General features: G+C 35.6%; 10 protein-coding genes and 1 non-coding gene across 11 annotated transcripts; 7 read left to right on the top strand and 4 right to left on the bottom strand.

Moving 5' to 3' along the window:
* Positions 1-35,850: 35,850 nt before the first annotated feature.
* On the top strand, positions 35,851-38,554 carry LOC144442703 (beta-galactoside alpha-2,6-sialyltransferase 1-like). The gene is made up of 4 exons (XM_078132078.1): positions 35,851-35,947; positions 36,709-36,911; positions 37,287-37,464; positions 38,178-38,554. Exons 1-4 carry the CDS (start codon positions 35,851-35,853, stop codon positions 38,552-38,554), a joined length of 855 nt encoding a protein of 284 aa, XP_077988204.1.
* A 4,876-nt stretch (positions 38,555-43,430) lies between these two features.
* LOC144442702 (beta-galactoside alpha-2,6-sialyltransferase 1-like) lies at positions 43,431-46,517 on the top strand. Its single transcript, XM_078132077.1, has 4 exons — positions 43,431-44,121; positions 44,458-44,657; positions 45,233-45,416; positions 46,273-46,517. Exons 1-4 carry the CDS (start codon positions 43,431-43,433, stop codon positions 46,515-46,517), a joined length of 1,320 nt encoding a protein of 439 aa, XP_077988203.1.
* A 3,034-nt stretch (positions 46,518-49,551) lies between these two features.
* On the bottom strand, positions 49,552-94,952 carry LOC144442348 (ubiquitin carboxyl-terminal hydrolase 9X-like). Its single transcript, XM_078131664.1, has 60 exons — positions 94,813-94,952; positions 92,832-93,297; positions 86,796-86,985; positions 86,018-86,130; positions 85,291-85,403; positions 84,540-84,594; positions 84,000-84,050; positions 83,624-83,739; positions 83,328-83,394; positions 82,819-82,917; positions 82,424-82,509; positions 81,615-81,753; positions 81,184-81,246; positions 80,896-80,985; positions 80,271-80,375; positions 79,548-79,754; positions 79,008-79,124; positions 78,520-78,670; positions 78,104-78,243; positions 77,466-77,537; positions 77,032-77,135; positions 76,373-76,583; positions 75,718-75,929; positions 75,303-75,431; positions 74,809-74,920; positions 74,162-74,299; positions 73,688-73,811; positions 73,091-73,221; positions 72,575-72,637; positions 71,583-71,674; positions 70,832-71,075; positions 70,333-70,458; positions 69,682-69,741; positions 68,394-68,560; positions 67,929-68,037; positions 67,353-67,499; positions 66,794-66,940; positions 66,447-66,654; positions 65,560-65,681; positions 65,002-65,103; positions 64,044-64,216; positions 63,277-63,450; positions 62,965-63,106; positions 62,610-62,695; positions 61,917-62,008; positions 61,275-61,419; positions 60,667-60,810; positions 60,187-60,290; positions 59,447-59,637; positions 59,097-59,188; positions 58,756-58,897; positions 58,083-58,164; positions 57,528-57,676; positions 56,616-56,786; positions 55,228-55,380; positions 54,425-54,593; positions 53,430-53,632; positions 53,046-53,192; positions 52,584-52,727; positions 49,552-52,126 (listed from the first exon to the last, which is right to left on the bottom strand). Exons 2-60 carry the CDS (start codon positions 93,177-93,179, stop codon positions 51,923-51,925), a joined length of 7,977 nt encoding a protein of 2,658 aa, XP_077987790.1. The 5' UTR covers positions 93,180-93,297; positions 94,813-94,952; the 3' UTR covers positions 49,552-51,922.
* Trnat-agu (transfer RNA threonine (anticodon AGU)) lies at positions 72,330-72,404 on the top strand. The gene has a single exon. It is a non-coding gene; the product is annotated as a tRNA-Thr (tRNA).
* A 244-nt stretch (positions 94,953-95,196) lies between the features above and the next one.
* Positions 95,197-113,665, top strand: LOC144441950 (propionyl-CoA carboxylase alpha chain, mitochondrial-like). Its single transcript, XM_078131218.1, has 21 exons — positions 95,197-95,272; positions 96,254-96,352; positions 100,619-100,735; positions 101,262-101,375; positions 101,671-101,724; positions 102,132-102,300; positions 102,566-102,747; positions 103,640-103,734; positions 104,126-104,208; positions 104,831-104,898; positions 105,151-105,294; positions 105,883-106,026; positions 106,259-106,334; positions 106,914-107,024; positions 107,629-107,731; positions 109,128-109,230; positions 109,611-109,709; positions 110,162-110,215; positions 110,794-110,934; positions 111,649-111,726; positions 112,171-113,665. Exons 1-21 carry the CDS (start codon positions 95,216-95,218, stop codon positions 112,237-112,239), a joined length of 2,160 nt encoding a protein of 719 aa, XP_077987344.1. The 5' UTR covers positions 95,197-95,215; the 3' UTR covers positions 112,240-113,665.
* Positions 113,666-119,372: 5,707 nt separating this feature from the next.
* Positions 119,373-137,653, top strand: LOC144442701 (uncharacterized). Its single transcript, XM_078132076.1, has 20 exons — positions 119,373-119,416; positions 119,890-120,143; positions 120,554-120,675; positions 121,592-121,726; positions 122,405-122,539; positions 123,415-123,550; positions 124,093-124,183; positions 124,967-125,138; positions 126,772-126,959; positions 127,542-127,672; positions 128,573-128,796; positions 129,577-129,732; positions 129,976-130,064; positions 130,890-130,962; positions 131,207-131,252; positions 132,065-132,214; positions 132,839-133,070; positions 133,759-133,950; positions 135,844-136,041; positions 136,488-137,653. The coding sequence occupies exons 2-20, from the start codon at positions 119,918-119,920 to the stop codon at positions 136,726-136,728; spliced, it is 2,937 nt and encodes a 978-aa protein (XP_077988202.1). The 5' UTR covers positions 119,373-119,416; positions 119,890-119,917; the 3' UTR covers positions 136,729-137,653.
* Positions 137,654-138,282: 629 nt separating this feature from the next.
* LOC144442397 (DISP complex protein LRCH3-like) lies at positions 138,283-214,282 on the bottom strand. The gene is made up of 18 exons (XM_078131731.1): positions 214,108-214,282; positions 175,550-175,694; positions 174,112-174,241; positions 173,341-173,446; positions 172,313-172,449; positions 171,706-171,833; positions 168,998-169,249; positions 166,101-166,224; positions 164,345-164,572; positions 162,027-162,184; positions 161,018-161,077; positions 156,083-156,214; positions 151,825-152,023; positions 150,961-151,099; positions 150,067-150,179; positions 145,449-145,586; positions 143,924-144,001; positions 138,283-143,567 (listed from the first exon to the last, which is right to left on the bottom strand). The coding sequence occupies exons 1-18, from the start codon at positions 214,280-214,282 to the stop codon at positions 143,457-143,459; spliced, it is 2,553 nt and encodes an 850-aa protein (XP_077987857.1). The 3' UTR covers positions 138,283-143,456.
* A 651-nt stretch (positions 214,283-214,933) lies between these two features.
* LOC144442263 (dynein regulatory complex protein 9-like) lies at positions 214,934-220,543 on the bottom strand. The gene is made up of 9 exons (XM_078131563.1): positions 220,389-220,543; positions 219,503-219,630; positions 218,667-218,914; positions 218,255-218,383; positions 217,523-217,766; positions 216,508-216,582; positions 216,010-216,141; positions 215,673-215,774; positions 214,934-215,411 (listed from the first exon to the last, which is right to left on the bottom strand). The coding sequence occupies exons 2-9, from the start codon at positions 219,626-219,628 to the stop codon at positions 215,289-215,291; spliced, it is 1,179 nt and encodes a 392-aa protein (XP_077987689.1). The 5' UTR covers positions 219,629-219,630; positions 220,389-220,543; the 3' UTR covers positions 214,934-215,288.
* A 236-nt stretch (positions 220,544-220,779) lies between these two features.
* Positions 220,780-223,449, top strand: LOC144442392 (large ribosomal subunit protein eL33-like). The gene is made up of 5 exons (XM_078131726.1): positions 220,780-220,839; positions 221,147-221,193; positions 221,474-221,626; positions 222,891-223,038; positions 223,343-223,449. Exons 2-5 carry the CDS (start codon positions 221,177-221,179, stop codon positions 223,364-223,366), a joined length of 342 nt encoding a protein of 113 aa, XP_077987852.1. The 5' UTR covers positions 220,780-220,839; positions 221,147-221,176; the 3' UTR covers positions 223,367-223,449.
* Positions 223,450-230,892: 7,443 nt separating this feature from the next.
* LOC144442343 (NHL repeat-containing protein 2-like) lies at positions 230,893-242,697 on the bottom strand. Its single transcript, XM_078131659.1, has 15 exons — positions 242,575-242,697; positions 240,790-240,941; positions 239,957-240,129; positions 239,761-239,818; positions 238,947-239,027; positions 238,166-238,212; positions 236,735-236,771; positions 236,054-236,187; positions 235,251-235,415; positions 234,861-234,897; positions 234,414-234,544; positions 233,643-233,676; positions 233,243-233,370; positions 232,756-232,822; positions 230,893-232,113 (listed from the first exon to the last, which is right to left on the bottom strand). Exons 2-15 carry the CDS (start codon positions 240,872-240,874, stop codon positions 231,974-231,976), a joined length of 1,317 nt encoding a protein of 438 aa, XP_077987785.1. The 5' UTR covers positions 240,875-240,941; positions 242,575-242,697; the 3' UTR covers positions 230,893-231,973.
* Positions 242,698-258,135: 15,438 nt separating this feature from the next.
* LOC144442700 (basic immunoglobulin-like variable motif-containing protein) lies at positions 258,136-287,476 on the top strand. The gene is made up of 9 exons (XM_078132075.1): positions 258,136-258,273; positions 272,194-272,386; positions 272,882-273,028; positions 273,891-274,014; positions 275,297-275,392; positions 282,318-282,422; positions 284,819-285,046; positions 285,821-285,904; positions 286,791-287,476. Exons 2-9 carry the CDS (start codon positions 272,200-272,202, stop codon positions 287,140-287,142), a joined length of 1,323 nt encoding a protein of 440 aa, XP_077988201.1. The 5' UTR covers positions 258,136-258,273; positions 272,194-272,199; the 3' UTR covers positions 287,143-287,476.
* The last annotated feature ends 882 nt before the right edge of the window (positions 287,477-288,358 follow it).

Genomic DNA, 288,358 nt, shown 5'->3' with positions numbered 1-288,358 from the left:
CGGAGGATCGGATGGGTGACCAGCATAATATGGAGTAGGTTTATGTATACCCTTCACCATGTCACGCCTTGAGGTAAGACGTGTAGCAGTAGATTGCTTGTTATCAACCATTAGTGACACAGCCTTAGTAGTTGGTCTGCTGGTCTGTCGGCCAGTCATAGTGGTAGATGATGATGATGATGATGATGATGATGATGAGGAGGAGGAGGAGGAGGAGGAGGAGGAGGAGGATGGTGATGATGATGGCATCTTATATTCTGTAGCATAGTTGGATTGGCTAAACGATGCGACAAAGTCAACGGTACCTTTTCTTTGTGATGTCGATCCAGGAAGGTGACTTGATACCTCAGTGGTCAGTTTTAGTCGTGTGCTGCTTGTTGCTTCAAAACACCATGGAATAGTTGTATTAGCAATGTTAATGTCCCAGCTTTGACCTTAAAAAGGAAATTGGTGGATAAAGATCAAATATTCTGAGATACATGTCTTGCAGCACTACACAAATCGAGTATGGAGGTTAGAGCAGAGTTTAAATGCGAACGGCATAACATTATACATGCTTTGACTCCGGTAATTGGTAATTTACTAAGATAGACACAAACTAAAACTACTGTCGCAACATGTTGATACAACATGATACATGTAAGCTATTGATTGAACATTGGTTTAATTATAGTCTCAGTGGGGAGGCATCGCACAGTTTTATTGACAAAGTTCCAAGAACTTACAGGGTTGTTTTGGAACTTGGAATGTTTACACTATCTTGATCACAGGGTGATTAGAATCACACAACAGGGGAACCGCTATCACCCACGTGTACGTGTAATCTACTACACCGAAGAACAATTGATTTAGTTTGCGTCAATCTTAATAAATTCGAAGGCTTGATTATCAGAGTTGCTATAATTTGCAAAAATTCAATGTTGTTCTGACGGTCTCGTGTGTGGGCGTGTGTTGTGACAGAAAGTGTATGTTATGCATCATTGCAGAGAGAGAGAGAGAGAGAGAGAGAGAGAGAGAGAGAGAGAGAGAGAGAGAGAGAGAGAGAGAGAGAGAGAGAGGGGGGGGAGGGGGCAGGCAGGCAGGCACACAGACAGACAGACAGACAGACAGACAGACAGACAGACAGACAGACAGACAGACAGACAGACAGAGTGTTTTGCAGGGTGCTCTTTAGCTTATTACTATGAGAATTGTTTACAGAAATAAAAGCAGCTCACTGAGTTGACTTGGCAACGTCATACCTGGTAGTGATCTAGCAGATTTAGGCTTTTCACAGATGAACGATAATTTATGATTGCATTTAAAATCCAACCATGACCCGAAGGTTGTCACTTCCTCTCTAACATCCCAAACGATACATTGTTCAGTGTGAGGTCCGTACCAGTCGTTGGGTTCGGATGGTCTCCAACTGTAATACGACATTGCCGTACCGTCAACACACCTGAACATTTCGTCTTCCTGTTGGAGATTTATAAAAAATCATCATGTCCATAGAAAATATTACAGGGTACAGTCTGTAACTTCTTGGCTTTAATTTTGGAGGTTTAATACTTTTGTTTAGGTATATCATGATCACTCCAACAACTAAAGCATGTTGAATAGTGTCCAGCAACTGATAGAATTCTGAACAGGAATTCCTCTAAATTAAACTGACAACATAATGTTTTGTGGTATCAATTTTCAAAACACCATATCCCCCCCATATTAGACTGACTCTTTCACATTGTGTTGCTCAGATATGCTTCTACATAACGTGTAGTGTGGTGTGCTGTGCTGTGATGTGGTGTGGTGTGGCGTGGCGTGATGTGGTGTGGTGTGGTGTAAAAGTGCGTTAATTACATTTACGAGTAACAGCATGTAATTTTAAGCATATTTTAAGGGGAGGAGTAACGAGTAAAATTATTATGTACCATTGTGTTTACTCGTCTCCTCCCAATTACCAACTCCCACCAAGCCATGTTCGCCTGCGATATCAGGTAACCATGGAAACTGTGATCATGTCATGTTTACTCACCTCAATATCATGACACCCAAGATACCACATCATGTAGGAAGTGTCGCACACAGGGTTCTTGGCCATGGTACTGTGTCTTAAACCAATGAAAGTATTCTCGCGAGGGTTATCAATCACTGCGAGATGAGAGTTCATGCTATGACAGTGGCAAGCAGCTTCAAAGAACGTCATGCACATACCGGGTGGGCTAAACCAATAGCATGACTCATTATCATCAATCCACCCAGTCTCAGAGAGTGAGTCTAATTGACAGGCTCTGTCTGTGTATGTCAATGAAAATCGATGTATTTCAACTGAATTAGGAATATGGCATTGTGGAGTCAGCATTGCCAATGGTTAGAGTGGTTGGCTTGGAGTCATGATAGTCAATGGTTAGAGTGACTGGCCTGGAGTCGTGATAGTCACTGGTTAGAGTGGTTGGCTTGGAGTCATGATAGTCAATGGTTAGAGTGACTGGCCTGGAGTCGTGATAGTCAATGGTTAGAGTGGCTGGCTTGGAGTCATGATAGTCAATGGTTAGAGTGGTTGGCTTGGAGTCATGATGGCCAATGGTTAGAGTGGTTGTCTTGGAGTCATGATAGTCAACGGTTAGAGTGGTTGGCTTGGAGTTATGATAGTCACTGGTTAGAGTGGCTGGCTTAAAGTTATGATGGTCAATGGTTAGAGTGGCTGGCATGGAGTCATGATAGTCAACGGTTAGTTAGAGTGACTGGCTTGGAGTTATGATAGTCACTGGTTAGAGTGGATGATGGTCAATGGTTAGTGTGGCTGGCATGGAGTCATAATAGTCAACAGTTAGAGTGACCGGCTTGGAGTTATGATAGTCAAAGCATGGTTACAGTGTCTGGCTTGGACCATTGGAGTCATGATGGTCAACGGTTAGAGTGACCGACTTGGAGTCATGATAGTCAATGGTTAGAGTGGCTGGCTTAGAGTCATGATAGTCAATGGTTAGAGTGGTTGGCTTGGAGTCATGATGGTCAAGTGTTTAGCATGGCCAGCATAGAATTTGCAGGTTGCAGTTTCTCAATGGCTAACGTGTTTGGGCAACATTTGAACCAGTTCTGCCCTGGTTAACCCAGCTTTATAAGTCGGGGAGTCCGCCGCCTTCCCACGGTCACTCCCGGAACAAACAAAACGAAAAACGACAATAAACGAAGGAAAATGAGGTAAATAAAAAAAAATCGAGGTTGCAGTGGACTGTATACTCTCCGGGAGTTTAGTAAGTATTGAGGGCCACTGTGCTGTTATGGGTCCATACTAGGATAGCAATTGTAAAAATAAAACCGGTTAAACATAGTTTAGGAGAGCGAGAATTTGAAAAGCCGGTGTTGGAGTTTGTCTTCTATTGAAGTTGCACTAGCTGTAACGTCTTTTGAAAATGTTGAGTTTTATAAAATGATTTATTCGTAATATTGTACATACTCAACAGTATTAGGTAAAAGTATTTGTGCAGCTGTTCACACAATATGGGTCAATAAATCTAAATTAATTGATTTTTGGGTCCGCACCAAGAAATAAGCGCAACCACTATTTCAAGCTGTTGCATTACTAATCATGGATACAAGTGACCCCAAATTAACTTGTACAATGCAATGCAATGTCTAATCAGTACTAAACGTTTAGCCAATACTTACATACATGATACTGTTGATAAGCTGAGAGCTGCTTTCGACTGCAAACAGTCACAAAGTGACGTAATCCCTGAGAATGCGCCCGTAGACCTTAAGGACAATGTACCGTCCTTTGTCTCTGTACGGGTTGCTAGGGCGCGGGCAGCTCTTGATATCATAAATATAAACATACTAATAAGCAGCGCCATCTATCATAACTGATAGTTTGCAACCGAAAGCTCTAAATAAGCCTATCAAGTATGGTGTGTGCACTGGATAAAATGTTAGTACTCATGACTATATCCGAACATTTGAATCTCCACCAGTATCAATGTCTCTAACTATTGGTTTTCATTTTTCATCCAATGTGTGTTATTGCACGTACAATAACAAACTTTTTACACAGTGTTTAGTTGAGTTACAAACACGGATTATATATGTAAGATATTTTGATTAAAGATTTTTTAAAGACTCCTTCCCCTTGCTATTAATATGAGGAATACACACCTTTCACTAACATGTAAAGTCTGGCTTGTAAAACATCTTGGTAAGAGAGGGCCCATATTTATATTTATATTTCTTGATAAAGCAAAACAAACGGAAATGTAAATATGTCCGTACCTGTCAGAAGGTAAGATGGGATACTCGTTACTCCTGTTGCAGACTGCTCGTTTTCTGTATAATAAAGTGTCACCAAGCCGTTTGGTTCGTTTCTGATCACATCCATGCAATTACCAATCATTGGAGAACTATCCCATCCACATACAGAGTCAGCAGGAAAGTTGATATCCAACTCGAGTACGCCCAGATAGAGTAGCTCATCCTGAATTCCTGCCAACCAGAGTCCGTTTTCTAATTCGAAAACTTCAATCTTGGAAAAGAGTCTTGCGTTATTGCACGGGATCTTTTCCCAGGATCCTTGGAGACCATTACGGAATAGCAGTTCAGGGGCCAAGGCGTTCTGTCCCAAAATAGGTGTAATAGCATTTGGTACAGTAGCAAGACTGATAACACAACAACTGGAGGTGAAAGGACCCTCCCAGACACTCATTAAGGACGACATGTGGACAATGCCATAGTCCTTGGAAACGCCAAGGAGCTCGGGACTACTGATACTTCCATGAAATACGACATCAATAACACAACACGACCCTTGAACTTCAAGCGGATATGACCAGGAGAATAGAGAACTGACATAAACATGTTCCATACGTACTATAAGCAGATTGTGTTCTTTTCCTGGCTGATCAATTTGTCGTCGTTCACGACTAAGAGAGGCTTTGAAAGCCTCAGAAAGCCCCAGTATATCGTCATCTGTTTGTAGAAAACTAATTAGACTTTAATAAAAGGGTGAAATCAAATGGAAAATTCAGAAACAGGTAAAAAAAAACATGTATTTAGTACATTTTTTTAACTGTAACACTAGTATTGCTAGATTAGCATACACCAACCTGAACATCCAAATGTTAAAGCAGCCATGATACAATTATAACAAAAATTGGCGTCTGGTGCAACAAAAATCTTACTACATTTTTACCTTCCGTAAGGAATGGTTATATATTATAACTTTTTGTCTGTCTGTCTGTCTGTCTGTCTGTCTGTCTGTCTGTCTGTCTGTGAGTACGATATCTCAAAATTACTGATCAATTCTAATGAAACTTGCTACATATATTTCGTAGTGTTTAGTTCCATTTGCATAGTGGTTAATTTTAGTAATATTTAGGCAATATCGTAATGCCTACTTCAAATTTCATGTAATGTGGCACAGACATTGATGATCAGATAACAAATATTTGCTATATAGCTTTTAATATTAATGCCTCATTTGCATAATTAATGACTTTTTATTATTAGTTTTATTATTTAGCAAATATATCTTAGGACTGCAAGCTTCAAATATAAAACAGTGAAGTGTTTCTAAACTTATCTCCCAAGAAGTTCGGTGAGTACCGACCGCACGAGTGGCCAGGCAAAACCTGCTTTCCTCGGTAGAGTCAAACTAAACGACGCTCCACTTACTTACAGTATGGACAATTCAATCAAACCCAGACTAGGGGTCAAATTTCGACCGTAGTGGTAAGAGACAGGTTTTTAACCACTTGGTCATTGGCAGTTTCGAGAATTAGGTAACACCTTTATAATGAAACTTTCAAATATGAAATGGTTGATTTGGTACATACATTGATGATAACTAAGCGAATGTGGAAACATACCTAAGCACACTTAGATAGCGCATATACATTACTTCTCTAATTTCCAGACAAAAAAAAACATTTAAAAAAAACAGCTCTGACTTCAAATTACATTAAAATATGTAATGAATAATCTATATTACCTTTATGAGTAATGATACTTGTATTTCCTGTGGACTGAATGGAGGGTGTAACCAAAGCAATGATATGAAAATACAACATCAACAGCCATCCTGTTCGTACGGCCATCTTGACGAGAACAGTCTACAGGGTAAAAATGGAAATTTTGAATTGTTAAATCTTCCTGAAGTTTCCATGTTCACTCTTTGTACCATCTGATCATTTTTGTCTGATCTGGTCTATTCCAATGGACGAAGGTAACGGTGTTAGAATGACTTACAGTCCACTAGACTCCCCAATCACTCACCAGGTTTGCGTTACTGATCTTAGTCGAGTCGGATAAGTTCACGCGAGACAGGAATTCAGGAGACGGAGCTTACAGCTATTTCTTATATCAGGCATTGCTTTGAGAGCCACAGACTGCCGATTTGGGACATGTTTTTCATCTTTGTTGTTGTAAGCAGTGTTACATCGTTGTCTCATGGGTTTTACCAGACATGAATGTGGATATTAGAAGAACATTAGTATTCATGACTCCTAAGTGCTTATTTCCTTCGGATAAATAGTTATGAATATACATTATTCATCTGATAAACATTCATATCTATTAAAGACCCATGATGTACCAATGAAAGAACAATAGAGGTGAAAACGAGTTTCAATTTGGTGTTTCTTGGCAACAGAGCGAAATTTATGTTATGTGAAATCATGAAATGACTTTCCAGAACTCAAAGGTTATGAAAATACCATTATATATCATGAAGTGATGTGTCCCTTGCAATATTCTTTTTTTTAAGAGACATTGATAAAAATATAGTTACCAATAAAACAATGTCAAATTAGCGACCCACCTCTTCTTCTTTCCGAAATACGGAAACTTTCTAACACGACCAACAGAAAGGAGAATGTGCTTCATAATGAGATGTATGGAACATTGAACAGATGGTACCTATAGAGGGCGACGAGTGACTGACGTCATTCCGTAGCCGCAAGCCAGATTACATCCTGTCTTCCAAAAAAGTGTCTACGAAAAGTGTCACTCTTGCAATACGACGTAAAGCCGACACGACTACTTCAAAATATAAAACCACACTTGTACAGCAAAAAGTACGTTTATTTTGATGAACCTCAGACCACAATAGAGACTAGTTACGGGTGTGAGGATGAACAATACAACCGCTATTCTCTTCTACTTTGGGTCACCGTTGTTAGGTTTTAGATTAAAAACATGAAAATACATATGTTCTTCTGACGAATAAAACTAAATTTTTTATAAGTTTATTCAGTATATTTGTTATTTATCAATTGAGTGTCCTGTAAATGGGTGTGGCCGTGCAAAGAGTCTGACTGGGCACAATACCACACATGTGTATATTATGTTATATCTTGTGTTTGTGTTATGCGCGCGCTCGTGCGTACGTGTGTGTAGGTTTTGTGTGTAAAAATATTCACTTTCTTTTAATTTTATTCAACTGAACTGAACTGAACGTCTGTCTGCCTGCCTGTTTGTCTGTCTGTCTGTCTGTCTGTTTGTTTGTTTGTTCGTTTGCCTGCCTACCTGCCTGCATACATGTACGTACGTACGTACGTACGTACGAGAGAGAGAGAGAGAGAGAGAGAGAGAGAGAGAGAGAGAGAGAGAGAGAGAGAGAGAGAGAGAGAGAGAGAGAGAGAGAGAGAGAGAGAGATACTATGTGTGTGTGTGGACACGAAATCTCAAAAACCACGGCATCAAATTCTACTGAAATTTGAGACACACATGCCTTATGCGATATGTCAATTGTAATCATTGGTGGGATTTGGGTAATCATAGCATGAAAATAAAATGAATAATATCAAACACCGTGGTTTACTTTCTATATGGTTCGTATGAAAACTTTAATTCATAGATAGGTGTCTTTTTAGCCAGAAATGAATGCTATCACCGTGGGCTATTCTACTATGCTGACAACAGGACAACACCTTGTTTCCAGGGTATAGTCAGATAGGGTTTTTTTTCTCACGTTTATTTTTATTAGCAATATGATTTATTCAATACCCTTTATCACTGGCTTTACGTAAAAAGTAAAGCATGCTAGTTGGGATGATTTGTTAATATGCCAACTTCACAAAATGTAGTCATTTCATTAACATCAGTTGCCATGGTAATAAAAAATCACTAGATTATGTAGATTCTTGCTAAAATTAGGCTTGAAGCATGAAAAAAATATAATGTGGGATATATTATCTTTGCTAGCAGCATTTGTGAGTAGATAACATCTGTTGTAACAAACATAAAATAAAACAGGACAGCTGTTTCCAAGGAAATATAAAGAATATTTAAAAATGACATATTTGGTAAAAGATATGCCTCTGATACTAAAAAACATGATTATAATAATAATTTCAGTAATAATAGGCTTAATTTCATTTAAACCATAATCTGTTATTTTGAGTTTTAAAAAATTAGTCATTCCATAAATACCAGCTACCATGGTAACCAGAGTCACCACATTATGAGGATTTCTACAAATATTGATCATTAACAATTAAAAAAAACATTAAAAAGAAAATATAGGGTAAATCCCTAAACATTAGTGTGTGTTGGTGATATCAACCTGTAACTTACATAAAGTAAAATAGAAAAAAAAAACCAGACATGCCATTGGCAATAACGTGATAATTATAATTTGAATAATAAAAGGTTATATATATTTTCTCCAAAAAACTGCATTTTTAAAGTAGTTATTTCATTGACATCAGTTGCAATGGCATCCAGATTTGCCATTTGTTTCAATTTTTGCCAAACTTAACCACAAAACATTGGGGAAGGGGGGGGGGCAGCAAACAATTAAAAGGGAAATCTCTACTTACTCTAAAAACATGTGTGATTTGATAAAGTCATTTGAAACTTAATGAAATAATACTAGCTGTTTTCTACCGAATTGATTACAGAGAAACTTTCTCCAATAATTTTGATAATGATAGCTACTTGGTGTATTTGATATTAGTGAAAACTTGTCTTGAGAAATTGGAAAATTTCAAGTACAACCACGTATACATAAAAATGTTTGATTTGGGGTATCTTTGTTTATAGGGCTGACATATTCCAGTCATGCTTGATATAAGCCAATACACATAATCTTAAAATCCAAAACAGTACATCTCAGAATGACTTCATAGCATGCATTAGTTCAAAATGAACCATATCTATGTGTATGAGTATGCGGCGATTCTTTCAAGAAAGACATGGTAAATTATGTCATTTTTATTAATAAAAGTTATTACTAATTTCTCATCCATCCAATACATAGAGCAACTTAACCAAATTATTTACTGGAAGTGGCTACCACCACAAATTACACATAATTACACATTGTATCTGGCAATGGGTTTCTTCCTCTTATTTCACGATCAAAGTTCTGATCGAAACTCAGATCGATCATCAGGTTAGATATTAAAATATTGAACTCCTATGTACGAGAGATCACGTCAGCTAATAATGTTATATATGAACAAGAACAGATGTCAACCACAGTTCGAAAGTTTGGTGTGACATATATGTCGCCAGAGACTCTTTTTGAAATGAAATCGAGGTATGTAAGCTTTAGCTGCAATGCATGAAAGATAACACATGGTGTTAGCATAGCTGATACGATTTATATTTACAATATAGCTAGATTGATGTATTCGTGGTTATGGCAGCTCTTTTACAATATAATACCCCCTCCCCCAATACACCCCCCATTCCCCCCCCCCACACACACACACACACACTCACGATAGAGCCGAGGACTGTACATATTGCATGGTATAAATATCCCATCGCTGGCACTTTCAGACGAGCACATAGAGGGCGCTGTCGCATCACTGAGGACTTGCGAGTTTTGAACTGGGCCGGGACTCGATATATCGCGTACTCCTAATGTTTCGCTCGGAATAATTTATACAACAACACGGATGAAGAACGCTTAAGATTTGAACCAGCTAACGAGAAATAGTAAAATTTATCACCAAAATCATGTTCAATTTTATAGAAATGTTTTAAAACGTTTGCAATCTGTGCTCACTTTATCACCTCCCTTGTCGTGCAACCTTTTGTTCTCTCGTTATTGTGCAGTCATTATATGACGGGATGACGACAGTTTGGATACTCTACCTCTTAAACTTGTCAGGCCTGATTGATTGCTTGACATCGCTGTTAAACTCACATCTGTAGTAGTCTAAAATTATACACCCTCAATTTGTCAATTGTTCTGATAATCTGCTAATCTTTGTCGTGAAAGGTTTTAATCTGACCTTGTGTTAAAACTGAATGACGGAAAAGTACACGTGAGGAAAGAAATTTCCTGTGACTTTCAATACGACTCTGATAATTGAGTCTTCTATTGTTCTTCAATGTGGTAGATTACAACACAATTGGATGATAGCGGTTCCTCTGCTGTGCGAATCTAATCACCCTGTACGTGATCAAGACAGTGTAAACACTGGCAGTACTAAAACAGTACATTGCGAGTTCATGGAACTCTGTCAATTTAAAACTCTGCAATGTCCCTCTACCGAGACTATAATTACACCAACACCCATTCAATAACTTATCACTGTTGCATCAACCGATGTTGCCACAATAGTTGTAGTTTATGTCTATCATAGTTTAACCAAAGGCTCTAGAGTCGTATTATTGAAAGTCACAGGAAATTTCTTGCCTTACTTTGCCCTCATTCAGTTAAGTAAATAAATACCAGAGACGCTGTTTTGTTCATTGTCCCTCTAGTAGGAATAATTGGACTGTAACGACATTTGTCAAAACTACCTAAACCCAAAATATTCTACTTTCTCTGTAATAAATTCATACATATATCTTTACTTTAGTCCTTGAATTTTTCAAATAATAAACTTAATTTGAAAAACGCTGACGGCTGTTATTTTCACAAAGTCGTTTTTTCAAGGTTTGGGTTGAACATTCCTTTAACCGTTACCTTGTATCAAACTATCAAACTATGAGAGAGAGAGAGAGAGAGAGAGAGAGAGAGAGAGAGAGAGAGAGAGAGAGAGAGAGAGAGAGAGAGAGAGAGAGAGAGAGAGAGAGAGAACACATGAATATTCTTTTTTGTCTTTATGAATTGCACGAGTATTTAGTAGTAGTAGAATAAAAAAATCAAATCAGCAAGGTTGCTCTGGAAAAGAATGACAAGTGAAATCCATACAAACGTCAATGATAATGTTTTCACGGGTTTATTATAGCACTATATTTGATAATAATCACTCGCTGTATATACAGTGTGACCAACTGGTATTCAACACATACCTGAATGGCGGAAATCAATTAAGACTCTAAAGTTGAGTGTAGCCATGGCCACTCCAACTCATCCACCATCAAAGCCAAAGCAATACCGATCAAAACGTTAATTAGTCCGAAAGTTTTGAATTTTTTGAAAACAGTGATTGAGGGTCTTTTTTATCCATCAACTGAAAAAGGATCATTTATACCAATGACTGTGAAAGGCAAATCCAACCCTGCCTTTTGTAATGCAACCTTGACCGTAAGCATAGTGCATTGTGACTCATAAACAACACACTGGTCTTGGCGTCACCTGCTCTACTTACAACACCCGCGTGATTTCTTCATTTTTTTTCTTTCATTTTTGAAAATGACGTCGCCTTTTGAAAGCGTATACCGCAGCTGACGATATAGAAGAGGTGTAAGAATATTAAGTCCAACAAGGGAAGGATCGGGAGCTCGAGAGAGAGGGGGGGGGGGCAGGCTGGCAGGCAAACATACATACATACATACATACATACATACATACATACATACATACATACATACATACATACATACATACATACATACATACATACATACATACATACATACATACACACACACACACACACACACACACACGTACGTACGTACGTACGTACATACATACATACATACATACATACATACATACATACATACATACATACTTACATACATACATACATACATACATACATACATACATACTTACATACATACATACATACATACATACATACATACATACATACATACATACATACTTACATACATACATACATACATACATACATACATACATACATACATACATACATACATACATACACACACACACACACACATACATACATACATACATACATACATACATACATACATACATACATACATACATACATACATACATACATACACTGCAATAAATACATACATACATACATACATACATACATACATATATACATACATACATACATACATACATACATACATACATACATACATACATACATACATACATACATACATACATACATACATACATACATACATACATACATACATACACTGCAATACATACATACATACATACATACATACATACATACATACATACATACATACATACATACATACATACATACATACATACATACATACATACATACATACATACATACATACATACATACGTACATTACATACATTGAAGACCGAAGGTCACAGAACAAAAAAAGTAACAGTGGGATAGGGGATCGGATCGCAAAGACGGGATATACTTAAATTGAGTTCCCGTTCAATCTCACATTGTGATTCACATATACATGGAATTATATTTAGCTTGGGGGTTTGACATAAATATAAAAGATATAAAATTGGAGTTCCTACAAACTCATTGGCTGGAGATCATACTGCGATTGCATTGTGCATATGTGTCGTGTAGACATATAGATCCCAGTTGACAACGTGTTGAAGAGAGGGGGATTATTGATATCACCATCTGTATACACAGATGAAATACAGTTGAGTTCGATGAAACGACTCACAAAACAACTTCAAGTTCACGTTTTATCATACATACGTATTTATTCATATTTTTATTTACTAAATTTATCAATTCATATGATTTTTGTTCGTAACCCAGAGCAACAGTCATAAATTGACGTCTAGATATAAATAAATGCAAAACTGTATTTTTGAATAATTGATGGGGGCGAATCATCACGATCAGACAAAGGCGGTTTCTAAAACTTGTATTTGAAGTCAAATCTCTCGTCTGCCAGTGGAAAATAATAGACAGTAAATCATTGTGGATTATTCTGAAACACAAATCTTATTTATGTGGGTACTTGTATATTATACAGGCATGCTCAGGGACATTATATACACACACACCATATGTTTTGATAAGAAATTTACTTTTGTCAATGAACTCGTATTGTTATTTGGAATATAATGATAGTGGGCTTCAGACAAATTATCTAAAGTTGGATAGTGCGACCTCGGTCAGGAATAGATCTAGATTTGATACGCATCATAATCAAATAAGAAACACAAAACGAACAGGAAGGGAGCGAGTAAATGAGTTAATGACGTAAGAACCTTGGTGAAAACAGTTAATGAAGTATATATTAACACAGCGAATAAAATTGAAAAGAGAGACCAAATTCAAAATGTCCGAATTAAGATAATTTTAAAATGAGGCCATCATGTATACAGATGATGTAGTCCTACAATTATCAAAAATCAATTATCAAAAATCAATTATCAGTTATCAATTATCAATTATCAATTATCAATAATATAGCCCAACGGAAGATCACTACCAATTGTTCATCGTTTGATTCTATTTCTGTTCAATGAAAATAATAAGCGACCTCGATTTAAGAATATTCATTAAAACGTTGACGTATCCATATGGACAGCCTAGTACCCCAACAAAACCTTACTACACGAACAGCAGCTTTTAGGGTCACGGTCATAAATCGAAAGCTTCCGGCAGAAACACAAAGGCACACTAAGCGTCAGCGTAACGGAGAAGTTACCAATTAGAACACAACTTTCATATTCGTCAACTTCAGTGGGTGCATGTACATGTGTTATTTTTAGACCGATCTCGGTGTAACATCTGTGTACACATTCGTCACACGCAAGTTTATGTTAGGAACATTTGACTCCTAATTCAAGGTTTTCAATATGTGATAGCTATGATATTACTGTATCCAATGCAATGCTATCGTAAGGTAAGTAAATGTTTGCAGTTTTAATAACGATAATATACAGTTCACTACAATCGATTCCTAGTGTTTCCGCTTTACGAGTATATCATACGAGAATAGTTCCCATCCATCATCCAACAAACAAAAACGAAACAATCACGCGGCCTTGTCCCTCGTTCAGATCGCGTCTTATAACGGTAAATCAGTTCATTTGTAGGAGAGAGAGAAAAATGAAGGAAGGATCTTGACCCCCGACGGTCAAGATCAAGAAAGTCTGGGTGTTTACGACAACATAGTACATTGTCGGTGCTTAGACAACCATAGATTGGGGTGGACGATCTATATATATATATAACTACTAAATATTGTGATATCTAAACGAGATTATGATATCTAAACGAGATTATGATATCTAAACGAGATTATGATATCTAAACGTGATTGTGATATCTAAACGGGATTATGATATCTAAACGAGATTATGATATCAAACGGGTTATGATATCTGAATGGGATTATGGCAATGGATTAAAAACCACGAGCAAAACGAATGAATACACATACTTATTGGTTTATAATCAGCCTTGATACATGTCTACTTACAACTACTCCAAGTACTTGACAATCTAAAATGCAATTAGACCAAATTATGCTGGAAGGAGTTCAGTCCGTATATGTTTCAATAGCAATCATACTTTTTGTGATAGCTGACGTACAAAGTCAAATTTAAAAGCCCATGTATCAAACATTATCACCTCGGTATCACATACACTAGTTCATAATCTCGCTTACAGAATCTGTCATATTCAAAACGACTTGTTGACTGAACGTAGAAAAGTACGTATTAAAGGGACAAAGTCAGTGTAATTTTATGGGTGTTGATGCTCACTTTAAAGGGATGTACAGTGTGTAAATATATGGTTTTGATGGTTATACTTTAAACGTACACGGTGTGTAACTTTGTGGTTTGTGGTGTTTACTATAAATAGACAGTCTGCAATCTTTGGGGGGTTTGCTGGTTACTTTAAAGGGTTCGGTGGTTACTTTATAGGGACACAGTCTGTAACTTTATGGGTTTCGGTGGTTACTGTATAGGGATACAACATGTAACTTTATGACACACCCGTAAAACTTTATGTTTTGGTAGTTACTTTAAGGGGACACAGTCTGTAACTGTACCTTTATGTGTTATCGTGGTGGTTACTTTACAGAATAAGGAGGACGAGAAGAAGGAAAAAGGTGCTTCTCCAGAGTTATCAAAATAAGAAATATGACAAGCAACAACTCAACAACGGTAAATAAAGTAGATTGTACACGAGTTAAAGGTTAGTGGCTGCACGCTACTGTACGGTATTCATATGTCTGGTTGATAAACACGATGAGTTGCATGGCAACCACTATGCAAACCCTTAAAATGTCCCAAGTTCTGAACATCGTCTGTGTTTGGATTTCACTGGAGGGATATGGTCTATTGTATAACACCAGAGTTCACTCGGGGAAAAGTCTTTCGTCGTAAATCATTCAAAGTTTTTTGTATATTGTGTATGTTAGTCAAAAAGTGTCCATACAATTTTGGGACGAATTGTGTGAAACGCTAGTTTGATCACCTATTGCTATAAATATTTAGTTTCACTACTGTAACTACACAAAATGGAACGATGCAGTCATTCCACTGTTTCTTCGTCAACAAGTCTCAAATGTTGATAGATGAGGGTTACTATTTTCCTCAGGCTACTATCATCGCGTGCTTTCTCGCGTGATTTTAAAAGTTCGGCTTACTATACAGATACGCGTATGCGGACGTAAGGTGTATTTTCACACGGTGTATGTGTCAAACTTGTAGACTGTTTACAGACAATGTGAAATCTATCAGTAGCCAATACTATGAATCAAGGTGACCAAAAAATGAGACAATAAACTGCACGTTGTGTAACTTAAAGTTGAAGTAGGACAATCAGAAAGGTCACGACCTTTAACTTTGACATCTACTGAGGGAAATATACATGACATGACCTAAATCATTAATCTGTCATCCCAAAATGATCAACTTTTACAGTAATTTACATAAAATTATGTCTGTGTATGATTTACTCGTAATTTGATAAAACAAAGGATGAGTGGTACACAAGTTCTCTTACACTTTTGATTGAGAAACAGATATGTTTTGAACAAATCACTTTTCCTTCTTCAGTGTCTAATTAGGTGTGACAGAATGATCCGATTTTGTTGACGGTGTTGAGTAAACTGGATCTAGTGATTTGTTCAATAACAATATTGCTACTAAATTATCGTGGTGGTGGTGGTGGTGGTGGTGGTGGTGGTGGTGGTGGTGGTGGTGGTGGCGGCGGCGGTGGTGGTGGTGGTGGTGGTGGTGGTGGTGGTGGTGGTGGTGGTGGTGGTGGCGGTGGCGGCGACGACGACGATGGTAGTGGTGGTGGTGGCGGTGGTGGTGGTGGTGGCTGTGGTGGTGGTGGTGGTGGTGGTGGTGGTGGTGGTGGTGGTGGCGGCGGCGGCGGTGGTGGTGGTGGTGGCGGCGGCGGCGGCGGTGGTGGTGGTGGTGGTGGTGGTGGTGGTGGTGGTGGTGGTGGCGGCGGCGGCGGTGGTGGTGGTGGTGGTGGTGGTGGTGGTGGTGGTGGCGGCGGCGGCGGTGGTGGTGGTGGTGGTGGTGGTGGTGGTGGTGGCGGTGGTGGTGGTGGTGGTGGTGGTGGTGGTGGTGGTGGTGGTGGTGGTGGTGGTAGTGGTAGTGGTGGTGGTGTTGTTTCTTAATTAAATTGTCTGTTGTTATGAGTTGCCATGGGTATGTATCTTCGTTTCCATTCTCCAAGACTTACGTTATTCCTATCTCTTGCAAATTTTCCGAGACTATAAATCAACAATGAATCTAATCACCTGGTGCAACATCACTAAGAGGATGAAGGAATCCTGGTAGACTCCAAAAAGATGAAGTTTAATTTATTTTCAAAACGTTTAACAACAGTTAAATTCTCCACGTGATCGATACCCCTCGGTGCGTATACAGAATGTCGCGTTGTGACCTCACTGCATTATAACTCTTAGCTCCTTCTTACAATAGCACAAATCATACGCCTGATCATTGAGTGCCATCATTCGAGCATACCTGAAAACTTTTAATTGTATTCTATAGCCTTTCAATTCGGGAGCTATAGCGATCTTAGGAATTCGACTAGGGCAACACTTATTGGCGTGAGCTATTGTTGGCGAGCAACCATCCCGAACCTACCTTGCGAGGAGGTACGCAAACTACAAAAAGACGAGTCATTTATTTGTGGGGGTGAATAGACACTCGCTTTAAGAGACATACAGTACGCCCGAAGTAAGCATTTGTGATTACAACGAGTGAGCTATAAATAGTATCTGCATCAAAACGTCCCGATTGGACACGACTCGTCATTTCACGGAGGGCAGCGCAACGCTGATTGTCGGCATCTGGTATATGAGAGAATCGGGACCGAAAGTCATCCGTGTCATTTAGGTGGAGAAGTTCTCGATGTGTCCGTCAGGAGTGGCTAACGACGCTCGCCGCTGTACATCGGTTCGAGTTACCAGATTCTCTCACTGAGGTCGTGATCCCGCTGTGTAAGTACAGAAATAGTGATTCCTTTCACGTAGGGCATCGGCTGTCTTCGATTTTTTTCAGTGTTTGTATTGACAACGACAACTGCAAGACAAACTGGTCTTTAAACTTGGTAACTCCCCAACAAGTTTGAGGTACACTGCATAGCATAGCAGCGCACAAAACACAAGAAAGTAGTTCAGAGTTCCTACCGACTCAAGTTTTGCTAAGTGTATACGTTGTGTCAATACCAACCGTTTTACGGACACGTTCGCTTTCTAGGTGTGGTGTTTTTTCTTGAGATGTCCTTATGTGACCTCAATACATTCGTAATGACCCTCACTCACAAGCAATCATGACACCTTTACGCAGGTAAAGTAAAAAAAACAACGACAAACACACTTTCTAGCCACAGAATAAGGAAAACGATCAGCACTTGAGATACTTTGTCGTGTTAATTTGAATTCGAGTATTAAGATCACCTTAGGTTATATACAGCATTTATGAAGGTACACAAAACGAATTTATCGATTAGTTACTTCAGAACCAGGTTAACAGAGAAGTTTTGGGCAACGTTGTCCAAATATCACCGATCTTCGCGGTGGTGTAACCCCGACCCCACCCCGACCCCATAAAAGTATATGAATTCGTTTTTGAAATAATGAAAGAGATCATAACTTTAAGTTACAACAAAAGAGGCTGAAAACAGTATTTACAAAACTCCGGTCTTAGACATTTAACGAGAATTGTAGACCACTTCTTTATTAAAGCCTGCTGTTTTTATTTGTGCTGGGTCGCGAGTTTAATACCTGTCTAAATATATTTAAACGTTGTTGTATTCCATACACGTTCTTACCATTGTCGAACCGCCTGAAGGAATTTCAGACTCCCGATGATGAGCATGGGCCGGGATAGCTATCTGAACATATCTCTGAACAATGTCCACTTGACTCGAATTCGTGATGTTATAGACATCTTCTGACTCGATTCAAAATACCTTTATTGTATTTTTACATTGGAAAGAACTGCCAGTTCGTACAGCAACATGTCAGAGACAGAAACGCCCACACTTAAGAAAAGAAAAAATGCCGTTATTAATTTGATGTGAACTTTAAATACCTTGTTTAGTAGCTGATAAATTTGAAAAAAAAAATTAATATGAAATTTGGTAGATATAATTGCTTACTGAAGTGAGACCTCATGAAAAAGAACAACGAAAACAAACATTAGTTTCTTAGTTGTCAGGATTAGATTTCGACCTCGAACAAAAAATAATTACCAACAACGTTCCAGTCAACACAATTTATAAAAATATCACTTTTCGGTAAATTTTTCATAAATGTTCTCTTCATTTTAAACTAAAGTCATTATAGGAAACTTTTCTGAATACTGTGGCGCCAAAAGTTGGTATTCAAAAGACAATACTCCCTACAGCAATCGTAAAATTTAGTTCTCTGACATTTTTCTTCCTGTGTCTGACGGTAGTAAGGGGGAAAAGAATTCTACATTCTTTCCAAGCTGAGAGTTGACCTGAGCACTGGCTTTACCGAGGTCGTTAATGACAGTGCATAGTAACAAATGTATCTTCTGACAATAAAACACAAACCAGTGGTCCGGAGCGGGTTTATTCAAGAGATACTCTATTGTCAATAGTCAAATGCTGACGGTGAATAGAGCTCGCTTTATATACTATACGAATTGGAGTGATGGATGCTGTACAGGCTTCACAAAGACTTGTAAGGACGATATTGAAAGAATTCATCAGACGATGTCCAGGTAGGGTGCGGCCACTTGATCGTGGGGTCAGATCGCTGATTTCAAACTTATGTGTTCGGTAGAAAGACTTCAACATATCTATGGTTCTTCGAAAGTACAGATCGGTAAACATTCTAAGACGGCGTGATAACCTTGATTTATGGGAGTTCTTCGTTTTATGCTTCTTTTGTGTATGTATCTCTCGATATTTGTAGGCAAATATACACAAAACAAAGACAACACGAGTTTGCGTATTTCTGTTCGTGTTTGGAACAACATGTCATTGTCAGGGCTATGTTTCAGGCTTGCTATCTCGTCACTGTGCGTTTCATTATGTTTCTTAAAAGTTCAAGCATACCCTGTAAGCAATGCAACCATGAGAAATTCTCAGCTGTCTCATTAAGAACAATGACAAAATATTAATAAGAGTAAAAGAAATACGTCATCGAACCAACTATGCATAGTATCTAAATAACACAAATAAAATTGGTGAAAGTAAGTAATAAATGATTAAAATTTCACACACAGTAGTACCATTTTGAATCAGCTATTTTACGGATTATGTCCCTTTTACTAATACAGATCAGTACAATAGGAGCCAGTGAACCTGAGACAGAATATCGTATGTTGCTATAAAGAACATTTTGCTGACACTGCTACACTTCCTCGCCTGACTCAACAAAACTTTAACTACAATTGCTACATGTTTTTATCTTTTTAAGGTGGTGAATCAACTCACAGTAGCTCACGCAAATAAAATGTAATAATTGATGTTGGCAAGGTTGTTGTAATGGCGCCAAACGATGAAATGTAGCAGAGTTAGTTAAAAGTCAGGCGACGCTTGATAGACAGATCGTGAAGTATGGCGGTAGCATCTTTCTACTTCAACAGACAGACCAAGACTCCAACTGTAAGCATAGCACGCGTCAAATTCATCATACACTGAAAATATGGCTGAAAGAAAGCAGCTGGTTTGACAAAACGTTGACTCGCGTTTCTCCCTCCCAAAGATTTTATTCTAAATTGTTTGTGAAGATTAACAATCGAACAAAAGCCGATTGAGGTTAGGCGAAAGCTGTCCTCTAATTATTATAGCAATTCGGCCATTATCTCTGTGGTTCACGAACCAAATCTGTATTTCATCACTTAGGAGATTGTATTGGGCGATTTCCCTCAATGTCCTGGCAAAATCACCTCGATTTACACATGTAGTTTGAAGTTGCTCACTTGTGTGTGTGATGTGCATAGTAAGTGTTCAGTGTGTCACGTGTCAACTGTGAAGTCCAAGGTGACGGTACTTTCACTGGCACGTTTGACGAGCACCAACTAACGGACTGGTATGTTGACGACGCTATATGGTGTAGAATATGTCGAGGGTCTATCAGAAGTAGGGCACATTTTGAGTCTGGGTAAACACAAACTTTCTTCCTATATAGTCGAGGGTGTGTAGTATTGATAAATGGTGCTATGTAAACGCGGTTGTTTATTCAGAAAACACCTCACACAAATGTCTCATGTTTCCATTGTTAAATTTGCTTTGTGCTTTTTTTGATAGGTATTTGGTAAAATAGCACCATCATGCTGCACCAAGCTATCGACTTGACATCGTCTGTCTTACCACCGGTTATTGGCGTGGATGATGATCGCGACAAACACAATATCACACCACCAAGTGCAGAACTGACCAATCTTAAGCAAGTATTCCCAACAAACGTCAAGGCTCCACTGCAAGAGTTACACTCATTGGATACGATGCAAGTCACTCGTCGGACTTACAGATGTTCGGACTGTGGATACGAAACTAACAGACGGAATAATTTAAAACGACATATAAGTACCATGCACGAAGTTTGTGAGAAAAAGTTGGAGTGCTGTGGGATGGAGTTTGGCAGTAAGGCTGAGTTGAGGAAACATATCCAGTCAAAACATCGAAACGGTTATAATTGTGGTGTGTGCGGAAAAATATTTTGCAGAAAAGCTCTCTTAAAAAGGCACTTGACTGTACACAGCGGACAAAAAGAATTCAGCTGTGAATTATGCGGCTATGCTACCAGCCACAAAAGTAATTTAGAAAGACACAAAAAAGTGCACATAAAAGCTTGCGATTCGTCTGCCCTTGACCGTTTTGAAACAAGTTCAGAATCCCCGCCTAGCTTGACAGAAACAGATTCTGTTGTCAGCTTTGGAAGCCCGCCAGATTTGCTGATGGCGCCCTCTAGCGACGAAATAGATATAAATATGTCCGACGGGGACTCCGAGTACGATGGATACGGTGGTAAGAAGTCACAGGATATACGATTATGGAAGAATCCATACAAATGTTCGGTATGTGGTACGCTACTGTCAACCCAACGAGATCTTGCGAGACATCGTAAAAAACAGCACTATCAACTCGACAAATTATTGGATATATTGGCCATACCGATTACTCGAAGGTACATACTCTTGCATCGAGTCAGACGTGCCTCGGATCAGTCTTCTTATTAAAATCGAATCGTCATCGTCAAGTTTACTAAATCAACTCGGAAATGTCGAATCTCAGGAATTTACCAATCGTCCTACCTCGATGAGATTGATGGAGTGTTCATAGCAATGATCGCTCCTCAAAAGTTGTGCCATTACTTGTAGTACGTATAGTATTTGTTATGGTTTAGTGACAGCAGCAATGCCAATTCTTTATATTTATGTCCATTTACCATCACTAGGTCTACTTATGTCAGACGTTGCTTTTTTAAAATCAACTAAAATCACTACTACAAAACAGTAATATGCTGCAGCCTTGCCGATCTTTGTCGAACTTTGCCGATTATTGTCGAACGCACTGTGCCAGTAACAGTGTTACCATTATTCATAAAATAATGTATGTAATCACCCACGTATAATTTTACAGCGAATGCATAGTAATTCAATAACATGCAGGAATTAGGTAGTCTCTAAGGTACGCCGTGATGGGGCGCCATCTCACATCGACACAACGTTTCTTACAGTATATTGAACAAATCGAATATGAACTAATACTTGCCTTGCGTAATACAATGTATATAGTAAATAATATGATATATTTTATTTAGCAAACATGCCAAGAATCTTGCCAAATTTATCAGATAAAATTAGACTAAAAAAGTTATTTTACAATTTCAAATAATCTTTATTTTTCACAGGGAGCTGCAATAGAATTAACATTTAGAGGCGAATTCGCACAGATGTATGTCTTTGAAGGTTCGGTTTTTAGGGGTTCGGTAGAGAAAGGGCAAAGGTCATACTAATAATTAAGATTAGCAATACCCAATTTGCATATATAGTCATATCATACATATCGGAAATAACGTCATGAGTGGAAAAGAGGCTCGTGAACTCAAGTTATAATCTATGTTTCACAAATGAAAGTAATACTTGAATCACCATATCATTAAAAAACAATACGGTTGTATTCAAATTATACATATTTACGTCACCTACTTATTACCAAATCATTTGTTAAAGTACTAAATATAATTCCTGTATCAATAAAATCTAAAAAATTTTGACCCGGCGAAATAACACTTATCAATAACACTTGTCGTGATAATTTATTCATTTGTTTAATAATATTACTCAAGAATCGTCACATTAAAATGTGATATTATATGTAAAAGGAAATATTTCATCAACGATGGTTATAAAATTGACCAAAACATAAATTATTTATTCGATTTACTGTGACTTACTAAATCATTCTAATGTAAGCAGTTTTAAGTATTGGTGTATCACGTGATAGTTAATATCCTGCAAGTATTGATGTATCACGTGATAGTTAATAACATGCAAGTATTGACGTATCACGTGACAGTTAATAACTTACAAGTATTACTGTATCACGTGACATTTAATAACCTGCAAGTATTGACGTATCACGTGACAGTTAATAACTTACAATTATTGATGTATCACGTTATTTCGTGGCAACGCACGTCCTTTCTCTCATCCCGGCCCGTCATCTATTGATTGCTTAAATACCTCTATAGATAATTATCCCCTTCACCCCCCCCCCCAACCTCCATTCTTGTTTCCCTTTTGTTTTACCTCGCTATCCTTATCACGTCAATTCCAGACATATGTGAACTTCTTGTTTTGTTTTGTTTTGTTTTCCTGAGATGTTCATTGTTAGCTAAGCTTTTTATTGTCAATGCACTAATCAGGATTTTGCCATCATTTGAACCCAAAATAGATTTTTGCCAAACTTTTGCCAAAATAGTTGAAATATTTTGGCAGAAATATTTAAAATTGACGCATTTAGTTACACTTTATGTACTCAGTTGAATGTATAATCATTTCATTTACGAAACATGTCCATACCCAAAGTACTAACCTTTTATAAAAAGTTAATTTTCTGTAACTTTTAATTATCATTTAATTTTCTGTAAAACACGTTTATTGTATGTTATTTGATTTCATCTTACTTTGAATTTGTTCGCTAAATCAAAAAAGATGAGCAACAAGTGTCACTCTGCAGCAGACAAGGAATGGATTTCTGCAAGCTTGCGAAGCTGCGCATGCGAAGTGCTCAGTACAGTTTTCTTGCCATGGGGTCTAGACTCGGTTACCCAGACTCTTGCCCGGCGTTGAGACCCCACCCCGGCCCACTAGGCGTCTGCTGGGGGTGGAGCCCTCAACGGCAAGAGTTTGGATAACGGAGACTACATGGTGTCAGGAGTACGACGTCGCACCACACTACACAAAGAATGCGTCAACTTGCCAAACTGCCATCACTACGGATACGTAACTGTGTTGTGGGTACTTTTCTCATACTGGTAACTTTTGATATGGACCCTAGGCAAGGCGTGGGACGTAACCTATTATTCCTACAGCACGTTTCAAGTTACCGTTCACCGAAACCAATCAGAAACTACACAGTTCACACTAAAATAGCAAGATCGCCATACATGCATGTCTTATGAACTAAATAGATGTAGACACGTTGGCGTCAATGTTTTGATGTCTGTATTTGATGTCTCCATGGTAACACTTTAATTCATTTCATTTAGATAAAATGTTGCAAGAAACTATATTAATTCAATCTTGCTATCTTAAAGTGTTGCATGTGCAGTTTCTTATCGTTTTTTTTTGTGGTTTTATCAAACAGAGCAAGTGAATGGTAACTTGAACCTGGCTGTATGACTGATCTCACTATATAAAGTCCTAAGCTAAAGGTCAATTTATCGTCGTTCACATTTCCATGTCCAGTTGTAGTCTGTCTGTCTGTATCAAACCCATAAACCTTCCCTGTTGTCATAAAATACATTGTACGGATATATATAAGCGATCACATAAATATTTGTAATGAACAGTTGGTACATAGTGAATTCAAAATGCACCAACATGAAGTATTTTTTTAAAAATTGTGAACTGACAGTACTAAAATAATAAAAGATTATTTATATTACTAAATTAATGTCACTGGGCCGTTATTATTCCTGTTTGTTTGTTTGTTTGTTTGTTTGTTTGTTTGTTTGTTTGTTTTGTTTGTTTGTGTGTGTGTGTGTTTGTTTGTTTTGTTTTTTTTGTTTTTTTGTTTGTGTGTTTGTGTATGTGTGTTTGTTTGTTTGTTTGTCTGTCTGTTGTTTGTTTGTTTGTTTATTTATTTATTTATTTAATTATTTGTTTGTTTGTTTTGTTTGTTTTGTTGTTTTTTTGTTTGTTTGTTGTTTGTTTAATGTATTTGATTGTTAGCGAGGTATCTTCAAAGTACCATTGATAAAATATTTCACTGAAACTCTATGGAAAGATTACTTACAGACAACGACCGATTCATAAGATTGGTATTTGTAGAGATCCAGATTTAAATGAAGATAACAGTGCCATCATCGTGTTCTGACGTTAGGTGGCGCCCTCAGCTTCGATGGAGGTATAGGAAATAACCCTTAGTAATTTATGGTGATTTGAACCCCATCTTTACCTTCATTAACGGACTACAGCATATTTCATTCCATATTACTTTGCTCTGATTTTCCAAGAAAAAATGGTGAAGATTTCGATTTTCTTTTTAAGTACTGTGATGCTGGAAAGAAATTATCGCTCTTCAAAATTACCTAATTATTACTCTTGTATTCGTATTTTTAGTTTTCTCCGTTTTCTATAAGTTGACTAAACTAAGTGTCAACAGTTTGTTGGATAATCCTTCTCATGTACGTCAAGTTTTACAACCGAGATATCATGACTTAGCTCCATTTATGCCAATCTGATTAAAATCCGATCTAGATGTCGGCTAATCGTTCATTGCTATTTTACCTTCGTTATTTTGCCTGAATTGACCTTTGTGGTACATGTTTACGTTTTTATCCTGATCGCCTCCTCTACAACCTCTACAAGAGTCGCTTGCATGTCAAATCTCCATATTTCTCATATAATATATATATATATATATATATATATATATATATATATATATATATATATATATATATATATATATATATATATATATATATATATATATATATAGTTTTTGGTAGTACTGGAACTCTTTCTTGGGTGTAACTCGGAGTTTCACGCATATTGCGATCATCAGACACTCTGAGGCCTACTCTCTGGGTGTGCTGTATATATAGAGTGTAGACAATAGAAATACCATCACTATTGTCTGTGTCGGTGGGTAGGTGTTCTATGTGTGGACAACACCTACCCACCGACACAGACAATAGTGATGGTATTTCTATTGTCTACACTCTATATATACAGCACACCCAGAGAGTAGGCCTCAGAGTGTCTGATGATCGCAATATGCGTGAAACTCCGAGTTACACCCAAGAAAGAGTTCCAGTACTACCAAAAAACTATTACGCTCTGCCGCTGCGGTATAGAGCACTGTCTTAGCAGATTGATACTCACCGAGTTATATATATATATATATATAATAATAATAATAATAATAATATATAACATTTAATAACATTTGAAAACCAAAGCTGATAATTCATTTACACTCCTCCATAATTCAATTGTGATAAATAAATTGTGAGAATTTGTAAGACTTACTACATATACACCAGTACTTGTGTCATATTATATAAGTATGGACATATGTTGACAAGAGAAAATAATTTGCTCTGTTTCAAGGATCTGGGAGTGTTTTGAGTGGGCCATGACAAGCTCTTCACAATGACTAATGTTGTCTTGGCAACATGCACACCAAAGAAATAACGTCATGAGATTACGTAATCCGATGAAAGCTCTTCTTGCGCATGCCACTTAAAATTGCCTTTGTATTGTCTGAACCTGTTCTGTTTAGTAGAGTACGGTATTGGCGTTTGTTATCGACGAGAGAAACTACAACGGTGGGCTGTCAGCGGAATTTGATTCACGATAAAGGGAACACCAACGTTTTCGAAGAACCACAGTCATGTATAGTATGAATACAAGGCTTCCTTAAGTTTAATTGGGATCACACAGTATTTGGATAAAGGTAAGAAGTTAACATTATTTTTTGGACACGGGTACCGGTAATTTTCTTCCAGTAGTCCGGTTTTGTGTCAGACCTCATTGGGGACGTTTACCGGGTCTGAGTGTAGAAGCAGAATTATTGTAATTGTGTTATTGCAACGTGATAAAAAATTATACATGATTATGGTGTTTACAGCCGTAGACATTTGTCGTTTCTACAACGATCGCGTCACTGTACATTTGGTGTACGTGATCGATCTTCAGCCTGTCATTATACTGAACGACAATGTACACAAAAGTCTCCTTTCACTCTCTTTGTTGGCCCTATCTCCATGTTTGCTGGTTTTAGCATAGACCCTCCACCCAACAATTTGGTCGATGAGTGCAAGTTATCATACTGAGTACAATCATGAAGATGATATCTATCTCCCTTAATACATCCAGGATCTAACTATATAATCATGAAATACTCAGGGTAAGGCTGTGTCACAATGTTGTTGTTGAATCAACAGGTTTCACCTGACAGCAGACTCAGTGCTGAACATAGACACCACAATGTACACTAAATAACCACGAAATACTGGGTAAGGCTTTGTCACGATGTTGTTGAATCAACAGGTTTCCCCTGACAGCAATACAGAACGTAAACACTGCTTCAAGTAACAGAGTGTGTTATAACCGATAATGTATCAACCCGATAATGTAGTAAAACTGACCATATATCAAAATTACCGATAATGTAGTAACATTTTGGGCGCGGCTTCTTTCAAATCATCATATGTCAGCCGTTGCCATTACTGATAATTGAACTCTTCGGAGTTGGATCAAGAATTCACATCACGCTTTTTTTTCAGTTCAGAGTCAAAAAAAAGGAAACGCAAATAATGCCATAGTAAATCTAAAATGTATAGACTTTTGAAAAAATTTTTATTTATATCTCTGTATAGCTGTTTTATTTCATTTTCGTTTGGAATCGTTTATTTTGCACTATTTTACCCCCAAAACTAAAACAACCTTTGACCTCCGTGGTGTAACCTTTGACATGGTAATACTTACATACCAGTATTTTACATTACACATTGTTTTGTCTGTTTGTCGGGGATTATGTGTTCATCCTTGCCTATCTGTCTGGGTTCTTTTGTTTGTTTGTATGTTTTTTGTTTAGTTGGATATTTAAGGAAAATTATAGGTGAATTTAGCTGAAACTTTGTGGAAATAAATGGCTGTGATACAAAACCTAGTTGATTCAGTTTTGGTGGAGATATGATCGCAGATCTAGTATTTGGTAAGGACTTCATAACCAAGTCATTGCGTCATTAAGTCACAACTATCGATTTGTTTTCAATGCCAAGTTATACTTAATTTATATAGTTATATGTGTTTTGTAGTGTTGTTGTCCCTCTGGACTAAGAGAGTCCACAACAAAGATTTCATAATGATAATAAAAGAAATAAAATTAGCTAGTATTCAGATCTTGGGATTTTTAAATAGTATTTATTAAGTGGCTTTGCAAGAAAACTGCTACTAGCCGTGGTGAGGTTTGTTCCATATCAAGTACCCGTTAGACTTTTTTTCTGTTTCAACATCTATCTTTCCCAGTACACTGTTCCAAATTTGTAACAACAAACCCGACATTCTCTAGTATGATATCTAAGATGTAGTACAACCCTGTAGTAGAGATATGAGAAGTGACTTGACAAGTCTGTACAATAGGCTAGGAAACGTATGGGCTTTCAGATAAAACATAATAGTGTTCACTGTTGTTACCGGAGAAGTTTCAGTTCCTTATTTTAAAACAACTGAACTGCGCAACAATACCAGAATTGAAACATTTACTATGTATTACATCTTATCTGGCTATGAAATGTATTTTGTTGTAGCAAAGCTGCAAGATATTTTGCGAATGTGCACTTGGTAAACGATTTCTCCTGAAGTTTAATTTGGCTTCCAAAAAAAATCACAAATAAAATAACATTTCAAGTCCCCCTTTCGGACAACCAGAATTTTGATGGCCCACTGACTTCTCCTCAGCTTTCCCATTGTCGTAAATTCTAGTAGTTCTTTTAGTGCATCTTCCATATGCAGCAGCTTAGTTTAACCTCAGTTCACTCTTGTATGCATCATCAGAGTAAATAATTGTATATATATATATATATATATATATATATATATATATATATATATATATATATATATATATATATATATATATATATATATATATATATATGTGTGTGTGTGTGTGTGTGTGTGTGTGTGTGTGTGTGTGTGTGTGTGTGTGTGTGTGTGTGTGTGTGTGTGCAGGCATTTTACTGATATGGGAAGCCTACATAAGGATATTATCGCCCGTCACCAAACAAAATTGAAATGCCAAAAAAATAAATAATTGAAATGCGGAGTTGACATTCCATTCCCACCAATGACGTCATATAGCAGCCTTTTGGCAATGAGAGGTTTAGATAACTAAACAACTATTTGAGAGACGTAACAGAACTGAAAAAAAAATAATGTCGAAATGACTGAATTTTTAATTAATCGTTTAGTTGTTATAACATGAATATAATACACATAGCAACGACGATATAATAACTTGTGCCTAATGTCGTGTCAAATAATTCGTCATGATAAATTGCTGAACAGTTTGGGTCGAATTTTTCCTTAACATAATTGTTATAGATTTGTTGACTGTCAATAAGATTAACATATGGAAGCGAAACCCCAGAATAGAATCGACAAACGCTTGTTTGTTAGATGATTATCACCGACTACAAATGTAATGAATGCAGTTTATTAATATCAACAAATACCGTAAGAATTTTGTTTACAATATATATCATCATGAGATTCCTGACATCTGTCTTCCTCAGTACTGAATTCGTCACCATGGTGATGCTATTCCAGGAATGCCAATCCGTTCCCTGGTCACGTGATATGTATCAAACTATTATATACACATAGGCATTTCTTTTGCATATATTGTTGCTGCGCTTGTAGTTCGCCCTCTTAACAATTAAAGTGTTTTTTAAAACATTTTTGTTGATTTTGTTGAGGCACCCAACTTCCAGTTTTGTTACAAAACATAAATACATGACACATTTATTTTTACTGCCTTACAAAATTATCACAAACAGTTCGTAGTTGTATATACCGCCACATATCATTCAAATTTCCCTGTTCTGTAATTTACCCTTTCAAAGACCGTTCACCGTTCACGAATTCCTGTTCCAATCACTAGTACATCAATGATGACAAGTCACTGTGCCGTCAGAAAAAAGAATCACCCAATAGTAGACACTATCAATATTGATATTGGATTATCTGTTCCAGAGTTTCATTTCTGCTAGTTGCGTTGGCCAATTTCTTTCGGGTTGTTTTACGTTTTGCTTCTTATCCACTATCCGCACGCGTGTTTTAGATTCCTGACGAAGGTCCGATCCCCTGTGTAGGTTTTTAAAATCAACCTCATAGCTATTTCAGATCTAAGTAATTTCATATCGAACTCAAAGTAGCAGTTCATAAAAAAATTCCCTGTCTTCTAATTATGTACATGTCGTCTCGCTGAAGACAGATAACGAAGGAAAAAATGGATTTTTAATTTGAATTAGGGTTATAAGCCTGGTCTTGTGGCTGGAATTACGAATTTGGACTATAGCTCAAAATACTGTATAGACCCCTAAGGCACTATCCGAGTACTTGCCCCGTATCACGTGAAAAGGGACAACACACAAAGCATGGCATTTTCTTTGTCTGTGTCTTTTGTTTGGTGGTCTAAGTCTGTTTGTAACAAATAACTACCAGTTTAAGTATAGAAAACAGCGTTTGATTACGTCATGATGTACAGTATCGACACTATGCACTACAATCAAATCTCATAAAGTCAAATGAATGACAACATGACAAACGCTCCGTCTCCGTCCATGCTGATTGTATTGGTCACCACAGACTGACCACATAAACGGTTATTTCATACTCAATGCTCCATTTTCTACTTTAGTGTTTTATTGTTATGGCTGGAATGTTGTTAGGACTTGTATGGAGTTGAAAGGCCCGTATCGACTATAAAAGGAGGATTACAGTAGGGACGCTCGTTTATGCAAAGCCTCTCGTACGCCTAACATCGCCTGGGTGCTCCAAGAAAACTGTCAAAATCACGGCTATTTCCCGAGCATTTACTCTAAATGTATCCCAAAATGAATTATAAATATGTAGAAGAGGTGCCTGTGTGAATTGTTTTGTAAATTATGATGATCTGGTAGCGAAATTTGATGTATGTTGTCATGTGGTATGTGGCGAAATGTTAGGTTAGAAGCGTCCAAACAGCTGTCACTCAAATACTGTGTAAACGTTTGCGTAACTCCCTGGGGGGTTGGTAGTATCTCGATAATCAATTCGCTAGATTATTTACCTCTACCTACCATAATAACATAACGGTAATGATCAAATCAGAAGTATGGCCCGGCGACAAGGCAAAAGTATACAGTGGTAGAAATGTGACTATTTTGTGTTTGTTTGTGTGTGTGTGTGTGTGTGTGTGTGTGTGTGTGTGTGTGTGTGTGTGTGTGTGTGTGTGTGTGTGTGATTGTCTTTCTGTTTGGGTTTTATTTTTTGGTAATGGGAGTACCATTTACACATACAGTAGAAAACCAATTAGAAAGGTGTTTTGATCTCAAATTCGAATAAAATTGCTAACAAATGACAACACCGACATACGCAAAACATGAACGTGTAGTTTAGGTAAGGTACACTCTTTTTGGAGGATGTGGTGGCCCTGAAAAGGGCCGTTTGGTTTGTGGCTTTTCAGCCGTTCGGTTAGACCGAGCTTACGCCCAGCTATGACCTCTCACCGGGTAAATTTGGATAAAGAGACCGTACCTGCGAAGTGACGCATTTAGGCATCACTTCCCTACGACTGATGGCAACATCATCAGCCTGCATTAGTTGCTGCTTCCTATGTAAGTAGCGTGGATCGATGACCTTCACGTAGTCGGGTACCGGGTTGATCTATAGCTCAAGTGTTTTCTTAGCAAGCGATCTTTTTTATAAACACATATGACATTATTGCCCATATTTTAGCCGATTTCTCTTGTAATACTTTTTGGTGGAATCGAAACCCTTCTTTTACCTCATGTGTAAACCCGGAAATAATGACATCCTATTTTACGTGGTTTTGGCATTTGCATTGAAGGCTGAAAATCTGTACACCCTGTTACACATACCGAGCGTGCCAAATCACACAATAAATTCAAACTCCCCCGAAATAATAACGAACCTGTAAATCTTTTTTTTAAAGAAGTAAATTTTGGGGTTTTTTCCGCCTATTATCTGCGTATTATTTTGAATTGATTACATGTAACAAAGCATTCTTTTTCACCATGTCGTTGGAAGTGGCAGTATGTCGATCATCTCAATCTAAACTGAGCATGACGTCAACCCGACTTTCCGTGTTATGATACACATAGTACATGCTGCATCAACAGAAAATAATGTAACGCGTCTGGACAAAAATATACAAGGAAAGAAGGCAGAATACTATTCAAAATGGTGCCGAAACAGATTTTTTGGATCATGAGTTTCAATTGCAAAAGTCGTGTAGCTGTAAGTGCAATTGTCTTCGGCTCCACCCTGCCACGTACGTACATCCCCGGCGTACAGCACACCACGTTATATTCATACGCTGTCGTCCAAGCTCCATATTTTGATTCACTGTACAGTGGTAAAGTTATAAAATTGGCCCGTTCAACCCTTTCGGGACATTGCAATGAACGATAAACAAAACAGCGATTTACTTCAGACAGTTCCTTTGCCATCGCTAGTGCATTGTTGTGTGATACGTCAACACAGCTGTCTCCCCGGTACATTTGTATTCCGATCTTTGAACAAACATACAAAAGGTTCTTTTGCGTGAAATTCATTCTTTTATTTATAAAACTATATGTGTTACATAATTATGACACATTACAATGAAACAAAATTACCACCTCTGTCGAGTCAAAAGTGTTATATGCAGTAGACAACTGCCATCCATTGTCTATGGTATAATACGCACACTGCACAGTCGCTGTATACTGTGTCGGCCGAACTTTCAAGCTCAATGTGTATATGGCCGTTTCGTTGCGAGCCTGTACATAATACAGTTCGAGTATCACAACGACTAGCAACGCAGTGAAATGATTCCCATGTCCGTTGTTACTATATATGATTTTGGTTCAGGCAGAAACAGTGTCTGTCATAATAAAACTAATGAACTACAAAAGCTATTCAATGTAAAGAAAGAGAGAAACAATGTATAGTAATTAGTCAGATTTATGGAAATGTATATTTGATTATATATTACATTTTTTTTAAATGTAGGTGGTGGTCTCTTTGTATATTGCCAAGTGCAATAATTAGATTTGTGTTGCTCATTGTTCTTTAAATTTTTGTCCTTCTGGTAAGTTTCTAAAATTATATATATATATCAGCTTCATTAAATAGGTCTTGTCTGTGTAAATCATAAATGGGACATTGTAGAACAAAGTGTTTTTCATCTTCTATTTGTGTTGAATTGCGTATTTTACATAATTTACTTTATGTTGGTATTTTGCTGCAAAGGCCTTTTCAGTCAATTTCAAGCGTGTGGTGGCTTAGTCTAAATTTGCTGATTATTACTCTTAGTTCAGGATTATTTAATTTTATTAGATAAGGTTCAAGCTTAAAATCTGATTTAATGAGGTTTGTATGTTCTAAGTTTACTGTTATTATTTCCATTTTCCTCACTGTTATTTAAACTGTTTTCCCACTGTGAGATGAAGCTTGTTTGTAACTGAAGTCCAATGTTGATCAGTTGGGTTTTTATTCTTTAATTATTAATTTCGTTAACTTGTAATTGATTTACATCGTTATTAGGCAGATAAGAAGTTGTGGATTCGTACCAGTTTGTCTTGTTTTCTTTGTTGAAATTGAAAGCTTCTTGTAATATGTTGCTTTTCGTATTCATTAAATGGACAAGATATTTCATTGCTTGTTTCTTCACAAACATATCCAATGGGAATCTCCATAAATCCCCATTTTAGCTATAGTGGTTCTCTTTTATACTCCTCGTATGAATTGGCAGAAGTTAGTGTTTACAGTTTCAATAGGTGAATAGAATTTTGCAAACAACCAAGACACTAACTTAAGCCCCCTTCCCCCTTCCTCCCCAATCCCTGTTATTGCTTCATATCAGTTTTTAAACATCAAAGAAACGCCGTTTTGTTCTATTTTCTTCAGACTTCAAGGGTAAACTACAAACCACCACAACACAATTAGGTTTTTTAATTGATTTTATAAATATGTTAATTAAAATGGGACTGTGGGACATTTCATGGCCTTCACAGAGTAATTATGTACATTATATTCAATTAGTTATGATATGCGTGACGGAGAAGTGTGAATTTGAAACGTTCCCAGTTTTAATTACCTCGTCTCTACGATAGAAATTTATGAGTACGAACATAGATTTTCACCATGAAATGAAAATGCAAATGTAAAAAAAGAACATTACGAAACCGCTATAAATATCATGCGATGTATCCATACGATAGATATTGTAACGCCAACTGCGTTTTTTAATATGGCAATATACTGTCATGTGACAGACAGACAGACAGACAGACAGACAGACACACACACACACACACACACACACACACACACAAACACACACACACACACACACACACACACACACACATACACACACACAGAAATATGGCCACCAACAAACCACCGTACTTCGCTTTGATCTATTCAAATTTCGTTGAATGTAAGTAATCGATTAATCAGAAAGGCAAATAAAACTCAACGAAAAGAATATTGATTGAACCATAGAAGTGGTCCCTGTCAAACGTATATGACTGAACTGACCGACACAATACACATTCTAGTACATTTTGTATTTTACCTGTTTGTTGACAGAGGTGAACCTATTACGAACTTCACAAATTTGATAATGATGCAGTTCGTGTGAATGGCGACAGCAACATATACGTAACAGTAACCACGCCCTCTATCTCGTAACACTTGTCCATGTCCAAGTTCTACTCCAGGTCTTGGTAACGGGTTGACCGGTACGGGTTTGCCAGATTCGAGGACTGCAAAACAGAGTTACCTTCGTTTTGTGTGAAAGCGCTATATAAAAGTTACAACTTATTACCATAGCAACCATATAAAGAGAAACACTAATAGAACAGATAAAGCAGTTGACTGGAATATTCACTGTAGCTTTGACAGTCCCTGTATACCTTATTTGTACCAAGGAATTGAATCAATTAAACTTAACATTTTAAATTTTTTTTCTTCAATTTATCATTACAGGATAAAAGACGGGATACCATGACAAAAAGAAATTCAGAATGGGATGAAACTCAGACCTGAAATCTTGACCCTCGTAAATTCAAAACCAGCGTAACCTAGCAACTGAACATCGGCTGATTTCGGTTCCGATTTGCTCCGTCACGGTGGATGCTGAAAAAAAGAAAGTAATCGGAGATGGGGGACGGATCCAGAATACATCGTATACAGAAATCTTTCTTCATCGTGATTGTGTGTTTTACTTTCTGCATTGCACCCGTGTATTACATGATGACATTACGTTACAATCCACAACGTTTGACTCAATATCGCGTACACAGAACTGTGGAAGAGCTGCAACCAAATGGCGGCAACAAATCAAGTACCAACTCGTCTGACGGCTTCTTTTCACGGACGTTTAATACGATAATACAACCAATATCTAACGCTGTGAAAACGTTAACCCAAAATGTGGGAAGTGTATTCGGTGCTAAGCCCACGACTAACTTAACGATAGAAACAACAAAAACACCCCGATATTACGAAGAATATCCCCGGGTTTTTTCGTGGAAAAAATCAAATAATACGTCGTTTAAACTTCCGAATTTGAAGAAATCAGAAATAAGACTTTTTGTTCAAAAATACGACAAAAAATTTGATAATAGGTTATTGGGAAGAAAGGGCAATGGCAACGGTATATATTTTCGAGGACAACGAAGGACTAGAGGTTTTTTGAGCGGAAAGGATCTATCGTGTCAGTTCATGACTAGAGCCAATTTCGATACTATTTTGAATAACACTACCCCGTTTAAAGAATTTGGGATTGGAAAGTATTTTCCCGTCATGTCCCCTAAAGCGTTTTATCAAGAGAAACTTAACAGCTGTGCCATTGTATCCAGTGGAAGTTTTATGAACAACTCAAATTTGGGAGATGAAATCGGTAGGTGTTCATTCTATTATAACTATTTGCAAAGTGGGATTTCATCCACAAATTATGCAACTAATTGTGTGTCCTCCCGTCAACTACTAAAGCTACCAAATACCCTGTAACCCAACCTACACAACGGTCACAACGACAACAACAACAACAACAACAACAACAACAACAACAACAACAACAATAAATTTGCTGGTCTTGTTTAAGTTCATACGACGAATTCGGGTTCTTCCAGTGTTGAATATCCATCAAACCCGATTGCATGGAAAGGCTATTGAGATTTGGAGTACAGTGTGGCTATGGATGTGTAGATAGGTTGGTGGGTGATTTGCCTCATCAGAATGTAACTCCATGAAATGTGTCTGTAGTTCTCAGTTCTGTTTGTTTTATTGTAGTTTACACTAAATAGCTTCATCAGCTAATTCTTCAATATCATAAACACCCTCAACATTTTACACGTGACCTCCCACACGGACAACCATTTTTATTTTGCCTGTCTTTTACAGTAACTTTACCATATAACAAACTCCCAAAAACTTCTCTTTAATTTTTTACTGGTAACATTTGTGATGCTTCTTAACTCAGCCCCAGCCCCTCTTTTGTTGTATTCAGTAAGTAATTGATATCGTTCGAATGAAAATGCTTACCGCTTCAGATTTGCCAATTTTGATCTTTACCGACCTTATTCAAATTACATGTAGATATACAGTTCGCACTGATTTTACGCACCCTCTTTTAATACGAACACTGTCGTTTCAATTCAGACTCCCATGATGCAGTACTCCGCTTCAACAATGCACCAGTGAAAGGTTTCGAAAATGACGTAGGCACAAAAACGACAATTCGTTTGGTAAATTCCCAAGTACTCAGTGACTTCAACGGTAGTAATACAGATGCTATTTACACCGACCCTGACGTTACACTACTTATTTGGCGAGCTGGTCCATATAATGGAAATTTATATCGCGTAAGTAGAGACGCATGACTTTTTCGATCTTTATGCGTTTTTGTATATGTTGTGTTCTTATACTAGTTATGTTATAGTTACATAGTATGTTTGGTCATGTGTTATTTTTCTCCATCGAATGTGTATATGTTACTGACTTCTGCTTACATCGGACTCTTCTTTCATTTTCCTATCTTTAAAAATAACAGTCGTTACTGTGACTGTTTTCACCATGTATATTTTCCAAATCAGACGTAGATGGCGCTGTTCAGTGATGCCATGTCCCATTTTTATCCGAACTTTATACAGTGTTGTTGGACGATATAAATCTATTACAGTACTATATCCGTTACGATGATAGTGAATCCTTATTGTATTTATTTCTCTTCTTATTAGTGGTATAACGACAGGACAGGCCAACGATTTTTCTCCAAATACATAGAATGGCAGCTTACACACTCAAGAAGTCGTACCTATCTCATTAACCCCAATCCTTTATGGCGGGCCTGGGACATCATTCAAGAAAATACGCCTAAAGCATTGAAGAAAAGTTCACTTTCCTCAGGCTTTGTAGGTAAGTGGAATCGATGTTCAGTGTTACTCTTTTCTCCCACTCACACAAGACATTTTCTTCTGACGCAACGGAACGTGGTGTACAGTTGCAGCTAAGAGGACTATGGTTTACGACAATGTTGCAAACAGGTCTGTTGTTTTACGACGACACCGCAAAGTGGCTTGTGTTTTATTACTACGATGCCGTTGTTTCACGAAGACGAGGCTGCACAGTCAGATTTTACTGTGTTCATCAACCATAGACCCCGTGGAAGGTCTATGGTTCAACTGTCACCGACGAATTTCACAGGTCTGAAAAAAATTAAAATGTATTGAGATTGGCCAATCTCTTACCATGTCTATTTTGAATATGTATATTGAGATGCAAGTTCTTTGTGATACCCCCCCCCCCCCCCATCAATAGTGTTCAAATGCAGTAAGGAAATGGAATGTTCAACAACAGTATATTGCAATCGAATCACCTTATTAACAGTATATAATGCAACCCCCCCCCCACACCCACACCCTCCCCACAAAAAATAACCAGCTTAAAATTAATGAATAAACAGTGTAAACATGTAAATAAAATACAAAGCATTCGTATGCCTGCTGTCTGATATATTTTGTGTACATCCCTAACGGTTTTAAAACTTCTAACCTAGTACATAATCTATATATGTCTTTCTTTTTTTTAATCTTTTCATTTATTTCTTCTCATTTTTTTCTGAACTGTAGGGATCATGGCAATGATGCATTTATGTGACAAAGTGGACGTGTATGGCTTTGTTACCGAAGGAACGCCTGCATGTCATTACTATGATGATATGCTACACATGAGAACAAAGAAGGGTAAACTAAGGTGCTCTTCAGCAACGTGGCACCCAATCGATGAAGAACGCGCCATAGCACGCTTGATGAATATAGGTCCCAAAACTGACATTGCCAAGCATGGAAAAATAACTCTTAAAGGATACCGTAATGTTACGTGTGAACATATTAAAAATATCCCGTCAAGGCAACCGAGGAATCCTCCAGGTCGCCGTCCAGTGTATCGTCGTCCTCCAATTCGCCGTCCTATTCCTGTTCGGCGTGCTCCGGTTCGTCACCTTTGACGTCATCCTCACGTCACCGATTACGACATTTACATATATTTTTGGCTAAAGAGAAATGCTGAATCTTCGTCTTTCTGGTTGTGTATTTTAATATTTTATTTAATGTGGGTGCCGCGGAATCTTTTTTATTGAGAAATCGACATTTTTGGGTTGGGGTTCATAATTGTGACTGCTATGAAGCAGTCCGAGTGAAACATAACCAGCAAACAACAGAAAAAAAACCACAGTTTTATGTAGGTTTATCGATCTTTGTCTGTTTTTAACAAATGTTATTTCTAGTTCGTTTACGATTTTATGTTGTTGTTTGTGCAATAAGTAGTGCTAACGCTACGGTAGTGTTTAGTGTCTATAAACAATCACCGGTACCTCATGGACTGTTCTGTCAATCGGATGGTCATGTGCGGTCGTTGAGGGCACTCTCATTTCAATAGCAAGGCATTATTGGAAATCATGAAATGGGGCCACCAGAACAAAGTATCAAAAGTTGTATGTACAGTCGTTTGTGGGCTAATATTCTGTTCTATTTTATTCAGGGATGGTCATATTACAAAATCATGATGTTTGTGTATTAAAGGGCAAACACCGATGACGAGTATTCGTAAACACCTAATATAATAACGCCATTATTTTGCTATAAAACACCCTAACAGAATATAAGCTCACAAGTGACTGTAGTCTAGTTCCTATACAGTATCGTTACCATTTACACCTCCACTCACAGTATAGTCAAAGTCCTTACTCTAGAAGTCCTGGGATGCATGAGATGAAATTCAAAATTCATCCACAGCCACCCACACAGTCATTAACATCATGTCTTTGTCAATCAATTACAAATTTCTAACCAATAACACAGTCCCTCATAAAGTTAGTGTTTATTGGGGCAGTAATGTAATGTCCAAATATGATATATTTGTCAGCTCAGGATTATGTTCAGATTGACTCAACTTACGTATACCATCATTTAGATGTATAGATACTACATATTTCAGCACCATGTGCTCTGTCAGTCTAAGACGGCAAATCAGCTTACTACAAATATATACAAATATATATGAGTGCGTTATCCCATGCCACGTACTTTGACAACATAAGTTAAGATCTAAGATCGTTCATTTACGGAGATTTTCTATTTGAAAAAAAAACTTGGACAATCAGCATTTAATGTGGCAATGACATATTTTTGTATGTAAAGAACTATTTAGTGTTTGTTCGTGCATATACAATCTGGTTTACTCCAGTGCCGGTTTTTATAAGAAGTGTAGTTGTGTGTGTGTGTTCTGTAATTATAAGAATATGACGTCATCAAACTGTATTGTTAGGTCTTTGACGTTTAATAAATGTAAATTCTATAATTTGAATATAAAAGTCGTCAGTTTTAAAGACTCTGTTTTCTTTAATTTTGATTTCTTACTTTTTAAATTATTTCCCGGCCAAAATTATTTCCCAAATGTGTTATCATGAAAGGTGTGGTACAGTGTTATCATGTCGATCGAATCACGATGAAAAAAAACAAAAAAATTCGATGATGTTTAAAAGTTGACCCCTTTTCCAAATGTTTTAACGCACCTCAAATCAACTTTTCGACTGAAATTATAGATTGAATCATTTGAATGGAAATGTCAGAAATTTTACAATTAGATAAGTCTAATACAAGTCTTAATTTCCAAATCTACCGCTGAAGAGTGCGAACGAATTACAGTTAAACGTCTTCTCGAAGTGCATGTATGTATTACCAGTACCCATCGTCGAAAACCACAGCCTCGTTTACGGCACTGTCCGATCAGACGTACCACCAAGAGGTGATATGTCGCAATGTCACAGAAGAAATACCAGCTCTGCTTTGCGAGAATGACTACGTGAATACCTCACCAACTACATGTAGCTTCAGAATATGTTTTCTCACTGAGTCCAAGTATGCCACATATGTTAACTAATTAAGAACCCCATTGTCTCTGTATGTATGTATGTATGTATGTATGTATGTATGTATGTATGTATGTATGTATGTATGTATGTATGTATGTATGTATGTATGTATGTATGTACGTACGTACGTACGTACGTACGTACGTACGTACGTATGTATATATGTATGTATGTATGTATGTATGTATGTATGTATGTATGTATGTATGTATGTATGTACATGTATGTCTGTCTGTCAGTCACTCTCTCTCTCTCTCTCTCTCTCTCGCCATCCTTCGACGCAAAAAGTGCGTTGAACTTATTGTCTGCAGGGCGAGAAACTTTTATTGTGCACCGCCCTCTGTGGTCGTACTTTTCTATATCACCTGTACGTAGTATGTTTCAACAAACAAACTTTAACCCTGTTGAATTAATAATTGACTAAAACGAACCTTCGCCATGATAACAACAGAACAATTTAGGACAAACCGCTTATTAGATAGCGACTCTTCGACTTTGGCACTAGGTCGTGGATTTCTAGATACAGATATAGATGTAGGCAAGAACCAAAGTATACACATATATTATATATACAGATACTACCTGAGAGAGGCACAGCAAGCACACAAAGTTTAAGGTGAGTATTACAATTATTGATATGTTACAACAAGGCGTGTGACTGTACGTTTTACTAGTGTTGTACATTGTTGTGGATATACAAGGCCATGTTATCATTTTGGCACTAACATTTGGCGTGGGTATATATATATATATACGTTAAGTTACCATACCATATATATTATCATTTACCTAGAATTCTTACAACACGTTCTCGCAATATAATAACTGATATAAAGAAGGTGTAAAAACTAGAATTCGATCACTAAACTGCTGCAGGTTCTCGCATACCACAGTGACAATACATATATAATCATGGATCTATTTTCTCAATAATAGAACCATGATGTAATGTATAAACTAGCTCTGTATATCTTCTACGCATGGCGGTGTAAGGAATTCCTCTATCTTCCACATATATAAGCTTACTTCCATTGTTTACTTTTCTGGGACATGGGGGGGGGGAAATACAGTAAGGGGTAAATGGTGTAGTTGTACACCACGTACCAGTGACCCCGATGGATATTTGCCCGATGGTTCCAATTGACATGGCAGGGTTCAAATGTTATGGTTTTAATATACCAATAGTCTAAACGTATGACGTCGAATCTCAAGATCAAGGTACAACAACAACAACAACAACCTATGTGAAAGGAAACAAATAAAAATGAAATAAAATGTCCTCGATCCATAACGATTAATGGATCATTCTTTCATTCTTTTTCTCGTCGATAGACCGATTGAAAAATATAACGGCCAACGTATTGTGCGATCATTATTTTATCTCGATTCAGCAGGCCCTTCGAGATCAATGCACTGTCGATGCAAGATATGACACGTGATTTGTGATTGCATACAAACCTCGGATTAATACGTTTTGTGTGATTAAAAGATTAGTTAAGATAGCTGCTGGGTCAAGTGTTTTCTTGTCAAATCTGGGTTCTAGGTTTGTTGACCTCTTTCTCTGGTTATTTCACATGAAACTATAGGATGTTTATATTATGACGTTTGTAGACCTAGTTTTACAACAATATGTGGTGTACAAGTAATAAAGACGTACTTTCTATTCCCCTCACACTGTATACAAGAATAGTATCATTGTAATACTAGGACTGATAGACTCACACAATGTATAAAACAAACGTATTGATATTTTGATTACTAATAGTCATGTGACCGTTTAGTTGACACAGATACCAAGATCATTTATTTACAGAGATGGCCTGTTTTAATAGTATCGAGGATTATTGGGTTACGACCTTAATTATTTTGAATACCTGACACCAACTTCTGTAATAAAGGGTGAATATATTAAAATTCGCCTGTCATCTTTATCCATCTCTCTCCTTCGTCCCATCCCTTCGCGCCCCCCCCCCCTCCCTCCTTTGGTCAGATGTTTGACACACATGGTCATGTTTTGATCAACGTGTCATCCCAAACAATGGGTAACTATCTGTTTATCTGTTTAATCATCATTACCCTACATGTCTTATCGCAATCATGGTGCATTGTATTATCATTGTTACACGGGTCCAGTTGTGAAATTTTCCGTAAGTAGTTTCAGTGCATGTATCTCAATGACGCCATAATCAGAATAGCTTTGATTAATATAATGGAAACTTGACGTATTAATCATATGACGTCACAATTGTTTGGTTTGACCCTAAATCAACGCAGTTCAAATATTCTAAATGTATAATTTATAATTAACAGCTCCTTGTCCAATACAATGGCGGTTTGTAATAACCTGATTTCGTCAACAGAACTGTATTTTCATTTTCAATTGGGGGAAGCTTATGCCTGGTTTTCAAATCAAACCAAAGAGAGCAACAGTTTGCGGGTTTAGTGCATGCCAGAGTGTTTTACTGAAACATTATTAACACTTAAAGGCTCATGATTCATCGCTATGTTTCACATTAGTGTCGTCTTTCCACCCGTGGAGCCACAAGGATTAGATGGAATTAATCCCCTGTCAAGGACCATTACAAAATTCTAACCAATAACACAGTCCCTGGCTCATAAAGTTAGTGTTTATTGGGGGGGGGGGGCAGTTAGGTAATTTCCAAATATGGTATATTTGTCAGCTCAGGATGTTACTTATACACTGTTTGCGTCACTCTAACAGTTGGGGTTCACTGATTGGATGAACAACTTTTTGTGCTGATTGAGGGACTTTAACCAGATGTGGTTTAGTTAGAAACCATGTTGGCTGACGGCATTATCGTCATGTAAACTCGCCAAACATTGATCAATGATTTTTTTTTCTTTGTCAGGATATCGAATAACTTTAAGGAAGAAATTGAACACTTCATGGCTATCATAACAAAGTCTGCAAACTGAATAAAAAAACGTCATGGGGTTCCGTTATAGAAGACGTGATGAGTCGCCCCCAACGGTCAACCTCCATATGCGATTCCTGTGCGTTGTTCTGGTTATGTTTACTTTATTGCCTCTATACGTCATCTTGTTGTCACGTGACGACAGTGCCGTACAGTGCAAAAAATTGAGTGAACAGAAAAGGATATTGATGTTACACGTCAAAGATATTTTGGAGCGATATCATTCCGAGGAATGGGTGGACGACATTCAAGCTGGAGAAGTTGATCTCGGAGATCCTGAAATCCAGGAGGCGATAGAAAATTTAGTTTACGCTTTTAGGAACTATACAACGAGAACAAGAGAAAACGCAACTTTGCTAGAAAATCCGAACTCTGAAAGTAACCAGGAGGACGATTTAAAAGGGTTTATAAAACGATATGACAGTAAATATAATAATTATTTTTTAATGACATTAGGTAACCCGTATGGTGTCAATTTCACTGGACAAATTCGGAATCGAAATGGTCGTGAGATTTTGTGTGATTTGAAGAAGAGAGCCCCCTACGATGTCTTAAAGCAGAGTACGTCCCCTTTTAAGGAGATGGGTGTGAGTCATAACTTTCCAGATCCGTCGATATTTGATCTTTACGGTACGAAGTTGAAACGATGTGCGGTTGTCGCTAGTGCGGCGTTCCTGAACGGGTCAAAACTTGGAAAAGAAATAGGTATGTATCATATTGACTCATGTTGTGTGTAATCGCTGAATTTTAATGATTGTACGCGAAACAGAATTTTTAAAGTCTTTCTTTCACACGAATACAAAAATCAATAACTCAAACACTTCTACAAGCTACAAGAAAACGTGAGTGAATTTACAATGTCAACTCATTCATTCTATTTAGCCAGAAAGCTTCGTTGTTGCGGGCGCTCAACTCATGCTGCCAATGTTGTCAGCCACAGCTTGAGCGGAGCGCCCACAACGACGAATTCTTTTTCAGTTTACCTTTCTGTTCATTTACGAATATACATATTTCTATATTTGTTTACTTATTTGTTTTCAGATTCACACGATGCTGTGCTACGATTTAACGACGCTCCCACTCAGGGATTTGAGGAAGATGTAGGAACGAAAACCACCGTACGACTAATCAACACAAAGGTGTTCTCTGATGAACGATTTGGTTTCAAAAAACTTGACATTTTTCGAAACGTGACATTAGCAATATGGAAATCCGGACCATACAATGGGAATCTCTACAGGGTAAGTACAAAGAATACTTCTAAAATAAATTTACCAAAAAAAAAAAGATTAATACTAAAAATGTACTAGTAATATTCGTTTAATATGTAAGATACTGTCAGATACGTCGTGTCGTTCCGCCCTCACCGGCCTAAACTCTCCCAACTTATTACTAAGTCTAAGATTCAAAGAAGGTGATGATATACACGAAAAGGAGAAGAGTTGGTAGAAATATTTGCTCAGAACTGGCAGACGCTAGTCTTCGTTAATAGTAAATGTCTACTTATATTTATAAAGTGCATATGAATTTGCAAATATGCATTAAAGGAAGGAGAGCCCCCCCCCCCCCAGGTCGTATGCTTTTTTGCAGAGATTGGGCATCGTATCAAAGTACCTCTTGGTGTATGTTCGTTATGATTATACATTCAATTTGACCAAAAGTACGATTATTATCTGTATGTGTATACATTCCTAAATAAGTTACGTGTGTCACCATACAACAGATGGGGGTTTGTCATGACAGTTGTTCCTTCCTACTGATTGTGTGTCTAAATTATTGATACTTGCATGTTCAAACTCTTTTCCTCTTTCAACAGTTCTACACACTCTATAAAGATTGCAAAGAGTTTTTCGAAAATTATTTTACATGGAGGCAAACCAATCCATGGGAGTTGTTGTATATCATTGATCCTAACGGTATATGGAGAACGTGGGATATTATACAAGAAAATACATTAAATGTGACTCTACGCAAGACGATGCCTAGTTCTGGGATTATAGGTAGGTACGAATGTGAACTTAGGCCTTTCCAAACTTTGCCATGGTGGCGCTCTACTTCCTGTCTGTGTGTACCTTGGGGGTATACATGGTATAGGTTACTTGGATAATCAAAGAGCACTGCTGCTTTCCTCGATGTCTGAACAATATGAAAAACATCCCTGATTTACACTTCTACAGAATACCAAGGGACAAAGCTTAAGAAAAAGTACTGTGAGGTGATGATACCCCGGTTAGATTGAGGGCGCTGTATTCTGTTTGCAGTCAAAATGGCCTAATTTCTATCTACATTTACAAGTTGATTCATTACTAAACTATAGCAGTCCGAAATTTCATTTTTATCCGGGTGTAATACAATAGAGAATACTTTGACATACTACTGGTAAAACCAGAAGTTATATTGTGGGGTACGGGGTGGTTGGTTAAATCTAGGACTCACAGTTTTAACACATGATCAAAGTGTTAGATAATTACAATCATGTAAGTAGAACTACGAACAGCACGGTAACCACATTAGCAGCGAGGGCGTACGATTTCATGAACTTTAAAATGCTGTACGTGTGTAGAAATATCTTCCAATACAACTTTCACCTTTTGGTCAATGGTAATTCGTAACAGCCTATCTGAAAACGAATGGGCCATCAAACCCGAGGTAGTAGGGTACTCCATATATAATACCTCAAACGACTATAGAATTTTTTTTCTACAGTGGTCTGAGTATATAATAAGTCTCCCGCCTCCCTCCCCTCCCCCTGGGGACTGATCATGACAGATAGTAAGGTCATGTGTGCTTCACTAAGTTGGACTGCTTGACACTGTATCATGCTTTATAACGTTTGATTTATCTTTCACTTTACAGGAATTTCCTTGATGCAGTCTCTATGTGACACTGTAGATGTGTATGGTTATATCATACCAAGTAAATCACAGTTACTATGTCGTTACTATGACACCGGTAATACTAATGTTTGTTCTCGAGGCACCTGGCATCCTGTGGAGTACGAGAAAGAAGTCATTCGACGAGCAAATATTGGCCATGAAGAAGACATTGACAAACGTGGGCGTATAACACTGCCTGGATATAGGACATTGGTGTGTGACTGATGAGAGTTCAGGAGTAGTTCGGTTCACAAACAGACACACTCCTGGGGTCCCACGCTACGAAAACCTTGCCAGTAATTTGGGACGCTCAAACAAAACTCTGTTTCTGTGCAGAAATTTACTCGATTTACGAAGGACTTTTCCCCTAGTGAACTCAGGCATCATGTATATAATCTAAATAGAACTTGGCAGTCGGAACTTTGGATGGATATGAGCTTAGTGTAGCCTACATGGCGATAGAAGCTCGACGGGGCACATCATGTTTGTCAATAAACAAACAAAAAAAACAAACAAACAAACAAACACTTCCTCCAGACTTACATATCAGGCGACCACTGAACAAATATAACGGTCACATGACACATTATATATGACAAATCACACCTGAAAGCCTACCTACTTTGGCAAGACAGCATCCATTACATATTATACAGGTAGTACATGTACACATGGGCAAGTGGAATCATTGACTTCGTGTTCTCCTTTTGTGACGTAAATATCGTCTCATACATATGCAAATTTTATGACAGCTAACAAATTTACCTCTCGTTCTCCAGAAGGGTAAATGACTTGCCTCCTTTTAAAAGTATTTTCACAATATAATTAAGAGGATTGCGTTTTAAGAACTTTTCAGGAGTTTTGAAAGCAATGTATATTATAGTTTTCAAACACTTACTGTAACAAGTTGCAAATTTTCATACTTTACCATGTGAATATACTAGTATATATTGATACTATATAGAGGGTATAATTGGATTAAACCTTGTGTTGATTCAAGTGACTTGAGATAAAGAGACACAGGTAGTATATGTGGTACTGATAATTATTATAAATTTATTTTCTATGGATGATACACGTTACTCCTTTTCTCTCTCTCCCTCAAACACACCTTTCTAAGCAAAGCTTTGCATCACTGCACAATATACATACCAACGTAAATTGTTTTTCTGTATGTACCACAAATGTTTATAGCATCCATATCGACTATAAAAGTAGACTGTTTCATTTCCTAATTGACCACATTAGAAAGGATTCATGCTAGGCTTGTAAATAAACCAATTGAAACTTTTACACTTGATATGGGTGCAGCACATAGAAAAAGTGCTTTACTGCGGGTGTTACTTGTTGTAAACAGTTATTACAGGAGTCACAACACTCACACATTGCTTTATATTACAAATCACATCTGATACTAGCCATTCATCTACTACCATTGTTAGTTCATCCTGCCATATCATCATTTACATTGAGAAACCGTGTGAGTGGGTTCCACTGGATGTTAGTCTGTAAGGTAAGCCGTTATGGGGCGCCCTCACACATCGGTCTACCTCCTCGGTGCCGGTGAGGGCAGAACTACATGACGTATCTTAGTCTTACTGGATGTTTGCAACGAGAGTAGCTTCAATTACGTAACGTAAATCCATGTCATGTCAAACACTGTGTAAACAAAGATTGCCAATGGTCATTTTCATCTTGTTACCATGGAAACAGCATTCACATCCATCCCATCACCATGGAAATGATGCAATGCCATTCTTAGATCAGAAGTTCTCCTAACTTTAACATACGATTGATGTGGATAACAAATAATAGAATACCTTAAATGGATGTCCATAACTTCATCACAATCCTTGCAGAGTGGAAATCAAAAACACATGCTCTTCAATTAACTTCTGCATCGACTTTTTAAGTTGAGCAATTTTTTTTATTTCTTTTTTTTTTCTGGAAAATTTTCATGGCTATATGTTTTGTACCAACTACACATACAAGCCTGTGGGTGAATTACACAATTACAACATAGCAGGGAACACATACAGACATCAACAGAGTTCTGCTGTCAATCTTATAAAAAAAAATCCAGAACAGTTATTTGTCCTGTCAAAGTTACTACATACAAGATTCTAGGATTCTACCAACTACTATGTGTACAACATTATCTACTGTACATTTCATTGAGAAAGTCTTACAGTACAATACAATGTACTAATACTACTACTACTACAGGATTTATACACTGCATACGCATTGTTTCATTCCTAAGTTGTCGCTTTGGAAAATGTACAATAACCTTAGAGACAGCTCTACCCTTTTGGATACAAATGTAACTTGCATTCAATATTCTGTTTCACATGTAAACTGCAAAGCATCATGATCACAAGCCTGTAACACCCCAAATATGTAAATAATTTGTAGGTTTGTCACCCCCTCCCTTAAATATGCATGTGACCTTTGACATTGAGGCAGTCACATGACCTTTGACACTGAAGCAGACGGTGTTTACTTGCTTACATAGGATGAAAATGTTTTTATCAAATGATTTTGTACTCTTGTTATTACATGTTAATAAAGCAGATTATGTACAGCCGTCAACATTTCATGGTAGAGTTCATGGTAAGAATTGCATAAAGGAATACTTTCTTTCTGCCAAGATCTACCATATACAAAAAGATTTTCTACACAAAGAACAAAGATATTTTGCAATCACAGGACATGGACATCATATGAACTTGGAAAGATTTTGAACTGAGCTGATATGACAATACTGTAGAGTGCAAGACATGATATGTTGCTACACTGTTACTTCTCAGGTGTCAGGGGCAGTTAAGGAAGAAATTCAGAAACTAACCCAGATGAACCGTGATGGGAATGTTACCAACTTCTAATAAACTTGGGGTAATTTGTCTACAGTCATGCATGCATCGTGACTTCAGAAAACACTGACGAAGCCGTGGTGGTACCTGGCAAAAGCTTCGGTGAGCTATCAGTATTTCTTGGTGCAAAATGAAGTTAAATTTATGAACTTACATAGAATACATGTTTTATGTATAAATCAACATGTTTAGGGAGAGGTGAGGCATCCTCAAAGCAGATTTCAAAAAGTTGACACAAATGACAACTGATCAATACACCATATTCCAGTTACCATAAACAAAAGATTGTATAATTATGCCACTAGGAGTGCTGTTCAGAGCCAGCTTTTGCACCAGAAGTGACAGCTATGATAGTATGGTACAATGCCCCCCCCCCCCCCCCTTAGAAAAACTCAGCATTTTCAAGCATATCCCATCAAAATTTGGTGGTATTCTCAAACAGTCAAGAAATCCTACTAACTTTACTTCAGTATGGGCAATTTTGTTCTAGCCACATTTTGTTGACCACTGCGCCATTGGATTTAGCCCCCGTTTCTCTTTCTCATCACATTTCTATCGAAAATGACTACAAGGTGTGTAACTGGAAAATGATGTATATTGGGGCACTTTGTCTTGGAAAGGTGTTTTGTTTACTACATCATTTCATTAGTTCAGCAAAGTGACATTGTCATAGTAACTACTGACTACCGATTAGTAAAATTCTACAGACAACACAGACAGAATGGAAAGTACGAGCAACACGCGAGACACAAAAAAAAACTTTTATTACATTGTCTTTAACTTTACAATATTTGTTGCGATACACACTCTCGCCCATGATTTTGTACTTTGTGACTAACTGACGGTACAGTTGGATCATACGCTAGTGGCTTGTTGCTAATAACAACCAACAGAAGAAAAAAATACAAATTGCATATGAGCACTTACACTTCGCCTGATGTTGCAATGATACGGACTATAAAATATCAACAAATGTACAGACTATAAACAGGACATATAACAGTTTTGCTGAAAAATAAAATCCAAGTGTAAAAATGCATAAAAAAACCCATACTTGTATACTAACAGCAGTAGCACCTCTAATCTAGTTGTTTGGTGTTAAGATCGCACACAAAAATTACATTTCACTTGCTTAGTACTGTAAATCATACTTGCATATCTAAACCAAATGTGCAATACAGAAGTTTGTGTTCGCAAAACACCTTTCCAACAAACAGTGCCCTATGTCAACATGTAAACAGCGCCCTCTGTCAACATGTAGGGAAAGTTTTCCAACAAAGTGACCAAAGAAAAAGGTGAAATCTCTGTGATAAAAAAGAGCCCTTGTGAAGTAGGTGACATCTTACAAATAAACAGTGTCCAGTTATAGAACAGAGGCGGCAGCTTTCCAATAACAGTGTCCTAAGAAATAGGTGACATCCTTCAAATAAAGAAATCTCAAGATTTAGGTGACATCTTACAAGTTATAAGCTTCCTTATAATGTAAAATGACATCTTCCAAATAAACAGTGCCATCAAGCATAAGGGGCTCATTTCTCTGACAAACTGAGCTGGAGCTAGAAAAGTCAGTTACAATCAACAGTGCTCTCTAACAGAGAGACAACTGACATCACTGTACTCCATCAGTTACAATGAACAGCGCCCTCAAACAGTGACAGAAGTAACATCACTGTACTTCACTACTGATTGGGGTAGTTTTTTTTGGAAAGGTGTACATGTCACTGCTAAGCAACAAAATACTAAGAGATGCTGACTAACTCTAAGGTATCTATTGCCAGTATCACTAGCTGATCTGTTAGCAGTGGTTTGGACTTTGTATTTACTTTCTTATATGAGTGTGTTTGCAAATGCTAAGGCCAACCTTCTGTGCCCCTGACTAGAAGTTTTCTGTGGGCTAGAAGTCTAACTAGTTCATCCTGTCTACTGAGTGACCATGAAATCTGACAAAAAAAAACCCAGACAACTCTTGACCTTCAGTTTATATAAAAAGTGTGTTTTTAAGCTGAAAACTCTTTAAATTTGGCTGACTTGCACAAATTGATGTGTAAACTTAGGTAGCTGAACCGGGCGGGATTGATGTCGTACAGCTTTGCAGTATATAAAGACTTCCATCTCAGTACAAATAATGATATAAATAAGAAGTTGAAAAAAACTTGCCGTAATTTGATATCTACATATTGGCAACATTTCAACATCTGGCGTTGGAAACGTTTCCCTACACGAATCAACTGGGTTGATGAACAGACTGGGTGGACAATTTCACATTAACGTCACTTCCTGGGGACAAACACATGATTTGAACATCAGACATGAATATAGCACAAGTATTTACAAAGCTTAGCTGTAGTATAGGCACACATCCTTATCTCTCTCTCTCTAAGCAGACTTCAGCTTCTAGAGAATCAGCTCAGCTCAAAATCACTTTCAAAGTCTTCCCTTTCTTTTGATCCATATCATCGGAAACATAACGACAGCAAAGAGACAACGAGGATGAATTACATTTTGTACAGTCCTGTATTTCAGGTGTTAAGTCATCATATTTTTGTCTTGATTTGTAATAACAACGTAGATATAAGTTTCCAAATCCGTCACAGGCATCAGAAATCAGTAGGGTAATTTAACACATCTATAGGAGAACTGCATGTAAGAATAGCACAGGCTAGTAGCATTTTTTCCCGGCGTTTAGTCTTTCATTTTTCAACAGCGGGAACTGGGAAAAGTTGAGTTATTTCCAGCTTGGCTCAATACTGTTAGTTTTTATTCCTTGTTGGTCTGTTGTCCTTGCGTAGTGTCTGCTGTATCTTCTGTGGCTTCACGTTCTGGTGTGTCTGGTGACTGCACTGGTTGTCTAGATTGGTTGTTTATAGCATTGTTTATTGTATTGTTCTGTTTGTGTAAATTTGTAACATGTTGTTGAGAGTAACTATGGGGATGCTGGTTGTTCTGCAGAGTTTGGTTGTTCTGGTAGTTGGTGAGAAGAAAACACAAAATGTTACTACTGTGAAAATCAAGCTATCGACAAACTAAGATAGACACAAGCTAAAACTTACTGATGTACTATTATGGAAATCAAGCTATAGGCAAACTAAGATAGATACAAACTAAAACTATTGTTGATGTACTACTATGGAAATCAAGCTATAGGCAAACTAAGATAGACATACACTAACCCTATTATTGTAATATGTTGATACATAATAAGCTATCAATAGACATTGATGTAAATTACACTCACACTCACTCTGAATGACAGTTTTCCTAAAACGGCTACACATTCACCTTCATTCAGTATTTACACTATCTTGATTACAGGGTGATTATATCTACATAACCAAGGCACCGCTATCATCCACTTATGTAATCTACCATATGCAATAACAATAGTTCATTGTTGGTATTGAGTTACATCTATACTTACCTGTGGTGTTATCCTTTGCTGGTTATTCTGTGCTGTCACATGGTGTATATGTTGTGTATGTTGAGGTGTTTGTTGATAATGAGTTACACTCTCATCTTGAGGGGAACCATCTTGGTCTTCAGGTACATCAACATCTTCAGGCTCCTGGTAAATATATGACATCACATCAAATCTCACATATGTCATTCATCAAATGAAATCTCTATGGATGCAAAAGCCTCGACTAGTCTAGTGAGCAGTGACACACTTTGAAATGAGGCAAGTTCAGATTAGAACATTTTTTCACTGTAGTTTTTTCTGAATTAGCTTCATTCATAGAAAGAACTACTTATATTATTATTCAACTGAAGGAATAATAAACCATGAGATATGTGGCACCACATTATTGCAAATTTAAAATGAATCGTTCAATGAAATATGTTATCTTGACTAAGTTTGACAAGGGTCTACCTGGCAACTCACCTCATCTGGACAGAGTTCACAGGCTTTGGCTAACGTCAATCTGGCACTGTGAGAGCGTTCCAAGAAATAACCATTGGCTGTTTCATTAGACTGTGCAGGTGGTGACCAGTTGTTGTACGTGTACTGTGCATTACTGGGATATGGTCTCTGTCAATAACAACAATATCAAGTACAATGAATTCATTACCCTGAACATACACAATACAATCTCTACTCTTTTCTGTTTTCTCCATGTATTATATAGTGTATTTCATACAGAAGTACATTGGAAAAAAAGCCACTAACATAGCGACTGGTTGGAGATCACGGCAAGAGATCGTCAATACTAAATAGCACACACTGACAAGTTATCTTTGTAATACTGAGCGCGAACACAGTACTCACCCTTTCTAGTTCATCTCCAAGCCATTCAACGGCCCAAGTCCACTTCCTCTTGAGATCACCATGAGACTGCAGCATTTGATGAGCAGCTTGACAACTACTAAACAATGTGACCATACACTTGATACACTGGTAGGCACGCTTCTGATAGTGGTTCTTGGAACGCTGGATGGTTTCAAACAGACCTTCCCTATCATCAGGTATACCTGTCAACAAAGTTTTGTCAGTCATATCAAATCTGAGATCAAACCAAGATTGGAACCCTAGAGACTAAGGACGGAAATCGGATTCTAATAACTAGAATAGATACCTTGTATTACACTTTTGATAGGGAACCCCAGTAAGAGAGGAGAGAAATCTGGTACAGCTAGCATTGATTTTTATACCAAGTACTGGTACCATATGTTTGGTGGGGGTTCCCAGCAAGAAGAAGAATATCACATTAACCTAGAAAAGATTCCTATACCTTGTACAAGCACCATATTGTTGAGGTGAAGATCCCATTACATGTAAACACCTAATGTTTATCACCAACTACCTTCTTATATTATGCGACAATGAATTTTCATGGACTCTGGGTTCACACTACACTTAGTAATGAAATTTCTACTCAAAGAGTCAAAATTTGGGATTTGCTTCCAAGAAATATTTTGTCTCTGTGAGTAGAAATTTCATTACTAAATACATATTATGTTTTCAATGAAACCTTGACCAAAATTGCAAACTTGTTATCACTAAACTCCCAGTCACCCCTTTCCCATGACAATGCACTACTACTACTTCATCTTGTTGCTTTCTTACAACACATTAAAACTTGGTTTCCACACCCCTTATTGCTACTAGAGTTATTCCATGGTCTTGGATTACTACTTCACTATTACTACAATCATATTAATGAGGTCATGAGGATTCAATAGAACCAACATGTATAACTCTATTCTCACCATTACAATCCAGAAGTATACAGACTGATGTCAAATGAGACAAGACTGACTTACCTTTGAGTGCATTGTGTATCCTATGGTTCTGCCAAGAGTCTTCAAGCAGTAGCATTTGTAGTAAGAGATCTAGGTATGGACGTAGTTCATAGCTATATGAATAGGCTACTTGCCATAATAGTTCACTCAGTACTACGGATGAGAAGTGAGGGTTCTCCCAACTACAGAACTGTATAGGATGTAAGAAAACAGACATCATCAGTGAATTGACATAAATAGTTCACTCAGTACTACTGATAAGAGGTGACGATTCTCCCAACTACAAAATTATATAGGAATTAGGGTGTAAGAAAACAGATATCATCAGTCAATTGACATAAATAGTTCACTCAGTACTACTGATAAGAGGTGACAATTCTCCCAACTACAAAATTATATAGGAATTAGGGTGTAAGAAAACAGATATCATCAGTGAATTGACATAACATTTCATTCAGGTAATACTGATGAGAAGTGACAATTCTCCCAACTACAGAACTATAATATAGGATGTAAGAAAACAAATATCAGCACTTCACAAAACAGTTCATTTTGTACTGTTGTAGTCGTTCTTATCAAATAGTAGCATGGCTGGTTTGTAATCTGAGTCACAGTTCAACTCACTGCCATTCTTGTCTGATTGGCCAAGTCCTTGGGCAAACTGTTTCAGTTTCCTATCTGTACATATGAGTACCCAAGTTTATACTTGTATCTGGAAGTGCAGCTCCAAGGTTTTTAATATTACAAGACCAAGGTGTTTATACTTGCATCTCAGTGCATACCCAAGGTTTTTAATATTATAAGACTGAGGTGTTTATACTCACCCTTAGTAGTCTGACTGTCTCTTCCTGGTTATTACAATCTTCTATAAGTTTCTTGACATAGCTAGCTCTACCATACAGTATTTCGACTACCTGTGGTTGGATTGCCATGATAGGTTGTTGGTCACCGTGTGGGTTGGGTAGAGGTGGATTACTCTGTAAACATCAATCAAAACTCAAAATTTACTAACACAGTAAGTAATCACAGAGTACAGAGCGTCAAATTGTACCATTTTACTAGGAAATACATGGAAATTATACTCTAGGCTTTGAACTTTCTTCCAATGCAACACAAGCGTTTAACAGCTGTTCATGTTCCTTTTAAAAACCACACCTACTGTACACTTTACAGCAAACATAAATTCAAGCAGTGTGCCCTCTAATCAAACACAAAATTTCTGTTGTGGGTCAAAATGATGAAACCAGACTTTCTTAGGAGTCAACCTATAGTAAGAGATAGGGGAACACGAAATTTAAGTAAATCACTAGAAATGGCCGAGTGTCAGTGGCATGTCAAATTGGCTTAGAGGACACACTGAGCACAAGCCACTGGCGTTGAGTGACAAAGTGTACAAATTTCACAGAATATAAACACTTCTTTATCTATTTTTATAGTTGCTTTTTTACATCGAGGGCAATTACTTTCTTTAAGAGAGCAGGTGTGAGCAAAGTGTATGACATCACACAGGAAATGCTCCTTGAATCATTCAAATTAACTTTAAATTTTCTGTAAACTTCAAATAGTCTCACCTCTGCCTCCTTTAAGCGTTAAGAGAAAATTTGCAAGGTGAGAATGAAATATGTGAAATTTTCATAATTACATTACTGATACTGCAAAATGGCATAGTTTGATGTTTGATTTTGAATACATACATACATACACACACACACACACACACACACACACACACACATATACATACATACATACATACATACATACATACATACATACACACATACATACATACACATACATACATACATACATACACACATACATACATACATACATACATACATACATACATACACACATACATACACACACATACATACATACATACATACATACATACAAACACGCACACACACACATTCATTCATACATACATACATACATACATACATACATACATACATACATACATACATACATACATACATACATACATACATACATACATACATACATACAAACACACATGCACAGACACACACACACACACATATACATGTATATATACATATACAAATACATATACACAGACGAACAAATACAACTACACACAAATAGACACTCAAACACATTACCAATGTTGTAATCCCTGAGAGCATTCTACCATGGTTCAACATATTAACATGAAGTCTTGTCACTGGGTACAACTTACCGTTGAAGACTGGCACCTTGCCGACACATCACAGCATCTGATTAACAATGAGACCACAGAGTAGAGTTTTCCTAACTCGGGATACTGGTATTTGATTGGTGGTCCCGGTCCTTCATCCAAGGCAACTAACATGAATGTGGCAGGAACATTAAGCTTTAGTAACTGAGTTCTCTGTTGACAACAAAGTAAAAAAAACCCACAAATTCAATCAACATTTTGATAAAAGTAAATCAATATTGGAAAAACATCACCTAACAGTGATCAACTGCATGGTGTAATCGTAGCGAGTGTCAGCACAGCAAAACCATGCAAGCGTAATGATTAACATACATGAATAACAGCTTCTATACTATCACATTGGAAATCAATGCATAGTCACATGACTGAAGGGTGCCGCCATGTTGAATTTGTGGTCTGCGCCATATTGGATTAGATCACATGACCTAAGAAAAACGATTCTACAACTTTATGGTGAACAGCATACGTTAGTGGTATCAGGCCCATGTCAGACTAGCATTAAATATTTGGCAGGTCCTGAACAAACACAAGATCCTATCTAACCCTGATACAATGTCATTACTGTACAAACCGTGGGACTGAAACATGAACCTTTAAAATTAATGAATATATGTCAGAAAGCCAGGCTGAGTACCTCATCTCTGTGACTCCAAGATTAGCATCAAGTGATATGGTAGCATTGATGTGAGAATGTAGGATTGAATCATGAACTTTTAAAATGGATGATATCTGCACATGTCAAATTGAGTCTCTTACCTCTGACCCCAAGATTAGCATAACGTGATATGGTAGCACTAATGCCAGACAGTACAATGTCATTAATATACAAACCGTGAGATTGAATCATCAAAACTAATGAATACATCTGTCATAAAGCCAGGCTGAGTATCTTACCTCTGTGACCCCAAGATTAGCATACAGTTGGAAGAGTAGAAAGTACTGTGAGAGATGTCTGCCATGTTCTGATACTTCTTTCTTGAGAAGTGACAGTACAGCTTGAAGTAGATGGTCACTCAGTGTTGCATTGGAATCAATTACTTGACCTACAAATAAACAACAACAAACTTTACTGAAATATATTATTCATTAACATCCAAACAAGCTATATCATGCAATCAATTTTCTAGCTACCTATTTAACAGCTGTTTTTACAAGTAGAAGCACTCAAGATTTGGGAATATAAAGGCTAGAACTTTGACAGCGACTGAAATTGACCATAAGTTTCATTGTCACCTACATGTAGTTAGCCATTTTGTAAACACACTCTATATGTGGACTGCATACCTTTAGTCAAGGACTGAAATCAAGCCTATTTCATTATCAACTAATATGCTACATATGTAACTAATACGCCATCTTGCAGTGATTGTACAAAGTCATATATGAAGGCATTCTAGATCTGTTGTCACATTAATTACCAACAAATATGAACTTATCACATAAACTTACCAGGAAAAGGTGGAGGGAATGGGCCATCTGCTTGTGAGAAATGTGCTAGGAATACTATAATCTTGGCAAAGACATTTCTGACCTGTGAAATAGACAGACATTCAACTACAGCTATGTATAATTTACTATAAATACATTTAAAGTCATTACGGTATCTGTATGAAGGAACACTGCAATTGGATATCGTTCTTTTTATACCCATCTCAGGGCACATATTATCACTGGATATGAACATGGTATATATCACAACAGTGACACTCAAACAGTTACTGTCAAATTTGTTATTATACGTACAGAATCACTTGATCTACAAATGGACTACAAATCACTGCCAAGATTAAATCTGTCACAACAATAGAATTACACTGTGACATCTTTACAACAAACTTAATGGAAAACATAGTTTGTTTAATGAATAATGAAATGTTCTTTATACAGCATGTACTCATGAAAATATTAGTTTGAGGAAGGTGTTCATTACAACAGAAAGTTGACTATCTAATTACAGAGGACATTATAAAGAGGTTACTGTACAATAGATCTGAAGACAGCTTGAAAGAAAGACAGACAGACAGACAGACAGACAGACAGACAGACAGACAGACAGACAGACAGACAGACAGACAGACAGACAGACTGACATATACAGACATGACAATGCTGGAAAACTCACCTCAGGATTTGGAGATTCTAGGAGGTACTCCGCAAACCTTGATGGGTGTGCAAAGAGTACATTGTTGGCAAACCAACTACGAATACTCTTACTGTATCTGAGCAATGAACACAAGGCTTCATACCAGTCATTGGCTGGACCCCTAAAACATAGCCACAAAGACAACAGTTTAAACAAAGTAGACATTATAATATCTGGTATTTCAGAGTGTTTTGCAAAACTTGAGACTTACAGCATCAGCAATATAAATGTTACCCTTTGCATTAATCAAGCCAGGCTGTAATTAGATTTAATTCACAGTAAAAGAAGATTGGACCATACTAGTAGTATAATTTCCTTACCTTAGTGACTTCTTTGTGTGGAAAGCAACATGAAAGAGAAACTTGGATGCAATCTGAATGCTGATCATGGCCAACTCTTCACCCTCTGGAGTCTGTGTACACAAAATAAACAATATTTGAAAGTAAAAATTAACAGACCTGTGGTATTACTCGGTTCAACACTCGTATCTCCATACACAGTATTTTACCTATATTTTTTTATTCCCAAAAATCCACATCATTTTATGAATTTTTTAATCTAAAACTTAACTCAACAAGTTTCTTAACACTGTGACAAGCTTTCAATCTGTTCACAGAGTATCATTAAGTTGGTGAAATCCAGTCTTTAACAACAAATCTTGATCACTTACCAGGTAGTCCTGCCCTTGTGGTGGTAACATGTAGATGTCGTTACATCGGATGAGGTTTTTCATAAACTGGAAGTATTCTGGACTAAAGTGTGTCTTGTTGTGCATAAAATAAATATTCTGTTTCCTAACAGCTTTACCAATTGATACTGGCATTTTCAGCAATGTTTGAAGGCTATCTCCTTTGCCAAGTTCTACAAGGAAATAAGGCACGCAATTACCTTCGCTATTCTCTCAAAAAACATTCCAATCCCAAAATATCAAGGCCCATTTGGGGGGGGGGGGGGGGGGGGGGGGGGGGGGGGGCAAAATGCTAATCAGGAAAACAAGTATTACAGTCAGCTTATTATGATGTACTTCAAAGTGTACCTTAGATAATGGTTTCTTTATACTGGTACCTTGGTTTCAGTTTGTTTAGATAAAGCTTTGTACACTGTGCATCCATTCTTTGTTAATATACGTCTTTTCCATACATACTGTTTAATAAAGTCAGACGGTCATATAACAAGTTTACGATTATATTTATAGTGATATGTTCTTTCTATTCTGGCGCCAATTCAATTACAGATGAGAATCTGAAGAACAACAGGTATATGGTAGGACAAAACAGTTACTGCAATTAGTTACATCACTGTTGATTGTTCAATATTTCTACAGTTGAAATCAATCAACTACGGCCACAAATGTTCTCCACACTACAGATATTGGACTGATATACATTTAATATGAGAGTAGAAGCTTACTCAGTTCTTCAAGCTGCTTGGCAAGATCTTTCTCTGGTGTGTCCATACGTTCATAGAACAGAATGTAAGCATTCCACCACCTCTTCTGTCTTCTGTATGACATCCTGAAGAAGAAACATCAATAAAGTCAGCTGAGATAACATACACTCTACATGTTACCTAACCTAGCAATGTAAGTACTTTTGTTAATCAAATCAAACTTCATGAAAAAGTTCACTGAGGTGCAAAACCCACTGATGATTCTAGACTTTTCTGTACTTATTCACTGCATTGTTTTGTGTATCAGAGTCCACAAAAAACACCTGTGTGAGTTCAGTAGTTTACAAGATTCCCAACCCCTTTTACCTGGGTTCTGAAATCTTAGAACACTTTGACACATTTCCCATGATGCATCATTCAAAATGGTGGTTTTGCAAATTTCCCATTTGATAGCATATCTGACATGTCAAAGTAATACATCGTACAACAAAAAGGTTTTACCTCCTGATATTTTGGTCGTAGACTTCTCCCATGTATTCACCACCAAAACATTGGTTCTTCATCTCTTCATCGTCATCCATCTTACATTCCGTGACTTCACCATCATCAAACTTGTACCACCTTTGTGGAGTTTCTGGACTTGACCTGAAGGAAAAGTGTTACCACAGGTTAAAATGCTGTCATCTTGTTTCTAAATAAAATGGTTTCCAGTGACATCAAATTCTCAAAACACATGGCACAATTATGTACACTTTTTCATTTTAAGAAAATGGCTGTCGGTGACGACAAACTTTTTTGTATCAATTACTTAACGGACATGGCACAACATGCGAACTTTTCAAATTTACTTTGCATAGAAGTATAAAGGTCTTCCTTTACACAAGTTTGCAAAGAACGTGCCCATACAAATCAACAAGTTTGCTCAGTGCCAAATTGTACAACAGAAATAAATCGGAACTCTTTACATGAACTCAAGTTAGTGTTCAACGGAAAATCAATAACTAGTATGTTTGCAAAACTGCAGTTCTCTAAACTATTGGTTGTTGCATATCTTTATGTTCAAACACTGACGAAATGTGTTAACCCTATACTGTTTTCTATGTACTTACTTTGTAAGTATATATGAGTAATAATGTCCACCACTGGCTTGTCCACTGTGTACCAACACTCCAACTAATCTGTACTTGGTACTAACATTAGCATTATCTTCACTATCTATATTACTATCTTCATTATCATCATGAATTTCTTCACCTGTGAGTACAAAAAGTGAAAAATTTATTCACATGCTAACTGTACTTGTCATCAAACATATACTATACTACTAACAGTACCTCTGCAGAACTTTCATAACTAACTTTTCAATCAAAATTTCATGTCTAATTTTTCAAGCCTTTCTGGATTTTTATAACATTTTTTCTTTCCTTTTGTGAAGTGCCTGTGAGTAGTATTGTGGATACATGGCATTATATCATATACTACAAAAAGACGATAACACTCACACTTGTCTCTACATCACCACAGGATGACTTCAGGATATCTATGTGTTCACATTTACTTTATTGTGTGTGGTCATTCTTGTGTGTGGACTATATACTATGAAGTGTCATTCTGCCTTCATTGGCCTTCTCTTTGAGAGAGGGTAAAGGTGCTCCAATATGGCACATCTAACAACGTGAGTACGCAATGACCATACAAGTAACCATATCGGATTCTAGTTGGTATTAAGTGTTGAATGACAGTAAACTTACCTTCTATTTTGGCTAGTCCTGCTACTGTGTAAGGTTCCATATCAAACTCTCGAGGAAATTCAAAATAATCATTAAATTTAATTGCACATTCCCTGTGAAGGTAAAAGATGATCGGTTCATGAAATATGTACATGTACAGGTCTAAGTAAATCTATTTACAGACATCAAACTAAGAATCTGGTAACATACTAATCAAAGACTGTCATCTCTAGTTTTCCCTCTAAGGTTTTTTTTAGGGTTATTTACACCAAGAACTGAGGCATAAGTGGCAGCTGATTGCCAACATGACAGTTGGTAGTTCTAGAAGATGGTAGTAAACATGCCTTTTTTGATGTAATTTTAAATACCATCGATTAACTTTAGTCCAGAAAAGAAGATAAGATCTTGTGTGACTGAGTCAAAGTCAACTATTTGTCTAAACCTGTATCTTCATTGTCCAGTTAGCCATAACTTCACAATTGAATATTATTATATACTACTATATACATATTGTAATATGTTGTGCCAAACACACAAATTTATTGCCATAGTAGATAATGAGACTGTGCTTTTCGTACACAAATAAGTCTTAGAGGGTCACTGGTAAGTGCTCATATCATAAATTAGGAAAACACTATATTAGGAAACTATTTTTTCACTATCAAATGGAAAATTACATGTGAGCCTGTAGTTGTACTTGCACGATATACTTACCTTTCCCAGTCATAGTCAAATCTCTTCAATTGAATTGCTAGTAGAACTGGTAATTTCTTTATACACAACCTCTTCACTGTATCAACCTGTGGCAAGAGTTAAAATAGTAAATAGTAAGAAGATAGTAAAAAATACTAAACTAGTTACAGAAATGTTGATAAATTCTGTGATGTGTTCCTGTTCACGTAGCTGATACCATGAGACATGTGCTGTAATAAATTTTTTAGTAACATGTTTTTGTTAAGGGTTCTGTCGCCTTGCTAACGTATACTTCATTATCATCAACAACTAATACAGAACAGTGCAAATAGCTCATTTGATTTCACAAGTATTTCAGTACAAACTTGTGACTTACCTTTTTATTACACTTGTCACAGTGGTAGGCATTAGCACCCTCAAGTAAATCACCTTTAACATACTGTTCTAGGGAATCTAGTAAATTCTGATTGTTCCTAATGTCAACATTCAAAGTTGTGAAAGACTCCTCCCTAGAATACCTGTTGATGACATAAAACAAAGACACATTGCAGATATAAAGATATCTTTATAAAGTAAAAATGCCTGTATGGCATTCACGAGCTTGTTACAAACTCAAAAGTACATATGAATGTACCGACAACAGGAGAAAATGATGCAAAGGAAAAAGGAAAGAAATTGTAAGATTTACCTGTGAGGGCAGTCTTTGCATATCTTCTGGTCAGCAAAGGAACCCCCTAGCACCTTTGATAAAATGGCAGGATACCCTAATGATTTCAATGCTTCATCTAGACTATCCACTAAGCTATTAAAGAATTCTAAAGCATCGTGTTGTTCTCGTAAATTTACAGGTTCACCCCACAACCTATGGATAGAAAACAGGATTGGTATGAATACATGACTTATTTATACAACAGCTGTTACTAGTCATGTTGGTAATTGTGTTTTGTGTCATCATGCATGCCTATCTGATATTGTGAATGTGTACATGTATGAATTTCCGTGTGTGCATGGGTGTGTGTGTGTGTGTGTGTGTGTGTGTGTGTGTGTGTGTGTGTGTGTGTGTGTGTGTGTCTGTCTGTCTGTCTGTCTGTCTGTCTGTGAAAACATGCTCATGTGGCTGAGACATGCATGCAACAAAGAAACACAAACACGGTACACATTGTAAGTATGTACCTATGTATGTATATATCTATATATATTATTAGTGTTACTGTGTGCATAAATATGAAAGCATACGCAATTGTGAAACCAAAGAAGGTAGAATGCATTTTGAAAATTACAGAATGACAGACAATTCAACACAAAACATTGTCTACTATCTCTCAGCAAACACATTTTATTTAGATTTCACAATTCCCATTGTCTATAAACAGTGACTATTGGAAACATTATCATCCAAACATTTTTTTAACTTTCAAAAAGCTGCATACTAGCCTCAGCAGATGAACAACTTACTTGAAATGCTTCCAGAAGCCTCTAGGTACATAATATTGTAATTTACTCTGTGCCAGATGTCCAAAGATGGCCTGCACCTGTTTGAGAACACCTACATCGTACTCTTTCCTGGATTCTTGTTTACTGACAGACCTCTCATCAGTACCTTCCGTTTCACCTGGGTCAATGTTTGTCTGTTTACAAACACGAAAAGTCTGTTTTTTTAGAAATATCAAAGAGGCAGTCATGCTATGATTCCATTAATTTGACACAATGTAGAATTCTAAGATCGGTAGGACTAGAGGTTGTTGTTATGTGAAGGGTTACTGAGGCTACAATGGATTGTATGCTAACCAGGAAGTAAAGGAACTATAAAGGGCTGTGGTGATATTATAAGTCCATGCAAGGGATACTAAGTGTACAGCTCTTAGAAGTTCGAGCACACTGTGGAAAAATAACAGCGCCATACAAAAATTAACATTGATGTATGAAAACAGACTACGGTTTCATATTGATTAATTTCCTGACCTCACTTTTATTTGTTGTATAATATTTGATAAATTTCTCTCACAGTTGATAGTCAAGTTTCCTTCTGTCTGGCTTGATTCCCCTCCCTCGATAGTTCAGTGTCGTCAGTGACTGTGTTGTTATGAACTATATCAATGAATTTCTCTTTCAAAGAATGAGGTTTCCTTGTAGCTCTCAGCACCTCAAATGATTTTCAAACATTATCTTGTTGATCCACAGTGATAACATTTCTTATAACACAGGATATCAGTTTTTCATGGTACCAATACAATGTCTGATTTCTTTGTTGTTGAACCACATCAATTAATTCTCAACACAATACAAATTTGACTTGTGTCTTGTGGCTTTTAGTATTTCAGCTGATTTCCACATTTTAGTCATTGAACTACATAACATTCTTTTATAACTGATACTAAAGTTGTTTAATGTAACGTAGAGTTCATAGTCTCACCTCATTGTCATGTTTTTCATCCCCTGAGAACTCTTCTTCCAAGTCTGTGGCTGCACCTTCAGCTGATAATATACCAGCTCTTATCATACGAACCATGTATAACTACAAAGAGAAAACAACATCACAAGTTATTTATCCAATCAGATTCATGGTGTGCGTCACATGACAGTATATCAAGCAGTCAACAAAATCCAGCTATAATAACTTGGTGATATCCAAAAATGATCTGAAACAATGTTGGCAGAATGTTTCCACCATTTGAAATACAGCCAACTTTTGCTTGGCCTGTGTACATGTTAGTTACATATGTTTTATGTAAATTTAACCCTACTGGTGCTGGATAACCATGATAACGACTTTTGGAGGTGTGGCTAAGTGAATCGTTTGAATTTTTTTCTCAACACTCATGGAGGATACAAGGGCTAGGAGGTACAACCAGCTAACAATGTATCTCAACAGTCCAGTAAACAGGCCAACTTTTGCTGTGAAACACAGGGAAATAGATGATTAATTTAGTCCATAATCTCTCCTATACTCAAAAGTCCAGTTTACACTTACTTGTTGGAGAACTGAATTCATGTAACATGTTGCCCCTGCATTCTTCAATCCTACAAATCCTTTCATTGGTCTTGGACCCACTGGTGGTAAGTACTCCCATTCTACAAGTGGACTATCACGGTCTGTTTAAAGATACAAACAAATATAAACAACAAATTAATGTACCATTCTGAAAGTGATCTGTTGTTGTCTCTTTTAAAGCTACAAATACAAACAATAAATTAATCTGTCTACCTGCAAGTACAATTCTAAACGTGAACAATCCCAAACTTTTCAAAATACAATGTTTAATGCCAGCACACATACAATAGAAAGTAGTTCTTCCTCTTGACAATAGACATTGTAGATGGGAAATAGACATATATATATATATATATATATATATATATATATATATATATATATATATATATGAGTTGGTATCAGTTCTGATTATGAATCAATCACTTAACAGTTTCAAGTGTGCCAGTACAGGATGAATACTGAATGTCATATAAGACATGGAAAGTGTCCTGCTTACAATATTACACAGGATAGTGCTCGAGTGTACACATTTGGGTGTACATACCTGAATAATACATTTCAGTGAACATATCAGCAAATTAGTCATGAAAATTTCTACTCACAGAGTCAAAAAATGTCTTGGAAGCAAATTCCAAACTTCATGTGTCACTTCCTAAACATGTGACCCTAGCCCACTGTAGTACACCCCTGACTATGCTGACAAGATGTCAGCAAAAATTTGGGATTTGCTTCCAAGAAAGTTTTTGACTCTGAGAGTAGAAATTTTTTCATTACTATTTAAGAATGAACCCAGAGTTCCTGAACATCCATTCTCATATCAGCTAATGTTCTCATACTTAGGAAAGTGACTGGAGTGTACATACCTGAATAATACATTTCAGTAAGCATATCAGCTAGCGTTCTCAGATTTTGCACACATCCTTTACACAGAGCTACTAATAGATCGAATGCTGCTATGGTAGTCAGTGGACTGTTACACACAGGGTGGGCCTGTTCTGATGGCAGTTCACCTGTCTTTCTAGATTGTAATACAAGTGTTGATGCTGGGAAGAGGAAGTCATCAACCAGTTGCTGAAAACAAGCACACAGACACAATTAAAACGTTATTATTTCCTTGTTGTAAGTTCATTGAAATGGGAAGAATGTGCTTTCTCTGTAAAACTTCTAACTAGAATTCCACACTTTGCAGGTCCAGTTTTATGATACATACCTTGATAAGTTCATGGCCTCCTTTCTTGCATCCTATATGGTACTTCTTATCAGGTGTTTGAAATTGTAAAAGTTCTCTAGTAACCCCAAGATGTCCTTCTAATAATGAATCTTCTGTTTGACTTTGCCCTGTGGTTACCACTTCATCCTGCATACGAGATGATAAGGATTAATGATTTATCTATAGTAATATACCGTATGACCAAAGCTTGGTGTAAACCGTGGAAAAACCTAAGTGTCTCAAAATGGATGTGGTTCCAAGACTAGCATGGCCATTAACTAAAACACTGTGGTGAAGGCTAGTGTGGTAAAAGATACTGTCAATAACATTACCTACTGGGGCAAACATTGACAACAATACAAACTAGTAATTTAATATGCACCGAAAACCGAAAACAGGTGATCACAGGTCAAGTGCATCTCTTAACTTCTGAGGAAGCAATGTTGAACACAAAAGAAAATATTGTATAGCAAATCTGTTTTCTATAACAGTCGAGCATGATCACATGCATACAGGATGTCAATATAAATAATTTTCTATCACAAAATCTGATACTTACCCTGACTTTCTTCAACCATTCCATTTCATTGTTAAGCAGTGTCTCAGCATTATGCAATGGTGTGTTGGCCTTGAATTCAAAGTCCAGCAATCTACATAGTAGATTGAAATATTCACTAGATGACTTGGCATTGTCCTTCACTGTACTCTAATCAAGATATAAATATGTACATTCAATCAGACATGAATGTCAATGGACATTTCAAGCAAATCGTGCCCTCTTGTGATAATCTTCAACTTTGTGATGCGACTCAATAAACATTTAAAGTAAATCATGCCCTCTTGTGGCAACAAATGTATAAGACAATCTTTGACTTTGTGCTGTAACTCAATAGCCATTTCAAGTAAATCATGCCCTCTTGTGGCAACAAATGTATAAGACAATCTTTGACTTTGTGGTGACTCAATAGACATTTCAAGTAAATCATGCCCTCTAGTGGCAAAAAATGTATAGACAATCTTTGACTTTGTGGTGCAACTCAATAGACATTTCAAGTAAATCATGCCCTCTAGTGGCAGGACAAAAGACAGATTTATGAAGTAAGTAAATACAGTAAAGTTGGTGTAATATACTCACTGTCAGGACTGTAAAACATAATGTACTAAAGAATACCAAAGGTCTATGTCCCATTGAACACTTTGTAGCCATCACATAGAATTGATCAGCTGCTGCTATCCTAACAGGTCTGTTGATGAAATGAATGAATAATGTCACTGTCAACAAATACTCACAATAAAATGAGGTTAGAGTGTGTTTTGTTACAGTGTAGGTCCTGTACTTAGGACTAACACACCAGGGGAGAGCATTAGTCAGAAAGGTTGGTGACAGTACCTGCCATTTTGAAATTGTCACAAGATTTCATTCACGCAGCACTTTTAATCAAGATGGTTCCAGTCTACTATTGTATTTACACAGAACAACTGTTTTTACTGGGCAGTCATTTACAAAACTAAAATGTGTCTGAAAAGGAGAACATCCTTGAATTTTCAGCAAGAAGGTAGAATACACAACACTTTCTCTACCACAGTATTTAAAACATACCTGCTTTTACAAAGTAACAGGAGATCAAGAATAAAGCACTGCCATGCTTTGTCTTTATTTAAAGCTTCTAATGTTGTTGGTTGCAGGGCCAGACTTAACGTCAACACTTCCATGGCTTCTTTACATAGATAAATGTCTTCATACTCCAAGGGACGAAATTCTTTACTCTGTAGTAAATCACAAATTTTCTATTTTTTTTTTTATTTTTTAATAAGAAAACATTCAGCTGTTTTAATGACACTGATTTGTATTTTTGCATGCATCTTATTTTTGTGACATCCTACGTACGATAAACATATCATTTAGACATTGTCTGAATACTGTACATGCCAATTAAATGCTCAACAGCTTACACAGACCTTTTCACTTTGAACATTTTGACATTATTTTGCCGTACAATTTCATTACATTGCATAGGTTAGAATGACCCTTTTATCATCATGTCTGTGTTACATTGACAGAATGTGTGTGATGAACCCTTATGTAAAGTAGAATGTACTTCAAGGACACAATTCTCTTAAAAATTTAAGTTCTTAAAAACTCTCTGAACTGGCATAATTTTCTGAACATTTTGAACTCTATTTACAAAATTTGTTTATCACCTGATCCCCCCCCCCCCCCCCCTCTAAATCTTAGAATGAGTTCGAATTTTCTTGAACCAAGTAACATCAGAAGTTAAGAATTTAAGTCTTTACCGTTTACGGAACATCAACTATAGAGCATGTATATCCACATTACTTCTCATGTGAACTAAATAGTAGTCACTCATGTCTTGATTTTATCTAAAACCACGGAATGGTTTAAAAATATATTTGAAACCATCAATTTAACACATTCATTACATTCACTGTACATCCAGTGAAATGTATGACAAACATTTTACAAAGGTCATTCTAGCAACAACAACTATACAGGCAAAAGCATACTAAAACAAATTACAACATGGAGTGGGAGGATAAACGTGTGCAACACTATGACACAAACTTATAAAGTACACAAAAATGAGATGCACTGAAAAATACAGAACCAAGGGTAATAGGTCACATTCCCAGCACGAGTTTGATACACCAGACATGCAAAAATAGTTTTTTTGTATAGCTCAAAATCAAATCTCAGTCCAAAATAAGGATTAACTATTATAATAACTTATGACTTCAAATCTCATGAAATGAGTTACCAATATGGTATAAAACAAGTTGGGAATATGACCTAATAACAAAACATGGCAAGGGATGACATATTATCCTTAAAAAAAAAGAAGTGATGGGGTGTTGGAGAAATGAACTACCTCTGTTGAATCACTACTTTCTGCTACTTGACCTTCAAGATTTGATAACACTCCACCAGACTGTCAAAAAAAGCAAAATATTAGCCGAGAACACTGCCTCAAATAGCATTTTACTTGTGTTGGTACTAGGAGGTAATAGTAGGATTTCACACGCACTTCATCTTGGGGAAACGTCAACTAGTCTTTGCTTACACTTACACTGCAACACTACATGCCCATTTACATGTTGCAGTATCATTTTTTAATTTATCTGTTTTTCGATGTTACCATGTAGTCAGTCAAAAATGTTTGCCATCTATCATGTAAACACTTGAAAACACAGTGAAGCAAAATTGACATTAATTTTTCAAGTTTTTATTTGAAACCATTATCATGTTTACGCGGTCTGAAATATTTGGTTATTCTTAAGTTCAACATCTGATTTCTCATTTGTCTAATCTACCTTGAATAAATCTCTTTTTTTTCCTTTTCAATCTTCTAACATAACAAAATGGAACTACCAACCATTTTACTTGCTTCGTTCCCTTTCCTCTATTCCTATCTACCATCAAGTTGACTAAAGTTTAAAAGTGTGCCTTCTAGGACTAGGGTAGTGTGAGCAGTTAACTAGATGTTACTCACTAGTATATGACATAGTGTAGTTAAACTCACCCTATCGTATGCCTTGTGTATTTCATCATTACTTGCATGTATTAGATGAAATGAACCTCCTCCTGCAGCCCACGCTATCTTCTGTACTGCTTTCACGACTGTAATGTCAGGAAGTGTTTTCCTTGCCTGAAACAAACAAAAGTTGATCATGATATGGTTACATTTACTAGATTTCCGGACTCTGTTACCAAGGTTCCCAAACATTAGCAAAAACACTGCACACTGATTAATTGGTATCCTAAATGAGTTGTCTAACAAAATATACAACTATAGCTTACTTTTATATAATGGCCAATATTTACTAACTAATGTGTAGACAAACCATGCAAGCTGTTGACTGAATATGATCATCAAGTTGGTACTACATATTTACATTTCATTTCTGGTAGTATGAGCAGGTGAAAGGCTGTAATACTTCTATCGAAAATGATGACTAGGAGGACAATATGGCATATCAAACTATGGCAATTGTTAGGTGTAAAACACTGTGTGTACATACCTCATCTATAGTTTGTTGTCCAAGCCTGATGGCTACGTTCCTCATCATACACTCAGCTGTAGGGTCAGGGATAGTCTGCAATGCTTGCTGCAGCATGATAGCATGGTTATGAGTACTGACAGACACTGGGGTAGATGGATGGTTGGAGTCGCTTTGACAGGCCTCAGCTACGGCTGCTACTATAGCATACCCTGCAGTGGTGAACATCAGTTTACCTATCTTCAACACTGTATGGTATGCTGCCCTAGAAATAGAAATATGACGATACAATGGTTACCAAGAGTTGAGAATGGTAAGCAAACATAACAGAACATACATACTAACTTGCACTGGGGTTATATTGTGGAAGTTCCATAGTACGAATTATGGCATCTGAGTATCTTACTACATTTTTAAATAGAAGTGTTGTAACTTTCACAACCGAGAACATGCAAACCCACCATGTTGAATGTTGCATCATGGGAAATGTGATAATAAATACTAATCAATTAGTATTATAAACAATATTGTTATATTGTTTGTAACCACAAATAATCAGTTCATAGTCACTCTGACTATTGTGGGAGGTTTATTTTATCGGTAGCTCCAGATTAGGTATTACGATAACCTCAGATAATCCCTTAGTCCTTTGCGTCTGAGCATGCTCAGTCTGGATTGCAAGTTCCCTATTGTGATACAGTTTTTAACAACCTTGGTGATTACAATACTCCACACAAAAAGATCATATAACAATGATTATGTGTGTACTCACTTTCTGGTTTCGGTGTCTGTGTTTGGCAAGAAGTTATTTTTGGTCAACATGTTGAGGACACACATAACACCACCACTTTTTACAAAATTATACTGTAATAGAATGCATAAGAGTATAGGATATAAATCATGATAACATTGCTCAAGGGTACAATATTTATTAGGGTACATTTTTAGACACATTGAACACCCTAGAATTGTTCATGTACAATACACTATATATACATCTGTCCTATTGTTTTGTTTTGTTTTCAAGCTTACTTGGGCAACAAGTACATAAAAATCTATCTGAATTCTTCATATATGTTTACAAGCGATCCCAACTCAAATTTTGAAGGATGGATATATCAAATTGCACACAGGTAAATTGCATATGTCACTGCCAGTCAGTGTGTCCATACTGCAAAAACATACTGAACAAACAACACTAGTGTGCACTGCTTACATTGCTTACATTTTGAGGCGTTGACGGTAATTCGATTCCTACATGTGTCACTTTTCTTTCCTCATTTATAACAAATTCATAAAGTCTTATGGTGAGTTTCTTTCACTTATAACATACCCAAAACTTTATTTAAAAAGCCTTAAAAAGTCTCACTGCTGTAATAACCGATTCCTAAGTTGGCCACCCCTTAGGCAGGGAGACCTGTGAATCTATTTAGATCCTTAGGTTGAAAGGTTAAGCATTCAAAAAATGAGTTGGCTTCTCACCACCGCCTCGAGGAACGATTCACGGAATCCTCCAGTTGACACGTTAGCTCAGCTGGTTAGAGCACTCTGACTAGTGTTTAGGGGGATGTGGGTTCAATTCCTACATGTGTCACTTTTCTTTCCTCATTTATAACAAATTCATAAAGTCTTATGGTGAGTTTCTTTCACTTATAACATACCCAAAACTGTAATTAAATATGGTCATCGTTTAGAGAATTTAAAATGCAATCTTCAACCCATACTAGTGATGTTAATAGCAAGAGCTATGCAAACAGTTCGTACCTGAAATTCAAATGCATCCTCCCCAACAGGTTGACTTGCTGGCATAAGAAGTGAATAGACAACCTGTGAAGGAATGAAAGAAATTTGTGTTAAAAGTCTAATGGAGTATGTCTGAAATATTGACTACTTGGGAATTGATAATTTAGGACTGAGAAAACTTACTAGGCGTTACTGTATGTGACTAAACATAGTGACTACTTTTCTTCATACTTTTGCATAAATGCTATCTGGTATGGTGTTGGACAACAAACTTTACTTTAGAAACTGTTTTCATGGAAAGAAGTGAAATTGGCAACAATAAGTTGAAATATTCTACAGCGCAGCAAAATTGGAGTTCCATGAAATTATATATGCGTACATGTATTGTTATATTAATGGCAAAATAAATCATGTTGTTATTTGATGAGGATATGCAGAATTCCACTTTATACTGGAAATTTTAGGAATATTGTTTTTAGTAAAGTTAGAGTAGACAGCATAACTTTCAAGTTTTTCATTTGACAATGAATGACCTACCTCTAAGTGATACAGTACTTGTGAAGGAGATGAACAGAAGAATAGAGATTCTAATGATGGTGAAAGACTCTGATCTCCAAGCTTTGCATGGTCTAAACACAGTGCTCTGATCTTCTCAACACACTGTGCATCTAAAAGGGAACACAGAACAAGGTTGGTTTATTTTACAATTTGGCATAAAATGTTGTCCCATTATGATTAGTGCTGAAGTCAGTTCCATAATTTCTTTCAAGTTTCCAAATGCTCTGCTGTGCAACCATATTTGATGAAATGAATAGATCCTCAAAGGAAATCAAAACCTACTTATGTGTTCATTGTTATGTATTATGGCTAATGCCATATGTGTCAACCGAGTGGAAAAATCATAATAGGGTGAAAAAATTTACTAAACCTATACAACTAGATTACTGCTACATCACATGTACATGCGTGTGTGAGCGCACACACACGCACACACACATACACTCACACACACACACACACACACAATGGCTCTGCACATCAAAATAGATCAACGATTATCTTTCTCAGTATAGTGTTATCTCTTGAAAAAACAACACCAAGTATTTCACTAGTATAGAAAACACTGTAACTAACCTGCAGGCATAAGTTTGAGTAGACTTCTAGCACCATCTCTGAGAGCTGAAGTTTCTAGTTGTGTTCCTAGGTCTGCTACTTGCCACAGAAACTGAGCATACCGAGGCTGAGTTGTTGCCATAAGCTGAAATTCAGAAAACAATCAAGAAATTAATATTATTCTCCAATATTTCACTTTCAAGTCATTTCAAGCTGAAGATGGGAAGTCAAAAAATCCTTCGGGTACAAGTACTTTCTGGCTGAATATTGTGAGTACTGCGGAATGAACACAGATATACATATTGCACAAAATTGTTCAGTTATCTTGTAACGTTTACTTCACTTGTTCTGCAGCTATGCTAACACATATGAACACATGATTCAAGGTGAAATATCCCTTTCAATTTTGAAGTTTCTCATCTATCAACTACGAGTGTAACCACGGTTTGCGCTCTAGTCCATCCTACGGAACAATACAATAACACTAAAACTTACCACTCCTGGTAGACATGATTCAGCTTCAATATTAGGTCCATCATACGCATTGTGAGGTGAACCAGCTGATGAATCTGATGAACTATCAGGTGATGATGGCATGTTGGCCCCCATTTGACACAGCTTGGCTGTAATAAGCTGTTCAAAGTATAACACAACACAATAGTCATTACAGTTTGTAATATGAGAGTTTTAACAAACAATTTTCCATTTAAATCTAAGATTACTCTAGCCTTGTTTTATAAACATGTTTTCTAAGAATACACCAAAAACATAGTTTCGTTGCTTGGAAGCATAGATCATATTTTGTAGTTCAAAATTCAGCGTGTAAATAGTTTACCTAGTAAATTTTGATTAAATCACTCAGCCTTCTTCAGCTCTTATAATACTTGATACAGGGCTTTGAGCACAAGTTGACATAGTTAAATAAGTCTACTGAATTTTCATATCCTATAATAGGGACAATGTGGCCAATTCTGGAGAGTACACTTCCTACTATGCAATTCCAAACTCTTACACATTCTGAACTGAAATACCTGAAGTATACAATGCCTCTTGTCTTATGCTAATTTTGTAACTCTTTCTTTCTTGGTTTTTAATATTCTCTCCAGAATCACTCCCCTATAAGACATAATTTGAATACTTACTGTTTTATCCCTAAGAGGTACTTGACCAACAAGTCTTCTGTCATCTGCCTGATCCAGAATTTCATTATTTATATATAAATCTAACTTGGTAGTGGCAGGATTACATTTAAGCCTACAGAGAAATAATGATAAGGGCTTGATTCAAACAACTGTTTAACAAGAGAAATGTTTTACCAGAACTTTTAATGTGTTTGTTTATCCAGCTATAAAAGTAACATCTTCATACAAGTGCAACTTTCAATTTTGTCAAAATTCATTCGCTTGAAAAAATAGTATTTTACACTGGCCATATGGCTGATGATGATATCTAAAGGGTCAAGATAGAACAAGAAGGTGGACTTATTCTCTCACGCACCTATAGATGCATGTGAAGTATGACGAGTGGAAGTTATGGCATCGACCAAAAAATTGACTGTTTGTTATTTTTATGAGGCACCTACGCAGTAATATTCTATTTCAGGTATCGAGAATCCAAGACAGGATAAATCTCTCACCTTTGTAAAATATGTCTCCTTACAGCTGCTAATGATTCATTGGTATGAGACCACACATTCAGATCATCCATTTGTCTGCTTTGATTTTGAAACCTGACTAATAAACTCACATGTTTACCACGGAATGCCCTGAAAATAGAAAAGTAATGTCACATTAAGTTCTACATTCACAAAGCAAGAACCAGAATGTAGGTACACATGTTGACTGTTCGTGAAAATTGTTGATTGATATACATCATTTGCGTTGAATAGTGTAAGAATTCTAAATACCACGAGACCACATATTGATGAATCACAACTTAGGACATGGAGTAGATATGTTACAATGTTGAATGATTATTAGTAGTCAGTATTTCCACTACTTAGAGCATATACAAGAAACAAAGTAAGATGAAATCATCTATGACAGACTCACCTTGCCATTGGTAATATCGTTCTCTCCTCATTATAATCACCATCACATTCACTAATATATTCCCTGAGTACTGTCAATACTCTAGTCATTCTCATTGTTTCTTGACGAACTCTATTCTGTGAATCTTTGTCTTTCTCTAATACAGTAATGGTGTCATATGCTGCTTTCAGTCTATCCATACATGATTGGATAAAATCTTCATGAATTTCCACCTGTACAACAAACAAGACATGCATTACTCCGCAGTGATGAGAGAGGGTGGGGCGAGGGGTTAGGATATTTTCTTTAGGAAGCACAGAAAACATATCCAACCAACCTACAAATTTCAACATGGTCATCCTGTTAAACTATTGTTTTACGACCGACACACTTTGTTCCATTTAAGACTACATGGTTAAACAGAGATGTAAATTTTCAAAGGATGTCTGCATGTCAAATGTATAGCTTAAATCAGTACAATGAAGCATTCGATAACACTTGATTTTTAGCAGTGACACTGTGAAAAGACACTCAACAGATGATTGAAAGATGTCTTCTTAATCTGATTTTTCAATGTCTGTTTCACACAACTTTGAGACATTAATCCACCTTAACTTGTGAGTGTCAGAAATATACAGACAAAACTCAGCTTAGAATGAGAAATGGTTAATCTTACCTGACTGGCTTGGAGCCGTGGACCTAAATTAGTATACGTTTCTTTCAGTAATTCTATAGCTTTAGCTGCTATGTCTTCAGATGCATACAATATAACTCTCCATAAATAATCTAACCCTATAAGTTCAAGGTCATCCATCATATAAGACCTTCTCTTTGGTAGAAGCTTGCCTTCCTTAGAATTGACTGCTTTGAAAAACCTATCAAAACACCTAGGGAGAAAGAGAAAGACATAGAAGTCTTCAGTTAGTTGGATTGTATCTTTAATAGTAGTGGGTTGTGAATCTATGTACTTGCAGTGTCCTGGGCATTTGCCATATGAGACAAGCATAATCAACTTCATGGCCCTCTAGAGCTCAATAAAAGTCAATAAAACCCAATAACAGCACAAATCAAATTGACTATTTAGACAGTTGGGACTGGATTCAAGGCTGGATGATTCTAAAGATCTACACGCTGTTACATACCAACCACAGATGATCACAGGTGCAACAAACAGCCTTCTTCCTTTCAACGAAAACTATTTTTTGGTTTGTTTGTTTTTTCATTTTACCAACTTTCAAATTTCCGCACACTATATGATTTATTTTTCTTGACAACTTTTTTTTTTTTTTATATATATATATTTTTTTTTTATTATTATTTTTCTTGACAACTTACTTGATGCCATTTTCTGTGAGTAGTGAGGGATCTAATTGAAGGAGATTGTTTTCAAAGAAATCTCTATTGATATCTGGATCCAGATCAGGTTCATCACCCATCAGCTGTAACAAACAAACAAACAAACAAACAAACAATCACATGTTATTCAACATCATCTAACAAGTTTCAATCTAACATTTTAATCAAGACATCTCTATATATTGCCATTATGGTTTTTAAACATACCGATAAACTCTATACAATGCCTGCTGAACCCATCCTGACTGTATACAAGTTTACAACACCTTTAAATTTGTGAGTGCACGTTATCGCTGTATTTTCAGGTACATGTACATCCCCAATAAAAACATAAACCTGCACTATTTGAGAGGTCATAGCTATGTCAATGTCAGTGTCAGTGTCACTAGAAACTTTGATGGTAATCTCCTTACCTTAGAAAACCATTTGAAACAAGCTTCCCTATCATTGACGTACACTGAATTCTCAGCTAGACAATGCCATATCTGAAATGTAAAAACATTACCTTGGATTATATAACATGTATTTTAGCTTCAACACATTAATTGTGACTATGCAATATATGTACACTGTCTTTCAAATTCTATGTTTACAGCGAAGACACATTATTGAGCTACAAAAACCTGGTTACAATTTGTTTTTCATTATATTTGACTGTATTGCTACTTTACTAATCATTCACCTACTACAGGTGTGTGTGTGTGTGTGTGTGTGTGTGTGTGTGTGTGTGTGTGTGTGTGTGTGTGTGTGTGTGTATTGTTTGTTTGTGTTGACGTGGATATATATTGTGTGCATTCGTGTGCACTATGATGTACATGTGTGTGCATGTGTGTACATCCACTCCTTACACAGTAACTCTTGCAATAACTTTAACAAATTAACTGCAGACATACATACATACAATCATACCACACACTTGACTTACAAAACTGCCACTTGAACTTTTTTCTGAAAGATCATTTTTTTAAAAATCTCTAATGACTTGTTTCTTTGCATGTGCAAATTCAAAGACAAGCACTTTATCATAATACTGATATTTATTACACTTTACCTGTTTAGCTTGTGGAGCACACAACCATAGTTGACCATCTTTCAGTAAAAACCTGAGAAAACTAAGTCTCTCTTGAACTTGTTGAACATGACTATATCTAATACCAGGCAATACATCTATAGGATCATAATCCTTGTGTTCTGTAAATAAACAAATCAAACAATCTTATATTTGAGAATGAATGTTCATGGACTCTGGGTTCATACTTAGTACTGAATTTCTACTCACAGAGTCAAAATATTTCTTGGACACTAGTCCTAAATTTCCGCCGATCTCTCAACAGCATCGTCAGTGGTGTTTAAATACGCTTTCATATCCCTATAGCTTGTGCAATTGACCAATGAGATGAAAGTATTGCAAAACCCGAGATTGAATTTTCTGCCTTTAGTGACAGACTATTAACGTCAGGTCCTTACCTTTGGCAATGTGTCTAGCTTTAGCCATATAATTCGATAAATTCTCTGCTACAAGTGTAACCAATGAGTGATTTTGTTGTAACATGTTGATGACATCATGCCTGTAATGTGCATGTGGACTACGTTGAGTATGGCTGTAATTTTGCGGTGCCTAGCAGGAAAAAAAGAAGTGTAAACATCGCATTAATGCTACATAAATTCTAAGATTCATTTCAGCTCTGGTTATCTTCACAGGCAGTTACAATATCAAATTTCTGATAATGCTCATAACCAGAAATAGATTTTAACTCCCTCATCAAATGAGAACAACAACCATTTAATTTCTTGGTCGACACCATAACTTCAATCGTTTGTGCTACACATGCTTTACTATAGGTGTGCATGTTATCATACTGTTTCACAAAGTCTTACTGAAACCTTAATTTTGCTTCTGACAGCATGGTTAACGTAATAACATGAACACACTGAATTATATGGAGAGTACATACCTCAGGAAATAGTTGGCAGATTTCTCTAATCTGTTTCAAAGCAGGTATAACCCATTTGTCATTGCGTAATTCTTCTACAAAACGATCTATCCAATGAGTTTTTTGGGCATCACGATCCTGCAATAAATAATTCAGTTTGTAATATAAATAAAGTTTTTATAACATGTGCACCAAAGGTTCAGTTCTTTCTAGATCTCTTCAAAACAACCACAAACCTTGAAACAAAAATCTGCTGATACCCATGAGACAATGTATGTCCATGGCAAGAACCTAAGCTAAACATTGAGGTCCTACCCCCCCCCCCCCCAACAACCCCTGAAACTATTGTGATATCTTTACAATAGTATTAATGACTGCTGTAAAATTATATTTTTAATCTATCAGACAAGCACTCTGAAATCACATCAGTGCTCAATGCATGAAGTCTGTACTGTACACCACAACGGGGCGCCCTCACACATTGGTCAACACCTTTAGGCCAGTGAGGTTTGAGCAGCACAACGTATCTTACGGTCTACAATGGAGTCAAGTCTAACTTACCTGTGAACAACTATAATCTAATATCTTGATATGAGCATTTAATGCTTGATCCATTATATCAGTAGGTACATCATCACTGTGAGCTAAATTCCACAGTAAACCTAACACTTTATGGGCCATTACACCATCTTTATCATCCTCTGCTAATCTTCTAATAAGCTCTAACAACTTCTCTCGTTGTTTCTTAGACGCATGCTGCCAGCTTTCCTGTTTTGCAGGAGAGAAAAAGTGGATGAAGTTGGTATAGACGAAATCAATTTATTCATTTATCAAATGTTGATGTCAAGAAGACCATACATATGACTAAAACCTGAAATCTGTAAACATGGACCGTGTCGGTTCAATGCTCACAAAGGAGGAAACTAGAGCACACAGGGAAAATGTGCTTTGTTCGATGGAGTCAAACTAAACAACACTCTTCTCACTTAGGGTAGCAAATTTAATCAAACCCAGACTAGATCTCAAACACTAACCACAGTGGTAAGGGATAAGTGGTTAATTCTCTCTCTACATTCTGGGATATTTGTTCAAACACAAAAAACTACAAGTTGAGAAAAACTGGACTAAATACTCTGACAACCCCTGAAGTGGTGGTAATCACTGGGATAATTACACCACATAGACATCACTGATAGATTTCATGTTCTCATATTATGTGGGTAGGAAGTAATTCCAGTTTGAATCTCAATGCAACAAGATGTTCATGTTATTGATGACACTCACCTGAAAGCATTCAAACAGATGATCCAGCTGATCTGGTGAGAAATCCCATGCTAGCTTAGCCAGTAAATCATGTACATTCTTCACAATGGCTTCATGTTTGCCAGCCTAAACATAGACAAATATTTATAGTTTGATTAGTAATTGTAACTTTCCAAGAAATCTCATATCAACCATGTCCACAGACATAGGATAACCAATGCATGCACCAATCCGAGTTGATGTTGAACTACTAGAGTACACAATAATCACTGTAATTCAATGGAGAGCACCTTTTTTCAAACATTTCCTACACCAATATCACAAAAAATTTATACAAATGTAACTAACCAACGACTAAACTAATCTATGGTTACTACGAGGAGATATGGCAAAAAAAGAGAAATTGTGTTTCTAGACACTACATCACACAAATGAACTTGATAACAAATATAACGACGTTGCTAAGATTTTAGAACATCAAAAACCTGGTAAGGCAAACAGTTTCCAGTAATTCATCCTGTAATTTTACAGAATCCTCATTTTTATTTGGCAAATTTACTCACTAAACTTTTTAAAAGAACACCACATATGATGACAGCCTGGCCTATAAAAGTAACAGGTTTGTAAATATCTGAATATTAAATACCTGTGCAGCCCAAATATTATCCAGATCTTCCATCGTTAGAGCTTTCTCTTTGATAACAAAACGTAGTATCTTTTCAAGCTTCTCTACATACTGTGAAATAAACAAACAAATGCAGATTCAGTAAATAGACACAAACACAGACTACAAAGAAATGGACTGAAGAGTTATGATTTTGACTCATAAAGTGAAAATACATTCAAATCATTTTCAAATGATACATTTGATAGGTGACACCACTGACACCATGGTAATGGAACGAAAATGATACTGTTGTATATTTTAACTCACCTGGGGTTGATGAAGGCTGTCTCTTAGAACTATTGACAGTACATTATTTTGTTGAATCCATTCCTGTTTGATAGATAATAAATGCATTCAGATTTCTGAATCTAAGAGTAAACTGTAAGACCTACTACAATCATACCAGAACTGATATACTGAGTATGCAACAACCGTCACTATGATCAAATTAGAGAGACTCTGTGTGTGTGCGTGTGTGCGTACTGCCTTGTGTATGTATATGCATGCACAAAGGATAGTGTACATGTGTATTTATGAATGTATCCTTAAAATAACTGAGAAATTTATTTGCCATGTTTAAAATACATTGTACACCTTGATCCTTGTTTCTGGATACAATCTGAATTGAACTTGAATTTCCAATGTTCATAATCACATATTACTAAAGGTGAAAGTTTGATGTCTGTTTTAATACTTACTGCCATTCTTTCAGCTGTAAGCCAATCCTCTTCCTCTACACCACTGTGTCTATGTGTATAGTAGGATACACTGGTGATCACTTTGTTCACTTCATTTAACGCATTCATTTTACCATTGAAAGATGAGATCTGTAAGAGTCTGTCAAATACAAGAGAAAATATCATACATTGGTTTCAAGATGGAGAAAAATAATTATACAAAGGTTTATAACATGAAAGGAATACCTGGTCTCATCTTTTCACATTTGATGCATAAATCTTGTATGATGGTACTTGACATCATGGTTTACATTTGAAGTAAACAAACTATGAATTGAAATAGATAGAAAAGAAAATCCACAAAACCATACAATTTCAAAGCTGGAAAAGTGACGTGCTTCTATACTCTATAGTATTTGACATTTGTGCCAGGTTTGGTTGAAATTGAGCTGTGAGTGTCAGAGATTTGGTTGTCCACAGATGGATGCATGGATACAATGTACATGCATGCATGCATGCATGCATGTATGTATGTATGTACAGACATCAGTCATTCCTGTGGCCACCTCTGGATTGTGCCTCTTGGGGGCTAAAAATAGTCAACCTGTTGTTAATGTCACACCGGCATTTAGAATTTCTAAACATGACAAAGAACTGAGAGCACGCTGGTAAGCTTATCAGTTCAGGCTATCTAGCTTCAATTAGTAATATACTTGAAATAATAACATACTTAACTTTCAGTTTTGAATACTAGCTTTCAGCTTGGTTTACAATGAATCTATTGTTGTCAAAAACACAACTTTAGGTTCATACACTAAAGTGTAACTTACCTTAGAATCATTTTCAGTCTGAACATTTCTAGATTTTTCACTTTTTCTTCTTGCTCTGGCACCCTTGATGCTAGATATTTCAATGCCTGCAAAGTACAAACACATTTAGTAACAATTGTCTATGGGTATATTGCTCCAAGAACTGACTGCATTAATACATGTATGGGCATATAAAGGGAAATGACACAACTGGTGTTGGAAAAAGAACCAACTTCAAACAACAACAACAACAACAACAACAACAACAACAACAACAGCAGCAGCAGCAGCAGCAGCAGCAACAACAACAACAACAATAATAGCACCAGCAATCAAGTCTGTAAAATTAATGCCATTGTGCTTATTCTGCTGATGCTAATCTAATTTTTATTTCCAAAGTAAGCCATGATTCTCACCTTGATAATGGCTGACAATGCATCATTCTTGGCTTCATTCTTGGCTTCTTTCTTCAATTCTTCATCAGTGAGATTATCAAGAAAACCTGGAACTTTATCCTGTAAATCAACAATACAAGCAATTACACCATACTTCAGCCAAGTTATTGTCTTTGAACAGAAAATATGGATTATATACCCTGGTCATTCTATGTCACGACAACTAGTGTATACGTCACTGATATTGTGGTGCTCCAAATACGAGTCAAAAGTATACAAATTCTTTTGATTGATTGATTGATTGATTGATTGATCTAATTTTGACTTTACACAATAGTGTTATTATAGTGTTGACGTCTCTCAAACTCAAGACCACTTTGATTCTTTGAACCATGAACAAAATAATGTCAGTCTTTTTACTTTTTCCCTCCCCTTAAATCCAAGCATAGTCCTTCCGGGCTGATACAAGTGATTACCTTTCATATGAGATGACAAACAAAAAGGGGAGCAAGATTTAAATGTCTACTTACAATTATTGGCATGAAGTACTTCTGTACCGTGTGAGCTGTTAACAACTCATAACAAAGTCCCCATGGCCTGTGAAAAAAGAAAGCAAATTACACTTTTTAGTTTCAAGTCATAAGTAACATTACATGACACTTTTGCCTCACCATAATACAGTGTGCATTATTCAGTGTTATATTTCTTCAGTTTTTCCAGGTATTTGGTTTGTTGTTACTTCTGGTCAGTTTTTGTTTGTGACTTAGAGAATACTCCTTGCCAAATCACATCAAAATTAAATCAACTTTGGTAAAATGCTACTTACCTGATAAGTGCTGCAATGATGGGTACATTCAATGCTGGACCAGTCAAGAACCTCTCTTGCAAGATTTGAAATCCACCAATTACACCAAATCTATTGATGAGATCCACCAACCAACCCTAAATACAAAACAAACACAGAAAGAGTAAGAAATCAAGTACAACTGTCTGCCCTCTTATCTCTAATTTGTAGTTAACCCTATTGTTTCAAGTGCAGTAATGGCCATTCCAACAGAGGTAAGGGTAATAACAATAAGAACTTTCAATCATATTTTCAATTAATTTATCATCAATGTTATTCAATGTTTTACAGGAGATACAAGTAGCTGAAGTGTAAATACTATAAATATCACACCATACGTGGAGATGATCATACTTACTTTTGGAGTTCTGGCATCAGGAGGTCTAGCAAACAGCTCATCATCATTCATCTAGTATAAGCATAAAGGAAATACGGAGTTAATAAAAGAATCTAAATCAAAATACTACAATGAAGACGTGTCTTTTACAGAAGACACCCCCTCCCCACCCCATACTATCTTTCTGAAATGTTACAACAAATATGCCTGCCATAGTTAATTTGACAATGTCATAAAACAAAGTGACATGCATATGTCCCCTATAGTATGTCACATTTTACTGAAGGTTGAAAGAAATCAGTCATTGATTGTAAGTCACAGATGTGGCTGCACATGGACACAAAGATGGATGCATGGAAAAAACTTTTGTAATACATTCCCCTGCTTCTTGGGCACCACCCGAAGGTGTGTGTGTCATGGGGGGGGGGGGGGGGGGGGAATTGAGAAATTAAAATAAGTTCTTGACTATCTTACACTTCTGCATTACATAAACTACATGAATCTTTTTGAAGTAAACAAGGAATACGTACATGGGATTAACAATGCAAACATTTGTCTCACCTGAGAACCAACAGGTACTGTTTCTGATGGTCTTGTCCCATTGTAAATATGAAATCTGCAAAAAAATATCAAATAGTAACAATTAGGAATTACATACTTGGAAATCTATAGTTTTGAAATAATTAATGGTATAGTATTGTGTTTTGTTACTGTTTTCAAGAAATCATAGGGTGGAACCCACTACTCTATACAGGCCTGGGGAAAACCCTGATTATTAGGTGAAATCATAGGGTGGAACCCACTACTCTATACAGCCCAGGGGAAAACCCTGATTATTAGGTGAAATCATAGGGTGGAACCCACTACTGTATACAGGCCTGGTGAAAACCCTGATTATTAGGTGAAATCATTGGGTGGAACCCAATGCTCTATAAAGGCCTGGGGAGAACCCTGATTATTAGGTGAAATCATAGGGTGGAACCCAATGCTCTATAAAGGCCTGGGGAGAACCCTGATTATTAGGTGAAATCATAGGGTGGAACCCAATGCTCTATACAGGCCAGGGGAAAACCCTGATTATTAGGTGAAACCATTATAGTGGAATCCACTGCTCTATAAAGGCCTGGACAGAACCCTGATTATTTGGTGAAACCATAGGCTCCACTACTCTATAATTTATAAAAGTCTAGGGAAAACCCTACTATACTACACTGGCTCTGCGAATGACAAAACTTTCCAAAAGTAATAAAATTGATAATTCTGTACTTCTATACCTTTGGACTGAAACTGACAGTAGGTAAAACATACTCACTTTGATAGAGGATTCAAAGCCATGGCTAGTAGATCAAGGAGTGGCATCCAATCTTGTGATAGTTTGGATACACATAGTTCTATTAACCTTTCTGTATTCCTCATAATACAGCGCTGTTGATAAATATATATATATATCAGTTATTAATGTTTGAATTCACTATCAACAACAAGTTACTCACAAGTTAATCGTACTGATACATCACGCAGTAAACCTATTAACAAGAGGACTCAGACCTTATATACTTGACATAGTGCTAAGAACAGGAATCATCCAGTAAAACAAACAAGTAAGAATACAATAGACCCACCCTGATAAACTACACTTTTCATGTACAACGAACAGATCTATATATATTAACTTGTTTTTTCCTTAGACAATATTTTTCTGGACTAACTCCCCACTGACAAAATTCAGTCAAAATCCATGAATATTATATCTAAATCAGTTACTGAGGACTTAACGTGACCCTCATAGTCTTTTGACCCCAGTAAATGCATCAGCACTATTATGTGATACTACCCAAATTTGCATAAAATGAAGGGGTCTGGAATACAATTATACTTTGTCAAAACTTATGAGTGGCACCCTTGTTACCTTGTTCAATTGAGAACATTGATAATTTATATAAAGTAATGGTATCTTAAAATTTCAATTTTTTTTTAAGTCAACTCAAACTGTAGCACTTGTAACAATATTGTAATATATAGTTTTAATCAACACTTACATGAATTTCAAATTTCCAACCACTAACAGCTTCATCAGTGAGAATTTTTGTAAATGATGTAGTAAGCCCATCTCGGAAAAATCGCTGACATGCTTCACTTCTGACATCCAAGCCTATAGAAGTACAAGAACAGAATATATTATCAGTTCCTAATGTTCTGAGGTATAGTATCAGTGAAACAATTTTACCTTGAAAACAGTTATTAGTTTATCATCCTCTGGGTGTTGATAGTGAGTGATAGTGAACACACTAAATGCAATATAACACTGTCTCTTCCCTAGCTTGTAATTAAAGGCTCATTTGCATTAAACATTTTGGTTTAAAATCTAGGTGAGGTTGTTTAGCAATGCTAGACAAACTTGGTACAGAACAAAAGAACAATCCCATGTAATCCTTATTAAGATTACGCTAATGAAATGACCTAGGGTTGAAACATACCCCTTTAAGTACAATCCCTGGCCACACCCAGACACTTTGACAGGTTGCGTCCCTTGAGAGATTATCATGTACTTTCTTCAGTACAGGAAGCTATCAATATCCTTCAATTATATTGTAATAGGTAGCAGTCATGCAAATATATTGATAACTGGGCTTTTTTTTCTGTGTGTGTGTGTGTGTGTGTGGGGGGGGGGGGGGGGGCTAATAATTTTGAGTGTTACATAGCCATTTCCACTAATTGACATCTGGCATTGACGTTTGTCAAAATATTTTGTATGTTCTTATATTATCTTAAATTTGGTACTTATGTCATGTCAAGCTCACCTAACTGAATTCTTACCTTTTTTACATAGCTCAATTGATGCATCCAACAAAATCTCCAGTTCTCCCTTCGGTAGTACAGGTACAACCCATCTGGGTCTGTTTATCATATCTTCCAGTTTGGTCAACTCAGCATGGGGGAAATCTGGCTCCTGGTCCTCTGGCAACTCAGGGTTCACAACTTCCTCAGTTTCAACAACAGCTTCATCCTATAATTTCAAAAGCCAAACACAAAATGGATCATAATTAGAGAATTACTCTGTAAAAGGTTCAGGATTAAATCCCAGGTTTTAAGCATTTATGTTATCTTATCAGTGAAGCAATAACAAGACAGAATCATTATTTGTTCAAAACCATAGTTTTCTATTGCTCTGCCAGACAACCATCACAACCGGATGTTAACATTCGCCTTTAGTTTCAGAACAATAAACTCTAGGAAATCAAAAGTTCTGATGAGAACGAGAACTGTATTTATTTTTTACTTTGATTTGAATATCAAAGTGTTTGATCACTGTGTAAGGCAACACTACATTTGTTACCATGACAACTTCCCCATATCAAAATCAATGACAAACAATTATTGGCAAAGGTGACCCTGTAATAAAGGGCATCAAATATTGCCATGGCCTGAGCTTAGACATCAGACGTCAAAGTCCAATTTGATAGTATAATAATCTTGATAGGTTAACAACTTCTGTCAGTTTCAATGACAGAATAATCCAATAATGTCAAAACAAATGAAAAATAAATCTCATTTACATGTACATGTAAGACTTTGAGAGACCTTGCCCATATGGTCATCAAATTACAGAAACTCTGAAACTAAAATCCAATTTGAGATTTCATTAAAACAAAATCACTCTCACAAACCCTAGGCCAATATTCTATATAACTGTTTTCCATGTACAGTTTCATCAAGACAATATTTGACAAAACCCCTTTCAGAGAATGTTAAGAATGTTTGTTTATTGTGCCACAGCTATTTATATGGCTATACAAGGAAATAAATTATGTCTGACACAGACACAGCTGTGGAACAAACAAACTGACAGACATATTGGAAGGCATTATTTGCAACAACCCTAGCTTATCGTTATAAATGGAGCATAACACAAGTCAAAACTTGTATTCTTATCAAAAAGTCAGTCGATCTGCAACAACATACAACTGTAGTTAGGCAGGCCATTTACAAATTTTTATTTGGAATCACCATCTACCTTCATTATCAAATTCAACTAGTCTACATGGTTTAAATTACAGCTGGTGTGTATGAATTGTACATTTGTAGTTGGAGTGACCCTACTATAGTTTGTTTCACAACCTTGTCTAATATGTCTGACCTCTATCATTTAATGTGTCTCTCATCCTCATTGTTTGCCTGTTTGTACGGTTCTCACAGTAGAATGGATTCTTTCTAGACTAAGATATTCATCATTAATTATATAGAACAAATCTTGTAGTCTGGTTGGACTAGTGATTACAATCAACATTACCATTACAGATAGCCTACAGTCAGGATGTAATATTCACATGGCCCATATGGAACACCCCACCCCCACCCCAATCCACCAGCACCATAAATGGTCAATAATTAAATCCCCATCAACCTAAGATTTATTTTATCTGCAATTTTACTTATATTTGTTTGTCTTTGTGTGTATATTTTTCCTTCAACCACATTTTGTTTTACTATAATTTCCTGCAACCTCTGCAATATAGAATCTAATGATTCCAAGCAATATACACATAAAAAACAAATAATGTACACATTGCAATCATGAATCAACAATACTTTATCATTTTTCCCACTACAATTTAATTAATTCTGTTGTTCTTTGAAATCAATATGCAGTCCACATGGACCACTGTAAATTGAAATAGGTGGTCAAAAACTAAAATTCAGTGGTCATTGGACTCAAAACGTTAACCACTACTAAATTCAAATGCTGTACAGTGTTTTTACATGTAAAGTCATATAATTTGCTAGATATATGGCACTGTGATGATTGGTAGCAGGGATATCAGTACTGAGTGAAAATAAATTACTATGGTTTATTCATTATTCATATAACTCAACTAAATGTACATTTTTCATCATTACAAAATTGATAATATGACATCTGGTAAACTCTTACATCATCCATATAATAACATTGCAATATTGCTTGACACAAAATAATATGGTTCACTAACTCTATCAGCAGGTATAAAAATAATGTCTGCAAAATTTTAAAAAATTCAAAAATAAATTGTTTATGGAATGAGGAAATACTACTTTTAAATTGATTTTGTTTTTAAATCCCTTCAAAGTTACAAACACTGATATGTTTTTTATACAAAATTTAATGTTAGTAGAAACATTCTGAAATCACAAAACATTTCTAATTCCCTACACTCTGGTCTAGCTATCTAAGGGTTAATTTACTGATACCCGATAGGTGGCATATATACAAATGTACAGTGTTCTTCTTGGAAATTTCCCACTGTACATGTATATCAGCTATATGTAATTTATACAACATATTCATATCCTGTTACATATGTTTTTTTTATAATAATTTGAATGAGTTCCAACCCCCCAGAAAATTATAATATGGATATGCTGAAATGGCTTGTGGGAAACCATTAATGAAATATACTTCGACGAGATTCATGTCTGGTTTATCAAAATCCAACGAGTAGACATCTTTCACTATTACTGTACAAATGTAGCTTGTAAGTTGTATTTGTTGTTTGTACTCAGGTCCTCAATGCACAATTTCATAGGCAGACTGTGGAAGGAGCAATTACTACCATATTTGTTTGACTGCCATCCAATTATTCTGGCATGATTGAAGTTTTTGACTGCCTTCCCTTCCTTCAAGGAAACTACCAAATCCCTGAATTAGGTCAGAGTCACTGTACCATGATGTAGGTACATCAAGCTAGGGAAAGAGCTGTGTAGAGTTACACCCATTTTATGCACTACTTTTCACTACTAGTTAATCAATGAATTCCATACTTTGCACTAAGAATGCATACTGAAACGTGCACGTAATTGCAGTCAAATCTACACAGATTACAAAAGTGTCTGGTTAGAATATCATATAAGCAAGATAATAATTGATTTTCTAATTCTAAGATACATTGTGTGAGACGACATCTCTTATTTGGTCACATTTTAGTTTGCTTTGTCCTTGTTATTTTTAAATAGCATTTTCACCATTAAATTCATATTTGATGACCTCTTCAATTGTGAGTGATTTTACAGAACAAAGACTAAATGCCCCATCAATGATAGATACGTTTTTTACTTGTAAATCCAGGGTACGGTCAGTCAGATAACAACCACACCCCCAGGATAATGTGTGTTAAATTCTCTGCATGTACAGAAAACATTGTAGTTTTGTCTGTGAAGCATCAAGTCATGTATCTTGAACCAGCAACAGTTCTATTAATCAATTAATTTATTTATTTATTTATTACCACTGTCTGTATTTCAAGAAACCCAAGAGAGGTTCTGCAAAAATTTCTGTAGAAAAGACCCCATATTGTACATTGTAAGTAGGTTATCTAAAACAAAACTGACACCTGAAGTCCAAGATGCAGAACAGCATGAAAATACTGTAATTTTACTGCCTAATAATAGGTGTTTGCATAATGGGGATCGGTTGAGTATGAACACTTTTGTAATTAGGAATTTGTATTCATTTAGATTGGCAAAATGTGATAGACTTTTGCTAACATAAAATTTATCATGAGGTATTAATTTTTCTTTTATTTTTATATTTTCATGTGACCAACATACAATGTATATATTTCACTTGCCTACCTACATGCATCTCTTTTATGCTCTCCCAGAATCAATGACAACATAACATGTATACTGAAGCATGTAATAAATGAAATGTTCCTATTAAATTTTACCTATGCAATTTACTTTGCAAACTCAATTAGATTAGACTATATTAACGTTTGGTAGACATAAAATATCATGAATAATACATTAGTAGTGAACCTTTGTTGCAAAAAATCAACTGGCTCATGTGACATAGGTATGACCTGGAGCTAAATGTATGTTAAGAATGTGAAATCTGAACAAGAACAGCTCACTGAGTATTTCATCATTTGTTAAATAGTAAATTCAGACTACATGTACATCGGATACTGCAGGTACATTGCATCCATTCTAAATAAATAAATAACATTGTTTTTTTTACACCTTTTTTAAGACTACACTTCTTATCAAATGTATAAATTTTAATTTATTTCTACCTCTGGCATTTGTATTCATATAAACTATATTTTTTATACAACTCCAATGCATGAATTCTTATTGTCTTGTACATACATTTGTTCACTGATTTCAACAATAGAAAAATTAAATGAACAACTATGCAAGAACACTACATTTACATTCAAAGTACATATTTTCTGGATATACATTTAACATCTGTTTTATGAAAACCCCTTCCTGATAAAAAATCTCAACGGGCATAATTCACATCAACACTTTGAAAAGCTTTCAGAATGAAGGATGTATATCTGTAAGCACATTTGGTCTTCTTTTAATTACTTATTCTGTAAGACTGCAATAATTATTTGAATACCATGTACATGTACGTATATGGCTTTGATATCAAATTACTGTCACATGAATGTACAAGTGAATCAATACAATTCAAATCTACATTTACTCTGGAAAATGATGTTGAGCCCATGACAAAGATATTGCTAAAGGTATATCATTTTACACTGAAAAAAAATGAATATTTTTTGCTTTATCTTCAAACTCAGACATTTGAAGGTTACATTACAAATTTGATCTATTATATGAAGTTTTATTTGCTTCATGTTGTGACACCTTTCATTTCATACCTGGCGTTTTGTCATGGATTTTTTTGACTATGTGCACCTAGTACTGTTATGACCTGCAAATTCTTTGCCTGGCTTTGTGCTGAAATGTCATTAATTACATACAGGATACAAAATAGCATCTGTCTGGTTTTGTATATGTCACTACACTTTTGTGCCCTTTCTGTCTTCAAGGTCAAAATGGTTGCAATGATGAAGAAGAGCAAATATAGTTTAAAGAATTTGTCAGACAACAATGCCTATTACACTTTACACGATTAAAATTAACACTACAAAAAAATATTATCTGATGAAAACTGCTCTTTTTCATTGGGATAAAAAGCACCTGGACGAGGAGTGCAACATTCACACTTATTTCCTGGATTAGCTAATACTATCAGGTGGTCTGAACCAAGACAAAAGTACTTTGAGGTCTGACTGATTTGTCTGTATTTGATCAACATAAGTGAAGATTCGTGTCTGCTTTGCACAATATATGAATTTATCAAATTTCATTTAGATAGTCCTTTTCATTGACACAGTATTACTGTTATAACAGAGTCATTCACGGCATAGTACTGTAGTGCAGTTATTCAACTTTTTATATATTTTATGTATTCATGCCTACGAAGTCTAAAAATAGTTATGATCATACATATATACATGTGTAGATGGAATATTTCATTGATACTTTTTAAAATATAATTCATCACTTCAACAAATTTACTTCAAATACTTCCTCCACGTGATAGCACATTAGAAGACATCTAATATTTGAAGTCAACCTTTCATGACTACAAACTCGCTGTACTAACATTATCTGGACCCAATTGTATGTTTCAATTTAGTATTGTTGAGGGCGCTCATCATATACACTTGATCTCCTCTTATCCTGACAAAATGAATACATTCCAACTCCGAAAACTCTCCATCTGATTTCAAAGGTGACGCTCATTGTCAACATATTATAACATTTCCATTGTTATATATGTACATTACAAATAGTCTGCAACTGCCTCAATATAACTTACTTCACCTATAGGTACACCATCATTTTGAACAAGTCTGTAATCAAGCTATGATCAAGTTACTTTTTTACCAATCAACATATGACCAAAAATATAATACACTGGGATATTGCAAAAATCAATTGTTGGATGGTCTTGCAATATTTATGTATGTATTATCATACAAGAACTACTAATACTGTACTTACAGTCACAGGTTCCTGTGGTGTTTGCTGTGATTGTGTTGGTTGCTGCTGTGGCTGAGGCGATGGAGACTCCTGAGGCTGTTGCTGTCCTTGCCCTTGTGGTGCAGGTTGTCCCTGCTGAGTCCCCTGTCCCTGTTGTGGCTGCTGCTGTGGCTGCTGCTGTTGTTGTTGTTGTTGCTGTTGTTGTTGTTGCTGTCCCTGTTGTTGCTGTCCCTGTTGTTGTTGTTGTCCCTGTTGTGGTTGCTGCTGCTGTGGTGGATTTTGTGGGTTAGGAGCCTGACCCCCAGTCTGGGTACCATCTTGATTCCCCTCACTGCTTCCCTGTCCTTGGGGGCTCCCCCTCATTGATATTGTCATGTTTATAGGACAAATCTTGACTACTTAACTGAGAATTCTTTGAAACGTCTGGGTCTAATTCTCAGCGGATACTTTTTCAAATGGCACAGAGATGACTTCAGGATACATTGCACTGTTCCTGTGAATATACAGTAGGAAATGAATCATCACTAAAAATACATGCATCTATGATTTGAAAGTAAAAATATATATACACTATTAATGTACACAAATCTTACTTAAAAATTACTCAAATATTAGTTTTACTGATACTTTATATAATGCAAATATTAGGTCCAAGTATAATTAAAGCTTTTATAAATTAAATTTTAGCATATCATAACTTATCAATATTTAGTAATTTACACCATTAAGTGTCTACTGTTTGTGAAATAAAATTTCTTCTGGGTATTGACTAAGTTCCTTTATGAGTTTTATTAGGTAGATTTTTATGACAAGACACCCCATAGCACTGACCCCTCATATGTCCTTATCTTTCTGCACAATGTATTATACAATCAATAATATTAACAGCATTGTTTTAAAAGGAAAGGGTAGCCATGACAAACATTTCTTATCGGGGTCTAATATACTTTTATCACATTTGAACACCTCTCTAGTTTCAGTTTCTGATTGTCACAAGAGTTTTGAGGAAGAAATGGTGTGGGCCTTCAAAGGAATGTTTGTGACACATGACATAAGCAACAATAATTGCAAAGTATAACTGTAAGACTATTCATTCTGCACAATAGCCCAGGTGTTAATTTGAGAAGTTTTTCACAATCAGGTGAGATTTTTTCATAATTATAGCTAATTAATATACAGTATGCATAATCAAAGACATTGACTATCATAATCACTTCACTGAGTTGCAACATAAAGACACGATCAGCTGTTCACTGTATTTTCCCTTTCAAGTTTCAATACATTTCATGAGATTATGACCAGGGACCATTAGTATTACACTTCATTGAATAAGAAATATTTTGCAATACGACATTCAATATCGCTTTAAAATAACCTTTATGATTCTATCATTAACATACAATTTTATTTAAACTTTCTGCTATAAATGTGAAATTTATATTTCCTCTGTTGCTAAAAGCCACAATAACGTATGACTGGACTGTCAAGTCATAATAAATGGGCAGACTAACGAAAATTAACACCAAAGCCGGTATCAGTTACTACGTTGTACGCGGGTTGTGAACTCGATTCAGACGACGCTACAACAGAAGAAAATTACAGCCACTAATAATATAAAGTTTGCTCTGATACAACATGACGCGAAATTGGATTTGTCAAAATCACTCACTCCAGACGTGACATTCATTTTCAGTACCGTGATCATTACATTTACGACACGGAGCAGACACATTGAGACGATCAATTCAAACGATTATATTGCATGACTGAAATATAAAATAAATCACACTGTACCTCAATTCGTATGAGGAGAACTTAACCTGTCAATATCTTCGATAAAATATCACTCTGATATTTAGATACATAGAAAAACAGAACAAGTTCCGTCTTTATGGGGAGCTGAAAACATCCAAGATGGCGGCTGCTAGGAACTCTATGCCTATGTACGCAACAGCTAGTTCAAATGCCGAACTTCTTCAAATTTTGATAAATAAAATGAGACACATACCTCTCGCTTTAAGGATAATTTCTGTATGGTTCGATATCCAACAAAAATTATTCCAAGAAATAAAGCAAAAGTTGTATTGATATACGTATTTACAAGGTGTCTTCTGCGGACAGATATCCCTATATTATTATGTAAATAGACCTGCCCGTGTGTCTGAGGTTTGAAACCCCGAAAAATGACGTAATGTGCAACTACTTCCGCTTCAATACATAGCAAAAAGTCGAGTCATCTATCAAACTTGTCATCATTTTCGGAGAATAATATTATTTTAAATCTAAATGGGGTAAAATATGTAAGTACATATCTATAATAATTAAAACAAACTATTTTCGAAACAGTTTGGTGATATGAAGGTCAAAGTGCAAACTGGGTTCAAAGTTCGAGTCCGGTACGTGAGTGAGATATGGCGGCGCAGTTGGGACTACGAGGTCTTCTGCTTCAGTCTTCAAGATTTTTCAAGGTTTGTTGATTACTAATCTTACATGTAAAGAAGTCGTCATGATTGCAAATATACCATGATTAACAAATCAGAGGGTTGCAACTGTTATCAGCAACGGTGATAACTTTCCTTTATCGTTCAAATATGATTCATGTGCAACGCGTTGATAACGCTGGAGTACGTACATGCAGACACACATGTACACGTACACTTGACTCCACGAACGGTGTTGACTTTCATCTGTGCTTTGCACGACCAATATGCTTACTTGAGCTGCACTCTGCCGTTACTAATCATATACTATTCGAACCAATGGTAGATTTCTGTGATCTAAATTTCCATTTTTTATTATTCTAAAAATTACGGTGTCATGATTAAACTTAAAGTCAATTAATATTGTTTGACCTATATAATAACCATAACGGAGTCAATTGCAAAGTCCAGATATTACTGCTTTGTACACAAGTTCAGAAAAAAAATTATTTTGCAAAAAATCTTGAAATCACATTGATGCAACTGCCATGCAAGACTATTCACTTTCAATATTTATATTATAATTTACATTGTTTGTCTTGTGAATTACTTATATGTGTACATGCATGTATCTCTTACCTGTAAGTTGTAACACACTTCATTATTCCTGTAAAGATTTGACGGGTTGATTTTTGTTGATATACATTTTTCAACTCCAGAATTTCTTGACAAAGTAAGATGCACCATTAAAATAACAAGATTTCAAAATTAAATGTACATATCAAATGTAAGGCCAATCAATTAACAGGTTTGTTTGTTTGTTTGTTTGTTTTTTGTTTGTTTGTTTACTTGAAATCATTATATATGGATAAGTGTCTAGAATGCATTTTCTCATATTTATATTTCGTTCATATTTTTGTTATAATTTTTATTTCAATAAGCTTGAATGAATTGTAGAAAGGGTATTAACATAACGGTTCTTTTGGCTTTGTGAGGTATTAAAACTTGTTTAAATCAATGTTTTCACAGACTGACCATGGAGCACTTGGACTGTTTCCAAATTTTTGCCGAAATGTTGCCCATTTCAGCGAAATCTACACCAACACCAATATTGATCCAGATGAAAAGGTGAGTAAACAGATCAAAATATATGAAAGGATGTCATTTCTATGGCAACATTGTGGAGTCATGATGGGTGAATGGTTAGCGTGACTGGCTTGGAATCTACAGGTTGCAGGTTCGAGCCCTGTCGCTGCCTGCTGTTTGTTTTTGAGTGGCTAAAGTCCTTGGGCAAGATTTGAACCATGACAGTGCCTCAGTCAACCCAGCTGTATAATTGGGGACCTGGTAGGATGTAGGTTGCAATGTGAAGGCTTTAATCCTATGCACTTATGCTGCAATGGATTGTATGCTCCCCGGGGAGTTGAGGAAGACTAAAGGGCCGTTGTGCCGTTCTGATCTGAGCCAGGGGTAATAATTGTAAAGCGATTTGAGCACGGCATGGGAAAGCGCTATATAAGAACACAACATTATTATTATTATTCATAATTAATATTATATTTATCTGTCTCAACCTAAGAAAATTTCTCTTAAGTCAAATGAACACACAAAAGAACACAATCTATTGATGGGGTGGGGGGGGGGGTCATTGAATGGTTCCCATTTTAAAGTTGTTTAGTATAAGACTAAAAATAACAAAACACTCTCTTTACAAACCACTAGATTCATATGGGTGTATCCATGTATGTGTTGAAATGCGCGCACACGCACACACACACACACACACACACACACACACACACACACACACACACATACACACACACACACACACACCATCCTTTACACCATCCTTTGATGTGTGGTACACAGTCTTCTTCAGATTCAAACAATAACTAGAAAAAAAACTAATAATTAAGTATATGAATATCAGTGAATTCAAATGACATAAGGGAATTTGTCTTGGAGTAAAATATGTTACATGTATCAGACAGACAGTCCTAGTAACATCAATATTAGACTGTAAGATACGTCATGTCGTCATGTCGTTCTGCCCTCACTCTCTAGCCCCCTCTCGCTTCATGAGAGGTGTTGACTGATGTGTTAGGGCACCCATGTCATGGCATACCTTACATACTAAATGAATATGTGTCTAAAAAGATGACAGGCTGTAACACTGGTCTGTGTAGAGCAGTCTAGAGTAATGGTTTCAACCCTACATGTACAAACATGTATGATTTCAGAAAATAGAAATGAACAGAAATGTTTGTCTTGTCAGTTTTTCTGAAATGAATGATGGTGTCAGGATTTTGTAAACTTACCATATTGTATGTTTTCATGTAACAAAATTACTATCTGAATGAATAAAAAAAGATAAAGTAATGTCAAGTCCAGCTTGGGAGGGGAGGGGAAGAGAAGATAGGAAAGGGTGACAATTGGAGATGTCTGAGGTGGGAAGGAAGGGGAGGGGGTAAGAAAAGTGAGGTTTTGCTATGTCTTTGGTATGTATTTAAATACTCGCTTTAAGAACTGACTGTTAGGTAAAAAAATTTTCCAAATTTATTCGATTAATGAATTTGACCACCAATACATTTTGTGTACATATAATTTATTTTGTTGATTAAATCAGTAACATACTAATTTCAGTGCACTAAGTACAAATCTTAGTAACCTGTCCATTATTAACTATTATACAATGTACAAACTGATAAACAGATTTTTTTTATATATTTAGAGAACCAGTATATATCAAATAATCAAGTGTACACATTTTCATGCCTGTAGCTCTGTTTTATTTTTGTACACACAGAACTACAATTGATTCTGAGAAATCAAAATTAGATTTCATCTTCTCTAAACTCTAAAAATTGTCAAATGTGTGACGTGGTAAAATAAATGCAGAAAAGAGGCTATGAATATCAAAGGTCAGAGGTCGAAATTTTCAATGTCAAAGGTCAACCAGTTGAGTGCATTGACAGCTGTACAAAAACATGTCATCAAGTGTGCACAAAGATGTTTCCTTGATTTTATTGCACCTACATTTTCTGAATTTTTGTACAAATATATATAAATTTATGATCAATGCATGGATTGATCATGCCTTAAACCCCCCACCCCCCATTTACATTTTGGTATGTTCCTCGGAGGTTAGTAAATGTAAGTTAATCCATAAGTTAATAGAAATAGGGGTGTGTTGGGTCAACAAATCTATTTCTAAGGGCAAAAAACAATCCATTTGTAAAACATCTGTTCAATTAAAGACACAACAGAGAACTATTATTTGTGTTCAGAATTTTCAGTATACACTTCAAAACGAACACAGTAGAAGGTAAAAAGAAAATGTTTTAAATTTGAAAACCAAGACTTCACATTCTGCCCAGTATACACCCTTGCCATTAGATCACATAGAGACTGCTTAAGTGGTTGCCATGGCAACTGAGCGTAGTGCCAGAGAATGTAATCTGAATAATGAAGCACACTCAAAGAAAATTCCACAAATTTTGAAAATAGTGACTTTTTATTCAGATTTATAAATTATGTTCTTATTTAAATCTTGTACATTTTATACAACAAATTCATGGCGTCAGATGGAACGCATTTAGTTTTAAAAATTGAATTTCATGAAAATAGCATATAAGCTTGTTTTGTAGTTTTGGTTATGCATGTAGAGTAGTAAAAGTCATTGAAGGTTGAGGTACGTGTACATGTATATATGTATGCATGCTGCTTATCATGTTTCATATGTTTTCAATGTTCTACTTCTGCTAAACATGACTTGAAATCAAACTGTGTTTATTGTCATGATAAAATTCAAATACCGTGTGAATAAAATGTTTAAGAGAAATTCTATGTGTAATTGAACATAAGTGCATTTTATATTGTTTGCATCCGTAGCTCTTAGAATTCCTTGAAAAAAATTTCAAAAAAATTCTCAAATGTTAGCTTATTGATTTATTTATTTGTCATAAGAGAATAAGAGAATACATACAACCATGGAAATACAAATGTATGTATATGTAATCACAAGATAAGATGAATGTCACACATGTTACATGTTTCTGAAAGTGTAGTAGTAGTAGTAGTAGTAGTAGTAGTAGTAGTAGTAGTAGTAGTAGTAGTAGTAGTAGTACAGTAAAAGTAGCAGTAGTAGTAGTAGCAGTAGCAGCAGTAGTAATAGTAGTAACATTTATTTAAGAACAGAGTGGCCAGGAAAAAAAAACTGATTTCCACCTGGGCCCTGTGTGTGACTGAGAGCTGGCGAATAGAAAAAAAACCCTAGCTAATCAGATTTCTTGTGAGTCACCACAGAGTAAGAGATCGGGGACACCAAATTTTGGTGCGTCACTAGAAATTGTGTGCATCAAATTGGCGTCACATTACTAAAAATGACTTTGTAATTACTACTAGTGGCAATGAGAACAGGATGAAACACCAACAGTCTATGGTTAATTAGCAACATACCTTCTAAGAACACTTGACTGTATTTCTACTATTAATAGATCTTAATGAGTTTGCCAATAATGGCAACTTAGTCCATATCATAGTTCATGATAAAGAGAGCTGGTAGCAAAACAAAGATCTAGATAATATGTGTAATTTCAAATAACACAAAATATGAAATATGATATACATATTTTCAAAATGAAAAATACCGAAAAAAATGGCGGAAATTTGAGATTTTCTTAAAAAGTTGAAATGGGTATAGGCTTTAACTTTATAGTATTTGGTTACTTTTGTAACATACAATATTCCAATTATTAAAATACATTATCTCTAATTTTGTAAATGAAAGTATTCTGCTACCAAACCTTTCTGAGTTCTTTGTAACTATAAATGTAATAAAATGAGTGACAGTAATTATTGGGTGGTAATCAGGATCTTCATCTGTATGCTTTTACATATATCAACTAAAGTGGGAAAAAAAATAATTGTGTGTTTCCAATAACATCGCTTCAGAAAATAGGGTAGGTAGGTCAGGATTTTATTTTATCTTTTTGGGCGTTTTTATTCTTGAAAAATATTGCTTCGACCCAAAATCGAAGGAAATGTTGGTCAGAATACCCCCTTCTCTGATAGTTTGATATACAGGTATCATTGGGGAAAGAAATCAGATGTGCATGAAGGTCAAGAAATATCTTTTTATTTTAAATGTCTAAAAGTTGTTTAGGGTTGGCGGCTTAAACTAGGGACGGTCAAGTTATCGGTATATATAACACAATTTAATCTTTAGTTTGCAGTATCAGTGTGTAACCATAGATGAAGAGATGGGAATCAACCAGAACCCAACAATCCCATGAAGCCATTAGCACCCACACTTATACCAACACCACCACCACCACCACACACACACACACCCCCATTATTTATGTTATATTTGCTGTCAATTTTTTGCAGACATTTGACAAGATTCTGATAGCCAACCGTGGTGAGATAGCATGTCGAGTTATTAATACATGTAAAGTAATGGGTATCAAGACAGTTGCAGTACATAGTGAAGCTGACGATCAGGCTGTAAGTACATAACTAATGTCAATATACTAATGTACCATGTGTCAAATTTATAATTTGGTATATATTTCTTTTGACTTGGCAAATTTTCTACATGTATAATGTTACCTGTGTATGTACAGTGGGCAAGTTTGGAACTATGGATCATAATACATGCATAAATTACAGCCCAAACATGTTGTCATAGTTACATATAACTGAAAGTTTTCTTAATGTCTTATTAAAAAGTACTTCTACAACATCAGAAAACTGATATCTCGTGTTGTCATAGCTACATATTATGGAGATATCAGTTTTCTGATGATCCGTAACATTTTGAAATTTTATTACCAGTGTATTTGCTATTTATCTGAATACTACATGATCTGTTGTCATGGTTACATGTGGTTATCTTCTCAAGTTATTGCTATTTGATTTTAATCAGAATATTGTGGTCTCTGTTGTCGTAGTGACTGAACATTTTAGAAATGTTTATTGCTGTGTGATTCTGATCAGATTACTGTGATCTCTCTCTCCTCTGTTGCCATAGTTACATGTTAAGAAAGCTGACGAAGCCATCAATGTAGGACCCCCTCAAAGTAGTAAGAGTTATCTAAATATGGACAACATAATGGATGCCATTAGACAGACAGGGGCACAGGCTGTAAGTATTTATGCCTACAATATATAATATTATGATGAAAATATGACTTGGTCACAGATGCTATGTACGCTATGCTATGTACAGGCACATTTACAATATCGTATTTTATTAACTCCTGTCAGTTTATCTTTGTGTGGTAATCACATCAAAGATGCTATAACAGATCTGACAAATAAGATATGATTGCTATACCCAACCAACCCCAATCCGTGACTCTGTTGCTTAGATCTGTATATTCTATCATCAAACATTTCAGTGTACAGCTTTGCCCCAATTTCTTATCTCTATATTACAGGTTCATCCTGGCTACGGATTCTTGTCAGAAAACAGAGTATTTGCAAAGAAATTGGTATGTATCAGTGAAATACTTGCAAGTACATAGCATTGTATATTAGAATATTTGAGAAGATATTGTACAATATCACACAGACAAGTATGCAATCATTTGAGAATGAATGTTCACGAACTCAAGGTTCTTAGTTATAACTGAAAATATCCGCTCACAACGGTCCAAAAAGTTTTGAGGTAAAAACCCAAATTTTCACAATTCTCACCATTCTTGTCTGAGGTGTACTGCAATGGACTAATGTCACGTACGTTGTTTGAGACTCATGTGAAATAACTTGGACCGAGACGTCATCAAAAGTTTGATCTATGAGTAGAAATGTTCACAGTCATTATCTTTTTACAAGAACTTGACCTGAAGAAGGTTGGTGAATTCACAAAAAATATCATCTTATCTTGTCTCTGATACAGGCAGATGAAGGTGTTGTGTTCATTGGTCCACCTACTGGTGCAATTCAAGCCATGGGTGATAAAATAGAAAGTAAACTAATTGCCAAGAAAGCTGAAGTCAATACTATTCCAGGATTTGATGGTGTTATTAAAGATCCTGATGAAGCCGTCAAGATTGCCAATCAGATTGGTAAGTAATGTTTCCTCTTAATCTTGCTTCAAACTTAGCTATTTTCTTAAAGACATTCTGCCAATTTGAAAGGTCAATTCACTTTACCGCCATTCATGGTTTTCTCCTAGCAATACAAAGGCTAGTTTTGATGAAAATAAAACGACGAAACATGCTTCTATTACATAACACATCTTTATATGCAACAAAACATAAATTGACTCAAAGAGAAATATGTGATCACCAGCTTTTCCATTACTTATCCATACTCCCTCTCTTTACCTAGGTTATCCTGTGATGATAAAGGCTTCTGCAGGTGGAGGTGGTAAAGGTATGAGAGTAGCTTGGAATGATGAAGAGACGAGGGAAGGTTTTCGTTTCTCATCTCAAGAGGCAGCGTCAAGCTTTGGTGATGACAGACTATTGATTGAGAAATTTATTGACAATCCAAGACACATTGAAATACAGGTTAGGATGAAAAATACAATTAGTGACAGCCAAGCATTTACAAGCAGAACTTGTTACAAGCAAAGATAGTAAACAACTGAATTAGATTAATTAATAACATTTCTCACAGCATGTTGGAAGTACAGAGACACGTATGGTCTGATAAGAAGAGCTTTTATGGCTTCTTTACATGTTGAAAGAAGAGGCCATAAAAGTTTGGAATATCATGATTGTCTCTGTACTTCTAACATGCTGTGCCAAGTGTTATTAATCCAATTCAGTTGTCTACTTTCCCTGTCTGTAACAAATGTAAATGCTTGCTTGTCACTGGGTGTAGTTTCTACATGTCCTAGTGGTGTTATATAAGTAACTGATGCAAAAACAGTTATCTCGACAGTTTCTTTCTTTTGACTCATTTGTGTTTTTGAGCATGTGATTTAGGCTTCATTTACATAATGTTGTTTTCAAATGAACAAACTTATTTTATTGTATTGCCCCTCCCATTTACACAGATGACAGCAACACACATGAAACTGAAAATCAATTTGAAAGCGCAGTCAAAAGTTTTCATTTAAAAATAGAGTCCATGTAAATGGGGTAAAAGAATGATTAAAAACAGTGCTGTGTAAACAACCAAAAAAGGAATAATTCAGAAATGAACACATTTGACCTCAGGAATTACCCAGTTGGTGACATACTCATGCATGCACAGAAACCATTGTGTTGACTTTGTGTATATATAACAGCATCATTTTCAATTCATTCCATCTTCCTTGTAAACGGTCAAAACGTATGTCTGTCTATGGTGTAAAAACATGATAACGGAACATTACCATATTTATTTTTAGCGTTTCATTTCTAAATGGTGTTGCAAAACCACTCACCTAGCTTGCATGTTTTCTTTTCTTTGCAGGTTTTAGCTGATGGTCATGGTAATGCAATTTATTTAAATGAACGAGAATGTTCTATCCAAAGAAGAAATCAGAAGGTTGTAGAAGAAGCACCTAGGTATGATTAGATATGAACGAACTTTGAACTTTGACATTTGACATCAAAGGAATTTCAAATTTCACTTTCTGTAGAGACTTCAAGTCAAAGTACTTTATTTTGAATGAATTAATTTAGTTAGGATAATGTGTATGCTTTCATTTGTCTTTTTTGCCATAGCCACATGCATAAAATTAAATATTCAAAAATATGAAAGAGAGAGTGTACCACAAACATAAATTCAAACTGTAATTTAACACTAAAATTAGTGAACTCCCCAAAAATTATCTTGGGCTCATGCAGTCAACTGGAAATAGTTTTTTGTCTCCAGAGGGCGCTATACTTAATCAATATTTTATATGGAAAGGTTTCAACTATATAGATGACCCTGGTTGTACTTTCTTGTTGACAGTGTTTTTGTGGATCCAGAAATGAGACGAGCTATGGGAAATCAGGCTGTGTCACTAGCCAAGGCAGTAGGATACCAGACTGCAGGTAAGGCAGTATTTTTGCTAAGGGCAGTATGAAAGTACATTGTAAAATCTACCAGATTTCTCCTGTCAATCCAGGGTTTCCTTAACAAAATAGGCCTTTCCAAACTTTGCCATGGTGGCGCTCTACTTCCTGTCAGTGTGTACCTTGGGGGTATACATGGTGTAGGTTACTCGGTTAATCATAGAGCACTGCTGCTTTCCTCGATGTCTGAACAATACACTTCTACAGAATACTAAAGGATAAAGCTCTTAAGAAACGATACTATGAGGTGATGATACATACAATTTAAGTGAGGGCGCTGTATTCTCAATTTCCTGTTTGCAGTCTACAATGGCCTATTATGATACAATGTGTTAGAAACTAGGCCAGTCCTTCTTTGCGTTCCCAAACTGACTAATGTATGTTATACAATCAATTAATTACTAATTCTGATTATTTATTATAGATAGACAGTCTAGATATTAATATTTTTCTGCATTAATTTTGTTTTATATAAAAATTTTGTCCTTTGTACAAAATAAAACATTGTCAACGTTTTTGTTTTATAGATGTGACAGTTATACATGTAAAGAATCTGTAAATATTACTCACTCTATATTGTCAACATAACGTTCATTTCTAGGTACTGTGGAGTTCTTGGTTGATTCTAAGAAGAATTTCTACTTCCTGGAAATGAACACAAGATTACAGGTGAGTTGTATGGAATTTGAAATAAAAATCTGTCTCGACAAGTCACGAGATATATTATAAATACATTATAATTTACATAGGTTTACCTAAAAAAATTGAACATTATTTAAAAACTCCCAGAAATGTAAGTGAACACTATAAGCTAAGTGTTTGTGATTAGTATCTCATTGTTTGTAAAAATTCACTTTCATCACCTGAAAGTCCTTGAGAACACATGTTTACATTAGTGTGTATGTTTCTCTTGATGTCCAGGTGGAACATCCAATCACAGAATGTATTACTGGCATTGATATTGTACATCAAATGATAAGAATTGCTGCTGGTCATCCGTTGAGTATTGCCCAAGAAGATGTACCCATCAATGGCTGGGCTATAGAGTGCAGGGTTTATGCTGAGGTAAGACCATCAACTGCTGGGCTGTAGAGTGCAGGGTTTATGCCAAGGTAAGACTATCAACAGCTGGGCTGTAGAGTGCAGGGTTTATGATGAGGTAAGACCATCAACATTTGGGCTGTAGAGTGCAGGGTTTATGCTGAGGTAAGACCATCAATGGCTGGGCTGTACAGTGCAGGGTTTATGCCGAGGTAAGATCATCAACAGCTGGGCTGTAGGGTGTCAGGTGTTAGAGTGTACCCATCAACTGCTGGGCTATAGAGTGCAGGGTTTATGCCAAGGTAAGACATTCAACAGCTGGGCTGTAGTGTCATGTGTTAGAGTGTACCCATCAACAGCTAGGGCTGTAGAGTGCAGGGTTTATCCCAAAGTAAGACCCTCAACAGCCGGGCTGTAGGGTGCAGAGTTTATGCCGATGTAAAGCAACGCTTTATGTACCGGTAGTAGAAGTAGCTGTAGAATTCAAGACAATTATGAAGAGTATTATATTTTAACATGACGTGTAAATTATTGCAAAATTTATGATAGTATTCAGTGCAATTAAGAAATTTATTTTTAACATTGTGTACATATTTTGATATCAATTCATAGGATCCCTATAAGATGTTTGGTTTGCCATCCATTGGACGACTTTATGCATACCAGGATCCAAGTCATCTACGTAATGTACGTTGTGATAGCGGTATTGAAGAAGGCAGCGAGATTAGTATCTATTATGATCCAATGATTTCAAAGGTAGGTAAACAGTGTTCAATCATGTCATATAATCAAGGGATTCTAAACAAATATCTTTACTCATCATCCTGTGAATGCCATTCCTCTAGGGTTATGTGTGTGTGTGTGTGTGCGTGCATGCGTGCGTGTGTGTGTGTGTGTGTGAGATACCTTTCCTGGTCACCGTTATTTTGTAACTTTATTTTATTGAGAGAAAAAAATAAGTCACTCAAGTAGTTTGTGTTCATTCCAGCTTGTAACCTATGGTAAAGACAGAAAGGAAGCCCTAAGGTACATGCAGAAGGCGTTAGATCACTACGTTATCAGAGGTAAAGTGGGAACAATTTTCACTTCTCGTCTTAAAAGAAACACCAATTTAGATTGCTTTGTTCAAAGGGATAGTGGCCAGAAGAAGTTTACTTCTTGAAGTGCAGAATGTTTGATTTATGTAGACTTTCTCTTTGCTGTAATTTCATTTTCGTGTGCTTCAGTTTTGGATATTCACAGAGACGATCATTGTCAAATGAATATGTGTACCAAACAAAAGTTTATATAGTCTGTACATTGGGCACCTGTTAGAAATTTGAACTCGGGAAGCCAAATCATTGAATGAACAGTTGATATGTTTAGTGTTTATTTACTCCACATGTTGTGTACTGTACAGTTTTGAGGCTGTATAAATAAACAAAGTTATTTCAACCATGTTACTTTTGTACCTTCACTAGCAGTCTATAAAGTATGCCGTGACAGGGCACCCCGACACATCAGTCAACCCCTCCCATGTGAGAGAAGGCCGGCGCCGGTGAGGGCAGAGCGACACAACGTATCTTACAGTCTACTCCACTAGCTGTTGTCATAGTTTCACTGCTGACTTTTACCAAATAACATCTCTTTTTGTTATTTTGTAGGAGTTACTCATAATATTCCACTTTTACATGAGGTTATACGACATCCTAAATTTGTTTCTGGTGACATTGACACAAAATTTTTATACACTGAATACCCTGATGGTTTCAAAGGTAAGTGCGTTTGATTTGATTATTGTACATAATCTTTGGTTTACATGGTGTCACTGAATTTTGATAAAGGAATGGTTTTCATGACATTTTATAACTCCAGTAATGATTTACATGGGTTAGAATGCACAAGCAGTTAGTTTTTAGCATTGACCTTTTGATCTGTCTTAGTCGATGATCCTCATCAGAATAACAAATTCCATAGTTACAGGTGGCGGTATAATCATCCTATTGTAGATGTTAGGTAGTTCGATGCCCCCATCTCTGGGATTGTAGCATCTGAAGTTGATAGCCTCTCTTTTCCTAGTGGTCAGCTTTACCTATGAAATGATTCTATGTAATCCTTATGGTTCTACTTATGAGATAACACTAACTGAGGAATGAATTGTGGGCCTTTAACGTGATTACTGAAAATAACGAACAGATGAAGATTATTGCAACCATACATACCACAGATATTACACAATTTTTGAAAAATTCATAAAAAATATATTTGTCTGTTCTTAAATTGGTAGAAAAGCATGCAGATAGAGGTACTTACATGTAATAAGCCTTGAAGGTGTTCTACTACAAATGGTAAAAATATATTTCACTTTTTCATTTTCAGGTAAACAGTTAAGTAAAGCTGAACAGAGACGTATTGCTGCCATGTCATGTTGTGTTTATTTAAAGAATGTTTACAGGGCGAGAGCATTTACCAATCAAACAAGGTGAGTTTGAAACTATCCACTTATTTTTATAGAGTGTATGGCACTAAAATCAATATCTTGACATTAGTAAAAACAAGATGCCGTTTGTTTCTGATTGGCTAAAGTCCTTGGGCAAGATTTGAACCATGACTGTGCCTCAGTCAATCCGGCTGTATAATTGGGGACCTGGTAGGATAGAGGTTGCAATGTGAATGCTTATAAAGGCAGCAGTGGAATGTATGCTCCCCAGGGAGTTGAGGAAGTATAAAGGGCTGTTGTGTCGCTATAGATCCGAGTCAGGAGTAATAATTGTAAAGTGCTTTGAGCACCCAGACTGGGTGGGAAAGTGCTATATAAAAACCAAAATTATTATTATTATTATTATTATTAGCATAAAAATCACAATTCAGTTGACATAACTGAAAAGCATTAAGATATTATTCAAATTTTAACAGTTGAATAAATAGAAGATTCCAGCAGATATCACCAGCTTACAATGATTCATGTAGGGCCGAAAATAATTGTTTGGTTCCAGTTACCTGACCCCCACCTAGTTTTTCACTGCTGACCCTAAACCTTTTTTACGTATTCGAGAAAAAAGTAATAAAATCGCAAAAATTGTGAAGTCTCACAAGAAATAGTGGATGTGGGAAATAGTTAATGCAGAAACTGACATCAACTGAAAAAGATCAAATAAAACTGTTCTTCCAATCTGTAATGGCTGTTCATCTGATAGGAAGAAATAAACAATACAGGGAAAACCTGAACTAGACACTCACACATGAAATATATATATATAATAAAATAAAATAAAAAGTCTACCTACCCCACCTATTCTAAAATTGAGTGTAATCGGAACCACTCAATTTTTTTATTAGGCCTAATGTACATTTCTGTAAGAGTTTACCCACATTGTGCAAGGGGGAATTGTTCTGGTACAGACCAATAACAGCACAATAACCCTTATACTTTATAAACTCCAGTGGACCATGCAATCCACTGCAGCCATAGTATAAAATCCTTCACATAGACAATTCTGTCCTACCAGGTGCCCATCTATACGGCTTAGTTGAATGGGGCACTGTCGTAATTCTAATCTTTCCCAGGTTGGATTAGGATTAAGATTTTGGTGTAATAAACAGTTTTCTGGTAGAGCTTTAGAATATTAAAGTTGATAAAAATGATCTGATGTAATCTTCATGGCTCCACTGATAAGATAAAACTAATGTGAGAACCCGGGATTGAAACCCTGGCCTTTAAATCATTCAGAAACAAATAGCTGTGAAAAGGTTCATAGTGAAGCCATACAGATTACAAGTACGCCTCTCTAAGCATTCAACGATCACAACTCCAAACTTAGAGATGAATTGATTGGTAAAAATTTGACATACAGTAATCATTCTGTCTCTATTTACAGACTTCCACAAAGACCATTAAAGAAAACTAAGACAAAATTAGAAATAACGGTAGATAATGAAAAAATTCTTGCTAAAATTACTGACAGAGGAGATCACTTTGATGTAAGTATTTAGTCCAGTTTAGTCTTTTTTTTCTGACTATGTATGCAAATTAGATGCCGTTCCTCTATAATGATGAAATATGCAAGTGAATAAGGTCATGTCATTTTGGGTACGTGTGTCTTCATTAAATGCTTTTATTTTTTGGTGACAAACATGATGTGTCACATAGTAATTAATGTGCTAACTCTTACCCATCCCAAGTTCTGAGAACTATGTTGATTTGGTTTTATATTTATATGACACCTGACTTCACTTGAGGGAAAATCTTTCATAGATGATGTCAATTTCTGTCGAATTTTGTTTGAGTATCCTTGATTACTGACTATGTTTTCATAGCATGAGTTGATTTGACAATATTTGTCTTCTTTTCCCTGATACAGGTTGTATTGGATGGCCAGTCTTTCCATGTTGATAGTGCTTGGTCATTAGAGAACAGAGTTATTGTCACCAAAGTCAACGGTGTACAGTACGCCATACAGGTTAGTGGATTTTGATTGGGTTTTGAACAGTGTTTATAGAAGGTTTGCTAATAAAGAGGTTTCTGATTGGTCTAAATATGAAATTTTTTCATAGTCCTTTTGAAATAATAAAAGAAATTTGGGGTTTACCATGTTGTTTTCAGGATTTGTCAATATTTATTTTTCCATAGAGTTAACACAGTATTTGGCAGCCATATTGGATTTGGCGGCCATATTGGATTCTAAAATGACAAAAATTTGTTTCGTGACCCTTGATTATTTCTATTTATTATAACTGTGAATAGGTTGGAGTTTTCTTGAAAAAAAGTAATAGCATACATGTAAGTTTAAACAGTTTATTTCCAAGGCACATCCTGCATTAATAAGTATACAAACAATTACAAACACATTCAGATGTCATTGATATTACGCATATATTAGTTAATCAGTGATTTTGTATATTGTACACACAGCTCATCAACCATGATGTCACTGGTGAGATGAGGATACGATATGAAGGCACAGTGGTGAGTAGATGTCATTTCTTAGTCATAGACAGTTTCATGCCTTTCTAAAACACCCTCAAAGTACTGTAAAATTATCATAGCATTGAATTGTGATACATATTTAATTTATTGTAAATCTGTGACTTTTACTCGTTAGAAATTATCACAGCAAGCTAATGACATTACACAATTTTGCAACAAAGTACTAACTGAAAGCTAAGCTATCAAATGTCTTTACTCTTGACTAACATTATTTAAGGGCACTGAGTCGGTAAAATCTATGATATAAAGATATGGCTACTAAACAAGCTTTACCAGGTTTCCCTTCTCTGTATCAAGGGTAAAGATTCTCAAACCGTAGCTCAAACACTTTCTAACTTAAAATATTTTGCTTGCCCAGTCTATAGAATGAATCTGTTTGGACAAGTACATATATGGCATAAAATTGTGAACTGTTTCTATGCTGCCCTCGCTTAGCTGATCAAAGTCCAGTTCTGAGTCGGATTATTTTCATGACACAATTACCATGTACAGCTAAGTTTTATAATCTAATCAAGGTAATAATCTAACAACTAGAAATAATGTTTTGTTTCCTGTAGTTCCCAGTACATGTATTACCCCAAGATATGGCTGAAGTGGTTGGTTACATGCCTCAAGTCGATTCAAGTGCCATTAGTAAGGAGATCTTGTCACCAATGCCAGGTGCACTTATATCATTAGCTGTAGAGGAAGGCCAAGAGGTAAGTTGTGATAATAATAAAACATATGCTACACAAAATCACTGTCATAGATGACCACAGTCATGATAACAATGACTTAGTATACACTCTAAAATCAATACTCATCAACTTAGTGTTATTTTGCTAATTAATGTAGGTGCATGTAATTTGGCTGTAAACTTGTTTTAGGATATTCAGCTGAAACAAAGTTTGTACAAATATAATCCGAGTGAAAATAGAATCAGTTTCACTGATAAAGTCTGATAAATTACACTCCGGTAATTTTTTTTTATTAGGTATTTATGTACTGGGTGGATTTATCCCATGAGGTTTGAATTAAACTGACATAGTTATAAGCATACTGTAGTCAACATTGTCTACCCTGTTAAGTAAGCTTGAGCCATGTGTAAAATGTTTTTGAGAGCCAAAATAAATATGTTCACAGTGTACACCGAGGATGTCTTACCTGTGTATGTAATATGCAATGTGTTGTCAGTACCCTGCAATTCCTGTTGTTTCTATTTTCCTACTAGCACAAACTATGATCAACCATACTACAAAGATTCTGACTCAGAATAATGCAACATTACAATTACATACCAGGTACCAGGTAAAAAGGAGACTAGAGGTAACTGACTTGCAATTTATTGAGTCTAATTGCTATGTCCAAATATTAAATATCAATCTATTTCATAAAAGTTAAGTTATTAGCAAATCATAATTTTATAATTTCAGGTCCTGGAAGGCCAGGAAGTGTGTGTTATTGAGGCAATGAAAATGCAAAACAGTATATCAGCTCCAGTGTCAGGAAAGGTAAAAAGAACAGTGTGTCATATCTGAAATTTCACAAAGTCTTCAGATTTTTAATGTTTCTGTCAGTAATATAACAGAACCCAATGATGCTTGAATGCCAGTGTGACACACATGTACAGCATTTGTACGAATGCTTACAGTGTTCTCTGTGTGTCATACTTATGGCATTTGTACGAATGCTTACAGTGTTCACTGCAGCTGTACTTACAAAGGGAAGCAAGTGGTACAGAAACACCACAAGCATGGGTGTGACAAGTACCCTTGTATCCATATACTCGCACTCATGCATAAAGGGGTCTGTTATTACAACATATGTTATATGATCACACTACTACAGTGTATGACTATGAAGCTAATGATGTTATGAAATATGGTTTTATTATTAAAAAAATATTTATTCCTGGTAATATTTAGTATTGTTATTCTTCCTTTCTCAATCTCTAGGTCAAGAAAATATTTTGTGATGTTGGACAGAGTCTCCAAGATGAAGAACTTATTATGGAGTTTGAGTAATGCAGCATGTAAAGAAACCACCATTAACTGAGTTGTGAAGTTACTGTACACAAGCTGTATTAAATACAGTTTAATGTTGTAGCTTTTTTGTATCAAAATAAAAACTTTGCAATGTTTTGTTTAGACTGAAAGATATATCATGTTGTTCTGCCCTCACTGGCCTCCTCTCTCCGTGACCGATGTGTGAGGGCGCCCCATCACAACGTACCTTACAGACTATATTTTGTTGTGACAACTTGTCTTGAAATAAAACAACATAAATGTGTGTACACACATAATAAATAAATATTTATTTTATTAACTGAAATATCGTATTAACTGTGACAAAGTATATGGGTTATTTGTTTTTAGTGTGATGTTTGTTGTATTGATGCATGAGCTACGACATTTTTAAGAAATTGTTCATAATTTCACGTTTCTTCATGTGACCGAGACATGTAAACTTAGTTTGTAGTTTGAAATGTCTGCTTTAAACAATCTTGTCAGTGACTTATTGTGAAAGCCTGTATAACCCAGTGGTTGACGTATTGTAAAATGTGTTTTATGCATTCATTTACAACAAGTATGAGATATAGAAAGAAAATCTGAAGATGTACGGTACACAAAACTCCAATTTGAATGATCCATGCTTGAAGCTAAAAATAAATAAATAAAACACCGCTATTGCTGAACATTTTGCCTACTCTTTCTTGCAAATAGACTTATGCTGCCTTTCTAAATGCAAATCTTATCAGTTTCTGTCATTTTAAAAGTGGCACAAACTGAGTGCACGAATAGTTTAACTTAAAAACAAATATTAAGCCGATCTATTATGGCAATAATGTCAATGTATGCCTTCAATGATGATTAACACTGTGTCTTCCTGCATTGTTAGCTGACAAAAGAGGTATTTCCTCAACTTTGTAATGTACCTATGCTAAATTATGTCATGGAATCTTGTATATTTTTTATAAGTTGTAAGGAATATGCCTAAATACTAATGTTTAGTTCTGCCAATAGTACTAGATGGTCTAGTGTGTTGCAGTTAGTAGAATATTGCAAATGTAAATAATATTACTCACCATCTCCATTCCCAAAAAAAAAAGATATAAACTCAGTTTATGTCTACAGTCATTTATGCCTAGCTACTCACTACTGTACCATGCATAAGCCAGGTTCAATATAAATATGGAATATATACTCTGGTTGGTCTGTCACTACATCGTGCGTCAACGTAAGGGTTGTCACTACAAGTCTAGCAACTCGTATTGACAAAGGCCCTTAGGTCACTGGTACTTTCCTTTGCTAAACAAAGAAAAGTATTGGGGAATATTATCAAAACATACTGCCCAACACTCCAGATATGTACATATTTCTCTTGTTGACATCACATTACAATGTGCATAGAAACTATTTCCCAAATAAATAATGATTTACTAAACCCAAAATGCAGTATACTTATTTTATTTCTTATCTTCTCTTTGATAATGCAAAATTAAAGAACCCTAGGTTTTTGACAAGTATCTTTGTTTGTAGCATCATCCTGTATATATTGTCAGTGATTTGACAATTCAGAATGCATCATCCTGATTTTTGTGTTCGTGTGTCTTAATGTAAGTCTTTTGAAATTGTGAACAAAGTAACGATTCTGCCCACCTACTGCCATCTACATTTTCAATTCCCTCATCTTAATAACAAATGTTCTGTAGTGGTTATTATCTATAGAAGAGAGATGTTCGATAGGTAGGATACAATTTAAAATTTTACTATCAAACCCATTTCATCAGTCCTTTTCTGTGTAAATCAAAGTATTACAGGAACAAGTAATTTACTTCATATAAAAAGATATATATCAGTAAAGCTGAAAATTATAAAATTGACAAATTTTTGAAGATTCCTAACCACACTAACATATATGGTTTCATAGCTACTAACACAGAAACAATTGCAATATACCTAACCTGCACTAGCTGCTACTGTGATCTATTTTTTCATCAAGTAACCAAAGTCACTAAAAATTGGTCAGTTCTTGAAATGTTATGCCATGATTTGTTCAATCAGTTCATGTTCAGTTATGTTAACAATTCAATACAAGACATTTCAAAATATTCTTCCTTTCAAAACCCATGACAATGTTATCAGAAAGTGAAATTTATTGAAATAATGTTTTAGTGGGAAATGTACAGTGGAGATCATGTGAATAATATGTCATGCTCTTATGTGATGTGTTTGATAAAAACCACAACATAACTAATACTCTGGTTTTCAACAGTATGCTAGTCATTGGTTTGAATCCCAATCATATTCAGACTTTGTAGATCAAATAGTATTTTAAAACCATTCAAGAGATAGCCAGTGTATTCATAAATACAGTTGTACATGGCACCAGTGCTGTTCAGTCTGTTTAGAATCAGCAGGGATGTGTATTCTAAAACTGTAGCTGATATGATCATACATACAGATTTACATGGCACCAGGGAGGTGTATTCTTAAACTGCATATATATGGTGTCACATGGCACCAGTACTGTCCAGACTGTTTGCAATGAGTGGGGATGTGTATTATTCAACTGTAGCTAGTATGATCATACATACAGTTTTACATGGCACCAGGGAAGTGTATTCTAAAACTGTCTGAATATGGTTTCACATGGCACCAGTAGTCCAGACTGTTTACAATGGGTGGGTGGGGGGGGGGGTGGATATTCTAAAACTGTACGTGGTATGTGTCCATAACTACAGTTTCACATGGCATCAGTCCTGCTGAGCCAGGAAAGAGATGAGTGTTTGATAAGCATGGGCATTTCAGACAACCAGTTATGACTAGATACATGCCATAGAAATATGTATGTTTTCATAGTTAATGGTAACTTTCCATAAAGTTAGTGTTTTTGTGTGAAGATCTTGTGTCGTTTACCATGACCCACTTCAAAATTTTGGGTTAAAATGGAATACACAAGGAATGATGTGAATTAAACCAGATTTGTCCGAAGCCATTTGAGTTCTCATAACTTCACACATGCCTGAATGATAGAAAAAACATTTTTGAACCTTTTACCTCATTTATACAAATACATTGATATACAGGACCAACAAAATTATCCATTTGTTTTTATCTGAAGGTTATATCTTTTGAATCCATGTGGTGAGAAATACTTACTTCAACTCAATGTTTTAATGCAAAAGTATATTTTTACCTGTCAAGTGTTAAATGAGGATTTACCTGATGGAATACTAGTCAGTCATAGATCATACTTATCCAAAAATAAGTTTTAAGTTGTTGTTGCTTTTTGTATGCCAAGATATTGTAATGTCAGCAAAGTGGCATTATTTTCTCTGCCATGTATACCAAATATGGTCATCACCACAAACGAAGATAATTTGAGATGAATACCAATCTTTATCTAGTCAAACTAAATTGTTGTCAAGATCGTACATTTCAAAACAAATAAACAAATTCCTAATCAAGGAAGTGAGAATGAAAGCAGATTAAATTGAATAGTTTTCCATCACTCCCCCTATGCAGCGTCTCCTTTTGGTCATTACCCATCACACACACACACACACACACACACACACACACACACACACCTGTGACAGCATTGTTATGACTGCAAGGAGGCACTGCATAGGGAAAGTGGAATGTCGAAACATCACTGTCTCTAGAGGGAGTTGAAACAAATAACCAACTTTTGTAAATCTAAGTGTTTGAGGTATAATTATTCATATGACACATATGGATTAACTTCATATTGCTGTTTGTCAATATATCCAAGTGTGTACTTTAATAACAGTCTTTGAAGTGCGTGGTGGAAGTTTGTATTGCAAAATGTAACCTGTATTGTTTGTATATGAATACATACAAGTCAACAGAATGTCATTGTAAACTATAGGGCTGCTGTTAAACTGTAAATAAAATGATACCCCCAAAAAGGTATTCTCGTGTTGGTCTCTTAGGGAACAAGCAGAATTTACGGCAGGGTGGGGGGTGATGAGAAAATAGGGTGAAAGAAATTAGGGTGAAGAGGGGGGGGGCATGAAAATTCTGATGGTCTGAAAAGGGGGGACAACATATTTCCTCATGCTATGAACCAAATTTCAGGAGCAGTAATGTAGCGATTCCATTTACGAAGCTTCTTGCAGCTTTGTCGCAATAAGTTCTGAGGCCTATATTCACTGATGAGGCGGGTGACTGCGTGTGTGTGTATATCTGCCATAAAACCTCTTTATAGGTTATGTACATAACACAGATAGTTGTATGATAATGTATTGAGAGTACAATTAGGGTATTGAAGATATTTTTCAAGTACTCTGGCTTTCAATAACGTGTATGGTTGAAATTCCATGCCAATAAATGGCCTATATATTTTCAAAAAAATCTCAGTGTGTGTGTGTGTGGGGGGGGGGGGCGACACACCCTCCCCACAACGTACACACTATCATACATGTGCATGCGTGACTCAATTTTGTCACGGCGTCCTTTGGAGCGGCAATGGTACATGCATTCGGTTCGTTCGCACACGATTGAAAAAAAGTACGAGACGCGTGTTAGACGAGCGCTCGTGATTCATGATATTCTGGAACATGAACTTGAGAACGCAATCGAAAACAAAAAACAACGTGTGTCGATCAGAAAATATATTTCTGTGCATTCAAACGTCAATTACGAATTGTTGTATTACACGTTTTATCCAGCTCTTACAGAAACAAATGAGTAGCAAGAAAAGTCGTGGAAAAAGACAGAATGTCTCGAAACCCGTTGTCATAACAACTAGTACTAATGAAGCAGATGGTACCGCAAAAGAAGTAACACCAAAGTCGACAAATCACGACAAAACATCACCAGGATGTAGACGTGTTCTTCGTTCCTCCCTGTTTCCAGTTGAAAGGGACCGTACGTCACCAAGAGGCAAAAACGACAAAAAGTCTTTCTGGTTGGAAAGAAACAAGGGCTCATCACAATGTTGTGCGGGGAAGAAACCACATTCTTCGAATTCTGCCACTTTGCCGAAATGCTCATCTATTCCAAAAAATCCTCTCAGTTGTCAATCGAAATTATTACCGATAGCAGCTCCACAAACGCCAACTGTTCAAGAAACTCCCAAAGTAACGAAAGGGGAGAAGAAGAAGAAACAACAGGCTCCTACTAGTAAAAAAGAGAAGGTCAAGGCGAGTGACAAACTCAAGAAGACTGAGACATCAAAGACCGAACGCCGATCATCCTCACCAAGTAACCATGGTGACAATAACAAACACATACCTCTGCCTTCGCATTGGTTTATTGGTTTTGACTCTCTGAGCAAGGAGTTCTGTATGATTTCACGGACGGTAGAAGGACTTCCGTTAGCAATGCCTGTGCATGGTAAGGATATACTAGTCAACTTGAAGGGGGAAACACAAGAAAATATATAACCGTAGATAATCATGGTGTACTATTAATTATAGTAGTAATAATCGTGGCAATGAAAACGACTGTCATCATCATCATCATCATCATCATCATCATCATCATCATCATCATCATCACCACCACCACCACATACACCACCACAAACAGCAACAACACAAACACCAACAACAACATTAACACCACCACCATCACCCCTACTACCACCACCACCATTACTACTACCTCGTAATATGACCAACTTGAAATAATCGTATTTTTTACATATTTTTATTGTAGTCTGCAATTTTCCTTGGTCGTCTGCCACAAATCAAGATTCTCACCTTTGGGAAAACACAGTATCAGAGTACACAGATCAAGACGAACAGGAACTCCGCAAAATGGTCCAGTCACAGGAAAGCGCCCTCGGCAAATGCAATTGTTCTAGTTGTCGGCAATTTTTCAAATATATGGCGAAAATATTCCCAGGAGATCAAACAGTTTCAGAATTCTTCAGAACATTTCCAGAAAGGGATAACTTCACAGATGTGTTAGGGTGAAGATTTGCGAATATTTGGAGTGTGGTATCATTATAAATCAAATGTCTTTTATAAAGTGACCATCATATGGATAACAAATTTACACTTTGAAACCGAAATTTTGATTTAAAAAATTAATTAATCTTAATTTTAATTACTTGAAAAACAAAACAAAACAAAACAATGTGAAATAAAATAGATCAAGTCCATGTTTGAAACTCACTAATTTACTATATTTTAATGGGCCAGGCGTAAAAAGTCTGTTGTTATGTACGTAGGATAGGAAGTCGGGTAAATACAAGCACTAAGTTATAAGCTTAGGTAAGTTTAGTTACTATTCATCCATGGTGACACTTCAATTTATGGGAAATGGCAGACGCATCATTCACAGACTGAACTTTACCATGTAAAATGTATTTACCCAGTTCATTTACAAATAAATTCCTGTGTACACAGAATAACAAACTTTTTACACAATTTTTAGTTTCAATTCTGTAAATTCTTGAGCTACAGACACGACCTTGTTTTATGTTTCACTTTATTTTACTTTTTTTTTTTTTTAAACGTGGTGAAAGATGTTTTTATTCATCCAAATTCCGTAATTACATATGCGGCCCAAAATGAACCACTGCTTTCTATGTCTACGAAATCTGGTCGTACGACCGGTGATGACGTAGCGTAGGCATTGAAAACAGTGGTTCATTTTTGGCCGGGTATGGTAAATGCACCTTTCTTATGGATATGGTCACTTTACTAAAGAGAAGAAACTTCCGCCTTTAATTACAAGTCTTTAACGTTGTAAACCCAGTAGGCTACTGGTGACGTTATTCAGATGAGATGAAGCTTATGTATAAACTTATAGAAGTTCTTGTATCATTAAAGCATCCCATCGGTGAAAGTTTGTTGGTCTGTGTCTTATTTGAATAGTTGCCTGTACGGGTGCGACCTAAAAATGTCAAAGAATTATAACTTTGATTGTGGGTACATGCACCTTCTCACCATAGGCTAGATAAAGGGCTTTATTGAACATGAAAGTTGTAAAAAAAATAATTTCTTTGCCTCCAAAGTGGTATGCGAGATAAACGAAGCAGTACTAGCGTTATCCTCCTGTCTCCTGTGGTAAAACTTGGCCGATTCTGCAGTCGGATAGCGCCCGCTTTAGGTGACCCGAAATTCCTAACTTTTTTGCACATCCGGCGCTCTGGGGTCAAAACCATTAACGTGTACGTGATCACGTGAAGCGTGACGGTGAAGTTGCAGCGTGTACATTACATGTAAGTTCATGCCATAGTTCCCTTTTTTGTAGGAATTACGTTTCTACAGTTTCTCAGATTATGCCTCACCACGTACATGTAGAATTAGAAGGGAAGTCAAAATCGCTGGCACTGTGGCAGTGGTGGAAGTCAAAGATGTAGCAGCAGTAGCAGTCCAATCTGATTACTGTAAAATCTGGTGTGTTGAAAGCGGCTAAATGTCTTTATGAAATTATGTCCATCGTGTTGTACAGATATGGTAAACCATTTATTGTAAGGAAATGCAAAAATACTTCCTCAAATGTCAGACTGCTAAAACTGGTCATTTGCTACACCGAGAAAGTTTCTATATAAATTGATTAAATTTTCTATCGAGTATCGACATAATCTCCATCATTATTCACAATTCAATGGTCTGAGCTCAAATGGAAAAATATTAAGGCTTTGAGGTTCTTGATGTGATAGTTTTGAAAATATGTTTAGCCTTCTACTAGTTCTAGGAAGAATGTCAAGTTCAGTAACATGGAAACCATGAGTTCCACTACTATGATGATTGAAGATACTGAGAATGCAGTGGAGGGTTTACATGCGGATGATGGAATGACAATCTCTGATGAACCAAAACATTCTAAAGATGGAAAGGAAGCCAACATGGCTGATGTTCTGACTGACAAGAGTTCTATGGCTGCAACACAAGATATGCCACAACAGTTTGTTCTTTTGTGCAAAACAAAGGGAAAAATTAAAGGTAATACTTGTAAGTTGTACATCTAAGGAATTTAGAGTGACTGGTTTGAAACTGTACACTGGTTGTGGAGTCATGGATGGTTTAATGGTTAGAGTGGATGGTTTGGAAACTGTACATTGCAGGTTCAGGTCTTGGTACTGTTGTTTGTTTCTGAATGGCTAAAGTCCTTGTGCAAGATTTGAACCATGATTGTGCCCAAGTCAACCCAGCTGTATAATTGGGGACCTGTTTTAGGTTTAGGTTTAGATCTATGCTAGGTCTAATAATAACTTAAACTTATTCTGGGCCTATGGCCTTTGACTACAATGAAGTGACTATATGGATAATAAATTAAACCTCATGAAAAGATATAGAAATACCTATGAGACTATCGAGTCTAAATAAAGTGCTTTCCTTTGATTTCCTGTTAGATTGTCCAGTTGAAAACTTCCGATGTGATTCGTTGTCAACTGTTGAGAGTGGAATGACAGTGTACAAGCTACACTGGAATGGTTGTGATGATCAGCTAGCAAATATACTAACATGGTTTTCGGTAAGATTTGTCTAACTTCATTGTATTAAAAGTTTTGATATGAATGCTATCACATTTCAGGGTAGCTGCAATAATTGTAGCATTTTTTGTGATTTTGAGGTTTTTTCTTCTGTTTTTTGTGCTATTTTTTTAACAATTCCTGCTGGGCAATTGTAAAGAGACGAGATCACATTGAAAACATGAGCAAGATGTCAGTGTACTACATTACATACATACTACATAACGTTACAGGAATTGTAGCATTTGCTTCCAGTTAAACATTGGAATGAAAAAAAGGCACAAAAACAAGGGAAAAAAACCCCTTAAAACCACAACAAATGCTACAGTTACTGCAGCTAATTTCAGGGTTAACAGTAACCAAATTGTTACCATGTTTGCTTATCTTTCGAACAAAAAAAAATGTCAGAAATTTGTGATGGTGAATAAATGTGTAAATGTGTAGTTTTTATTTTAATTGTGAATATGGAACAGTAGAGACATAATCTTAAGGTACTTTTGCAAAAAAGTTTTACAAAAAGTGATGTGTACAGTGAAATCCGACCAAAATGAGAAAAACTGGCATTTTTTATGAGTTAGCAGATAGTAAGAGATAGGGGAACACCAAATTTTGGTGTGTCTCTAGAAATTGTGTGTAAGTGGCGTGTCAGATTGGCTTAGAGGGCACACTTACCATACACATAACAAACAAACATATGTACATGTCAAAGGTTGATCACCAAGTTTTACAAATCATGTGCCATGCTACAGGTTTCAATTTGCCTATGTCATTGAACCAGTATGGATTTGCAAATTCTAAAATTTTAACTATAAAAACCTTTTAAAGTACACGTATGTGCATATTTGTAGCTCATAACATAAGCACTTTATTATGATGTAAATAAAAATCATAAAATCAGGGCTGTTTGTCTTTATCAAGAATGAAGTCAAACCCCAAGATAGGAGAGCAGCAGTTGAATTTCCCTGTGAGTTAGCCAGTGAGAAGGAAAGAGATATCCATGAGTTGTCAGATGTATTGGCACTTGGAGCAATTAGTAGAGGTGTTAGAGAACAGGTAGGATGATAACTCCCTGTGTTTTCTAAAGTTAAAATAGGATAATGATGTGTGTCTGTCTGTCTGTCTGTCTGTCTGTGTTTGTTTGTCTGTCTGTCAATGTGCCTGCCTGTGTGTGTCTGTCTGTGCCTGTATGTATGTATGTATGTATGTATGTATGTATGTATGTATGTATGTATGTATGTATGTATGTATGTATGTATGTATGTATATATGTATGTATGTATGTCTGTCTGTCTGTCTGTCTGTGTGTCTCTCTGTTTGTTTGTCCGTCTGTCTGTATGTATGTATGTATGTATGTATGTATGTATGTATGTATGTATGTATGTATGTATGTATGTATGTATGTATGTATGTATGTATGTATGTATGTCTGTATGGACAAGACTAGTTCCACTGAACTATTTCCATGGTCCACATCAGATAACTATGTATTTCTTTTGTATCCATTTTGGATATTAGTTTCATATGTATGTTCTTTGAAAGTGTAGCTTATTTTTGTCATCCGATGAAATACATTTCATTCATTCATTCATTCATTCATTCATTCATTCATTCATTCATTCATTCATTCATTCATTCATGTATCTGTGTGTACATTTGTATGTCTTATAGTGTCTGTATATATGGTTTATTGTGTCCCTTCCCCTCCTTATCTGTTTTGTTTATTAATATCAGAGATTCATGACAGTGTTTGTCAACCCACAAGAAGCCAAGCAATCTCTGAAAGCTAAAAGACCATTAAAGGAGGAAGTGAAAAGATTCTCACAGTGGATGCAACAGAAAAACATAGCTATGCCTGGAGAACCAGAGGTAATACATAGCTAGACATAGATTAATGTTGTATACACATGACATGACTATAAGACAAGACATTTTGTGCTTTAAAAACATGGAAATTTCAGGAGATATGCAAACAAGTATTTGATTTCATGTAGATACTATGTAGACTTGGAATGAAATATTGCCAACTTTTTAGTCAGTTTGTCAGTCAGTCAGTTCTATAATAATAATAATAATAATAATAATTATGTTGATTTTTATATAGCGCTTTCTCACTCCGTGCTCCCAAAGCACTTTACAATTATTACCCCTGGCTCGGATGTATAGCGGCACAATGGCCCTTTACACTTCCTCAACTTCCTTGGGAGCATACAATCCGTTGCAGCCTTTATAAGTGCATAGGATTAAAGCATTCACATTGCAAACTCTATCCTACCAGGTCCCCAATTATACATTTGGGTGGACTGAGGCACAGTCGGGGTTCAAATCTTGCCTAAGGGACTTTAGCCACTCACAAACAAAATGCAGTGATGGGGCTCAGTCGAACCTGCAGATTCCAAGCCGGCTACTCTAACCATTCGCCCATCATGACTCCACACATCTGTTCTAGTTGGATATGAACAAAACACACTCTAACATCTGTCCAGGGTTATCATGAAAACTTTTATACCAATATTATTCTGTGGCATATACCAGTAATTCATGTGGATTCAATTGATAGGTAGTTATGAACTGTAGATATCCTTTTTTGAGCTTGATCATGTGACTATCATGTGACATTCTTCATCTGTCTATCATATTATGTTTCCAGTACTCGAAGTATGAACTGACTGAGGTGATCAGGTGCAAGATGATCATGTGACTATCATGTGACATTATTCATGTCTATCAAATTATGTTTCCAGTACTCCAGGACTGAACTGACTGAGATGATGAAGTGCAAGGTGATGGTCCCTGAAATCCAAGATTTGTATGATACATTTAAGAGGGGTAAAACAAGAGGAAGAGAGGTATCACAAGCTGAGATAAAGGAGAAACGAGGTATCAATTGCATGTGATTTTACAGTCACATGTATTGTTTAGATATTGTTCAATGGTTGTCATATATGCATGTCCAGGCAATCGGATTAAAATCTGATGTGGTGAAAGCAGCTAGAAACTTTGTGATGATCACCCAGAACAAAACAAATGACGCAAAGCGATGGAAATAGAGGTAAATAAAGACATCTAGCCACTTGCACCACATCTGAGTTTAATCAGGTTGATATCCAGCTAAACTGTTTTTGTTTGTTGACAAACACAATGCACAACATCACTATGTAAACTCTAACTCATCCCAAGTCCTGACAACAAAATTGAATTTGGTTCATTTGCATGATGTCAGATGTAATCCAGATGGCTACACTGATAAGAAGACACTCGTAGATGAACATGGGATTGAAACTCTGGCCTTTAAGATGAAACACTGAAAACATGTGAAACCTTATATCTCAAACTAACAAGGTACTTTTTGATAAATTTCTTTCCCTGTTTTCATACTTTTTTCAAACTCTCAGAAATCATAATGATCACATTTATTGCAGACTTTGATGCTATACGGTGGTTGAAGCCAGAAGACGGTGCAATGGGACACTTTTTCTTCAATAAATTGTTTGTCGATGGAGAAGCAGATAAGTATGTATCTATTTCTTTTTACGTATTTCTTTTTCATTATTTAGAAAAGATGAATGATGAAGATACAATGTAAATATCTTTTATCATATCATTTTTTAAATCAAAAATTGGATGCGTAAAGGAATAAATTGGTTTGATGAATTGAGGTAAGAGGATAGATTGTTGCTGTGTTTTCTTCCCTCTGTGTTTCAAATTCTTGAGCCAAACTCAATTCACAAATGAAAATGACAAGGCCCTAAATGCCACCAGTGAATAAATGTACACAATATGAGATGATTCTGTAATTATGCTAGACAGCTGTTATTTTAAATGATTGAAGTTATCCTACCAATGAAAGTTTTGGATATGCAATATATGTCAAAAGAGTATAGGACTTAGAAATGTGACTGAACCATAATTATGGCTTGCGATAGGGCTTAGAAAGGTGACTTGCACATATGGCTTGTTGTATGACTTTAGAAAGGTGACTTATACATTGTCCAAATATGGCTTATGTGACTGGGCATACTTTATACTTGCAACTGATTGTCCACATCAAGTATGTGTAAGTCATATGCCACTTTTTAGTTTCTATTCTGATAGATGTACAATTAATTATCCACATAAATTGTAAGCCACATAACATATCTTAGTAGCAGATGAAATCATTGACTGACTGTCCGCATCAAGTCTACATCATGTGATACAGCTTAGTTGCAGATAGCCTTGTGAAATGTACCCATATGTCCCTGTGCATGTAAAACTGTAAAGTACAACTTACTGAAGTCTTGTATCTCATTACAGATACTTGGATTATCAAGATCTTGGAATCACAGAGATATTAACATTTGATGATTTAGTACCAACTGAAGATCTCCATGCAATCCTAATTACCAATGATGATTGGTTAAGTGATTCCTTATATATCAGTAAATATTTCCCAAAGTCTGTTAATGTTACTATGGTGTGTCCATCAGTAAGTTTACAGTAAATATTTCCCCAAGTCTGTTAATGTTACTATGGTGTGTCCATCAGTAAGTTTACAATAAATGTTTACTTCAGTCTGTTAATGTTACCATGGTGTGTCCATCAGTAAGTTTACAGTAAATATTTCCACCTATCTGTTAATGTTACTATGGTGTGTCCATCAGTAAGTTTATAGTAAATATTTCCCCAAGTCTGTCAATGTTACTATGGTGTGTCCATCAGTAAGTTTACAGTAAATATTTCCCCAAGTCTGTTAATGTTACTATGGTGTGTCCATCAGTAAGTTTACAGTAAATATTTCCCCAAGTCTGTGGATGTTACTATGGTGTGTCCATCAGTAAGTTTACAGTAAATATTTCCACCTATCTGTTAATGTTACTATGGTGTGTCCATCAGTAAGTTTACAGTAAATATTTCCCCAAGTCTGTTAATGTTACTATGGTGTGTCCATCAGTAAGTTTACAGTAAATATTTCCCCAAGTCTGTTAATGTTACTATGGTGTGTCCATCAGTAAGTTTACAGTAAATATTTCCCCAAGTCTGTTGATGTTACTATGGTGTGTCCATCAGTAAGTTTATAGTAAATATTTCCACCAGTCTGTTAATGTTACTATGGTGTGTCCATCAGTAAGTTTATAGTAAATATTTCCCCAAGTCTGTTAATGTTACTATGGTGTGTCCATCAGTAAGTTTACAGTAAATATTTCCACCTATCTGTTAATGTTACTATGGTGTGTCCATCAGTAAGTTTATAGTAAATATTTCCCCAAGTCTGTTAATGTTACTATGGTGTGTCCATCAGTAAGTTTACAGTAAATATTTCCACCTATCTGTTAATGTTACTATGGTGTGTCCATCAGTAAGTTTACAGTAAATATTTCCACCTATCTGTTGATGTTACTATGGTGTGTCCATCAGTAAGTTTACAGTAAATATTTCCACCTATCTGTTAATGTTACTATGGTGTGTCCATCAGTAAGTTTATAGTAAATATTTCCCCAAGTCTGTTAATGTTACTATGGTGTGTCCATCAGTAAGTTTACAGTAAATATTTCCACCTATCTGTTAATGTTACTATGGTGTGTCCATCAGTAAGTTTACAGTAAATATTTCCACCTATCTGTTGATGTTACTATGGTGTGTCCATCAGTAAGTTTACAGTAAATATTTCCCCAAGTCTGTTGATGTTACTATTGCGTGTCCATTGGAAGTTTATAGTAAATATTTCCCCAAGTCTGTTGATGTTACTATGGTGTGTCCATCAGTAAGTTTGCTGTAAATATTTTCCCAGTCTGTTATTAGCTATCACAGCCATCATTATAGATGAGTTTTGACTCAAAATGTCAGTCAGGATAGGAAATAATGTATTTATAGCACTAGTCCTTCAAGTCTATGGATAGGCTTCAACTTTTTAGACTCCCGTCAATAACAGTCATGCTGTCTTTGACAATAAAAGTGTTGTTATTTCTCAAGTAAAACAACAACCTTGACTTTCAAATTATCAACTTTGATAGTAAATGTAAGTTACATAATAGTCTTCAGGTGAACACCACCTATTCTAGCTGTACACTGAGATATGATATTCTATGTTGCTGTATATTGAATATTTTTTGTATTTCCAGCATAAAGCAACTGGCAAGATGGTGAGGAGAATACTAGTAGAATGTCCTGTACATCGTTGTGACTTTGCCAATTTAGATAGTGATATGGAGTTGGTCAATGTAGAATGTGGATGTCCTCAAATCAGATACATCAAAGTTGTCCATCCCAGATCAGGTGATAAAATGAGTGCCAAGTTGATACTATCAAGGTAATATATAGATATGTTCTTATAAGATTAGTCAATTTGTTACTATATGGTTGTCAGGGGTGAACAAATCATTTTCTGAACTGGTGGTCCCGGAACCTTCCTTTCAACCTTCGTCACTCCAAGTCTCTTACATCCTTCCCCGTTTTCTCAAGACCTATCTCTTTAAACATTAGTCTCAGCCTTCTTCAATCACCTAGTATCCAGTGTCTGTGAATCCATATTTGAACATTAGTCTCGGCCTTCTTCAATCACCTAGTATCCAGTGTCTGTGAATCCAGTTTTCCTCTTACCATGCAGTACATTTTTTTCCACTTCTGCACCTCAAGCTCTATTTACAAATCTCCTTCATTATTTATAATTATTACAATTTGTTTACACACTGTAGTGTATACATATTTAACCTTTTGTTAAAACAGTATTAATATGACTTGATAAATCATCAAACACAAATACATATGTATTAGCCTCTATATATATTACTGAGTAACTACTAATACTCCTTGTTCCCTGACCTCCCACTACAATCAGTAGATTTTTCATGCAAATACGTAACTGTTTTTGTCCACACTGGTTTATTTTCAGGTATTCTAAATATGTCCGCATCGTGATTGGATCTGCGTCCTTTGACCAAGATTCCTGGGAAAGTATTGGTCAGTTTGGTTGGTATTGTGATCTTCCCATAGATCAAGGCAATGGTGGTGAAATGCTGAGATGTAAGTAGTTGTAGAGAAACTGAAGGTTATAGTATAGTAGTGTAGTTTGTAACAGAGGCCTCATATTGGTGAGAGGCGGTACAAAGTACTATACACAATGCACACTCAAACTTAGTTCAAATGCACACAAGCCGAGTTTATCTGTTTTGAGGCATAATGTTTGCTGCATAATTGAACTGATTTGCAGTACTAGTATTTACTTGCACTGAAGCATTCTTAACTATCACTTGTTGAACTCAAACTTCCTATCAACATATATATATAAAAGGTCTGATGATGTATAAAAAAAATGTTGAGGAAATTTGTACCACTAAACTTTTCCAGCAGATATATGAAATGTAATTGAATGTTTGCATTGATATTAACATAATTACACTAGTTGAGTTTCATTGAGGTTTTCTGTAAAAAAAAATTTTACTTAATAAAAAATCTTGGAAACTCAGCTCGTGCCACTTTAAGAAATCAGTATTGACAAAACATCGAGGGATTGATGTGTAAGTGTAAAGAGGTGTGATGACAGAGACTGCCGTGTTCACTTTCAATATTTTGGTAACAGAGCATATGCAATAATCTAAGAAATTTCCATGAATTTCACATTTTAGCCCCCACTATCTACCATGAATAATGAAAGTAATGTAGATGAAACAAACGTTTTCATTGGATAGAAGATATACGTTTTGAATAAGTATTATTCTCTGAAAAATTTCTGTGGATTTGAAGATACAGCTTGGTGAGAACAGTGGGTGTTATCTCTCCCTGTCGTCATCTGGCTGTTAGTTGATGTATGTATGTAAACAAACATCTCTGAAATACATAAAACAAACATCAATCAAAATCTTGTAAAATTGAGAGATATTACCAATTTCTTCGTTTTGCAACCTTGTCATATTTTTTTGGCAGCAAACCCTGACAGCTTTGGTCACACTTTGAAGAGTTTTCTTCATAGTATTTCACAAGATCTTCTCGTCTTACTACAAGGAGTTAACTTTTCCAGCTTGTCTCCAACTGTACAACTTGTCACCTCAGTACCGAACCATGTCCAAGACAGACATGGTGACTATGGCATGACAAAACTAAACATGCATGTAGCTGGGATAAAATGGCCGAAAGACAGTCAACCAGTGGTAAGTTTTGTACTATCTACCATGAATAAATTAAGGCTAAATAAAACAAACTTTTGGATTGGATATTAGGTCTTTCAGGAGTACAGTGGCCAAGAGATAGTCAGCCAACCGTAAGTTTTGTACTATCTAACATGCATAATTAGGGCCAGATGAAACAAACTTTGTGATTGGTTATGTCAAACACAGAATACACTTGCCAGGAGACAGTCAACCAGTGATGACAGTTTGTACTATTCATGATGAATAATGAAAGTAATGTAGATGAAACAAACATTTTCATTGGATAGAAAATATATGTTTTCAATAATTATAATTCTCTGAAAACTTTCTGTGGCTTTGAAGAGTTCAAATCATGATGAATATTTCAAGACAACATAACATTTGATCTTAAATAAAAATCACATGGAAAATTCAAAAGTGTGAAGAATTCTATGTAAAAAGTGAGAATGGTCATACCAATAAGGTTCAGTAGTGCTATAGGCATGGCAAAGTGTTTGTGTGTGTGTGTGTCTGTCTGTGTGTGTGTGTGTGTGTGGGTGTGTGTGTGCGTACGTGCGTGGACCACTTAAACTCAAAACCACCAGATTGACTTGGTTTTTGATGGGGACATTCGGTTTGCTGTCTAGTTGGGATTTCATTCAAAGCAAAATGATCATAACATAGGGGTGTGATCTGGGTCAAACAATGTCACTTTTGGTCAAAAGACTTAACTCAGAAACTACTGGGCAGAGTGGTCTGAAATTTGATGGGAACATACTTCTTCTTTTTTTTCATTTATAGTTTGTGTACCAAACACCTGATCTATGCTATGAGAGACGAATCTGGTCATTTCTGTATATGTTAAATGCCTCTCTTGGTACTGATGTGTTCACTAAGTCATTGGATAGAGACAAACCATGGGACTGGCTAGATAAAGTAAACCCAGCATATATTAAGGTAAAGTAAAAGTCACTATTATTATGTGTATATAGTAGATACATGCATGGTCTCATCAAGACAAATAAAATGCTGTCCACATAGGACTCTTAAAAACGAATCTTCAAATCATTATTGAAACATGTTACATACACTGATTATGTTGGTACAATTTTGTAGACTTAGTATGTGATAAAACACACATCTTAACTTCTGAGTGTAATTAGTTTTAAAGATAAATTTTGATTTTTTTTGTATTATCAGCTTGTATTTCCCTGTGTTAGCAGTATGACTGAAGCTGAGAGTAAATTTCAGTTTCCGAAAGGGTTACGATATGTAAATTATGAAGACAGGTAAATATCAATATTTGCATTTATGATACTGTGTCTATTATATCAATGTCCTTTTATAAGGACTGGACAAGATAATTAGAATTGCAAGTAATACCATTTTTGTAAAGCAAATAATTGTGATGGGAATTCCTGCCAGCAATTTTTAGTTCCAAAGAGTAGAGTGCAAATGGGTAAATCCTTCAGATAAATAGTCATGAATATTCAGTGTGCATCTAACAAATATTCATGTCTGCTAAAGTGTCATGAAGCTATGGTGCACCACTGAAAGAACAATAGTGGTGAAAAAGAGTTTCAATTCTGTGTCTCTTGGTAATCAAAATGTATGTGATGTGAAATCATGAAATGACTCTCCAGAACCCAAAGTTGATGAATATACGTTTTATTTCCTGGAGTGGTGTTCCCCTTTAAGATATACATCAGAAACAGTCATCTATAGGAGAACATACAAACAATATCTTTACTGGGGTGGCGCCCTCAGTGGCAAGAGTCTGGGTAACTAAATAATGAAAGTCTGGACATTTTAAATGAATGTTTATCATGACAAGAAAAAAGTAATAACTTGGATCATAACATTTTCAAAACTTGAGTTGATATTCATTGTAAAAATGATGGAAGCACCAATTGAACCACATGAGACACGTGTAAGAACTTCACAATGTTGAACCCGATGTTGTCCAACTTAGGTTGAATTTTGGTGACTATTACATACTTGCATAATATCATTGACAAAAACTATGATATGGGCTCTATTTTGTGTAAAGCATTACACAGCTATGAGAGGTATATTTATATCTGATATCGTTGAAAACTTTGACTCTTTGGCAGCATGTTCCAAGTAAGGCCATACATGGTTGACAATACTGACCCTATCTTTGGTAAGATTGTCTGGAATTCTAGGGTAAGTATGGACTTATCATTTCTCTTCTTAGATTTACCAGGATCTCTAAAAAGTGAAAAGTGCAATTGGTTACACAAGCTTCTATATTGGGATAGTGTTATATATTATTGTGGAAATAACTTTTATTTGTTAAATATGATTGAGATGTGATACAACATTTATGTTGGTAGATGTTGGTATTTCAACTTCACAGCTCACATCCCCAGTGTAGTAAGAAATATCTGTAGTCTTCTTGTTTTTGCAGGTTGCCAGTCGGCTTTGTGATGTGAAAGACACCAATGCAGAGAAAGGTATGAATTGTAAAGACTTCATAATACTAGGTGATCTCATTTTAATGATCAATTGTAGTAGAACCAAGTCAAAGTACTAAATTTAGTATTATGTCAGTTTTTAAACAAGTTATAGAAAAAACTTAGAGTGGCTATATGGATGAGGAGTGGTATTTATTTTGGATTTTTAATTCATAAAACAATTTTATCATGGTTTCCTACTTGAAAAATCAATGAGAAACAACATAGACCAAGTCTGTGTTTGTAACTTGATACATTGCAAAAAGCTGATAAATGTGAAAATCTTTTGTTATTGTATGTACAACATTGATTTTTCAAGTAGGAAGTCCTTATAAAAAAATTTTTGAAATTAAAAAAAATATAAAAATAAATACCAAATCTCCATCCATATGGCCACTTTAAAGGTAAGCCCCCTTGATAGGTAAAATGGCTATTTGTGTGTTTTTCATAAATGTCACATTTTTACAGAAAGTGTGACATACAACATTTACCTGAAGACTATTTGTGACATATACATCAAAGTGAATCATTTTGCAAGTTTTTGTTGTTGTTTTACTTGATAGATAACAACACTTTGACTTGAGCACATCATGATTGTTATTAAGAAAAATTGAAAAGCTGAATGAACATTCCTGAGGTCAAATTTGTGTGTTTTTCAATAGTTACAGTTTTGGTTGTTTGCATGAATCTGTGTAAACAGTAGGTGAAACGAATAGTTGTGTTTTCATATGGAAATAACATTGTATAAACATGGCTGAAGTGTCATATTTTGATAATGAAAAGTTAGCTATTATAATTGTCTTGTGTTACAGGTATACGTCGATATGGCTGGTTATTAGTTGGTAGTCATGGTCTGAGTTACAGGGCATGGGGTGAAAGTTTGCCCCGAAGAAACGCTCTCAAAGTATACAACTATGAACTTGCTGTATTACATGTACCACATAAATTCTGTAAAGGGAAAGGTACATGTAAAAATTTCTTATCATATTTGTGGTTTTTATATCTGATTTATTAACTTTATCTTGTTTCTACTTTTTTTCAAGATTTTGGTTTCTTGACTTGCAGTGACATTGGAGTCATTAGGCAATTAGACTGTAAGATATGTCATGTTATTCCGCCCTCGCTGGCCAGAGTTGACGAGGTGTGATGGCGTCCCTTACAGACTATTGGACAATATAATGAACACCTTTTGTATAAGCCAGATCTCGTTCTCCACTTCTTCTCATCATTTGCCAAAATTATATACATACAATTTCAAATAGCGCAACAGCTCATCTCCAACATACACATGTCTAAGTCCATCATGGTATTTATCCTTTTGTGTGATTGGCCAACACCTATGGGTAGATTTAAAACCCAGTGTAAAAATATGCGCTCATTTTCTGGCCAACACTTCATGTAAAAGTTAGCACAATTCTAGGTATTAGTTGTGATGGGTCATAGATCAAATCAACTACAAGCCTAGCATCTAGGCTATCACTAAATATACCAAATTACAAATTGAAAGCTCATGAACACAAACCGCTGAAAGAAAATAGTCTATTTGACAAATAAATCCTGTAATTCCTTCTATTCACATTCTACAGGTCTACAATGGTTGGCACCAGACTTCTCCCATGTCACTCTTCCATACAATGAACACCGTTTGATGACATACCCACTGAGTGCATACCCGATGTCATTACTCAGAGCTCTACCAATGGCTGAGGACGAGAAGGTCTATCATTTCATTGCAGAGATTTATGCCGACTTCAATAACTACTATGTTGCACGTACTCACTCTCAACCAACCAATGAAGAGGAAGCTCAGTTTTTCAGGTACATGCATTGGATTATGGGTAACTGAAAGGTTGCTGTGGTAACTGAAAGGTACTGTGGGTAAAATGAAGTGATATAAATTGTAAGTAAACTTAATAGGTTGAATGTTACATAAATCAACATATTCTGGACCTAAAACTATCTGCCAGAGAGAAAAATATTTTGAATTTATCAACTTTGGTGGGGAAATTTTTAATCGTAATGTTCACATTCTGGATGGTTTAACAAACCAATCAGCATTGACTTCACATGGTTAGAATGAATAAACCAATCAGCATTGACTTCACTGTTACATGGTTAGAATGAATAAACCAATCAGCATTGACTTCACTGTTACATGGTTAGAATGAATAAACCAATCAGCATTGAGTTCACTGTTACATGGTTAGAATGAATAAACCAATCAGCATTGACTTCACTGTTACATGGTTAGAATGAATAAACCAATCAGCATTGACTTAACATTGTAGATGGTTAGAATGAACAAACCAATCAGCATTGAGTTAACATTGAAGATGGTTAGAATGAACAAACCAATCAACATTGACTTAATATTGTAGATGGTTAGAATGAACAAACCAATCAGCATTGAGTTAACATTGAAGATGGTATGAATAAATTGACATAATTTTGTATGATGGGCAGATGGAACAATCCAGTCAACGGTGACTTTGTTATATTTGTACAGAAAGCAGGAGTTACTGACAAGATGTGAGGAGATCGGTAACTATACCAATATACACATAATGAAAGATGAACTGAAGAAAGTCTATCCAAATGGAGATTGTATGCCAGGCATGGGTTCATTGTTAGCAGTTTTGGCATGCAAGAAGAAGCATTATTGGAGAGTATACTGGATTCTGAATAGTTGTCAAGTTAGGTATGTACCGGGGGTATGGTCTAATTCTAATTCCAGAAAATGTGATAGCTGTATGCATTTCAGTGTAAAGAAGATAATTGGCCATTGCAGACTGCAGACAGGAAAATGAGAATACAGCGCCCTCACTCAAATTGGGGGGTGTCATCACCTCATAGTACCATTTCTTAAGAGCTTCGTCCCTTGGTATTCTGTAGAAGTGTAAATCAAGGATGTTTTTCATATTGTTCAGACATCAAGGAAAGCAGCAGTGCTTTATGATTAACCAAGTAACCTATACCATGTATACCCCCAAGGTACACACGGACAGGAAGTAGAGCACCACCATGGCAAATTTTGGAAAGGCCTATTGCTTTAGGGTATTTTGGTGGTACTGAATCTGAAAAAAAAAATTTCTTCCAAGCAAAATTTTGAGATTATCCCCAAATTTATATGTAATTTTCATAAATTAAAACTTTTTGCAAAAATCTGTAACAAAATAAATATCTTTCAGTAAAAACCTTTTAAGAAACTTCCAGAATGCTCTTACCCTATTTTAGCTAATTATAATTGAGATACTTTTTGGTCCACCGTGAAGTATGACTTTGTTTTAGAACAGTCATATTATAATTGTAGGAGTGACCAGCAATGTGCTAGCAACCAGGAAGTAGATAAAACAGTCATATTATAATTGTAGGAGTGACCAGCAATGTGCTAGCAACCAGGAAGTAGATAAAACAGTCATATTATAATTGTAGGAGTGACCAGCAATGTGCTAGCAACCAGGAAGTAGATAAAACAGTCATATTATAATTGTAGGAGTGACCAGCAATGTGCTAGCAACCAGGAAGTAGATAAAACAGTCATATTATAATTGTAGGAGTGACCAGCAATGTGCTAGCAACCAGGAAGTAGATAAAACAGTCATATTATAATTGTAGGAGTGACCAGCAATGTGCTAGCAACCAGGAAGTAGATAAAACAGTCATATTATAATTGTAGGAGTGACCAGCAATGTGCTAGCAACCAGGAAGTAGATAAAACAGTCATATTATAATTGTAGGAGTGACCAGCAATGTGCTAGCAACCAGGAAGTAGATAAAACAGTCATATTATAATTGTAGGAGTGACCAGCAATGTGCTAGCAACCGGGAAGTAGATAAAACAGTCATATTATAATTGTAGGAGTGACCAGCAATGTGCTAGCAACCGGGAAGTAGATAAAACAGTCATATTATAATTGTAGGAGTGACCAGCTATGTACTAGCAACCGGGAAGTAGATAAAACAGTCATATTATAATTGTAGGAGTGACCAGCAATGTGCTAGCAACCGGGAAGTAGATAAAACAGTCATATTATAATTGTAGGAGTGACCAGCTATGTACTAGCAACCAGGAAGTAGATAAAACAGTCATATTATAATTGTAGGAGTGACCAGCAATGTGCTAGCAACCGGGAAGTAGATAAAACAGTCATATTATAATTGTAGGAGTGACCAGCAATGTGCTAGCAACCGGGAAGTAGATAAAACAGTCATATTATAATTGTAGGAGTGACCAGCTATGTACTAGCAACCAGGAAGTAGATAAAACAGTCATATTATAATTGTAGGAGTGACCAGCAATGTGCTAGCAACCGGGAAGTAGATAAAACAGTCATATTATAATTGTAGGAGTGACCAGCAATGTGCTAGCAACCAGGAAGTAGATAAAACAGTCATATTATAATTGTAGGAGTGACCAGCAATGTGCTAGCAACCGGGAAGTAGATAAAACAGTCATATTATAATTGTAGGAGTGACCAGCAATGTACTAGCAACCAGGAAGTAGATAAAACAGTCATATTATAATTGTAGGAGTGACCAGCAATGTGCTAGCAACCAGGAAGTAGATAAAACAGTCATATTATAATTGTAGGAGTGACCAGCAATGTGCTAGCAACCAGGAAGTAGATAAATGGAACATGTCTGCACACCTGGTAGACTCGATTACATCGTCATGTGATGCTGTAAAGAAGAAGACTTATGATGGTGCAAGAAGTGAGACACAAGATGCCAAAGATGTTTATGGAGATTGGCAGCAGGTGGAGAAAGAGAAGATAGTTTACATACCTAAGTAAGTGGTGTGAGATAGTGAAGGCATGTGTAGCTAGACTGTTCCTACCATTTCTATCACAATCATGACATTAGTTCATAGTTCACGATATTTTCAATCCATTTACTCTGTCCCAGGACACTGCTACATGTATGATCTTGAAAAATTACACAAGTTTTCTAATAAGTTATTTCATTCAATCATGAGTACACGAAATTACACATTACGCATTTTCATTTGTTGAGTGAATTCATTCGGCACGTGTGGCTTGGGAAAACCTTTGGTGTTGTGTCATGTAGTTAACAGCTCTGACAAACGAACAAATGACAGTAAACGTAAGAGCTGACAAGAGATCATGGCAAGTACACTACACCGGATTTTAATCAGATTGCATGAGGTCTATAATTTGACAACAAAAAAAGTACTACATCAATGCATATTTCATAAATCTTAATGTTTTCTTACAGGGTTAAATACACTGGTATGATGGTGATAGGAATGGATACTAATCCGTGCTCACCAAATTTCCAATCAGAGGGACCTATGCAAATTATCAAACCAGAGTCCAGAGGTGCTTACGTTAACAATCTGTTGAGTAACGTGTACAACATTAGTTTATCAAAGAAGACTAGCCTACGTGGACCCACTAGTATTCAATATAAGAAAACTGTGTTGGCATGTGCAAAGAGACGCTTCTTGAAAACTTAACATCTACGGACATCAGCTCTGAAGAAATTTCGGTTAAAATTACTGAAATCAACAATTGGTATTGGATGCTTTCCAAAAGATTATGGACTGAAAATTTCGGTCTTCTTAATCAGGGATTATTTGTATGATTTGGGGAAAATAATTTGCATATCATGTAATCTCTGAAAAAAATACATCCATATATACTTAAATTTACAGTTTGTCTTGGTTGATGTAATCATGTGGAAAGTTAGTTGGATATTGTACTCATTAAAATATGCATCGTCAAGTTTCTGGCAATTGCTATGTAGACAGCTGACTGCAAACAGTACATCCGTCAGAAAACAGAATCATACTTCATCCATATACAAAATTGAACCAAATTGTTAAATTTAGATAGTTCTCTTAAATCAGTTTTTTTCCTTTGTATTTTGTTCCATGAACGAAAATTATAGTTCCCTGTGATTTGTTTGTTTTATTTTGTTTTGTCAAGTTATTTAGCCCCAAAGGAGGGGCTATTATGATGGGCTGTGGCTGTCCGTCGGTTCATCTGTCAGTCTGATTTCTGTGACCAGTATTATCCAATTTCATTCATACCTGACACAAAGGTGACATTTATGTGACATATATTGGCTGCCATATTTATACTTAAAAATCAGTATTTACTGTAGAACTCAAACCTTTGATACTTAAGAGACTTCATTCAAACGTCTACCCCCATGTCATTAGATGAAAACTCTCTTTTAGGACATTGACCCTTGACCCGAGGGTCACTTTTCAAAATCAGTCCATTTCTTGCATATTGCAGACTTTTTCTTGCAATTTTTCACTGGCAATTTCTTATAAATCATGTGTGCAGGTAATACAGATGAAGAATAATGTACAAAAGTATTTACTTTTGGTGCTCATATCACCATTTACTGAATGGCAGCCATATTTGTTATAGTTGGTCTCTTAGTTAGCAATAACTTGATGTTGAAGTTTTTTGTTAAAAGCATGTTTCGTTTAGTTGTTTGTATATATTTATGCAAACTCTGGAACTTTAGAGATACTTTTGTTATATATTATTAAAATGTTCCTGTTAATTATATGGCTCAGAATGGAAGTTATAAAGTAATGAAGATCCAAGCATACAAATAAGAGATAGTTGTGGATACAATATTGTGTAGTGTAACATAGACTCTATCACAGTCTGTGGAGCATCGCCAGCAAAAGCGGCTGTTTTGCACCTAATGCATATCTAACATCCTGGTACTGTGTGCCGTCATCGACTATATGGGATAACCATTCGGTGATGTGTCATTGTGATTGTCTCGATCAGTCAGGACCATTGCAGTAACACGGTGGGTTGCAATAACATGTCAATGAATGGTTAGTCCAATGTAGTCAATAAGGTCATACAGTGCAAGGATATTAGAACAGGTAAATATCAGTACATACAAAACAGACACTTTCTGCTAGCAATGCTCCCAAGGCTGAGATAGTCTATATTGTACAGTGTAACAGTAACCTTCACATCTTCGAACTCTCGTTACAAAAATTGACAAAATAAAACAAGACACATAATGTTTTTCAGTTTTACACAATATACATTATTTTATTAGAAGATGTCTTTCCTGGTGACTTGGACAATATTTACAGACTGTTCAAAAATCTCACATATTAGCAAAAATTACCAAGGAAGCTTACCCCTGCAAAAACGGAGTCTTTTAAAACTCACCAGGAGACAGGGGAACCCCCCTAAACATCTCCTGAAATTACAAATATCATAAAAATTAAATTACTCCAAGTTCATGCATGGTAAGACTATCTTACTATAGTACAAAAAAAATTCTTGCTAAAGTTGAAGTCTTTTTTTGCGATTTCATATTGTTTAGTCCTAGCAATACCTATTGTTCAAGTGATGGCTGTCAAAGTGTAGACAAAACTATTTTGGGTCAAAAACACTTCAGCGATATACACGACTACATATTTTTATGTGAACAAAACTCTTTGGTTCGACTTCTTACTACTTTGTGTACATTGGGTCAAAGGTGATATTAGAGCAAAAAGTCACCTTCGTGACACTTGATTTCACATGGCTACAGCTGATTGAAGGGTCAAAATAAAACAGGTGTAATAATGAAGTCTGTACAACACTGAATACATCTGGCACCATTTGCAGGTGTGTTCTTGTACATTACCTGTATTTCTATGTTTTTAACTCTGAGTGTTACTTCATATTAATTAATTTTAGCTTGACACACAAGTACAGACACAAATGGAACAGAAGATGGTTTGATAATGGTACTGTAATATAGAAGAAAGATAAGGGGTCTCTTTTAAGGCATCCTTAGTTTGGCACAGATTGATATGTTAGCCTGCAAGTAATAATTTGGTTTCAATTCTTATATCTCTATCAGACAGGATAGTACTACATTCTAAGTATGACAGATATGAAATGTTCACTATGATGTCATGATTGAGAAGACATCAGTGCAAACATTGACGTAATTCCAGTGTTATTTCTTCACATAGTTTGTTCTCAATAGAATCCGGAAACATCAGCTGTTTATAAATTTCATTGGCCTGACAACGTTTTGTCTTTTTAATAGCTTCACTGTACTGACGGCGTTCTTCTCAATAGGCAGGTAACATTCATTTATTTGTTTTGACAGCTGTTTTTCTGATCACAAAGACCTAGGGACACTAGTTGCAAAGAATTGATAGATAATTATAATAATTATGTACATCATAAAAAAATTTGTGTATACAAGTAAACTGGAACATTCAATGAGAGTTGTACAGAAGTGTTTGCATTTAAAAGTACAAAATATGCCATGTTTTATTTTTCACCATGCAGTCACTTTCAAGTGAAATTTTACAAGATGGAGTCCCTATGATGCGAGTCAAATGCCAGTACATTACGCAGTCTACAAATATCTCTAAAACAATTCCCCAAGTTCCTAAAAATTATATGCAGTCTGAAACAAAATTGGCAGGACTGTATTCACCGGTTTAGAATGCCACCAACATTTGCTGTAATACACTAGGAATACTGATTGTTTTCAATCAGGAGGTGAGACTATACGGCTGCTTCCAAACAGCACTCCAAGTGGCCAAAGTTAGCAATCTTTTGTTTTTCTGATAACCAAAATAGTGTGTATTAACAGTTTTATGTGAGATAGGGTTATTGTGTGTGTTCACATAACACTGACAAGACTAGTGACATCTGCAACATTGCTTTGATGTTAGATTATCTGCGAGTCTTGTATGTCACAACACTCTGTAAGTCTTGTCATAGAATGCGTAATTTAGCATAAAATGTTGACCAGATTGGAAAACTAACAGTAAGTACCGTGACTAGAGGCCAAAAGAACTAAAGTGCTGCATTACAGCAATTGGCAGTGATACTAGTGATCTTCATGGTAGACAAAAATAACACACACATTCTACTAAACTAAACAAAAAAAAACATTTTGTATCAGATTTCTTACAAAAACAAAAACAGAGCTGGTGTATTTACAGATTTTTTTTCAAAGTTCTTTGATAATTTAAAATACCGAGACTTTCCGTCACAAAATTCATGACCAACTGTGTTTTATTGTTACTGTATTCCAACTTCTACACTTTTTTTGCTCTAAAAATGGCACTAAAAATTCTTCACCATTTTGATAATTGTAAAGTGTGCAGTGCGCCAAAGCTTTCATGTATTTGACTAGAATCATAATATGACCCCAAAACATTTTTTGTGTAAAAAAGCACAAAAAGTAGTTTTGTTTATTTACACCTTAAAGGCTGCTATTAAAGATTTCAAGTATGCTTTTAAACCAAAAAACCCTGTCTTCTCGGTAAAATAGCACAAAAAGTATTTTGACATGTGGCAAAACCAGCTGCCAATCAATCTGTAAGAATGAGTGCTACTATATACCAAAGATTTCTTATCAAAAACTGAAAAAAGTTGTAAAATCTTTAGAATGAGAGTGCACAGTACAAAAATAGTGGCTTTTTTTAAAAAGCTTTCTTAATGTTGATTTGTACTCAGAATCAGAATCAGAGTCACTTCAGTAATCTCTTTACCTCTGAGTGTGCGAATTCAAACTGATATCATCGGGCAAAAGAATACAACAAAACAAGTGTTTTCCAACCAAAGACGGTTCATGTAGCAGCATCCCCCTAGCAAAAGAAGAATCTAGCAAACCACTTTTTGGATTTTTCAAAATAGTAACTACAATTTCCTCACTCACCCACAATATCAGGAATTCAGAACTGGCTTCAAGCAATATTAAAAACCCAGCCTAATTCTGATACCAACATGACTGTCTTTCAATAAATACTAAGTAGATGGAAGGTAAAATTCACATGAAAGCTACTAAAAGCTAGTTTTTCAACTACAGTACCTATGAGATATTAGTCATTCTGGGTGTACAACATCATTTTTCACAAGTCGTTAATAAATTTCATAATATTTTAGCTGCAAATTTGAAGCAGAAAGATGAATAAATAGACTATGAAGACGGTGGCATTTTCATGCCTCCTCGCAGCATAAACTTTTCTTGGGCCTCCCTTTTACTAAATTCTATTTTAATACATAGGTGTCAGTTATCATCCTAAACTCATGTTCTATAAAATATACTAAGGCGTATAGTATACACATTTAGCATTCCACCATCCATGACTGCAGGGAATGCATGCGGAAATGTCCACGGTATGTGGGAATGCTAAATAAGTTATCAACACTTGTAGCAATTTTCAGTGAAAATTCAGTTAATAATGTTGTATCTCAACAGTGCTGTAAACAGGCTAAATGCTGCAAGTCATTAGTTATGACTCTACATTTGCAGTGTGTCTGTTTGCATGACCCTCTCTCTTTCACAACTTGTCTATTAACTACAAAATTTCTATTTTCTGCTTCCCTAAATATTAAACAGTTCTGGTTCTGCCAACGTTAGTTATGCTTCAACTTGATATGATTGTTCTGCTGCCTCGCAAGTTCAAGGTGTTGACAGCAAGAAGGCTTGTTATTGCATATACATAAAGTCAAGGTTTCACCAGAGGCACTATTTTAACAGATAATTATTTGACATTTAGCTGCCAGTAATGCATTTGTAAGAAAGAATACAAATGCATGAAAAGAAAGTGAAAATGTTTCTGATTAAGAATATTCTGCAGCACGTTTTTGACAAAGATGACATGAAATGTAGGCTTAGTGGGAAAGGAGTACTTGTACAGCTAACACATTACATACAAGTACAAAACAAAAGTTCTAGCCTCAAAGTATTTAGATGCAGCACAACCCTTTTGAACAGTCTAGTATATGCCATGTAGTCTAAATCTATAATGCGCTGTACTTGAATCATCAAGTCTACATGTACTTGGCGATTCAACTGAATAGTAAGATGTAACAACACAGCATGTTTATCAGTGTTGTTTAGTTTTAACTGCTCTGTACAGGACGTAACACTACAATCTACGAGGCCAAATAGTGTCATTTGTACACATGGAGGCCATTTTGTTTATGAATACTGTAGTTCTGTCTGGAAATCTGTGTCTGACAATAGAAGTACATACAGACTACTATATCCATCAACTCATTTCTGTAAACGTGGTGTAAACATCAGTAATTAGCAGTCCTTGTTTATATCTGTTTAACAACATAATCATCTTAATTATATGCTTTGTCTTATGAATCCAGATTTTAAATAGTAGTATGGATAATAGTAAACCAATAATTTAGCCATTCTGGTTAACTAGTCATCCTGTCCATACGAAGCTAATTTGTAAACAACCTACACCAGAGACTTATCGTTGACTGTCTGATCTAATCATCATATACCAATGACAAACTCAATGTAATATTTAGTGCTGAAATCCAGTTGGAATTTCTGAATGAGAGTTTAATAATGTAAGCTGGTGACATATCGTTTCCACACATGACTGACCATCATTCAGACTATAAAGTGGAGTTAGGTCTTAAATATAACCATTTGAAAAAGTAGCCATGGACCAAGAGCCTGTCAGTGTGTGATGGATTGTTACTGACATGTCCTGTTGTTAGTGTGATTCATCTGTATCTATGGCTTCCCAGCTTAATTGTGTAGTCCAGAAAAAAATGGATCAAGAATGCATTGAGCTTATCATTGGTATAGGATCACTAGATTAGATAGTCAATGAGAAGTCTTTGGTCTATAAACAACTAGGAGATATGTCATCTAACAGTTTGGTTTAGATGGTACAAGTTCTTGAAAAAAAAAACAGTACTTGTAAATATGAAATCCTGTTCAGAAGATCCAAATTTGTTTGGAACCAGTACTGGACACTTGTAAGTAATGGTGATGAAATGGTTCTGTCAAGATGGTACAAATTGTTAACAAACAATGATAGTAAACTAACGTTTGTGTCTAGATAAATAATGAACAGCTCTGGTTAATGTATGGTCCTGTCCAAATACATTAACAGTGAGAGTTAACCAACTATCCTGTCCATATAGTCTGAATTTGTTAACAAATAAACTAGTTAACAAGATGTCCTGTCCACATCGTACAAGTTCATTACCAACAGTGGTGGTTACATGTAACCAACTGTCCTGTCTTGGTGGTCCTCATTTTGTACACTAACAGACCTGGTCAACAAACACACTGTACCAATGGTCTCCAAGTTTGTACACTGACAGTCCTGGTCAACAAACACACTGTACCAATGGTCTCCAAGTTTGTACCAATGGTCTCCATGACATGCCACGTGCACTAGAGTTCACTACCATTCCATAATCATACTGCTGACGTCTGTTTATGTGTCTTTGCCACCAGGGCTTGTACTGTAATTCCTAATTTCAGTGGACTTTTCTCTTCAATGATGTCAGTTGCTGTACATATCTTATCCTGTAGAATGGTTGAAAAATGACAATTGATTTAACCCCCTGACATTAAGGTGAGACATATGCAAATACAATGTGCATTTATTTACTCTAATCTTAATTTCATTTGCTAGATGTAAGTTGGTAAATATAAAATATGACATGACAATAGACAGACACTTCAAAGCTCAAATATTGCATTCCAGAACTGAATTGGTTTAAAAGTTCAATCATAATTTATGTGATTGTATTTATTGGTTGTATGTTGCGTATGCATGTTTTGTTGGTCATCATAAACTTCACCATGTACTTTAAGGCAGGAGTCCTCAGTGATATAGAAAATGTAAGAAAACATTTTAAACTTTTAGTGTTCATGCTTACCTGTGATACACCAATCTTCCGGCAGGCATCAATGAAGTTTTCGACATTCCGCCTACATTTGGCCATGGTCAACTTGGGCTTTTGAGGGAAAGAAAGTTTCCTTAGTATTAAACTCAGAAAAGCAACGAGTTCAGTTTGTAGTTGGGTACATATTGAAATGGTTACTTGAAACCATTTTCTGGTTACAGAAAGCTTATTCCAAAATTTACACACATCTAACCAACGATTGCACAATGTCACACAAACTAAGTTCATTAAGGGGGAGGGGGGGGGGGTCTGGCATCAATGTAATTGGTGACCTTCATTTTCGCACTTTTAAACAAATTTCAAAAACTTTCACGCCTCCTATGATAGCAGGGTTCTGCATTTACTACTGAGTTGTTGATAAGCTGATTAAATCTACTTCTAATGTGATATACAGTGCCAAGTTTCCGGTAATATTTTGATGTGTTTACCATCATGCTTTTACACTGCATTGATCGTAGTGATGTGACTGCTACAGTTTTTATCATAGTTTACATCATATAAACATGCCGATGTCGTACCTGTGAACATCTGGGGAGGGGGAGGGTTTTTTGTCCTAAATGAAAAAGTTTGTTTATTGAGCTTGTGCAACATTGTGCAATCGTTCATAACTTATTTATAGGAACAGTTATGCAATTGCTGGTGAAGGTACATGTATATCTGATAACTATGGGTGACAACTTACCACTGCTGGTGAAGGTACATGTATATCTGATAACTATGGGTGACAACTTACCACTGCTGGTGAAGGTACATGTATATCTGATAACTATGGGTGTAAACTTACCACTGCTGGTGAAGGTACATGTATATCTGATAACTATGGGTGACAACTTACCACTGCTGGTGAAGGTACATGTATATCTGATAACTATGGGTGTAAACTTACCACTGCTGGTGAAGGTACATGTATATCTGATAACTATGGGTGTAAACTTACCACTGCTGGTGAAGGTACATGTATATCTGATAACTATGGGTGTAAACTTACCACTGCTGGTGAAGGTACATGTATATCTGATAACTATGGGTGACAACTTACCACTGCTGGTGAAGGTACATGTATATCTGATAACTATGGGTGACAACTTACCACTGCTGGTGAAGGTACATGTATATCTGATAACTATGGGTGACAACTTACCACTGCTGGTGAAGGTACATGTATATCTGATAACTATGGGTGACAACTTACCACTGCTGGTGAAGGTACATGTATATCTGATAACTATGGGTGTAAACTTACCACTGCTGGTGAAGGTACATGTATATCTGATAACTATGGGTGTAAACTTACCACTGCTGGTGAAGGTACACGTATATCTGATAACTATGGGTGACAACTTACCACTGCTGGTGAAGGTACATGTATATCTGATAACTATGGGTGTAAACTTACCACTGCTGGTGAAGGTACATGTATATCTGATAACTATGGGTGACAACTTACCACTGCTGGTGAAGGTACATGTATATCTGATAACTATGGGTGTAAACTTACCACTGCTGGTGAAGGTACATGTATACTTGATATGGCATGTGGTCTGATATTATTGGCTAGATGACATAGTACAACTCCATCCATCAAAGCTGCTGGAAGGTCATCAGGTAAAGTGACTTTAAGACGACTCTCAATGATCTGTAATTAAATCATACATTTATTGAATATTAATATCCCTGACTGGTAGTAATATCTATAACATTATCTGTAATTATATTATACCAGTTTATTGATCGAGCGATCTGATTGGTCAAGACAACAAACTAACACATCTAATTATAATGCAGTTAGCGCATCTCTAAGCGGCCCTACATGAGATTAGTTTTTCTCATTTTTTTATCGTCATCTGTATCCATCATGGCTGCTGTATATCCATACCGTTGACCACCCGCACAACAATATGTCTTCCATGCTGAACGCTAATATTTTCTCAAGCTGGGAGAAATGAATGAGATATCCAAGCCCTAGAATTGTCTGATGTTTCCTCAAAACCACCACCTTAGAGCAGCTCAGCATAAGCTTACAGCATCATTCTTGGTCCTATAAAATGTAGACATAGTGAGGCTGATCATGATTCGTAAATCCATCACAAAACGAATTTAACCAGCCCATTCACAAATGAACTTGTACAAAGACAAACTGCATATGTATATGCTACACAGTATTAAACTATTCATGCTGTGCCAAGTGTTCCCAATCCAATTCAGTTGTTTACTTTCCCTGTTTGTAACAGTTTCTGTTTGTCCACGGTCTGATGTCAGCAGTTGTAAAACATGTTGAGATTACTGATAGTATATGACTTCTCCTGATAACATACACAAAGTGTTTCATTGTAACTTTATATCTAGTCCTTATTCTACTGTGTTTAAAAACCATGTGGAAACATGACTGACATCACATCCGTATATGTACTCTGTAGGATGGAGTGCAAGCACAAATGGAAGTATGTTAGCACTTTATTTGATGTTGTTATACCATGTGTGTGTGTGGGGGGGGGGGGGGATCAAACAGCAAAGGAAAAGAACAAATACAATTAGATTCACATGTACTAGTGTAATGATTGAAAAACGATGAATAATGACTGGTATGGAAAGAGAAGAAAGTGAGATTCAGAAAGAGCAGTGTACCTTTACTAATCTCTAGTACTAATTCTATATTTGAAATGTTCTACATGAAGATCAAGAGCATAATTTTCAATCTTGTTTGTCAAAAGCAGTAACTTTTACAGAAGAAAGTGAAGCGACATGCAAAAAAGTATGCACAATGCCTACAGGAGACATTCTTTAAAGTTTGAGATGTATAAAATTATTACAAAAATAAGCGTCAATCATTTTGTCATGTATACATATCATGGCATGCCAAAGTAATAGATTAGCAAAATTGACGATTTAGAGTATCCGGTGACACCGAGATCATGGCAAGCAGATTACAAAAAATATGCACATTATAAAGTTTTGATATTAAAAGGAAAGGCTGCAGAGTGGTTTCATTACACATTCAGAAAAATGATGAAATCTTGTTTGATGCACCCCTTTAATGAATAAATATCAGGGGAAGTTGTAGCACCTTTGTTACTTTGTAATAAGAAGGAAGAACAGAGATCTTACTACTCTGGCAATCTAGGTATGTCAAAGTTTTAGCATGCAGAAGAAATTACTACTCTGGCACTCTACTTTTAGCATGCAGAAGAAATTACTACTTTGGCAATCTCGGTATGTTTAAGTTTGAGCAGGCAGAAGAAATTACTAGACTAGCAATCTAGGTGTGTCAAAGTTTTAGCATGCAGAAGAAATTACTACTCTGGCAATCTCGGTATGTTTAAGTTTGAGCAGGCAGAAGAAATTACTAGACTAGCAATCTAGGTGCGTCAAAGTTTTAGCATGCAGAAGAAATTACTACTCTGGCAATGTAGGTGTGTCAAAGTTTTAGCATGCAGAAGAAATTACTACTCTGGCAATGTAGGTATGTCAAAGTTTTAGCATGCAGAAGAAATTACTACTCTGGCAATTTACATGTAGGCATTGACTTATTGAGACATAAACTAAAACTATTGTTGTTCTTTAATGTGATAGAATACACAAGTGGGTGATAGCGATGCCTCTAATGTGTGATTCTTATCATCTTGTGATCAAGAAAATGTAAACATTGGAAGTCCCCAAAATTGTACAAAGTATGATCACAGAAGTCATCAGAAATACCACCCTACTGTGAGTCAAATTAAACCAATGTCCATTCAATAGATTGTATCAACATGTTGCAACAATAGTTTTTAGTTTGTGTCTATCTTAGTAAACCGAGACCTGAACTGCCAGAGTAGTAACTCAGCTTTCTTTGTCAGCCTTTTGTCATTGTTTCTTTATTTGAACTTCAAGTTTCATCATTATTTTACTACAGTACAAATTTATCAACCATTTCAAACAAAAAATAAACTACAATGGGTGTGACAGTAGAGTAGTATCATGCTTATTGGTAAAATTTAGTATATGGTTATGTCAAACATTTAGAGATAGTCTCTGATAACAAACTAAGGGAACTAATATCTGAAATTCAGAAAGACATCTAAATTTGAGAACTACGGTAGTACAGTTTTTTTATAATAGTGGTGTTTCAAGATGGTTTACTGCTGGGAGGTTAGATGTTATAAATCAGACAATATTTCTTCAGATGACAAGTTGTGTTTACCGATAATGCAAGTATAAGTAGTTGTTACAAGTCCCATTTGGCATAATACACCAGTAGTCGAGGAGAACTTTTGAAGAAGTTGGTTTTAAACAAAAGAATGAGTAATTTGTAGAGCTCAACTGGTAAAATACCCATGGAAATAAAATGTATAGCTTACACTTCCATGATGTGACACTAATGTACAAATCTGATATCAAATAACGGGCCTCTAACTGCATTTTATGTTTAGAAAATAATCTTGTATTTTCCAAAGGTTTTTGTTGTCTTTTAAAACAATGTCTTTTTCACAAGATGATGACTACACCATTTTTGTCTTCCTCAAAATGTACAACTACTTATCTTGATAGACTGACCACTTTGAGGAATATTTACTGACATAAAACATCCATAACTTCACCAGTAAAAATCTTGAAGCCTCACTATTCTTACCTGTCGAATGACCCATATGCTATTCTCCTCTGCTTTACTATAATCTGATACCCAAACACTTTGTGCAAACTTTACATTTTTTTCATTTTTTTTTTGTAAGAGTGCAAAAGACATGACAAAGATAAAAAAAAATAAGAAAAAGATAGAGTATGTTAGATGTGAGAATATGGTCAGTAGTTTTCTTTGTTACCAGTCATTATCTGATCAACAAAAAAGGGCTGAAGAAAAAAAAACTGGGTGAGTAAATGAAAATGTCATTACAACTACATGCAAGTATTTACGTGAGAAACATTACAGATTGTAACACACCTAGTTCCTTTCCTATGTTGTGATTTGTCAATATGTGGTCACATGGTATGTAGAATGTTTACACTGTTCAATGCAAATGATGTCACATTGGGAAGCAGTCTGTGTTAGGGTGACCTACAGTCCCTTGAGGAAACAGACTTATGATGTTGCCCTCGCAATCAGTCAATGTGTGTATAATGTTATCTAGTAAAGCAATACTTTGGAATGACTGATTGGAAACATTCGCAACAATTTCTCAAATTTCAATTTTTATTTATCCATAAATATGGAAAAGATGATTTTTATAGTGTATTTGTAGTGTTAATATTTACAAATTTTATAATATTCAATTTATTTTCATTCGAAATAATTTTTGCCAGAATGGCCAATTTTCTACCTGTTCAAAAATAAAAGTATACGTCAACATCAAAATGCAGACCAAATGAATGATTTTTGCTTTAAAATTTTTTTCAGTTGATTTAAAATGTAGTCTGTTTGAAAGCTGGTATAATTTGAAAAATTTAGTTGTGTATGGAACAAATAGGGTAATATCAAAACAGTTTCACATTACTAAGCTGCTGGAATATGATTTTAATGTCTTCACCCTATTTGCATATGATGGATTAGTCCTTTCATAAGAAAACAATAAGGGTGTACCATTATACAACAAAGACAGGGGTGACAGAGTTAATGAGTAAAATTTACTGAAATTATGAAAAAATTACAAATATTATGATTAATGGATTTCTTTCATTACGGTTTCATTAAATTTTTGTGAAATATGGAAAAAAAATAGTGAGGAGACAGAGGATGAGTACAAAGAACATTAAAAATTTAAAATACTTGAATGTATTGATGAATTTGACATCAAACTAAAGAGAAATAATGGTTGAAATGTTGACAAAAACTGTGAAAAAAGACTGACAAAAATGATCTTATGATATACAACCGGCATTGTACCAGGAAGTGAGACTTCAGACATCACAGAAAACCAATGAGTGAACTTTAAGATCAACCAATAAGATCAATGAATTTTGGTCACATGGTCAACTTTAACCAATAAGATTAATGAATCATGGTCACATGGTCAACTTTAACCAATAAGATCAATGAATCTTGGACACATGGCCAACTTGAACCAATAAGACCAGTGAATCTTGGGCACATGGCCAACTTTAACCAATAAGATCATTGAATCTTGGTCACATGGTTAACTTACCCGTCTTAACTGCTCTAATTGCTCCATTTCTTCTCGAACTCTTTCCATTTCTCTCCTCATTGTATATTTCGGATTGATTTCATCTAAAGGCTGTTTATTGGTAATTGTAAATGCTGAAATAAAAATTTAATAATATGTCAGTGAATGCAGAACATGGCTATAGGATTGACAGTGTTAGCACCTATAGTTGATATGATCAAATGGTGTGTACCTCTATCTACTTTCAAAACTTCTAAAGTACAGCTTTCTGTCATAACATTACTTTCATCACAGTCCCTCTATCACTGATATCTATGATGGAGGGACTGTGTTTGCATAATAAACGGGATGTAGTACTATAAAATGAATTTTCCCAATGCTCAGGAACTGTGCAAATGTTGCATTTGTGTTTTGTAAGAGAGAATGATGACCTCCAAGTGAGTGAGAATGGAGGACTTCTCTGAGTGTGCAGTGTACATGTACTGCAAAAGGTATATTGAAATCAAAGCAATGAACTCTCCCCTCTAATGTCAAATGTTGAAACTGTGCAAGACTCTGTTTATCTTCTTTCTATAGCATAGAATCATATTATATATTGTATACTACTTGTTGCAAGAATACACATTCAGTGTATAATGACAGTGAAAGGAACTGATTGAAGCACAACACTCTTGCAAACAAAAACTTTAAAAAGTGTATATTTTGAATAATACAGTTTTCACACTTGCATAGGTTGGCAAAACACAAGAACAACAAAGAGAGTGTGACAGTGCACTGAGTGCAAAGATGGCACAACAGATTCACATTTTTTCTTAAAAATGCTCTTGTGATACACTAAAGCAAAGAACTGTAGAATAAACCAAAGCGATTTAGGGAAAAAATAAGGGGAGAAAAAAAGCAAAGTGCACAAAATACCTGAACGAGGTTTAAGCATTGGCATATTAGTGCTATTGTAAGAGTTGGTAGGAGTAGTGCTGTTGCTATGGTCACTGTCTGGTGACAACCTACCATCTTGGTCTTCTAGGCCTTGTAAAGAGGACGACGAACTACGGTTCTGTCAGCAAAATAAAAATGGTGATTGCATGAATTTAAACATTTTTTGTAATTGTGAAAAAAAGAATAACCATTATATTATTTGTGTATATTTGTTAGTTGTCTGAATCTTTGAATATAATGCATCTCCCCCCCCCCCTCTCTCTCTCTCTCTCTCTCTCTCTCTCTCTCTCTCTCTCTCTCTCTCTCTCTCTCTCTCTCTCTCTCTCTCTCTCTCTCTCTCTCTCTCTCTCTCTCTCTCTCTCTCTCTCTCTCTCTCTCTCTCTCTCTCTCTCTCTCTCTCTCTCTCTCTCTTGAAAACTTTTCTCTTCCTCTCTTGCTTAGTTTGACAAATTTTGGAACTATATCATTTCACAAAACTGAATGTTCATGGTCTCTGGGTTCATACTAGTAAGTAATGAAAAGTCAAAACATTTCCTGGAAATGAATCCTAAATGTTCGCTGACATCTCATACACCCCTGACAATGCTGACAAGACAGCAAATATTTGAGATTTCCTTCCAAGAAATTGTTTGACTCTGTGAGTAGAACTTTTCATTACTAAGTATTTCATTTTACTTTTAAAGCATTTTCCATCATAATAGATTGGTCAAAAATCTTGGTTTTTTTCGTAAAAAATATAATTCTTCTAAATTTAGCAATCACCCACCATTGTTTGGTAATCGTCATTTGTCTCATGAATATCTTTTCAAGAGTAAACTTGTATGGTTTTGTTCTGATACTTACTTTTACAAAATTCATCACGGCTTCTTTCTGCATCAATTTGGTTTTTTGTTTTGTTTCTTCAAAGTGTCGTCGTGCCAACTGTGCTTGATGTCTGGTGTCTGACTTCAAGTTTTCTCTCTGGTTTCTCACGTCTTCATGTTGGTGATTAACAACCTTCGAGTTTTTCTGTGGACTTTGTGGACTTTGCGGACTTTGTGGACTTTGCGGACTTTGTGGATTCTGACTGGAATTCCTACAACAGGAAAAAATAACCACTGAATAAAAATTGAAAATCTGTGTAATTATTGTAACATTTACTAGCATTGTTTTTCTTGCTAATATACTGACACACTTATATTCTGATATTACAAAATGAACAGACATTTATCATCAGAAATTCATTTTTAAAAATTCAAGTACACAGAATCAAAATAAGATATAAAGTTATAACAGTAATTGACATAGACTGTAATATACTTTGTGTCGTCACTGCGCCCTCACCAATCTCCTCTCTGACGAGTACTTTCACACCTGAAATTGAAGCCAACCTTTCCACACCTCCAGTTTACTCAACACTTCCAGCAAATTTGGATCATTGTGTCAGACCCACATTAGACATGGAAGAAGGACAAGTGATTTGTTCGAAATATGTCTGTTTTTCCGATCAAAAATGGAAGAAGAGAACTTGTGTAAGAATCAATATGAATGTTGATCCAGCAGGAAATGTTGTGTATCAATGAGCATCACTTATAAATAAAATACCAGCATTTGGCAGGAATGTCAGCTTTACATCACTATGAACTAGATTGTCAGTACATTACCAGAATATTTTTAACCAATCTGGTATTGGCAAAGTGAAGTATCTGACCGAAACAGGACATACCATGTAAAGGCACACGGTCTGCACTTCCATAGTGTGGCTATGAAGGTTTTATCACATGCATTATGAGACTAGCCTGTATCTTAGCTGGAGAGATGAATGTAATTCAATGACACTAGAATACTTCGAACCAAGCTGGTGTTGGCAAAGTGAAGTATCTCATGCCAGTACATAGGTTATTATAGGAGTAGTGAAGTATATATGCAATAGATAAACTTTATCACCTCGATACATGAATGCCTTTATTTCTGAAGCTTAGCACAAGCATGTAATTCTTAGTGTATGGGTTGAAGTACAGACACTGGGTCTACTGACTATGTAATGTGCTATTGCTACTTGTGTCTAAACAATCCTAGCACACTAACTTTGGCATTACATTGTCTTGTCTAGCTGTTAGACCTTCAGGCTTTTTTTCTATTATGACAAGTGACTGAAGGTCGCTTTGCACCTGAAATGTACATCAAGGGCAGAACAGGTCCAAAACAACCTTCAGTCGCTTCTTGTATCAGAAGAAAGCCTAAGGTCTATCAGCAAGACTAAACATTGTTTAGACAAGTCTAGCACACTAACTTTGGCAGGGTAGATATAGTATAGCATTACATTGAAATCAACAGTTGTTATTACAGCAGCTACTTCTATCAATTTAATAGAATTTAGGTTTTATAGGTTTTAGGCAGGATGGTACATTATTGCAAATAACATTATGAACTTGTTAATGAAGAGCCATACTAGGGCTTGGGGCAGGAGTGGGAGTGGCAGTTCTTAGGGGTCGGGGCAGGGGTGGGGTTCTCAGGGGTGTTCTGTAGGCAATACTTTCTACATGCATTGTGCTTACAGGAGAAACTATAATAAACATAGCTTGGTCTACACACAGTCTATAGCCACAGTCACTGCATGACGGTAAGGAATTATACAGCAACATGATATCTACTATCATGTAATATTCTCTTCTCTTCATGGATTACCTTCTTCTTTTACACACATATCTTTCATTTCTGTTCAAGATACTCATCATCCTTCGGCTGTGGTGCAGACGACAAGTTTTCTCCAAGAACAACGATCCTTGGTAAATATTGCAATCTGATCTATTTGCAACATACCCTCTAAAATCCCCCAGTAATAAACACTTTTTGACAGTTTTTTCGTGATACTAAAATTTCATTGCTGTCAGCAGACCTTGTTCAGTTCACTATCATTAGGAGCATGATAAACATTGATAATTGCAAACTTCCTGCTTTTACTTAAATTTTTCAGTTTTTGGAGTCTTTGTGGGGGTGGACTAAATGTCATTTTTTCGAGAATATCATATTCGAAATTATACTGATTATTGATTCATTGAAATGGGAAACTTTACATGTCACATAATTGCAATTTTCAACATTCGATAGATGATATCAAAACTGATAAAATTTCTGAGATGGTCAGTCTGGTAAATGACTTTTTTCCAGAGCTTTTTATAGTAGTCTGATAATAAGTGATTTCTATAAATGGATATACTTAGTAGTACAAGCTCCTACGTATCAATATCCCATAATTTATAGATGTCATCAGTGGCGGCCATATTTGATTTATTCCTTTCTGAGTGGTTACATGTGGTGACTCTATTAAAACAAGATGGCTGCCTGCATTATTGTCTCACTACAAATTTGCAGTATTTATTTTTCCAATAAACTTTATAATCATTCTTAGCAATGGTGGGTGAACCATAAACATAGTTTTATATCAATGATATTTTATTTTTTTCTCAAAAAGTTATGAGTGTGTTGTAGATTATCTGACAAAATAGTAAAATGCCTGTTTATGTTTTTATTTTTGAAAAATCCAATATGGCCACTAATGAATGCAGTATTGTGGTAGTCAGTGGCAATGCTGTGTAGGAGCTTGCTCAGGAGTAGTTTCTATACAATAACAGTTCTTATTTGTCTAGTGTGACCTTTGTGTTAGATAACATTTGTAAGAAATATGATAAAATTGTTATCAAACATTGTAACATGATGGCAAATTATTGGCTGGATCAGGTGTCCAGAGTCAGCGGTTAGTATTTATGATGTATGTAGTAATTCTGTTTCATTTTAACTTGTGAGGATGAATTATTACATTTGTGTTGTCATTAAATTTAGGTCATTCTGTAAATCTTTGTTAAGTTGAGAGCAGATACAATACAGTCAAATCATTTGTTTTCAATTTAGTGAATAACTACCGACGTTGCCATGTTTGTATCCTCAATCTTGGTATAGTTCAATCCTCAATATCATATTTTCCTGTCCACATTTCATACATGTTCATCTAAATATCTGTTACATACACATCCCCATATTTGGCATGTACCCATCTCCATATTGGTACATACTTGTCACCATATTTGGTATGCACTATCTCCATATTTGGTACATACTTGTCTCCATATTTGGTATGCACTATCTCCATATTTGGTACATACTTGTCTCCATATTTGGTATGCACTATCTCCATATTTGGTACATACTTGTCTCCATATTTGTATGCACTATCTCCATATTTGGTACATACTTGTCTCCATATTTGGTACGTACTCATCTCCATGTTTGGTGAATATTCATCTTCATATTTGGTGGACATCAGTCTCCATATTTGGTGTCATGTTCATTGCCATATTCCGTGCAGTGTTTCGATATTTGATGTATAATCGCCCCCATATTTAGTGGTATGTGAATCACCATATTTGGTGTTATGTTCAGTTTCATATTTAATGTACAATCATTCCCATATTTGGTGTTGTGTTCATTACCATATTTGGTGTATAGTCATCCTCATATTTGGTGCTATGTTAACCACCCTATTTGATATATAATTATCCCCATATTTGGTGTATAATTCATTAACCCCATATTTGGTGCTATTTTAATCACCATATTTGGTGTATAATTATCCCCATATTTGGTGATATGTTAACCACCATATTTGGTGTATAATTATCCCCATATTTGGTGCTATGTTAACTTCCATATTTGGTGTATACTTAACCCCATATTTGGTGTATAAATTATCCCCATATTTGGTGTATAAATTATCCCCATATTTGGTGCTATTTTAATCACCATATTTGGTGTATACTTAACCCCATATTTGGTGTATAAATTAACCCCTTAGTTGGTGAATAATTATCCCCATATGTGTTACTTTGTAGACATTTCATCTCTGTATTTGGTGTATATACCCTTAACTATCCCATGCTTTTATAACGAATAATCCTACATCAAAGGGCCATAGCAACTGGTAGTTTATCTACAAGGCAAACATCAAGCTACACATGTTAAACAAAAATCAAACAAACCTACTCTTCAAAGGCGCAACTAAACCACTCAAACTCAGATTTTTCTTTTTGCCAATAAGCTAATCAGAGTACAGCGTGAAACTTACTTGTTGAAGCCTTGTTTATTTCTATAGCTATTGTAGATAAGCGTCTTGGGCCTAACAACGTTAGCAGTGGGCGTCGTAGTCGTGTCACGAAAGCTGTAGGAACTGGACAAACCTGCCCTAGACTTGCGATTGCTGCCAGAAAAACCATGCGTCAAAAAAAGAAATTGTAAAAGAACAAAATGCATGACAGCAGAAACCAAAGATTTTTTCGAAATCTCAAGCAACAGAAGAAAAACAGCGATAAATGTACTGTTACTTTTGTTAGTTTAATGATTATTATTTATGTAAATGAATGCAAATATATGCAAATTTTGTGTTTAATATATGTAAATTCATGCATGGAAATGAAAGTTAGCAGCAATAGCAGTCATGAAAGTGGACACCATGAAAGGGTTATTTTGAGGTGAAATGACATTACTATGACAACAAAAAATATGTCTTCAAATTCATTTGAGTCATTAACTTTTATTTATTTTTATTATTTCCATAAATAAATATATGTCGAACAACAGAGAACAAACTTCATGTTATTTTTTAAGAAAAAAAAAGAAAGAAAATTCTGTCGTCAAACTTTGTACAGTTTATATGACATCCTTTTTCAATACATTATCTCCCTCCAAATATACACATACAGTCACATGACCTTTTTTTTCTACATAATCCTCATATTTTTGTATATTTTGTGCATGTACCAGCACTGGTATATAACACACTTCTTGGCAAGATTGTATTAACGTTAGAACATATACAAAGTCTCTCGCTACAAAAATTGAAATATTTCAGATCACTCGGTTCTTTTTCTTAACTCAAATATTGACCTCCAAGTAATGTTATACAAAAAAAATGTTTCTGGCTAAAAAAATACCTGGTACAACAAAATTGGGATCATTTTTTATTAAGAAATAAAAAGTTGTGTTTCCAGGAAAATGTTATTTGCCAGCAGTTTCAATCACTCAATGTGTTAGAATGAAGTAGAAACACTTGATGGCTTGACCACAGCAAAAAAGCATTTAGCATACTTGAATGTAAGATATGATTAAAAAATACCTTTAACATGTATTTATTGCTATTAATTTGTCCAAAAATGCTGATGTTTGCAAACACTGCCCTGCAAAGCTGAGCCACCTCCTTCCCACCCCTTCCCTGTCAAAATGAATTGGGTTATACCATGATATAGTAGATGTATAGGGTCAAACCACACACCAAAGAGGGGTGGGAAAGCCCAGAACATGCCTGTCAGTAACTGCCATCTACTGTTTCACATATCATTAGTCACTACACATACTGCTAGTATAGTTACACTACTCACGATAAATCAACCTATACACCCCTTAATTTTCCACAAAATGGATTAATCCATACAGAAAACAAATGGATCATCCCTAAACTTGTGGAACACAGGGGTGGATAGGTTAAAATTGATGTGATGTAACTGCATGAACTGTGATGAAACATGAATGCAATTCAATTCAACATGCAGTCAACACTTAGTGACAACACTTGAAAGAAAAAATACAGTGTATAACACATACAACATTAGAACAACAACTAGAAACAGTGACATTTTGTGTTTGAAATGAAAATGACAATGCAACAAGAAATAAAATGAACAGTAAGATAAATCAAAGAAATCTACTCTAGGAACCCCTGTGAAGTAAAACAGGAGACAGTAAGAGTGCAAATACAAAGTTAGCGATAATATTTGTTGAAATCTGTCCATCAGTACAAAGCTTCAGGTACACGTAGTTTAGTCTCACTGCCAGAAATTTCATGACTTTGTAACTTGGGGTGAATTTTGTGCACCTTACAATTAAGATGGCATAAGTCACAAAGTGAGACTACGTGTACTTGGTCATTGTAAATATGATGGAAACAGGGTTGGTGTGGCAAATCAATGAAGGGACACTGTTATTTTACATATTTTACAAGACACACCAAACTACAACAATACAAGAGGTACCACACACATAGGATCCTGTACCCACACAACATCGTCAACTTATTAAAGCATTGTTATTACCCTGGTTGTTCAGCCTTCAGGTTTTCTAAGATTGACACAAACTACAACTCCTGTGGCAACATGTTGATACAACAGTGATAAGCTATTGAATTGATGTTGGTTTAACTACAGTCTCAGTTCCTACAATATCTTGATCACAGGGTGATTAGAATCTCACAACAGAGGAACCGCTATCACCCACTTGTGTAATCTACCACACTGAAGAACAACAGATTTAGTTTGCATCTATCTTAGTAAACCAAAGGCTGGATTACCAGTGTCCTATTTTTCAGCACAGTAGACACAGGCTTCCGCTGAAATGGACTTGATGATTTTAATAGCTTCAATTGTTTACTTTCCTACAGATAAGCAACATGATTACTTGTCTGTTTCTACATCCAAACCTTGAGAATTGTTTAATTTAGGTTCAAAGTTGTCTGAGTTTGTATAACACGTCTCTCGTCAGTGAAATGCCACACCAATGTCACTTTCACTGTAACGCAATATAATATATGATTCACAGTCTATGAATATTCGCTGTTGTTAACAAGTTATTCATATTAATGTGAATATTAGCATAAAACTGATTAACATATTTTGCAAACATCCATATTCACATCCATGAATCATGCATTACATGTACATAACTTTTAGGACCATCTTTTTTGAGATAGCTCAAATGACCACAAGAGTTAAAATCTTCTACAAGAGGTATACTATCTTATCTTCCATATTACTAACACATCTGAATAATCTTTATCTCACAATTTTTTGAAATTTTTTCATGGAAAAAAGAATAAATATTTTGTAGTCAATAATAGTGAACAAAGTGAAAGTTCAAAGATGACTTGATGAGTGTCGTGATCTGGACGGAGAAGACTTGAGGTAAATTCTGTTCCAATAATGCAGTATCTTCTGATCTTCATTTGAATACATTAAGTAGCAGTCTACCATCTTAGCTGTCTAGGGGGTATAAAAATCATAGACATCGTGGTATAGGTGGCTGTCAATCTCATTCTTTCTATTATCTATATTACCTGGGGCTTACTGGTCTTGCAGATGTTAACTGTGTTTTTATCTAATTCAACCCAGTAGTCAAGGGTACACAAACTACTAAATTTGTATTTAGACTACCAAATTAGCAGTACTCCAGAGAACATAGACTACTAAACATTGTATCCAGAACTACCAAATTAGTAGTAGTCCAGGACACATAGACTACTAAACATTTTGTATCTAGACTACCAAATTAGCAGTAATCCAGGGCAAATAGACTTACTGAACACTGTATCTAGACTACCAAATTAGCAGTAGTCAAAGGCACGCAGAGTGCTAAAGTTTATATTTTGACTACCAAATTTATAAGGTGGTAGTCCGTTACTCCAAAGGACATCAATAGCAAATTGTAGCTGAAACATTTCACTTGGTTAAATCTGAATACCACACTAAAAATACAAGCTGTTTTTTTTTTCAAATTTAAAGTTTTTTCTGTATTGTTGTATGGTTTTTGTACAACTTTCTACTTAATTATCATCAAATAATTAGTATTTCTAGAAATAATGAGATGATTAGTTTCCTTTCATTTGTTGTTTTCATAGATTTTGATTCCTTGAAAATAACAAATATTACATAAAATCACCAAACAGACAAGACTTGACCTAATCCTTAGTTACCTGGGCAACCAAGTTCCCTGAAAAACAAAGTTCTCAACATCTCTCCAAAATTGTAAAATGAGAACTAGTTCCCGTTTTTTTTTCAAATAATGAAAGAAATGTTCCCCATCTTGTTTTCCAGGAAATCAGCACGCTTTTATTTTCCCAAATAGTTTACACAATATTTGGCGGCCATATTGGATTCTGAAATGGCATATGACAATATTATGCATATTACCAGTGCATAAATGATTTGATGTATTTGATGAAATAATTATTGTCAGGCTGAATTTTGTTGAGGAAAGTGTACTAGACAGTACTTTGTCAATCATTTTTTTCATTGAGGAGAGGGAATGTATGAATCTGTAGATGAAGTTAATCTCAGTCTGTAAATGTTAAAATTTAGAAATCACCTTGATAGTAAAGATATTAACATCTGCAAAACCAGAAAACCACACTCTGTATTAGCTATCATACACCTTTAATAAAAGAAGCCATCACCACTGTGTCTACAACTTTTACCCCCTAGATAACTATAGGACAGATGCTAACAATATTTGCATTTCCAGGATTTCATATCTGGATTTAATTCCAGGATGTTAGACTGGAATAAACTATTCATAATAACTATATTGACAGTATGAGGACTTTATGCTCTATGAGAGATTAATCACCAAACAGAAGCTATTTTATAAACAAAATTTGACTGACAACTTTTATCCACAAATTCTTCATATTGCAGTTAAATTTTGATCATTTTCATTCAAGTCATTAACAGCAGTTTTGTTTGTGTGGTATTTTTCATTTACACTATTTTTCAAGTGCTCTTTCAAAAGAAAAATCACATTTTCCCTTTTTTTTCTAAAATTTTTAAATGAGCTATCGCTCACTTTTTTGGGTTTTGAATCAAACACCTTAAGTGATATTTATAAATGAGTAATGGTTTTTTGTTTTTTTCAACATTTTTCTGTCAAAACTTTTCTGCAGGAAATTACAAATTATTTTGCACAAGTTTTGAGGACTGTTAAAAGATGTAAAATGGTAGATCCATATTTTTGAAAAAAAATAATTTATTCCAAATTTTTCTGTCCCCCTCCTTTTCATCCTGGAAATGCAAACTTGCTGGGGTTAATTCTACAGTTGTATCACCTAAGGGTGCTACGATCACATCTCCTTACCCACCTAGCATCCCTAAAAATAATGGTATCATCCAGTATATAACTGACTGGATGGTTCTACGTTGTCCATCTAGGGGTGTGGGGTGCATACAAGGCTACATCTTACCTGTCAAGTGGTGGCCCTTTCCTCATGTTTTCATTGAAGGAATTCGATTTTAAAGGCTTTCTGTAAAGTAAAAATATTTCTAGTATTAATTCTTCTGTACAAATTAAACAATTCATCTGATAGTAAAAATTATCAATCATTGTATTTCAACTTGCTGTTGTTATTGGAAGAGAAGCTGTAGCCATCAAGATTGACAAAAAAGAATAACTCAAACATTCATCAAATGTAGAAATATAAGTAAAGTAAATACAAGGTGTATTAGTACTAAGTCATATTTCCTACTTATGTCACATATATGGTTTTGGTGATGACTTGACAAAGTTCAGTCTCACCTATACAATATCATACACACTCAAAATGATTGAGATGAAAGATGAAAGCCAGGAACTACATAGATGAAAAGAGCATTGACTAGACTGCTAATTCAACCTTAACTATTGTCTTATGTGTATAGTAGTTACTCAGCATGTGACCTTCAATATTTGCCCTGTATCTCTGTATTAGAGCAAAATGTTGAGACAGTAATTTACTGTTTTACTACATTATGCTGCAGTAAATAATAACTCTACAAGTCCATCTTAATCACATATATACTTGCATTCACACTCAAACCTAGAGTGCAAGATACAGTGTGTCGTTCCACCCTCACCGACCGATGTGTGAGGGCACCCTATCACAGCATACCTTACAGACTAATTCATACCATGCCATAGTAGTCACATTGTGGTATTAAAAACAAAATTCACTTAGTACTCCTGTGATGTATATGTATGCATCATATCATGAGCAACATGCAGGTGCAATAACAAATCTCACTTTACTCAACCCTAGGTACATGTCACGCGTATATTACATGTCATGTTTAGCTCTACACTCAACTTTATGTGCATGCAGACATGATATTCAAATAATATACTTATGCTTGGTATAACTTGCCAAAAATAGAAAATGACTATAAAAACAGTTAACAATAATGCAAGGCAATGACAAACCCATTCACTATCCTAACCTGCTTCTATCTCGCATTTGTTCCTGTAAAATTCTTTCTTGATTTTGATGTATCATTTTGGCAGCTCTCCTTCTTTCTTCTCTCTCCCTTTCTTCTTCTTCCTGTAGCCTAAGTTTCTCATCCTGCATTTTCCACCCTGTTGTTTGTTTTTCCAGTTCCTATTTACAAATCAGAGCCACAAATACAAAAGACATAACAGTGTGTGTCATCTTACTGTCAATAGTAAGGGTAATGTTAGTCTGTAAGGTACACCATGACAGGGCACCCTCCCACATCGGTCAACCCCTCCCACATTGGGAGAGAGGAGGCCGGTGAGGGCAGAGCCACACGTGTCTTACAGTCTAGGGTAATGTCAGTCTAACAGTCAAACTGTATTTACATGTACAATTGTTTATAGTCATCACAGCATTTAGAATACTTTGTACAGCAGCAGTTGTTGGTTTAATAATTTCTACACAATGTCTTCAATTAATTTTGTCATCTATTTTTCATGTAATCAATTTTAAACATTTTTTTTTGACATAAATTAATACAAATGTGTATTGTCTATTTTTCAAATCTAAAATAAAGCCAAAATGTGTCAAAAATTACAAAAAAATACAAAATTTTGCTCAAAAAAGTTTGGTGGGAACATTTTTTGTTCAAATCAATTTTGGAGGAAAAGTGCTTGGTATGGCAGAGATTAAGAAAAGTCTAGCTTGTGCAGCTTTCAAAGAACCAGATGAAATCAAATCACAACTGATATATAAACCGATAAATTTGACTTCATCTGATTCAATATAACCTCCTTATATCATAACCAAGATAAGGTCTAGCTATTTGAGCAGATATAGAAAATTATGATTCACTACAAGTCAGCTACATGACAAATCTAATCTCACCCACAAAGATCTGCTGACAAAACTGCTTTAAAAAAAAACTTTCTACATATATGATGACAGCTTTAGCAAATTGAACAGAGAGGTAAATAGCAAAAAAGAACACTTCTACTGAAAAATTTGCCAAAAAAACCAGCTGCTTATCAATTTGATGAAGTTGGTTCACGTCACTGGATGTGAATTCCAATGCAACATTTTCACCCCAATTATCAATAAATCTAATATAACGTGATCAAATCTATACTTTCTACAATTACATGTAAAGTCAAAAGTATCATCAAATTACAAACTTAAAAATTTCCTATTTGACTTTTGATGTTGTACAGAATAAAGCCTATAATGAGGTGAGAGATTTCAACTTTTGCGCAGGTGCATTGTTTGCATAGCTGCTTCATGCAGTGAAATTTTAATAGAAATGTGTGATTTTTTTTTCAGGTTAGATGCAGTTTTACTAATGTGCAGAGATTGGAATTTCTTGATTGAAGAATATTAAAAAGACCAAACACTCTATATCCCTGGAGTTTGTTTGTAAGTTAACATTTCCTCACTTTAGACAGTAGTGTCTTAAATAAACATTTAAATGTGGTACCATCCAAAGTTTGGCCAAATACAAAATGAAATCCTACATACAAAACTCAACTTTGATGTCAGTTGAGTTGGAATTTATATAAGTATGAAGCAATGATAAGTTTTGAAGAAACAGTATGAACAAACAATCAAACATTAATTTGATGACAATGATATGATAAAGTGTGACCCACAGTAACTACTTGAGGCAGTGCAAGTGAGGAAGGCAGTACTTTTCAGAGTTTCTTTGTTGTCCAAAACTCTGCTTGGTTAGTTAAATTTGGCAAACAATTTCACTTAAACTTTATCAAAAGCTACTATCAGTTTCTACTTAGTAAATTATTCGTGAAAATTTGCCCTAAAGTGTAATAATTATGTTATCAAAACATTTTCCAGGAATTTGGGGGAAATCTGTCATGACATTCCAGGTGTGTTTACTAGCCGATTCTAATTGAATGTCTACTTATCAGAAAGTGTAACATTTCAATATCTTATGGCTGACTACTCAAGAATGCTCATCATTAGAATTTCTTGGTGATGTTAAATTTTCCAGGATTTTGAGGGATTTTCCTGGAAAATATGATCCGTGATATTAGAGCAATATAACTTTCCATAAAATATACAAAAAGCCTGTAAACATGTGGAATATCACGTTTCCCTCTTGGCCAAAAAAAAAAAAGAAGAAGAAAAATACTGCCATTCTCACCCATCCTGCCCAACACACAGAAGACAGAAAAGTGTCTAAAATCTACAATTGATAAATAAAATTAAAATGAATTATACGTTGAGCATGAAGAGGGGAAGAAGATTTGTAGGGCAAAGACACAAGGACAACACAGAATACATGCAGAGCCTTAGGACCAGGCAAAGTACCTCAAAAATTCCCCTGGCAAATTCATCAGCATTAGGTGACGTTCCAAAATCTCTATCCCCAAGCAAGCCTTCCCCATTGTCAATGAAGTCAATATGATTTTCATGTGCTGCTCTTTTAGCCCTGTCTGATATTTGTCTCCTCAACTCCTTTTCTCGTTCTTGTCGAAGTTCTTTCTGTTGTGATGCACGGTCAGCCAAAATTCTGGCCTCGTCTTCTTCATTTGAGGGCTGTAAATTACATGACACCAAGTGAAAATATGTGTTGACAGCTACTAAGCATATGGCACAGATTCTGTCAACTACATTACCAAATATGGTCATAGAAACAATTTGCAGATTCTGTCAACTCTTTTGACAAAATGTCTTCCTAAAACTAGATTACCAAATATGGTCATAGTAACAATGAGCAATGTCCAAATATGGTCACTTATGTGATTCACCATATCCAAATATGGTTATGCATGATTAAACATAATTTCAATGAGTTTAGAATTCTTCAGGACACCATAATCATTAAGAAATATGTCTGACTAAATCCAAAGGGTTTTATGCAATTGCCAATATCATACAATGGTTAAACAAACCCCACTTTTAACAACATAAACCCATTTTAGTTTTCAAGAGTAAGGTATAAGTTTGACAATATCATTACACCTAATGCAATGACCAATACATGTACCATATATATGTTTTGCAATGGTTAGTCAACACTTTTTCACACTCAAAACTCAACTATTTGGTTTTTCAAACTAAAGATGCAAATCCAACTGTATGTTAATAAAATTGACGATATCTCAAGTATTATGTTTGTTATGATAAATCAACAATACCCCTTTATTTTATAAAACTGGGACTATTTTAGTTTTTTCAAGGGGAAGATGTAAGTTCAATTGTATGTTAATAAAATTGGCAATATTTCATTATTACATTTTTTGTTATAATAAATCAACAATACCCCTTTACTTTTTAAAACTGGGACTATTTTAGTTTTGTCAAGGGGAAGATGTAAGTATGATTACATTCAGACACAAACTGACATCATAGAAGACAAGCAAGTGATAGTAAGAAATACGCTTACAACCACATACAGCAAAATAAGCCATGGGAATAATACCATGCATGGGGGGGATTGATTCAATTTAGTTTGGATATGGGTTAGAATTAGAGAGAGCCAATTGCTAAATGGAAATTATTTCTGATGTTAGTTTTGTAAATTATATGAAAAAAAAAATGTTGAAAATTATTAAAAACGTTCAGTTCATACAGATATTGTAAACATGTTATTTCAAGTTGTATTTTAATAGTCACAATATTCAACATAAACTATAAATGGTTCACACAAGTATGTAGATGTATGTACAATGTATGTGTGTGTCGGTTGTATGTTATGTACATAGCTGTGAACTCTACACATGAATCTTGGAGGAGACACGCCAAGATCTATGCTCCACGATACACATTTACACTAGCCTGTCTAGACATAGGTCGTCCTACCTGAGGCAGTCCCGAGTCCTACCTGAGGTAGGATACGTTTGTGTCTAACCGCATGAAGGTTACGGCGTAGGTGTTGTGTTCAAACAATCCTTAGTCCTGCCTCAGGTAGGATTTTTAGTGCCTTGTAGATGAGGCTAGTATTAATGTATACCACTAGTACTACAGCTACATTGTAACTAAGTTCAGTGATGTCATAACAAGTTGGTCTGTCTGGTTCTGACTGTCTATGTCTCCCTGTGTTGTCTAGTGTAGTGTGTCTTACCTCTGAGGCCGACCACCTCTTATCACCATTGGCTGTTAGATAACCTGAGTCCGCTATCACATTATGTCGTCTCAACTCTCCCGGTGGTGGACTGTGGAAACTGTATTCTTCCGGTGCAGTACCACTGAAATAAAGCCACGTATACATATGCCGTATAATAATGAGATCAATTGAAATAATATGCATACATATCCAATGATGATATTCACCTTGCATCAGCTGACTTTCACGGTGAAAAACAGTCGATGATGGCCCTCTGATACAAGTCCTAACTATTACAGAATGTGTTGTAAATGTACTAGACTATTGTGTGCAGTGTAGACTGATGTAGTTATATGCATATTTTGGTGCTACATCTATTTTAGCTGAACCTGTGCAAAAGCTTTCTCAATGGAAATAAGTACTGCTAACACACTTTGAGAGTTCTCATGTTTCTGTATTCGGCTTTTGTGAAAGGTGTCAATGAAAGTTGCACTGAATACAACAGGCTGACTAGATGAGATATTTACAAGAGGTGTCTACTAGTCCCTTACATTGTCATCAAATTAAACACATTCTAAATTACTGTTTTGAGGAATTTTCCATGTGCCAAAATAAATACATTTACAGTATCAAAGCACTACTGTTACACCACCAATGACTTGTTGCTACTGTTAGTTTGCCAACACAGAGAGGAAAGGAAGACTTCATATTTTGGTATAATTTGAAAGGACACTTCATTCAGTGACTATGACTAAAATCACTGTTTTATGTTATATGCTTTAGGAACTCTACAGTACATTGACAAGATAGAACTGTCATCTGGAATCTTACTTCATCAAATCACAGATAAGAAATCATACTACATTGTACATATATCTGTATGTTCATTCTTACATTATCAAAGTACAAGATTGTTACTTTACCCAGTCTATAATTCAAAGGGCAAAACTTAACTACTCAGTATGAAAACTGAAAACTGAAACCTTTGACGGAAGAGGTAGACATATTTAGAAGCATGTCCACTCATTACAGATAATGCAAATCAAGTATTTATTCTTGATCTATCTCTGACCTGACTCAAATCCAAAGGTTGTCTTTTGTACAGTCAATCCACTTTCCTACATACTTGCTGAATAGCACTTCACGTTATGGCACTTCAGATTTTTTTGTGTGTAAGTTTGCATATTTTTTATCTTTGTTCTTTTGGATGAAAAATAACAGTTTTTCAAGCCAATGCTAATGTGCTTTGTCTTGTTACATATTAGCATAGCATCTCCTATTTAGACTTCACTATACATGTAGACTACCAGAGCCAATCACTAACAGTCCCAGGAGCCGTAACCTTTGCTCTTTTTTTCTGCCCGTTCCTGGAAAATGTTTGTGACAATCTTTCTAACTACCTGAATTACCTGTCTCCAGGTTGTTCAAGGTGTTGTGTACACTGGATTGATGTCCATGTGTAAACAGTACAGGTAAATGGTCGGGACCTTTTAAATTGTTTATCAACAAATTTAAATTCATAGGATAATGATCACTTAAACAATGTAAATATGTCAAAATTAAAGATGTAAAATTATGAAAACAGAGTTCTAGTTATAGTTACTGGGGCTTTCAATTACAAATGACTAATACATTTATTTCATGAATACAATAATACAGAAATAACAGATTTAATGATGCTATTCATGTATATTCTATTATTCACAAAAAACACAACACACATATATACACTACCAAACAATTCACCACCATCACCACCAACACCATCACCAGCTACAGACCACACACAAACACAGCTACAAACACTGTGCAAAGAAGACAGGAGCAAGCAAGGCTCATCAGAGACAAATTTGTCAATTTTTTTATCGAACTTCTGACATTTCAAGTCTGCCAATTGTTAAGCATGTAAGATGGAATCATGTTTAGGCCGCCCCAAAAAAAGAAAGAATTGTTTCTGGTCAGGACATTTTGTCTAAAATGGTGCGACAATGTGAATTTTTTTTTTTAATTCTCAATAAACCAGTCATTCAATCCACATACTTGTGTTTATAGTTACTGTTCATTTTATTTACTACTTTAGAGCAAGTGTGTATGTGGGGCAGATGTCATTTGCTTGTCTATGATTGGTTCTGCAGTTGTCTTCACTGAAGTGGAGAAGTTATATGTGTGTTTCCCATGAATCTGCAGACTGCATGGACTGGACAAACACACACAAAAAAAGACTGACACAAGGGTATTTAAGTGATGCGCATGCTGACCAGAAACAATTCTCTTTTCTTTTTTTTTTTGCTTTCATTTTATGGACCCCATAACCACCAAGTATGACAATCTGTATACAAAGTTGAAACTGTCAGGAAAATTTTCCAAAAAATTCAAAAAAATGTTGTTTTCTCTATATTCCATGTTACTTTTGTTTTACTTTTGTGAATGACTGGTAAGCTGTTTTGGGGGAAAATGGATGAAATAATAATGAAAGTGATAATGATTCCCTTTGCCATTTTTCTACTCGGTGTTTCAAGAAGAAAAGGTTCATATCTCTGACAAGTAGCAGAAAAAGCTTGAATACTCCATCAAAAAATGCACTTATCTTCAGACATTACAACTTGGGATACAAGACAATAAATTTAACGCACTATGTTAGTAAAAACACATAAAGTCATATTGAGCTGCAGCGTAAAAAGAGGAAGCATGCAAGCCAAGCAAAGCAAATCATTTGGATATTGTGCCACTCCTACCAGGAAACAGAAAAAATATCAAGCCAGGCACAGCAACCCGTCCAAATTGTGGAGTGCCACAAACTGAAAAACAAACACCATCAATCCAAAACTGCTTGCCAAGGACATAGTGGGGAAGACACAGGGAAACAGAAATATCAAGCAAAACGTGAAAATACTGGTCATAAAAAGCCATCATACCTAGGCGGTGTGGACGGTGACAGCAAACCTTGTTTAAACTGCGCCGTCAGTGTAGAAGGCATTAAAGTTATAGACTGCCGAGTTGGCAAAATGCATTGTCGTTCCTGTGTTAGTTCTGCTACATGTACTTTTTCTTTTGTAGGTGATGTAACATGCCGCCGTGGCGGTATTTGAGGCATGGATGTTGATGCCTGTTGTGTTGGTGGTGAGTTTGTGCGTGGAGTGCCCGCTTTAGCCATGAACCAGGCAGCTCTGTATTGAAAAAGCCAAACAGTCCATAATGGAACATTTTACGATTTTGTTAATAAAGACATCATGATTTTTTGTACAGCGTGATTTCTGTAAAGTTTACGCACAAGTAGAAACTAAGAAAATAAGCATTATCAGTTTAAATAAGATATAAAAAATAATGAATAAAGAAATAGGCAAGTTGGTTTGATGATAATGTTATGTTGAAAAAATATGAAATGAATATAACACGATTACTTTTTAACGTAAAGAAAAGAAATAATTGAAAACATTTAAATTAATTTTATCAGTTTCCAATTAACAATTTATTACAAAATTTACAAGAGAATATTGATTTTCTTTGAAACTTTTAAAATAGAATATGAAGTCACAAAGAGTATCACAAATATCTACTTTGTTGTGTGTCACATGATATCTGCATGCACATCATGTGATAGGGGGATGTACATCACATGCATGCCACATGGTATATATGTAGGATATTTTGCATTGGCAACAGCATTGATAGATTTGCAAAGAATATTGCTTAAGCTTTTTTTTTTGTTCACATTTACTAACGCTCTCCATCAGTTAAGATTTCATGCAATCAGCATACCACCTGCTTTTTGCTGTTTTCTCAAGTAGTTAGGTATAACGGTAAACTCAAGATAAGAACTCAATTTGCACACTTGTAACAAGTTAGCTTTGTAAAAAGTATATATACACCGAGTTCATTCAGACTTGTAAACTTAGCAATTCTGTCCATGCTACGACATTAAGATATATACATCATACTATCATGTTCAATGTAAACATTACAAAGAAGAAGTTCACAACACATCATTATGACAAACATGTACATCAGGAACAAAACTACACAGATTTAATTTGGTCTATGTTCCCCAGGGTTGGGATGAGAGTGGAGTATGAAGATGGTTGGATATAGGAGTACAGAGACTGGGTGGAGGGTGGGGGTGGGTCTAAAGTTGTTAAGAGTTTTGGGAGGGTAACAGATATGCTTTCTGGACAAAGTGACCAAGAGTCTAAATCATTTCACAGTAGCAGCCTCAGACTAGACTTCTACAGGCTATGAACACATCATGTCAGATATACAGTGTACAGCCATTTTTACATTGGTGGAGTGTCAAGTTCTCATTCATCAATTTCCCACATCACTTACATCAGAAAACATAGCAGGTAAATTGGAAATGTTATTAACATGCACACCAACACATTTACACAACCTATGTATTGTACAATATCAGAAGACATACTTCATGAAATACAAGAGTCTACACATACTTGTAAGACATACTTCATGAAATACAAGCATCTATACATTACATACTTGTAAGACATACTACATGCATTGCTATAAATTACATTCACACATAGACTGACAACTCTGGTAAAATACCATAACACAAGACGTAACTTAACTGACTCTATACTTCATGCTTATTATTAGTTTTTACTTCATTACAAAAGTGTTTACCACATGACATTATACCACACATGCACAACACACCATACAATATCACTAAACACTACACAATATTTGTATACTGTTTACAATCAAAGGACAAAACTGGTACACTGAGATTAGAAATAGTGCAATCACAACTCTACAAACTCTAAGGGACGATCGCACAATGTCACACAAGCCTAATAAGTGAACTACATTCTTTTAGGTGGGTCTGGCATCAATGTGATTGTTGAATTTCATTTTAAAACGTCATCCAAATTTTGAAAACTTTCACATCTTCAATGATAACATGTTCTGTATTTACTACTGAGATGTTGATAAACTGATTAAAATTTACTTCTAATGTGACATACAGTGATGTATTTACCATCATCTTTTTACATTGCATCGATTTTAGTGGCATGACCACTACAATTTTCACCATGGTTTACATCATATATAAACATGTCAAAGTCGCACTTGTGAACGTTCACTTAGGGGGAGGGGGGAGGTTTTGTCCTAAACCAACAAAGTTTATTTATTGAGCTTGTGCAACATTGTGCGATCATCCCTAAATAAACCTCAAAAATCCCTGAAATGAGATGTCACAATGCTGGTCAGAATAAAGTCTGTATAATATGATATACCATGCCATATTATCAGTTAAACTGAACAAGATGTCAAAGTCATCTAAGTGTTATTTAGAAGCCATGCTATTTTCCTTGTCTGACAATTTTTTTGTCACAAAATATATAAAAGTCACCTAAACGTAAATTTTAAACATTCCTATTTTTCCTTCTAGAAAAGACTACAAATTTCTAATCTCCACTTTAATCCCAGATACTGAGTTCAGTCTGTATTTGAGTCTGGTGTATGTAATACATTGATGCAATGTGGTTTCAAATTTTGATGTTTTTTTTTTCATTTTTGAACTATCAACTGAAAATTTCACTTTGAAAAAAATGTTCATGTTTACAGCATCAACGTTAGTATGTTGGTGTTTAGACATACATACCTGTTTTGGAGAGACCTACGATATCTAATTTTCATGTCTTGTTGTTCTAATATACCACGTTTCTTGTCTTCTTTGGCTGCCTGTTGACTGAGGTATTTGAAAATGTGCATTCTACCTCCCGTACACACCTGGACAAAAACAACACCAAGATAAAATTGATACTGTAATACACCTAGCCACACTTAGAAGAAAGCATGCTATTAAATTACTCCAGGAAAGTGGCTTTTTGAAACTGTAGCACTACAAATCAACTTTATGTAAGGTGGTCTTACTTTATTCGTATCCCTAATGTATACCTAACTGTAAGTAACTGTAAGTAACTGTGTTATTGTACGTACCATAACAAACATTTTACACATTTTTTTTAGCTTTTTGCAATGTATTGAGTTACAAACACAGACTTGGTCTAAGTTGTTTCACAATGATTTTTCAAATAGAACGCCATGATAAAATTGTTTTGTAAATTAAAAAATCCAAAATAACTACCCATTTCTCATCCATATGATTACTTTAACACAATCCTAGCAGTATTGATAAATTATATGCATTCTTGACAAGTCCTCACATATCCTAATACCATAACTACTATAAAAAAAAAGTGACTTACCTGTGGTGGAGGTGATGAAAGTGGATTATCTACTAATATAAGGGATTCCAATGAAACTATTTGTCTATATGAAGGTGGTATTGCTGTAATTTTATTGCATGAAACATCTAAGTGGACTAAGTTTGACTTGTGAAGCTCTGTTAAGGAGAAATAATAAGAACATGATAACAGTTAATCACAGTATTATCAAGATCATTCATAGACTTGAGCTTGAAATTAACTTTTTTTTCTTTGGTAGTCCTAGTGTGCTACCAATTTCAGAAAGTGGTAGCCCAAGGATGGTGACCAATAGTCCTATATTCCTCTATTGGAAATGTGTGTTATTAAAATACTTTCAAGTCCATAAATCTCCCATCCTTTAAATCATTGCATAATCAGTGGTAGGCCCATGACAAGAATTTGTAGTCTGTGGATACAAGACTATTGTGAATTTCGAGCCCTGTATACTCATGTACTAGTTTGTGGTTTGAAAAGCACCACAAAACAAAAACTCTAAAAAAAATTTCTCAAACACCAATTTGACACAGTCTTCTTTTTTTCTTTGTCAATTCTGTTGATCATTACATGTACTTCAAGTGAAAGGAAAGCAATGTGTGTGTGTAAACTAGTACAAAGTACTATTTCTATGAATAATAGCGAGTACAAACGATACTGTTACGTATATTGCATGAAACGTTGCTAAAAAAAACATTACATATCACCCCAAGCCAAGCAACATATCTTCCTTGGGTTGTAATTTCATATCACTACGTAAGTACCACAAGCTGAGTTGATCAACTTTTTTACTCAAGTGAGCATATTTGCATTAAACCTGTCTGATTATACCACTATTACCTCTCAGGATGGGTCAAAAACTGGATCATACCACTATGACCTATCAGGATGGGTCAAGAACTGGATCATACCACTATGACCTATCAGGATAAGTCAAAGACTGGATCATACCACTATGACCTATCAGGATAGGTCAAAAACTGGATCATACCACTAATTTGTAAAGTTAGGGATGAGGGTGTACACATACTCACCATCTGGTAAAGATATCAAATGATTCCGCCTTACATTTAAACTTCTAAGTTTTTTCAGTTCTGCTATTTGACTTGGTAGTGCACTGATTTCATTACAACTTGCATCCTGTCAATAACAACAATGATTACAATTTACAATCAGATATCATTTCCACATCTTCCTTCATTTGACCAAACTACTAAGGGGTCTTGTCAATATGAGTCAAAGACATGCAGCAACAAAACCCCTTAAGTCACTAGTATTTCAGCTGAATCATATAATATAATTATACCTGTGTAAGCTTAAAGGAAGTCTATTCAGACTTATTTTTGCCTTTAGTACACTAGTACTGATCACTGCTATCAGCTTACAAATAATCTTGGATGATAAAATAGCACCTCAGTAACTTCCTCAACTTTGAAATCTTGCAAAGAAGCTCTGCTGCACTTGACAAGTGTTCAGACATTTTGAGATTCCATGCACGGATTTATGGGAAAACCTCTGGTGATGACAATCACGACTCCCCTGATTTCCTTATCTTGACAGTTCGTATTTGTAGATGTGTACTGTTATCATGTAGCATTCAAGAAATAAATCCTTTATTTTCTGTTTGAACAAACATACCAACTGCTGACTGAAAATGATCACTTTCGTAAGAAGACACTTTTGAAAGTTATTTCATATCCACAAGGAATTAAATTACCACAAAAAAAACATAAACATTGTCTAAAAACTGTATAAATACTGAAATAGTATCTAAAATAACAAAATATAGTTGTAGTATTACTTACCAAGTCCATTAGTTGTTCTAGGTTTCCTATTTCTTCTGGTAATGAAACTAATTTATTATTTCTAACTATGAGTACTTCTAATGATGGCAGCTGACCTATGTGAACTGGTAAAGTTGTTAATTGATTCCGACTGTGAAAAAGAGAGAGAGAGATGTCATGTAATATGAATGACCTAGCCATTTTGTTGTTGTCAGTTAGTGTGAATAGCGCCCTCTATAGTTCAACTCTGAGTTTTGCCAGATAGTGAAAATTGATAACATACAGATTCTTGATGTCCTGTTAACATTTGGTTGTGTATGGATAGAAAGGTTTAACTCACACAGTCATGAAATCTTTTTTTCTGGAAAAGAATTCATTTTGTTGAAACACAATCTCTATTTGTCTAGCTGTGTGATTGAAGTGTTATGAACATAGGTTTACAATATACCTGTATGTTTATCGTAATCTAAGGTCCTGGCCATACACAGAAGTATGTCGCCGTTGAATAGCATAGAGTATATTTACACTTGAATTTTTTGCTAAAATGTCAGCTGTATAAATAAACAGCATTGCTTGGAGTTGTCTTTTTTTGAAAGAGTTATTTCATTTTGGTTGTTCTTGTGCTACTACTATGTCGAAAAAAATATTACCATCAAGTTGATCCAGTTTTGTACACATCTCAGCTCGATATCAATGTAGGAGGGAATTTATATGACTCGGATGAACAGAACAACAAAAGTACATTTACACATACAACTATTAAAAGAGAGTGAAAATACCAACAAATACAGCAACTAATGAAGTAGACTAAGATATGTCATGGTGTTTGGTCCGATGTGCGAGGGCACCCCGTCACGGTGTACCTTACAGACTACTAATGAAGCTGTATATATTTACAAGCAAAAGTATTTAGATAGTGACAATAAAATAGTAGCTTGTTTACGTCACAATCTGTGATTCTGCTTTGTCTCACTAACCACTTATAATACTATTAACGGTAACCAATTAATTTAGCCATGGCCCCAAAGGCAGTTATCAGCATACTCTGTTTGTATCGCAATCTGTCATTTTACTTCACTGTTGCACTAACTGCTTCTAATGCAAAGAATTAATTTAGCCACATCCCAATTGATACCAGTTATCAGCATGGCTGTTTGTAGATATTTACATAACATTCACTACATTTACATGTAAATGATGTCACTCTCGTGCTGATCTGAGAGGGCAAATTTACATATTGACTTCATTTGAATATAATGAATTAGGCTGACATACGTTATCACTCCTCATTGTGACCAATCAGTTTGGGTACTTTTTTCAAAACCAATCAGTTTCAGTTTGAGCATATAATTTTCAAACCATATTAACTGGATGCCATTGATAGCATTTTAGCATTTAGTAAGACTAAAGCAAAATCACAGATCGCAGGGTAAACAGGCTAACAAATAAAGTAACTTACCTAAGGTTGAGATAAATAAGAGCTCTCCACTTGACTATGTCTTCTGGTAAATATTTTATAACATTACTATAACAATTAAGTTTTTCTAACCATACATATTCACAAATTTCCCTGGGAACTTCACTAAATCTATTTTTTGTTAAATCTGTAAGAAATGACAGAAAAGAAAGGAAATGGTGAGATGCTGATAAATAAACTAATACATGGTAGTGAATGAGTGCTATTGTATGGAACTAGATTCTGGTTTCATATAGTATACAAAAAAATGACAAACTATCTCAACAATTATGTAGATTGTGTGTCATCTTTTATAATTCTGCCTGTATGTTTGTTACTAGATATGCAGTCAAAGCACTGCCATATTCTGATAACAACCAACACAATGACATTTGTACATTCTCTATTTTTACATGTAACATTAAAACCAAATTTTACCACAAACATATGTCTAGAAATGACATTTAATATTTTGAAGAAAAAGTCACCCATACCATCTTCATACACAACTTGTTTAAACCCCAATATTTCAATCCCACAATCTTGGATTAGCATTATTGTATTCTACCAGAGGAGTAATATTGATAACATCGAATCATTCTTAATTCAGGTCCCAGTTTTTTCCATATATATGTCTTCCTAGTCTAGATGCCAAATACAAACTGAATCATCATTTGTAAAGACAGATCTTGAGATTCAATGAAGGATAGCTCGTTAGACAATGTCTGCCAAACAACAGTTTTCAAACCCAAATTTAACCCTAATCTGACATTGGTTTTAATAATGTTTAACTACAACAAGGTATAGGTTGTTGAAACTGATCATAAAATGATTGGAAATGAACATTTCATGCTATAACATGAACTATTTATAAATCATCGTGTCTGAGTAGACCTAGGCAGTCAAGGCGAAGTCAGCAGGCATCATGATACATTAGCTGTTGCTAGGCAACAACTGATGATGTTGCTAGGTGAGATGCAGTTCTTTATTTAATTCTGCCAGCCGGGCACTATCGGAAGTGGCAAAGGAAATAAAACATGGCAGTATAACCAGCTGATGCAAGGCTTTCACCACATGGACAACTAAACCTTACTGAGTTACAGTGTTATAATGACTACTTCTACTGAATGATGCAAGCCATTGAGGTGATCAGACACTGTAAATGAAAGATATATTACAAAGCTTTTGATCTCCACAACTTAGCCTACGGCAATCATCCATCTGTATTGCTTCTATTTTTTCATTAATCAGAATACCTGCAGTAAATAAGTGAAATAGGGTATCTATCACAAATACCGCTACTTTTCAGTTTTCCTATATTCCAGATGACTACTAAATAATACAGATTTTGTATTCATTAAGGGATATCACAGCCTAGACTAATAAGATTTGTCATTGGGTTATGGGTGATCCACATGGCTGTTGCATATACAGTCCTTATAAGCATCAACCATGTGGAAAGCCCACAATGAAGAATGTACAGTCTAATAACAGTAACTAATGGTAACTTGATATCATATCTACAAATATAGGTATTTGACAACCTTGGCATAACATATTAAACCACACACAAGCAAAGTTCAACATGTTAGAACAAAAAATGAATCACATTTGTATTATAACCCTGAACAGTCTAATTCTACGTCAAGATAATGTCTGTTTATATCATACATTCTGCGATGCTACAAATATGAATCACAAATTCACAACATTCAAAATTGTCCATATCACATCCTGATTTTTCATAAATTATGCTTGCAAGAGTATAACTATATTATTTTCCAATATTTTTCTTCATTCAGACTGAAAATATTTGTGACCTAAGGAGTTTGTCACTTCTCGTCTTTGACTCAACGTGACAAGGCCCCTTAGGTCACAAGTATTTTCAAATAAAGATATTGTCTGATAATATCTAATCATAAGATGGTATATTTCAACATGTTGTTTATACTGTAACATGTGTGTCCATATTGTGTATGTGTATGTGATAAGTACCAGTAAAGCTGTCTACCAATGCTATGAATCAGGATGATAAATTAACAGCAATCCGAACATAAATATGGAAATGTCACCAATACAAACGATAAGCTTCTAACCTTTGGACTAAACACTCTTTTAGTTTAATGTTGTTACAATCCAGTTAGTCATAAATTTTTTAATTTCCTAGATACATTTATCAACAACTGGAAAGGGGAAAACAGTCTTGTCTCCATGAGTCCACGTAGAATGTTGAATCAGTTCAAAATAGAATCCAAAGCGATTCTTCTGTCCCCACATGCACTTAAACCTCTTTGAACCAATTTTTAGGTCAATAGGATCAACACCACCTCAGGAGGGTGGTTGTAAACCAATATTCAAAGTTAATTAGTTCTGAGCTGACACAAAGGCCAATCAATTCAAACCCACTGCTCAGTTTTTCTCGAAGGGACAGCAACCGATTTTGAACGAATTTAACTGAATCAATTCAGCTAGAATCAGTTTCAAATTGATTCATATGGAGACAGGGTTTATAGATACAGTATTTCCAAGTCCTCCACAGTCTTACAATCCTTAAGTAATTTATCTTATGATTTAATTATAAATTTATTTACATATATGCAGTTCCTAACATAAAACCTAACGAAAGTATTTAGTTTTAGTTTTACCTTCAAAGGTTTTGTGATCACTACCATCTTTCTAATTTGTGTACACTGTACCCATAAAATATTTCATTATGATAAGAAAAGTACTCATGACTTCAAAATATTTCAAAAACAGAATTAAAATACTTCCACTTGGAGAATAATATTTCAGCAATTAATGTATGGAAATTAAGAGATTTGGAATGACATGACATGTTTTAAATGTTTGTTTATTTAATTTCTTTTCTTATTAATACTAATTTCATAAATGCAAACAACAGACATCAGTCTGTATTACATTGGTAGTCAACTGGTTTGACAATTACAATCAATGTTAATCCCTAGTATATAGAGATATTGTCAGTGTAAATCAAACTCCAATCCTGTTATCTTGTCTCTATTAGAGGATAACATAGTCTGTATTAATATCATATAAAGCCCCATGTTTCCACGTTCTCGCATGATACAGAGTACCCACAATGTCTTGTTCAGGACCTATATGTGCAGCTCTGCTAGACAACTGTCTTTCTAAACTAAACCCTTATTCTAAATCGATATGAGCCTTTAGGAGATCGCTATTCAAAGTAAAATGTATCAAAATACACAAACATACAGTCATAGATGGGATCCCCTGTAAGTTCTACGATAGAGTGTATGAATCAAGATGTTGTCTAATAGGGAACTTGCAATCCAGACTGAGCACGCTCAGATGCAAAAGACTATGGCATTATCTGTGGTTATCGTAATACTGATAAAATAAAACTCCCACAATGGTCAGGGTGACTATAAATTGATTATCAGTGGTTACAAACAATGTAAAATTATTGTTTACAATACTAATTGATTAGCATGTATTATCACATTTCCCATGATGCAACATTCAACATGGCGGGTTTGCAAGTTCCTTATCTAACCCATTAACGAAAGCAATCCAATTACAGTAAATTAGTAATAAACATTATAAACTGACTCAATAATTTGAGTAATGAAACCCGATAAAATTCACAAACTCTTTATTATTTAGCACTAAAATACAGCATCCTTTCTCCGTAAACTGTGACACATTGACATTTGAGATTTTTCAATCAATAATAGCTATGGCATAGGAGGAATTTCATCAGCTAAGATACTTTGCAAAGTTTTATCATGGGACACATATATGTATCATATTGCAACCATTACGTATGTATGTGACTTCCCATGCATGTAATATGAAATTTATTTGTCTAGAGATTCATGATGGCCCAAAATACTTGTAGGTTATTTTGAGCAGATCATTACACCAGATTTGATTGAGACTGAGTTCAACATGGCAAAGGTAAGTGACTGTTTGTAAAAATGTATTAATATTATAAAATGTATGGTTTGAATAAATTTATAATGTACTTCAAAGAAATAGCTGCATGTGTGTATACATTGTATATGTCATCTTTGTGCAAGGTTTGAATGAAGGCAAAGTCAGAGTAATTGCTGTGTATATACTGTAAGTCACCTTTGTAAAAAGATTTGAATGAACTGGTAATACAAATAATTGGCTACATGTAAATTTCATCCGTGTGCAAAGTTTGAATGAGTCAAAAGATACATGTTAAATGCATACCAGAGAAAGCTGTACCTATACACTGAAAGTCACCTTTGTACAAGGTTTGAATGAAACTTTGTGCAAGGTATGAATGAAATTACAGTATACATGCTAGAGATTGGCTGTGGCTGGATTGATGAAACAGCTACCTTTGAAGTTTGAGTAACCTTCACATAAAAGACAAATTACTAATATCTATCTGTATTACATCCAGTTCAGTCTTAGATTCATTTGTTGGCTGAAATGACAAGATTTTTCCCTGCTAAAATGCTTTATTTGTAAGATACATGCATTCATCAACCTCTTTTCATCTTAAAAGAGTAATTTCCCGTTTTATTGTACAACTCAGGCATTAAAGTCCTTTACATGTTTAAGCTTTATACTCAATATATTCACATCACACAGTCCCACTACATCTTTACAATCAATTAGTTGACTATTCACATCTGGCAAGGAAAAGAATATAACTTGACACGACAGCATTTGTATGTGAATAATATAGTCAGGATGGAAATCATTAATATTGCAATACCTGTACAAATAACAAGGAAATGTCCACGGCTTGATTATGTCATTCAATCTATTCTATTCTGTTCAAAACTCATTCAATGAATTAACCAGCAATGTAATTTCCTCCTCAAAAGATTGGCCACTTAGTATACTATGAATAGAGACAGGAATGTTGTACTATATTTGTATAATATGTGTCTACATGTACGTATAAATGATCAGCAAATTGAGCAAAGGTCTCTGGGATATAATGAAACAAACCCCATCTCACTATCCCTCGGTTCTTCCCATTTGAGTTCACATCATGATGATGATGATGATGATGGTGGTGGTGGTGGTGGTGGTGGTGGTGGTGGTGGTGGTGGTGGTGGTGGTGGTGGTGGTGGTGGTGGTGATGATGATGATGATGATGATGATGATGATGATGATAATGATGACAACGACGACGACGACGATGATGATGATGATGATGATGATGGTGGTGATGGTGATGGTGATGGTGGTGGTGGTGGTGATGGTGATGGTGGTGGTGGTGGTGGTGGTGGTGGTGGTGGTGATGGTGGTGGTGGTGGTGGTGGTGGTGACGACGAAGTCGATGATGATCAATGATGACATGCATGATGATAGTGACAATAAATCAAATATTTGCAGGACTGTCATCTAGTACCCAAGGGGATATGTGAAGGATCACCATACTGGGTATTCAACATGTCCTAATGTTGTCCTGCAGGATATCAAATTACTCTGTAGGGTTGCCCTACATGGCCTTTACACACACAGAATAGATAAACCTATAGGATACCATAGGGAAAAATATCACTGGACAGTTTTTATTTTTCTGTAGGGTAAGCACTAGCAAGAAGTAGGATTTGAAATCCATAATAATATGGTCCACATCTGTGACAAGGGAATTTAATTTTTATAGTTGACTGACCTTTATTTTTCCACAGAGGTCAATAACCTGATAAATGTATATAGCAATTTGGCACTGGTTTTCCAATATTTCAAACTTTAAGCTATGGGTATGCAAACTGTTTCTGATACTGGTACATATAACTGTAGTAAAATATTATCCTTTTATTGTGACAAAATTCCATCCAGGCATTGAAAAGACTGCATGTACATTATACAGTATACACATAAAATATAGAGTTCATAGTAGAGAACAAAATGACTGGTTGACATCCACTGATTATGGTATTTAAATTTATCTAAAGGAAAATTTATCTTGAGCAATAAAATATGTTTTCGGAACATTTCAGGCACTCACTGTTTAGTGTTGCCATTGGTTTATATCTTGTGCTTGCCAGAGAAAATCATCAAAAGTTAAAACAAAATATAGAAAGCTATTGACTTTCAACACGTTTGATACGATATATTTTATTGACGTTAGCTCTATATGGGAAAGTATTACTGGAAGCTGTCTTCATTTCTCTCCACTGCTAATCAATGACAGGTTTTAACTCTCAAAGCTGGCGACAAAGTTCTGCTGACAGTACTTTTTCAATCAAGTGAACTACTTGGACTTCTTGTACCCTATTAGTTCTGCAATCTACTAAGCCAGAAATATCAGGTAGTCAATCTAGGGGCTATGTGATGCCTGGGAATAACTGTCTCTGATTCTGAAAACTGTGCATGCCAGAAGGCTGTATTTTGATATGCCTGATAAGATATCAGTAAACTGTCTTCTACATCATTCAATTTTTATCAAATCTATCATAAATGTATTTAGATTTCAAATGACTGTATCGATATTTTTTATAATGTATTCCCCTAACATTTCGCCAATTTTGATGTTGTCAATATAATAACCTTAAATTGACCTACAGGTTGGAAACTACATTCCCAGTTTGTTTTCATGATTATTTTGTTGCTCCTCCACTGAACACAGTGATATAAACTGACAAAATCGACTGCACTCAAATTTGAGTATGTATACTTAAGTACTATGCATACACGCATGGCATTATCCTTTACATTACACCAAAAACTTTCTACTTTGTGATCCTGGCCTGCTTAGACAGACTAGAAATAAGGGTTTGATTCTGAATGGTTATGTTACACAGTAGTTTAAAGACATATTGACAGACATACAGGTCTGGTTTCCATAAAACTGGCCAGGGTTAATGAGAGTATAGATTGTCACAGTTTGAATCAGACAATCTTCTTTGGTTTTCTTATTTGTACCCTGAGGTTACAAGATAAGACAGTGTTTGGATTGTACACAAAGTAAAATGCTGTGTTTGGTATCACAGACACTTGTCAGCCCCCCAACTGGTGTTATGTGATATTAAACCATTAGATATGTCAAACAGATAACGGTAGATATATAGAGTCAGTAAGGCAACTTTCCCACTCTTTCTGCTTCTGCTTGATAGTGATACTGTGCAAAACACCTTGTGGTTATTGTGCACAAGTTAGTGTGGAATTGAAGGCAACTTTCTCACTTTTTCTGCTTCTGCTTGATAGTGATACTGTGCAAAACACCTTGCGGTTATTGCGCACAAGTCAGTGTGGAATTGAAGGCAACTTTCATCATAAAATTACCACAGAAATCTAACTACCTCAGTAGTACCTAGATCCTAGCCATCACAATGGTTTTGGTTCAAATTCCACCTCAGTGCAATATTAATTTATACTTTTCACTTCGTTTTTGTCACTGCTATGTCAAATGCATTCTGTTCTTCCCATTGCCAAACCAATACAGTTTGGTGCATACATGTGTATGATGTATTTGCCAGCCATATGTCAACTCCATATATTTACTGTACACATACTCTCCTCGCCGCCACAGACACACCGATTCATCTACATCAAAGTAAACTAAAAGCAGGACAATTCCTGTCACGTCTTGTCAAGAATAAAACCCCAGGCATTACATGTACAACGGTACATGTATGCAAGATGCACACCACCCCAGGCATTGCATGTCCAGGAAGCATATAGTTGTATTATTTGTCTGGGTTCTCCGCAGAGTAATTTCATAGACCCCAGCTAAAAATAGACCAAATTGCAAATACCGCACACACAGCTGATCACCCTCACATAACTAGAGGCTGCCATATTAATGCTACTGTAAAAGTCAACTGAGCATATAGCGACTCGCTGCTTATTTTTAGAAACTTCAATAAAATAGACAAATTTGCCGCTTTCCAGTAGCGCCAATAGCTCCTCCAGTTATCTTGGATGATATCCAAATGCTATAGGGTACTACATCTAATAGAGTAAATGAGATTAGACTCAGTAATACTATCTCGAGTATCGTGTACACAATTTGAAATTATTTGCCACGACTTGACTGGAAACCACATTGGTGTCTGGTCTTGTTGTACAATTTTGATTCAACTGATGGCTTAAAAGTAGTGAATGTATAATTACACAATTACAGCTTATCATGGCCATACTAAATGGCCTTCTCACGAAAGTAGCAGTCACATTCTCTCCACAGGAAATTACGTGTGTGTACAGAATACGAAGAAAAAAAGACAAATCTACGGGTTGCATTTTCAAAGAACTGACAGTGACTAGGTAGTAAAGGTAATAGGAGTTGTACCCAGCAGTATTTCAGTACACAAATAAACACAGAAACATGGGTGCTCTAAGACTTCCATCCAGGTTTAGGACAACCGGTACATGACAAATTCTAGTCCTTCAGCTTAAGCCACTTCATCAACCTCAAAAGGAACAAGATGGTGAGTTTCTTTACAAACTACAATAGTAATACATTGTCGGAGTAGATGGTAATCTGTGGTAATTACTGCTGACTAAGCTGTTTTCAAGGTTGTCAGTTGTCACTGATGTACATATGTACAAGTTACTGTAAATCCACACATAGTTAGTGTCTCTATAGTACTGTGTTATCACCAACTATCCTTTATCACGTCTACTGTGACTTTAGTGCCTTACTGACTGTTGACGCAGACTGAGTGCTATATTATACCAAACTGTAACAAAGTGTTGTACTACTAGTACTACCATAAAGACAAGCAAGTCATGTCTGGGGTTTGGGTTGTACATGGAACCTATCATCATGTAAGGTCAACAGGTTGGAGCGGGAGATACACTTAGCCATTGTGTCACTGTCTAAAATATATGCATCACTATAGTCTGTTGTCTGTCTGTCTTTAAAATTCCATAATGCAGCTGTATTCAAGTTGTATTTTGGGATGCTAGTTATTTATAATTAGATATTATTCTCTGATGTTTTTCTTCGTTCAACTGAGAAAAATATGAGTGACCTAAGGGGCCTTGTCATTATGAGTCTCTAGACGAGTAGTGACTACTGTTAGGTCATGAGCATTTTCTGGCTGAATGAAGACAGATATTGAGGAATAATATAATTATACCTTCTCAAGAAGAATTTCTGAAAAATCAGGGGGAAAATGGTGATTTGGAAGGTTTTGATCCATATTTCGGACACACCAAAACCAGTGATGTAGGCATGGGTTGTTGTGACGTAGAACGACCACGGTATATAATCCATGTTTTCTGTTTGAGGACAACAACTTCGCTTGACTCTAGGTATAATATGCAATATTTATTTAGATACTTTCAGTAATGCTACACAGAGTAGATATGAACATAGTATGTAATCATTAAAAGTCAGTCAGTCGGTCTGTAATGGGTGGAGGCAGTCACTGTTCATATCTTACAAAGTAATACCAATATTCTGCACTCATCACCATGGTAGCATCATTACACATCTGGAGATTAATACTTCAAGCACACAACTCTTTCATTCATCGACTAAAAGCATCAGTCAGTATACTTCTCATCTCTCCTGGGGTTACGCTTGACTAAATCTCTGTTAGCCATGTGATCAGATATCCATACATCAATAATTTCTCTCCTGTTTGTCGATATTTACTTTTCAATTTTGAATGGGATTGGGTTGTGGTCCATTAGGTTTAAATTACATCTGACTGTGATGTTTGGCAAACGTTGATAAAAAGAAACAGAAATTGAGAGAGTGTATACTAGGGCAGTTTCTCCTAACAAAGGATTCTTAATAGTTTGTGTAAACAGGAATGAAATAGTGAGTAAAGAAGAATCGGAAGTAGTATACAATATGGTACAGCAATTATGTATTCAAATTCACTGACACTAATAAAGTTGTCGGATCTTAACTACCAATGTTTTCTTAAAACAGGAAGTTATTATGTCAAGTTAATGATTTGATTGGCTGTGAAAGAGAATGGATTTTACAACATCAGTTGTACAACTACACAATCCGTCTAGTTTCTTGTCTATGATATCAGCATGGTCACAAATGTGAAGTACTATTTCAAAAGGGAGGTAGGGTGGAGGTGGAAGGAATACAAATGTAGATAGAGAAAACAGAAAAATTGAACTTTCTGAGACTAAAAACTAAGCTGACTCAGTCCTCAAGACACATCACTCAATGAAAGTATTGGGTATTAAACGTTTCTTGAAAGTTTATTGGTATTACATTAATTTTTACCAACCACTTTTTTGTTAAAACAGCTACATGTACAAACTCTTTAGGTACTAGACCATAATTTCCTTTGTGAACATCTCCACCTGCTCAGGAGAGATATCCTCCCAGTCAAACTCACTGAAATCTGTGATACATGACAGATCTCATGACGTCGTGTTGACAACGCACTGCAATGTACGCTATGTACCCAATCATCATAGCTATTAACCCACGACATTTCAGGTCTTTCAGTGATCTTAAACATCTAATCACTACATAATAATACAGTGTAAAAGACACTACACAGCCAGACACTGTCATTGCTTCATGTCAACTTATGCCATCATGGAGATCATGGAAAACTGGATCCTACAATTTCAGGCATGACACAAATCAGGTCATTGATTAAAACATGCTGTGATTTCTTGAGAAACTCTAAGGTTAAAGGTTAGGGGTCAGGGTAGGTCACTTAAAGTCAGCTCACACAACTTTAAACTCAAGACGTAACGAACCAAGTCATTCATTGGGACGTGCTGTAACATCACAGAGAGACAAGAATAGGGTTAAAGGTCAGAGGTCATTAAGGTCATATCATGCTGGTAATGCAGTATCCGACAGCATCATCACACATACCTTCACAACCGAGTTACTGTTCTTGAATTGCTAATCTACATACATACTTCGATCACATAAATTACTATCTATATGTAGTTGCTCTTGCTAAAAAGGTTAAATTATGTAATCATGAAAGACCAGGAAAACTAATAAATATTACAATATATGATATCAAACTGGTAATAAAAACACAATTTTCATATCAATATTTTTAACAATTAACAAAAATTATAAGAAAGTCTTGAAGACTCTCATTTCAATTTCCAGCAAATGTTGTATCCTCTCAGCCAATTTGATGCACCACTGGAGCACGCAATTTCTAGTGACGCAACAAAATTTTGCATTCCCCTATCTCTTACTATATGGTGACTCACAAAAAAATGCCAGTTTTTATCATTTTAACTCACAACAAAATTTGACTATCATTAGAGGGCACACTGTTCCCGTAAAAATTTGGTGTATTTTTTTCACCAGGCAGAACTTCATTGTCAGTGGACTAATGTCAGAATCATGAATGCATACCAATGCATGTACAGTACTAAGAAATTATTCATTGTTATTTAAATTTTATGACAATTTCTTATAAAACTGGTATTATCATCAATCATCTGATACAATAAAATTGAATTACTCTCTCTTAATTCAGACGCCATAAACCATAAATCAAATTTTACATGATAATAATTTGTCAATATATTTTATGTACACCTATATCACCTGCTAAGGTAGCCTTTTGAAATGAATAAGTCCCACAAATGATTAATAACTGACAGAATGAAAACACATCAATCATGTTTATGATTTGTAGGATGTCAATTTTACCAACAAGTATTGCTATATCAAATTATCATTCTTGCAAGCCTGCGCAACAAAAAATAGTTGCAATGGATCATGGATGGTGTCATAACTAATAAACCCCAACACATTAGATCATAAAATCATATATGCCTATTTCGGGATCTGGTACATGTTACATGTACATTCCCACCAACATTATTTGAACAACTGTGTTTCTCTTCCACTAGAATGTGATAAAATAACTCTGACGTCGGAAAACTGCATCAAAAGTTTACATCACTCACTCAATCAATCAATCAATCAATCAATCAATCAAAAGAATTTCCATGATGTCAAACTAAAAAAAAAGTTATTTTTCTGCAAGTAGACTTTCCCGTCTACAAATTACAATACTAGAATGGGACATAGAAATGACAAGTAGACAGCAAAATATTGCATTAGAAGTCTAAATCAATCAATAATCCAATCAATCAATCAATCAATCAATCAATCAATCAATCAATCACATAAATTTCTATAGCACCAAACTGAGTGTCTTGTTACTGTAGATTCAGTAGAAACATAGTCTATGGTTGAAACTGTTTCCCTTCTATTTACTTGACTAAATAAGCTATCTAAGCACCATAAAAACTAGTGTAAAACAATGAAATCTGACATTGTCAATGACAATGCAATGACATTCCTAACATTTCTAATGACAATAGACAATAAGATGATCCATAGATGTACAATGGGATGATCTCTAACTATTGACTATATAGTATAAATAGCTGGTTTCTCAAGGCCAGCTATGATACCTGAATAATTGTGCACTGTGTGTGTCTTTATCATTCCAATTCCTGGATAAATTGCAGCCCTAGAATCTGTAACACTAATTTCCTATTTCAGTGCTGTTTCTTTACTTTGGTGTATTCTGGTGAATTGCAGCATTTGACTTGAAATATGCACTGTAGCATTCAACTTTCTGGATAAATTGCAGCCTTAGAAAGTGTTCAAAATTTCTGTCTTACATGTATGTGCGCTATTTCAATATCATTTAATTAATTTCGGTGTATTGACACCTTTTGTTCAAACCATAGACACTACACAAAGGGTCAATGTTCAAACTGACCAGTTTTCTGAGTGCAATTACAATGCACTGATGTCTACAACAAACAGGGGATAAAAGAAACAGTGACCATACCAAGAGTCATTACCATAACAATGTATAACTTATACTAATTACCATAACAATAGGTGTAATGAAGAACCCCAGAACACTTACAATGTCTCACTTGTTCGATAGAGACTCTGTTGGTTCGAGGTCTATGCTCGCTCCCAGTCTCAGTTTAGACTCTTGTGAACACAGATGTGACTCACTAACTCATCTACTATATACTACTTACTAGTATCTTTACAGAGATTTGTCTAGAAATGACATGGTGGCAGGAATAAAACACATGATGTAATGCAACAATGAATGTTCATAGACTTTGGGTTCATACTTTGTAACGAAAAGTTCGCTTCCAAGAAATTTGTTGACTCTGTGATTAGCAATTTTCATATCCTGGTAACTCAAAGATACATCTCAACACACCTGTTGTGTGTATTCATAGAGACATCTGACATGATCTGATAAGATACATTTATATATCAGCCATATGTTTAGTGTCTTGTCTGTTTTGACAATACAATGACTGTGTTTATCCAAATTTACCCTGAAGCATAGCTGTAACAAATACCCATGCTAAAAGGCTGCCTAGGCAGGCATAGCCGTAACAAATACATATAAAATACAATTTATGTGAGAACTGTTAGTTGAACAATAACAAACAGGTAAGCCTGCAGGCCTTTTAATGTAGTAGTAGTAGTAACCAGTTGTCAAATACTGCATGAATACAAACACTAAAATCGATTTTATGCTCAAAGTTGGGCCTTTGATTGTAATCCCCATGTCCATTGTGTGTAGTGGTCTCTAGTACTAGTAGGTGACAACTCTTTGGGTATGTTACTAATAAAGCCAACACACACACTGTTGAAGAACCAGCACACAGTTGTAAACAGGATAACTGTTTTACCAGACATCAGCGGGAAATTTCAGTAAGACTGCAAAACAGTGGACTGACTGTACAATAAATACACATTTGTATTCAAGTTAGGGAGTTACATTTATTATTGGGTTGGAGCAGGACCAAGAAGAAAGACTTTTCAAGGTCAAAGGTCAATTTCTTAAAAGAAAACTCATACTTGATCATATGGGTGTAGTAATTACACCTATAAAGTTATGATACATATTGTGAAATTTAACAATAAATGTGGCCGCCATTCAGCCATATTTGATTTGGTCGTAAGACAAAGTGAGGTGCTTATATCTCACATAGTATGTTACGTTAGCGCCTGGTTTGACTGAAATCGTTTGGTGTGGGCCAGACATATGATGGTATGTGCACGCACACACGCACGCACACATGTACATTGTATGCACGTATGTATACACAGAACCCACTGTAATAATCCCATTAGGGGCTGATAATCCACAAAGGTTTGAGATGGTTGATTAGTTATTGTCATAAAACAGATCACAACACGGTATCCTAACAACTCAAGTCCCTCCCCATTAACCAGACACAACACAGTCTTTCATTCAGACATCAACTAGAGTTTCAGTGCCATGACTTGGCTGACCTACAGCTGACCTTTGACCTATACTAGTACAATAGCTCTCATGATGGAACGAGTGTGAAGCTACCATCATATTCATATTCATATTCGCTTTCAAAAGTTGACCTCTAGCTCAATGTGAATATGATGATAGCTTAACACGTTCATCATCAGATTCGAAGTCTTCCGAATGGGTACGAACAAGCATTCGGGCCGCGGCAAATCACATAAATCCTTCATTGGCAGGTTGAAATCATGTGATTGTAGTTACTTTTCACTTCATTTACGTGGATTTGCCAGAGTATCCAATTTGCACCATGAATTATTGTTGTCATATAAAAAACTAATTTGGATGTTTAGTATGCCTTTCCCATATCTTTGAAAATGAAATATCAATATTTGGGTGTACAAAAAACCTGTATGAGTAATGTAATATAATACGGCTTGGCTGGGTGTGTTTTGATTTCCCGCAGTGTCGCTATCTTTGAAACCCTACTTAACACTTACACTGGTGTAATTTAAACAAAATAGTGTTGTCAAGACCACAATTATCACAATGTATGTAGTTCCCTTGATCGGGGAGGGTCAACGCAATCGATTGTAAAAATTATGGTCCATGACAACAATAATTCATGGTGCAAATTGGATACTCTGGCAAAAATAAGAAGAAAGCATGCAAATCCACGCAAATCAAGCGAAAAGTAATTACAATGACATGATTTCAACCTGCCAATGAAGGATATGTGATTTACCGAACGCGTGTTCGTACCCATTCGGAAGACTTCGAATCTGATGATGAACGGTGTGAAGCTATCATCATATTCACATTGAGCTAGAGGTCAACTTTTGAAAGTGAAGATGAATATGAATATGATGGTAGCTTCACACTCGTCATGATGGATGTTATCCTAATATGAGTACAATGACCCCTGAAACAGACCAGAACAATCCCACACACTAGTAAAAATACAATATTACACTAGAGTGTACTTAGGATGATGGATGTGACGAGACCTGTATTTCTGCTAAAAAGTTTTACTAAGATCCTGGATTGCTTAGAGATGGAAAATATTTTGTGAAATTTTCATCTTCCTATACATAGAATTCCAAGATTAAATAAGAATATAATGTTGTCTTGGTTTCTGACCATATCTCCATTTTATCTGTTGATCATGAAATTGTTTATGTAGATTATACCATTAAAATCTACATGACTATGGACCCCTATAAGGTTCAAATTTACATGCTGATCATGAATGGGAGGCTTGAGTGTACAAGACTATGAACAACTAGCACTACTGTATACACACTTTAAGGCTCAAATTTGTATGACAGATGTAAGCAACTACCGCTATAAGGTTTGAATTTACATGATGGCTATGGGAAATAACATGTACCCTATAACTTAGGTTCAAATTTACATGCTGATCATGAATGGGAGGCTTAAGTGTACAAGACTATGAACAAGTACCACTATAAAGGATTTATGTTTCAAGTTTGTATTACGGATCTAAGCAACTACCGCTATAAGGTTTGAATTTACATGACGGCTATGGGAAATAACTTCTATAAGGTTCAAATTTACATGCTAATCATGAATGGGAGGCTTAAGTGTACAAGACTATGAACAAGCACAACTATAAAGGATTTATGGTTCAAGTTTGTATGACGGATGTAAGCAACTACCCCTATGAGGTTTGAATTTACATGACGGCTATGGGAAATAATGTGTACCCCTATAAGGTTCATATTTACATGATGATTCTGATTAACTAACCATTCACGTTTTGTACTCACTGGACCACTCAAGAATACTACTCAAGACAACTACATGGTTGTAAAGGCCATGTCTGTATGGTTGCCATTGACAACAATCCCTAATGAAGAGTCTAAATAAATATCAACACCACCTGCACAGCATACAAATGTACCTGATTATTCTGGAGACACTCAACTCTAGTCTGTACGATATCATGTGTAGTGTCACACCTAGCAACCAGCATCCAGTAAAGAGAAATTTTGACTGAACAGTATATCTTACAATCTACAAATGTAACTTATTTCTATATGCAGTCAAAACTAAGAATATCCTGTGTTTTTCCTAAGGTCTGGGAACCATGGTAACTGGGGAGGGAAAGCTGATATAATTTGCGAAGGTTTCCAAACCATGTACATGGATTATATACCTTATTGACAATCTAACTCATTTCTACATGCAGTCAAAACTAAGAATATCCAGTGGGTTTCCTAAGGTCTGGGAACCATGGTAACAGAGGGAAATCTGATATAACTTGGAAAGTTTTCCAAACCATGTACTATAATTTGTGGTGGGGGGGGGGGGGGGGGGGGGGACCGACGACACCCTAATAACTGGGGTAGATTTTATCTCCCTTAAACAAAAACATTTGTCATCAGACATCTAACAATACCTCTACAGTCATTATTGAACTAATGTTACCACTATAAGAGATTAGTACCCTTTAATTCTGTTGATACATATTAAGTTTTAATCCATCCATAGACCTAAATCCATGTACAATAGCTAGACTTTGCAAACACCAAATTACATTGATCCATTCAACAATCAACTGACTACTATACACACAAGAACTGTCCTTTGTGAAGTGGTTGTTATCTGTACAGCCAATCATTACATATACATTATATGAGAGCTTTATCAGTAATTCAGATAGGTTGTAATATTACATAAGCTACTACACCAGGCTTGACTGAGTTTATTTTTGTAAAATGGATGTACTAACATGTATGTACATGACGGAGGTGGGGGGGGGAGACATTTACAAATTTACAGTTTTCTGTATTGATACAAAGAGTTTTTGCTAAGGGCTGGGAACTCCAGTAACAGGAAGAGGGAAATCTGGTAAAACTGACATAGTTTACAATACATTGTACCTGAATTCAATGGGGAACCCTAGTAAAATGACAAGGGGAACTCTTGTGGATTTTACCTACTTACTACCATTAACAAAACACTGATACAAAATGACATGTAATTTTGGTTGGGAACTTTGTCAATATTAACCCTAGTTTGAGTTATGTACAAAGACATTTATGCACTGTTTACATCAACATTTACAAAGACAACACTTCTACTGATTTCAACAGATAGGTAGCTAAGAACACTTAGATATCTGGTGTGAAAACATCATTTGCTCAAACTGTCAAGTCAGTATGTCAAGTCTGAAATAGCCAAGTCTCTGGGACATACTGTCAAGTCAGTATGTCAAGTCAGATGGCCAAGTCTCTGGGCTTGTTGATAGGAAAGTGGATAGGTACATACTCAAAATGACACATGTCAACAAACTCAATTATACCAAGAAAATGCGTTCACCTATTTCTAGATAAGCCGCAGACCTTTCCCTCATAAACGCTACCAACTAATGTTACATGTACCTGTCTCCATGAAGGACAGATGTGAATTTTCTATTGTTTATGAGAGAAAGTACTTTCTAAAAAGACACCGGATGGTTCTCCATGCATGTCTGTTTCTTGTTATTGTTTTATTCATTATCACCATCCTGTACTTCAAAGGATAAATCATTTCTTGCTTGACTGCTCACTTTCTCTCCATTCATAGAATTGTTAATGTAACCTTGGTGACATTTATGGACCCATTAGTGGTCAAAATACTGTAATTTGTGTCTATTTGTGACAGAACCAGTCATTAGCAGCAACATCACTGACCTCCACAAATCAAACGTTTTAAAAATTAAAATGCATTTTCAAGGAAACTCTGACTCTAGAACAGTACAAATTGTTTACAAATGTAGATATACCTGTTTATTCACATGAAACTGTTAATGTCTTTATGAGTTTCACCTCACTAATAGTAATAATGTCCTGGGGGTGATAGACTGCTAAATCATGATAAACTTTTTACTGCCCAAGTCCAATATAGCACAGACAGACAAGCTCACATGCTGTTTTACTGGCAAAGGATAGCCTAGCTGTGTTTATCCAGTATGCCAATATACTACACTTGTTTGTGGAGGCAACTTTGAAGGCTGAGAAAGTCCTTATAACAGACCAACAGATACTGTTTTTTCTACATGTTTGACTTATTTTTAAAACATCTGGTAGCTTGATGGTGGCAATTAACAGGGGGGATGACAAAGTCCTTATAGAACAGACCCAACAAACAGTGTTAACTTGACTTGCACAGTTTATGTTTTACACTACATATGTACATTTGTATATGCACGCCAAGTCATCAACATTTCAACTATCACACTGTACAACTTGACATTTTGTGTACTCTGTCCAGTCAACTTCAGAGCTATATTACATTAGTCTGTAAGGTATGTTGTGTCACCACACCCTCACCATCAGCCAACCCCGTTCCAGTCTGGGCAACGCAACACATCTTACAGACCATACTACGTACATATTCTTCACGTCACTGATATATTCTACAGAGGAATAGATGGACCAACATATACCCTTACAGCAACAATACCTTACACCCCATCCATCCACCTCTACCACTCCACCTCCAACTCCCAACCCCCACCCCCACCCCAATCCCTCCTATGCCACAACCCCAACTGCAAAAAAACATGACTGAATGCCATTCAATCTCATTATGTCTTATTATATATATAAAAAAACAAACAGAACAGTGCTTGGAAGGTGGGAAAACAAGACAGCCAGGTACAGTCAGTCCCAGCAGTCAGTATTCCGTAATGTATTGTGCCTCTAGCTAGACAAACAGTACATACACATATCACCAACCATGACTGTTATCTCCATGCAATTTAATGTTGTATGTCCAAAGGGGATAATGATTCATCCTCCATTCATAATTATTTCTAATAGTATCAGTACAATCTGGTTAATAATCTCAGTAAAATCAACCACGAAAATAATATAAATTTCTTTCACATCAAACAACTACAATATATGCAGAAGTATCAAACAGCACACATTACAAACCCAGTAGTACTAGTAGTAGTATGTAATGATGTACATATTCTTCTCATAATTTTTTTTTTAATTTTCTTATCATATTTTGCACACATGGATGCAGAAGGTCAAGCCAATAACAACAGATGTATAGAGAGAGTAACCTTGTCATAGCTACATATATATTATGACATTCAATGTGTTGTTAACCTCCCCAAGGATGTTTCCCTTACCCCGACATTCAGTATGTTGTTAAACTCCCCAAGGCTGTTTCCCTAACCCTGGTCTAAATACCTGGATATAATAAAGTCACACTTCTACACCAGATGTTGGTGATTATTTGATTAGGAACATAACAGGAAAGAGTTTCAGTCACAGAAAACTAGGAATGTGTTGTCTATTTATTGTAATATAGTGTTATACAACATTCCAAGGATTCTAGTTATCACTGTTATGTCAGTATGCAGTGTCTTCTCCGTTCTATAGATGGCTGTGACTGCTATATCAGTTTGCAACTTGTCTTCTTGGTTCTATGGCCTGTATCACTCTTGTCTCCATGTGGAATATTAAAATCAGTTTGAAATCAAATCGAAATTGGTTCTCTTGTTCCCGCACACACTAAAAGAAAACCAGTCTGAAAATTCAAATCCATTGTTCAGTTTAATTGTGGGGACAGAAATCAGTTTCAAATTGAACTGAATCAATTCAGTTTGCATCGCTTTTGAATCAACTCAGGTGGGGACAGACCAATAATAGATTATTCTGTCCCATGATGCATTGCATGAGATGTTGTCACTTTCAATATTGTTACTTTTTGCTTAGTTTGTTTTTTGTTACATCACTTCAAACAATGGAAAGATATCAAATAATGGAAATATACATTGATCTCTTTTAATTGTGAATTATTTTATATAAAATAAAAACTAACAGAAACAGATTTTTTTTTTCCATCCGCCACAAACTGGCTGGCAATATCTCGGCAAATTTTAACTGTTGGAAAAGTTGGCGAGTTATGAAATGTTATTTAATGAAATCTATATTTGAGAGTCTTACTCATAAACGATTGTAATCAATGAATGAGTGATATGATTAATGACATGGGTAAATGTGTTGACCTAAAGACCTGATATCATTTATTATGACACAATATCTAGTGATAAATCACAAAATGACAATTTATGTGTACGAACTACATGAATATGTGATATGACTGCCCTGGTTGGGAGGGGAGGTGAATTTACGTCTACGTACTATGTAGTGTGTGATATGACTGTCCTCTTTGGGAGGGGTGAGTGTGATATGACTGCCCTGGTTGAAAGGGTGATGTGTGTAATATTGCTGTCCTGGTTGGGGGGGGGTGGGGGGTGATATGACTGCCCTAATTTTTTTTTTTTTTTTTTTTTTTTTTTTTGGGGGGGGGGGGGGGGGGTTGAATTTATGTCTATGTACTACGTAGTATGTGATACGACTGTCCTGGTTGGAGGGAGTGCCAGGTTTATACAAAGTTACATTTACATGTATGTGATACAACTGATCTGTGATCTAGACATGTACATGTAGATGGGTAGGGGAGGGGAGGGGAGGGGAGTGGTTTGTACATGTACATGTATACAACACATACTGCAATCCAGGGCACAGAACTAGCAGTAGTCCAAGGCCCACACACTAAGACTACAGTTTGCTAAATACTTCATCTAGACTACCACATTTAAAACCTAGGTGGTTTGTTTTAAACAAATGGAAAACTGTAGCTAAAACAGTTCACTTGGCTAAATAGACTACCAAACTGATGGCTAGATGAATTGCAAATGGCCAACATGTACTATGTAGTAAAAAGACACCACAATAGCACACAATAGCACACAATACACCCATGTTTTTAGCTCAAACTCCTACCTCTTTTCATATCGTGTGACTAGACACAACAGACGTAAAATGTTATTTTTGGACAGATGCCCTGAAAAGTATTAATTATATGAGGACATTTACAGACCACTGAATGGTTTAAAGGTACATTCACTTGAAAACTACGGAAGGTCATCTAGATGAGTGGTCTATATAGTGCCAGTGGTGGGTTTTTTTTATGTAACGTAATAAAATGAAAACATATGGTTAATAGGTAGATATATCTAAGGATATCTGGCATGGATACATGTACACATGTATGTGTGTCAACATTAGTGCAACTTTTACATCTGATATTTTTCAAGTTAGAATAATTTGGCACAGAAATGAGTACTAATTTGTTATGAGTTCAAACTATAACACTAACAAGACAATTCAAGTGTTTGGGATTTGGAGTGGGGTTGGGATAGCAAAATATATATATATATTTGATTATTTAAAATTGATTTTACATAAAGAAAATTAGTCATGTGCATCATAGGAATGTATTCTGTAAGCATATTTTGACAAAACTGCTTAAATCAAATTAATTTTTTCTTTTTATAACATGAAATTCAAAGATCCGTATGAAACTGATGGCTTGCATAAAAGGTAACTAACAGGATATTCTATGTATTAAATTTTTCAAATTCTTTTATTTGGAATTCTAGTTTTGAGCTCAAGAAAGATACAAAACTCCTCTATATAAATATACCACTAGATCCAGTGTATATCTAAATAGACATGTTACCAATGACCTTCTATACATTGTAAGGTCGCAATCATTTCTATTGTCTAACCAGGTCATATTACCATCAACAGTTGTCCACTTTGTTTTTTGGCTATGTAATTTGCATATCATTTCATATTTAAATCAGCCCATATCCTTCAGATTTCAATGGAGGACAAAATAAGGCAAAAAAAATATTTGTTTCGGGTTAGGACATTTTGTCTAAAGTAGTGCGACGTCACAAATTTTTCTTTTTCTTTTTTTTTTAATTCTCAATATACCTGTCACTCAATCTACTATTTATAACAGTTACTGTTCTTTTTATTTAGTACTTTAGAGCAAGTGTGTATGTGGGGCAGATGTCATTTGCTTGCTCATGATTGGCTCTGCAGTGGTCGTCACTGAAGTGGGAGGGTTATTTTTGTGTTTCCCCCTTGATGTGAAGACTGCATGGGTTGGAAAAACATGAAAAAAAAGACCGCCGCAAAGGTATTTAAGTGATGGGCACTGACCAGAAACAACTCTTTCTTTTTTTTTGGCCTAATAATGAGATGACATTCAGTCTCGTCTACACACAACAAAGACACAGTTTATATGCCTTCAATTATCCCGTGTCTACCTTGAAGATGGCTTTTAATGGACTGTACAGACAACAGTTAAATCTCTTGTCAGCTTTCTATTTGTAATGCCGACCTGCCTTGCTTGTCATCGACAGTGAATTCTAGCAAAAAAAGTTACTATGAATTTAGTCTGTGAGATACAATATTCATGCTAAAGTACACTGTCAACCAACTCTCACAAATCTGATAAGACCCCATGGATGTATTAGGAGAGACTCTAAGACATCCATGATAGGACTGAACAACAGGACATATCTTACAGTCTACAATACAGTATGATTTTTTTTTCAATATACTTAGTCTTTAGTTTTACAGTGTAAAGAGAAGTGATAAAAAAACCCAGACATCAAAATTACCTCTTAACATTGTCTTTCTGTCATGATTAACATTCTTTACTTCTCTAAAAAATAAAAACAAATTTAAAACATTTTCGGTCTAAACTTGATAAACTTGGAGATATGTCTGTTAGCTTTGTATCAAGTATGGCTAAGTGGTAATCATAATACTCTCCAAAATGTGTACTAACATTGTCAACTAACAACACTTAACATTTTGTACACAAAAACCTAAACCAACAATACTGACATTTTGTACACATTGACATGAATTAAACAAGGTCATATTTTCTGTTTCTTTACACAACACTTTTACTTTTGTTCATCCCCTGAGGGAATTACAATCGTATATCAATGCAATTCAATAAAAGTTTACAAGTCTATAATATTCATTCACATTCTAGTGTAGAAGTATGGGAAACATTACTTATACACAGTTGAAATGTTTGGGTGCTGAAATTTCCATATAAAATAAGCGAGTAACGTTAACTATTGCTCCATTGTATTGGCTGAACATAAGCATATTTTAAAGAATGGTGGATAAAACAAGGACTTGTTGCACATAGTTAATTGAACAATTTTGAAATATTTTGCTACATTACTAGGAATTTGATGGTCGACACAAAACATTGCATATTTGCAAGAATGCAAAACAGTGGATATAATTTTGAGACACAAAGATAATTCTAGTTTTTAAATGTTACATCATGTAAATTAGAAATTTGCAGGACAACAAAATAAAATTGAAAATCACTAAAATGTTAAAATATAACATAGATGTTGACAAAATTAGAAGTGGCCTACAAAAGGGGCATTGCTAGTTGTGGCATTTGTGTTGTGGTGACAGCACATATAATAGGTAAAGTCATTGTAGTTAGTTCCAATTTAACAGTAATCATGAATGAGTGCACCTATACAAGAGTATTTGACAGTTAACTGACAACCTTTACACTGTAGTTGACAACCAATGTGTATTTGAGACAGTGACTGCGTCATCTAGCCTAGAGACTTGGCTATCTGGTTCATTGGCCAATGACGTTTTCAAGCCAGAATGAGATAGCCCAGTCTCTGTGACTGTGGTAGTGTCATCTGCCAGATAGCCCTGTCCCCAGTCTCTGGGTTAATGTCATCTGACGTGGTAGGCTACAACAGGTTGAAATCTTTGATGATTCCTGCTGACGACGAAAACAAAAATAAAGCTGGTCAAGTTGTGTTATTTGACTCGGGTCAGGATATAGAGGTCAAAATGTTTGATGACCTTGCCAACAACCGCTGACAAAACCACTAAAAGCTAGTGAGCAATAAAGTTGATCACACTGTCAGAATTACCACCATTTATGTCAGCTTTGAAAAAAGCCTTAAGGAGTGTTCTTCCCCTACAAATGACATCTATCAATTCATGTTGACATCCATCAATTCAGTAATACAACATGCATTGTGCCTTCAGGGCTAACGTCGACAGTTGAATGATAACCCAATTTTACAGACAATACAAAATGTATCAATTTATTCACCATATTTTAATATTGTTGTAGTGTATGTTATGTTATTATTTCTATGGTTGAAAGCTTATCAGATTTGATAAAAAGAGCAGTTTTGTTCAAGTTTGGAAAAACTGGTAGCAGGAAATATAAAACTAACATGTAGATTTTCATACATGTACCTCATAAACATCATTTTGGTTTTAAAACAGGAGTGCAGACAATGGAGATCTTTCAGTTTATCTCAAAACTACAGCTACATGTAAACACTAATTCCCTTTTATTACTAAAGTTAAGGAGAACCCTGGTAATAAAATGAAGCTAATTTGTGAAAATATTGACCCATGTACCATACTACCATACATTTGAGGGGGAAAATGTCATAAAATGACTGGGGAACTTTGACAGAATTTAGATACTTACTGTACACACCCTTTTACAAATAAAGTAATGTGCTAGCCACAATAACTGTTCACATTTCCGCTGTGCACAATTGGGAATGTTATTAGTCTGGATGCTAAAGTGGTCTCTAACTAACCCAATGTGAAGGTGTAAATCGTAACGATACCTTATAGGGACTAGACTAGAAATTTATAGATGCTAGCTGTTAATGGTGGACAATAATCATACCAAGTCAACACATTTCAAATATATTAATTCTTATTTACACATTCTTATACCAGATACAACAAAACAACCCCAGTTTCTTTTTCAACATACATAGGAAAATGTAATCATGACATTTTAATTTGTCATGTCGAGGAAAAACATTTGGTAACAACAATGAAATGTACATAGCTCCAACTTTATTCATGCATCACAGGTCACGACCTTCAACGGCCTATTCTCATCAGTGTGATTCACCCTGTCACTACCACGTATATCCATTTTTGTTAAAGTGAAAAAAATGAAGTCAATTTTTTTTTTTATTTTGGGCAAATTAATCTATATATCAAATGTGTGGCACAAATTGATAAATATACATAGTTTCTATGATTTTTATCTAAAATAGAGTCAAAATATGCCTAAAAGTTATATGAAACTGGGAATTTTTTTATCAAAGAATTTTGGTGGAGACGAGAGAACACTTTGTGCTGAGGTTAAGTTACAGAAGTGGCCTTGAGCAGACTTCTACATAGCATGTAATTCTACATCTGTTACACAGACACCTGATGACAGATGAAATCAATAAGTCTCCAGTCATGTTGATTTCATTTACACAGATAATCATACGGACTGTACAAATCAAAGATGCCGAACATGTTCACAGGTTAAGTTTAATTTTGTTATTGACAATTGTAAGACCTTGATCATATAAATGTAGGTTGACTATATGAATAGTGGGGAAAAGTCAGACCGAATAGTTTACTTGGCTCTGACTCCTTATAATATCGGCATACCACATATGTCCGGTGGTTTTATAAACGTGGCAATCTAGTGACATTCATGTAACTTGTAAACATTCTGTCTAAATTTTGGTGAGGAATATATGGAGACTTTACCAACTTTAATATTGACCATAAAATACAGAGCTCCCTGGTTTCATAATATTCATAACTAAAATATTTTGTTTTATCTTGAGCAAACTAGGGAGGACATTTGGTTATGATAAATGATGATACATGATAAACGTGACAGCCATTACAAGTTGAAAACACTCCATAGAAACCATGAAACTAATGTCGATATACCGTACATGTAGAACTTCCTTGAATAGTAATAATTGATGACTCATCAAAATCCATATAAAACAGCATCTGGTTTTTGTTTCTGTCACATTTTACTATCAAAATTATGCATTTTTAACCATTAATAATATGTTCCAAAACTCTGTGAATGTCTCGGGTTGATTGACCGTCATAAGTGGCCTATTTATGGTACAGCCTTGGAACCACTCAATAATTAAAACATGCCGCAATATCCATACTGTTAACAAACAAAACATCTATTTTGTTTACAAACCAGCATTTTATCTAATTTTATCTGACACTGCAGAAAAGTATAAAAATATCCCCCACTGATCATCAGCTGGTAATATCTTACATTTATTACGTCGGTGGATTCATTGTATAATTTTCAATTCATCAATTTTGCATACTATTTTTTTCCCAGACAATTTTGTCATCTAGTGCGTCATAAATGTTACAAATATTCAGAAATAATTATTAATAATTAATCATATATTTATTATGATAAAATGTCTCAACATAAATTACTTGTGTAGAGAATATCTGAATGATCAAAATAGTAACTTATTTCTGGCATTTGAATAATTTTATGAAATATGCATATTTATTTTTACCTTACTCACTCGATAAGAAATTTTGAACATCTTAAACAAATGTCAGCATAGAGTTGCTAGCCTCAGAATTATCATCTCTCTGAGTTCTCTTGGTATTTTACTGAGGTTACCTACCAGTATTTTGTACAGGGTGGTACAGAGTAGGTAAAATTTATCCAACTTCTCTTGGTATTTTACCTACGTTTCAAGCAAAGTGCAGCAGAAAACACTGCAAGCATGGGTACAAATACCCCTGAGTATACTGGAACTCATGTGGCATGGGGTTCTGTTATTATTACATATGTTTATCTGAAATGGCAAATTTTCATAAAAATCATACAGCGTGATCACGCAATTTCATGTGCAGCGAACAATTGTGTCCTCATTTGCATATCATTTGCAAGTAGGTATGCAATAATGTTTTCAGTACTGCACTGCAGTGAAAATACCACTAGTATGCTGTGCACACCAGTGCAAGTCATCTCTGGTGCATACAGTATATAATAAAATATGAGTATCTGGTACACACTTTTAAAGTTTAACTAAATATTGCATTTTGGCTGAAAATGCAGATGAAGTGAACCATTTCAAACAGTGCAAAACAGAATGTGAACTTCTCACAATGATCACTTGTCCTGGTAAATTATGGGCATTTTAATACAATGAAATTGAGAACCCATACCCCATATCAGCAGTTATGTGTACCATGAAATAGAGAACCTATACCTCATATTTGTTTGACAGTGAAAACAGAAACCATATTTAAACTATAATTTATATCTAGATAACACAAAGGGTAAAACTGTCATATGATTTACATGTACATGTAACCCTTCGTGGGAAAATGTCAGACACAGGATATAAAATACAATGTTTACAATACACACGTATGGCCATCATATCATGTACATGTAATGACCCTGGTCTTACCAAAAAAAATGCACAGAATATAAATACAATGTTTACAATATATGTATGTCCATCATATCATATCATGTACATGTAATGACCCTGGTCTTACCCCCAAAAATGGCACAGAATATAAATACAATGTTTACGATATATATGTATGTCCATCATATCATGTACATGTAATGACCCTGGTCTTACCCCCAAAAATGGCACAGAATATAAATACAATGTTTACGATATATATGTATGTCCATCATATCATGTACATGTAAAGACCCTGGTCTTACATTCTTTTCTTTTTTTCATTTTATTTCATAATCCACATCATATCAATTTCAAGATGGCACCTTCTACAAAACCTGATCTGAACAACACCCATTAAATAACTGAACACTAATTGCCTTAGTTTCACATAGGTACAATAATCTAATATATAAAATAACATCATAACTAGGCAAAGCCCATAAGCTCACGCAGGGTAGACTATGACTGACTGTCTCATGATGATAATAGCATCCTCTGCATGAATGAATGCACTTAGTATATAGAATGTGCATGCATAGTCATTGTGCCACAATGGATCCGTGGGTAACCCCCCCCCCCCCCTAAAAAAAAAAAAAAAAAAAATTGCATAGGACGCATATGCGTACTAGTCATTGAGCCGCTACGCGGCCACTATGTGAGCTAATAAAAGCACAATACATACATATGTTATCTTAGTATAAATATGATACACCACATACTAAAGTAACTAGGTGACTAATGACAAGGTCCAAGTTATTCACTAATTTCAACAAATACACATGTATAAATTGAATTTGCAGATACTATTTAATTACTAAACCATCTCTGACAACACTATTGGAGTTGAGACAGCTAAGTATACTAACATCATGACACTAGTGTGTTGCTATGACAACCTGTGACAAGTACACATACAAACAATATTTCTGATGTCAAATTTTAACTGTTTTGACATTTTCAGTGTTTACACAAGAATTTAATTTAAATACCTGACAGGAAATGTGGTTGTTCAATGACTTCTACAGTTTTCATAGGGGAAATTAATTTTTTTCACTTCACAAGCAAGCTGTGAATGTTAATTTACTTGTTTATGATTTAAGTATACAACATGTACAGTAAATGAGTTTTTTTGCGTCACAACCTGGTTTGAAGTGCCAACAGTTTCTGTAAAATTTAACATATCATTTTAAGACAACATGACAAGTTAATTATGTTATACAAATTTTCAAGTGAATATTTTCAATATTTTTGACAAGTAGAACTGACAAGTCCTCAATTACAAATTTCTCTTGAAATCACAGGATATTCCAATCCTTGTTATTGAACCCTCACCCCAAGCTTGATAACAATTACATGTGTGTGTGTGTGTGTGTGTGTGTGTGTGTGTGTGTATTGACATTTTGAACACAAAAACTTCAGTTCCACTTAGATTTTTCACCAAATCTTTTTCATGACAATGTTTTTACTTGCATAACACAATAGTTTATTTCCGTGGACATCAAATTTGTAAGTGTATGTGTGTGTGTGTGTGTATGTGTGTGTGTGTGTGTGGGGGGGGGGGGGGGCAGGTCCTAATATATCACTTCGACTTCAAGGAATCTATAGTCTGTCTTAATGCCAGTTATGGCTACATACATATACATATAGCACAGTAATATTTCTCACAGATGCACTGTATACAGTGTATATCTCAGTTGTTATGGAATAATGTCTTTTTTCTTTGGTGTGTTGAAGGGCAATCCCTGCCATCCATAGTTCATTAAACAATGCCAGTCATACAGTATTGACTACTGAGTGAACTACTCTAATGTTTATTTTAATTATGCCGCCATAGTTCATAGTACCAACTGTTTTCTCACTGGCTTCATGAACACAAAGAAAGGTAAACACAAACTGACCCTGACCTGAAAAAAAATATATTCCTAGCTGGGTTTCCTAATCCTCAAAGGATTTGATTTCAAATACATTGATGACTGTCTGCAGGGGTAATGTTTGCAAAATTGAAGAAGGGGAGGGGGTACTGATAAAATGATAGGACACGAACAAAGCCATGTCTGTATCTTCAGTTTTTATTATACCTACCTTAATCTCCATTATTAAAATGTGCCTCATCAAAGTACAGCACTATTAAAAGTCAAAAGACTAACTATTTATGTGACTAGATAAATTTTTTGCACATGCAAGAAACACAAAATCTAGTATATCAAGTTGTGAATTGTAAATTTATACGTTGACTTCTGCCTGGTCAAAATAGTCTAGAATCCATCGACTATGAGTTTGCAAAGGTTTCAGAACCTGGTAACAAAGGGATAAATCTCCTAAAGTACATTCTGTATATATAAAATAATGACATAGCTATCAAATTAATTGTTGATATAATTCATCAGACTGTTTCATATCTCTTACACAAACAAATGTCTCTGTGTGTTGTATTACAATACCCAGGCATGAAGTGATATCAATTTCATTCAGATTCCACTCAAATTTCACTAAGTTTTCACTCACATTTCACTCAGATTTCACTCAGATTTCATTCACATTTCACTCAGACTTTACTCAAATTTCACTCAGGTTCCACTCACATTTCACTCAGACTTCACTCAAATTTCACTCAGATTTCACTCAAATTTCATTCACATTTCACTCACATTTCATTCAGATTTCACTCACATTTCACTCAAATTTCACTCACATTTCACTCCGATTTCATTCACATTTCACTCCGATTTCATTCACATTTCATTCAGATTTCATTCACATTTCACTCAAATTTCACTCACATTTCACTCAGATTTCATTCACATTTCACTCAGATTTCATTCACATTTCACTCAAATTTCATTCACATTTCACTCAGATTTCACTCAGATTTCATTCAAATTTCATTCAAATTTCATTCACATTTCATTCACCTTTCACTCAGATTTCACTCAGATTTCATTCAAATTTCATTCAGATTTCATTCAAATTTCATTCGCATTTCACTCAGATTTCACTCAGATTTTACTCACATCCACATCCTATCTGATATCAATACTCTGCAATTTTTTAATTGTTTTGTCACATATCATCCACGGTCCCTTAAATCAAAATCAATACTATTTCAAAGAAAACAAAGTGTACATTTAACTGTAACTGTGTTTGTGTAAAATGGATTAATTCTGGAAGTACAGCCCCAGGGTTCATACATTATTGATTCAAGCCCCATGGCGATCTGAGTTTTCTAACTACAAGTACATGCTGTAAATAGCACACTTCAGGAAATGAAATACCTTGTGGCTAGTACATGGATTTCATGCTGTAAAGCTTCTCAAATTCATATTTTATTGTTGATTATAATCACACTAAATTCTAATCTGAATTTTTCACAAATATCGATGAGCTGAATTAGTCCTGCAAGTAAGTTACGGTATTATCAATTTAACCCTTCAGTTCAGGCAATGTTGAAAGGTGTATTCTCTTTTCTTTTCTTTTTGAGAAAATCAGCATCATGAGTATGTTATCTTCACATCTTAATATAAAGTAGAATGTGATGAAATCAAGACAAGTTTAAAGACATTTTGCCACTAATTTCTTTCTGTTCACAGGTCAGTATACACAGCCAGTCCCTCACCCCCTTCACACACATATACTTTGGGTTCCCACTCCCGAAAACTTGTAGAAATGTATTTATGACACTAAAAATTTCTCTTCTATCCTTTTTTGACATTGACAAACAATGCTTATAGATATGGTGACATTTGGTGGAAATTCCACTTTATTACGAGAGTTCTAAAACTTCAGCAGAAAAGTCTGCCCAATCATTGAATGTAATGACTAAAACCCCAATAATAGATTGTATGCATTCCAGGTTATCTAATAGTATGAAGTAAGGGTACTTGATATTTACTATATTACACATCCAGTAGCATTACTCCGTCACTACTACTAACTAACACACATAGCAAAGTGTAAGACTGTTCAATTCTTAGTAAACATGACAGATAAAGTTTGCATTGGAATTCACCCAATATCAGGAAAAACTGTCCATAATTCCAGATGTTCCTACTCACACTCCAGGAAAGTGTTATCAGTTCCAGACTACACACTCAGACATTGACATGGGTGATGTACGGGAACAATTCCTACAATCTCACGAATGTACGAAACTGAAAACCGGTCTATGTGATCAAATTTAATTTCTATCTTATACTCATAATCTTTGAAAACAGAGAGTGATAACAAAAATGTAATTTTGATCACCACGGTAACATGATACAACAATGCAATTTATACCTAATCATAGCAGAAATAAACGAAACTGACAATCTGCAGGGAAAGTATATTAATTATACAGGTTACTGCACTCGTCTAAATATAGATAGCATAAAAGTGGTTAAAAATGTCACACGTTGCCATGTTATCATTCCGACAATCAAATTTACGGATTAAAATCATGATGGCCATTCACACTAAAGCTTTAGTTCAACTGAAAATCAATTATATGTGACTAAAATTTACAATCTAAAAAATAAAGAGATAAGAGAGGAAGCTGTCATATTATTAAATATGAAAATAATGAAAGACTATATTTAGATATATGACTAACAAATATTATGTATGAATCTGAATATTCATTTATACATGTACAGTTTGTACCATTCAAAATAATGATGTGAGGTTGGTTTAATTACACGTTATCCCCCAATATTTTTCTTCATTCAACCAAGCAAAATATAAGTCAACTAAGGGGGCTTTGTCTCTCTTGAAGTCATAAGACTCATAGTGACAAAACCCTTAGGTTACAAGTATTTTCCAGCTGAATGAAAATATTGGAGGATAACGTAATTATACTAGTGCCAATAAATATCAGAGAAAAATGGAGGAACAAATGGCAATTTTGAATATTTTGACTAATATTTCAAACACAGCAGAACCAGTGATGTAGACACAAATTATTGTGACATAGACGATCGTTGTAGTGACATAGAACGATCTGGGTAGAACTTTCTTATTTTGGGTGTTCAACTTGGCTTGTGCATGGTATAATACTAAAATATCAATATGCAAGTTTTGTTAATAATTGTTTCCACAAATTGCATTATCTTCCAAACTAGATATGGCAACACGATAATGGCAAACAAGTGAGATCCTGCCATCTGTAATATCAAAGTAACATGATAGTATTGATACATAAATCGGCATAAAATGCTACAATACATATTTGTTTATATAATAATTTTGCATTTTTTTCATAATCCATATTTTTCAACCAAACCTGCTGATAATGTTAATACTTCTACGGTCAGCCGGACAAAACTACGACGTACTGGGTTGGATTTCTAAATCTACAAAGTGTCACTTCATTTTTGACTTTCACAAAACTGCTGAGTAATGGAATGCTATTTTTTCTAGTACTGTGGTCCTTTGCATATTGACAATACATGTACATACATATGTTTCACACAACATTTCAATATCTTACTGACAAGCATATATTTATCTTATAATATATCAAATTACATTGACAAAATTCACACATGTCTATGTTCCTTCATATTTCTTTATATAAGATGGGAAATGACCACCTGAAAATACAACAAAAGAAAGACTGACAGCAACTGTGTATAAAGGTCATGACACAACCTACATAAAATATACCAGTAGATTCTAACAACAAAATGTCAAAGAGACACTTAGATGAATATATAATTATTGTTTGCCACATTTTAATGATATTTGAACACAAATTGTATATAACTACCACTGTACTTTACAAGGCCAATATTCATTTGCTAACATTATGTTTAGTTAGATCTTCTGAAGACCTACTGACTGTACATGGCCTGTACACTGGAAGTGGTGATAGTCATGGTTGGCTAGTTCTACCAAATGACATACAGGGTCTATACATCAGACAGGAACTGTGTAATGGTTTTGTATAACACACTGAATGTAAATAATTACAATAACCCTGTAGACATACATTTACGTTATAACATCCATCTCTGACCTTACATCAAGAACGCCCTACCAATAGAAACAGAAATAGTTACCTAGACAACAATATTTGTCACATATAACATTCATAGTTCATATATTTCTTTGATTTCTGTATGACATTGAAATGTCATTAAAATGAAAACATAGTGGGCCCACAAAACATCTACTATAACTTACATGCAACTTCTCAGTATACCATACCACATATGATTATTGTTCTTATTGGCATGTGGAGAAATTAAAACATTACAGTTTTTATATTACATAGTTCAAAATTGCAGTATACATGAAAGATAGCCAGACTTTCAAAAATCCATTGCAAACCCAGATATGGGCTAGCCGACTGTCTTCAATTCATTGACCATACATGTATGGAATGGTAATACAGCATCAAACCATCAAATACCAAAGTAGGACAAGATCACCAAAGTCATAACACTGCATATCAAATGTCTTCTAAACTTTCTCAAAAATGCCACCAATGTTCATGTCTGTTATTCAATGAGAATACATTATGCTATAATTGAGATAGAGTTCCCCCTGGGCTTGATAATCACTTCAACAGCCATCAATTGGGGGCCTAAGAGGGAGATCTCCCCCTCCCCATTCTTCCCCCAAACAATAACACTTCTGACATTACAAAAATACTAGCAAACATTTTTTTGGAACCAGTTGATTGTTTTGATACACACTTGAAATAATTACACTGTTCTGAAAAATACTAGAGTATAAAATTACAATCAATCTATATAATGCTCTGAAGTTGTTTTTGCTATTAGTATTAGAAGCATTCTCTGATATTGCACTAGAAATAGAAATACAAGAGTTCAAAAACAAACTTATGGTAGATTATATAGGAAACTGGGCCACTAGCCTTTCACACCTTTTCCCTATTCCATTACTGGGGTTCCCAACCTTGACCAAAACACAAAGTTTGTGTTTGTGTTTGTCAAATATTTTTTTAGATGAATGTTATTTGTACTTAGTCTGACTTCTCATAAAACTCATTCTAAATTATACTTTACTTGACAATGTTCTCTATTTGAAGGATTCATCAATATGGATATGAATATGAATGTGAATATGAATATGAATATGAATATGAATATGAATATGAATATGAATATGAATATGAATATGGATATGGATATGGCTATGGATATGGATATGGTTAAAATCTGATCCCAAGGAGAAGGCTTCATAATCACATTTCATATCTCCAAAATGTACTTTGCTCGTCTTTTATGTGTCTTTTGATTACTCCATGGATTATTGATTTCTTGACTTCAACTTTGGAAAGTTTGGGAGCACAACAATAACACAGGAAAGATAAACTTGACCCAAATGTACTGACCCTCAGTTGTGCCTCAGGTCACTAAAAGTACATTGACTTCCAGCAGGTTGGGACCTCACACAGAGTTTTAAATGAGACCTACCATTCTATGTAACTGAGTAAACAATATATTATACATATAAAAGTATTAACATTAGCTAATATGCTATAACTTCTAAATAGGCATTTGTTGATCTTGTTGTTCTTTTTGTGTTTTTGACTATCTTTTCCTTTCTTTTTTTCTTTTTTTTCTTTTTTTTCTTTTTTTTTTTTTTTTTTTTTGGGGGGGGGGGGGGGGCACAATAAAGCCAATACTACGTGCATTAAATATGCGACTGCTATCTCCCCAGCTGCCAACAGCTCTGGTTATTGAATACTTCATTCCTTGCAACACAAAAGAGCTCCAAACTCGGGATACATATTGAAACTGCACTGCCCTGGTAATACTATAGTACATGTGATGTATGCACTCAAAAAAGTTTATCATATAGTGTATGTGTATACTATACCATGTTATGTACATGTAAATACATGTGTGTACATTGAAATAAATACAAGGTTACCACACTGATAATATTAATCACATGTTAAACCACAGCGAAATGGGTGGAATTATCATATATCATCACTTTATAATGGATGAATGTGTGAATTTATGAATCTAATAAAATTTGTATAATTACATATTACAGAAAGTTACATCTATTTTGACATATTGTTGCACCTCTGCTAACATTAATCACATTTGATAACCAGAGATTGGTAGACTCCCAGGAGATACAGAATATTATCCCATATTGCATTATAAATGTATGGATCTAATGTGTGACTTTAGGAGTGTAATACAGTTATGCAATTACATACAGATGATTACACCTATCTTAACATACTCTTACCCCTGATAATATCAATCACATCTGATAACCGCAGTGAGATCGCCAGATTCCACGGAGAGGTGAGATCGCGAGATGCCACGGAGACATGAAATTATCCCTTAATATTATCACTGAATAAATGTGAGAATTAATGAATAATACAATACATGTAATTACACATAGACAATTACATTATGCATGCTAAGACTAACAACTACTACATCAACCTATCACAGAGTACATTTATTACAGTATTGCCTAGCAGAAAATATGAGATTTTATTGATATCTGTAAAATCATAAGTCCATTCATCTCACTATTTAGTTATTTTTAATCTATATTTATTGATATCATTTATATTGTAATTGTTATTGCATCATCCTGACAAATTATATAATATATAGAATATGAAATATTATTATTGATAGACGAAAGATTATCGTTATTGTTTCACTCTACGTTGCTGTCACTCTAAGTGAGAGTAAAGCTAAGAAGGGAAAAAAAATAACTGTATATTTCCAATAACATGGCCTCAGAGAATAGGGTATGTAGGTCTGGATTGTATTTCAAGTTTGTAACTGTTTTTATTTTTGAAAAATATTGCTTCAACCCAAAACTAAATGTTGGTCAGAATACCCCTTCTGTTCTAGTTTTTATGAAATATGTCCTGACATCACTGGGGAAAGAAAACAGGCATCTGTGAAGGTCAAGAAAACAATGAATTTTTTATCTGTTTGTTTTTAATGTATAAAAAAAAATGTTTACTGTTTAGGGGTCAGCGGCTTAAACTAGGGTCAGTTGGGTTATCCGAAACACACAATTTTTTTTAGCTCTTTCAGTATATAATATGACTGCTAGACCACAAAAGGAATACTTTGTTTGGAGTTACTTTCAAATATTGAAGACTTCATGAATATCCACGTCCTAATATTTGATTAACATTAGGTTTTAATATTCGCAATAAAATCAACAGTTTGAATGGAAAAGTATCTGTACAGAATCTGCACAACACAAAACAAAACACCAAGTTGTAAACACACAAATGCAATATATTAATGACAATAAGGTATCTGAGTTCAGTAAAGATTCTTTCCCTCAAATCTCAAACATATCAATGATATAAAGAACTGAAATCTTGGTTTATTCTTTCTTTGAAAATAATATCAAAATTGGGTAAGATTTGAAATATTTTGGTTAGAAATGTACAGATTAGTTTGATTTTGATTTATTCGGATTTTAAATGCATGGTTTTATGAAAATATCAAATTGAGTTAAGATGTGTTTCTTTCTTTAAAAGTGTCTGTCAATGACTATAAATATGATATCAAAATATGTACTGTATCAATTTTCATGTATACAAGGACAGTCATTATTGTAATAGTAAACAGATATGGCATTAAACATTAGAAGTGGTAATACTTGTACACACTGTCTGTGTTTGGTCTACATAAACAATACATCACCAACAAAGAATGTGTAACACTTTCACATACAAACATGCGCTTTGTCCACTATTGTCAGGCAAAAATGTAGAGAATCCACAATAGAGCCATCAATGGGTGATTGTTTTGTACTTGGATGTATAACAATATCTCAATATTCTCAAAGATTAAACATTTCCTGCTACACCTTAGTCTAGGATATGGAGATTTGTGAGGAAATGCTTGACATGGTTTTTACAAAGGTAGGGCTGTTTTCTCAAAAAAAATGCCTGGTTATTCACAACTCTTTGGTTTCTTTGGTCAATTGCAGTTACATTAGTAACTAATGTTTGTAATTCTGTTCTTGGGTGTGCTACATTATACAAATCATGCCAAGTTACCAAATTGATACATTTGCTGTAAAACACTACAATTGGATTTGTAATGACAATTAAAATCATAATTATCATTACAGCTACAGGGAAGCCTATCAAATAATCAATTATCTTTAAAACAATCTATCAAAATGAGATGAGCCAACTAAAATACAGAGATAAAGAAACAATAAACAAAGCTGGGCCAAATACAAGCAACTCATTCTGAAAATATAATTAATAATACTAGAATTACTACATTTTTATGTACTAATTTGTAGTCAACTTGGTCATCAATTCATGTCATTGTTTTACTCTACTAGGAACTTGAACTTGAATGGTGAACATGTCCAGAAGCCTGTCTGGTCGAGTCTGGGGTGTGTCCTGACCCGAGATCTGACTGACTCATCGGTTCAAATTTCACATTGTCGATAATACTAACCCGACTACATACTAGTGATGTACATGTACAGTTGTCACACACACCGTACGTCCGTCCATGCATACAACTTGAAGTTTTGACGGGAGTAACTAGAACCCGACACGTTTAACCTCGTCTTTTTAAATATACGCACCATGTATACTTAAACAGCTTGCGGAATATGCTGCAGGAATATTCTAACGGCATTTTCCCGCAGCTGGTCGTTGACTTAATTTACATCCCACATGTTCAGAAAACACGATCAACGTATTATGAAGTCCACTTATTCAGGAAACTATGCTCGTCTGTTCACCTCAGATTTACGGGAAGGGTGTTATATAATTAACGAGGATATCTAAGGTTATCATAAAGAAACATCCTAAATATAACCTAAAATGTTGCTTGAAAGATGTAAAACGAGAGAATGTCAAGTATTTGAAAGTTGAGCTACCATTATTCGTAGTAACGTAATTTCATTGGTATTCGATCGGATGACGGGGGCACAGTACGGTCAACAGAGTTTACAGAGGACGGGTATTTGCTTTGATGTATTTATGTTGATGATGATGATCACGTAAAACACTGAAAAGATGTCCACGATCCTTTCCCAATGCCTACAACCAAAAATCAGCAAGAGCGGACAACAGTTAGGAAGACCAACCTGTTTTCAATACGACAACAACAGTTATCCGATCGTAGTGTACGTGTGTTTTGAACGGCAGCGGGCAGCGCAAGGGAATCATCCAGTTGATTCGTACTTACCTACTTCCACCGTGTCAGCGAGTTCATTCTCGTACTTTTTCGATATATAGGGAAAGTCCTTAAGTTTCCTTCCGCTAAGATTAACACACCCTGACACCTGAGCGTCTTCTAATACTTTGTCTATACTCCGAGACAGCTGAGTCCCCGGTTGGGAACTCAGTGTTGGGACCGCCATCTTGAAATATGTAAATGAAGTACGTTTGAAAAAAAAGTGTATAGTATCGCAATGGTTTCTGGGTAAATCTACGGTCGAATGAATTTTATGACCACACATGATTGACCGAATTTTCTAGGGACTTTTTGAGTATTTCAACCACTAAGGCAATATAAGAAAAATGTCTGTTTTCGATAAACGTGACATCAGGAAATAGGGTAGGTAGGTCGGAATTTTTTTATTTTTTTATTTTTTTTTTAATTCGGTCATAATACTTCAGAGAGAGTTTGATGGTAAAAACAGTAAATGACTCATGACTCAGCCTTTAATTTTGATGGTCTAGCAATGTTCAAGATATTTATACAATAATACAAATGTGAGAAAAATTACAGTATTCCCAATCCCAATCATTGTTACAAACTCATTTGAGAGATCATGAATACAAAATGCCCAAACCACATACATGGATGAGTTTAGAAAGTTACACCACATTTGAATAATTCTTAATCTTGTCAGCCTCACTTTTCAACATTTTGTACCTGAAGAAACATCCTTTGAAGATCGTACCTGGCTGGGCATTTCACACAAAATCCATGAAAAAAAAAATCATGACAAATCATTCCAGTCACGTCAATCATACAGATCACAAAGAAAACTACAACAAAAATCACATTTTAATGAAAAGAAAAAACTCTTTATTTCAATTACAATCTTTTTTGTTTTTAAATTCACAGGGTTTAAATCGAAAACATTGTAGTATAGTAGTGAGATAACAAGTACTTGGATCTCATCAAAAGTTGTCACATCTTGACATACACATTAAAAAATCATGACACCTCTTCCTTGGAAAGCAGTTATTTCTTGTGTTTCATTTCATGTGTAAAAGGAAGGAATATCTCCAATCATTTTTTTTATTTCACAAAACAAATCTTCTATAAAGTGAGATACATTTGTACATAAATAATCCCAAGTCTCAAAAAGTTTGTTATACACAGAAATCCACGGTGAGAATATTTTATCAGTATGTTTACTTCTTCTTCTTTTTGCCTTTCTTGCCAGATTTTTTGCCCTTTTTGCCCTTCTTCTTCTTCTTTTTGCTGTATGGTCCAAGTTGTTTACGAACCATGATTCCTCTCCACCAGGACTGCACCTGTGATTCAGGGCAAGGTAAAAACAAAAGATTAATTTAACAAATAACATGGACACTTGGTGGCGCTCTAATACTCATAAAATGTTACTTGACCCACATAGGTGTTAAATCATTCTTAGTCAGATCAGAGTATAAACATAATATTCATTCTCACACACCAGAGCTGTTATTTCTTCCGCGACACATTGATGCCGCATTTTGGACAGTGCCGTAAAAGAGGCTGTTGTTTAAGAAGATGACAATATCATGCTGAATACTGACCTTGACAGTTGATTTGAGTTCCTCTGCTGCCTGTTCTCTCTTGCGTCTTGCTTTCTCTTTCTCTATTCTGTCTTCGACAACAACCTGTTCATACTCTGCATACTGTAATCAAATATACACATGTCGTCAGAACTTACTGTATTTTCAAACTAGTCTATTGTAATTTGTAGTCACTTGAGAGCAAGTTTAACCTATGGTTTAACCAGTTTCACTGAAGTAGAATCTACACAAAAAATAGACCCTCTAAGTCTGTCTAAAATGTTTTCATAAATAAATCTGAAGGTGTAAAAAGCATTTAGATGAGGGGTTAGAGTAGTAGCAAGTAAATTGAACTCACCAATTTTGTCAGTTCTTGTAGTCTAGCTAAGTCATTAGCCTTTGATGCCTTCAATACATCAAGTTCATGTTGTTTAGCTTCCACATCTTTGTCATATTTCTCCATCCAATATTCTAACTTCTCTTCTAAATCCTGAAAAACAGAACAATTTCAAAATAAGTTTACATCAGTTTGAATTTTTTAGTTTCTAATTCTGTACAGAAAGTACAGACGTCTGAGTACTGACATACACCACAAGCAGTACTACTAGCATATCATGATATGCGTCAGACTGTAAGATATGTCGTGTCATTCCACCCTCACCAATGCCCCAGTGTGAGAGGGCCCTGTCACAGAGTACCGTACAGACTAGATATGTGTTATCAACATTTGAAACCCAAAATACATAAAGCTTAAGTTTTTTTTGTATCAAACAATAACTGAAACATATCGAAATTGGAAAATTGAAAACTGCTTAGCATACAGATCATGTGATCAATGTCATGACTACACACTTACAGCATGATGTGTTCTCAGGTATTGCTCTATTTCCTGGTTGACTCTTTCTTCTTCCTCAATTTGTCTGTGAAGTAGCTGTATTTTAAGGAGAAAAAATCAAATTAGTATCACAAACATACTAAGGTAATCACGGTACGACAAGACAGCTAAGTCAAACTTGTCAATACTAGAGTACAGGATTATTTGTACCAAATCTTAACTACATCACAATGATTTCATCTAGAATAACTAGAGTCACCAAACAAGTCTGTCATTAATATACTCGTGTATTTTACAGTTTATTTAAACTTGCAGTGTGTCGTTCTATGCTACAACATTTAGATATACAGTCAGGTGATGACCTGCTATATATCTTGCCTTGGTATCCTATGAGAAAGACTTGATTCGAAATGTCAGGATTGAATTTATTTATCAGGACTGTTCTACTCATTACTTTTGCACTCCTAAGTCTGTCATTGAACTCTGTATGAAAGCTGATTGATTTAGCTGAAATGTATGGGGTAAAAATTCAATAATTCACAATGGTACACAAAATCGGACCTGTGGACACTTCTACATGACCCATTTCTTAGTCACCAATGGTCTGAGTTTGTATGATCCCAAAACTACTTTAAACTGACTTGTGTTCATGTGCAATATTTCATTGCACGGTTTTACTGCCGCTTGCTCAAAAAAATAAAAAAATAAAAAAATTATGGTATACAAATTTCAGGGGAAAGATCCAAAATGGTTAGGTATCCTCTGTGAGTGATGATTTCATGACCTAAAATTGGGTATATTCTAACAAATACTATTTTTGATATGATGCCAACAAATTTATTTTCTTCCAATTGGTGCTAAGAAGTCAATTGTCACTACACATACCAATCATTATTCAATGGTCTGAAATAGGGTATATCTTACAAAATTTATATTTTGGGGTGTGCTGATCAACAGACAGCTTTGTTGCAAGATATATCTCATTCCTCCATATTGACACAGGTGATCTATAAATAACTCTAATTTGCATATTCACCTCAATCTCCTCCTTCATGTCATTCTCTGTCAGAAAACACTTCTTCTGAGTTTGATTGACAGCTACTTCAGCACCTTTCTTGACATATTTGCCTTCCATGTTAGTCTTGGCTTTCATTTCTTGTAACTGATCCTTTAAATGTGCAATCATTTCATTTCTTTGTTGCATTTCTATTTCTTGTTCCTTCTTCACATCTACAAGTTGTCTCTGTAATTGCTTGATTCTCTTACGACCTGCTTCTTCCCTGTAACACAACAGGATATTTTAATATCAAGAATTTCCATGTGACTATCAGCTATTACAAAACTAAGACAGACACAAACCACAACTCCATTATTACCACAGTTTGACAAAGCTATCAATGGACGTTGATGTCATAACACTCACAGAAGGACGGCATCGAACCCAGGTCAATTTTCTATTTCTTTTTCGAGCACAAATAAATTGAGTGCATTTTTTTTTAAAACACAACATAACACTGCAGTAGAAAGGTCAAATAGTTCAATAGTGACTAAGAATTTCAACACCTCCGTGGGCTTTCTCAAATAGTTTACATTGAATGAATATTTTTTTAGTTTATTGACCATGGGTGATCAGGATATACAGTATACAATCAGAGGCCAATGAATCTTTTATCTAATTTGCATACAGCAAAAGTACACATTAACATAAATGAATACCAACTGGCCTCAAATTTGTACACTAAATGAATCAGGTGCAGTATATACTAACTTGAGAATCATGTTCTGTAGTTCTGCTTTCTTCTGTTGTTCACCGGTGACAGATTCAATAAGATCATCATAGGTCAGAGTTTCTCTTACTTCATTTAATGCTGCAACAATCACATTCTCCAAGAATTGCCTGAAATTTAAAAACATGTATGTAAGTATTCCAGGAAAATGAAAGAGTAATGAATGTGGTAAATTGTCAACTGCAGTAAATTTGGAATTCATTATCATCGCTATTTACAATCCTTGTAAATCTGATAAAGCGTACAAATGAAACATCTCCTATGGAGAACATTCTTATGTAGAAAGTTGTTTTCTTGCAAATGTTGATAAGGAACCAATGAGCAGATGACTTGTTCAATTCAAATTTAATATCCTCCAATGGCTAACAACCTTGCTGTGTGCTGCAGACTCACCTGTCATCTTGTGTTTTCTGTAAATTGTCAGCAGTAAGTGGACTTTGTTTCAAGCTCTTAGTGAAAGTTTGAGTACTACTTCTAATGCCAGCAATCACACCATCAATCTCTTGTTCTGTGTCTTTCAGTTTGCCAAGATTACTCTTACTGCCACCTTTCAATTCATTTCTCTTCCCAATAAGGGTTTCATATTTACTTTCTAACTGTTTTTGACTGTCTATTATTTTATTGATTTCGTCACCAACAACCTGTAAACAGAAAGCAGTTCAACATATAAAATGCAAATACATGTAAATCTAATGATTTGACATGTGATAACACATGAATATGCAGTACTTAAAACATACACTTTTGGGTTTGATAAAAAGTTGAAAAGTCCTTTAACCAAACTTTATTCCGTTTTTACAGAACTTAATTTATCCACAAATAAATCACATTTTAAAGTCTATGTCTCCAAATATAATTGGTTCATCGTTGTAGTTGGACTGACTACAGATTTTGCAACAAACTCACATGATTTAATTATGCTCATAAGAAGCTTTCACTTCATGGACACTGAAAAGAGATTGTAAGACTACAATTTGATTTTTGTATATCTTTCATTTTAAGATACATGTTCTCCCTAGAAGTTGGTAGAAGAGTCATCATAAATATACATATAGAGTGGCAAAATACTTGTGTTGCTCACACACAAAAACTGTCTTCCATTTGCTGACCAACATAGAGTGGAATAAACTCTTTAAGATTTTGCTTTTACTTTCTCAAGGGAGGTTCCTGAATGTGGCATCACTCTATGATATTGCTTATTCACTTATTACTCAGTTAAAAATACCAACCTCTCCTGCATCTGGTCTTCCTTCATATGTACTTGGCATAATACCACCAAGTACAGACAGTTGATCAGCACAGTCCTCCAAGACTGTGGAGATGAGGATGGAATCTATAGACTTCAGCCGTGGCATGGCTGTAAACATTAATAAGAACAGAAAAATCAGTACAGAGTATATATGATGTTTCAATTTACACTTTGTCTATGGTTATTCTTTCACCAACCACAAACTACATTGTATGTGGACACTGGTGTTATTGGGGGAAAAAATTGCCATATTGTGAATTCCGACATAAATGTTTCAATATGACTCAAGCTCTTCTACTCCAAATGTAACTAATAATTTTGATGCACCTGTTCTGAGTAACACATTTCGAAAGTAATAAACAGGATCTGGTTTAAATACAGACAGTGGTCATTTATTTCTTTTTAAGTTTTATAAGTTCAGTTCAGTTGAGAGATAAGTTATAACAGACAGGTTATAAAGTGAGATCCTAGTTCACACCATTACAAACATATCCCATGTTCACAAACTAGGAGTGCCACTGTGTACAGATCATAGACTTATAGAATGTGTACATGGCATACGTTAGAATCTACATAGATGATAGAACAGGGTGTATTGTATTTTTAGACATTATTTTTAAAACAGTTAATAACTATGAGACAGACAATGCGGTCTGTCGTCGGGTTGTCTGATAAAGATTCCATACAACATTCAACTGTTGAGTTAATTTTGAGATGGACACTCACTTTCAGATCTAAAACACCTCACTACGTGATTGTTGGTAACGCCATCATTGCATCAAACGGTTTATAATAATATGAAGTTTCATAAGATATTGCGGTTAACGACGGGGCCGTTCGTCCCCTTTCTGATAATAATAACATACCTGCTGATGTTGTTTCCGAACCCAGTTATGAATATTCTTTGTTTCACCTTTTAATCGCCATAGACACTGGGAACTGTGCGAACGTAAGCGAGTTTCCCTTTCAAATGGCCAGACTTGCTAGATATCGAATGTTTACATCGTCGCCAAGAGTTCCCCGATCCCACAATTCATTACGAGAAAAAGCCTCGTACACAGCTAAAAGAAACGATGGCGTAAAAATACATATCTTTTACTTTACAATTTAATTTAATGACAAAATATCTACAAAATTTTCTTTATATGTAGTAAAAAACAAAGATTTACTTTCTATTTAATTATAGACCTTTGTAAACAAAAAATGTAAAATTGCGTCACTGAAAGAGTTGAGCGAGCGCCGCAAACCTACTGGGGAAGTGAAACAACAAACCATCTATCGTTCTTTTACAGAAAGCAGCCATTTTGACCTGCTGTGGTATGTGGTACCCTTCCAAAACTTCTCAATTTTAGAGATATACTATTCCCCATTTCAGTAAATATCCCACTCGAGAGAACTGTTGTTATTCACATATTCTATCGGCACAAGTAAATTTATTATCTGACCCAAAACATTGATAGATGACTTGGATGGTACATGAGGGGTTGTGATCCCACACGATGAAAACAACACTTCACCGGAGATGGGCATGGCATGCAACCTCTACGTTTTACCGTACCAACTTTCCAATTAATTATAACTATGATCAGATACTTACACCTATACATCAATCATTTTCTTTCAGGAACAGCGAGAAGGCTGTAACTTTTAAAAAATGGTGGCGTCGAAGAGGTAAGGGCTGAACAGTGAACGTCAGTTGTTTACAACTTGTATCACGAACATGTGTATAAAGTCGGTAATGCCATATGAAACCCAAACCCATGATTAGTAGATATATTTAGATATTAGTACACAATATTCATAATAATTATCAACTTCATATGTACATGAACATCACAACTTTCGTGAAAAAAGAAGAAAGTGACTAGCTTTCAACTCAAAGTATATAGGATATTCCAGTTATAGGTGTGAGTGAAAGGCAGCTAATATAACTTTGATTTTGTGTTTATAGATTGTATGCCAAAGCAGTGTTCACAGGCTACAGACGTGGTCTAAGAAACCAAAGTGAACATACTGCTCTTCTCAGAATAGATGGTGTCACTAAACGAAAGGAATGTGAATTCTACCTTGGAAAACGATGTGCATATGTATACAAAGCCAAGAAGTAAGTATGTTTGACAAAAATAACCAAAAACAAAAGGGATGAACTGATTCATTCCACTTACTGTTGTCGCATGTTTTTCAGTAGACTTGTCAGTAGCTGCAATAATTGTAGCATGTGCTGTGATTTTGAGGGCTTCTTCGTCTGTTTTTGTGCCTTTTTGCGTTCCGATGTTTTACAACGAATTAGACGAGACAACGTTGAAAATGTGAGCAAGATGTCAGCGTACTGCCCTTTTCAAAATGCTGCATGCATTGCTACATTCGCCGATTTTGATGGAATTGGGGTACCTCTGAACACTTCTTGGGTCTTGAAGGCTCCGTAATTAATGTTGGCGTTAGGAAATGTCTGATTTTTTGCCAGGTAAGGCATAATTTAGCAGAAAAATTTGCACAACTTTTCAGATCTGAATCGGTTCCATCCATTTGCGTTTGCATTACAGGACTTGCAGCGTTTCACTCAGGTTAAACCGGAATGAAAAAAGGCACAAAAACAGACGAAAAAGCCCTCAATATCACAGTAAACGCTACAATTATTGCAGCCAACTTGTCAGATACGTTGTGTTGTTCAGCCCTATCAGGCATCTTAACCACTGCGAGTGCTGGCTGATAGCATTACACGAATGTCGTATCTTACAGACTAGTTTTTCAGCACTAGATTTATTTCAGCTGAATACATGCAAAAGCTTTTTCTGCAGAAATAAGTCAAGCTAACATACTTAACAAGTTGTCATATTTCTGTTGCTGTCAAAGATGTCAACTGTGGCACCAAGTATGGTGGGTTGACTGGATGGGTCATTTACAAGTAGTGTCTACTTGGCCCTTGCACTGTCTACCAAATTAAAGTGTGCCTGACATGTCCTAAGTAACCATTCTGTTAAATTTCTTGTGTGCCAAAATAAATACGACTACAGTATGCAGCTTCAGTAGGAAGTCGTTTTTATATGCCATGTAAAATTTAGGAACATCATGAATGTTCCATGTCATGAAACTGTTTGAAATGATGTCTTTACTTGAAATAGTATATGTCATAAAATATATGAATGATACATGTTAATTTTCAACTTCATTCAATTCCTCGTGTATTTTTCATTCTCGATTTCCAAGGATGTGATATTGTCATTTGATTGCAAATACCAGGGTAGTGCAATTTCACTCCATTATATGGATTGTGTGCAAGAATTGTTTATTTACTTAGTAGAACACAGTAGTTGTCTTGATGCAGGTTTAAAATTGTAATGTTCTCTTCACAACTTTACATCTTTCAGCAAGACAAAAACTCCAGGCAGAGAAAAACCAACAAATGTGCGTGTTATCTGGGGTAAGGTGACCAGGCCTCATGGTAAAAGTGGTGCTGTGAGAGCTAAGTTTAGGAGAAACCTACCATCTAAGGCCATGGGCAAAAGAATCAGAGTTGTAAGTTTACTGTTATTTGTTTGAATTAGTTAGATATCCATTACAATCCAAAACTTGTCTTGGCAAATTAGGTATGTTAGTATCACTCAGACATCAATGTATGCTCTTATATGGTTATAGGGTTCAATTACCAGTTTACTTGTCAATGTCACACTTGTGAATGTTCATTTAGGGGAGGGGGTTTGTCCTAAATGAACAAAGTTCATTTATTGAGTTTATACGGCATTGTGCGATCGTCCCTAAGTGTTAGAAGGTGAATTAACATGATTTTAATATGTTTGTTCTCCCCATTTTTTCTCGATAGATGCTGTACCCATCAAGGATCTAAGTCAAGAACAATTCATCTAGTTTTGACATGTAATTATGTTTCACCAGGGAAGTAAAAAATAAATTTATAAAAGCCACTTAAAACTGTTGTCATGTCTCGTGTGTCTCGTATGTAAAATATGTTATGTACAGATTCAGTGTTCATTATTTGAGTTGTGATCGTGTACTTGTCAAAAGATTGCCACAGTTACCAAGTTTTCATCTCCCCCCCCCCCAAAAAAAAAAATAAAATAGATAAAATTGCAATTGTAAAGAACATATGGTCAAATGAAATACTATTATTTTGCATGTGTTTTAACTCCCAACACTATAAAGGTATAAAGAGAATCCAGATAAGTAAGTTCATGAAATCATGGACTGGAAACCAAAGCACAGAGGCTTCTTACATGTAACTTCGAAAAAGAGCGCCACCAACGGCAGTACAATGCAACAGGTTATGTGTACGATATGCTATACTGAAATGCCATGGTTTTTGGAAATCTAGACATAAATTTGATGGTAATGTTTACATCATTATCTTGATGACCCCAAGGTGTTATATTTTCTGGATAGACCCTGTTACTTTGCCTGTGAAGACAATTACTGGAGTGTGTTCACACCATTACTAGCATAGTCCATAGACCTTTAGGGTAGCCTTATATCTATGTTTCTCATGGACCAACTTACCATATATCTTCAATCCAGTGACGTCATAAAAATATATATGCTCTGTACAGAAGGATAGATAAAAATCCACATTTAATGCATTCTTTAAAAGTGTTACAAGAAATAGAATTTATTCGGGCTGCCCTTACCAGCAAAATGTGCAATCAAAAAGTCTGCTTTGTTTATTTCCATAATCAGTGCTGTAGGTAACCTGTACTAACAGGGATATACGTCTGTTTTATCATATACGTCCCTGGTACTTCATATCTGAAACTATTTTGAATACAGCATAAGAAACTAAGCTGTGGAGAATCGACAACAGACAAGTTATTGTATGTGACTGTCTTGCTGTCAAGACCAACTCGCCCATGCATGGTATATTTCACACTTGGTGTATTTTTGGGTTTTGTCTGTCAAAATTATTCTATCAGTGACATACAGTGTCTTTTATGTTGTTCTTTATTAAACACACACACCCCCCCCACCCCCCGCTGAGATAGACACGTGCAACAATTGTGTCCATTCTGGTTCTGACTGATGATTCTGCACAGCTTAGTTTCTTTCTGCTGTCAACAGACCATGTTTAGATACGTGATGACAAAAAAAATAAGCCGAAAAGTTGTTAAAAGGTATATATAATTTTATTTCACAAGATCGCATTTGTCAGACATCTGATGTGTACAATAGTTTAAGTACATGTATGTAGATACAAATCTGATAAACTCATCAACTTTTTTCAACACAATTATTCGCTGTGTGGACTTGATAGAAAGTCTGGTGGTTTTGGAAAGCATACAACTATTCAGAAATCCCCATGTAGACATCTGACATCAGTGATATGGAGTAATACCAATTTTAGCACACTCTGCATTCAGTTTTCTCCAGGCTTTCCAGCACTCCTGGCAGTGGCAGTCTGTATCACTGTAGAAGCCATCCTTGAGGAAGTTGCGCAATTCCCTGGCATCTCTTCGCATTTCATGTATCTGTGCTGTAGGACTGTCTGTAATACCTGATGAAACAGAATTGTCAACAATTTGAATATGTGTGTCATTTGTACATTTGTTTGTTGGTTTGTTGGCTGATTACTGTTACAGTAACTGTTACATATAGGTTTTCACAAACTGCATTCAATCCCCATCTCGCTCATAAAAAAGACCAAATTATACAGGACAATGGTAGAGGGCGCCCTATTACCCCTATTTATAACATGAGGAGCTACTACCTGCATAGTCTATCTGCTAGACCTCGGATGTCCTTCCGATACAATACGACACACGACCGAACATCGCTATCGAGGATGGAACATCCAAGTGTTCGGGCAAGCCCTCACTGCGAGCCCGAACGTCTAGCAGCAAGACTACTACCTGCATGGCAACTTACTTTTCTATTTCATTATTTTGGCCGTACCATATTTTAGGACGTTTGCAAAATTTTACCAGAGTACTGGAGGTAATCTACTCCTGCTCCCCACCGACAATATTGTACAAGATAATGAAATTTTACCACTTCCCTCCCCTAGGCCTCCCTCCCAATATCAATATTTCGTCATAATAAAAAAACACATCCGAATCATATATTTTTATAGTTTAAGATGGCACATCAAGGTGAAGTATGATAACCGCCTACTCACTCATAGGGGATCCAAACCAATGGTCACTTTCATCAGGGTGGCTCACTTTTAGTTTCTTGTTTGGTGGAGGGAACAACTCTCGTCGAATAGGTTTCTTCTTCATGTCAGGTGTACCATCCCCAACCTCTATGTTTGGTTCTCCTACGTTTATCAGATCAAATGTATTTGGCCAGTGCAGTACATGATTTAACGAGCATTCGCCGTAGAAACATTCTAATGGTGTCGGCAATGGTTGCTTTGCAGTGCTCCAACTTACGCTAGGTCCGTTGAGTGTTTGTTGCATGATCAGGGGTAAAGTCGTATCCTCGTTACTTCTCTCCTCACGAGGTACTCCCAAGAAATCTAGTTCCCAGTCGAAATCATCACATCGTTGTTCACGTTCTATTACATATTCTCCAATAATTTTGGCTAAATCTATGTTCTTGCGTTTGAAAAGTGGTGTAACTTTCTTGTTGACTACCATAGTCGGCGTCTTCCCATCGATAATTTCGTCCAGGCTTGGCGTGAGGGGAGATTTCTTCAACCTGAAGGAGGGAGGCCTCGAAGCTATATCGTTGTTACAGTACTGTTGGGGCTGTCTTTCCCAATATGCCCGTGTTCTCATCGACATGACTGGGCCATCAAAACATGTCTGTCTACACGTGCTTACGAGAGAATATGGTAACATTGGTATTCTTCCCGTGGTATATGTAACGTTTCCATCAGAAAGACGACTCGGTCGCCCTAACTCAAAAACGTTTCTGATGGTCGCATTATTTATCTCCCTAGTACTATTATCCAATACCCCTCTTTCAGACGGAAAACTTGTTTCGCTCCTTGTAGACGAACTGACGGTAACAGTTCGTCCTCCTAAACCAACGTTTTTCACGAAAGATTTGAATTCGTTAAACCGCGGAAAGTTTCCCCTCCTTACTTGAACATATTTCAAAGGGAGTGCAGCTACATTTTCCTGTCTCTCCGAGTGCTGGTTTCGATCAAGACATCTTACTTTCGAGTACTGGATTTCACTTTCAAAAGGGCGGCTGCAATATATAAGCTGTGTTGAAGATGACGTCGCAAACTCTGTCTCGGGGGCTCTAGACGACACAGACAAGGAGGATGAACTTAAGCTTGAGGGAAAACATTTGTCGACATCGTTGCAAAGAGGAAGGCGTCTTATTCGGAAACCCTGATCTCCCAAAGTACATGAGGCCGGTAGCTGTAAGTTCCCAGCGATGTCGACACCCACAATAGCCATACTAGCCAAACAAGTTCTCGCACTAAAACAGTACCCCGACCCGCCAGCAACCACAACTGCACGGGATAGTGTAAAAGTTCAACTTCCAATCTTGCTTGCGCGTACGATGTTTGAAAGATTCTAAATTGGCATCGCGTGTGAAAGTGTGCAGTGAAAACGTAACGTCCGAGTGCGCGTTCCTGAACATCGCGCTATATTTCAGCAAAATCATCCGAGAGCATGCAATACTTTTTCTTTAAATTACGGAATTAGTGGAGTTTTGGACAAATTTAATTAAGTTTGTTGTATGCTAAAAGAATTTTCATTGTATCCATACTCATGTGGCATATGTGGCGTGTACGCTTGACATTGCACGTGCAACTTATAAAATTTAATGATTATCGCGAAAATGATCATCGAAACTTTCCGTTTCACGAGATTTCGTCACGTGGAACCGTGGACACGGGTTACTTTTATATTCTCATATATTTTGTTTAGCAGTTTGAAATCATAATTTTGAATCACAAGTTTTCTAAACAACAGCACATGTATCGTCATATTGTATTTTGTTCAGAATAACATGCATACAACGCACTGAGATTGGCCTACTCCTATGATAGGCTTATATTCTCAGATAGAGTTGAATCGATCTTTTTATCAATAAAACACTATTCTACTGGAAAAACAAACTTTTCCACAGTAACTGTTTCTTGAAGTTCACATGATGAATAAGTCGTTAAATTAAAAAAAAAGAGATTATGTCTTTCCTGCAGATATTACTGAAGAACTGAAGACAAAATAAAACACGTAAGAAATAGTGTACAGATTATGAAATTTTATAAACTTCATTGATTTATTTGTTCGTTTATTGCACTGTGTAACTGTGTCATTCATTCGATGTATATAAAAACTACATCAGAACAAAATACAATTATTATAATAAAAAACAAACTGTAAAAAATAATACATGTATTAAAATGACATTCACATTCTGCCCCTCTATTCCATCACCTAAAAATCCTAGATATTCACAAACTCTGCAAATTTCATACATGCATGTTCATATTTGACTTACAAACTAACCGTTATTGTCATACACTAAGCCACTATATAAATGAAAAATTACCCCACAATTACGCAACAAGATCAGCAACTCACGGAAATGTTCCAATACCAAAAGTACATCATACATTTTGCCGATTTAATTTTAAATATGCTGCTGTAAAACACTGGAACTCCCCCCCCCCCACTTTAAAGAACACCCATAATCGCCATGCATTCAAGACAAATCTTAATTGCGCAATTCCCTGGCATCTCTTCGCATTTCATGTATCTGTGCTGTAGGACTGTCTGTAATACCTGATGAAACAGAATTGTCAACAATTTGAATATGTGTGTCATTTGTACATTTGTTTGTTGGTTTGTTGGCTGATTACTGTTACAGTAACTGTTACATATAGGTTTTCACAAACTGCATTCAATCCCCATCTCGCTCATAAAAAAGACCAAATTATACAGGACAATGGTAGAGGGCGCCCTATTACCCCTATTTATAACATGAGGAGCTACTACCTGCATAGTCTATCTGCTAGACCTCGGATGTCCTTCCGATACAATACGACACACGACCGAACATCGCTATCGAGGATGGAACATCCAAGTGTTCGGGCAAGCCCTCACTGCGAGCCCGAACGTCTAGCAGCAAGACTACTACCTGCATGGCAACTTACTTTTCTATTTCATTATTTTGGCCGTACCATATTTTAGGACGTTTGCAAAATTTTACCAGAGTACTGGAGGTAATCTACTCCTGCTCCCCACCGACAATATTGTACAAGATAATGAAATTTTACCACTTCCCTCCCCTAGGCCTCCCTCCCAATATCAATATTTCGTCATAATAAAAAAACACATCCGAATCATATATTTTTATAGTTTAAGATGGCACATCAAGGTGAAGTATGATAACCGCCTACTCACTCATAGGGGATCCAAACCAATGGTCACTTTCATCAGGGTGGCTCACTTTTAGTTTCTTGTTTGGTGGAGGGAACAACTCTCGTCGAATAGGTTTCTTCTTCATGTCAGGTGTACCATCCCCAACCTCTATGTTTGGTTCTCCTACGTTTATCAGATCAAATGTATTTGGCCAGTGCAGTACATGATTTAACGAGCATTCGCCGTAGAAACATTCTAATGGTGTCGGCAATGGTTGCTTTGCAGTGCTCCAACTTACGCTAGGTCCGTTGAGTGTTTGTTGCATGATCAGGGGTAAAGTCGTATCCTCGTTACTTCTCTCCTCACGAGGTACTCCCAAGAAATCTAGTTCCCAGTCGAAATCATCACATCGTTGTTCACGTTCTATTACATATTCTCCAATAATTTTGGCTAAATCTATGTTCTTGCGTTTGAAAAGTGGTGTAACTTTCTTGTTGACTACCATAGTCGGCGTCTTCCCATCGATAATTTCGTCCAGGCTTGGCGTGAGGGGAGATTTCTTCAACCTGAAGGAGGGAGGCCTCGAAGCTATATCGTTGTTACAGTACTGTTGGGGCTGTCTTTCCCAATATGCCCGTGTTCTCATCGACATGACTGGGCCATCAAAACATGTCTGTCTACACGTGCTTACGAGAGAATATGGTAACATTGGTATTCTTCCCGTGGTATATGTAACGTTTCCATCAGAAAGACGACTCGGTCGCCCTAACTCAAAAACGTTTCTGATGGTCGCATTATTTATCTCCCTAGTACTATTATCCAATACCCCTCTTTCAGACGGAAAACTTGTTTCGCTCCTTGTAGACGAACTGACGGTAACAGTTCGTCCTCCTAAACCAACGTTTTTCACGAAAGATTTGAATTCGTTAAACCGCGGAAAGTTTCCCCTCCTTACTTGAACATATTTCAAAGGGAGTGCAGCTACATTTTCCTGTCTCTCCGAGTGCTGGTTTCGATCAAGACATCTTACTTTCGAGTACTGGATTTCACTTTCAAAAGGGCGGCTGCAATATATAAGCTGTGTTGAAGATGACGTCGCAAACTCTGTCTCGGGGGCTCTAGACGACACAGACAAGGAGGATGAACTTAAGCTTGAGGGAAAACATTTGTCGACATCGTTGCAAAGAGGAAGGCGTCTTATTCGGAAACCCTGATCTCCCAAAGTACATGAGGCCGGTAGCTGTAAGTTCCCAGCGATGTCGACACCCACAATAGCCATACTAGCCAAACAAGTTCTCGCACTAAAACAGTACCCCGACCCGCCAGCAACCACAACTGCACGGGATAGTGTAAAAGTTCAACTTCCAATCTTGCTTGCGCGTACGATGTTTGAAAGATTCTAAATTGGCATCGCGTGTGAAAGTGTGCAGTGAAAACGTAACGTCCGAGTGCGCGTTCCTGAACATCGCGCTATATTTCAGCAAAATCATCCGAGAGCATGCAATACTTTTTCTTTAAATTACGGAATTAGTGGAGTTTTGGACAAATTTAATTAAGTTTGTTGTATGCTAAAAGAATTTTCATTGTATCCATACTCATGTGGCATATGTGGCGTGTACGCTTGACATTGCACGTGCAACTTATAAAATTTAATGATTATCGCGAAAATGATCATCGAAACTTTCCGTTTCACGAGATTTCGTCACGTGGAACCGTGGACACGGGTTACTTTTATATTCTCATATATTTTGTTTAGCAGTTTGAAATCATAATTTTGAATCACAAGTTTTCTAAACAACAGCACATGTATCGTCATATTGTATTTTGTTCAGAATAACATGCATACAACGCACTGAGATTGGCCTACTCCTATGATAGGCTTATATTCTCAGATAGAGTTGAATCGATCTTTTTATCAATAAAACACTATTCTACTGGAAAAACAAACTTTTCCACAGTAACTGTTTCTTGAAGTTCACATGATGAATAAGTCGTTAAATTAAAAAAAAAGAGATTATGTCTTTCCTGCAGATATTACTGAAGAACTGAAGACAAAATAAAACACGTAAGAAATAGTGTACAGATTATGAAATTTTATAAACTTCATTGATTTATTTGTTCGTTTATTGCACTGTGTAACTGTGTCATTCATTCGATGTATATAAAAACTACATCAGAACAAAATTCAATAATAAAAAACAAACTGTAAAAAATAATACATGTATTAAAATGACATTCACATTCTGCCCCTCTATTCCATCACCTAAAAATCCTAGATATTCACAAACTCTGCAAATTTCATACATGCATGTTCATATTTGACTTACAAACTAAACGTTATTGTCATACACTAAGCCACTATATAAATGAAAAATTACCCCACAATTACGCAACAAAATCAGCAACTCACGGAAATGTTCCAATACCAAAAGTACATCATACATTTTGCCAATTCAATTCTAAATATGCTGCTGTAAAACACTGGAACTCTCCCCCCCCCCCCCTACTTTAAAGAACACCCATAATCGCCATGCATTCAAGACAAATCTTAAACACCATATTTTACATATTTGATTCATTTTTTTCCTGTCTTCTGCCTTCCATTGCTGTTTCTTTCATTTTCAGTGCATAGTGTATTGTTCGCACGTCACTTCATTTGATAAGTGTACGCTGTAACTGTATATATATTTATTTTTGTTATTAAGTTAGGACTATGGACTAGATTAGTCCCTAGCGGACTATATCCATGGTCATCACCAGGAATATTTTGCTCTTCTTGTTTTGTTTTCTTTTAGTTTTAGTGTAATTATTAGCTGGAAGTAATTTTGTCAAAAATTGTAGCTGATTGACTTATTTGCTTTTCCTCCTCCTCTTTTTTTCTGTTATGTACCCTTTGTACAATTTCTGGTGAAATAAATAGGAATAGGAACAGTTATGGTTACGTTTTGTGTCTTGAGACCTCGGATCTGTGTTCCGAAGGTTGCCGGACAAAAGCCAAAGGACAATACTCAGTGCCTCAGTTGGAGCGCACTATCACACGTTCCCCGCTATTCTATTGTACCATACCACATTGCACCGAGGACGTATTTATATAAACAGATTCTACGTCCCTGATTGTACATAACATAAACAGCGATGTACACATATCCCGGGAAGGACGTAAATAAATCACTGACACATCAAATTTTGGACATCATTCGACGGCCCTGTCGACGGCATATGCACACTATGACAAGTGCACTGAAGAGTATGAACGTTAATGTAATCAATACCGTTCCCGTATTGCGACTCCCTCTGATGGCAGTGACCACTTTTTCAACTGGAAAATATAAAATTAGATTGTAGATTGGTTTTATTAAGTAGTCTGTAAGGTACGCCGTGATGGGGCGCCCTCTCACATCGGGTCGGTGACACGACTTATGGTTGATGACAAGAGGAAATTGAAAGTTGACAGGATTGTTTATAGAAAATGCAAACAGAAAGGAATAGACGATCGAAAAGGGAACATTATATGCAAACAGATCTGTGCAATGGATAATAATAGGATTGTAACATGATTTGCACAAGATACATAAAGAAATATATATAGTTTTGGGGAAAATGTGCATGGATTGTGCGCAATCAGTGTGTGTACGGTAACAAAAACGTTGTGTGAGATGTAAATTGAAACTCTATACTCTCTCTAGTTTGGTGGTACATGTATATATCAGATGTAAATTGAAACTCTATACTCTCTCTAGTTTGGTGGTACATGTATATATCAGATGTAAATTGAAACTCTACACTCTTTCTAGTTTGGTGGTACATGTATATATCAGATGTAAATTGAAACTCTATACTCTCTCTAGTTTGGTGGTACATGTATATATCAGATGTAAATTGAAACTCTATACTCTCTCTAGTTTGGTGGTACGTAGCAAAATACTAGTAGTATATCAAGGTCTTCTAATGATTTACTTACTTGTCATAGTGCCTGGTGGTGACACCTTGGAACCAATTGCACTTATACTGCGTACAAGGTGATTATACTGCAATTGTAAAATATCAAGTAAATGTATAGATAAGACATATGAAGCTTACAGGTCAAAACAAAGGTACACTAGTGCTAAATTATATGATTAGAGAGAGAGCAATGGACGATTGATCCATCGTATGAGCCATTTTCCTCAAATTTGATAATGCAAAAATAAATCATTAAAAAGAGTTGTAAAATATAATATAATAAAGTGAATGAATGTATGTTTCCATCGCTCTATATATTTTACCGGCCATGAATGAATTAATACATTTTTATTTTTTTCAACTTCTTTTTTATTCATAGCATTTGTGATGTTTTTTGTCCCGAATGAAGCACCATGCTGGAGGTTTAAAGTAATTTTAGACTTATTTATGATTGTACTACATCTTTCGAAGTCATTACCAAACCAGTGTTTAGTTTTGAAACTCACCTGGTCTGTTATGTAAATTATTTTATTTTCTTCATCATACGTCATCCCTGTTGGGTGAAAGAAAGATGCCTCCTCGCCCTCACCGTCAGACCTTCCTTGTTTCCCGCCAACAAAGAGTTTAACTTCCCCTAGTTATAATGTAAACGAACAATTGGCGTCATAATAAATAACAGTTTGCATGCGAAGAAAATATAACTTAGCTTTTGGTGATCAGAAGAGAAAACACTATGTAGTTGCATATAGTTATAATGCGTTGTTTTCTGACGATTGTTATAGATTCATTACAACGTGTGAATTCAAAATATTACATCGCATTCAGTGTGGTATTCATTTATCATTGGACACCTGTTTTAAAAAAAAAAAAACCACATGGGACGATGAGTGAAGTGTCACTTCCTACCTTGTTCCGAGACTGTCCGAATACAGTGGTTACTCTGCAAATGTAAATGTAAAGAACACGGTGAACAAGTTCGGTTGAAATATTTGAAAATGTTAACAAAAGTTTTTACAATAATTCGAGTTGACTACAGGTCAAGGTACGTATAGAGTTGACCATTTGTATTGTAACAAATTTAGTGAAATTGTATGGATATTTAGTTATTTATTAACCACCCAACAGGCATTGCCCAATAACAGGAGGAAAGTTCAGTGTTAATGCAGGAGGAAACCGGAGTACCCGGGGAAAACCTGCGTTGTTCGGTAGAGTCAAAGACAACATACTAACTGGATAACTACTAGTATTCGTAGACTTACCGTGGCAAATTTCTCGATAAAAGTACACTAACTTGGGATTTTACCGATTTCTGGCAAAGGGTTTGATTTGAGCATATCGTTATCAAATCTAAAAGTGCTGTGTCTTGACTGATTGATTGATTGATTGATTGATTGATTGATTGATTGATTGATTGATTGATTGATTGATTGATTGATTGATTGATTGATTGATTTAATAAAACAATTTCGCAGTTTCACTCATGTACTACATATGCCGACACTGTCAAAGAGCGGCGTTTTCAAAGAGAAAAACTTTAACGTTTACTTAAAAACGACGATGAGTAGGTTGTACTGTACAGTGATCTCGGTTGTAAGAACGACCGTGGTGGGAGTTATGTACAGATTCTGCCATAAGACAGATTAGTACGTATTGCACTATTCTGATAATCGTACTTACGAATTCCACTACGTATAGAATGTTGTAATCAGTATCGTATACCATTCCTTCAGGGTATTCAAACATTGCCTGTGTTCCTATACCATCAATAAACCCAGGTTTTCCACTACCAGCCAATGTTGTTACCATGTCTTGAAATCAAGATATATATTATATACACATCAAATAATGTCACTGAATTATAAACAAGAATGAATATACTCCAACCGTTGCTAGGCGGTCTCGTGAGATCTCGCCACTAGTGGAATATCCCTTACTACATGTAGATATAGTGGTCTGAAATACTAGTAACGGAAAAGTGAGACATAACTTAGCTGTCTATACTAACAACTAGGATTACACACTGGTGTACATGCCTAACATAGATAAGTGTTCAAATCTGACGTCAGAGGGTATGTTTATCAGTCTAATAGTTGTTAAAATAGCGTAGTTATTCAAGAAACTTACTGTTCTCCAAGTTGATTATTCTAATGACATGGTTATACTGTGAATAGAAAGAGGAATATGTTGTAAGCGTTTTATATGTATGTATAATCTACTAGTACGTAATACAGTGTAATCAATTCAAAAAACCACTGATAATTCGTGTTTCTTTTCAGTACTAAGGGTTGAAAATCGTCGTAAATGATCAAATCAAACTTCAGCTGAAAGTAAAAGAATTGAAATGTACATGATTAGTATGAAAATTGTAACATTGTGGCGTATCGTTCATTTATTCAGGACTCAGACCACTAAAATGTCAGTGGTCTGAGTTCAGGACAACTTTTTAAATTGCGCTGGTCAGACAACTGTTTTGACAGCTAGCCGTAATCCGACAAGTGTCATTGATGAACTTACGTGGTCAGCTATGAATAGCCTATAGCCGTTTGGATCGATGGTAACACCAGCTGGGTGATAGAAAGTAGCATACTTTCCTATACCATTCTTCAATCCTTTGGATCCACCAGCTAGTGTAGTCACTTCACCATCTGGTAAACTGACTTCCCTTATAGCGTGGTTATCCTGAATACAAGATGAGTACGGTTTGTTTAGATACATGGTCCTATCACTGTACACAGGGACATCGCTAACAATTAGTACACCCAGTAATTTCACTAAGAAAATACATTCTTCGCAATGATGTGCTAAAAATACCCACGTTGCCATGTATAAGCTTTAACCTTCAAGTTTGACGTCACCTAACGTTAAGTTGTCTATTTTTTAAATGTAACGACAGCGCATCTTAGGTAGACTTATTTTAGTTTCAACTCACTAAACATATTTACCATTAAAGTTTAATATTCTCACTTTGCCATTATATTTTTTTTTGTAAAGCTTACTTCTAGAAATAGTCTGATATAATTATGATATATGAGTATATGAACATTTTCGCAAGCCAGAAAACATATTTCTGCTAAAGCAACGGTGCCGTAAAGAGGCCTGTAGACGGTGCCGTAAAGAGACGGTGCCGTAAAGAGGCCTGTGCTTTACGACGTTGTGAAATAATCGTACATGTTGATGAAACACAAAGCACCGACACGAGTTGACATTTTTTCCCCATTCATTGTGCCGAGTCCTTGTCATAGACACGCATTATCTCATAGGAGTCAGCGATTAACCATTATGTATAGATAACGAATGTTTAGTATCACAAAACTTACCGTGTCTGCTACAAATAACCTGTCTTTATGGACGTGATCTACAGCCACAGCCTGTGGATTGTTAAATGCGGCATTTGTTTGTTTTCCATCTATCAACGCTTCTTTACCACTTCCGACAAAAGTAGTTACCTTTCCTGTGTAGACGTGGATTTGAATGTATGATTATAACATGTTGCAGTAGTGCGCACGCACGCACAAGCACACACACACACACACATACACACACACACACACACACTCTCACACACTCTCACACACATATATAATGTACATACACATATATTAAATATGACTATAAAACTTTAAAGACTTACTACTATTGCTACATTGTATCACTTAGTACTTAGCTGGACACTGAAAAGTCTCACTATTAAAAACTCGTGTTATCGTCTTCTGCTATATTTTCTTTGGGTGAGCTATCTTCAACTGATTCGGGTTAAAATGTAACAATTTTGTCAGGCCAGACGATACAATGTAGTAATGGTAGTGAAGATTTTGTCGTGCAAAACGACGTAAAGTTCCACGTTAACTTGCTATAATATATTGTAGAACACAATTCTTTTGATAATTATATATCTCTGCCAAGAAATGTCAACGGATTGGAAAGCTTAAATCTCAGAATATCTTACACGATATCTAAATTATCAAAAGGATAGTTGCAGTTATAATCACGTGACTTACCTGTGTCAACATCTATAGTTCTTATTCGATGATTTGCCTACAAATAGATCAAACAAATGTATATATGCATGTTGTTAGTCAAAGACAATTTAGAATTGTATGCTAAACTTAGCTGTAGCTGTACGTTTCGAGTGTCTAGCTACACTTACACGACGTGTAGCTGTACGTGTGAGTGTCTAGCTACACTTACATGACGTGTAGCTGTACGTGTCAGTGTCTAGCTACACTTACACGACGTGTAGCTGTACGTGTGAGTGTCTAGCTACACTTACATGACGTGTAGCTGTACACGTGAGTGTCTAGCTACACTTACACGACGTGTAGCTGTACACGTGAGTGTCTAGCTACACTTACACGACGTGTAGCTGTACACGTGAGTGTCTAGCTACACTTACACGACGTGTAGCTGTACGTGTGAGTGTCTAGCTACACTTACACGACGTATAGCTGTACGTGTCAGTGTCTAGCTACACTTCCATGACGTGTAGCTGTACGTGCGAGTGTCTAGCTACACTTATATGACGTGTAGCTGTACGTGCGAGTGTCTAGCTTCACTTATACATATGTAGCAGCTGTACGTGCGAGTGCCATGAACTTTGCGATATTAGTAATTTGTAGGCTTATGCGATAAAACAATTACTGTATAACTTTTGTCGTGTCGTTAGTAGTTGCAATATTGGCAAATTTTCAAATGATATATGCAAAGTCCTCGTACTATTGCGTACCGAAATGATTGGTCCACTGACTTGGGGGATAAATTATCGAATGAAACATTTCTATCATTTCAACTAATACTTTGGGACAGTTACCCATTCAATAGTCGCCTTTGTCCAATATAATCTTAAAATTGACAGCGTAAACCCCTCTTTTGCTCAATTTTTCGACGTATATTTAGTGATACGTATATATCTGTGATCTCTTTTTCATTGGGTGATTGACGCTCTATAAGTAAAATATCAACCAGGCACCATTAATTTGATTCTTTGTTTGCCGTCTGTGTATAGGTATAGGTTTGTCGGTAGAATAGGGAACTTGCAATCCAGACTGACCATGCTCAGACGGAAAGGACTATGGGATTATCTGTGGTTATCGTAAAATATCTTATCTGGAGCTACCAATGAAATAAACCTCCCACACTGGTCAAGCTAAATATGAATTGGTCATTCGTGGTTATAAACAATTTAACAACATTGTTTACAATACTAATTGATTATTATTTATCATCACATTTCCTATGATGCAACATTCAACATGGTGGGTTTACAAGTTCCCTATTAGAAGAAAACAAATTTCGTTTTGCTAATTATGTACTGATCCGTGATACAAGTCGTATTATCTTTTTATTGGGCTGGCCATATTGTTGATCACATGTACATGTTTCACTGATACAATGAGAAATTAGGCAAGTTTAGCGATACGTGGTCAACTTACACTGTCACAGACAAAAAGAGTTCTTGTTTTTCGATGCATGGACATGCCTGAAAGAAATTATTGATAACATTGATTTATGTGTATTTAATTGTGACATCGTCTTCAAAAAAAAGGTTGACAATACTTATATGATTAGAAATAGTCAAATCATTCACATTTCTCCCCCTTCACCCCTCCATTTCCGTGGAAGGATAACAATACTTACGTCATTAGAAATAGCCAAACCATTCACCCCCCCCCCCCTTTCCAACATTGGCGTAAATTTCAGACCAAGGTGGTCTGAGCGTAAAATGTATCATTAGTTAACATTGGATTGCAGAAACAACTTGAAGTAACCGATTGCAACTGGTTGATTTCCTTCTGAATTTGGTTGACGTGGTGATAGTAAAATGTCACTAAAGACGGTGATTATGCAGCATTGAATCAAAGCACAGACCACTAAATACAGTGGTCTGAGATCAAAGCTAACACGATTCCAGTTTAACTATGACTTTCAAATATTCCTACGTTGAGCATATTCGCCAATATCATGATATTCACAAATATTTATATATATATATATATATATATATATATAGAATATAAATATATAGAATATATTTATATATATATATATAGAATCACATATGATGACCAAGACTAAAACATTAAGTATCTCACTAGACTGTAACTTAGTGTAAGATACGTCGTGACGTTTCACCCTCACCGGCCTCCTCTCACAGGGGTTGGCCGATGTTTGAGGGCGCCCCGTCGCGGCGTACCTTACATACTAGTATCTCACCTGCAGGATGGTGAAACTTGGCATTTTCTCCAATACCATCTTCGTACCCTTGTAAAGACCCAGCTAATGTTGTCACGTGTCCTGTATGCATGTACGGGAAAAGGAGTCGTCTGCCATCATATTTTACATTTTCCAAATATTAATGTTCTATTTGACTGTGGCCAGATTTTACGTGGGGGGGGGGGGCTAGGGAGAAATTGGAGTGGTATGAAAAACGTTGGGATTGGAAGAGTGGTATCAAAAAAATTGAAGTTCAAAGGAGGAGGGGAGCTATGATTTTATGAATGTGTAATAATGGGGAATAGGGGACAGATGATAAAAACTACCTTCAGGAGCAGTCATTTACCTTATATGTTTGCAAAAATGAGCTTGGGATAGTGGGGCTGCGAAATGTATTTGTCTCCTCAGCCCCCCCCCCCTTCCCCGCACCGTAAATTCTAACCACCGTCTTACTCTAAAACATTTAATTAATGAATAACATAATAAATTGTGATAATTTTATACACTCATGTCATGGTTGCCTATAGCATATCTGTTGCTTGATGATTCAAATTTTGTAAGTTGCGTTCGTAATAATGTATCATTTTCAGTACTTCACGAGTATATAAAATCATTAAATTCTTTGCTAAATATTGTTGAACTGGTGGAAGGAAAATAAATACTCAGAGTCGATCACATAATTTAATTTACCGATTTCCACACTATTTGTAGGATGTCTTTACTAAATTCTCGCTACCTGCAATAAGTGCGCCACCTTACGTCAGGTGAGAGAAATGCGTTCACATTCCGTCGACTACTAGATTGACGTACGTACCTGTTTTAATATCAACCTTTCTAATGCGGTCATCAGCTCTCGCAGATCCAGAACACCCCTGAAAATATAAACCAATATAGTTATCAATTTAGTGGATCATTTCAAATGTATTTTCTAAGCGAACAATCTACCCTTCACGATAGCTAATATATTCAGAGTGATACATTATACAACATACATAGACTACTATACTCACACAGTCAGCTACGTAGAGAACTTTTCCGATGGGGTCGTACGCAATGCCCCATGGGTAATGGAATCTTGCACTAGTTGTTTTGCCATCTTTAGAACCCGTATAAGCCTCCGTACATTTATTCAAACGCTTGCCAGTACCAATGTCAACTCCTCCTGCAACAGTTGCGACCATCCCTGCAATAATGGAATGTCCAGTTCGTCAAGAGTGTGAGAGAGTTCTTACTTGTAAGGGACTTTATACATTTTTTTATATCGTCGATCAAAATTGACTTTCTTTTTTTTCTTCTTTGAAATCTTTCTTTTTGAAAATCGGTCACCAGGTTAGGTCCGAAATATTTTTTTTCGGTTGTAAATTTATTTATTTATTTATTTATTTGTTTGTTTATTCATTCATTCATTCATTCATTCATTCATTTACCCATCCATCGATCTATGTCTATCTATTTGTCTACCATCTGTGCATTCGTCCATTAATGATTCATTCATTCATTCATTCACTCACTCTTACGCTGGGTAGCGAGTGATTATACTGTGCATTATATAGTATAAGCGGACCAACAAGTGGTCCTTTCAGACTAGTGTCATTTCATTGTTGTCTCCTGGTACCTGTTTTATCTTCTTTGTATTGTACCATGTTACATGTCATGTTATTATGATTCTGTGCTTTATTTCATGTGTACAGAACATGTGTACATTTCAGTTTACATTGAACTCATCTGAATAAGCAGTGGCGGTGGTTGTATGCTCTTTTTCATGTGTACATAACATGTGTACATTACAATTTACATTGAACCTCAGACAACAAACAGTGTGGTCCGAGATCATTGAACTCACCTGAATAAGCAGTGGCGGCGGATATCAGCCATCCTGTAACGACTATTTGCAGAGCAAAACGAGGGGATACGTAGTTGTAGAACATAGTTACTATGGAAACTCTAGGTACGAAATACTTGGTCGCCAACTTCAAAAACACTGTCAAACATGAACTAAGCAAAAGAACAATACAATACAATATAGTTAATACCTTGAAACTGTAAATTGGAAACGAATGCGATGCTCCGGTCCGTCTGCTACGGACCTTGATCACGCAATGGTTTTTGTTATTCTGTGTTAATGTTTCTCTCCCAACTGACAAAACAATAGATGGTAGTTTGTACCATAGACCCTCCACCCTATGTTTGTACTTACTAGTAGTATTAACTACTGATAATCTACTGTTGCATCATGGGAGTGTGCAGTACTGCAACCGAGAAGGTTCATGATATCACAAATCAATTTTGATTTACATGTAAACAAAGAAGAAAAATTATTTCGCAGCCCCCCCCCCCCTTTGCGCTTTCAAAAAATGTCTCCCCCCCCCCCCCCATTGAACCCAAGTATATTCCGAGTCGTAGCCCCCCTCCCGGCTACACATATTTTAATGTGTGATTATACAATGCCCCCCCCCCCCAACTCCAGAGATGTACAGTATGGTAATTTTTAAATTTTTATGCCATTTTTTAATTTACTCAGTAAACGACCGCTCCTGGGGTTTAATTTGGTTCAAATCATGAGCACAATATTTCGGGACCCCCCTTTCAGACCATCAGAATTTCATGGGACTCTAAAAAAAATTCATGCCCCCCCCCCCAGTAAATTTTGACGTTTGTCTGAAATCACAAGTAATTGTACGTGATGCACAATCATGAAATGACTCTCCAGAACCCATAGTTTATGAACATGTCTATATCCGGAAGTGGCGATCTCCTTTTAAACAAAGGAAATAGAACAATGCACATTGTAGTGAGATATAATTATAAATTTACATATATGAATACATTAAAATAGAATCAATTCTATAAGTACGCTTAGTAATATTTACAATAGATTTATTGGAAAGGTTTTACCAATACTTTCATGCTATGATACTTTCGTTTTCTACAGCGCAATATTGACTAAGGAAAATCCCAGAGCTATTGAATTTAGTATTTACATGTAAAGAAAGTTAGTCAGTATAGCTAACCATGGAAGTATATCCCCTTTCAGTACCTCCATGATCAACCAGTTTCACAGAAATGTATCGTTACAACCATAGGGGCACGTATGACGGCTTAGCCTCGGATTGTTGTTTTCCTATGGAAAATATCATACGAAACCTGCTACTACAAATGTATCAATATACACTCTATAGTAAAAGATTTCTCCATAAAGGTAGGGGCAATATATTCAAGTAAAAATGTTGTTATACTAGTATTTAGCATGTAGAGAAGGGAAACAACAATCTACGAAATACTACGCGCCCCTGTGGTTAAAAACCGGAAGTGGTGAAACGACTATCCAACAAGCATGACAAGTTACACTGAAATAGAACGAAATGTGAGAACCATGAAATGGCTGGACCGTGACTGTTGTGACATTCCCACGAACCAGAACATAACGTAGATTATTATAGTTACCAGTGCCGTAAAGAGGACAGTTATTTACGACGACAGGTTAGAACTGTGACGAATAAAAAAATACATGGAATATACCCTCAATAGACAGGGAAGAAGTTATCTGTGTGTAAATACCGTTGAAGGTCAAATTCATACAATTGAAACTGGTATAAACATGACAAGAGCAGTTGGGTGGAATACTCACGATTTCGGTGACTTGCTGTAAGTGGTCTGAGCTCCAGTGAAACACCATTCAAATAGAGCCAGTGAATGTACAATGTTAGAATATGATAATTTACATACATTTACATACTTATACCATCGTGTGTGAATCGTACTTGAAGTAGGCCAAACCAGAGACCCTCCACCCACGCTAGATGTCTGTGCAGTAACTGAACTGCAATGAGGGCAGTATACACAATGTGCTATACAGTATCAACACATGGTAACAGACGAATAGTTATTTTTTCTCGCGATTTTCCGGATTTCTAATATAATTTTCATATTTCTCTATTTCAAATAAAGTTTTAATTGTCATCATAACTATTGTTTCCGCTCACTGATTTATGTCTATTTCCTACAGTTATTAGAGTTTGAATTAATTGTTAGGTGGCTAAGCCGAGAGAAAATTTGCTGCACAATGGATCTATAGCAATATGTGTAATATGCCATGTGACAGTAACCTCTGTCAACACGTAAGTGCGTCCGAACAATGCCTCCTGTCGAGGAACACTATATGTCATATCATAATATCATATATTCAAAATAACAGCCTCATACATGAATTTAAACTCCAATAACCCCTGTGGTTTGTATTGTACGCCCTAGAACAAACTCACAGCCTATTTGCCCAATGAACACATTGCGCAGTGAGTGTAAACATCCACTGATCCGACTTCTGGAAGTACATTAGCAGTATGTAAAAAGTTATTTGAATATATAGAAAATAATATTAGAAATATTAAATCCGGAATATCGCGGAAAGAAAATTGATTATTCGTCCTTTTACCCTGTGATACCAACCGCGACCACACGTTCAAACATGTACTTTGTTCATGCATTATATAATGATCTGACTCTGAGATCCATTATAGCACAGACAATAATACTCGTCTGTTATGTGTATCGGAATAGTGATTACAGTATAGTGATCGGATGTTACATGTTCATACAGGTAAAATAGCGAGGGTTCGCCGAACGACTGTGCGTACCCAATCTGATTAAAATCCGATGTAGATGTCGGCTAATCATTCATTGCTATTTTAGATTTTTACCTTCGTTATTTTACCTGATTTGACCTTCTCGGTACATGTTTACATTTTTTAGTGAGGATCGGCTACTGCCACCGCGGTGGTACTAGACACTCCGTTTTTTTTTTATCCTGATCGCCTCCTCTACGGCCTATGTATTCTTGTATTCTATAATATATTTTTTTTGGGTAGTCTTGGAGTAATTATACTGACAATATACATGCAATTACTCCAAGTTGTAGCTATGCGATCATATCATGGATCTATTATATTGCGCACAAAAGAGAAAATAATGCAGCAAACCACTTTACACGTATTGTTTTCCCCTTTTGTACACAATAGCTGCCTGCATTGATGCAATATCCGGCTTACATCCGAACATTCTTGGACAACATTCTAGACAAATGCTAGACAGGGCAACACCGTACCGTGTCGTATTACAGGAACTGACGTCATACGATGATCATGTATGATCATGATGTCCTGGTTCCGAGTCAACAGGATACACATAGCATGCATAGGAACCAGGACATGATCATACATGATCATCCCTCCAGAGAACAGTACTATTGTGTCTATTTATATTTTTCATTCAGTTAGGACTATGGACTAGATTAGTCCCTAGCGGACTATATCCATGGTCCTCACTAGGAATATTTTGCTCTTCTTTTTTATTTTAGTATTTTAGTATTAGTGTAATTATTAGTTGGAAGTAATTTTGTCAGAAATTGTAGCTTATTGACTTATTTGCTTTTCCTCCTCCTCTTTCTCTCTCTCTCTCTCTCTCTCTCTCTCTCTCTCTCTCTCTCTCTCTCTCTCTCTCTCTCTCTCTCTCTCTCTCTCTCTCTCTCTCTCTCTCTCTCTCTCTCTCTCATCTTCTGTTATATACCCCTTTGTACAATTTCTGGTGAAATAAATAGAAAAAAAAGAAGAGAAAAAAAGAACAATAATGACAATGATGAGCTGACCATAGAGGCTGTCTGGCTAGTCTGCGGTCAGAAAAAGGTTACGTAAGGTAAGGTTCATATCACGGTCCGTCCCACCAGTAAGAGCGTTTGTTATGAATTCACGTTGGGTGATGCATGTGACTGTTTCTTTTTGAAATCAACAATCACCGTATCCCTTCGGGTTAAACACGCCATCCTTGACATTATCCATGAAGACCAATCAGGCTTTATTCATGGTAGATTCATGGCTGATAATATTCGTAGGCTTTTTAGAAATTATTGATTTATATGATAGAGAGGAATTGCCAGGTCTTGTTCATGTTATAATGATATACTATGTTTCTATATATACCATCTATACAAATAACAGGTTGTTATATATAGTTTACATAGAAGTATAATATATTTCAGATAGTTATCCATGAGTTTAAAATGATCTTTCATTTACCCAAGCATACTTTGTTTGTTTGTTTGTTTGTTTGTTTGTTTGTTTGTTTGTTTGTTTGTTTACTTGTAACACCGTTGCGGTTCCTGGGCGCCCGGCCCTGTGTTGAGACTTAAATATATCTCCCTCGTGTAGATAGTAGTGAGTGTATGCTACATTTGTAGTACCAGGATTCATGTGATAGATTATCAATAGCTAGTATGATCTCCACTAGAATTTATATGGTTTTACGGTCTCTCCTCAAATACAAATTTGTGTCCTACCATATCATGAAATAACATCCGAGTCTTTTAAGCCTGTGGTTCCGATTACACTCAAATATAGTATAGGTGGGGTAGGTACATTTTTTTTATCTTATTTTATTTTTTAATGTTTTTATTTGAGTTTTTTTTCCATATGTGAGTATCTAGTTCAGGTAGTTATGTTTTCCTTTGTTTTCCATATGGTCTCTTTGTTATTGGTTTCTTCTCATCAGATGTACAGCCATTACAGATTGGAAGAACAGCTTCATGGTGTCTTTTTAAGTAGATATCAGTTTCCTCATCCACTACTTCTCGCTAGACTTCACACACAAATTTCGCGATTTTTTTTCTCGGATATGTAAAAAAAAGTTTAGGGTCGGCAGTGAAAAACTAGGTGGGGTCGGGTAACCGGAACCAAACAATTCTTTTATTATACCTTATTAATATTCATGAATACAAAAATGAATGAAGTGTGATTTAGCCAGGTACAGTTAATACAATTATCACAATAGAACAATAGTAACTAAAGAGTACACTCTCAATTAGAACAGTTCGTTGACGTGAAACAAAAGAAAAAACTCTGGTGTGGTTTGCATCCTGGTAATGGAGTTACTTATAACAATGGCAAGGTTGTCTTTGTTAATATATCATTGTTTGCACTGAATAGAATAAGCAAGTTAGCACTGATGTTGCATCCGTTGACGTGGCCAGGAAACTACAACTTACATGTTCATCTTTATTTATGATATATATAGATTTATAACGTCATCCAGAACTTCCATCCAATCAAGTATCTTTCAGAGCACGAAAACTACACACATACACACACACACGCACGCACGCACGCACACACACACACACACACACACACACACACACACATACATACATACATACATACATACATTAGACCATTGTCCCTCGCACAGTGTCGTGTTGTGTTGTGTTGAGAAATTACAGAAAGTCTCAATCCAGTGCCTATATATAGGTAAAAGAGTGAGTCGATATAAAATTTCACCATCGGCTCCCTAATTTCCATTTTCTAATCAATTGTGGCCATCCCCGGAGGACCAATTTGTAATAAGTGACACCCCCATTCCCCCCTTGTAACTACTGATGGTTCCCTAATCCCATCCCCTTAAAATCGCCTTCTCAAACACGGAAATCCGGATTTGAGCGATACAAAACAAGGATCCCGCGGCCGATTGGACCAAGTGACACGTAAAGACATACGTCGAGTCCTTGGGACATCACTGATTGAGGTGATTAGCAGAATACAAACTCACTGTGTGTATGGTTTAGTTAGAGACCACGTTGGAATCCAGACTAGTATGTAGAGATACAGATACAGATACATATAGGCCATGTAATAAGATACATTTTATAATGCCGTGAGGGTATCATGCTGTAAACATAGCCATTCCATTAACGGTATCTTTGCAAAACAAATGTGGTGGTAACTCCATCCCAAAACAAAAGCTGATAAAAAAGCAAAAGTTTTGTCAATTTTAATATCCAAAACACCAGCCACACCCTTCAACAAATCTACCCCGCATTTCATTTGCAATAGTCGCTGTAACTGTTAACCTGTTCGCCCACAACGGGTATTACTTTGACAGGTTCTTGTGCAAGTGATCTGTATCTGAGGACAACTGTTTGACCAAAGTCCATGTAAAAATGCAGTTACGTCATATACTCTAAAACTTTTGAAGAAGAAAATTCTCGTCAACATAGCTTGAAATAGACGTCTTGAGGAATTTGCAAAGACGCTATGCAACAAAGACTGTGCTTTTCGCTCTCTCGAATTTATTGACCAATTAATAATGTTATAAATGTCGATTTTGTGTATTAAAATTCCTGGTGAGACCTCTACCAATTGGTACACATATTTAAATTTGTTTTAGTACTAGTAGTAGATTATGGAATTCAAGTTACTAAAATAAAAAACAAAAGTTATAGATTATGTCGCCATAGGGCATGTCAAACAAAATCACAATAGGGAACTTGCAATCCAGACTGAGCATGCTCAGACGCAAAGGACTATGGGATTATCTGTGGTTATCGTAATACCTAATCTGGAGCTACCGATAAAAAACCTCCCACAATAGTCGGTGTAAACTATGACGTGACCGTTCACGGTTGCGAACAGTGTAACAGTAATGTTAACAATACCAAAATATTAGTATTTAGTATCACATTTCCCATGATGCAACATTCAACATGGCGGGTACCGGTTTGAAAGTTCACTATTGTAACTTTCGGTACGGTGTGGCGCCGGGAATATTGTAACCGTGTATACAATTTCACATGCGTAAATATGTCAATGCTGAATATGAATTCTTAGACACCAACTTCAAGGTGTAAATTGTCCTGTCAATTCACTGTCGATTCACTGATTGTTGAGTGTGCATGTTTGCAGGGTGAGGAACTAAAGAAATGTCTAAATCCAAGTTTTTGTCTTCTTCCATGCAATACGTCGACATACACATGTGGCTCCTGTTAGATATACCCTTCATAATGTTCTGGTTTCCCGTTCTTCGATACCGAAACAACAGCATGCTTTTTGCCACGATACGTCTCTTCATACTCGTTGGTGACGTCATTCAAAGTAAGCACGTAAATTGGAAACTTTATCTTACTCTTCTTCAGATTTTGTGCTGCACCATGATTATAAGGTGTAGTGAAGCTTGAAAGGATCGTCTTGTCATCACCGACTATGAACGTGTTAGATTTCTTATTATGTTCTTTGTCTTTGTACATTCCGCGACTTTCCATTTCTTTCTTCCAATTCTTCGGCTTTGCTGAGATGATGTGTTTTTGGCTAAAACTTAAATGAATCTTGGGTTTTGTCTTCTGGTGTTGAACGAAGTTACCCATTACTACGTATATGTTGGGAGGTTTATCGCAGGTGCAAGTATACGACCCAATGACGTCATTCCAATCGAGACACGTGACCGCGAATTCAAAACATCGAGGGATTGATTTTAAATTATACCAGCTACCTTTAATTACGAGGCTTTCCCCCAATTTTGAACCATGGTCCCACACCGTTAACTTGCACCCTTCCTTCACTGCTAACGAAGACACTCTGTTCTTCCAGCATGAATCGATGGCTTTTACGTCTGCTCCGTTTTTTACGTCAAGGTGAGCCCCACCACAGGATTGAGGGTAAATAGAATAATCGTCTTCGTAAAGACGTGCACAAACCTGCCCTTCTTCGACGTGGTCGGTTAGCCCAGCTTGGTGAGGACAGCCACCCTCACAGGCGACGCTGAGAACAGCTACAATGATGTACGTAGATGTCCTCATCTCATCACATACCACTAGACGAGTAGTCGAGTCTACACATGAGCAGACAATATAAGGTATTTCTATATTGGTATAGGTTTGTACATGCAAACAGTACTTCAACATTTTTGCTAAATTTAAATACAGTTATATTCAGGTACAGGCAAGTCAAAACGATATATGTGTTGAACTTTTCACCAGGCAATGATTCTTCATCGTACGTATATTTATATATGGGGGAATTTTTGAAGTAATAGTGGGCCTATATTGCCACACTACGGGTTTCCAAATTCAAATTTTCAAATGATGATGGTTTTTATTGGAAGTTGATAAATATTTTTTACGAAGAGAACGTTAACTCCGATGAAACCTCAGTCTGTTTAAACCTCAGCTCTTACGTTGATGACATGATGCAGTAATAAGCGTATTGTGACTTTGATGACGTGTTTATTCAGACTGAAGCCTAACACTAACCAATAATGTACGTCAGCTAGTTTTCAACTCTTTATGGACTTAACCAAATTATATCTTATCTTACTAAGATTTTATGAGCAGTACAAGACGTTTCAGACCATGCACTGCGAGACAGGAGAACAAAGACACCAAATAGTTAACACTACTAAAGCTTTATATGTAGTGTTCACTTGTAAAACGCTTTGCTGTCAAAGGACTATCGATGAGTTGATAGAGGGCATTGCTGACCGAACACTTCATTCATATATTTTCTTATAAATTTGGACGGTTGCAATAAATGAACATATGCTCGACTTTGATATCAGTAATAAACTATCCCATAATATAGGTATATTTAAACACGCGATGTTTGTATAAATATAACAATTTCTAGTTCTGTCCTAAATTTCAAAGTCACAATTTATGATCTGTCGTGCAAGTAAAATAGAACGAAAAACATTCAAACAATTGAAACAAATAATTTGGTTTTATTGCCTCGTCTTGTGTGTCTTACAAAATATATCCACGGAATAGCTAAATACAGTACATGTATGTGTGGTTTCTAGGCGTATTATTAATACCTGTATATAGAGTTTCTAAAATTGTATATTTCTATATTGACTCTGTTCTGGAAATGTTGACTCGTCATCACAAACATGTTTTACACAAATTATCCAGGTACTTTGTATTTCCGGTATGAATAAATCAATTTTACAAGCATTTTATATAAACTTGTAAAAATGAAGAAGTACATGCATTATGGTTCATTCATAACAAATGACGTGCAGTGATGACGACTGCAATATAGCGCCCTCACTGGCATCCTCTCTCCCGTGTGAGGTTGCCTCATCGCGAAGTATCTTTAATATACTAGTACACTAGAAGTACACTGAAAGTAAACTGCAGAATAAGTTAGTTTTCAGCCGAGTCACCGCTGGTGTCTCACTTCATGGCAAAGCGAGTTGTGAAGGATTCCAGTTACCATACAAGGTGAAATTTCTTCCTCGTCTGTGCGGTAACCGGGTAACCGAGATTAAAACAGGTTGGTTCAGGTCAGACGTCACGTTTATAAGCTATGCTGGTTTAGTGTAGAGAATCATCCTTCATCGTTCTCGTGAAGTGAACATCTCAAACATATATACGTCCGGTCGTTGTTGGCGCATACCCCCCCCCCCCCCCCCCGTGCAACATTTGTCAAGCAGCTAGTGATGACACCTTAAGGTAGAGATGCACAAAGGTAAGATTTTAAGGGTGACATATTTTCAAGTTATTGTTTCCCAACAATGAATAAAGTTTACACCATCAACCCATATATTTTCTGAAAGGTTTTTCTCTCCTCTTAAATGCTGTTGTATTTTCTATTGTCTTTGACTGAAAGTGAGAGTTTGTTTAAACTGCCATTCTACTATTGTAAGATTTGTGAGACCTTTTGAAACTATTGTAATAACTTTAAATTACTTTACACATCTTATATAGTCTTGACAAAGACACCAACTGTGATGACGTCGCAATAGAACTCATTCGTTGTAGTAGAGTTATATGTTATTCTATTCAGGATCTTAGCCTCCAAATGTCATTGAACAGTCAGTTAGTTACACTCGCTTGGACGTAAAAGTTCTCACAGCACTAGTTCACTACTAGTCACGATTACCCAGACTCTCATCGCTGGGGTCTTGTCTGGGTGGTCTCGTAGTAGAGCCCCCAGTGGGGAGAGTCTGGGTAACTGAGACCAGTACACAACAAGAACACATTACAGACAATTGTCTTGCAAGAAGGATGCTTGATTCTTTATTATGACTGAATGATGCTAAATCCAAATCTAACATTTCACATGAAAAAACACTAATATTTGTAACTATAGTAGGAATCTCTAACTCCTCCCTAGTTAAATGCTACTCATTGGATGTAATTTAGCACGTGATTACTTAACGTATTATGATTGGTTCCGCATGCGCATATGAAATCGTGGAAATCGTCTATCCGTTGATATCTAATATCTCTTGTTATTGGTATGTTGGTTGGGAACCTAGTCCATTCACTCAACGCATTGTATTATATATAACTGCATTTCTACTTAGTCTCGTTTACCCAGACTCTCGCCACTGGGGCTCTGCCTACAAGACTCGTAGGCAGAGCCCCAGCGGCGAGAGTCTGGGTAACCAAGACTACGTTAATTTCTATACTTACTTTATAAAAATCTATACCTTGAAATAACTGTGTTATATACTTTATCATATGTGATCAAAATGCCTATGTAAATGCGTTAGATTTCTAAGTATATCACACGTATTATTTGGACATTACACCTATCTCAGTAATTTATATGTATAACTTGAATCATCTGCTATTCTTGGCAAAAAGATGTACACTACACAAAAGAACAATCATCATGCCATAAATTCTAGAATATGAAATCGGATAAGAACAAAACAGAGATGTGTTATAGAAGTAATAAATGGATTGATATAATAGATGACGTAATTGATACACTGTTACAGTAGTCAGTGGATTGATATGATAGATGACGTAATTGATACACTGTTACAGTAGTCAATGGATCGATATGATAGATGACGTAATTGATACACTGTTACAGTAGTCAGTGGATTGATATGATAGATGACGTAATTGATACACTGTTACAGTAGTCAGTGGATTGATATAATAGATGACGTAATTGATACACTGTTACAGTAGTCAATGGATTGATATGATAGATGACGTAATTGATACACTGTTACAGTAGTCAATGGATTGATATGATAGATGACGTAATTGATACACTGTTACAGTAGTCAATGGATTGATATGATAGATGACGTAATTGATACACTGTTACAGTAGTCAGTGGATTGATATGATAGATGACGTAATTGATACACTGTTACAGTAGTCAGTGGATTGATATGATAGATGACGTAATTGATACACTGTTACAGTAGTCAATGGATTGATGTGATAGATGACGTCATTTATCTTTTTAAATCTAAAACTAAGTAAAATGTAACATTTACACAAAGTTTTCAATACAAATCATGAAATGCCAAAAAAATATGCGTCTACGTGACCACTTGCTTGAAATTTAACTTGATACCTAACTAGCCGGTTTGTTAAAGCGTTCATTTCATTTTCCGTCCAGAGTTTTAGCTTCAAAGTGGAATGGTTCCCCCTTGTCGTTGCAGGCAGCATATACAACTTTGTTGTATTTCGCGTTAAAGTGGTATTCATTATCAACTTTAAGTTTTTTAAGGGCATAAAGGTCATACGTATCTCTACTAACGCATAAGTTTTTTGTTTTTTTATCCGGCACATGGATGAAATCTTTTCTAATAATTTCAGCACGTCCGTATATAAAAGTATGGTATTCTCTGCCTTCCGGAGGAATGTTTCGCTCTTGTATCAACTCATTCCATTCCGTATCCTTTTCTTTCGGTTTTTCCCCATTGCTTTCGTCTATGATATGGCGATTCTTAAATGTGTCAAAAGTAGGTTGTGCTTTCCGTGGTTTTATCACATGGCTACCATCATTGTCATCAAAAATATTACCGGCTTCTAAACTATACTTTTTACTTGGACTTTCTTCACAGTTGCACGTGTATGATGAAATCACGTGCACACCACTCAACTTGAGATATTTCTCTGAGAACGTATGACAACGAGGCACCCTCTGTAAGTTGTGCCAAGAGCTATCGCTTGTAAAGATCTGATGTTTCCCAATCTTGAACCCACGATCCCAAACTGTTAGTGTGCACTCCTCCTTCACTGCCAAGGAAGAAATTCGATTTCTCCATCGTGGGTCAACGATATGCACATCTGCACCGTTTTGGACGTCAAGGTGGTCCCAGTGAAGATAAGGCTTCTGACAGGAATTGTTGTCATAGAATCGAGCACACAGCTGGTCCTGGTTGACATAGTCGGGTAACTTAGCACGACTCAGATAGCCACCTTCACAGACGACCAATAGAATGGATAACACAGCGTAGGTGAACATCATCTTCCTTGTCGATATTACTGACGGCGTCGATAGAAATACGTCGTCGTTGGCAGAGGTGATGCGTGTAGCAATGTTAGCACATGCAGTAGGTGGTGTAAATTCGACAATGTAATATCCTCTTTATAGTATTTATGAATTTAAATATTAACTGAATGTCCAAATATGTCATTATTTGCAAAATAATTATTTAATTTAAATTTAATCTACTTGTATCTGACACATTTAATCGAACATTTGTTGAACGTTTTCCAACACAGATATATACAGCATATGAAAACTGACCAGTCCCAACCTGATCTCATTATATCTTTGACAAGGTTGCTGTATATGTTGCACAGATTTTCAAAGAATATCCATTGATACGAATAATTCGACGTGTAAATATTGCTTAGGGTTTGATTGTGTCCATAAGTAGTACATTAACATGTTTCCAACTGGGGATATGAATATACCCCGATCATTGAACGTGTACAATTCAAATTTTGTAGATTTCTTATGGGTGTGAACTCATCTGTAAACTCAGAAGTACTTCTGGGTGAGTGTGGTAGATTTCCACTCTCTAGTGTGTATATGAAGCGATGTATCTCTTACTGGCTGAAACTTGTACAAATGAACAATACTCGTTACCCAAGAGCGTGTTACGAAATGTTAAAACATCTAGACTCTGCTGGTAGGACCACATGGGCAACAAAGATAAGAGAATTATTATTTAGATACGGTTTCGGGGTTGTTTGGTTTGAACATCAGGTGGGGGACCCAAAAACCTTTTTAAATTTGTTTTGTAAAAGACTACAAGATTGTTACAGACAAGATTGGTCAGCCTCACTTAATGACTCTCGACGCATGCGCAGTTATGTAAATTTTAAGTCAATGCTTGAACCTGAACTGTACCTCTCATGCGTTAAAATCATAAAATTTAAATTTGATCTTGCTAAGCTCCGTTGTTCTAGTCACAATTTAGCAATTGAAGTGGGACGCCATTGTAATCCACCAATTCCTGTTGAACTTAGAGTGTGTCTATATTGTAAAAGACAAGGTTTTACAGTTGTTGAGGATGAATGTCATTTTATATTGTTTTGCCCCTTATATAACGACCATAGAGTAGATTTTATTCCTCAAAGATTTAGAGTTCACCCCACGAAAGAAAAATGTTTTTCCTTACTGGCATGCAAGAATGAAGTAGTCCAATACAAACTATCAGTTTTTGTTCATAAAGCTTTCAACACTCGTACTAGTTTTGTTCAGCAAACATAGATGTATATGTTCTCCCCTGTCATATTTTTACCTTTAATTATTTTTCCGTTAATTATTAGTAGAATGATATTCAGTTCTTTGTTCTTTTTCTTCTCTATTGTTATGTAAAATGTTTTGTGCGATGGGCCGAGGCCTTAGCATTTGAAATAAACTACTACTACTACATTAACATGTTGGAATCGTGATTACATTCGATCGCTGAGTTTAGGGTGCGGACCTAAAAATTAATATTGGATTTAGTGTATCATATTATGTGTAGTGTTACACAAATACATTTTACCTGTTCATGGTGTATGACTTACAATAAGTCTTTACATCTAACAAATCAGTTTTAAAAAAGTCCCGGTTGCACCCTGTACTGCAGCTTCAAGTCACGGTGAGTATTTTCGGACGTAACTGAGAATAAACTACTAAAACTTTGCATGTAGTGATTATTTATCAAAAGTCATACATATTTATGGATTGTCATATAAAACAAAGTGAGACAGACAGACAGACAGACAGACAGACAGACAGACAGACAGACAGACAGACAGACAGACAGACAGACAGACAGACAGACAGACAGACAGACAGACAAAACCATTACACTACTTCCCCTTACGGGAGGTAAAATGAGTTACTGTACCGTTTATCTGACAGAAACAAATTATTTAGTTGTATTGGCTTAATTTGTATGTCCTACCTAATATCTATCGATGTACAAATTCAACAGCGTATGCTGTCTGGTTTCTGGGCATAGTATTTATATATTACATCTATATATAATTGTGTATTTCCAGTTTGAAGCGGTCTAGGAAATGTTGACTCAGTGTCAATATCACAAAAACCCACCATACATATTATCCTGATACTCTTTTTTCCAGCATGAATCAGTCGTTTTTGAAAGAATGATCAAACTTTAAATGTAACGTCGGTTTTCTCAACGTAATCTATTCATGGTACGATTAAACTTGCTTTGGGGGCTTTTTATTTACACTCCATAGTGCCATCGCTTAAACCACTGACCCTCCCTCCTTGGTGGGGGTCTACGCTTAAAAACTAAGCTTAGCGACAACTTCAACTTTCAATTCATCAACTTTACTCACAATGCTTAACGTAGCGGTCAGTTCTCAAGCGGGGGGGGGGGGGGGGGGGGGGGCGTTTAGGTAACGTGTCCAACTTTTGGTAGTTTTAATAACTTGCTTCAACTCGAGTCTCAGATGCGAGATGGATGCTGACTTAAAAACCGGATTTCACTTCGTTTGTCTTATATAGGAATTCTCAAGCATTTGCCAATAATTCTCAGGGTATTAAAATATTCTCAATGCTTTTAGTCTAAACATTCTCTTGAAGTAATAGTTATGTGATCATTACAAACAAAACATACCCTATTGGGAATACCTATTCTTTAAAGATTTTTTTCTAAAGTTTTGGTAGATATTTGAAAAGGAAAACAAGATTAAGTTAGATTTAGCTAGCCATGCCTTGGGCGAACTTTTGACGTAAGATTAGCAAGTGTCAATATAAGATTAACCGTTATATTCAAAGTGTGCTTATTTATGTTCTTGTATTTTCGTTGTAAATTCCCGTCAAATTCTTCACGTGGACATTTTGCCAACAGTTATTACACATTGTATTGATACACAAACCTTTCAATTCTTCCAATAGGTATTTTGCAGCCGACAGTTATTACACATGTAATCTATATTGCCTAGAAACAAAGTAATGATAAATATAGAGAGTATATAAGTACTCGTAGCATTTAGTATGAACAGACTTTGCGATAGATAGGTGTACAGACTTTGCGGTAGATACGTGTACATTCTTTGAGGTAGATACGTGTACAGACTTTGCGGTAGATACGTGTACAGATTTTGCGGTAGATACGTGTACAGACTTTGCGGTAGACACGCGTACGTGTACAGACTTTGAGGTAGATACATATCACAGCGTTCAGTGAATTTACAACTTACTGTCACAGTGTTGAATCTTAAAGTCCTAGTCCAGTCTTGGACATATCCCAATACTTGAACTGAGACTGCTCTCAGACTGGAACTGTGACAGGTCTACGTTTGGGATTGGCCTGTCTCAGGTCAATTCTGTTACCGCTCTCTGTTCCGATCGGAGATCAAGCCCTTTTCAAGGAAAGCTCAAACCTCAAAATTAAAACTCAGTCTGGGACTGGTCCCAATTCCAATCCACATACTGAGGACCATGATTTTCGGTTCTTATCGGGGAACGGTCCCAATTCTATAAATGTGAGACTGGTCCCAGTTTTGGACCGATCCCAGTTCAGAGTCCATGTAAATATTCGTTTTTAATCACATGATGATTCTGCAAAGTATGTCGAGCAAGTCATATTCAGCCTCCTTTATAAATTGATACTTTGATTCGTCATAAGGATAGTCGACATACCTGTTCAAAAATATGGCATATAAGATATAATTAAGTGCATGCCAAGTAACACGAATTGGAGCTACATAAAAAAGCAGAGTCAAAATGAAAAGCAGCTCCTCTCACAGTAATTATGATAATGAGATTGAGACCGAGACTGAGAGTGGTCTCAGACGGGAACTGAGCGGAATCGCCTAGAAGAACTGAGACTGCTCTCAGAATGAAAGTGAGAACGGTCCCAGACTGGAACTAGGACTGCTCTCAGACTCGAACTGGGACAGGTCTAAGAGAGGAATTGGGATATGTCGTTTTCTGTACTACAGCTGTTTCAGAACTAGATTACTAATTCAGTTCACTTACTACTGGCTATGACTATGTTGTCCAGGATAATATAAACGTGACCTCTGCCCTGAACCAACCTGTTTTTAGTCTCGGTTTCTGCACAGACAAGGAACAAATTTCACCTTAAATTATGTGCAGTAACTTTACCGGGACCGGACTCTCCACCACTCGCGCTGCCATGAAGTGAGCCACCAGCGGTGACTCGGCTGGAAACTAACTTATTCTGCAGTTTACTATATAATGGTTAAAGTCATAGTTATATGAAACATACACTAACCACATGCGTTTGATAATACCTTATTTTATAAGTACAAGGATTTGAATTACTAAAGAGACTTGACAAATAGTTGAAAACACTTGCAGTGGTAAGAGTTTTACTTGCGTAGTAGCCAATCACGCGCAATATGAATAGCGCCCTCTAACTTGGAAAAGACAATAAAGAATCAACACACTGTCACACATGGAGGCCACGGGTTATGACACTGGGACACATGACACTGAGAATTTGTTTGTTTACTATGTATAAAAACCAATAAAATTGTGCCTTTTACATTCATCTAGTTCTTTACATGTTCCATCCTTGTAGAATTTCTGCCAAGTCCATGTTTTTTTTACTTTAGTCTTATAACAGAATAATTAGGTTTTATTTGTTAACCTTCTTCATCGATCGAATTCTATCAGCTGTGTTATCTTTTCTACAATATTCTCTTAAATTGGGTTATCTGTTTTCTTATACTGTTTCTCCCTTTTTGCCAATATCAACCACCTGAGTAATCTACCTGTGATTGTATTGTGTCGATATTATTTACTTTCACATATACAGAGAACTTAAAGTAAAATAATTTTGAATTACTGATAAAGAGACTTGACAAAGAGTTCAAAAGACGCTTGCAAGGGCAATACTACTCGTCGAGACATTGATTATTTTGCAGTATGGTATTATATAAGATGGAGGAATTATATCTTTCGAAAAGAAAAAAAATCAAGAAAATAAGGAATATGAATTCCCAATGCTGCAACAAAATGGAGAACTAGAACTTTTTACAACATTAAAAGTTTGAAAAAGTTTCCCAATTCGTGAAGGACGACGGGAAATCGTAAACGGCGCATGTGCACTACACTTGGCAGCCATTTTGAAATTTTGCAAAACAAAACAAACCCAACGAGCCAGTACAGCTACAGTTTGCAACGAGTTGAGCAGCCTGCCAAACAACACCTTGATTTTATACATAGTTACAGAGTCTAACAAGACCAAGTAGTTATAGGAGTCTATAACCATAGAACACACTCGTGTGGACCTCGATTTGCAGTTTGTAAGTATGCTTTACTTTGACAAATTTGTTGTTCTCCCGAAAAAATCAGACACCAATGTCAATACATGAACTTTGTGACCGCACCAGTGACAGCCGAGGCGAGAACGTAAGCCATATCATTACTATTCTTTGGTTCATTGTTATGTATATTTGTCAGCTGTTTTACGACTGGCACCTATCAACGGTGTTGAAACCACAACCAATGCTGTAGTGGAAATAACGGAGCAATTATATAGCGACCATAATTAATTTGATTGGAGTGGCCTTCAGAGTCAGTCTATCGAGACTGTAACGTTATATGGTAATGTAATGCAATACTAAAAGGAATGAATACTTACGTCTCGAAAGCTAACCAAACAATCTATGAATTTCGAAATACTGACAACCCGGAAATGTGACTAAACCCTCTTGTAGAATTCCTGTATTTATATACAAGTTCACAAATAGTACTAGATGACTTGAATCAAAAATATAAGGTAAAAAAAAAACATTCTAATATAGTATAAAAGAATAGAACGTAAATCCGTTAATAGTAATCGAAGCTATAGTTACAGTGTCATGGTATTTCTAAGTGCTTCAAATGAAATGAGAGTCCATGGTCCATTTTGGCGCAATGACAAGTTTAATTTATTTGTCTGGCGTACTTTTATGAGCCATTGAAATGAAAGTGATACAGTGAAGTGTGATAGATAACACTGCTAATTTAGTGACATGTTATCATATTATAAATAGTTGAAATTTAATGAATATGCAGCTGAAGATCCAAGCTCTTTTTGTACTCATTAAAAAGCAACTTACATTTTTCAGTTCAGTCATCAATAAACAATATGTAATACTGCAATAAGTCGCCAAAACTGATTGCAAATTTATAGAGCGCCAGACACTCATCAAACAGGAGGGTACATTTGTTTTATTTTGTTACAAGTGTGTATTTCATCTCGCTGTTGTGCTTTTCTCTAGCATTTTCTTTGGTTTAAAGATTGGGTATCGGCTAACACCTAATACATGTATCTCTAAGCCTGTTTAGGCCTAGAAAAAAAATTGTTTGGTTCTGGTTTATTCCCGACCCCACCTTGTTTTTCACTGCCGACCCTAAACTTTTTTTTATATATTCGGAAAAAAATGAAATATAATCGTGAAAATTGTGAAACCAATAACACAACATAGACCATATGGAACAAGACACTCACTCCCGGAAAAAAATCTACCTACTCCACCTATTCTAAAATTGAGTGTGATTGGAACTGCACATTTTTTTTAGGCCTTTATACATAAGTGGACCAACGACTGGACATTTCAGAATAATAGTCAGGTTAGACTCTGTTTTTCTGGGATGGGATTTTAGGATAATTGACCAAGATACTGTGAAGAGAAAATTCACATGGAAATAGAAGTAAATTCTCACTATTACACCTTTTTGAGTATGTCTATCTGTTTGTATGTCGTATTGACATACATATGTACGTACATGTATGTATGTATGTATGTATGTATGTATGTATGTATATGTATGTATGTATTTATTTGTGTGTGTGTGTGTGTGTGTGTGTGTGTGTGTGTGTATGTATGTATGTATGTATGTATGTATGTATGTATGTATGTATGTATGTCTGTGTGTGTGTGTGTGTATGTATGTATGTATGTATGTATGTATGTATGTATGTATGTATGTATGTATGTATGTATGTATGTATGTATGTATGTATGTATTTTATGTATGTATGTATGTATGTATGTATGTATGTATGTATGTATGTATGTATGTATGTATGTATGTATATACCGTTATCTATGTGATATATACTCATCTGTCACTCATTACTGTCCAATGACTTATATTGAGTATATTTAGGGTCAACAGCTTAAACTAGGTTTGGTCGGGTTCCCAGCAACACATTTTTCTGCCTAATTAGAAGATAGTGTGTGGTCATCGGTAGTTTCATCAAAGAGAGTGTTCATGGACCTAACGAATTAGCAGTCAGGTGTGAATATTGACATTTTATTAACTGGCTCTGGCAAGATGTTTAATATCATGTATTATTCAGCTCAACCAAAACTGCTGCTGCTGCAACATTAAACTCAAATGATATAGCCATTACTGTGAGTGTGAGCATGAAAACTATTTTTTACGACAGAAAACCTAACTTTTCAGTCACAATATTTAATACTGTAAACCTTGAAATTTTCACTGAAGATTTATTTTTACGTATTTCACTGGAAGATGAAAATGCAAAAATAAGTAGTGACTAAAAAAATCTTCCATATATCTTTTTCTACATGAAAACAATATACTGGTCTGGTAATTAATGAAAATTGGTCTTTGATAACTAGCTGAAGACTGAAAAATTGCAAAAAGTTTCTGGGGCAAAATATTTAGATGGAAAAAATAAATACTCAATTCTCATCCACACGGCCACTTAAAAAAAATCAAGTCAGAAAATTTGGACTGTTTGAAAAGAGCGTAATGTGATAGTATAGTATATCAGTAGGAGAAGAGAGTATTATATGGGATTTTGATAAATTTTAGATAAGTTTTATTTTTATTTTCAAAAAAATTAAATAAATAAATCACAAATTGAAAAAATAAATGTCAGCAGCAGAGCTTACTGTAAATCAAATGAAAACTTAAATTCATATTTGATTTTGTCATTAATACTGTCTTCATCCATAATAATTTGATAATATTTTATTTTTGAAATGACAAATGGCTTGAGCCTAGCTAGAAGTATAGAGAAATATGCACATAACAGTGAAGAGAGCACATGCGAACTGGTACAAGTATTAATTCAGGGTTGTCGGTGGCCGAGTGGTTAAACCACTTGCCTCTTACCACTTCAGGGCTTGAACCCATTCAGGGTTTGATTAAATTTACCATGCTGTAAAGTAAGAAGAGTGTCATTCAGTTTGACTCTACCAAATAATGCAAGTTTTCCCTAGGTAAAAATTGTATTATACAATTTAGGGTAATTGTATAATATTGTGAAAAATGACATGCAATTGTCTTGTAGTTTATACAGAAAGGTTGAGCAATAATGACATACGAAACTGTAAAAGTATGATGATATGAGGGAATAATTGTGGTATCAGGTCAAAGGTCAACTACGATTATATCCTTCAAATGCAAGGTTATTAATGTATATCCACATAATGAAGAATCAATTACATATGTGGTATATATTGCTGGTACTTTTCAGTAATTGCATATGGGGACAGGAGAACTGAATTCAATTCCATTCCGAACTGGTTCAGAATTTAGATGGGGACAAACTAAATATCACTTTTAATAACTGTCTTGACGGTTTACTATCATCTGATTTGAAATTGGAATGATTCGATTTTTTTCAGGGTGTGTCTCTCAACAATCGTTTCAAGTAGCCAGGGATCACAGACCTGAATAATTCATTTTGGTCACTTACACATTCACTGCTAGTATACTGAATCGTGTCATCCAATTATTCATACTTGCTGGAATTCATATTTTTGTCTCAGTGCTTGTGAATTTAAATTGGCAATATGGATGAGAATTGGGTAATTATTTTAGATTTTTAATTTATAAGACAATTTTGTCATGGCTTCCTACTTGAAAAATCAACATACCAAGTCCTTGTTTGTAACTCAATAAATTGCAGAAGATTGATATATATGTAAAATGTTTTTTATAAACACACAGTAACAAACCTTTTTACACATTTTTCAGCTTTTTGCAATGTATTGAGTGACAAACACAGACTTGGTCTAAATTGTTTCACATTGATTTTTCAAGTAGGAAGCCATGATAAAATTTTTTATAAATTAAAAATGTAAAATTACTTTCCAATCCTCATCCATATGGCCACTTTAACTAACAAGTAATATTTTCAGTGGTTCTTTTTTGCCTTCTTATATTCATTTGATATTGATAAAAATCATATTAATTTTATGAATACTCAATTTATTTTATGTATTGGGAATATAATGAAATCAATATCCAACCAGCAAATGTCAAATTTGATTATGTTAGATGTGCACTTAATAATAATATACTCTAAGTTATTAAAACAGCAATATAAGTAGATATATTAAAATGAAGGGTATTTTGTTGTGATACAATATATACAGAAATTAAAAGATAAATCTAGTGAAATTAAAGTGTATGATCGATTTCTAATTTCATAGTTTCATTTTATGCCAGCATATAATATGAACAGCCACATACAGTTCACTTATCAAGTACCCACATATTATATATATATATATGTATGTATATATATATATCTCAGAATTTGCCAAGTCTTTGATATGTAAATTGTTTAAGTAAAAGGGAGGGGGGGGGGGGGGGTGTCAAGGATATGGACAGATGAATTGTAAATAGATGTTTCTATATTTACAGTGCATTTGATGGAAACACTTATGCAGATATTTTACCTCCTTACCTACATACCTTTAAAACACTATTATAGCAATGTTGTGAAGGGAAAAAATAATTATCAGTTAGGTTAAAGTTATTGCAGTCTTAACATTAAGGGCTTGTGGTTTTAATATTAATATATAGAGATGATTATTATAAGAATGCTGATATGATTTCATTATATCCATATTAAAATGAGCCGTAAAACTGATCTAATTTGTGTCAAAATCTTCCATCAAAGGAGTTAGTAATACCGATGTCGTGGCCTATACTTGAATTATTGAAATAGACTTCACTAGTCATGTCTTCAGGATTACCTTAGGCCTAAGAAAAAATATTGTTTGGTTCTGGTTACCCGACCCCACCTAGTTTTTCATGCCAACCCTAAACTTTTTTATGTATTCGAGAAAAAAATAAATAAAATCACGAAAATTGTGAAATCTTGCAAGAAATAGTGGATGCGGAAACTGACATCAACTTATAAAGACAATATAAAACTGTTCTTCCAATCTGTAATGACTGTAAGTCTGATGAGAAGAAACTAATAACACGGGGACCATATGGAAAACATTGGAAAACATAACTACCTGAACTAGAAACTTGCATATGAAAAAAAATATATATATATAAAAAATAAGATAAAAAAAATCTATCTACCCCACCTTCTCTAAAATGAGTATTATTGGAACCACACAATTTTATTTTGTTAGGTCTTACTAATTAATATTCTACTTTTAAATCTTATCAGTCGTGTATCTACTGGTTAGTTGTTGTCACTCTGCTGACATCAGACCATGGACGAATGGAACCTGTTTTTCGTCGTTTTTTATGCTATGCAATGTTTGGTGTGGGAGGACCACAATGGAAATAAGTTGTTAAAACTTTTTTGTGTTAACCTCGGCAAAGGTATTCTGTGCTGTATTTGTTTGTTTGTGAAAGCTGTAGTGTTATTTCTGTTTTTTGTTTTGTGGTTTCCTGAATATTTTTTGCCAAATACAATCAAATCAAATCAGAAACAGGGAAAGTAAACTAACAACTGAATTGGATTAATAACATTTAGCACAGCATGTTGGAAGTACACAGACTTGTATTACATTCCATCATTTGATAAGAACAGTTTTATGACCACTTTACATAATAGTTCATGTTCACAAACAAATTTCCAGTTCCCTACATTTCACATGGACATAAAGAAGCCATAAAACTGCTCTTATCAAACCATGGTGTGTAATACAAGTGTTTACTGTTCTACCATGCTGAGCCAAGTGTTATTAATCCAATTCAATTGTTTACTTTCCATGTTTGTAACAGGTTTCGTTTGTCCTTGTATTGGTCAACATCAGTTGTACATGTATTAGAGTGAAAGTCCTGTAGTTAGTGTGGATTCTAGGCTGTCCTGTTCTACAGTATAACTGAGAAATGAATGTCCTGCAGTTAGCATGAATGCCATGCTGTTCAGTTCTACAGTATAGGAACTGAAATATCTTGTAAAAAATGGGGAAAGATTTCCCGATTGTTTTCACTAATATTTCAAGAACCACAGAACCAGTGATATAGATACCTAGGACTTACAACAACCAGTGTATAAATCTTGTACTTTCAGTTCAAATGTATACAAGTCAGCTTGTATGTGTTGTGTAATACTATGACAGACCCCCCATGACACCTGAGTTTCAGTGTGTATACTCGGGGTATTTGCAATAGCGCATACAGTGTTCCCTGTGCCCGTACTTTCATAAGTGTAGCAAGTGAAAGTGCAGCAGAAAACACTGCAAGCATGAGTATAAATACCCACACTGTAACTCACATGGCATGTGGGTTCTGTTATTATTACATATATTTATCAGAAACAGGAAATTTCCATAACAATCATACAGCGCAATCACACAATTTCGCGTGTAGCAAACAATAGCGTCCTCATTTGTAAATCAGTTGCATGCAAGTATGCAATAATGTTTTCAGTATTGCACTGCAGTGAAAATACTGCTAGTATGGGCACAACCAGTGCAAGTAATCTCTGGTACATATGTAATAATTCGTCAGGCTGTACATATTTATCTTGTAATAAAATCAGACATAGGTTTGATAAAGTACAGTTGTTACATGATAAATGACATTGCCAACATCTTTTTTGTAGTGGGCTGGATAGAACTCATCAATCATTCAAATCAAATATAACTTAGCAACACTGTGTGAAAAATTAATCATTGATTGTTTCTGTTCTTACATAATATACATGTAATATAAAAAATTGTCATTGGAAAAGATTCTTAATTAATTGCCCAGTTTGAAAAACGATTAAAAATTAGGTGTGAAAAACAGTTTTCTAATGAAAATGTTGGTCCAGAATTAAAGAATGATCCCCTGTAATCCATATCATTAACTTATATTAATTAGTCTCTGTAAGGATCTTTTTGAAATGTCATTAACATTTTCATATGATCTCATCTAATTAGTGTTAGCGTTCAAGGGTGAACAAACCATTTTGTGAACTGGTGGTCCCTGGACCAGTGCCTTAAAAAATCCAGTGGTCCTGCTGAAAGAATTAGTGGTCCCAGGTCCCGCTGATGTGAAACATTAAATCTTGCCTATGAATCTGTATATTCAGATGACTTTTTAACATAGTTATTAACAGTAAGGTACTGGTCCAACGGACCAGACAAGGTAAAATTTGTGTGGTCCGCCCAAAAAAATCGCTAGTCCCAGGACCAGTGGATTTGTTCACCCTGGCGTTGTTGTGAAGAAATTGTGTCTCAGATACTGTAATGATATATAATGTAGGAGCAACCATTATGACAATCTACTGATAAGATAACATCATTGTGTGAACCTGGAATTGAAACCCTTGCCTTTATTAAAGTGTCACTGGCTATATTTTGAAGTTGAACAATATATTTTTTTTTACCTTCATTATTTTGTTTTAGGCACTTACATGTAAGACATTGATGATTATCACCAAAACCTAGCAACCTCCTATAAATGTACACATTGTTGACGAATGAGTAATTGGGTTTGTACCTTATTCTTGACTGTTTTATACATATAGCAAACTAGTGTATACAGTACCATCAATTATTAGGTATTATGAACAATATTCATCAAGTTATATAGAGAAGGATTGATCTGTTTGCAGTCCAAGGTTTTGTGTATTTTTGAACAGATAAAATAAATAGCAAAAAAGTTGTAGCTTGTGAGAATCTAAAGGAGTGAATAATATAGTCTTCCATTTAGGTCTAATAAAAAAAAATTAGAATAGGTGGGGTAGGTAGATTTTTTATTTTATTTTATTATATATTTGTTTTCTTGTGTGAGTGTCTAGTCTAGTTCAGGTTTTCCATTGTTTTCCAAATGGTCTCTGTGTTGTTTATTTCGTCCTAACAGATGTACAGCCATTGCAGATTGGAAGAATAGTTTTATATTGTCTTTTTAAAGTTGATGTCAGTTTCCACATCCACTATTACTCGTAAGACTTCACAATTTTTGCAATTTGAGTATTTTTTTCTCGAATACGTAAAAAAGGTTTAGGGTCGGCAATAAAAAATTAGGTGCAGTCGGGTAACCGGAACCAAACAATTATTTTTTGTAGGTTTTATAACTACTTTTGTGAAATGTCAATTATTCCATATCAATTATATACATATTTTGCTAAAGCAGTTGTACAAAGTGTATTAATATGCACATTGTGAAAACAGGTGCACTTCACACGTCTAAGTGGCAAAGCTGTAGGGAGTGATATAGGTTATGAAATATGGTGTGACCTTCTCAAAGCTTCGCCCCTCACATTCTGTGCACCATGCAATGGATATATATTATATGTACAGTCACTAATCTGGAAAGTGAGGGTAAGGACTCAAATGCTGTGTTTCAATTATGACTCATGGATGTTTGTTATTGTGAAAACTAATAATATGGAGTATATTATTTTTTCATTTTACTTCTCTGTGGCATATTATAATACCTTTACAGTTTAATGACACCATGAAAAAATGAATTACCATGATCATGATTAAAATTTCCAATATTATACTCTCTGAATATTATACTTTATGATATGATTTGAAAAGAAAAATAACAGAAAAAAAGCAATTATGCTTCAAAGTATTCCATGAAATAATTAAAATGTAATTAGATATTATTCCCTAATATTTTTCTTCGTACAACCAAGGAAAATACGAGTGACCTAGGGGGCCTTTGTGACTATGAGTGACCTAGGGGGCCTTTATGACTACGAGTCACTAGACAAGTAGTGACATCCCTTATAGGTCACAAGTACTTTCCAGCTGAATGAAGAAAAATATTGGGGAATAATATAATTATACCATTGCCAGTAATATTTTAAAAATCAGGGAAAGAAATGGCAATTTTGAGCGTTTTGATTCAAATTTCAAACACAGCAGAACCAATCACGTAGACACGCATTGTCATGACATAGATGCGTGTCATTGTGATGTAGAATGACCAGAATGTATATTCAATATTTTTTTGTGGAACCTGGCTTGTGCATGGTATAATAGACTCATAGAGTACATGTATGTAGGTTCTAGTGGTCACTGGTGTGTACAATTTCATGAGACACTCAGTGCAGGTCATTGCCTTTATGTGACAGTACCGATATACTGTAATTAAAATAATAAATATCCTTCTAGTTGATTCAGTGAACATTAGACTGTTCGCTGTCATCAGCAAGTTACTAGATAGAATTCCAAAAGAAAAATGGTGTGGTTAAACACAAGTGTCTGTTATCTACAGTCAGAGTGGGAATCTAATAATGAGATGAGACAACATTTTTAAAGAAATTTTGCTCTAGTGACAACAATTGTAGGTTCTAGTGGTCACTGGTGTGTGTCGCGAGACACTCACTGCAGGTCATTGCCTTTGTAGGTAGTGGTCATTGCCTTTGAAATAATTAAAACGTAATTAGAAGTACACTTCAGATTAGAGAATTAAAATCTGGATGTGAAATACTGTCGTTTGGCAGTGGTGTATAATATAGTTTGGCAAGAACAATAATATGATCCCATATGATTCCTATTACAAGATAATATGACTGCGATGACCTGGGATTAAAATAACCTTGTAAGTACTAGACTACAGGTATGACAATATGTTCGATTGCCCATTAAATACAAGGTCTGTAGTAAAAGTTTATAAATGTCTATTTGCCAGTACAGTACAATAAAGGCAGGTATTTTAATTTCCTGTATGTTGTCTTTCATGTCCATGTGTACCTGTATGCTGTACAGTGACTTGCATTTTACAATGTGATGGTTTGAGAACTCTGGTACAACTGCCAACATGAGACGAAGGACAAATGAAACCTGTTACAAACATGGAAAGTAAACAGTTGAATTGGATTATTAACACTTGGTTCAGCATGGTAGAACAGTACACTTGTATTACACACCATGGTTTGATACCAGCAGTTTTATGGCTTCTTTATGTACATGTGAAATTTAAGGGGGACTGGAAATTTGTTTGTTAACATGTGAACTATTAATAGTATTATGTAAAGTGGCCATAAAACTGATCTTATCAAATGATGGAATGTAATACAAGTCTGTGTACTTCCAACATGCTGTGCTAAATGTTATTAGTCCAATTCAGTTGTTTCCTTTCCCTGATTCCAACAGGTTTCATTCATCCACAGTCTGATATCAGCAGTTGTAAAATAATTGGAGGAAATCTTCCACAGACCTTACGTTGTAATAATTTCATAATATTAAATTTCACTTTTTGTTCCAAACACAACTTGAAAATGCTATGGTTTACCAACACAGGTGAATTTCCATTTGAAGGTAATAATTTCATGTGTATGTACATATTCTACTTGTTTGTGGGTCATTGTAGATTTGATTTTAAAGCAGGCATGTGCATTCATGAACGATATCTGTTTATGAATAGGAACTTGCAAACCCACCATGTTGAATGTTGCATCATGGGAAATGTAATAATAAATACTAATAAATTAGTATTATAACAATATTGTTACATTGTAACCACAAATAATCAGTTCATAGTTACCCTGACCATTGTGGGAAGTTTATTTTATCGGTAGCTCCAGATTAGGTATTACAATAACCACAGATGATCCCATAGTCCTTTGCATCTGAGCATGCTCAGTCTAGATTGCAAGTTCCCTGTTGCTGTAGATATAGATTTAGGGTGTAAGTTCTTGCTAAATGTGGTATTTTCATCTAACAGTAAATGATAAACTGCCCACGGTCTGATAAAGTTGAAAGTAGGTTGACATTGTGGGATTAATGCTTCAAAGAGCTGAGTCCTCACGCTGAAAGTGTTTGGAACATAATTATGAACTAGAATAGACACAATGTAATAAATAAAAGCTAATTTTCCTCTGTGGTATAATTAATAATCATGCATATTTCAATAAATGGAACAGTGTAATTATACATGGACAATTGCTAGTCACTTTAGTGTAGTGATGAAAGAGGCTTCATTGAGACACCATTGTAATATGGGCTGGAGTTTGTCTTTCTAATTATTATAATTAATGAGAAACTGGCAATGTGGAACTTACATGACGTGATGTATAGTACATGTAATGTATGAGTATATGACAGAATATGACATGGTGTAATATGTAATGGTATGTGGCAACAATGGTACAATGTGATATGAGAAGATAAGACATGATATGATATATAGATGATTTAGTATATGATATGATATGATATGATATATAGATATAAAGATGATTTAGTATATGATATGATATGATATATAGATATAAAGATGATTTAGTATATGATATGATATGATATATAGATATAAAGATGATTTAGTATATGATATAATATGATATGATATGATATATAGATGATTTAGTATATGATATAATATGATGATAAGATAAGATAAGATAAGATAAGATAAGATAAGATAAGATAAGATAAGATAAGATAAGATAAGATATATCTTTATTACGACTGTATAGAAAATTGACAATTCTATTTGAGTATATAAGTTTAATAAAGATATTAAAGAACACTACAATGAAAGGCCTATGTTATAAGCATATACGTAAAGTAATTTTCTTGATTATATATTTTTACATGAGTTTAGACTTATGTAGACTTGTTCCAGTCTGGGTTTTTTTTCACTCTTTACTTGAATAACTGTTTGTAACACAAGCCTTCACAATTATTGAAGACTAAATGTCATTATTAGAGGGATTCCCTTGTGCTGTGACCTGAAAACTATGGATTATTAAAGGTTCTCATACGAACTCACAGGTCATTTAGAAATAATTTTTTGACAAGGCTCACTACAGGATGCATTGCAGACTTACTAAGTACTAGCAGGGAAGGTTTAATTGGCAGGGAAAGTTAAATAAAGCATGCAACATATATCCTTGTTATGTCTACCTTTAATGATCTTGCCTAAAGTCATGCTGATAATTGTGCATTTTCTTTACTTCTGTGGCAATTATAAAAAGTAGTATCCATTGCACTCAAAATCTGGGAATGGATTTTACTAGTAATTGATGAAAGAATGAGACAAATGTCGACTTTGATTAATATACATGTATGCAAGTACAGGCTATATTAATCTGATTAAAATCTGATGTGGTGAAAGTGGCTAGATACCTTTATTTACCATTATTTCCATCGTTTTGTGTCATTTGTTTTGTTCCGGGTGATCGCCACCTTCCCACATCTGACCCTGTATAATAGAAAATCTCACTTGAATTTCAAGGATCGTGAAAGGTTTCTTCAACCAATCAGCATGCTTCTTTCAAAATCATTTGGAGAGATCACACCACCACCAATGGGTCGTGTTATCAACACAATCCTCTGTGTGTATGTTTTTTTTTTTTTTTTTTTTTTTCAATTTCTTCAGTGTGTTCTTCAGCTGCCAACGCTCAACCTTATTGGCTACTCAAAAGCGCAAGTTCAAATGAGATTTTCTATTATACAGGGCATAGCCATTTACACCTGTCACTATAAGAGACATTGCCCTACTGTGAGTGTATACATGGCAATCCAGACTACACAAATAAAACACTGCATAGCTGTTTACACCTGTCACTATAAGAGACATTGCCCTACTGTGAGTGTATACATGGCAATCCAGACTACACAAATAAAACACTGCATAGCTGTTTACACCGTCGCTATAAAAGACATCGTCCTTAGTACTGTAAGTGTAAATGAATATCCACAGATAGAGTGGGTCGATTGAAACATGTCATAATAATAACTTTAGTTTGTATTAAACTTGTTTTAGCTTTCTAAAAGTATGGCTTCTGTTGTAACATATATCCAAGCTGTACTATAGATAAGGCCATCATAAATTCTAACCATTAAAAATAAACCATTTACATACTGTACATTGTCTATTTAGGTCCCTTCTTTCTCTATCTTTTGTCTCTGTCTCAGTTTGTGTCTTTCTCTTAACGGTCTACAAAATTTGTTGAAACTATCTATCATAGATATTAATTCAAGAATTTTTCAGCAACTGAATATAATTGTGATTTTAGATAGATATCTAATATTTATAAAAATGTAACTATCGATAAAGCTTGTTATCTAATTTCATTCATTTTTAAAACTGCCTAGCAACAGTAACTAAGCTGCAAAAGATAACTTTGAAATCAATATCAATAACACTGGATTTAATGAGATACATTTCTTTTGAAAATATTATATCTCAGTGGCGTCTGCTTATTATTACAATATTTATAAAACATGTCTATATTTATAAATATATTTATGAAGATTTTTTCTCATAGACCACAGTTTAATATGTTGGCTGTTTTTAAATATTTGGTAGTAAACTGAAAATTGAATGTATTTCATTTTATTTGATGATTATAGAGTTCTTTCCCTAGCATTTATAGAAAAGTGGGTTCCATCCTATGATTTCACCTAATAATCAGGGTTCTAACCAGACCTTTATAGAATAGATTGTTCCACCCTATGATTTCACCTAATAATCAGGGTTTTCCCCAGACCTTTGTATCGTAATGGGTTCCACCCTATGATTTCACCTAATAATCAGGGTTTCCCCCTGGGCTGTAGAGTAGTGGGTTCCACCCTATGATTTCACCTAATTATCAGGGTTCTAACCAGACCTTTGTAGCGTAGTGGGTTCCACCCTATGATTTCACCTAGTAATCAGGGTTCTCCCCAGGCCTTTATAGAGTAGTGGGTTCCACCCTATGATTTCACCTAGTAATCAGGGTTCTCCCCAGGCCTGTATAGAGTAGTAGGTTCCACCCTATGATTTCACCTAGTAATCAGGGTTCTCCCCAGGCCTGTATAGAGTAGTGGGTTCCACCCTATGATTTCACCTAGTAATCAGGGTTCTCCCCTGGCCTGTATAGAGTAGTGGCTTCCACCCTATGATTTCACCTAGTAATCAGGGTTCTCCCCAGACCTTTATAGAGTAGTGGCTTCCACCCTATGATTTCACCTAATAATCTGGGTTCTCCCATGACCACTTGCTACTCACATACAACAAGTGTTTAATTGTTTCGCATCTAACATTTGTGAATTTTCATTTAATTTCAGTGAAAAATGGGTAATGTGACATCACAGAGTGATTCAGATGAAACCACAGGGATGCCTACAGAGGAGAGTGATGCTGCTGATGAAGAAGGTGTTACAGTCAGTACAAAGTCACAGAGAGTAGGCAAAGAAAATGGACAAAACAGATGTAACATCGTTACTAGGAAACAGGGAATCCAGGATACAGAATACAAAGGTAAATATTGATAAGTCTGTGCTGTAGTAACGTGATATTACATGTCATTTTAATATAACAAAAGACAGATGTGTCTTGCATGCTGACTTGCATTATCTTTGGTACATATACTAGGAGAATATATGTATGCAAAATGCACAAAATGATTGTGTGTGTGTGTGTGTGTGTGTGTGTGTGTGTGTGTGTGTGTGTGTGTGTGTGTGTGTGTGTGTGTGTGTGTGTGTGTGTGTCTGTCTGTCTGTCTGTATGTCTGTCTGTCTGTCTGTCTGTCTGTCTCGGTGTGTCTGCATGTGTGTGTGTGTGTGTGTGTGTGTGTGTGTGTGTGTGTGTGTGTGTGTGGTGTCTGTCTGTCTGTCTTTGTGTGTGTGTCTGTGTGTATGTATCTGTGTGAGAGAGAAAGAAAGTCAGAGTCCCCCAGACAGGCAGAGACTGACACAGACTGAGACTGAGACAGAGTGACCTGGTCATTCAAACATTTTTGTTCATTTTCCATAGAGCCTGGTGTAGTTACACCCCTTCTACATGATAATGCAGATGAAGCCACTGTGAAAAGAGAAAGGGTTCTAGCTTGGGAGATTGATGTATCTGGATGGAGGCAAGAAACCAGTAAATCACAAAGACGATACAAAACTGCAAGACAGAGTAAGTGGATTCCAATGATACTTTATTGCAAGACATTACAGACCTAACCTCAAAGTCATCTCATTGTTACTACTTTTGATATTAAAAGGCCAGGGTTTCAATCCCATATTCTTGCATTTAAGTGTTATTCACAGTGGAATTGTATTTGTTACTTAGGATCATTCTTTCGTTCAAATGTGGTGTACTCTCTTGGATATTTGCATTTGTGCTTGTGGTGTTTTCTGCTGCTATTTCACTTGCTATGCTCATGACCATAGTGAATACCACAAGCCAATCTGATTAAAATCTGATGTGGTGAAAGTGGCAAAATGCTTTATTTACCTCTATTTCCATCGTTTTGTGACATTTGTTTTTTGTTCCGAGTGATCGCCTACCTTCCCACACAAAAACAAACGTCACAATATGATGGAAATAGAGGTAAATGAAGCATTTAGCTGCTTTCACCACGTCAGATTTTAATCTGATTCACCACAAGCATGAGTGCAAATACCCCGAGTACACCATACTTGCACCGGTACATTGTGGGATTCTGTCGTAGTAGAGCTTCATAGCTATTTGAATATTAAGATTATTTGAGTGAAACATAATCTGTTTTTCCTACAAGTTGGTCTAAGAGATAATGAATATTGATACGGCAAACAAAAACACAAAAAGGAACCATTAATTACTTAGTGTTATAAAATAAATATGTGGTTTCAATCAATAAAAACATATCTCTAGTTCTTTGTCAAAAATAGATTAGAAATTTAATTCATATTCCTATGAGTATTGAAACTGATATTCTTATCTGATAGAGATCATGTCCTCTTGGAAATATTAAAATGATGAAAAATTGATGTTTTTTGTGAATTTTAAATTATAGGTGTGCGGAGACAGAATAAAAGCTCTGTTGATGGCACAAACACAAAAGAGAAATATGAACCACCTGTTGTCAACTCTACGCAGAGAATGATGGCAGAACGTAAAGTCCTAGATCTTAGGAGATGGTAAGTATACTCAGAGAATGATGGCAGAATGCAAAGTCATAAATTTTAGGAGATGGTAAGTTGCTAAGCCATTTACTCAGAAAATGATGGCAGAATGCAAAGTCGTAGATTTTAGGAGATGGTAAGTTGCTAAGCCATCTATTCAGAGAATGATGGAAGAATGTAAAGTCGTAGGTCTTAGGAAATGGTAAGTTGCTAAGCCATCTATTCAGAGAATGATGGAAGAATGTAAAGTCGTAGGTCTTAGGAAATGGTAAGTTGCTAAGCCATCTATTCAGAGAATGATGGAAGAATGTAAAGTCGTAGGTCTTAGGAAATGGTAAGTTGCTAAGCCATCTATTCAGAGAATGATGGAAGAATGTAAAGTCGTAGATCTTATGAGATGGTAAGTATACTCAGAGAATGAGAATGAATTATTTTGATGTATTTTAGTTTTCATAAGGAAATTGAAGTGATCTGTCAGACAATTTATCAGTTGAAAAAAATTTAATTACGAAAGCGGTTGTAGTAAAATAAGGAAATTTATTTAGTTGCCTCAGATTCAGTTCCTTTTAAGCTGCTCTAAGTATATAAACAAAAAACTGAAAATAATATTGAAATATGAGAATGAACGTTCATGGGTTCGTACTTAATAATGAAAATTTAATTATGAACGCGATTGAAGTAAGATAAGGAAATTTGTACAGTTGCCTCAGATACAATTCAAAAGAAATCTTTTAAGCTGCTATAAGTATCTGGAAAAAACCCTGAAAATAATGTTGAAATACAAGAATGACTGTTCATGGACTCTGGGTCCACACTTAGTAATGAAAATTTCTACTCACAGAGTCAAAATATTTCTTGGAAGTGACGCCCAAATTTTCGCTGACACCCTTTACGATATTGATGAGATGAAAGTGAAAATTTGGAATTTGCTTCAGGAAATGTTTTGACTCTGTGTGTAGAAATTTTCATTACAAAATGTTGAAATAATTATCGTAAAATGGGAATGCCTTTGTGTACATTGTATTATATAAAGCCATCAATACGACGAAAGTCTTCTATGTATTACAATTCAGTAAACTCAGTTAGAAAAATGAAATTGTTTGAATGGAAACTGAAAAATGAATTTTTAAATTAAAGATCTGTGACATGTATATAAGAGATATGTATTTCTAGTTATCACTTCTTTGAGTATTTTCATCCTTACAATTAGAACAAGAACAGTTCAGATATGCAAGTAAATTTTAAAAAGATTTGTCTATTCACCCCAGATTTCTATGTTGTCATTTTTTATTTTCAGGTTTTGTATAAGTCGGCCACAATACAGTAAGTCCTGTGGACTATCTTCACTTGTTTCATGTTGGAATTATCTCTTCAGCTCCCTAGGTGTTGGAAGGTAAGATAACAACCCCCTAACCTGACAAACAAAAGTAAATATCACCGCCTGTTTCATGATAAAATTATTTCTATAACTCCCAAGGTATTAGGAGTTAAGATATCCCACCCTTTCCACACCCCCATAAATCAAACTGATCTTCTGTTTTATGAAGATTATTTCTGTAACTCTATGACTCTCTAGGTGTTAAAGTTAAAGTGGCCATATGGATTAGGATTTGGTATTTATCCCACAGTTTAGGTCAGATTTACTGGTTGTCTCATCCCACAGTTTAGATCAGATCCATTGGTTGTTTCATCCCACAGTTTAGATCAGATCCATTGGTTGTTTCATCCCGCAGTTTAGATCAGATCCATTGATTATCTCATCCCACGGTTTAGGTCAGATCCACTGGTTGTCTCTTCCATGGCTTAGGTCGGATCCATTGATTGTGCCATCCCACAGTTAAAGTCAGATCCATTGGTTTGTCTCTGCCATGGCTTAGGTCAGATCCATTGGTTGTCTCTGCTATGGCTTTGATCAGAGCCATTTGTTCAGTTATACAAAGTGACTATTAGATGTGACAATATACAGTATCGTTAGTCATAATCATATCAGAAAACATACTGGTTGTGTACTAAAAATATGTTTGTAATGATACACTTACAGATTTAAAATTTGATAAATGGTTGATCCTCAAGTCAGGGTATTCAGAAATCAATAATAAGGTTATAGAATAACAGAAAATTATGGAAATTATTTTTTAATCATTTAGTTATTATTTGATAATTATATTGTTGTAAAAATGAATCTAAAAAGGGATATTGAGTCATAGTGATGGTCACATGATTGAAGTAGCTGGCTCACAATCTGTAAGTTGTCATCAGTTCTGTCCACATCACTTTCATTTGCTCTGAATCAAGGCTAAATTTTTGCACAATACTTGAACCATCACTGTGCCCCAGTCAACCCAGCTATATAAATGGGGGGGGGGGGGGAACTTGGTGGGATAGAGGTAGCAATGTGAAGGATTTAGTCTCAGAGACTACAAGAGATTGTATATTCGTGATGAAATTGAGGGAGTATAAAATCCATTAATCACTGTCCTGTTTTAGGGGTCTGTCTGTGCCAGGGTAAAATTGCAAAGTGCGAGAAAGCACTACTGTTATTAACCCTGAACTAGCTGCAATATGAACATTTTTTTGAAACAGCTGTCTTAGATATAATTGACTATATTCGTAATATTGTACACTGTGAATGGTAATAACTCACTAGTGGGTAACCATATCTATGTAGCAGTACACATAACATGGTGCAATGCATCCAATCAAATTGATTTTTAGGTCCGCACCCAAAAATCATCACCCCAAATGAATCACGATTTCAACTTATTGCTCTACTACTTAAAGATGAATATAGACCCGTAATAGGGAACTTGCAAACTCGCCATGTTGAATGTTGCATCATGGGAAATGTGATTATAAACACTTGTCAATTAGGATTGCAAACAATGTTGAGACATTATTTGTAACCACAAATAATCAATTCATAGTTACCCTGACCATTGTGGGAGGTTAATTTTATCAGTAGCTCCAGATTAGGTATTACGATAACCACAGATAGTCCCATAATCCTTTGTGTCTGAGCATGCTCAGTCTGGATTGCAAGTTCCCTATTTTCATGTACAATGTCTAATTATATTGACAGTTTCAGTGACTATATTATTGGTTGTATAAAATAATACCCCAGTTATAGCTACTGTAGCTTCAATATTAACTAATGAAAAATGTAAGAAGTCATGCTAAAAAAATGGATACAGTGTATTACATTAATCTACATTGTAACAATTTTAGATATAATATGCAATGATTTATTCTTGGACAAATTCCTGACTGTGTATATATGTGTATGTGAATGTGGTACGTTTGTATATAGTGATAAAATGATACATTGCATTCATTAAATATGATGGTACTACTTCTTACCACAGCATGTATAAATATATAAACAGATGTTCGTTGTTTGCCCTAGGGTATATAATCAGAAATTCTTCATTTATATATACATGGTTCATTTATTCTACCTCCTGTTGTAAACAGAACTGTGAAACTCAAGTTATTATCAGTAGAAAAGATACATATTAAAATATAGAAATAAGTATTATTGAAATAATCAAAAGTACTTTTAATGATTTTGTTAAACTTATAGAATCTGACCATTTGTACATGTTGTTATAGTGTATCTATTGTGTTTTTAGCACATGACATTGTAGCAATAATGTTTTAGCACAATTTTAAGTTGTTACAGTGTAGTAATGTTTTAGCACAATTCTAAGGTGTTACAGTGTAGCAATAATGTGTTAGCACAATTCTAAGGTGTTACAGTGTAGCAATAATGTTTTAGCACAATTCTAAGGTGTTACAGTGTAGCAATAATGTGTTAGCACAATTCTAAGGTGTTACAGTGTAGCAGTAATGTTTTAGCACAATGCTAAGTTGTTACAGTGTAGCAATAATGTGTTAGCACAATTTTAAGGTGTTACAGTGTAGCAGTAATGTTTTAGCACAATTCAAGTTGTTAGTGTAGTGGTAATGTTTTAGCACAGCCCAAGTTGTTTAAGTGTAGCAATACTAATTTAGTACAATAATTCCATGGTCTTGTTACAGTATAGCCGTAATGTTTGGTAGTAGTGCTTGCTGTAATGTTTTAGCATACATATGAACAATGTTTTGATCATCTATTCTTTAAATACCATGATATTTAGCATTTTTAACATGTATGCATTTATGACATTCATATTTGTGCCTTTGTGTATGTCTGTGTCTGCACATGCAATTTACAGTTTTAAAGAAGGGTCAGCAAAATCCCCTAGCTGTCATATAATTGATGACATGTATGAAAATGACCTTACTATTTATATACTCCATATCCCATCATTGTATGTTGATGAAGTGGATGCTGGTTATACTGTGTGGACAGGCCTATGTGATTAGAATTCCTATATTCCATGCTATCTTGGGCATACACTGTGTTGACAGGCCTCTGTGATTAGAATTCCTATATTCCTTGCTATCTGGGGCATACACTGTGTGGACAGGCCTATGTGATTAGAATTCCTATATTCCTTGCTATCTTGGGCATACACTGTGTTGACAGGCCTCTGTGATTAGAATTCCTATATTCCTTGCTATCTGGGGCATACACTGTGTTGACAGGCCTCTGTGATTAGAATTCCTATATTCCATGCTATCTGGGGTATACACAGTGTTGACAGGCCTATGTAATTAGAATTCCTATATTCCATGCTATCTGGGGTATACACAGTGTTGACAGGCCTATGTAATTAGAATTCCTATATTCCATGCTATCTGGGGTATACACAGTGTTGACAGGCCTGTGTGATTAGAATTCCTATATTCCATGCTATCTGGGGTATACACAGTGTTGACAGGCCTATGTAATTAGAATTCCTATATTCCATGCTATCTGGGGTATACACTGTGTTGACAGGCCTATGTAATTAGAATTCCTATATTCCATGCTATCTGGGGTATACACAGTGTTGACAGGCCTGTATGATTAGAATTCCTATATTCCATGCTATCTTGGGCATACACTGTGTTGACAGGCCTCTGTGATTAGAATTCCTATATTCCATACTATCTGGGGTATACACAGTGTTGACAGGCCTGTATGATTAGAATTCCTATATTCCATGCTATCTTGGGCATACACTGTGTTGACAGGCCTCTGTGATTAGAATTCCTATATTCCATGCTATCTGGGGTATACACAGTGTTGACAGGCCTATGTAATTAGAATTCCTATATTCCATGCTATCTGGGGCATATACTGTGTTGACAGGCCTATGTGATTAGAATTCCTATATTCCATGCTATCTGGGGTATACACTGTGTTGACAGGCCTGTGTGATTAGAATTCCTATATTCCATGCTATCTTGGGTGTACACAGTGTTGACAGGCCTGTGTGATTAGAATTCCTATATTTCATGCTATCTGGGATATACACTGTGTTGACAGGCCTCTGTGATTAGAATTCCTATATTCCTTGCTATCTGGGGCATACACTGTGTGGACAGGCCTATGTAATTAGAATTCCTATATTCCTTGCTATCTGGGGTGTACGCAGTGTTGACAGGCCTGTGTGATTAGAATTCCTATATTCCATGCTATCTGGGGTGTGCACAGAATGTTATGATCATTATTTGACTGTCTGCATATAAAAGTCAACGGTAGTCAGAAATCCAATCATTTCAACGTCACCAGCTGTGAGAACAAAATGGAACTGAGCTATATATAAGTTACATCACTCCTTTTTAATAAATTATAAAATCTATTTCCTAGAACTATATTGATTGCTTCACAAATTAGTAGAACTTACGAAGCATGAGATTAAAAAAAGCATCAATATTTTTCTCACATTGTACAGTAGAATGGTAAATATCATATTCTCAATTAAATGAGACATTTTGATGTCACGATACATTCGTTGAATAAACGATGATTAGTCCAACTACAGAGAATACACGCTTCATGGAGAGATTAGAACTTTAGGAGCTAGACACGAGTTTGATATGAAATGACAAGAACTTAACCAAATTTAAAACCTTTTATTTCTAATGTACATTCTGCAATTCAATGGACATTTTAATATGTCAGCTGTGTTTGACAGCATCTGAATTTGCTTGTCATAATTTAGACATATTGGACTTAGCATTTCAGGAATGTTGGTAGAGGCTTTCTATACTCATTATATCAAACTGTCTTTTTCTGACTTGTGTAAAGTGTGAATGCAGAATGTACCTGCCAGCAAATGTGAGTCTGGAATTTTAAGGGGACAGACATGTAGTGTTGGGAGAATTAGAAGTGAATATGTATAATTTCATTGAAGAGTTGTGATGGCTATTTTATCGAACATTTAAAAAAAAGAGAAGTTGATTGCTAATCATTCAAAGACAACACAACAAAAGGAACAACAATACACAAAGTAGAAAAAAGAGAAGTTGTTTATGTCAAATATTCACAGAGAGCTTTATCGACGCAGTCAGAAATTGAAAATAGAACACGTCATGAAAAATCGCCTCTCTCTCTTATATAATATATGAATAAATCCTCTTTTTAACAGGCATGTAATATATATCGGTATGTATATATTAGGCGTCACTGAGTCCTAAGGTGATTCTAAAATCCCTGACCTCGGTGTAACTGATCGCCTTCATTTTATTTGGATTACAACACAGGCTAGAACGTACAACATGTATGTTGGGCTGATACACTTCATTTTATACAATTCTCTGAAAAATAATCATCCAAATTTGAAATACTATTATATTGATTCTGTTTCTGTAGTACTAAGGAGCACATTCTTTACAAAGAATGTTTGAACAAAAGTTGCACTTCCTGTAATTTTTTAATCAGAAATAAAGTTTGTTTTAGGCCAGAAAATGATGAAAATAATAATTCATCAATTTACATCAGAAATTTTTGATAAAACTTGATTTGATTTGAAAAATGAAAAAAATTGTGTTGTAGACAGATCTCTGTTCACTTTGTGTGTCTGGAAATAGAAAATTTTCCATTTTATTCAGCCATTGAGTTGACCACACCTAGTAATACTATACTTCTTTCTGGGCAAAAGGTCACACGACAGAAAGGAAATAAATAAATGAAAGAAAAACAGATGTAAAAGGGTCTCAAAATAGATTCTACCCTGAAGGTAACTGAGTCTCATTTATATATGCTTAATGTTTTCGAGTCTAGCAAAAATTAGGGCAATTTTTGAAAAAAAAATTAATATTGATGTATGTTTAAATTTTCATAATCGTGGTGGTTCAAAAAAGTCCTTATTTTATGGTATTTCACATGCAAAATAAAAAAAGATATTTCAGTCCAATTCTGTTATATAGTTTATTCAGTGGAAACAGATAGAACATTTTGTGTTTATAATGGCCTGGGCTATGGTGACATAGTCAAGGAAGATCTTTTAGATTAACCACACCATTTGCCTCTTGGCTAAACTGAAAATGATACATTAAAGTTTTAATAATCAAAGTAAATTACTCTCATTGTAGTTTTACTTTACTCTTAGGCATGATCGCACACTTAGCTCAATAAGCGAACTTCCCTCATTTATAGGGGAGGAAGTCTGGCGTCAGTGTGACTACTGAACATTACTGTCATTGGTGCTTTACTAGACTCTTTTAGGCATGATCGCACAATGTCATACAAGCTCAATAAGTGAACTTTCTTCGTTTAGAGGGGAGGAGGTCTGGGATTTTTTTTATTGGTAGCTCCAGATTAGGTACGTATTACGATAACCACAGATAATCTCATAGTCCTTTGCATCTGAGCATGCTCAGTCTGGATTGGAAGTTCTCTATTGTGGGGGGTATATCTCTTTGTCAGAAAAGTGTACCCATTTACTTACATGTTATTGTGTACACGTAGTACACAATGCACAATAGACCATGGCGCTGTATAAATATTACTTCTGATACAAACCTTTAAATCTGGGGGAACTTTGGGCAGCCGTGAAAAGCAAAGGAGAGAAAAAACTGACCACTGATAGGACAAGCAGTTCTCAGATTTAAAGACCAGTTAATAAATAACTTAACCATATTGGCACACTGGCACTTGATAACATCTTCAACTCCCTGGGGAGTATAGACTCCACTACATCCTCTGTAAGTGTATAAGATTAAATCAATCACATTGGAACCTCTATCCTACCAAGTCCCCAATTATACAGCTGGGATGTCAGGGGCACTATCATTGTTGAATTCTTGGCCAAATACTTTATCCATTCACGTTTCCACCAACAACTTCCACATTCCGAGACAGCCACTGTAACCATTCAACCATCATGACTCCACTCTGTTATTTCAAGATCATATTAGTAACAAGTTAAATGTTTTCTTTATTTTAGCTTACAGCCTATCACACAGGAGGAAGCATTGACAGTACTTGGTTTTAATCCACCATTTGGTGAAATCAGATTTGGTCCTTTTACAGGGAATGCAACTCTCATGAGGTATGTGGTCATGTTTTCAGCTAAAATGATGTAGGCTTGGTGTTTCACTCGTAGGACATTACAGCTAAAATGATGTAGGCTTGGTGTTTCACTCATAGGACATTATGTTTAGACACAGACAGACAAATTTCAACTCTAGACTAACAATAGCAGAGACACAATAAACACAGCAGGATCCTTTGCCTAATCACATTGAACACTGATAAGCATTGCTATTCTTTCACAGTGCAGTAAAAACAGGATTGAAAACATTACACATGGACTTGATGTTTTTACTGGCTTCAATTGTTTTTTTTCTAACTGATAAATCAACATATCAACTTGATTACTTCTACATCCCCACTGTACATGGCACCTAGTATGTAATTGTTTTTTTTGTGTTATAAATTGTCTGAGTGTGTGTAAAAAATGTCATGTTACATGAGTGAAAAACCAAACCAACATCATCTTAGCTGTAAAGGACACAATATCACTTGTTGGACATGCACCTTCCTGCCTCTTGTTGAAGACTTAGTATTTATTTTTATGGCCTAAAACGTGTATCCTTTCTTAAATCTTTATGTTGCACTTCTTTGTCTCAAGTCTTCTGTATGGAAAGTGTACCTTGTCTTGTCACCTGTACATTTTACTCCATTGCACCAAATTACGACTTTTTAACCACTATTCTTCTAGCAGTAGTATGCGGTTACCTATTTGGGCTTAGCAGATATGAATATGTATTAGATGAACAATAACTTCATGACTCATAAGTGGTTATTACCTTTAGATAGCTAGATAGCCCTGAATATGTACCATTCATCTAATTCATAGTCACATCTGCTCATCTAATACATATTCATATCAACTAAGTGCAGTTAGACAACAAATTACCATTGCTAGAAGAATAGTGATGAAAGAGTTATATTTTGGATTGTGATGTGAATTGTGCAGGTATGTTACTGTTCTGGTATAAAAAAAACAGTTGTCTGGTAGAGATAATTGAAAAAAAAAATGGTGCAGAATAAAAGACTAATCCCATGTAATTCTCAAGGCGCCACTGATAAGATAACACTAATGCAAGCACTTAGGATTAAATTCTTTGCATGCGAAAGTATTTATTTTTTTAAAAATAAAAAAAAAATGAGAAGGAAAATTCATCAGAAGACTTGACAAAAATGTGTTAAGTCTAAATAAATCTTTGTTCATGCAATTATAAAATATAAGTAAGGTGTAGAAGTAGACTCAAGTTGATTTGTAAAAATTAATGTATTATGTTGTCAATATGTACAATTGTAATGTGATCTAACTTCCCATTCCAAAAGTAACTTGTATTTCAAACCCCTTTTCCTGACCTGGTTAATCTCCGCAATTTTCCTTGATGTAAATTTGTAATCCCTGTGTTGAATAGTTCACTTTTGGGGGATTAACTCTACTTTGATAGCAATCGAAATGGATGAACCCAATGGATTATAGTATTGTTTTATATTCATTCCATATGTCGTGTTATGGAGATCTTAGGTCTGTGGTCGTGGCAAATGAAGTGAACTTTCGTTAACCCCAGCAATATCTGACAAGTTGCAAACAGAATAAGGAGATTACACCTTTTCTTTCAAGAACTTTGTTGACATGGTTATACCAAAACTTTATATATCAATAAGTGAATAAATCTATATAATTTGAGTCCAAAGTTAACAAAAAATAACAAAAAATGTAAATTTCTATAAATGTGATTACTGAGTGTCGTCATGCTTAAGAACAGACGGGTAGTGCATATATATGTAGCTAAGCACTGAGATAGTTCACTATCCAAATGGAAAATGACATATCTATATAAAAGTATGTTTGTATCAGTTTATTTGTTGTCAAGAAAATGTTGATTTTAATGTCAAGTTGAACTAACGTTAAACGACGAATTATGCAATGTTCAGAAAAAGTACAGACATACAGTATATAAGAATGAGAACCTTGGCAACATTTAACTTAAAAGGACAAGAATTTAGTCCCTGGTTTACATTTAATTGCATGTTACCTTAGCAGTGGAGCCCAAAGTGTTAAGTATGATCATTTTGATGTTCTAGACCTGGTCCAACTTTTTCAATAGCTCTACCAAACAAGTAGTTTTCACATCTAAATTTTAATCCTAGTCTAACTTGGGTCTTTAAAAAAAATTAAAATTTGTGAAAAATAGTTGTCTGACAGAGCTATAGAAAAAAGTTGGCCCAGAACAAAATAATAACCCTATGTAATCCTCATGGCTCCACTGATAAGATAACACTAATGTGAGAACCTGGGATTGAAACTTTAGTCTTTGAGAATCTTCTGCTTCTAGAGCTCTGTCTGTTTTTCACATCTCGATTTTCATCCAAACTCGGCCTTTCAATTTGGTCATTTTATATTTCTCTATGTATGAATGACAGATGGTTCAAACAACTGAACGACTACTACAATGTAAGGGGTCGTTCCTACTACCTGTATAAACCACATGGTAAAGGAAGAACTATGGGAAGAACATCAGATGAAGCACTACGATTGGTCAGATCTGGATTAAAAGACTCAGCTATCACCTTTGTATACCACTGTCAAAACCATTACTTCTGTCCTATAGGATATGAAAATGTGCCTCAGAAAGCTGTACATGCATATAGGTAAGTGATTATAGTGATCTGTACATTGATATTTAAATGATAACACATGCCAGTGAGGGCAATATCACAATCTAGTGCCTGCACAAAGGCTGGCACTTTTTATCAAAATATTCATGATGCCCATGCTGAAAACGAGAGCATCATAAAAATTTGGGTAACGAGTGCCAGCTCAAGGGCAGGCATTAAATTGTGATATTGCCCAAGCACTTTATTAATTTTATTACACCATCCACCCTTTCATCTAATCATTCACATGTCCATACAATGTTCATTGTTGTTTGTCATCAATAGAAGAAGTTCCCTTTCATGGTGCATTTCCAAATTGTACTTGTAGTAGATAACCATTGAATCCGTACATGACAGTATTTCTAGGTGCTTGAGTGACCTGGCAGCATTTGTAAATGTATTTATTTGACTTCTGCAAGAAATAAGCCATGTGTATTTCACAGTGTAGTGACAGTGTGTGTGTGTGTGTGTGTGTATGTGTGTGTGTGTGTGTGTGTGTGTGTGTGTGTGTGTGTGTGTGTGTGTGTGTGTGTGTGTGCATACATGTGCATGTGTGCGTGCATGTGTATAAGGGATGTGGACGTTTGTGTGTATGTGTGTGTGTGTGTGTGTATGTGTGTGTGTGCATGCGTGTGCGTGTGTGTGTGTGTGCATGCATGTGTATAAGGGATGTGGACATTTGTGTGTGGGGGGGGGAGTTAGGTGTATGGGACTAATTTGTTTTTTTTCCATGTTGCAAATGATAATTACTCATTGTTGTCTTTGCAGTGAAAACTTATCTGATGCTGAAGTAGATACATGGATCCTAATAGGAGATACTAGTCGTAGACATGCAGGAATACAGTGTGTCAAGTAAGTAATTTCATCAATGTAGTGCATTTTAAACTCAGCTGTATTTCCAACTAGTGACTCTCATCTTTGGGTCAGTAGTATAATGGTCACTCAATGTCACACAAGGTCAATAAGCAAACATCGTTCATTTAGGGGGAGGAGTCTGGCTTCAATGTGATTGCTGAACTTCATTTTCATACTTCTAAAAAAATTTTGAAAAATTTCACACCCTCAATGATAATAGCTTCAGTACAGTATTTACTACTGAAATGTTGATAAGGTGATAACAATTTATTTCTAATGTGAGATATAGTGCCAGGTTTCTGGTAGTATTTTGACGTGTTTACCATGATCTCAGTAAAGATGTTCATAAGGTTGGAAATTCATGAACTTTCTTTCTAAAATAAGTGATCATTCATAAAGTAAACTGAGCAGCTCATCGGTACTTTGAGCTATTAGTATATAACTTCTGTAAATTGACTGATAAGTTGATTGCTTACATTTTGTCTAACTTTACAGACCCCTTAGGATAGTAATTATCGTACAATTTGTCTAACTTTACAGACCCCTTAGGATACTAATTATTGTCTAATCCCTTTAGCATAGTAAGTAATTTACAATTCAAGTTGCCTAATTTTACAGATAGTAATTATTGTACAATTTGTCTAACTTTACAGACCCCCTTAATAGGATTATAATTATTTTACTTTTTGTCTAACTTTACAGACCCCTTAGGATAGACGTAGTAATTATCGTACAATTTGTCTAACTGTACAGACCCCTTAGAAAGTAATTATTGCACAATTTGTCTAACTTCACAGACCCCTTAGGATAGTAATTATTTTACTATTTGTCTAACTGTACAGACCCCTTAGGATAGTAATTATTTTACTTTTTGTCCAAATAGATGGGAGGATGTAGTGAAAGACTTGACCTCACAGAGTCCTGAGTATCTAAATATCAGGAAAGTTCATTTGGGCATTCAGAAGAGAAAGACCAAAAAAGTTGGAGGAAATTTACATTGTATAATGGCTTTTGAGAGGAGTCAATGGCAGGGTATTCATTCTGTACGACCTCTGAAATCAGAAACCAAGGCAGACACAAACCAAGAAGATTGCGTGGGACCTTGTTGGACAGGGTCTAAAAATGGTGCCATAGAACGCAAAACTACTGACTATGGGTATGAAGAGGAAGATGTTGTTGTCGATGTCAGTGATGCAGAAAGCAGTGCTGATGAGTCCCTCAGTAGTGATGATTAAAATTTACACTACTGTCTGATCAGATCACAAACATACAGCTTGCTTTTTAGATTATTTCATGCATGATGTAGTATGTTTTCTGTTTTAGACATCGCAGTTATGCTTAGCTGAACACGTCACATGAGTGAATGAGGATGTGATAACAAATCTGTATTACATGGATTTATGTGTGATAAGTTGTTTATCACATGGGTATGTAATAAACAAGCTATATTAAGGCTTTCCCAACAAAATGACAATGTAATAATGCTTAGCTGAACATGTCACATGAGTAAATGGGGATGTGATAACAAATCTGTATTACATGGATTTATGTGTGATAAGTTGTTTATAACATGGGTATGTAATAAACAAGCTATCTTAAGGCTTTCCCAACAAAATAACAATGTAATAATAAAAATGTTGTGAAATGTTCTTTTTCTAAATCTTTAATTTTGTTTCATATTCATTTAACAAAGATAGCAATATATAGACTTGCAGTCAAAAAATAACCTGAAATGCCTCACAAAAAATGCCAAAATTGATAATTTCTGTTGCATAGATTTTGGCGGGAAAATGTTTGCAGCTGACAAGGTTGATCAACCATGTGATAAGAATAAAGTGTGAAGCTCACTGTGTGTTGTTTTGTATAAAGTAATATATTTTTAATGCTATTAATACACAGATCAATTCGTATCTTCTTTTCTTCTTGTCATAAAGTGTCTGTAAAAATGTTGAATATTTCATTTTCACCTTTGTGTTTGTGTATGAACTGTGCACATGGGACATTGTGTAGAACATTTCAAAAATGTCACTGTTTAATAGCGTTTATTAGAGTTGAAACATTTATCGGGAAGTGAATGTTATAATTGTGAAATTAATATAGTTGGGTACTCAACATATTTTGTTAACATCTATAACCAAAGACCCATTTTTGCAAGTCAGTGTGTAATATAAATATAATTCATATCAAAATGTTTATATGAGCTTATTGTCAACATCAGGGTCATGATAGAGATGAGGGTGTCTACACAAAAAGGCATTGTAAGCAAGAATTGATCACTCTGAAGTACTAGTACACCCCTGACAATGCTGACAAGATGTTAGCGAAAATTTGGGTTTGCTTCCAAGAAATATTTTGACTCTGTGAGAAGAAATTTCATTACTAAGAATTGACCGGTTATTGTACTAGTAGTAGTCTGTAAGTTATGCCATGATTGAGCGCCCTCACACATTA

This window comes from Glandiceps talaboti, chromosome 11, assembly GCF_964340395.1.
Source record: "Glandiceps talaboti chromosome 11, keGlaTala1.1, whole genome shotgun sequence".
NCBI classification, from domain to species: Eukaryota; Metazoa; Hemichordata; class Enteropneusta; family Spengelidae; genus Glandiceps; species Glandiceps talaboti.
Note: the sequence above shows the minus strand (reverse complement) of the source record. Positions and strands in the feature narration are given on the sequence as shown.

Excerpts from the sequence above, each read along its gene's own strand:
- LOC144442703 (XM_078132078.1), top strand. The coding sequence starts at position 35,851 with ATGTCCCCTAAAGCGTTTTATCAAGAGAAACTTAACAGCTGTGCCATT. Across the intron at positions 36,912-37,286 it reads ATAATGGAAATTTATATCGC|TGGTATAACGACAGGACAGG; the intron begins GTAAGTAGAGAC and ends TCTTCTTATTAG. Across the intron at positions 37,465-38,177 it reads ACTTTCCTCAGGCTTTGTAG|GGATCATGGCAATGATGCAT; the intron begins GTAAGTGGAATC and ends TCTGAACTGTAG.
- LOC144442702 (XM_078132077.1), top strand. The coding sequence starts at position 43,431 with ATGGGGTTCCGTTATAGAAGACGTGATGAGTCGCCCCCAACGGTCAAC. Across the intron at positions 44,122-44,457 it reads AAAACTTGGAAAAGAAATAG|ATTCACACGATGCTGTGCTA; the intron begins GTATGTATCATA and ends ATTTGTTTTCAG. Across the intron at positions 45,417-46,272 it reads GCCTAGTTCTGGGATTATAG|GAATTTCCTTGATGCAGTCT; the intron begins GTAGGTACGAAT and ends TTCACTTTACAG.
- LOC144442348 (XM_078131664.1), bottom strand. The coding sequence starts at position 93,179 with ATGACAATATCAATGAGGGGGAGCCCCCAAGGACAGGGAAGCAGTGAG. Across the intron at positions 81,247-81,614 it reads TTACAGCTGAAAGAATGGCA|GAATGGATTCAACAAAATAA; the intron begins GTAAGTATTAAA and ends TCTATCAAACAG. Across the intron at positions 77,136-77,465 it reads GTTTCAAATGGTTTTCTAAG|CTGATGGGTGATGAACCTGA; the intron begins GTAAGGAGATTA and ends TGTTTGTTACAG.
- LOC144441950 (XM_078131218.1), top strand. The coding sequence starts at position 95,216 with ATGGCGGCGCAGTTGGGACTACGAGGTCTTCTGCTTCAGTCTTCAAGA. Across the intron at positions 102,301-102,565 it reads CAAGATTGCCAATCAGATTG|GTTATCCTGTGATGATAAAG; the intron begins GTAAGTAATGTT and ends CTCTTTACCTAG. Across the intron at positions 106,335-106,913 it reads AGATCACTACGTTATCAGAG|GAGTTACTCATAATATTCCA; the intron begins GTAAAGTGGGAA and ends GTTATTTTGTAG.
- LOC144442701 (XM_078132076.1), top strand. The coding sequence starts at position 119,918 with ATGGAAACCATGAGTTCCACTACTATGATGATTGAAGATACTGAGAAT. Across the intron at positions 120,676-121,591 it reads ATATACTAACATGGTTTTCG|AATGAAGTCAAACCCCAAGA; the intron begins GTAAGATTTGTC and ends GTCTTTATCAAG. Across the intron at positions 126,960-127,541 it reads GCCAAGTTGATACTATCAAG|GTATTCTAAATATGTCCGCA; the intron begins GTAATATATAGA and ends GTTTATTTTCAG.
- LOC144442397 (XM_078131731.1), bottom strand. The coding sequence starts at position 214,282 with ATGGCGGTCCCAACACTGAGTTCCCAACCGGGGACTCAGCTGTCTCGG. Across the intron at positions 166,225-168,997 it reads TCACCGTCCACACCGCCTAG|TGGTACTGCACCGGAAGAAT; the intron begins GTATGATGGCTT and ends GCTTTATTTCAG. Across the intron at positions 145,587-150,066 it reads AATTAGAGCAGTTAAGACGG|ATCATTGAGAGTCGTCTTAA; the intron begins GTAAGTTAACCA and ends ATTTAATTACAG.
- LOC144442263 (XM_078131563.1), bottom strand. The coding sequence starts at position 219,628 with ATGCCACGGCTGAAGTCTATAGATTCCATCCTCATCTCCACAGTCTTG. Across the intron at positions 216,583-217,522 it reads ACATGAAGGAGGAGATTGAG|CTACTTCACAGACAAATTGA; the intron begins GTGAATATGCAA and ends CTTAAAATACAG. Across the intron at positions 215,412-215,672 it reads AACTCAAATCAACTGTCAAG|GTGCAGTCCTGGTGGAGAGG; the intron begins GTCAGTATTCAG and ends CCTGAATCACAG.
- LOC144442392 (XM_078131726.1), top strand. Across the intron at positions 221,627-222,890 it reads TATGTATACAAAGCCAAGAA|CAAGACAAAAACTCCAGGCA; the intron begins GTAAGTATGTTT and ends TACATCTTTCAG. Across the intron at positions 223,039-223,342 it reads TGGGCAAAAGAATCAGAGTT|ATGCTGTACCCATCAAGGAT; the intron begins GTAAGTTTACTG and ends TTTTCTCGATAG.
- LOC144442343 (XM_078131659.1), bottom strand. The coding sequence starts at position 240,874 with ATGTTCTACAACTACGTATCCCCTCGTTTTGCTCTGCAAATAGTCGTT. Across the intron at positions 240,130-240,789 it reads CGCCGCCACTGCTTATTCAG|GGATGGTCGCAACTGTTGCA; the intron begins GTGAGTTCAATG and ends CCATTATTGCAG. Across the intron at positions 239,819-239,956 it reads TTCTCTACGTAGCTGACTGT|GGGTGTTCTGGATCTGCGAG; the intron begins GTGAGTATAGTA and ends TTATATTTTCAG.
- LOC144442700 (XM_078132075.1), top strand. The coding sequence starts at position 272,200 with ATGGGTAATGTGACATCACAGAGTGATTCAGATGAAACCACAGGGATG. Across the intron at positions 285,047-285,820 it reads AAAGCTGTACATGCATATAG|TGAAAACTTATCTGATGCTG; the intron begins GTAAGTGATTAT and ends TTGTCTTTGCAG. Across the intron at positions 285,905-286,790 it reads GCAGGAATACAGTGTGTCAA|ATGGGAGGATGTAGTGAAAG; the intron begins GTAAGTAATTTC and ends TTGTCCAAATAG.